The 288358-nt window shown below is 48.9% G+C and overlaps 2 long non-coding RNA genes and 1 pseudogene across 2 annotated transcripts; 2 read left to right on the top strand and 1 right to left on the bottom strand.

Moving 5' to 3' along the window:
* Nucleotides 1-48674: 48674 nt before the first annotated feature.
* Nucleotides 48675-213396, bottom strand: LOC144805749 (uncharacterized). Its single transcript, XR_013605593.1, has 3 exons — nt 213321-213396; nt 210034-210107; nt 48675-48751 (listed from the first exon to the last, which is right to left on the bottom strand). It is a non-coding gene; the product is annotated as an uncharacterized LOC144805749 (long non-coding RNA).
* Nucleotides 213397-230080: 16684 nt separating this feature from the next.
* Nucleotides 230081-254712, top strand: LOC144805748 (uncharacterized). The gene is made up of 3 exons (XR_013605592.1): nt 230081-230227; nt 246789-246853; nt 254648-254712. It is a non-coding gene; the product is annotated as an uncharacterized LOC144805748 (long non-coding RNA).
* Nucleotides 254713-286469: 31757 nt separating this feature from the next.
* The window catches only part of LOC144805747 (uncharacterized), a 3144-nt pseudogene continuing 1255 nt past the window's right edge, over nt 286470-288358 (top strand).

Raw genomic sequence — 288358 nt, 5'->3', positions numbered from 1 at the left:
CCCCCCGTCATACTCCTAAACGAGTTTCCGCCCCCTGGTTTACCGTAGCACTGTCGGCTAAGCGGCAGCAGTGCAAGGTAGCTGAAAGAGCTTGGCGGGTTAAATATGATGCGGAGGCTAAGGTGGCTTTTAAGAGTATGGTTAAGCAGTATCACCGGGACATCCGCCTAGGTAAGAAAGCCTACCTGGCAGGGAGGATAGAAGCTGCCTCCAACTCCTGTAAGGAGATTTTTTCTATAGTCAGGGAATTTACATCTCCACGGATAAACATCGCTGAGGAGAGGCCCTCTGATTCCTGGGCGGCGGATCTTGCCGGTTTTTTCACGAGCAAGATCCAACTTATTCAGGCCTCCTTCCCGTCGGCTACACCTGCGGAGCGGATTGCCACTGAGGTCAACCGATCGCCCCCGGCTTCGCCAGGCCTGACACTGGGCGCTTTTCCACCTATATCGGCGCCCGCCTCTTTAGCACTCATGGGTAACCTGAAATCTGGCTCGCCCCTGGACCCTTGTCCTGCTAAAATCCTGGCGAAACTGGCTGAGGTGATTAATCCATTGGTTAATCCGCTGCTGAATCTTTCACTGAGCCAGGGAGTGGTCCCGCAGGCTTGGAAGCAGGCAATGGTCATCCCGCTGCTTAAGAAGCCTGGTTTGGACCCTAAGGCCCTTGCTAACTATCGGCCTATCTCTCTGCTGCCGGCTCTTACGAAAATTGTTGAAAAGCACGTGCAGACGGTGCTCTCCAATTTTCTAGAGGCGAACGAGATTCTGCATGCCACCCAGTCAGGTTTTCGCCCTAATCTTAGCACCGAGACTGCGCTCCTTGAGGTCTCCGAAACAATCAAGGAGATCCTGGATTCAGGGGGCAAAGCCATGCTGGTGATGTTGGATTTGTCGGCGGCCTTCGACACCGTTCCCCATGATGGTCTTCTCACAAGACTCTACGAGATAGGACTTCGGGGAACGGTGTTCAGCTGGTTTTCCTCCTTTCTAGCTGGCCGCCGGCAAACGGTCTGGGCCTCACCAGATTCCGCCGTGATGCCTCCTCTGGGAGTCGGGGTCCCGCAGGGCTCTATTCTGAGCCCGACCCTCTTTAATATCTTCATGACCCCTTTGGCGGCGTTGGCGGAGTCGTTTGGGGCCCGGATCGCATCCTATGCCGACGATACCCAGCTCCTCTTCTCGTGTAAGAGAGGAGGAGATTTTGAGGGGGAGAGTATCCGGGATTGCCTTGGGGCTGTGTTTCAATGGTTCCAACTGCACAGCCTCAAGTGCAATTCCGACAAGTCCGAGATACTCTTCTTTGGGTGCGACACGGAGCCAGACTGGCAGGCTTGGTGGCCTATCGATATGTTCCCCCCAACGTGTTCATCCCAAATGGCTAAGAACTTGGGTGTTAAGATGGACACGGGGCTGACAATGAAGGCCCAGATTCTGGGGGTGTCGGGCATGTTTTTCGGCCTCCTCAGGATGCTACGGAGGTTTCTTCCCCTGTTATCGGAGGAGCACAGGAAGCTGACTGTACAGGCCCTGATAGGCTCCAGGTTGGATTATTCTAACGTTCTATACCTGGGCCTGCCAGAGTACCTGTTACAGCGGCTTCAAGTTGTGCAGAATGCCGCGGCAAGAGCGATCTACGGAGTGAACAGACGTACCAGTGCTGCGGGCTTGCTCCAGACTTTGCACTGGCTCCCAATCCGTAAGCGGATCGCCTTTAAGGCTCTGACTCTGACATACAAGGTCCTCCATGTGACGGGAGCTAAGTATCTCCAGAGGAGACTTACTTTTTACCAACCAGCTCGCTCTCTGAGGTCAGAATCTTTATTTCTGGCTACTGTTCCACGAGTGAAGAGAGCGCGCTTGGGAGGTCGCTCCTTTGGATTACTGGCGCCCCAATTATGGAATTCTTTGCCCCTTTCCCTCCGGGGAGCCACTGGCCTATTGGATTTTAGAAAGGACCTTAAAACCTGGCTGTTTACCCAGTAGGCCTTTTTTTTGTTTTCTGTTTCTTCCTTTTCTGTGTCTTTTTCTCTTTTAATGTGTTATGTTAGTTTACTGCAGCCTTCTTTAATTAAAAGCGCCGGGACACTCTTTTTGAGTAGCCGCGCGCTCTATAAAAACCATTTTAACATAACATAACATAACATAACAAGTGTGCACTGACAGCTGGTGGTGTTTGTGCCTGGTGAAAGCGTGCACTGATGGCTGGTGGTGTGTGAATGAATGAATAATGAATGAATAAGATATTTATTGAGCGCACTGTGGCCAAGCGGCTTCCTGGCGCTGAGAGCTCTAAACAACAGAGACAGACAGGGCCGAGGGAGTTTAACAGGTGTAGGCCTGGGCAAACAAGAATGTTTTAAGCGCTTTGCGGAAGTGTGAAAAGATGGGAATTGAGCGCATAGATAGAGGGAGGGAGTTCCAGAACCGGGGGGCCATCACAGAAAATCTTGTACCACCAGTGCGGGATTTGCGAAAACGAGGAACAGTGAGGAGGGCGGAGGTAGATGAGCGGAGGGTACAGGCAGGGGTATGAGTGGAGATCAGGGTATTGATGAACGCCGGAGCAGAGCGATCAACAGCCCGGAAACTAGGCACCCTAGTTTGAATAGGGGATCTCTGCAAAACAGGTAACCAATGAAGAGATTTAAGGACAGGAGTGATATGATGGGTTTTGGGAAAAATGAAAAATAAGACGGGCAGCCTGATTCTGGATTGCTTGCAGACGGCGAGTTTCGTAGGCGGGGATGCCCACGAACAAGCTATTTCCATAATCAAGGCGGAAGGTGATGAGGGCCGAAATGATAATTTTAAGGGAATCCAGGGGAAAAAAACGGGAGATTTTTCGGATCAAGCGGAGGGAGAGGAAGCAGGAGGACACTACAGAGCTAACCTGTGCATGCATTGACAGGTCCTGGCTGACCTTGATGTCCACCAGCGTTTTAACAGAGGAAACCGGGGTAGGAGGGGGACCAAGGATGGGGGGCCAGAAAGCAGAAGACCATGGACTGGATGAGCCACCAGTCAAGACAAGCTCAGTCTTATCCGGATTGAGCTTGAGATGATTGGCGCTCATCCAACCGGAAATAAAAACCAGAGTGGAACGAAAAAATGAAAGGGAGTGGGAAGAGGAGGAGAGGTCGAAAACGAGCTGGAGGTCGTCTGCGTAATTATACACAGAGACCCCCAGATCAAGAAGAGAAACAATGAGGGGACGAATATAGAGATTAAAAAGAAAAGGAGAGAGGGAAGAACCTTGAGGAACCCCACAGGACACCGGAAGGGGAGAAGCGGAGAACCCAGAGAGGTGAACGGCTTGTGAGCGTCCTGTTAGAAAGGACGTGATCCAGGAGAGAGCAGAGCCCCGAATGCCCGCTGCGCCGACACGGTCAAGTAAGATGGTATGCTCAACCGTGTCGAACGCAGCGGACAAATTGAGGAGAACCAGAGCTTGAGGGGAGTTAGTATCGGCCTTAGCTTTCTGTGTGGCTGATGAAAGCATGCACTGACGGCTGGTGGTGTGTGTGTGCCTGGTGAAAGCGTGCAGTGATGGCTGGTGGTATGTGTGTGCCTGGTGAAAGCGTGCACTGACGTCTGGTGGTGTGTGTCAGGTGGAAGCATGCACTGACGGCTGGTGGTGTTTGTGCCCAGTGAAAGCGTGCATTGACGGCTGGTGGTGTTTGTGCCCCGTAAAAGCGTGCACTGATGACTGATGGTGTCTGTACCTGTTGAAAGTGTGCACTGACTGTGTGGCTGTGTGTGTGGTTGTGTGTGTGTAGTTGTGTGTGTGTGGTTGTGTGTGTGGTTGTATGTGTGGTTGGGTGTGGTTGTGGTTGTGTGTGTGAGTGTGTGTGTGTGTGGTGTGTGTGGTTGTGTGTGTGGTTGTGTGTGTTGTGTTTGTGGTTGTGTGTTTATGGTTGTGTGTGTGTGGGTGTGTGTGTGGTTGTATGTGTAGTTGTGTGTGTGTATTTGTGTGGTTGTGTGTGGTTGTGTGTGTGCTTGTGGTTGTGTGTTTGTGGTTGTGTGTGTATGGTTGTGTGTGTGGTTGTGTGTGTGGTTGTGTGTGTGGTTGTGTGTGTGTGTGGTTGTGTGTGTGCTTGTTGTTGTGTGTATGATGGTGGTTGTGCGTGTGGTTGTGGTTGTGTGTGTGGTTGTGGTTGTGTGTGTTGTGTTTGTGTGTGTGGTTGTGTGTGGTTGTGTGTGTGATTGTGTGTGTCGTTGTGTGTGGGTGTGGTAGTGTGTGTGGTAGTGTGTGTGTATGGTTGATGAAAGCACCGGATGGCTTAGCGCACTGTGGAATAGGAATCACAATGATTGACAAAATTACAAGGAAAAAAAACAGCGGCGCCCGGTTAAATGTGAGGAATTCAATGACCTTGGCACTGAACTTGACCTGACACACACTCACAACAACACAAGTAATCACATTCAGAAACAAACTGAATCAGAAGTTATATGCCAAGCATGTATGATCACAGAATCAAGTCAAGGACTAATGACTTGTGAAAGAGATCGCAAAAGGATAAACACTGCTCAACAATAAAGGAATGTGACAGCATGAGCCTACAGTCACCGGATGAAGAAAACAAGGAAGCGGAGTCTGAGTACACCGTTGAAATTAGCCAATATGGGAAAAAACTCGCTTTGAAAAGACATCGGCAAGTCAGAGCAAAGGGTAATTATAGTAATTGACAGTTACGTACTGACATCAGCGGCGCGTAGCTCTGAAAGTGAACTATCCTATTTTGGGGCTCACAGTCTAAACTGCCAGTACTTAAAGAGGAAATATAAATAAATAAACTCAACCTGTGCCATGGGAATAGTTCGATTTCCACCTGTTACACGCAAGTATAGATACAAATTAAGATGAACAAATGATCAACTCTGAGCATAATAAATGCTTAGCTCAAAACGTTCGTATTTAGGTTGAAAAAAAAGTAAAACAAATTGTTTGCATAAGTGGTGAAAGTGAATAAAAGTGAATAGACGTGATTAAATAATTTGAGAATGGCATGTAAGCACTATATACACTATTTAAAAAACAGTGAAGAGAAGAAACAGTGTCCGATGGATCCCTAAATTCAATGGGAAAAGGAGTTAACATACAAAGAATACCTGTACATCAGAGGAACATGTTAGAAAGATTTGGAGCGTGAATCTGGGCAAAAACGCACTTTGATTAGGCGTCAGCAAGTCAGAGCAAAGGGTAATTAAAGTAATTGACAGCAACTTACAGACAACAGCGGCGCAGAGCTGTGGAAGTGAACTATTCTATTTCAGGGCAAAAAACGCAAGTGTGTGAGGAGGAAATGTAAACAAATGGAAGTTGTCCACTGCTTTGGAAATAAATTGAATTTCAACTGTTTCAAGCAAGTACAAATTTAAATTGACAGAAACACAAGGTCAATTCTGAGCACAAGAAATGCTTAGCCCAAAACAATCGCACTAGTTTAAGAAAACGGAATAAAGAAATCATTTGCAAAAGTAGGGAGAGTGAACAGAAGTGAATTGGAGTGAGGAAAGCAATTTAAAGAACGGCATGAAAGAATTACAAACACTGTCCGACAAACAATGACAAGCAGGAAGTGGGGTAAGGGAAGGAGTGGCAAATGGTGAGCATTTTGCGGCCGCTTTGATGTTCTCAGTGGCCACGCGGCTAACTGAGAACATCAAAGCGGCTGCGAAAATGCTCCCAAAGGCTGTAGGGGGACAAATGGTGCATGCGCCTGGCGCACATGCACTGTGCCCGATCCGCCTGCAGATTTTGGGAGCATTTTTGAAAGCCCCTTGCTATACTCTCGCAGAAAAACGCATGCGCGTTGGTTCAGCGAGACCTAAAAAGGATCATGTTCTTTATTTTAATTTATTTGTGGATTAAAGGATCCATCTGGAAGATGTCCTGGAGAAGACATATGACTGAAGAACTAACCCAAATTAGTTCTGAGAGTGCAGACAGAAAATCCATATCCCTTGCAAGCGTTAACTGTACAAAAGTATGAGCTGCTGATGCACTTGCTGCTCCATATTCAAATTCTCTATGTCCAAGAAAGTTTAAAAAGAAAATACCTGCTGTTCCAGGTTCAAAAATTCTCTTTGGCCAAGGAAGGTAGGGATCCACAGAGTACTTAAAGGATAGCTGTGCAACCAGCAATGGTGTCTTCCTGACACCAATAGACAGCTCGCAACCCCACATATTTCTCTTCTCCCCTGCATATGTTGATTTTCTCGGACCAGGTGCGGTGACGTTCCTATACGGAATTTGGTGCTCCCTGATGCACCCATCTCTCCTTTAATGAAAATACAGTAGAACATTGTCTCTTGATCACATTGGAATCTTTAAGAACGACAGACACAATAGTTTTACGTTTTAAAGATTTACTTTGAAAATATTCAAAGTTCGTAGGCACAAATTGAAGTTAATCAAATAGAAACTCAGACTGAGTGCTAAGTCAGAAATACAGAGAATTATGAATTTAGGAGGTGGAGACACACATTTATCCGATTTTAAACAAAGATTCATGAATTCACTATATTAGTATAGGATTCTCAGGACCAATAGGACATATAATGTGAGGCGGCTAGGAGATGAATGTTCTCACCACGCATTTCGGCACTGTGAGTGCCTTCATCAGGAGGGCCACAACTCTTTCTATATGTGGTGGTAAGTGAGCTTCAATAGATAGACTGCGGGTGTGCCAACGACACCAAACGCGTATACGGCGCTGCTATTACCGACAAACGGTTAAAATGGGAAAGAATTTCACAGAAATCATGGCTCTGTTCTGAAAATAAAGTTAAAGTTACCTAGTATTGAAAGATGTAACTTTAAGGCGGTATTCCTGCTCTTTGTATAGGTCCGGAAACTCTATGGAACCCGCATAAAACCAAACCAGCTAGGTGGTGGGCTGCGTACTTTTTCCGATGGAGTTACGGAAGGGATAGAATTCGCCATGATCAAAAAAGTAGCACTAGGACACTCCTTGGAGTAATAGCTGCGCTTTATAAATAACACCACATAGACATAGACCGTGGAAGTGTACTGCTGACATTCCTAATGGTGTAGGGACACTGAAATCGAGACAGAGGTGGCAGGGCTTCCTTTAGTGATTCGAAGAGGTCTTTTTGCTGTGAGGGCTGCTGGTTAGTGTTCCTGAGCACCACCATTTTGTAGATGGTGGGGTGAATTGCGGGTCCCAGGTGTGTGAGTAGTCCTAAAGTTTTAGGGTGCTTCATAGGGTTAGCATCAGGGTTGAGATGAGAATGTCCCCTCATGGTGTCTAGTCGTGTTCCCCTGCCCGAGTGTCGAGTATCTAGCATTGTTTTTGATTTTATCCCAGTGCAACGTTATACGAGAGACAGAGAGACAGAGAGAGAGAGAGAGAGAGAGAGAGAGAGAGAGAGAGAGAGAGAGAGAGAGAGAGAGAGAGAGAGAGAGAGAGAGAGATAGAGAGAGACTTTCGTCAAGTAAAACTTTCCCTTTGGGACACCTTACTAGTAGGACAAACAATCTCAGACATACACAGATGAAAACACCCTAATTGTAATACTATACTACCGAGGCACAATGTAAACAAACAAATTATGAGAAAATACAGAACAGTTTATTCATATTACAGTACATCATAAGATAATTAAAACAGGGACAGATAATTTAAAAAAGGAAACAGATATTTTCCTATTGGTAAAAAGGAGGTCACAGACAGTGATTGAATTCCGCAAAACGTCAGAATTATCTTCAATTGGTATAGAACATAATCCTCCATTCTTTTGCATCGACGCGTTTCGGTGGACCTTCTAGTAAAGCCACCTTCATCAGGAAAACATATAATGTCTTCCTATAAATTTCTACAGAACTTTTTCAAAGTCAACTGACAGCATGGGGAAGAAACCTCTGATAAACGTCAAATGCCACGTCTCTTGTTAATATTATATATAATATAATGACTGGAGTGTGCTGACACGCGACACGCGGGATGCCGGTGATTTTATGCACCAAGGTGGTGTTTGCACTTTACTTTTTAAAAAGAGACGAGGCATTTGACGTTGGCGTTTTTGACACGCGGCGATATTGCTACGAATTATTGTGGTCCCCGGTTTGGCGGAATTCGATATAGGAGGAAACTGCCTTTACGCTGCCGTGTGACTTAGCCCGTTAATGTAATTGATTATTTAGAAGCCCATTAGGTGTTTCCCTTTTTTAATCTACCGTGTGTCCAGGAGAGATTTCGTGTCAAACAGATTGAATAATTGAATTCTAATCAGCTACTACCAAGCCAGTGATATTGATCCTGGATTTTATCCTTATTGCAATATCCAGTACTGCATGAGACGGACTAACTGGTTACAGCAGTCAACCCTCGCAAGGACATCGGAGGTTTCTTCCCCATGCTGTCAGTTGACTTTGAAAAAGTTCTGTAGAAATTTATGGGAAGACATTATATGTATTCCTGATGAAGGTGGCTTTACTAGAAGGTCCGCCGAAACGCGTCAATGCAAAAGAAAGGAGGATTATGTTCTATACCAATTGAAGATAATTCTGACGTTTTGCGGAGTTCAATCTCTGGCTGTGACCTCCTTTTTACCAATAGGAAAATATCTGTTTCCTTTTTTAAATTGTCTGTCCCTGTTTTAATTATTTTATGATGTACTGTAATATGAATAAACTGTTCTGTATTTTCTCATAATTTGTTTGTTTACATTGTGCCTCGGTAGTATAGTATCACAATTGGGGTGTTTTCATCTGTGTATGTCTGAGATTGTTTGTCCTACTAGTAAGGTGTCCCAAAGGGAAATTTTTACTTGATGAAAGTCTACTGTGGTACTCCATCCCTTTGGTGTGGGGTCCCTCTCTCTTTATTGGAGAGAGAGATACAGAGAGAGAGATACATAGAGAGAGAGAGAGAGAGAGAGAGAGAGAGAGAGAGAGAGAGAGAGAGAGAGAGAGAAAGAGAGAAAGAAAGAGAGAGGAGAGAGAGCGATAGAGAGAGGGGAAGAGTGAGAGAGCGAAGCAGAGAGAGAGGAGAAAGAGAGGAGGAGAGAGAGGGAGAGAGAGAGAGAGAGAGAGGGAGAGAGAGAGATACAGAGAGATACAGAGAGAGAGATACAGAGAGAGAGAGAGAGATACAGAGAGTGGGAGGAGAGAGAGAAGGGAAAGAGAAGGAGAGAAAGAGAGAGGAGAGAGAGAGGTAGAGAGAGGGGAAGAGTGAGAGAGAGAAGAAGAGAGAGAGGAGAGAGAGAGAGAGAGAAGAGAGAGAGAGGGGGAGAGAGGAGAGAGAGGGAGAGAGAGAGATACAGAGAGATACAGGAAGAGAGAGAGAGATAGAGAGAGGGGAAGAGTGAGAGAGAGAAGAAGAGAGAGAGGAGAGAGAGAGAGAGAGAAGAGAGAGAGAGGGGGAGAGAGGAGAGAGAGAGTTAGAGAGAAAGAGGAGAGGATGAGCGAGGGGGAGAGAGAGAGAAATATTCAGAGAGAGAGAGAGAGATACAGAGAGAGATACAACGAGAGAGGAGAGAAAGAGTGAGAGAGAGAAGAAAAGAGAGAGGAGAGAGAGGGAGAGGTGAGAGAGAGGGAGAGAGAGGAGAGAGAGAGAGAGGAGAGAGAGAACAGTAGAGAGGAGAGAGAGAGGTGGGGGGAGAAAGGTGGTAGGGAGGGAGGGCCCGTGCATGTCCCTTGACATACGTGAGGTCCTGGATCTGAGGTGAGAACTCACGCGTGTCCTCAGTTCTTGGACAGTGGCCTACAATCTCTGTCACGCCTTTAGCATGTAGAGCGGTGATAGCAGCGTACCATGTTTTGTGAATTAATAGTTGTGAACAGACACTTTTTTCTGTGTCACAGGATCGGGGGCCTCCTGACGAGGGCTGGTGTCCACCTGACTGCGGTGTCCAGTCTCCCAGATGTGAGGAGCTGCACAGCTGTCATGAGCTCATAGTAGCCAGTCTGCCTGCTTAGAGATGACATGTCCCTGCAGGAGGAGTGTCTGACCTGAGGAGTGAGTGCAGCTACTGAACGTGCTGAGAGGTGGCCTCAGAGCTATTTACTAAACACGCACTGATAGGAACAACAGGCTGCGTTAATAGTCAATTGACCCATGGGATAGTTATTCACCCATACTCTCAACTCTGAAAATGAAGAGAACCATGGCTCATGCAGAAAACTTTGAGCAAGAAATTGAATTGTTGAAGTAATCGGAACATTTCAACATAGATGATATCCAAAAACATAGCGGAAAAACCATGATAAACTGACAGAAATTCTCACTTTTGCATCACTTTTAATCTTAGTTGAAGATTTGGATCAATGAGGAGGTCCACAAGATAGTTTTAAAATATATTTTAATACTAATTAAAAAACATTTAATATCAAAACTTTTTGACACAACAGTTCATTATCAGGTAAAAATATCAGATTTGGACTACCTTCTGAGATTTATAAAGTGCCAGCACATGTATTAATACCAGTTTTGAATATGCTTTTCACCTCTATATATGAGGAAGGAGGCAAAATCCCTCTTTCTTGGAATGATGCCATAGTGGTCCTTATCTTAAAACCAATGAAGAGACCATCCCAATGTGATTCTTATAGGCCTATCTCCCTCCTTAATACTGATTACAAGCCCATGGCAAAAATATTAGCGGAGAGGTTAAACGGGGCAGCAGGGCAATTATTACACTTAGATCAAAAGGGTTTTGTCAGAGGTCGCTCTATACAAGATCTTACACAAGCCTTGGTGGGTGCAATAGACGTTACTTCTCAATATAAAGTTCCACTAGCGGTTATCACATTAGATGCCGCAAAGGCGTTTGATCGCGTTAACTGGGAATTTTTGGTTAAAGTACTAGAAAAGGTCAATTTAGGCAGAAATTTCTGTAGGACAATAGCAGTATTTTACCAAGCTCCGACAGCCAGAGTATTAATAAACGGGAGTTTATCCCATCCTATAAAAATTCAAAGAGGGACAAGACAAGGATGTCCGCTTTCACCCTTGCTTTTTGATTTATATATGGAATCATTTGCAGAGAAGATTAGACAAGACCAAGACATCCTACCCTTAAACATAACAACTGGGTTAAAAAAGACGCTTTATATGCGGACGATCTGATGCTGTACACTACTGACCCTATCAAATCAATCCCTCTTATATACAAAGCAGCAGAGATGTTTGGTCAAGTTTCTGGATATCTGATTAACCAATCTAAATCAGAATGTATGTGCTGGAATATAACCCACGCAAACTCCATCCCAATTTTGAAACACCAAATCAGATATCTGGGAATTCAAATTACGCAGGACATAAATCAACTTCCTGAAACAAATCTCCAAAAAATAGAGAAAGAAATCGCGGAATCCCTAAAAAGCTGGTCATTTCTTCCTCTGACCTTAATCGGAAGAATCAATATAGTAAAAATGATGCTGCTACCCAAACTAATATATATATTCCAGAATATTCAACTGACTTTCAAAGAAGCCAGACTAACTAAAATCCAAGCTAAATGGAATTCCTTTATTTGGGCTTCAAAAGGCATAAGGATTTCCTGGAAAAAGCTCCGCAGAAAGAAAACCAAGGGTGGTCTATGCGCACCAGATCTGAGAGTATATGCCTGGACCTTATTATTGAAGGCAGGACTAAGATTATTTGATACCCTAGGGGAGACAGAAACAGACTTTATGTTCCAAAATATGTTATCTGAGATTCAGGGAGGATCTAATGCATTTTTGTTCAAGTTTGGAGATATGCGTTACTTTAAAAAAGTGCGTTTAAAGATTCTTAGAGACATGACATATGTGAGGGCTAGAGTCAGGAGAGCGCTGAATAGCCCATATTACTCTGCTATTGCCCAAATTTGGGACTCACCGGTCTCTCCTGAATAGACTAAAGACTTACTATCTATAGCTGTGCAGAGTGCAAACATCAGAACATGGGGTCAGTTATTGCCTGAAGGGAATCTTTTGAGTTGGGAAGACATTTCTGCTCTTACGGATAAAAACGTATCCAAATTTAAGTACTTACAAATCAAAAGCTGGACCCAGGCTGTTACAGGGGATAAAGGTGCTAACACTGGTTTGGATGAGCTTTTAATAAAGACACCTAGATCACTCAAAAGATCAGTCCTCTATTGGACAATACTCGAGGAGGAAGATAGAGATTTCGCCCTTCCAGAACAGCTATGGAGGGATCAAGTACCGGACGTCGACCTGCAGATTTTATGGCAAGTATCCTTTGATTTACTACATCTTACGGTCTCACCTGCCAATTTAAAGCGGAATCACTTGTTTTCTCTCCATAGAGTATATTGGTCTCCAGCCAGGCTTGCTAAATTTTCGAAGGGGCCTAGTCCCTGTTGCCCAAAATGCAATCTGGAAAAAGCAGATGACCTGCACATGTTCTTGACTTGTCCCGCACTTAATGAATTTTGGTTTGAAATACAAGAAGGTATGAAAGCCATCTTTGGCTATGAAATACAGGTTAGTACGCAACAAGTTTTTTTGGGAATTCCTTCCAATTATGAAAATGTACCTCGAGACAGTAACAAGTTATTTTTGTATTTAATTGTCTTGGCTCGTAGGGTAATATGTAAACTCTGGGTGAGCACCACTGTCCCGATATATGCAGATTGGATAAGGGCAATCAGGCATACTCTTAGTCTGGATAGCATAGCATGGAAGAGAAGGAAGCATTTTTGGACCCCCTGTATAATTTGGCTCGATGGATTATAACAACTTTGTCCAATGATTATGCCTTTTTGCGGAAGGATCCACCCTAAGATCAGTCTAAGGGTCTGGTAAAGTGCGAGACTGAGCTGACTCTCTACATGGTGGTACCGTGAGATTTATACTGGGTGTTCGCAGAAAGAGCTTCCATAAAGATTCTCGGTATAATCAATTCTGAAAATATCTTTATCGGCGTATGAGGACAAAAAAATATATATATATCAGATTTGGGGCTTTTTCTACTGTGCTTATATTGTATTTTAAAAACAAAGGTCTCAATAATAAACGACGCTGTTAGTGCGAGGCAGTGGTAACAAAGAGTACATGGTTGCTATCCTGTATACCAGCTTACAGCAGTCACATATTCCATCCATAACTTTCATCCGAGACCAGTTTATAGTAACAGATTTTAAAGGGAGTGATTCATACAGAACAATATCAAAAAGTGTTGAATTCTGTCATCAAGGTTCCAAGAGAGAGCTTTTTGAGGCTTTGTCACAGAAAAGGATGAAATTATTACATCAAATGTTCCCTTATTTGTAGAAAATTAAGAATCCAAATTTAAACTAAGGGCACCCCAGGATGTCTTTAAAAAACATTTTAGCTGATAAACTGAACATGAGATAAGAGTTTCCTGATTTACCTCAAACATATTTATTGCATATTTAAAATTTCTATAGAATGCACACTTTTCTTATTTCATATCAAAACTTTCTGTAAGTGACAGTGAAAGATATCTAATTGTGTTTTCTTTGTTCATCTGCAGCCGGTGCCTCCACCGTACTACCGCTGCCAGGCATTACACAAAACCATTCATTATCCTGAATTCTAGTCTAAGTGCTGGTACTGCCAGAAGTGTATTCAAATTACATATTTTCCTTAAAATTGTTAAAGTAGCATTTTGAAATATCTATGCATTCTATAGCGTCCAGCAGAGTCTAAGAGACTATTGCTTGATATACAGGTGATAAATGTAGAAAGTACCTATGGATATTGTAATAAGCCTCTAACCCACCTACGCAACGAGGAGTTGTTTAATATGTGCTCACTTTCATTCTGGGTATCAGACGATATTTCGTCCAAGTAAGGGTGAAGGCTTCCAGCTACTCTTTACCAGGGTGCCAATCACAGCTGCAATGTTTACGAAACTTATTTCCCTTAAAAATCAAACCTTTACTCTTGGAAATATAAACTTTCAAAAAGTGGGAAACAGCAAACTGACAGAGAGAAAACAGGAGGGTATTGGGACCCTGAGGCGTTAAATCCAAGATAACAATATCATCTACATAAAGTAAACATGACAGATGGTGGACTCCTACAGACATCCCTGTTTCAATCCATTATTAGTATGAATTACGGCTTAGAGGCCACCGTCCTCTCCTAAAAGTTCTTGCTGCCAGGTCGAGGAATGTAAGGCAATAATGCTGTGGAAACTTCTATGAATGCTGCAAAGACCGTTTTTTTCTCTTCTGGACTCTGTGGTGAAGGTGGTGGGCCGCATGATACTTGACACACTTGTATCTTGGGTTGATGAAAAAAACTTTTTATCCACTATCCAATAAGGCTTTCGCCCAGGTCGTTCCACTGTGAAACAGTGTTTTAAACCTGTACATGACTCTGAACAAATACACTGTGGCTCGTTCCAGCCCCATATACCTAGCCTTCATGGACCTGTCCTCAGCATTCCACTGGGTCAATAGGTCCAAGCTGTGGCAGGTGATGTCCTCCATTGGCATTGACAGTAACATCATTTTATTTCTGCGGGATCTTCACCGTTTTTCCGCTATTCAAAGGATCTGAGAGTGTCCAGTCAGCTTGACATCAAGAGAGGGGTGTGTCAGGGGTGCATTTTAGCACCTTTTCTTTTTAACCTATATATTAATTCCTTAAAGAAGACCCTTTTGGCCACAAATGCTAATTATCCCCAGGTAGCCGAGCATAGCCTGCCAGTCCTCCTATACGCTGACGACGCAGTCCTTCGGCGAGGACAGCTAGGCGCCTGCAACTTCTTCTGAATTCTTTTGCCCTTTTTATGAAGGACTTGGACCTTTAGTTTCATCATTCCAAGTCGTGCATTATGCAGGTGGGACCTCGTAAAGCTAAGCAGTTCACTTTTAAATTTGGACTTTCGTCAATACCGAAGACCAATGTTTTCTTTTATTTGGGAGTTGTGTTTGACGATTCCTTGAGTTGGTGCCCTTTGTTTACTTGGAAGACAGGGGATATAGTGAAAGCTTTTGCAGCTGTTTTTAACTTTGCCAGCAGAGTGGGAAGGAAGCCAATAGGGGCTCTTTTGAAGACATATGAAGACAAATATATCTCAAAGGTTAGTAATGGGAGTGAGATATGGGGCCACATTGGGGTAGGGGCAGTGCAAAGTGCTGAAAACTCTTTCCTGCGATGGGCCCTTTCTGTCCCACAAAGCACCCCGTTTTATGTTGTGCACGTAGAGTTGGGGATGCCTTTCTTCTCAGATTTACTGGTTTTCCATCCCCTAGCTTTGTGGCTTAATATTTGGGCTAATTAAGAAAATACACTTAGCAAAGACGCCCTAAGGGAATGCCTTTCACTTGACCATGTCTCACGCATCCGTTGGTTCCAGTATATAAGAGTTGGCCTCTCCAGGGTAGGTAGGAACTATTTGCTAACCCTGAGCGCATATGTAAGAGAGACCTTTCTCTGGTCCAAGAGTGTTTTTTAAAGAATGAGCTGCTGTGATAGAAAGGGAAATGAGCTGTGTAAGCCTAGTGTGCGTAAGTACATTGTGTTAAAAACTGTACCAACCATCGAACCTTATCTTCTAGGGCTTAAAAGCATCCATAATCATTTTCAATGACCCGGTTTTGGCTCAACCTCTTCCATTACCACATGGCACACCCTCGCGTCCTCCACAGAGGCCAGTGCCTCATGTCCTGTAGCTGCAACAGTGAGGCTCGTCAGGACATGATGCACTTTATAATGTTTTGCAGTTTTTATGCTGTCCCTAGAAAGTTATTTATTATTCCCATTCTCAAAAAAGCGGGTTTTAGGTGGGTGAGACCAGCTCTTATCTTTTTACAACTGCTCTCTAATGACACTGTTTTGCATACGCTTTACTTTTTATGGTTCGCTGTTAGACTCAGGTCAAGCAGCGATTAACTTCTGTACTGTACTTCATGAATTTTTATCTTGTGTTTTGATTAACTTGGACATATTATAATTGTCAATCTGGAACTTGGAAAATGTTTTATCATTTTATGTATGACTTTTATGGTTTTCTTTCATAAAACCGAATAAAGTTTGTTGACAATAATCACTAGGGGATTCATTTACAGGGTAGCATGGTATCCCTCACAATTACTGTAGGAGTCACAGCCCACACAATGTACATGCTTTGTTCCCCCTACTCCAACCTTGCATATACCCCCAATCACCTGCCCAAAACTCTGCCTGCTGATGCCAATGTGGTAGTCCGTCAACCCGCAGACAATATTTTTGGCCCCTTTGAAAGTGCCCATACAATAAAAATGCTGCAGTTGTAAACACAAATCAACTACCATTTGTTGTGTTTGAAACATTTTATTGAATAATAAAACCTAATAAACATAAGCTGATTATTAAAGCAAAACAGAAAATCAGTTGCCATACACATAAGAGACGAAAGGTGTACATAAAAATCAACAAACTGTAACTTAGCAAAGTTAGGAACAGCACAATTCTTAATTTCGGGCAGTCTTTAAAGTTCAACAATAGAAACATTCATAAAGAACAGGAAAGGAAAGAAAGAAGGTGGGATACAGTGGTTTCATTAATGTAATGCTTGCTACATATAGAAAAACAAATACTAATTATTTTCCTTAAGCAATAAAGTCCTCACATTAAAATACTAAGAGAGATATATTGAACAATGAACATTTCATGTGTAATTAGAATTCAATTTGAATATTTTAACCTTCTCAGCATTATTTGATTACAACCTGAATGCTTTCTTGAAAGGACCCACCTCATGGGGTTCAAAATTACATCTTTTCTAACAATAGGATTAAAATGATAAACTTGAATTTCAATTCGATTTTTTGATTTAAGCCTTTTTAGAGATCAACAATTTTAAATATATACAAAATCCATACACTTTTGTAAAATTGTCACCTAAACTTGAATTCAATCCACCTTTTGATTAAACACTTCCCATTCCAGCAAGCATCTCAGGACCACTTGTTGTTATCTTCCCAATTAGTGATCATGTTTCAGATGGCAACAACAATAAATATGTTTAGAATTTTACCTCCGAAAGCAAAAACATGCCATTTCTGAATCATGGTGCACAATAAAATGTAGGAACAGAAGGGCATCTTTAGGTATAGCATTCATTAAGGTTTGACCAGGCTTGAAACTAGAATTCCTAAACTTTTGGACATTTAAATGTCATATTTTAAAAGAATTCACACAGACACAGCATGAGCTCCGTGAAAAATTGAAGAGGAGTGAATTGTACTTAGACAACATGTGCTGATTAGTAATCTATTGATGTAAATAAAATACAGTGGTAAGGCAATGCTTGTGGAACTAATCTATTCCGATTTTAACTCCATAGTTTGTTCAATAAATTGACTTTGAAGGTCCATCTCTCAGATCAGTTCTATTTCAGTTTTAGTTGCAATAACACTAAAAGAGATCAATAATAATTAGGTTTTAAAAGCCATGGGTGGAATAGATCCTTGGTCTAAATCTAGATTATTGTCTGCAATAGAAACCTGTACAAACAGATCAAATATAAAAGCATTGAAAATGTTTATTATAGTGGTTTAGAGTAAACACAGATAACACACATTGTTCCTGGAACTCAGAAAATGTATCGAAAGATTATGATTACAACCTATTTTATGTCCAGAGACCGGTTTAGATGCTTTCCTGTTTAAGTGACAACATTTGCAAATATATTTAAGAAAACATTAAAGCTGGATGTCAGAAATTCTGTCTTTAAGCATTGTGTAAGAGTTATGTGTGATTGTTTTTATTTGATCTGAAGCAACACTAACACTAAATAGGTACGTGCACCGGTTATCATTCAACTAACATTATTAGCAAACTTAATTTGGAGGGAATTGAGAACAATTGACTCATGTACCAAGGGTTTTATTGTTAAAAAATCCACTGGTTCGGTAATTCCCAGAGTTTGCAAATGCTAAACCGCTTTTTGAAATGTACTAAGCCCATTTAACAATTAAGAATTTGGAAGGGGAATCTTAATAGTGTCCCTTCTAAATACGTAATACATCCTTAAGGTATGTATTAAGCTTTGAAACCATACGTGGGTTGAAAAACAGTAACAGGAGGTAGTAACCCAAGGGGACATTTGTGAATCTGAAAGTAAAATGGGGTGCATTAAAAATGCCTTTATTTAAAAGCCATCACAGACACAGTAGTGTGCTGACTCCACAAGCACCCAGTTTTACCAAATGGATTATTAATACATGAACCTCAGTATTTCCTATATATTGTTGAAATGTAGTCTCTAATGTTTTTGTCATGTGGTGTAAATATTTGTTTCTATTATTTTATTTTCCATTTCCATATTGTCATGAAATGTACCTATTCTTTTTGTCAAACATACTGAAATATCTTTGTCACAATTTTTGGGGCATTCTAAAAAGTTTTTTCACTCTCTAACTTAAAGCTTCCTAAGAAAAATACTGACGCGCAGTCCTGGTTTCTCCTAGATAATTTAGCTTTCTCACTAAACCAAGCACAATATTGCTTTGAGAGAGGTGGTTATTGTAGTTAAACGCACTGGAGTTAGTTTAGAAAAGACAAATATAGAATTTCCTTTATCTTTAGAAATAATACTTGCAAAAGTATATGTGCACTAATTTCAGATAATTTACTGATAAAGATATCAGATAAAGATCCCCTAATTTCTTATACCTTGTGGTATTAAAAATCTGCATGAATTAACAGACTTCTCTTCTAGATAAATCCAGGTATGAGAAGGTATTAAACGCAATTATCAACTTTCCGTTATTTTAACACATTTTCTCAGTGCACAGAGTATTTTTCCTACATTGATCACAACATTTCAAGCAATGGTCTGTGCTTAAACGTACAATGAAGGGGTAAAAATGTATTTCTACCACAATCAAGAAACCCTTGGGTCTATGAGGATTACTGTAGCAAATGAAAACCTAGCTAAGATGAAATATCCCTTTAAAGGGAAGATTTCCCTCACCCACCATAGTTGGCATGCTTCCTCATTCAGAACCTCCTCCCACCATTATACCTAGTTAAAGTACAGGGTACAGCCCCCTCACTGAGAGGGAGGAGTTCAGGCATGTTTTGTTATAGAGAATGGTATACGAAATACCAACAAGAGGTCAACATGTTTCAGCCTATTAACCCTCCAAAGAGGTGTTTGCGGCTTTCTTCGGGACCTAATCAAAAGTGCTGCTGCTCATTGTACTCAATCAATAACAAGCATTGGCATAGCCAATAGGTCTCGCCTTTGGGACCTTATAAGTGTTTAGCCATGCAGATCCAGTAACAATGTAAAATAATTTCTCTTAAAAAGAAGACTATAAAATAACTAAGCTAGACGTGACTTTATAACTGGTTAATCAAATGTTTCTGGAGGTTTAGTATATATAAAGAACTCCTTTTTTCTATGGCGTGTCATATAAAATTGATACTCTAAATTTTGGTAAGAGTACACAATGTCAAAAAATTCAATACTGCTTTTATATCAATTTACTTTTGAAAGCTTGAAGTGAAAGAGAATTCTAAATGTCATTTGCTTATGAGTAGGCGCTAATGACTATTTCCAGATGACAATGTAGTTAACATTTTTTTGTATAAGATGTATTAAAAGCATGGGTAGGGAAAATGGCTATTTTGGCCAAAGGCTCCCCTTTCTATATGCATGCCAGTTTTAATTTGTAAACAGAATCACAATTTTTTATCTGGTAAACTGTAATGTTAGATGAATCTATTTTACTCTTCTGATAAGCAAGGGATGACGATGAACCGTTTTTTCCTCCCTGGTTTTAAATGGATTCAGGTTGGAACAGACGAGGTGTTGGTTGACTTTGCCTCAGAAAATGGTTGTTTCCCGCATACTGCTTTCATGCAACTTAAATCCCTTCAGAGGAAGAGGCGACTGCATGCCTGCATAAATGGGCAGATCAGTACTTGGCTGTTTCGGATCTACAGTGGGGCTAGAATAGAAGCTGTTAAGGGCTTCCCGTTGGAGCAGCAAGTACAGTGGCACCAGCTCCCAGATGCCTTAAAGACCCACTGAACTCTGATATCTGCTGTTTGTCACAGTTCAAAGAGAGGCCTGAGGGGCCCACAGAACAATGATTATTGCTGTTTTCCACAGTCCAAACAGAGGGCAGGGGTCACATTTCCTTTCTTGCCTTGGGGCCCAAGGCACACTGGCTAGGCCACTGGTTAAGGATGCAGTGGGGAAGAAGTGGCGAGACAGGTGGATTATCTAAACAGCTCGACGATGACTTCATGCCTTTGTATTAAAGTATTCATTACAATTAAAGACTTAAGCAGGAATAAATATCATAATATAGGAAGGCCTATGTACAAATGCAGCTCGATTAGCGGCTGCCTTTAACTTATCACCTCTCCTAATTTACAGTTTTATATTAGATGCAGACTTAAATCGTGACCTATGAATATGTTTATCTATCTTTAGGTTCCAAATGACCCATCTTTTCCTTATGCAAGTATCAGTCAGGTCGGAAAAGCCTAATGGCTTTGAACTTGATAAAGCCACATTAATCACTGGTCTTGAAATACAAATGGCAGCATTAGGCACGCAGAGGTGTATTCTACGTAATCTCATTATGTTCAGGGTACGGGAGAGAATTTAGGGCATAAAGCACTTTGACAAAAACATTTCTGCCACCATAGAAATTCAATCTTCCTTGTCCTACCCTAGTATACAAGTAGTACCACATTCTTTGTATACCTGAATTAAATAGGCACACAAAATAGTACCGTATTTAAAGGCCCAGTTCAGAATTACATGGAAGGTGCACTGTCCCAGACTACACAACGGTGCAGTTTTCAGTGGGTGCTATCATCCCACACAGGGGGGAGCACACCAGATTATGCTGGACAAAACATGTGGTGCCCCAACGTAGGCGCAGTTGTAAACCACCAGTCTGCTTACATAGTAAAGCGTCTGGCAGCTATTAAGTGAGGTGGCACGTTTCCCCTGCAGGTGGTTGGGGTCTGTCACCATCCTGTCAGGTGGGGGTATACAATCAGTGCGCCTCCTGACTGCTTGTTTGCCTTTTTGCCTGTGTCAATAATACAGTGCAGTCCTTGGAGGAGAGGTCAATTTGTATTCCTGAAAGACACTTGTGTTTCTCGGATGTGTAATCCCCAGATGATGCCTGAACTGTTCCCCAATGGGCTATTTGTACATCGTATTGAATTGTATGGTCTTATGAGGACTGTTAATAATAATAAAAAAGATTTAGTGAGCGTTTATTGCCCTCTATGTCACTCTACTTCTAAGCACCTAATACAGCTTGTACAGTGCTTACTGTCATCTGCTCACTTACATTATGCTTATTATGCTTAATATAAATAGTGCACAATTTAGGCGTTTGTGTCTGCCGGCAACGTGGACCTGATACAAATAGCAGTACCTACAAGGTGGATGGTACAATTCAACAAGAGTCTAAGATACTCCAGCACAGATTACTTTGCATCAACATTACGGGGCATCAGTCTTGATGGCAAGCCAACTTAAAACTTATCAGTATTGTATACAATATTATCGGAAACTATACTTGCCTCTTGGATACAACTTTACAACGGAACTTTATTAATTTGTGTACAGTTGTGTGTATACAATAAAACAACCTCCCCACCATAATTGATCTGTCTATTCATCTTGTTGGGATCTGGAGTAGCATGCTACTCGCCGAAAAGCACTTCAACACTTCATCAGGGGTAGCAAGCGCTATATAAATGCAAAACCTTCCCTCTTCTATCCCCCCACAATCTTTTTTAACCCAACTAACAGACCAACATGTCCAGCTCCCATATACATTTTATATTTCCCTATACTAATTCACCACTAATCATTTTTGGATCCTAGAGTAGTGTGCTACTTGCCGAAAAAGCGCTTCAAAGTTCGTATGGGGTAGTAAGTGTTATGTAAATCTAAATACATTACAATTACTGTTTACATCGGGCTGCACTAACACGAGGATAGAAGTAGAGTGGGGATTAGAGTTTATCTACCCAGAACAAAGCATACTACAGAAAGTGTGTGAACAGTCTATATATTGTGCGCCTGGCAGAGAAAAACACAGCAGAGGTGGGAAGAAGGTAGGTAATGTGATGGTCAGACCTATGTGGAAAGAAGCAATCACTTTGGGCAGAAAAGAGGGCCTATACGGAGGACTACTTTGTTCGGATGGACAGCAAGAAAGGGAGGTCTGGAAGATAAGCCTGAAGCTCACTCATCCTGCAAGCAGAGGTGATGGCAAGCAAAAAAGCAGTCTTCTAAGGAGGCGAAGAGGACAATTATGTAGGCGCTCAAAGGGAGCACACATAAGATAAGTGAGGTCAAATCCCACTAGGGCATTAAGAAAGGAGAAGGAGGAAAGAAATGAGTAATGCACTTCAGAAATCTGTTAACAATAGGATCGAAGGCCATGCTCAAGAGCTCGGGGTACTAGACTTGGGACTGATCACGTTTGATCTTCTTCAGCAATCTTGGCAGAAGTGGTACAGGAAGCCGCAACTCTACTCGCAACGAAAAGGGTCGCCGAGCGAAAGCCGCCTTGGAAACTCTAACACGCAGAACTGCTGACATTGAGCGTTCTCTTCGGTGGCGAATAGATCTAACCAAGGCTCTCCCCACTACTGAAAGAGACCTAGCACCACCTTCGAGTGAAGATGCCATTTGTGATCCATCATGCACTGGCGGCTGAGTTTGTCCGTCCTGGCGTTCAGTGAACCTGTTAGGTGTTGAACCACCAGAGATATGCCCTGATGTTCCAGCCATGTCAAAAGGCGAAGGGCCTCTTGACATAGGGTCCACGACCCCACCCTGCCCTGTTTGTTGCAGTACCACATGGCCGTGGTGTTGTCCGTAAACACCTGCGCCACTCTTCCTTTAACAGAAAGAAGGAATGCCTTCAGTGCAAGACGAATCGCCCATAGCTCCAGAGGGTTGATGTGGTGCCTGGACTCCGCCAGAGACCAGAGGTCTTTGATCTTCGCCATTCCCATATGGCTGACCCAACCCAGGAGTGATGCATTCGTCACTACTGTGAACTCAGGTTGGGGAAGTGAGAGGGATCTGCTGTTGACCCAATCCTGGTTCGTGAACCATCATTGCAACTGACTTGCAGTCCCCTCCGAAATCTGAACGTCATCGGAAAGATTCCCCTGGTGCTGCGCCCACTGGAACTTCAGGTCCCACTGCAGAGCACGTATATGCCATCTGGCACGATGCACCAGCAGGATGCAGGAGGCCATGAGGCCCAGCAGCCTCAGGATCATTCTCACCGAACACCGGGATGGAGGCTGAAACATCGGTATCATAGCCCGAATATCCTGGACTTGCTGCAATGGGAGGAAAGACCCAAAACTGTGCTGTGTCCAGAACCGCTCCAATGAAAAGGAGCTTATAGGAGGGAATCAGGTGCAACTTCAGCACATTAACTGTGAACCCCAGCAAATGCAGGAAGTCCGTTGTAGTCTGGAGGTGTGAGACGAAAGCCTGAGGGAGCTCGCCTTCAACAGCCAGTCGTCGAGATAGGGGACGACTGGAACCCCTGATCTGCGCAGATGAGATGCGACACCACCATCACTTTCGTGAACACCTGAGGGGTGGGGGGGCTGGTAAGGCCAAAGGGAAGCGTGGTAAACTGAAAATGCGTGTGGCCTACCGTGAACCGTAGGTAATGCCGGTGGGCAGGCAAGACGGGGATGTGAAAGTACGTTTCCTGCAAGTGAAACACTACCATCTAATCTCCAGGGTCAAAGGCAGACAAGACCTGAGTCAAGGTTAACATCTTGAACTTCTCCTTTTGGAGGAAGCGGTTGATGTCCCTGAGGACTAAGATAGGATGCAGGCCTATGTCCTTTTTGGGTACCAAGAAGTAGTGGGAGTAGCAACCCTGTTGGACTTGGCCTTTCCCCCAAAAATTTTCGCTTTTGCCCCCCTAATTTGGAATGTCTCCCCCATGGGATTAAACCTGTATAGGCCATGAGTGGTGTGAGACACCTTGTCAAAATGTAATGTCATGAAATGGTGTGAGCACTTGTAAATCTCCCCCAATGTAAAATGCACCTGACTAAAATGTACTGTGTTTAAAATGGATGCCATGGCCATGGGTTTTGCCACTGAACTGCCATAGGTCAGCGGTCTAGTTATTATTACCCAGCTACCCCTAGCTTTTGGAGGGAAAGCCTGGCACCCAGGGTGCTCAACCCCTCCCCTTGAGCCAGTTTAGGCCAGCTTTGCCAACATTCTAGAAGGTTCTGGCACTGCCCGGGAGGAGGGTATAAGTAAGGGGGATGTGCCACCAGAGAGTCAGTCAGAGCTGGGAAAAGAAAGAGATGGGACCTGCTGCGAGGTGCTACTGCCACATGGGCCTGTGAGCTGGGCCCTGCACCCCTAACCCCCCCCCTCTGCTGTCCCCTGGGCCCCTGACAAGGGAGGGCCCTTACCCAGGTCACTGACGCTGTTTGGACCTGTAACCACGCCAGCGCTGCGTGGGAGAAGCACCCAGGAGGTGAGGAGCGTGCCCCTGAGGGACTGTTGTAGGACTGTCTGCCCCCCTTGGGAAGCTGTGGCCCCTTTGAAGCACCGCATGGGGAAGATTGTGCCCCCAAAAGAACTGTTGCTAGCTGAGGCGCTGTGAGGCCCTTTGGAAGCGCTGGGCCCTGGGACTGTTGTGGCCCCCTAAGTGCTGTAAGGCCATGCCTGTCAAGCGCTATAATTTGGAAGAAGCGCTATAATTTGGAAGCGCTATATTTGCGAAGCGCTGGAGAAGAGATAATTTCCTGCCCCCGCTGCGTGGCCCGAGGAGAGGAGCTAGGCGCCGTGAATAGCGCTGTGGGTGCCTACCCCACGTGGTCACGCCCTCTATGGCGGGGGAGATAGCGCCGCGCGATGGCGCGCTGAATTGGTGTTCCAAATAATTAAGTGAAAGGGAGCCTACCCCTTATTGTCGCCGATATCACCGCCGCAGCCCGAGGAGTGTTGGCGCTGCCTTGCACCGGTTGGGAATTGGTGAAAATCGCCGCCGCGGCCCGGCGCCGCCTAGGAGGGACCCCCACCGTTGTGGATACTGTTGCGGCGGCCCCCGGTGTCAGGAGAGGGCCGCCGAAGTGAAGAGAGGGCCGCGCTAGGCCCTGAAGCCTTCCTCTCCCCCATCACGTGACGGGGCGCCTGGCCGCGTCATCGGCCCGCCCCCGCCACGGGTCCCCGTGAGGTAGGAGGGGGACCCGGGTGAAGCGCTGGTGCGGGGCCCCCATGGTTCAGGGGGAGCCCCAATTGGGAGCGACCGGAGCGGGAGGCCACCCCGCCGGTCTGTGTCCCGGAGTGAGGGGCCGGTGGAAGAGGCGGGGCCGGGGCACACTGTCGGTGCCAGCCCCGCCGCCACCGCAGAAGAGAAGCCGGCCGGAGGAGTAGAGTGCCAGCGGGGCTCCCGTGAGGAAGAGGGAGCCCCGATTGTGCTGCAGGAGCCCGTGGGAGGTGGGAGGAAAGCCAGGTAGGCTGTCACCGCGTTTGTCCCCGGTGGCCTCTCCGTGGCCGTTTGGAACCCCCGGGCCCCTGTGAAGAATAAGGGCCCGGGTAAAGACCCGCACGGAGCAGCGGGAGGTGGGGCCCTCACGCGCTGAGGAGAGCCCCGCATGTGGAGGGAGACTGGCAGGGACTGCCTAGGCACAGCGTTGGTGCCTTTCCTGCCCGCGACCCACGAGGAGGAGCAGCTGCAGAGGGAGAGGGAGTGTCGAGGCACAGGATCGGAGCCGGTCCCTCCCCCGCATCTAGTGAGAGTCCTAGAAAAGTCAAGAGGCCGGAGTTGAGGGAGCCCCGTGGGGGACAGTGGAGCCCGGGCCAGCCTGGAGAACAAGGAGGGAGGGGCCTCGAGGCACATTGTCGGTGCCTGCCCTTCCTCGGTGAAGCCCCGCGCCTGCTGAGGTCCCCGAGAGAAGAGGTCCCCCGGAGTAGCCCGGTGAGTGGGGCCTTGGTCAGACTGTGAGGAGGGTAGAGGGCAACGGGGTACATTGCCGGTGCCCGCCCCGGGGACTGTGTTACCTTATCAGGTGCCCCGTCTGGCAGAGGGCACCTGCGACTTGGGCTCTAGCAGTATTGAACTGCCCTGACTCTTGTGCACCTAACTGCCCTACCAGACAACTCGGGAGCAAGCCGGTTGCCCTTATTGAATATTTTGGGGTAGAGAGCCTCATTCCCCCTCATTGCGAATATAGGTCCCTGCTGTATGGGTTGCCCTGAGGTCCCCAGTTATTACGGAAACCTGAGGAAGGAAATGTCTAAGGGAGCCTAGAAGTATAAGGGTGCAAATGGTTGCCTACTGAACGTTACCTGCTCATGCCAAGGATTGATACCCCCGGTTAAATGTGGGCCGAGACTATCCTAAGGGTACCCCCTGTTGTGAATGATAATTGATGCCCAGGGAAAGGTTTGATACGCATAGCCAGGTGATATGCCTAATGAAATGCACATTTTTACCTGTTGCCTGATGTTCCCTGAAATGTTTAGGCCTGACATCCAATCTATATGTTTATGCCCAGGTGCTCAGGATTAGGTTATAGACCCCGGGTGGATGGGATTAGAACAGCCCGGACCCTGCTGAATGAAGTGTTTATACACACCGGATGAGATAGTTACCTTCCGGGCTTAATGTGATGTCTAATGATATGTGCATTCTGGATTGATGGGTTTCTGCCCCTTGATTTAGGCCTGCTTCGCCTGATGTTTGATACCCCTAGATTTATGGTAGAGGAAGCCTTGCTGTTTCATTACAGGTGTTCCTGGACCAGGAGTATGGCCCCTACCTGATGTTAATGCCGGGGGATTTATGGTCTGTTGCAGGGGAGACCCCTATGAAGGTGTCCTGCCCCGGTGTTGGCCTGACGTGTCATTCCAGGCCCCTGGTTATATCCCATTGCTGATTTATTACAGGTGTTCCTGTTTGTTGGGATTTGCTGTGATACCATGAAGTTTTCCTTTACAGGGGTCGGGTTGGAGTTATAGTGCACGGAGTGTACTTATGCTGATGTTGTATTTTGCAATTACAGCCTATCACTAAGGATGAGAGCTTGAGTTGGCCCCGCCATATTGGCCCCAGGTTCAATGTCAAGTTAGTCACATTTTTATATTTCAGCTATGGACTTACAGACTCAGCCCTTACTTCCCATGTAAATAATCCCCCCTTGATACACTTGGCTCTGGTGCCAGTTGGCGCCGTGTTATGATACCACTGTTGATGCATTTTTGCCTTGCAGGTTGGAGATACTAAACTTCCTAATTTTCCAACTCAAACTGGTGTCCTGTCTCTTTTGTGGTGTGCCTGGTGTGTCGTCTGTGGGTACTGCGTGAGTGCTTCACATGTCCTCCGAAGTTTGGCCTGCCCGCTTGGTTCCGTGCTACCCCCCTGGAGATTTGGTAACCCCATTTCTTACATCAACCCCGACCTACTTCTGGCACAGGGACGCATTTGATAGTTCCCTTGGCAAAGAGATCCATAACTTCCTGGAAGAGAAGGGCCAAATATTCCTCCGACATGGGATGAAATCACCACAAACGGCATGACCCTTACGCACTCCACTGCTCGCGGAACTCCGTGTAGACCACCAGAGTTTTTTTGTCACTTTGCGGAGTTCCTCACCGAGGAACTCCGCGTAGGCTTAATCTTATCATGAAAAAATAGATATCAGTCATATGTTAAGAAACAAGGGCGAGTAGAAACCTTTTGGGTGGAGTAAAATTTAAGACATTATTATTGTGATTTTTTTGGCAATTAGTTGATTTTTGCAAGCACTAACACTACTCTGTGTAAAGTAAAGACCTTGAGAGTTTTGTAACTTTCAGATACTCAAATTGTGGATTCTGTTGCAATTAAAAATATTTCCAGGCCTGAAATTTCTTTGGAGGTGCATACGGGCAGCCTAAGTTATCCTGCAAGTGTTTCTTGATGAATCCTATTGCAATTACAATATGTGCGCTCTCATGTAAAGTCAGGTTGTTAGAAGATTTTCTGCAATTCAAGATACGCCTTACTTTTCACCTCATGTGGATGCATTTCTCATGTTTAGAGAGATCTCCTTTCTGAGTATAACGTTTCTGGCTTTCCCCACCTGTATATGGCTTTATTCCAGTGTGAATTCTCTCATGTGAAATGACATTGTATTCAAGACTTTGCTTGCATTTCGAGCAATCATAAGGTTTTTCCCCAGAGTGGGATCTCTCATGAAGCATAACTCTTGTCTTTCAGATTCAAGCTTTTATGGCATAAGGATTTTCTCCAGTGTGGAGTTTCTCATGCAGTTTTTCTGGCTTTCAAAGCACTCATAAGGCTTTTCATCAGTATGGAGTCGCTTATGGTTAGTGAGGCTGTAGGAATTTCTGGCATTCACGGTATTGGTAATGTTTTTCCCTGTGTGCATCTGCTCATGTAGAGTGAGATTGCGTTTAAAATTGATGCTTTTCTGGCATTCGGAGCACTGAATTATTTTAATGGTGTGTTTTCTTATGGTGCTTGTAACCATCTCTACCTCTGAATCTTTTCTGACATTTAGAGCACTGATAATTTTATTCACCAGTGTGGATTCTCACATGTTTACTGAGACTAGATTTTTGGCTGAAACATTTTTGGCATTCAGAGCACTGATAAGGCTTTTCCCCAGTGTGGGTTCTTATATGCTGAGTGAGACTGACTTTTTCACTGAAACATCTTTGGCATTCAGAGCACTGATAAGGTTTTTCCCCAGTGTGGGTTCTTATATGCTTAGTGAGATTGCTTTTTAAACTGAAACATTTGTGGCATTCCGAGCACTGGTAAGGTTTTTCCCCAGTGTGGATTCTTGTATGTTGAGTGAGTCTTATTTTGTCACTGAAACATTTCTGGCATTCCGAGCACTGATAAGGTTTTTCCCCAGTGTGGATTCTTGTATGTTGAGTGAGTCTTATTTTGTCACTGAAACATTTCTGGCATTCAGAGCACTGATAAGGTTTTTCCCCAGTGTGGAATCTCACATGTGCAGTTAAAAGTGATTTTAGTTTGAAATCTTTTGGGCATTCAGAGCACTTATAAGGTTTTTCCCCAGTGTGGGTTCTTATATGCTCAGCGAGACTGTCTTTGTAACTGAAACATTTCTGACATTCAGAGCATGGATAAGGTTTTTTCCCTGTGTGGGTTATTGTATGTTGAGAAAGACTTCTTTTGTCTCGGAAATCTTTCTGGCATTCAGAGCACTGAAAAGGTTTTTCCCCAGTGTGGGTTTTTATATGCACTGTGAGAAAGCGTTTTTCACTGAAACATTTCTGGCATTCAGAGCACTGATAAGGTTTTTCCCCAGTGTGGATTCTTGTATGCCGATTGAGACAGTTTTTTTCACTGAAACATTTGTGACATTCAGTGCACTGATAACGTTTTTCCCCAGCGTGGATCTTTCTATGCCGTGTGAGACTACTTTTTATACTGAAACATTTCTGGCATTCAGAGCACTGATAAGGTTGTTGCCCAGAATGGGTTATTGCATGTCGAGAAAGATTTTGTTTGTTACAAAACCTTTCCTGGCATTCAGAACACTGATAAGGTTTTTCCCCAGTGTGGAATCTCAAATGTGCAGTTAGAAGTGATTTAAGTTTGAAATGTTTTGGGCATTCAGAGCACTGATAAGGGTTTTCCCCAGTGTGGATTCTTATATGTTCAGTGAGTCTGATTTTGTAACTGAAACATTTCTGGCATTCAGAGCACTGAAAAGGTTTATACCCAGTGTGGGTTCTTATATGCCGAGATAGACTGCTTTGGTCACTGAAACATTTCTGGCATTCAGAGCACTGAAAAGATTTTTCCCCAGTGTGGGTTCTGATATGCCGAGTGAGACTGCTTTGGTAACTGAAACATTCCTGGCATTCAGAGCACTGAAAAGCTTTTTCCCCAGTGTGGGTTTTGATATGCCGAGTGAGACTGCTTTGGTCACTGAAACATTCCTGGCATTCAGAGCACTGATAAGGTTTTTCCCCAGAATGGATTCTCATATGTTCAGTGAGTTTAGATTTACGGCAGAAACTTTTTTGGCATTCAGAGCACTGGTAAGGTTTTTCCACAGAGTGGGTTAATGCATGTTGATATAGACTCGGTTTGACTCTAAAGCTTTTCTGGCATTCAGAGCACTGATAAGGTTTTTCCCCAGTGTGGATTCTCATATGCTCAGTGAGATAAGATTTACGCCTGAAACTTTTTTGGCATACATTGCACGGAGAGTGGTTTTCCCCAGTGTGGATTCTCATATGCTCAGTGAGATAAGATTTAGGCCTGAAACTTTTTTGGCATACTTTGCACTGAGAGTGGTTTCCCCCAGGGTGCATTCTGTCAAATTCTGTTAGATAAGATTTATGGCTGTATCTTTTTTGGCACATGTAACTTTTTTCCGCAACTTAGGGTATTTTGCCTCGATTGAGGCGGTTTTGAACACTGAATTTGTTCTCACAGTCCGTGTTTTTATAAGGTGTATACCGAGAGTTAATATCTCTACGTTTAGTTTTCTCTTGCTTATATGCCACTGTAAGAGTGAACCCGATTTTAGAGTCAGGCTTGTTTAGATAATGTTCAGCATTTATCTCTAAAAGAAATTGTGTGTAATCTTCTTAACACTTGAATTGAGCAAAATATGTCTGGAAGCAGTCCTGTAACACCTGTCGAAATGTTTCAAGCAGATAATAGTCTTTAGGTTATAGCCTATCCGGCAGCAACTTATTTTGTGACTGAAGATTTTCTCAAATCTATTTGTATAGGTTCTTAACAATGCAGTGATAAGGTGTTAGTCTGATATTTAATCATTAAACTGTTAAGTACCTTTTTGCACTGACGTAATGGCAGTAACTGAGGGCGTTAGAACGGCACAGTACTATTGTGGATCACGAGTCTCAGAACATCAGTTCCTTTTACCCTTTCTTTGTTTGGTGTAAGGTTAAGATTTATAGTTCTGAAGACGAGGATGTATTTACATTACCTATAGCGCAACTGTGCTCATTTAATCCATTTTTACCTTTAACAGTTTTACATATCACTCACGCACAGCAGATAATGTTGAGGCGATTTACATAGAATTACAGAACAGTACACAATAAAGAGGAAACAATCTGAGATGGTTATGAACGCAAGAGTAAGCAGAGTGGGTCGTGGTTTTCTACCCTGAGGCAGATAGTCTCAAACTTGTGTAACTGGTTAAAAACGGTTGTTGAACAAAGGTGACTTTCCAATCTTTCGGTTGTTAACGTGTCAGCTTCGGAGTCTTCTTTCAGCGTCTTTTCTTTTATGGTCTGCAGAAGAAACATTTTGTTATAACTTTCTTTTATGCAGTGTGTGCTTCCTCTCTGGAATTACATGATGTTTTAGATGAACGTTATTCTGTGCACAGATATGGCTTTGCTCTGGGTTAATGAAATACTAAATTAGAGACTTCACTTACAGTATAGTACATTCCTCAGCTCCCACTTCCTCGCCACACCTAGATTTTGGAAATTGTTTAAACGTAGAATGCTGGATGTCCTTCAGTTTTTCAAAATAATCCTTCTTATGGCACTGACTTCAGTTGCCTGGTGCTAAATCTTGCTTTATTCGTTAGTAATTTCAATCACCTATAGTATTAAAATTAAATAGTTAACACATGAACATTTCCAAAAATATAATTTACAAGCTGAATCAATGCAGAGTTGCAGAATTTTGAAAATGTTGAGCTGTTTTTCAGACAGACCAGAGTGTAGAATGGTAGCCTGAGAGTACTTGGATGTAGGAGTGAGGATTTATAGAAATTCCAACATTTTATTAAGCTCACAAAGGATACATGCACCCTATGGACTTGTAACATAGAATCCCAAAGGCAGAAATTAAAGTCATATGCACTGGCACCAAACAGATATTTAAAAAAGGATACTACTAATCGATTTTTATTTTTTTTTATATTTTTATTGCGAAACCATAGAAGACACTGGTTCTCATAGCCTCTCAGGCCAATCAAGGACAAGATTATCAACATGCGATGTTCATAGTAAAACACAGCCATATGGGCCCACATCCCGGAGGCAGGGCGGCGTAAATTCAGAGCATGTCTCAAATAAACATAGCCGTACATTAACAATATGTAGCCATCATTGTATTCCGCTGATTTTTATATACATATCCTCTCTCCCACGTCCTTCATACAATCCCACTCCTATCCCTCTGTATAACAACTTTTTGTTATGTTTCCAATAAAACACTGCTTTAACATAGAACAAGAAACCAACCCCCCGTGCGTGGCATCAGTGATAAAGTACGTGAAGAAGTCAGGTTATCCATGCGAGGATTAATTAATTTTTAATGTAGATTTCTGGGACGGGAATTTCCCCTCCACGGACAACAGGCGTTTCCCCTGCCCTGAGTTACCACCTACTTGTATCTGGTATCCTGAATTTTGAGCTCTGACCTCTGCCGCACGCAAATCTATTGTGTATTGCGAGGACTATGCCTAGACCTATCCCTCAACTATGGTCCAGAGTATGAATCAAGGGCAATGAAATTAAGGAGTACTTTCATGTGCTCATTTTATTCCACCTGATTATCAGTTGTTGGGTTTTTCTGCACCTGGATGTACCGGGTGCAGAAAAACAGGACACCATTTTTGTCGAGACAGGAAAGTTAGACTGAAAAGACGCACAAGACTCTGGGTGCAGCAGAAACAGCCAAGACTTATGCTGTTTTTTTACTAACTGGGGAAAACACACAATTCTTCCCATTGTTAGACATTTCTTTACCCTCCCCTCCCCTGCTTCACCCATCGCCCCCCCCACCCAACCACATGCATATATCTACCACCTGCTTAAATCAAGTGGTAAATAAAAGCCCAAAAACATTATGAAATAATGAATGGCATGCGGTTTAACAGGCAGAAGAATCTGTTCCTTGTGGCAACTCCCCAGTCAATGGCGTCAAACTGGTAATTGCACATTACTGGGATAAATCTACCACAAAAGAATTACATGAGATTTTTCTGCCACCCCAGTTCTGTGCAACTTCTAACAAGGGACTATGAGAGGCCTTGGACCGGTCCTGTGACCTGGAGGGTCACACCAAGTGTGCCCTTATTTAAGGCAGAGGACTGTCATGGGTTTAACAGCTAGAGCGGTGGTGGAAATGCACCCTCTTGTAAGGATCAATAGCCTGATGAGATCTTTGTATCATGGTCAGTGGAGTGGCGTCCTGCTGACACACCCATGTAATGAGCCATTTCTATGCCTGTGCACAGACTTTGCACTAACATCAAGGGCGTGTTTAGGGTGTTGGTGTGCGTAGCATAAAAGCAATTTGAGAGTGCGACAGAGTAAACTGCATCTCCTGCCTGCCAGTTGTGTATACAAGTGGGACCATCTATCCCTCTTTTATACCCTAGTCCAAAGTCCTCTGTTACCAAGGAATAATGTGCTCTACAAAGTACTCAGCTGCCTGCTGTGCCACCAGGGATGGTCTTAGCCTGACAGTCTATCTAAGTTGAAGGGACATCACCTGCATGCTGAATTACTCAATGGAGAAGCTGTGTACCTGTCCTGAAGAGCCTAGAAGTCTGCCTAGAAGCCTGCCTGTCTGGTAAGAAAGGGAAGGGAGGACAAGGCTGTCCTGGAAGAAGCAAAGGTCCGACACATCCTCGTTATCTGTAGGGTGGGCCGGAAAGCCATCCAGCAGGACCAACTAGTCTGAGGGACTTACCCCCCCCCCCGCGCCGCTAAGACTCTCCCAACAGTTCAAGGCAGAAAATAAAACTCTATGACAACGTGATTGTTGACGCCCAGTTGGACGATTGTGTGCTGCCAACGGCCCGTCAAGGTTGCATTTGCCAATTTCCTAACACAACAGAGTCTGAATCTACTGGCTTTCTGGAGAGCCTGTGTTGGGCTTTTAGCTGATAAATTCCAGACTACTCTGTGTCAGAGGTCCATGAGGGACTACAACTACTCCAGTGTCGAACACCCTGTCTGAGCTTACGCCTGCGGTCCAGCCGGCCACAGTGTGGGCTCAATTGCTGACGGTCGGGCCTCCAGAGGGGCTGCACTTACCGACAGGCCAGGTGTGACTGCTACCTTGGGACTGCTGATCTTCAGGCAAAGGCAAAGAATAGACAGAGTGGGTGCCCTACTGTATGCAGCCCTACATCCAGGACAAAAGGGCTCCTCAAAAGCCTGCTGGTGGGTCACTGCTCTCTCGAGTGTTCAGGCGTGCCATTCAAGTACAGGGAAACAGGAAAGAGACCCAGACAAGACTGACTCATCCTGTGAAAGGGTAAGACACTTACGACAGCATACACGCACTGGGGTGACTGGAGTGACAGAACTGACACTATACTATATTCATGATACTCCTATATGCCCCTAATGGGGAAGAGGGGATCAGAACCGGACGCACCTGTCTGCAGCACATGGTAGTCTGGCATGCCTGCACTATCTTTTCACCCAGACTGTCCATAAAGATGATTTTAGAGCCGCTACGCACATAGCAGGGGGAATCTTAGACCATTCGCTGGTTGAGGTGCAACTCGTTGGTCCAGTTGTGGACTTCATGCTACCCCCAAGGGTTGAGCCGTGATATTTAAAAGACAAGATGTTCAAAGCTTGTATGAGAGATGGAGCAGACTTCTATTTTAAGGAGAACGGGCGGCCTGTTGGATCAGCTTGCGTGCTATAGGATGAATTCAAGCCAGTGATCCTTGAGGACACTGACAACAAGGAGGCGGAAATACTGGGAGAGACTTCCTGAAAGACCTGACCCTGCCAATGCTAACGAATGAGGACCGAGACGCACTAGACCAAGACTTGACAGTAGACTAAATAAATAAGACAATAAGAACCTTGCAAACAGGGCAAGCGACGGGGTCCAATGAGCTCCCCTTAGAATTATATAAAAGCATGAAGGATAAAATCAGGGAGTGCCTCCAGAGGAGGTTTCAGACTGCCTGAAAATAAGGGTGTCTCCCAGAGGACCAAAGAATGTCTGAGGTGGTGGTCATCCCAAAAAACAATGAAGCAGCATCTGAGTGTGGGTCTTATAGACCTCTCTACCTGCTTAATTTTGAGACTAAGGTCCTTGCGTAGGCCCTGGCGATCTGCCTGCGGACAGTAATTGCAACAGTGGTTCATTCTGATCAATCGGGATTCATGCCACACCAGGGAACGCGCTTATATCTCCGACACATTAATGGCATACCACATGCGACAGGGGATTCCTTTGCTGAACCAGTGGCGCTGCTGTCAAGCTCTTGTATGTGGCCTCTCTAGCGCGCATGCGCGCCAATAAAACAGTCTTCCGAGTCTTTGCCGTCCGACAGGGATGTTCCTTGTCTCCTATGTTCTTCTCACGCGCGTAGGTTCGCCAGGACCTCTCATATGGGGTATTCCAGTTGTTCAGGAGTGGGATGAGAGAATCTCCCCCTACGCTGGGTGTTTTGCTGTAGGACACGTAGCCAGCCTTCTCAAGTGAATGAATCCTACACATTTTTCACATATATAGAGATTATTCAGGATATAAGATCAACTGGAAGAAGTCCTTAACATTCCTGCTGGTGGCAGGGACCCTGCGGCTGCACTCTAGGTGCACAGTTCGGGAGGCACTACATGGCTTTAAATATTTGGGCGTGTTATTTACAAGAGAGCACAGGCAGGAACATACTTCCGAAATTAGACCAGCTTTGCTGGGATGCCCCACACTTGCGGGTGCTCCCGCTTTCCTTACTGGGCCGGGTGGTCCTATTTAAAGTGATGACCCTCCAAGGTCTCCTGTACATCGTGGAAAAAACGTCCTTTAAGATCCCACCAGACATTTTATTTTTAAAAGGTAGACTGAGAACTTTGGCTCCTGTTGTGGGATGGTGGCGCTTCACGCTGAGTAAGTTGCAGAGGGGAGTTCATTAAGGTGGACTGGCGGTCCGGAGCATTCTCAAGTATTACTGGGACACGCAGCTGGTGGCAGTCAAAAACTGGGTTTTTGCGGACTGTGAGGATCCTGCTTACCGGGTAGATAGATTGGCCATGGGCAAGAGAGGTTACCCCACCCTGGTGCTGTATTGAAGAAAGTATGAGTGCTCTCTACCTACTCATACCCAATCAGTGGTAAGGGTGTGGAGAGAGGCTACCAAGTGTTTAGGCTGAGAAGGTAAGATGACTGGAATTACTCCACTGTATGATGGTGATCTCCTAAGTGCAGTGGGAGGATTGCAGGGCTTCACAAAATGGGGATTGATTAGCTTAAAAGGCCGGGCGATGTGTGGAGGGGACAGGCGCTTGTGTCCTTCACGATCCTACAACAAAAGTATGAATTAGGTGACTAAAAACGGTTCTGACATTTGCATGTGGGTCACGCTCTGCAAGGTCACATCTGGGAAGGGGGGAAGTTGACTGATGCAACCCCACTGGAGGACCAGCTGCTAACTAATCCCCAACCGAAAAAGCAATCTCAACCATCTATAGGAAGTTGATCTACAATTCTCTGGATCCCTTGGGGATGTTTCAGGCGGCCATTCACCAACTTTTGTGTTTTTCAAAAACAAGCTTCCAAAGCAGGAGTTTGTTTTTGAAAACCAATAACTAATCATCCTCACACCCTTGGAACTTTCTCCCTGATTAATTTACTCCCAGGAAGTGGGATTCATTTAAAAACAAATTCTCATCACGACTGCCAGGTATTCCCTGGTGGTCCTGAATAAGAGAAAAATACATCAGACTGCTTGATTCTAAAAGGAATGGTCGTCTGATGTATTTACAGGCAGACCATTCGTTTGTACCTTGCTCACCAAACTCTAAATCAAGACCTTTATCTTGTCTGTGCTATGCATGTATCTCTAGGTCCGCTTCATTATGTCCATCAGTCTTTCTATGATGTACCTGTTATTGCAGCGTGTGTGTTTAGTACAGATTTAATCTTACGGTGTGTGTGTGGGTTTATTTGAACCCTGTGGTTTAATCTGCACTTGTTGCTTATTCGGTGTTATGTGGTGTTGTCACACCCTTGTAATTATAACAAGCATTTGCAATGCAATAGGTCTCGCATTAGGAAAGTTTGAGCTAATGGTACTGTAAATGACACATTTTTTATTTATGTGTTGGTTTTGAAAATAGAGAAATTAATAGCTTTGTCATTTACAATGCCAATAGTTTTAACGTTCGCAAAGGTGACACTTATAGCATTTGTAATGCAATATGTGTTGTATTTACGTGACTTAGATGTATTGATATTACAAATATCAATGGCTTTTTATTTTTTTAAATAATTAATACTTAAGTAAAAGTTATTGTAATTTATAATGGCAATTGCTTACATTTTTGTAAATAACTTTTGTGAAGATTATGTTCAGTGTATTTTATTGTGACGAAAATCGAAGAACAGAAGTGAAATATTAACATCTTTTTGTGACATTTGTATTAAAGCTTGAAACATTGAGAGAACATATTTGAACTAGTTGTTGTTGAATGGTTGCACAGATTGCTGCTGTGGTGGCGCTGAGTGATGTTTTGGTGGCGCTGGGTGATGCTGTGGCTTTCAGTGATGATGTGGTAGCACATAGTGATGTTGTGGTGCCCCTGAGTGATGCTGTGGTGCTGATGAGTGATGCTGTGGTGATGCGACAGATAGAGTGAGTGCGATATATAGATAGAGTGAGTGCGATAGATAGATAGAGTGAGGGCGATAGATAGATAGAGGGAGGGCAATAGATAGAGGGAGGGAGGGCGATAGATAGAGTGAGGGCAATAGATAGATAGATAGATAGATAGATAGATAGATAGATAGATAGATAGATAGATAGATAGATAGATAGATAGATAGATAGATAGATAGATAGACAGATAGAGTGAGGGCGATAGACAGATAGAGTGAGGGCGATCAATAGATAGAGTGATGGCGATAGATAGAGTGAGTGCGATAGATAGATAGATAGATAGATAGAGTGAGGGTGATAGATAGATAGATAGAGAGGGCAATAGATAGAGTGAGGGCGATAGATAGATAGAGTGAGGGCGATAGATAGATAGAGTGAGGGCAATAGATAGATAGAGTGAGGGCAATAGATAGATGGATAGAGTGAGGGAGGGCGATAGCTAGATAGAGTGAGGGCGATAGATAGACTGAGGGCGATAGATAGTATGAGGGCGATAGATAGATAGAGTGATGGCGATAGATAGATAGAGTGATGGCGATAGATAGATAGAGTGAGGGTGAGAGATAGATAGAGTGAGGGCGATAGATAGATAGAGTGAGGGCGATAGATAGATAGAGTGAGGGCGATAGATAGATGGAGGGCGATAGATAGAGTGAGGGCGATAGATAGATAGAGTGAGGGCGATAGATAGATAGATAGATAGATAGATAGATAGATAGATAGATAGATAGATAGATAGATAGATAGATAGATAGATAGAGTGAGGGCGATAGATAAAGTGAGGGCGATAGATAGAGTGAGGGCGATAGATAGAGTGATGACGATAGATAGATAGAGTGAGGGCGATAGATAGAGGGAGGGCGATAGATAGATAGAGTGAGGGCGATAGATAGATAGACAGATAGAGTGAGGGCGATAGATAGATAGCTAGAGTGAGGGCGATAGAGTGAGGGCAATAGATAGATAGAGTGAGGGCGATAGATAGAGTGAGGTCGATAGAGTGAGGGCGAAAGATAGATAGAGTGAGGGCGATAGCTAGATAGAGTGAGGGCGATAGATAGATAGATAGAGTGAGGGTGATAGAGTGAGGGCGATAGAGTGAGGGCGAAAGATAGATAGACGGCAATAGATAGATAGAGTGAGGGCGATAGAGTGCGGGCGATAGATAGATAGCTAGATAGAGTGAGGGCGATAGATAGATAGCTAGATAGAGTAAGGGCGATAGATAGATAGCTAGAGTGAGGGCGATAGATAGAGTGAGGGCGATAGAGTGAGGGCGAAAGATAGATAGACGGAGGGCGATAGATAGAGTGAGGGCGATAGATAGATAGAGTGAGGGCGATAGATAGATAGAGTGAGGGCGATAGATAGATAGAGTGAGGGCGATAGATAGATAGAGTGAGGGCGATAGATAGAGGGAGGGCGATAGAGGGAGGGAGATAGATAGATAGATAGATAGATAGATAGATAGATAGATAGATAGATAGATAGATAGATAGATAGATAGATAGATAGATAGATAGATAGAGTGAGGGAGGGCGATAGCTAGATAGAGTGAGGGCGATAGATAGAGTGAGGGCGATAGATAGATAGATAGATAGATAGATAGATAGATAGATAGATAGATAGATAGATAGATAGATAGATAGAGTGAGGGCGATAGATAAAGTGAGGGCGATAGATAGATAGAGTGAGGGCGATAGATAGAGTGATGACGATAGATAGATAGAGTGAGGGCGATAGATAGATAGAGGGAGGGCGATAGATAGATAGATAGATAGATAGATAGATAGATAGATAGATAGATAGATAGATAGATAGATAGATAGATAGATAGATAGAGTGAGGGCGATAGATAGATAGCTAGAGTGAGGGCGATAGAGTGAGGGCAATAGATAGATAGAGTGAGGGCGATAGATAGAGTGAGGTCGATAGAGTGAGGGCGAAAGATAGATAGAGTGAGGGCGATAGCTAGATAGAGTGAGGGCGATAGATAGATAGATAGATAGATAGAGTGAGGGCGATAGATAGATAGCTAGATAGAGTGAGGGTGATAGAGTGAGGGCGATAGAGTGAGGGCGAAAGATAGATAGACGGCGATAGATAGATAGAGTGAGGGCAATAGAGTGAGGGCGATAGATAGCTAGATAGAGTGAGGGCGATAGATAGATAGCTAGATAGAGTAAGGGCGATAGATAGATAGCTAGAGTGAGGGCGATAGAGTAAGGGCGATAGATAGAGTGAGGGCGATAGAGTGAGGGCGAAAGATAGATAGACGGAGGGCGATAGATAGAGTGAGGGCGATAGATAGATAGAGTGAGGGCGATAGATAGAGTGAGGGCGATAGATAGAGTGAGGGCGATAGATAGATAGAGTGATGGCGATAGATAGATAGAGTGATGGCGATAGATAGAGTGAGGGCGATAGATAGATAGAGTGAGGGCGATAGATAGATAGATAGAGTGAGGGCGATAGATAGATAGATAGAGTGAGGGCGATAGATAAAGTGAGGGCGATAGATAGAGTGAGGGCGATAGATAGATAGAGTGATGGCGATAGATAGATAGAGTGAGGGCGATAGATAGATAGATAGAGTGAGGGCGATAGATAGATAGATAGATAGAGTGAGGGCGATAGATAAAGTGAGGGCGATAGATAGAGTGAGGGCGATAGATAGATAGAGTGATGACGATAGATAGATAGAGTGAGGACGATAGATAGATAGAGGGAGGGCGATAGATAGCTAGAGTGAGGGCGATAGAGTGAGGGCGATAGATAGATAGAGTGAGGGCAATAGATAGATAGAGTGAGGGCGATAGATAGATAGAGGGAGGGCAATAGATAGCTAGAGTGAGGGCGATAGAGTGAGGGCGATAGATAGATAGAGTGAGGGCGATAGATAGATAGAGTGAGGGCGATAGATAGATAGAGTGAGGGCGATAGATAGATAGCTAGAGTGAGGGCGATAGAGTGAGGGCAATAGATAGATAGAGTGAGGGCGATAGATAGAGTGAGGTCGATAGAGTGAGGGTGAAAGATAGATAGAGTGAGGGCGATAGCTAGATAGAGTGAGGGCGATAGATAGATAAATAGAGTGAGGGCGATAGATAGATAGCTAGATAGAGTGAGGGTGATAGAGTGAGGGCGATAGAGTGAGGGCGAAAGATAGATAGACGGCGATAGATAGATAGAGTGAGGGCAATAGAGTGAGGGCGATAGATAGCTAGATAGAGTGAGGGCGATAGATAGATAGCTAGATAGAGTAAGGGCGATAGATAGATAGCTAGAGTGAGGGCGATAGAGTAAGGGCGATAGATAGAGTGAGGGCGATAGAGTGAGGGCGAAAGATAGATAGACGGAGGGCGATAGATAGAGTGAGGGCGGAAGATAGATAGAGTGAGGGCGATAGATAGAGGGAGGGCGATAGATAGATAGATAGATAGATAGATAGATAGATAGATAGATAGATAGATAGATAGATAGATAGATAGATAGATAGAGTGAGGGAGGGCGATAGCTAGATAGAGTGAGGGCGATAGATAGAGTGAGGGCGATAGATAGAGTGAGTGAGGGCGATAGATAGATAGATAGAGTGAGGGCGATAGATAGATAGATAGATAGATAGAGTGAGGGTGATAGATAAAGTGAGGGCGATAGATAGAGTGAGGGCGATAGATAGAGTGATGACGATAGATAGAGTGAGGGCGATAGATAGATAGATAGATAGAGTGAGGGCGATAGATAGATAGATAGATAGATAGATAGAGTGAGGGCGATAGATAAAGTGAGGGCGATAGAGTGAGGGCGATAGATAGAGTGATGACGATAGATAGATAGAGTGAGGGCGATAGATAGATAGAGGGAGGGCGATAGATAGCTAGAGTGAGGGAGATAGAGTGAGGGCGATAGATAGATAGAGTGAGGGCGATAGATAGATAGAGGGAGGGCGATAGATAGCTAGAGTGAGGGCGATAGAGTGAGGGCGATAGATAGATAGAGTGAGGGCGATAGATAGAGTGAGGGCGATAGAGTGAGGGCGATAGATAGAGTGAGGGCGATAGATAGAGTGAGGGCGATAGATAGAGTGAGGGCGATAGATAGATAGAGTGAGGGCGATAGATAGATAGAGTGATGGCGATAGATAGATAGAGTGAGGGCGATAGATAGATAGATAGAGTGAGGGCGATAGATAGATAGATAGATAGAGTGAGGGTGATAGATAAAGTGAGGGCGATAGATAGAGTGAGGGCGATAGATAGAGTGATGACGATAGATAGAGTGAGGGCGATAGATAGATAGATAGATAGAGTGAGGGCGATAGATAGATAGATAGATAGATAGAGTGAGGGCGATAGATAAAGTGAGGGCGATAGAGTGAGGGCGATAGATAGAGTGATGACGATAGATAGATAGAGTGAGGGCGATAGATAGATAGAGGGAGGGCGATAGATAGCTAGAGTGAGGGAGATAGAGTGAGGGCGATAGATAGATAGAGTGAGGGCGATAGATAGATAGAGGGAGGGCGATAGATAGCTAGAGTGAGGGCGATAGAGTGAGGGCGATAGATAGATAGAGTGAGGGCGATAGATAGAGTGAGGGCGATAGAGTGAGGGCGATAGATAGAGTGAGGGCGATAGATAGAGTGAGGGCGATAGATAGAGTGAGGGCGATAGATAGATAGAGGGAGGGCGATAGATAGCTAGAGTGAGGGCGATAGAGTGAGGGCGATAGATAGATAGAGTGAGGGCGATAGATAGATAGAGGGAGGGCGATAGATAGCTAGAGTGAGGGCGATAGAGTGAGGGCGATAGATAGATAGAGTGAGGGCGATAGATAGAGTGAGGGCGATAGAGTGAGGGCGATAGATAGATAGAGTGAGGGCGATAGAGTGAGGGCAAAAGATAGATAGAGTGAGGGCGATAGATAGATAGAGTGAGGGCGAAAGATAGATAGAGTGAGGGCGATAGATAGAGTGAGGGAGATAGAGTGAGGGCGATAGATAGAGTGAGGGCGATAGATAGAGTGAGGGCGATAGATAGAGTGATAGATAGAGTGAGGTCGATAGATAGATAGAGTGAGGGCGACCGTCATGTCTAAGTCATTAGATATGGTCCAAACTCCAGCCAATCAGGTGACAGCACCCTCTGGAACCTTCTCCTCAGAGTCTCAGGCTCTCCAATTTTTTGGCACAAGTGTGGCATAAGAGCCAAGGAGAAGAGGGGAGCCTCTAAGGGGAGGTGGGTGAGTCACATGTAAATCTATGAAAGATATCAATACTGGAGAAGCACAGTTTTCAGATAAGTAACTTATGTTCTCCAGTATCGTGGTATCTTTCATAGATTCACATGCCTCAATCAGGGTAGATAGAAGTAATTCGAAAAATGTGCATAGTAAGCCATAAGTACATTGTAAACAGAGTACGAGAGAATACATATACGTATATTACAGTATAGCAGTAAACATGGGCACATCTGCAAAAGCAGAAATATATACATATATACATTGTGTGCAGGAGGAGGTAAGAAACAGAGGCTCACCTTACTTAAAAAGATTACGTAGCACCGCTTGCCCCACAGCTGTGTCAACATTGTTGGCAGCTTCCAGACAGTAGTGCTTGGTCGCAGCTCTGCAAATCTGATGAAGAGGCACACCAGCAAAGAGAGAAGTAGAAGAGGAGACTGCTCTAGTAGAGAGCACTTTAATCGTTACATGAAGTGTCTTGCCTGCTTGCTGATGGCAAAAGGAAATTGCTCTAGATATCCAACGTGCAATAGTCTGTTTAGCAACTGGAGGTTCTTTACGCATCCTGCCGTAGGCTGTGAAGAGCTGATCAGTTTTACAGATACTGGTTGTTCTTTGCAAATAAAATGTCAAACATCTCTTAACATCTAGAGAATGTAAAGTCTTTTCTGCTGCCGACTATGGATTAGGGAAAAAAGTCTTTCAGATGACCGTCTCATTCAGGTTGAAATCAGATGGAACTTTTGGAATAAAGGCTAGATTAGAGCGTCTTTGGTGAATTGAAGAAAAGGAGGTTTGATAGTAAAAGCTTGTATCTCGCTGACTTGAAGTAAGAGCTAAAAGCAGCAATGTCTTCCAGGAGATGAATTTAAGATCAGCCCTACGAATGGGCTCAAATGGGGACTTCATGAGTTGTGCCAACACAATGTTCAGATGCCAAGGAGGAGGCGGGTGTCGAATTGGAGGGAACATCTGAAATAAGCCTTTGAAAAATTGTTGAATAATTCTTGAAGAATAAAGAGAATTGGAGCCATCCTGCCGGAATCTGGAAATTGCGGCCATAAAAACCTTCAGGGTAGAGTGAGAGAGGCCTGATTTTGCTAATTGTAAGAAAAAAGGCAGAAGCTGCTCTGGCGTAGAGTGAACAGGGTGAACATTTATTTATTTATTTTATCACTATTTGTAAAGCGCAACTGACACCCTACGGGTAACCTGGCGCTGTGATACAGGCGACTAGCTTAGGGCCGAGAGACTGTGTCCCCTGCCAGGATGGAGTTAGCAGGATGCCAAGCAGCCTACTCGAGGGTAGAGCCAGGTTTTTAACCATTTTCTAAACTGCAGGATGTTGTCTATTTGTCTCGTATCAAACGGAAAAGTATTCCAAAGGCGGGACGCTGCCGCAGTGAAGGCCCTACCTTCTGATTTGGCTTTCCTAACTCTAGGCACCCTCACCAGATTAGCCGATGAGGAGCGCAGTGCTCGTGGAGGGACATACCATGTCAGTTTCTCCTACAGAGATTTAGGCCCGTGCCCACGTGGAGCCTTAAATACTATACATAGTGCCTTAAATCGTATCCTCTGCGAGACTGGCAGCCAGTGTAAATCTGAGAGTGCCCGGGAGGCGGAGGAGCGGCGTGGTTGCACTAGTACCAGTTTGGCCACCATGGTTTTTACTCTGCAATCTCTCAATCAGATATTGCGGGGATTCTAGTAACAGGGCATCACAATAGTCCAGCTTACTGAGGATGGTGCTCCGGACTATCATCGCTCTGTTCTGTTAAGAGAACATCAGAAGGATTTTCCGAAATGCTCTGATCAGAGTAAAACAACTTCCAGCTGTTCTGTTGACAGTTTCTAATGTCAATTTGCTATCAACCATGACTCCCAGATTACGTACCACGCATTTGGGAGCCAATGGAGTAGAAGGGGATGTTGGCCAAAACTCAAGCGGAAGTTTAGGAGGCATTCTACCTACTGCACAGTGTAGAATCTCTGTCTTCTCAGAGTTAAACTGAAGAATTTGAATTTGAAGCTTCACACCAAAGATAGAACCGTTTCCACTTGAGTTTGTAGGTTTTGATAGTGGAGGGTGCTTTAGCGTTAGTGAGGACCTCCCTGCAGTCGGAGGAATAATCAAATTGTCAAACTCATAGTGTTCAGGCGCCAGGCTGCCAATCGCAGAGAAGTTGGATCCGGATGGCAGATCAGGCCGTGGTTCATAGTAAGAAGATTCGTAATTGGGCACAGCCAAATTGGATTGCACTCCGACAGGGAGGAGGAGCTCCATAAACCAGAATTGGCGAGGCCATCTGGGGACTATGAGAAGAATGCTGCAGGGTTCTTTCTGCATTTTCCAAAGTACCCTTACTACTAGAGGAATTGGTGGAAAAGCGTAAGCATATATTTTTGACCAGTTCATCAAAAACGCATTCCCGCACGATTCTGAGTGGGGAAGCCAACTTGCATAGAATGGGCATTTGCGGTTCACGTTGGTCGCAAATAAATCCATATTGGGGTGTCTGCAAAGCGGATAAATGCGGTCCAGTGCCGGCTGATGAAGTTCCCACTAGTGGTTTGACAAGACCGACCTGCTCAGGGAGTCCGCTAGTAGGTTGGACACACCCGAAACATGAACTGCTGTTAAAGTGACCTGATGTTGAATCGCCCCAATCCCAAATTTGCTGAGCTTGTAGGGATAGCAAAGTGGATCTCGTGCCCCCTTGTTTGGTTACATAATGCATGCTTTTTGTGTTGTCCATTCGGATCAACACTTGAGCTCCTTGAATGAGGGTGCAAAAGGACTTTAGAGCCGGGAATATCGCCAGTAACTCCAAAAGGTTTAAGTGCCAAGTTCATAGGTGGGTGTCCCATTTCCCCTTGACTGTGAGGGCTTGAAGATGCGCTACCCACCATTCGAAGAAGGCATCTGTCGTGAGGATGAAACTTGGAGTGTCCACTACAAACTAACTGCTGAGATGTTTGGTATGCGAGTCCACCGTAGCAATGCTCTTCGTATCTGAGACGTGATGTTGATGACATTGTTTAAGGACCCTGAGACTTGTTGCAATTGGTTGCCGAGTTTCTCCAGTCGGAGTCCAATTTTGAGGCGACAGTTGGGAATTAGGGGGATACAGGAAGACAGCATCCCCAGAAGCGATTTGAACTGTCGAACAGAAACATACTTTTATGTGCGCAGGAGAGTTGCCAGTTTGGAAATCCGCTGTTGTCTTTCGTTTGAGACAAAAGCCCTTGTTTGCTGTGTGTCTATGATGGCCCCCAAGAAGGCCCACACTTGAGAGGGGGTGAACTGAGACTTCTCCAGAGTGATGGAAAGACACAGAGACAGTCATGATTGAGTGTGTCTGCTTGCGACTGCGAACGACTGTGCCTTTATAAGGCAGTCGTCGAGGTAGCGAAATATTTGGACACCAGCTTGACCAAGATATGCTGCCACCGGTGCCAAGACCGTAGTGAACATTCGGGTGCAGAGCGAAGGCCAGATGGAAGGACTTGGAATTGGAAATCTCTGCCAGCCACTCTGAAGCGCAGGAATTTTCTGTGTCTGGGTAGGATAGGGACATTAAAATAGGCATCTTGAAGGTCCAGTGTTGGCTTGTAATCCCCTTAAGACAGTAATTGAAGCACTTCTTGGAGAGACAACATCCGGAAAGTTTGCTTCTTGAGAATCTTTTTGAGGGAACGAATGTCCAGAATGGGGCTCCACTCCCCCGATTTTTCCTTGATTTGGAAGAATCTGGAATAGAAGCCTGCATCCCTTTGACGATTCGGTACACTTTGATCGCTCCTTTCCTTAACATGAGATTGATTTGGCATTAAAGTTCCTTCAGACGGGCAGGAGGGGGACCTCTTGGGGAGAATTTGGAGGGAATTTCATAAATTCCACTGTAGTCTCTGGACACTATGTCCAGAACCCATCGATCTGTAGTTATTGCGGACCAATTGGAGAAGAAATGGGAGATCCGCCCTCCAACTTTGGTCAGATTGATGGGAAGAGCGGTTGACAGTTGGCAGTTGTCACTGCTTTTTTGAGGAATCTCTACCTCAGCAGTTGGATTTCCCTCTGTACTGCTCGTAAGAGGCAGCCTGCGCCTGTCGAAACGACTGCTGTTGCAGGGAGGAGGAGTAACGCGGTTGGCCCGGATAGGGATGGTACTGCTGGTATTGGTTGTAACATCCCCGAAAGGAAGAGGAGGAGCCACGACCCCTCGCACCCCCAAAGGGCTGCATTTTAAACTGTACAGTAGACACTACACACTACACACGGACCCGAGAGGCCTGGAATTTAGACTTTGACATTCCAATGGAAGATAAAGACTGTCAGTCGGTCCTGTGAACTAGCATGCATGGTTTTTAGTAATGCCCATTTTCGACTGATGCATTATAATTTTCTGCGAATAACCTACTTAACGCCACAAGACCCTTATCGAATGGTCGTGTCTTGCCCAGATATATGCCTGCGCTGCAACACAGTGGCGGCTGATTTCTTACATAAACCATGGCCCTGCGATGCAATACACTCTTTCTGGCAACAAGCTGTCGAAGAAATGGTGCATGCCACACAACTAAGTATTGATCTGACAACCAAATGCTGTTTATTAGGCAGAAGGGCGCAAGATAACCTATAAATTTGGTCAGTCGCCTATGGTACTGGCATGACGTAAAAATGCAATCACATCACTGTACCCGCTAATGACTGAATTGATGTGATTTTCTATAATGTAAGCACTACTGCTCTTTCACTGCTCCATGATGTGTCTTATGATGGAACTGTTTCTTTCAATAAAAAGATGTTTTAAAAAAAAATGCAATCACATGGCTGTCCCAGCATGCCCCAACGATTGCGCTCTGGCATAGAGATGCGCTCGACTGGGCCCTAGCTGAGGAGACACATATGCGCCTTAGCAGAAAGGATGACATATTTGAGGATACACTAAACACTTGCTGTGCTCATACAGATAACTCCAAGCTCCTGCTTCCCGAGTGACAACAGACACAGACTCTGGCTCTGAAACTGACGAGGCAAAAGACTACGACACTGGGGATGAGCAGGGAGGTGTCTCCATATGATAATTATAAGGTACATTCCCAATTAGGGGAATGGGACACTTATTGATCACCTGGAGAATGGGAAGGCAGATTAGTGCATGTGTAATTAGTGACTGCTTCTTGATTAACCTACTTACGTAGAACATATTCGTATGATATGTCTCTGTATACTCTGACTGCCAGGTTGTATGTTGACAAAATTAAAATAAATTTCTAAAAAAACAAAACAAAACAAAGCCATTACATTGTGGGTGGTAGAGGGTAGTGAACCAGTAATTCACGCCACACTCCTTCGACATGTGTTTCAAGTAGCCAGACATGAAGTTGGTACCTCGGTATGACACCACCTCCTTAGGGAAGCCCACCCTGGTAAAGATGCTAATGAGGGCACTAGCCACTGCAGGGGCAGTGGTAGTCCTGAGGCGAATAGCCTCAGAATACCTGGAGGCATGATCTACTACCAGACCTCACTGAAGGACGTGGAGTCACCACGCCACGGCCCCGGAGTGACGTGGCTCTTCCAGGTGCGTGGGGGTCTACGGGGTTTTGGAAAGGGGCTGAGTATAAGAGGGACGGGAGGGGAGGCTGTGGAGTGAAATGGACCCAGGGAAAAGGAAATAAGTGAGACAGAAAAGAAAGACAAGAGCAGAAATCATCGGCTACTCTTTTTCTTTTGGTTGCTCCAACCTCTACTCCCTCCCTTCCCATTTATGCATAGCTATTATTTATCCCTCACATCCTCCCTTGACTAAACCATAAATCAAAAACACTTACCTGAGTCTTTTCCTTCAGTCTGAGGGACGACGGCGGTCGAGGCTCACCTAAGGGACTGAAGTGGAAGACCCTGTGGGAAAGAAGAATATAAAAGAGACAATCAATCATTGTGATTTCCTGTAATACTAATAAAAAGTGCATACCAAGAAATTATTCAATGCAGTGTGCTCCTTCTTGACCGACTCTTCTACAATGGGGAGCTACATACTTTCCCTACAGGGAATGGGAGACAGAAACACAGAGACCAACAGACACACGGGAAAGCACTGTAGGAAAAAGCTACTTACAGTTGTTCTATGCTTGCCATATGTACATTGTTTTAGAAAGATGGTGGAACTGTTTATTTTGTTCAATGTGCTTATACTGCTAATTACTTTTATCTGCTTCTATTATCATTGAAGCACATAAATTCTATACATGAATTACGATGGTTCAATTAATAATGAAAATGCTAATGTTATATTATTTTAATTTGATTTCGCACATGAATTACCCCTAAGCAGAAACTACTTTAAGGAGAAATTTAGGATTGGTACGTAGAACAACTCTATCTTTGTGAAGTTGAAAGAAAGGCTCTTGGATAGTTAATGCCTGAAGTTCATCAACTCTCCTTAGTGAGGGTATCGTTATGGGGAAAGCAACTTTCCATGATAGGAATTGTAACTGACATTTGTGCATTGGTTCAAAAGGCGGGCCCTTTACCCTTGTAAGGACTATGTTTAAGTTCCACTCTGGAGCAGGGCGACTACTTGGTGGTATAACCCTTTTTAATCCTTCCATGAAGGCTTTAATCACTGGTACTCTGAAGAGAGATAGGTGTTGTCTATTTTGCAAGTATGCAGCTACGACTCCCAGGTGTAAACAAATGGATGTGTAAGTTAATCCACATTGCTGTAAATGCAACAGTTAACAAATTATTCCGCACAAACGCATCAAGATAATTGATATTGTTGTTGTTACAATAGGAAACAAAACGTTTCCATTTGCTGCATAACATGCTCTAGTAGTTGGCTTTCTAGCTTCCTTGAGAATATTCATACAGTCTGGTTGTAGTTGTAAATAAGCAAACTCTATGACTTCAGGAGCCAAATCGCTAGGTTGAGTTCTCTGGGAATTGGATGTCCGACTTCCCCATGGATCTGAGTGAGGAGACAAGGTGTGAGATGTAGCTTTTGATGTGGAACCACTGAGAGTTCTAACAGGGTGGTGTACCAAGGTTGCGAGCCCATGTGGGGGCTATTAAGATCAGTGTGAGGGATGTTTGTCTGAGTTTCCGAACAAGTAATGGAATTAGCAGGAGAGGCGGAAAAGCATAAGCAGATATACCTGACCAAATCATCCAAAGGGCATTGCCTTTGGATGCTGGTTGTGGGAACCTGGATGTAAAGTTTGGGTATTTTGCGTTGTGTACTGTTGCAAACAGATCTATATGTGGAAAAGCCCATTTTTGAAAGTAGGGAAGAAGAACTTCTTAGCTTCTCAGACTGTGTCAGCTAAGCAGGGCTGCAATCTGATGGCCTATCCCTGGAAGGTGTTCTGCTAGGAGATAGATTTTTGGGTGAATCGCCCAATTCCAAATGCTTTGTGCACAGCGTGACAGCTGGAGAGAGGGAGTACCTCCCTGTTTCCGTAGGTAGTACATTGCTGTGATGTTCTCTGTGCGTACTCAGACAGTCTTGCCTACAAGTTGGGTGAGAAAAGCTTTGAGTGCTAGGAACACTGCTAGAAGTTTCAGGTAGTTGATGTGAAGACATTTGTATTTGTCCGACCACAGCGCTGTACTGTGTAATATTGAAATGGGCACCCCAACCTGTTAATGATGCATCTGTTGTGAGTATAGTCTGTGGAATCAGGTCTACGGAAGGCCGCCCTTTTGCTAAGTTTTGAGGGTTCAACCACTGCAGAGAGCGATGGGTGCCACTGTCTACCAACACTAGATCGGTTAATAGACCCTGTGATTGATTGCACTTACTCGCTGGACAGTGCTGCAGAGGACACATGTGAAGTCTTGCATGAGGTACGATTGCAACGCAGGATGCCATCATTCCCAGCAGCGCGATACCAAAGGGGATGATGGACGGAGCGATTGAGCAAATCAAACACTCACCCCCAGTCAACTGATCTGGGTTTAATCCACCACCATTCTTTAGCTCACTCCGCCACTCCAGTTCAGACATGGCCATATGCAAATCAGCCTGACCCTGTGCATCATGGGAACAGTCCAGCCCGAACTGCCAAGCCATGTCTTCCCTGGACCGGAAACGAGCATCCTGGGACCGGTTTTGGATTCATAATCCTCTTCAGCCAGGTTATCTTGAATCCAGTGGTAGAGTGAGCAAGGGACCCACGTCTGAGCATACCCTGCCACACTTAGGGCGAACAAAGCGATACCAAACGGGATGATGGACGGAGCGATTGAGCAAATCAAACACTCACCCCCAGTCAACTGATCCGGGTTTAATCCATCACCATTCTTTAGCTCACTCCACCACTCCAGTTCAGACATGGCCATATGCAAATCAGCCTGACCCTGTGCATCATGGGAACAGTCCAGCCCGAACTGCCAAGCCATGTCTTCCCTGGACCGGAAACAAGCATCCTGGGACCGGGTTCGGATTCATAATCCTCTTCAGCCAGGTTGATGAAGGCTGATAGCCAGAAACCAGACTTCCTCCAGCCCGTAGATACCACGATTCCTGTATCAGGCCTACTCCACGCCCCACTCAGACTGAGATCCTGCGCTCCGTGATCCCAGGAGGACCCCACCCGGGCCCCTTGAAGGGCTGCCACTTCCTCTCTGCCCCTTCAAGCATCAGCCCCCCGGACAGCCCACATTTTCTATCACCATCCACTGCAGCCCATCGTTCCAGTTTTGAGCCCGGGACTCCTTATTTGGAGTTCTCCACTCGGTTATCTTTCTACTCCTTTTTGACGCCTCGCTCAGCATTTGGCCAGCGTGTATCCCGACCTTGTTCCACCTTCCCCGGTGCACTGATTTGCTCCCCTGTTACCTGCCGACTTGTGCGCCTTTCAATTTGACCTCCCAGATACCCCCACCAGTGTTCTTTTATTGACTTGTGCCCTGATGAACGTGAGACCTCACTGAGGTCGCACACCGAAACGTACGTCGGCACCGCGAATTTCACCTGGCGATACCTATGTCTACTATTGTATCTCCATATTTTTCCATTGTCATTATTTGTGCAGAAAGGTATTCCTTACTGTTTATACTTTGTTATTTTGTGACAACATTTATTGTATTTACAAATTCTGATTTGGTTGGACTTTGATCCACTAACGATTTGATACTACACCTTATTCAGTAGGAGTATCTCCATTTATAATCTTTCTTCATTGTACCCTAACTCATAGGTTTTCGCCCCTGTTTGATTAGTTTGAGAATTTTAGTTTCCCTAAATGAATGGATCTTTGTGAGTCTCTGGACGTCTGTGAATGAATGAGTGAGAATGTTTTATTCTTGTGTGGGGGATCATTAACCGTTTTTGTGTTTTGTTATCAAATGTCTTGCAAATTTATAAATTATCTCTTTATGAATTTTGAATTTTGATTAAAACATACCTATGTACTCATAACTTTTTTGTTGCTTTGCTGATCTTCTTTCTCCTGGGAGGGAGACCTTCTATATCAAGTGACTTTATAAGCACTTAATGATTTAATACAGGTGGAGCTTTCTTGTTTTATTGTGATGAAGGCTGATAGCCAGAAACCGGTCCTAGGATGCTTGATTCCGGTCCAGGGTAGACATGGCTTGGCAGTTCGGTCTGGACTGTTCCCATGAGGCACAGGGTCAAGACTGATTTGCATAAGGCCATGTCTGAACTGGGGTGGCTTGGTCAGCAAAATAACAATGGATTAAACCCAGATCTGTGACTGGGGGTGAATGTTTTGCCATTGTGCAACATTTTGTCCATCATCTTGTGTGTTTTTCTGTTCCCTCTATGTGGGTAGGGTATGCCCAGACGAGGGTCCCTTGCTCACAACGCCACTGGAGTCAAGCTATCCTGGCTGATGAAGGCTGATAGCCAGAAACCAGTCCTAGGATGCTTGATTCCGGTCCAGGGAAGACATGGCTTAGCAGTTCGGTCTGGACTGTTCCCATGAGGCACAGGGTCTAGACTGATTTGCATATGGCCATTTCTGAACTGGGGTGGCTTGGTGAGCAAAGTAACGATGGCTTAAACCCAGATCTGTGACTGGGGGTGAATGTTTTGCCATTGTGCAACATTCCGTCCATCATCTTGTGTGTTTTGCTGTTCCCCCTATGTGGGAAGGGTATGACCAGACGTGGGTCCCTTGCTCACTACGCCACTGGAGTCAAGCTATCCTGGCTGATGAAGTCTGATAGCCAGAAACCGGTCCTAGGATGCTTGATTCCGGTCCAGGGAAGACATGGCTTGGAAGTTCGGTCTGGACTGTTCCCATGAGGCACAGGGTCAAGACTGATTTGCATATGGCCATTTCTGAAGTGGGTTGGCTTGGTGAGCAAAATAACGATGGATTAAACCCAGATCTGTGACTGGGGGTGAATGTTTTGCCATTGTGCAACATTCCGTCCATCATCTTGTGTGTTTTGCTGTTCCCCCTATGTGGGAAGGGTATGCCCAGACGTGGGTCCCTTGCTCACTACGCCACTGGAGTCAGCCTATCCTGGCTGATGAAGGCTGATAGCTAGAAAACGGTCCTAGGATGCTTGATTCCGGTCCAGGAAAGACATGGCATGGCAATTCGGTCTTGACTGTTCCCATGAGGCACAGGGTCAAGACTGGTTTGCATAGAGCCATTTCTGAACTGGGGTGGCTTGGTGAGCAAACTAACGATGGATTAAACCCAGATCTGTGACTGGGGGTGAATGTTTTGCCAATGTGCAACATTCCGTCCATCACCTTGTGTGTTTCATCATTCCCAGCAGCAGCCTGAAGACTCTGGCTGGTAATGATTGGTTGGGTTGAAATTGTAATAGTGTGACCTGGATATTGTGAATCCTGGCTATATTTGGAGTGGCTAGAGCTTTGAGAGTGTTGCTGGAAGCTCCCAGATAAGATTGCACTTGTGCCGGATACAGGTGAGATTTGTGTGCATTTATTGTAAAACCCAACTGGTGAAGTAGGTGTACTGTTGTCTGAGTGTGTAGTATACAGTTTTGGTAAGTGCTCGCTTCGATAAGCCAACCGTCCAGGTAAGGGAAGACATGTAAACATTGTTTTCTGAGATGAGCAGCTACTACTGCAAGACATTTGGTGAACACTCTGGAGGCCGTGATGACGCCAAATGAAAGTACCTTGTAATGGTAATGTTCGCCTGCTATCATAAACCTGAGATATTTGAGATGAGCGGGATGAATTGGAATATGAAAGTAGGCGTCTTTTAGATCTAATCAATCAATTAGGGGACTTGGAAGCGTGCTACTCTCCCATGAGGGTCTCAAGGCGCTGGGGGGAAGAGGGGGGGGAGAAGCAGCTCTTTTCAGTAGAAGAGCCAGGTCTTGAGTGTCTTCCTGAAGATGTTCACAGAGGGGGAACGTCTGATGTCGGTTGCAAGCTTGTTCCAGGTCTTGGCCGCGATGAGAAGGCTCTTCCACCTGTTTTGGCTTTTCTGCTGCGTGGGGTTTCGTCGAGGTCGGCGAATCAGAGGTTTCTCTTGGGTACGTAGAAGGAGATCCTTTCGTTGAGGTATTGGGGGCCGGTGTTGTGGAGGCATTTGTAGGCATGGGTGAGTTTCTTGAAAGTAACGCTCTTCTCCATGGGGAGCCAGTGGCGGTTACACAGGTGTTGGGTGATGTGTTCATGTCGAGGGATGCAGAGGACGCGTCTGGCTGCGGTGTTCTGTATGGTCAGGAGTTTGTGGAGCAGAGACCTGTTGATCCCGGCGGACAGGGTGTTTCCATTGTCCAGTCTGCTGGTTATGAGTGTGTGGGCGACCGTCTTCTTTTTTTCGGTGGGGATCAGTTTGAAGGTCTTTCGGAGGATGCAGGGGGTGTTGAAGCAGCTAGAGGTGACGGCGTAGACCTGTCGGGTCATGGAGAGGGAGGAGTCGAGGACGATGCCAAGGTTTCGGGCGTGGTCCATGGGGGTTGGAGGGCTGCCGAGGGCGGTGAGCCACCAGGTACTGTCCCATGCAGAGGGGGAGGGTCCAAGGACGAGGACCTCTGTCTTCTCCGAGTTGAGCTTCAGCCAGCTGCTGCTCATTGAGGATGCAACGTCCATCATTCCTTCCTGGAAATGGAGTCTGGTGGTGAGTCCATGCTGTTTGACGATGGCGGCGAGGGGGGCCATGAAGATGTTGAAGAGCATGGGGCTAAGCAACAATCCTTGGGGTATTCAGCAGTTGATTTCCGTAGGTTTGGAGAGGAAGGGTGTCAGTCTGATTCTTTGGGTTCTGCAGAGAGGAAGGGGCGGATCCAGTCGAGGGCGGTTCCGTGTATGCCGGTGTTGTGGAGCTTGGTGGTTAGTGTGCGGTGGGAGACGGTGTCAAATGGAGCAGAGAGATCAAGTAGGATCAGAGCCGCGGTGTGCCCTTGGTCGAGGAGGATGCGGATGTCGTCTGTGACGGCGAGTAGAGCTGTCTCAGTGCTGTGGTTGCTGCAGAATACGGATTGGGAGGGGGCAAGGATGGAGTTTTCTTCAATGAATTTTGTTAGCTGGGCATTGACGATCTTCTAAGTGACTTTGGCCGCAAAGGGGAGGAGGAAGATGGGTCGGTAGTTCTTGAGGTCAGTGGGGTCCGCAGAGGGCTTCTTGAGCAGGGGTCTGACTTCTGCACGTTTCCAGTTGTTGGGGAAGGTGCTGGTCTTAAAGGCGGTGTTGATGGTGCGTCGTAGTTCTGGGGCGATGGCGGCACTGTGGTAGATGTGTGGCAGGCAGGGGTTTGTGGGGGCTCCTGAGTGGATGCCTTTCATGGTCGAAGTGGTGACTTCGGTGGTCACTGGGGTCCATGAGGAGACGGTAGGCTGTCTGGCATTGTTGGGGAGGGGGTGGTTCCGGCGTCAGGTGTCTGGTCATTGAAGTGGTCGTAGAGGCCCATGATTTTCAGATGGAAGTAGGATTCAAGCTTGTCGCAGAGGTCGTGGGAGGAGGTGATGCCCGTGGTTTTGCTGGGTGTTTAGTGAATTCCTATATAGACTACTATTGGGGGCATTGATTGGTGGTTGCATCTGGTGTTTCTATTGGTTTATGGTTAGTGTTCTCATTGGTTGGTTATTTGAGGGTTCTGATTGGGTCCTGGATCAGTGATTCTATTGGTGTAGGGCTTAGGGTTAGTGATCTGATTGGTGGATAGGTTTAGGGTTTTGGATTGGTTCCTGGGGCTAGGCTTTTTATTGGACGTAGGGCTTAGAGTTTTTTGTGTGATTGTTGTGTAGTCTAGGGTTAGGACTAGGGCTAATGTTAGGCTTTCTATTGGAAATAGGGCTCAGGGTTTTCTGTGTGATTGGTTACTTAATATAGGGTAGGGACTAGGCCTAGGGTTAGGTTTTCTATTGGAGATAGGGTTTAGGGTTTCCTGTATGATTGACAGGGAACTGGGTTGGGACTGGGTTTGGGTTAGGCTTTCTATTGGACGTAGTCAAGTCAAGTCAAAAAATTTGTATAGCGCGCTACATACCCAGAGGGTTTCAAGGCGCTAAGGAAAGGGGAGGAGGATTATTTGTCAAATATCCACGTTTTAAGCTGCTTTCTGAACGCTAGGTGATTCTGGGTGAGGCGAAGGTAAGCGGGGAGTGAGTTCCATGTTTTGGCAGCCAGGTATGAAAAGGATCTGCCTCCCATGGTGGTCTTGTTGATGCGAGGTACAGTGGCGAAGGCTTGGCTGGAAGAGCGAAGTTGGCGGGAGGGGGTGTAGAAGGATAGTCGAGAGTTGAGGCAATCTGGTCCGATGTCGTAGAGTGATTTGTGTGCGTGGGTAAGCAGTCGGAAAGTGATCCTCTTATTGACGGGTAGCCAGTGGAGGTCTCTAAGGTGACCAGAGATGTGTTCGTTGCGTGGGATGTCTAATATGAGCCTGGCTGAGGCGTTTTGGATTCGTTGGAGTTTCTTCTGGAGTTTAGCGGTGGTGCCTGCGTAGAGGGTGTTTCCATAGTCCAGTCGGCTCGTGACCAGAGCATGGGTGACTGTTTTCCTTGTTTCGGAGGGGATCCAGTGGAATGTTTTTCTGAGCATGCGAAGGATGTTAAAGCAGGAAGAGGATACGGCGTTGACTTGTCTGTTCATTGAGAGTGAAGAGTCCAGGATGACGCCTAGGTTCCGTGCGTGGTCTGTCGGGATGGGTGCTTTTCCGAGGGCTTCCGGCCACCAGGAGTCGTCCCAAGCAGAGGGGGATGTACCTAAGATGAGGACTTCTGTTTTGTCTGAGTTCAGTTTCAGACGGCTTTGTTTCATCCATTCTGCGACTTCTTTCATTCCTTCGTGTAGGTTAGTTTTGGCGGTGCTGGGATCCCTGGTGAGAGAAAGGATCAGTTGAGTGTCATCCGCGTAGGAGATGATGTTGAGATTGTGTTGGCGAGCGATGGCCGCAAGGGGGCTCATGTATACGTTGAAGAGGGTGGGGCTGAGTGAGGATCCTTGTGGTACGCCGCAGATGATTTCAGAGGCCTCGGACTTGAATGGTGGGAGGCGGACTCTCTGGGTTCTTCCGGTGAGGAACGAGGTGATCCATTCTAGTGCTTTTCCTTGGATTCCGATGTTTCTGAGGCGTTGTAAAAGGGTGCTGTGGCAGACTGTGTCGAAGGCTGCAGAGAGGTCGAGGAGGATGAGGGCGACTGTGTCTCCGTTGTCCAGTAGAGTTCGAATGTCGTCTGTTGCTGCGATGAGGGCGGTCTCTGTGCTGTGTTTGGCTCGGAAGCCAGATTGTGAGGGGTCGAGTGATTTGTTGGCTTCGAGGAAGGCGGCGAGCTGGTTGTTGACAGCTTTCTCGATGACTTTGGCCGGGAATGGAAGAAGCGAGATGGGGCGGTAGTTTTTGAGTTCGGTGGGGTCTGCTGTTGGTTTTTTCAGAAGGGCGGTGAGTTCAGCGTGTTTCCAGTCTTCCGGGAAGGTGGCAGAGTTGAAGGAGCAGTTGATGACGTCTCGGAGGTGCGGAGCTATGACTGAGTCTGCTTTGTTGAAGATGTGGTGAGGGCATGGGTCTGTGGGGGATCCAGAGTGGATGGAGTTCATCAGGCGGATGGTGTCCTCAGTGGAGATTGGGTTCCAGGCGTTAAGGGTGTTAACGGGGGGAAGATGGTCAGCAGATGGTAGGGTGGGTTGGCTTCCGGGTTGGTTGTCGAAGCTGTTGTGGATGTCAGCAATCTTGTTGTGGAAGAAAGAGGCTAGGGAGTCGCAGAGGGTTTGAGAGGGGGTGATGTCGTTGGAGTTGGCCGAGGGGTTGGAAAATTCCTTGACGATGTTGAAAAGTTCCTTGCTGTTGTGGGCGTTGTTGTCAAGTCGGTCCTTGAATGCTGTTTTCTTGGCTTTTCGGATCAGTTGGTGGTGAGTACGAATGGCGCTTTTGAAGGCATCCTTGTTGTTGGTGGATGGGTCTTTTTTCCAGGCCTTTTCAAGGGAGCGGCACAGTTTCTTGGATTTCTTGAGGTCATCGTTGAACCATGAGGCCTTCTTGTTGCCAAGTTTGTGATGACGTTTTTTCAGTGGTGCTAAGGTGTCGGCGGTGTTGGATAACCAAAGGGTGAGGTTGGAGGCGGCTTCGTTGGCGTTAGAAGAGAGGGCTGGAGGGTTTAGAAGAAGCGATGAGGAGATCTGGTCGAAGGTGATTTTGTTCCAGTTTCTTTGCAGAGTTGGTTGGGGGTGGTTGATGGGTTTCGGCTTATTGTAGGTGAAGTGAACGCAGCTGTGGTCAGTCCAGAGGAGATCCGTAGTGTGGCTGAAGGAGACATGGTTGCTGGAGGTGAAGATAGGGTCGAGTGTGTGACCTGCGATGTGGGTGGGGGAGGTGACCAGTTGTTTAAGTCCGAGGTTGGTGAGGTTGTCTAAGAGGGTGGCGGTGTTGCGGTCGTTGATCTTTTCGAGGTGGAAGTTGAGGTCTCCCAGGAGGATGTAGTCTTTGGAGGGGAGCGCGTGTGGGGTGATGAAGTCCGTGATGTCTTCACTGAATTTTGCGCGGGGTCCTGGTGGTCTGTAGAGGAGGGTGCCTCTAAGAGTTGTCTTGGGGTCGATGTGGATCTGGAAGTGGAGGTGTTCGGAGTTAGCGAGGTTGGCGTCAGAGCTGGTTGAGATGCGGATTGATTTCTTATGGACGATAGCTATTCCGCCTCCTGTATGGTCGGTGCGGTCCTTGCGTGTGATCTTATAGTCATCAGGGATAGCGATGGCGATGTCAGGGGCGGAGGAAGCGTTCATCCATGTTTCCGTTAGGAAGGCGACGTCAGGAGAGATGGTGTCTAGTAGGTTCCAAAGGTCAATGGCGTGCCTGTGGACCGAGCGGGTGTTGAGAAAGATGCATTCTAGGTGGTTGGGGTCGGGAATCTGTGGTGTGGTCGTAGCAGAGATGTTGTCTGTGCCGCGGAATTTACAGGAGAAGCAGGAGAACGGTCCATGGGTGCGTCCGGGAGCGGCTTGGACGCAGTTGGGGGCGCGACCAGGGTTGAGGGCTAGGAGGGTGGCGGCATCGTAGGAAATGCGGGGGGGCTGGGAGGGACGAGGGACAGGGGGTCTGGCGCTGGGCGCGGTCCAGGCGCGGACGGGCGTAGACGGGCTTACCTTTGGCGCACCTTCGGCGAGGCCGAAGCGCGTGGACGCTGCGCGTTGGGACATCTGACATTAATGGACAGTGGAGGGGGCGGAGCGTGGGAGGGTCAGCAGGGAGGCGGGATCAGAGAGGCGGGTCAGGGGAGAGCCAAACACAAAATGGAGGAATGAAAGTAAACACAAACACCGAAGGCACAGTGCAATGTTCTCCAGCAATCTATCTAAGGCACCTAAAAGCTGCACGCAGTGTTACACAAACACAGAAGTCTAGGCGATGAATGAATACACAGCGCTAATAAATAAGCACAATTGGATTTCCTAGGTGCTACACGATAAAGATCTTCAAAGCGCAACAGTATCCAAGGCGCTGCAATGTAAATGTAAATGAGCGAGAGCTTCAAAGCGCGACTATGCACAGAGCGCGAGGCAGATAATGCTTAAGTTTTTATAGCGCTTCAAGAGTGAGGGCTTCCCAGCGCGATTATGCAGAGAGCGCGAGGCAGATGATACTTAAGTTATTAGAGCGCTTCAAGAGTGAGGGCTTCACAGCGCGATTGTGTTGCCTGAGGCTGCGATATCAGGTGCAGTCGGGAGGTCGATGATTAAAGAGGTTTCAGCTGCGGGCAGTTTGGGCTGCAGAATGATCGAGCAGGGAGCGTGGTGGAGCAACCGTTCCGGACGGAATCCAGGCGGTCACAGCTGGGCTGGGACTGAGGAGGGTCAGCTATTCGTGTGTGGGAGGGTCAGCAGGGAGGCGGGATCAGAGAGGCGGGTCAGGGGAGAGCCAAACACAAAATGGAGGAATGAAAGTAAACACAAACACCGAAGGCACAGTGCAATGTTCTCCAGCAATCTATCTAAGGCACCTAAAAGCTGCACGCAGTGTTACACAAACACAGAAGTCTAGGCGATGAATGAATACACAGCGCTAATAAATAAGCACAATTGGATTTCCTAGGTGCTACACGATAAAGATCTTCAAAGCGCAACAGTATCCAAGGCGCTGCAATGTAAATGTAAATGAGCGAGAGCTTCAAAGCGCGACTATGCACAGAGCGCGAGGCAGATAATGCTTAAGTTTTTATAGCGCTTCAAGAGTGAGGGCTTCCCAGCGCGATTATGCAGAGAGCGCGAGGCAGATGATACTTAAGTTATTAGAGCGCTTCAAGAGTGAGGGCTTCACAGCGCGATTGTGTTGCCTGAGGCTGCGATATCAGGTGCAGTCGGGAGGTCGATGATTAAAGAGGTTTCAGCTGCGGGCAGTTTGGGCTGCAGAATGATCGAGCAGGGAGCGTGGTGGAGCAACCGTTCCGGACGGAATCCAGGCGGTCACGTAGGGTAGACGTAGGGTTTAGAGTTTTGTACCTGATTGAGTCCTTGGCCTCCTATTGGCCCTAAGGTTCAGGGTTAGTGTTGCGATTGGATAGGGCTAGGGTTCCCATTGGCTGAAGGGGTCACCTGACTACTAGGGATATAAAAGACCAAGGCCAAGGGTACGGGAGGGGATGTAACCTTACGGCCAGAGCGGTTGACCTCGAAGCTGGAGAACCAGGTTTGAGTCTCGACAACAACGCACAAAATCCTGTGATTCTGGGCAAATCACTTAATCTCCCCTTGCCTAACAAAATGAATGTGTCCTTTTGTAACGAAACTGGTGCTCATGTAAAGCACTCTGATACCTGATATCTTCGGGTCTAGTTCGGGCTACATAAAAAAAAAAAGCTTAGGGTGTCTCACCTGTGCATCGAGGCTGAGGGTGGAGAGGACAAGGGTGAGTGTCTGTTTGAAGCTGGTCGGGACAGGGTCAGAAATGCTGCCCATTTCCTCATTCATCAGCACACACCCAACCCCATCCACGACCAGAGTAACACACACACACCCAATGTACTCCACTCATGGACTACAAACTAACCCTATGCACAATCCAATTTCTCAGCACACACTACTAAAGCACACCTTTATACCCTTCTATCCCAGCTACCACACATTTCTACCATCACCTGCGAACAGTACATAACTCTATCCTACACAACTAACCAATCCACTCATCACTAACTGTAGGAAAGTAGGAACTGCTTCTTATGGTTACCCCCCACTTTTTGCTGATTGCACCCACTGTTTTTGACTAGTCTTGCTGGGATCCTGCTAATCAGGACCCCACCCTACTGCTTTTTCCTCCTAAACTGTAAAACACGTACTAGGTACACTCCAGATTGGACACTGGGGTACCCTTATCAGTCCCTAGTATATGGTACACATGTACCCAGTGCATTGCATAGGTACCCCAGAGGCCTCCCACGGGCTGCAGCATGTATTATGACACCCATGAGAGTCCATGCAAAATGCAACTACAGGTCTGACATTGCAGCCTATGTAAGCTGGTGCTTCACCACTTATGAAAGATATAGGTTTACTATATCTATAAGTTACTACACTTAAAAGAAAAGGTCATCGCCAAACTCCAGATGATACAAAATGCCTCAGCTAGAGTTTTACTGGGCATCTCAAAATTCAGTCCAATCTCTAAACACATTAAACATCTGCATTGGCTTCCCATCAGAAGCCGCACAAAATTCAAATCCCTCTGTATTGTCTATAAGGCAATTAACAACCTTGGACCTAAATTCCTTAAGAAATCATTTAAACCTCATATTGCCCCCAGAATGCTCCACTCCAATACTGCCCATTTGCTCAACATATCCAGAACAAGAAGTGTTAACTGGGGAGACAGATGCTTCACGAACGCCGCTGCAAGACTGTGGAACTCCCTCCCCCTAAAAATAAAGATCAGTCCCACCCTCATCATTTTCAGGAAGCAATTAAAAACATGGTTATTTTCTCAGTAATCTTATCATCCTCAGTAACCCTTTCACTCTTAGGAAGCAACTAAAGAAAGGGTTGCTGTGTCAGTATTCTCTTACCAGTTGTCTTAATTACAGCATCAGCGCCGAGACACCCCTGGGTAATTGCAGCGCTTTAAAAATCGCGTAAATAAATAAATAAATAAATAAATAAATCAATCAATAAAACCTATTTCAGGCCTTATCAATCCTGAAGGCAGGGTGCTGGGTTTTATGTTAGAGGGCGCCCCTGCATGAGCAGGGTCCCTTCAAATAATAAATGGGTGGCGATACTAGGAACTTCATTCTTACCTGATATGTGGAGGTTCTGCTGTGCCCTGACAGGCCGCTTAACTGCAAATTGCAACCTCCGCATCATCCATTTTAAATACTTGCACCAGTTATACTATACACCGCTGCAATTGAAGCGCTTTGGTCTGCGGGAGAATGCCTGCTTTGTTCGGTGTGGGCAGGGGGATGCAGAGTTTCTGCATCTTGCATGGCATTGTACAGGAATCTATCAATTCTGGACCAAGGTCACAACTCTGCTTACTAATGTGGTCTCTGAATCCGTGATGTGTACTCCTGATGTCTGCCTGCTGGGCTGGGTAAAGAACCTCAAACCCTGCAACCATATTTTAGTCGCTGTCTCGACCTTGTTTGCTAAACGGGCGGTGGCACAATGCTGGGGGTCTAAAACTACTGCTACTCTGAAAAAGTGGATCCGGGACTTACTCTACTGTAAAATACAACTTGAAATATATGCAGAGGAACTGCCCGAGTCTTCACGCCCTAAAGATTTCTGGGCAACCCTGATTTGCAATAGATATTGTAATGGGGCTGGGTGGGTGCACTGCCTCAGTGCCAGAAAGTCTGCACGAGAAGCACATTTAGTGTCCCTGTGCCTAGTCCAGTTCAAACCGTTCTGAGAGTCGTTGGCTCAGGCTCTGGCACGAAACTGGACAAGGACATTGGAGTATCCTCCCCACTGTCTAGACCCTCTCCTGGGAGGGTCCTCTTATTCTGTCCAACCCTCTCACGTGGGTAACAAAGGGCTTACCTGGCTGTAGGACCCTAGATTCGACGTGGACAAGATTCTGAACCAGAAACCACTGAACTTCGACCGTCTGGACACTCTGGACTTTGCTGGACTTCACTGACCCTGACTTTGTCTTCCTCTCCGTCCAAAGCATCGTCTGTGCCCATGCACCATACAGGTTCCGTGTAGGACCCTGTGGAGCATCAAAGACTACGGAAGTATCTCCCTTGGAGTGTAGGAGTCACTCCCATGCACCATACAGGTTCCGTGTAGGACCCTGTGGAGCATCAAAGACTACGGAAGTATCTCCCTTGGAGTGAAGGAGTCACTCCCATGCACCATACAGGTTCCGTGTAGGACCCTGTGGAGCATCAAAGACTACAGAAGTATCTCCCTTGGAGTGAAGAAGTCACTCCCCGGCACCATACAGGTTCAGTGTAGGACCCTGTGGAGCATCAAAGACTACAGAAGTATCTCCCTTGGAGTGAAGGAGTCACTCCCATGCACCATACAGGATCAGTGTAGGACCCTGTGGAGCATCAAAGACTACAGAAGTATCTCCCTTGGAGTGAAGGAGTCACACCCCTGCACCATACAGGTTCAGTGTAGGACCCTGTGGAGCATCAAAGACTACGGAAGTATCTCCCTTGGAGTGAAGGAGTCACTCCCATGCACCATACAGGTTCCGTGTAGGACCCTGTGGAGCATCAAAGACTACGGAAGCATCTCCCTTGGAGTGAAGGAGTCACTCCCCTGCACCATACAGGTTCCGTGTAGGACCCTGTGGAGCATCAAAGACTACGGAAGTATCTCCCTTGGAGTGAAGGAGTCACTCCCATGCACCATACAGGATCAGTGTAGGACGCTGTGGAGCATCAAAGACTACAGAAGTATCTCCCTTGGAGTGAAGGAGTCACTCCCATGCACCATACAGGATAAGTGTAGGACCCTGTGGAGCATCAAAGACTACGGAAGTATCTCCCTTGGAGTGAAGGAGTCACTCCCATGCACCATACAGGTTCCGCGTAGGACCCTGTGGAGCATCAAAGACTACAGAAGTATCTCCCTTGGAGTGTAGGATTCACTCCCATGCACCATACAGGTTCCGTGTAGGACCCTGTGGAGCATCAAAGACTACGGAAGTATCTCCGTTGGAGTGAAGGAGTCACACCCATGCACCATACAGGTTCAGTGTAGGACCCTGTGGAGCATCAAAGACTACGGAAGTATCTCCCTTGGAGTGAAGGAGTCACTCCCATGCACCATACAGGATCAGTGTAGGACCCTGTGGAGCATCAAAGACTACGGAAGTATCTCCCTTGGAGTGAAGGAGTCACTCCCCGGCACCATACAGGTTCCGTGTAGGACACTGTGGAGCATCAAAGACTACAGAAGTATCTCCCTTGGAGTGAAGGAGTCACTCCCATGCACCATACAGGTTCAGTGTAGGACCCTGTGGAGCATCAAAGACTACGGAAGTATGTCCCTTGGAGTGAAGGAGTCACTCCCATGCACCATACAGGTTCAGTGTAGGACCCTGTGGAGCATCAAAGACTACGGAAGTATCTCCCTTGGAGTGAAGGAGTCACTCCCATGCACCATACAGGTTCCGTGTAGGACCCTGTGGAGCATCAAAGACTACGGAAGTATCTCCCTTGGAGTGTAGGAGTCACTCCCATGCACCATACAGGTTCCGTGTAGGACCCTGTGGAGCATCAAAGACTTCGGAAGTATCTCCCTTGGAGTGAAGGAGTCACTCCCATGCACCATACAGGTTCAGTGTAGGACCCTGTGGAGCATCAAAGACTACGGAAGTATCTCCCTTGGAGTGAAGGAGTCACTCCCATGCACCATACAGGATCAGTGTAGGACGCTGTGGAGCATCAAAGACTACGGAAGTATGTCCCTTGGAGTGAAGGAGTCACTCCCATGCACCATACAGGTTCCGTGTAGGACCCTGTGGAGCATCAAAGACTACGGAAGTATCTCCCTTGGCGTGTAGGAGTCACTCCCCGGCACCATACAGGTTCCGTGTAGGACCCTGTGGAGCATCAAAGACTACGGAAGTATCTCCCTTGGAGTGAAGGAGTCACTCCCCGGCACCATACAGATTCAGTGTAGGACCCTGTGGAGCATCAAAGACTACGGAAGTATCTCCCTTGGAGTGAAGGAGTCACTCCCCGGCACCATACAGGTTCAGTGTAGGACCCTGTGGAGCATCAAAGAGTCACTCCCATGCACCATACAGGTTCCGCGTAGGACCCTGTGGAGCATCAAAGAGTCACTCCCATGCACCATACAGGTTCAATGTAGGACTCTGTGGAGCATCAAAGACTACGGAAGTATCTCCCTTGGAGTGAAGGAGTCACTCCCATGCACCATACAGGTTCAGTGTAGGACCCTGTGGAGCATCAAAGACTACGGAAGTATCTCCCTTGGAGTGAAGGAGTCACTCCCATGCACCATACAGGTTCCGTGTAGGACCCTGTGGAGCATCAAAGACTACGGGAGTATCTCCCTTGGAGTGAAGGAGTCACTCCCCTGCACCATACAGGATCAGTGTAGGACCCTGTGGAGCATCAACGACTACGGAAGTATCTCCCTTGGAGTGAAGGAGTCACTACCATGCACCATACAGGTTCAGTGTAGGACCCTGTGGAGCATCAAAGACTACGGAAGTATCTCCCTTGGAGTGAAGGAGTCACTCCCATGCACCATACAGGTTCCGTGTAGGACCCTGTGGAGCATCAAAGACTACAGAAGTATCTCCCTTGGAGTGAAGGAGTCACACCCCTGCACCATACAGGTTCAGTGTAGGACCCTGTGGAGCATCAAACACTATGGAAGTATCTCCCTTGGAGTGAAGGAGTCACTCCCATGCACCATACAGGTTCCGTGTAGGACCCTGTGGAGCATCAAAGACTACAGAAGTATCTCCCTTGGAGTGAAGGAGTCACTCCCATGCACCGTACAGGTTCCGTGTAGGACCCTGTGGAGCGTCAAAGACTACGGAAGTATCTCCCTTGGAGTGAAGGAGTCACTCCCATGCACCATACAGGTTCCGTGTAGGACCCTGTGGAGCATCAAAGACTACGGAAGTATCTCCCTTGGAGTGAAGGAGTCACTCCCATGCACCATACAGGTTCAGTGTAGGACCCTGTGGAGCATCAAAGACTACAGAAGTATCTCCCTTGGAGTGAAGGAGTCACTCCCATGCACCATACAGGTTCCGTGTAGGACGCTGTGGAGCATCAAAGACTACAGAAGTATCTCCCTTGGAGTGTAGGAGTCACTCCCATGCACCATACAGGATCAGTGTAGGACCCTGTGGAGCATCAAAGACTATGGAAGTATCTCCCTTGGAGTGAAGGAGTCACTCCCCTGCACCATACAGGTTCAGTGTAGGACCCTGTGGAGCATCAAAGACTACGGAAGTATCTCCCTTGGAGTGAAGGAGTCACTCCCATGCACCATACAGGTTCAGTGTAGGACCCTGTGGAGCATCAAAGACTACGGAAGTATCTCCCTTGGAGTGAAGGAGTCACTCCCTTGCACCATACAGGTTCAGTGTAGGACCCTGTGGAGCATCAAAGACTACAGAAGTATCTCCCTTGGAGTGTAGGAGTCACTCCCATGCACCATACAGGTTCCGTGTAGGACCCTGTGGAGCATCAAAGACTACGGAAGTATCTCCCTTGGAGTGAAGGAGTCACTCCCCGGCACCATACAGGTTCAGTGTAGGACCCTGTGGAGCATCAAAGACTACGGAAGTATCTCCCTTGGAGTGAAGGAGTCACTCCCCGGCACCATACAGGTTCAGTGTAGGACCCTGTGGAGCATCAAAGACTACGGAAGTATCTCCCTTGGAGTGGAGGAGTCACTCCCATGCACCATACAGGTTCAGTGTAGGACCCTGTGGAGCATCAAAGACTACAGAAGTATCTCCCTTGGAGTGAAGGAGTCACTCCCATGCACCATACAGGTTCAGTGTAGGACCCTGTGGAGCATCAAAGACTACGGAAGTATCTCCCTTGGAGTGAAGGAGTCACTCCCATGCACCATACAGGTTCCGTGTAGGACCCTGTGGAGCATCAAAGACTACGGAAGTATCTCCCTTGGAGTGAAGGAGTCACTCCCATGCACCATACAGGTTCAGTGTAGGACCCTGTGGAGCATCAAAGACTACAGAAGTATCTCCCTTGGAGTGAAGGAGTCACTCCCATGCACCATACAGGTTCAGTGTAGGACCCTGTGGAGCATCAAAGACTACGGAAGTATCTCCCTTGGAGTGAAGGAGTCACTCCCATGCACCATACAGGATCAGTGTAGGACCCTGTGGAGCATCAAAGACTACAGAAGTATCTCCCTTGGAGTGAAGGAGTCACTTCCCTGCACCATACAGGTTCAGTGTAGGACCCTGTGGAGCATCAAAGACTACGGAAGTATCTCCCTTGGAGTGTAGGAGTCACTCCCATGCACCATACAGGTACCGTGTAGGACCCTGTGGAGCATCAAAGACTACGGAAGTATCTCCCTTGGAGTGAAGGAGTCACTCCCATGCACCATACAGGTTCCGTGTAGGACCCTGTGGAGCATCAAAGACTACGGAAGTATCTCCCTTGGAGTGAAGGAGTCACTCCCATGCACCATACAGGTTCCGTGTAGGACCATGTGGAGCATCAAAGTCTACGGAAGTATCTCCCTTGGAGTGAAGGAGTCACTCCCATGCACCATACAGGTTCCGTGTAGGACCCTGTGGAGCATCAAAGACTACGGAAGTATCTCCCTTGGAGTGAAGGAGTCACTCCCTTGCACCATACAGGTTCAGTGTAGGACCCTGTGGAGCATCAAAGACTACAGAAGTATCTCCCTTGGAGTGTAGGAGTCACTCCCATGCACCATACAGGTTCCGTGTAGGACCCTGTGGAGCATCAAAGACTACGGAAGTATCTCCCTTGGAGTGAAGGAGTCACTCCCCGGCACCATACAGGTTCCGCGTAGGACCCTGTGGAGCATCAAAGACTACGGAAGTATCTCCCTTGGAGTGTAGGAGTCACTCCCATGCACCATACAGGATCAGTGTAGGACCCTGTGGAGCATCAAAGACTACAGAAGTATCTCCCTTGGAGTGAAGGAGTCACTCCCATGCACCATACAGGTTCCGTGTAGGACCCTGTGGAGCATCAAAGACTACGGAAGTATCTCCCTTGGAGTGAAGGAGTCACTCCCATGCACCATACAGGTTCAGTGTAGGACCCTGTGGAGCATCAAAGACTACGGAAGTATCTCCAATGGAGTGAAGGAGTCACTCCCATGCACCATACAGGATCCGTGTAGGACCCTGTGGAGCATCAAAGACTACAGAAGTATCTCCCTTGGAGTGAATGAGTCACTCCCATGCACCATACAGGATCCGTGTAGGACCCTGTGGAGCATCAAAGACTACAGAAGTATCTCCCTTGGAGTGAAGGAGTCACTCCCATGCACCATACAGGTTCAGTGTAGGACCCTGTGGAGCATCAAAGACTACGGCAGTATCTCCCTTGGAGTGAAGGAGTCACTCCCACTGAGGTGCCGGGTTTTTAGGAACCCGGTGGTGCCAGGGGGTAGCACCCGAAGACCTCTGAGTTCTCCCTTGTTCCGGACCACAGAAACACTGAGTCTTCTAGTTACCGTCAAAGATCAAGTTTTATTGGTAGCTACCAAGTAACACGTGTCCCAGAAGTACACCACACGGAGAGTAGGTTCTCGGGAGACTGTTCGTTTTTACAGAACCAGCCGTCTCCTTATATACAAAAATAATAGCTGCAAGCAAGAATTCCTGAGTTTATGATATGGCTATACACATATTTCTACAATAATACAAAGAGCGGAGTCATGTAAGCAAGCCCATATTTTAGATGTCCAGTTTGTTGATAGATTACCCAGTTAGGCCTGGAACTCCCATCAGATATCGATGAAACCTTAAATAATGAAAGGTACAACCCAGTCATAAAACTGGCCATAAACAAGGAATGTGGACAGGTGCATGTTTGCAGAAAGCATGGTCTGTATGTAGTGAATGGTTTGTGGAATGTTATGTATTGATGCTATCGTATTCGGCCACTGGGCGAGGAGCTGCCCAAACAGGTTTGGCCTAAGGCAATGGAGTCAGTTGGGACAGGTCAGGGGGAAGTCACGAAAGGTGGACGTGTCCCTTTGATCAAGCTCAACCTTTAATTGACTTAACATGAGGGCAAGATGCAAGATGGATGCCGTTCACAAAATGGAGTTTAAGGGATGGGGACGGAAACTACGATTTTGGGGTGTTGGCAACCCTCGATCGTGACGCAAATACATAGGAATGACGTCCTAATTATTATCGGTTCATAGATACCAAAATCGTCTTGGTACGTTGAGGTTTTGTGACACGGGTATTGGACCTCGATATCGGGAAAACACCAGGGTCCGGATTTTTAGAACCACACCATGCACCATACAGGATCAGTGTAGGACCCTGTGGAGCATCAAAGACTACGGAAGTATCTCCCTTGGAGTGAAGGAGTCACTCCCGGGCACCATACAGGTTCCGTGTAGGACCCTGTGGAGCATCAAAGACTACAGAAGTATCTCCCTTGGAGTGAAGGAGTCACTCCCATGCACCATACAGGTTCCGTGTAGGACCCTGTGGAGCATCAAAGACTACAGAAGTATCTCCCTTGGAGTGAAGGAGTCACTCCCATGCACCATACAGGTTCCGTGTAGGACCCTGTGGAGCATCAAAGACTACGGAAGTATCTCCCTTGGAGTGAAGGAGTCACTCCCGGGCACCATACAGGTTCCGTGTGGGACCCTGTGGAGCATCAAAGACTACAGAAGTATCTCCCTTGGAGTGAAGGAGTCACTCCCATGCACCATACAGGTTCCGTGTAGGACCCTGTGGAGCATCAAAGACTATAGAAGTATCTCCCTTGGAGTGAAGGAGTCACTCCCATGCACCATACAGGTTCCGTGTAGGACCCTGTGGAGCATCAAAGACTACAGAAGTATCTCCCTTGGAGTGAAGGAGTCACTCCCATGCACCATACAGGTTCCGTGTAGGACCCTGTGGAGCATCAAAGACTACGGAAGTATCTCCCTTGGAGTGAAGGAGTCACTCCCATGCACCATACAGGTTCCGTGTAGGACCCTGTGGAGCATCAAAGACTACGGAAGTATCTCCCTTGGAGTGAAGGAGTCACTCCCATGCACCATACAGGTTCCGCGTAGGACCCTGTGGAGCATCAAAGACTACGGAAGTATCTCCCTTGGAGTGAAGGAGTCACTCCCATGCACCATACAGGTTCCGCGTAGGACCCTGTGGAGCATCAAAGACTACAGAAGTATCTCCCTTGGAGTGAAGGAGTCACTCCCATGCACCATACAGGTTCCGCGTAGGACCCTGTGGAGCATCAAAGACTACAAAAGTATCTCCCTTGGTGTGAAGGAGTCCCTCCCATGCACCATACAGGTTCCGCGTAGGACCCTGTGGAGCATCAAAGACTACAGAAGTATCTCCCTTGGAGTGAAGGAGTCACTCCCCTGCACCATACAGGTTCAGCGTAGGACCCTGTGGAGCATCAAAGACTACAGAAGTATCTCCCTTGGAGTGAAGGAGTCACTCCCATGCACCATACAGGTTCCGCGTAGGACCCTGTGGAGCATCAAAGACTACAGAAGTATCTCCCTTGGTGTGAAGGAGTCCCTCCCATGCACCATACAGGTTCCGCGTAGGACCCTGTGGAGCATCAAAGACTACAGAAGTATCTCCCTTGGAGTGAAGGAGTCACTCCCCTGCACCATACAGGTTCAGCGTAGGACCCTGTGGAGCATCAAAGACTACGGAAGTATCTCCCTTGGAGTGAAGGAGTCACTCCCATGCACCATACAGGTTCCGCGTAGGACCCTGTGGAGCATCAAAGACTACAGAAGTATCTCCCTTGGAGTGAAGGAGTCACTCCCATGCAACATACAGGTTCCGCGTAGGACCCTGTGGAGCATCAAAGACTACGGAAGTATCTCCCTTGGAGTGAAGGAGTCACTCCCATGCACCATACAGGTTCCGTGTAGGACCCTGTGGAGCATCAAAGACTACGGAAGTATCTCCCTTGGAGTGAAGGAGTCACTCCCATGCACCATACAGGTTCCGTGTAGGACCCTGTGGAGCATCAAAGACTACAGAAGTATCTCCCTTGGAGTGAAGGAGTCACTCCCATGCACCATACAGGTTCCGTGTAGGACCCTGTGGAGCATCAAAGACTACAGAAGTATCTCCCTTGGAGTGAAGGAGTCACTCCCATGCACCATACAGGTTCCGTGTAGGACCCTGTGGAGCATCAAAGACTATAGAAGTATCTCCCTTGGAGTGAAGGAGTCACTCCCATGCACCATACAGGTTCCGTGTAGGACCCTGTGGAGCATCAAAGACTACAGAAGTATCTCCCTTGGAGTGAAGGAGTCACTCCCATGCACCATACAGGTTCCGTGTAGGACCCTGTGGAGCATCAAAGACTACGGAAGTATCTCCCTTGGAGTGAAGGAGTCACTCCCATGCACCATACAGGTTCCGTGTAGGACCCTGTGGAGCATCAAAGACTACGGAAGTATCTCCCTTGGAGTGAAGGAGTCATTCCCGGGCACCATACAGGTTCCGTGTAGGACCCTGTGGAGCATCAAAGACTACAGAAGTATCTCCCTTGGAGTGAAGGAGTCACTCCCATGCACCATACAGGTTCCGTGTAGGACCCTGTGGAGCATCAAAGACTACAGAAGTATCTCCCTTGGAGTGAAGGAGTCACTCCCATGCACCATACAGGTTCCGTGTAGGACCCTGTGGAGCATCAAAGACTACGGAAGTATCTCCCTTGGAGTGAAGGAGTCACTCCCATGCACCATACAGGTTCCGTGTAGGACCCTGTGGAGCATCAAAGACTACGGAAGTATCTCCCTTGGAGTGAAGGAGTCACTCCCATGCACCATACAGGTTCCGCGTAGGACCCTGTGGAGCATCAAAGACTACGGAAGTATCTCCCTTGGAGTGAAGGAGTCACTCCCATGCACCATACAGGTTCCGCGTAGGACCCTGTGGAGCATCAAAGACTACAGAAGTATCTCCCTTGGAGTGAAGGAGTCACTCCCCTGCACCATACAGGTTCCGTGTAGGACCCTGTGGAGCATTAAAGACTACGGAAGTATCTCCCTTGGAGTGAAGGAGTCACTCCCATGCACCATACAGGATCAGTGTAGGACGCTGTGGAGCATCAAAGACTACGGAAGTATGTCCCTTGGAGTGAAGGAGTCACTCCCATGCACCATACAGGTTCAGTGTAGGACCCTGTGGAGCATCAAAGACTACGGAAGTATCTCCCTTGGAGTGAAGGAGTCACTCCCATGCACCATACAGGTTCCGTGTAGGACCCTGTGGAGCATCAAAGACTACGGAAGTATCTCCCTTGGAGTGAAGGAGTCACTCCCATGCACCATACAGGTTCCGTGTAGGACCCTGTGGAGCATCAAAGACTACAGAAGTATCTCCCTTGGCGTGTAGGAGTCACTCCCATGCACCATACAGGATCAGTGTAGGACCCTGTGGAGCATCAAAGACTACGGAAGTATCTCCCTTGGAGTGAAGTAGTCACTCCCATGCACCATACAGGTTCCGTGTAGGACCCTGTGGAGCATCAAAGACTACAGAAGTATCTCCCTTGGAGTGTAGGAGTCACTCCCATGCACCATACAGGATCAGTGTAGGACCCTGTGGAGCATCAAAGACTACGGAAGTATCTCCCATGGAGTGAAGGAGTCACTCCCATGCACCATACAGGATCCGTGTAGGACCCTGTGGAGCATCAAAGACTACAGAATTATCTCCCTTGGAGTGTAGGAGTCACTCCCATGCACCATACAGGTTCCGTGTAGGACCCTGTGGAGCATCAAAGACTACGGAAGTATCTCCCTTGGAGTGAAGGAGTCACTCCCACGCACCATACAGGATCAGTGTAGGACCCTGTGGAGCATCAAAGACTACGGAAGTATCTCCCTTGGAGTGAAGGAGTCACTCCCATGCACCATACAGGTTCCGTGTAGGACCCTGTGGAGCATCAAAGACTACGGAAGTATCTCCCTTGGAGTGAAGGAGTCACTCCCATGCACCATACAGGTTCCGTGTAGGACCCTGTGGAGCATCAAAGACTACGGAAGTATCTCCCTTGGAGTGAAGGAGTCACTCCCATGCACCATACAGGTTCCGTGTAGGACCCTGTGGAGCATCAAAGACTACGGAAGTATCTCCCTTGGAGTGAAGGAGTCACTCCCCGGCACCATACAGGTTCAGTGTAGGACCCTGTGGAGCATCAAAGACTACGGAAGTATCTCCCTTGGAGTGAAGGAGTCACTCCCATGCACCATACAGGTTCCGTGTAGGACCCTGTGGAGCATGAAAGACTACGGAAGTATCTCCCTTGGAGTGAAGGAGTCACTCCCATGCACCATACAGGTTCCGTGTAGGACCCTGTGGAGCATCAAAGACTACAGAAGTATCTCCCTTGGAGTGAAGGAGTCACTCCCCTGCACCATACAGGTTCCGTGTAGGACCCTCTGGAGCATCAAAGACTACAGAAGTATCTCCCTTGGAGTGAATGAGTCACTCCCATGCACCATACAGGTTCCGTGTAGGACCCTGTGGAGCATCAAAGACTACGGAAGTATCTCCCTTGGAGTGAAGGAGTCACTCCCCGGCACCATACAGGTTCCGTGTAGGACCCTGTGGAACATCAAAGACTACAGAAGTATCTCCCTTGGAGTGAAGGAGTCACTCCCATGCACCATACAAGTTCCGTGTAGGACCCTGTGGAGCATCAAAGACTACAGAAGTATCTCCCTTGGAGTGAATGAGTCACTCCCATGCACCATACAGGATCCGTGTAGGACCCTGTGGAGCATCAAAGACTACAGAAGTATCTCCCTTGGAGTGAAGGAGTCACTCCCATGCACCATACAGGTTCAGTGTAGGACCCTGTGGAGCATCAAAGACTACGGCAGTATCTCCCTTGGAGTGAAGGAGTCACTCCCACTGAGGTGCCGGGTTTTTAGGAACCCGGTGGTGCCAGGAGGTAGCACCCGAAGACCTCTGAGTTCTCCCTTGTTCCGGACCACAGAAACACTGAGTCTTCTAGTTACCGTCAAAGATCAAGTTTTATTGGTAGCTACCAAGTAACACGTGTCCCAGAAGTACACCACACGGAGAGTAGGTTCTCGGGAGACTGTTCGTTTTTACAGAACCAGCCGTCTCCTTATATACAAAAATAATAGCTGCAAGCAAGAATTCCTGAGTTTATGATATGGCTATACACATATTTCTACAATAATACAAAGAGCGGAGTCATGTAAGCAAGCCCATATTTTAGATGTCCAGTTTGTTGATAGATTACCCAGTTAGGCCTGGAACTCCCATCAGATATCGATTAAACCTTAAATAATGAAAGGTACAACCCAGTCATAAAACTGGCCATAAACAAGGAATGTGGACAGGTGCATGTTTGCAGAAAGCATGGTCTGTATGTAGTGAATGGTTTGTGGAATGTTATGTATTGATGCTATCGTATTCGGCCACTGGGCGAGGAGCTGCCCAAACAGGTTTGGCCTAAGGCAATGGAGTCAGTTGGGACAGGTCAGGGGGAAGTCACGAAAGGTGGACGTGTCCCTTTTGATCAAGCTCAACCTTTAATTGACTTAACATGAGGGCAAGATGCAAGATGGATGCCGTTCACAAAATGGAGTTTAAGGGATGGGGACGGAAACTACGATTTTGGGGTGTTGGCAACCCTCGATCGTGACGCAAATACATAGGAATGACGTCCTAATTATTATCGGTTCATAGATACCAAAATCGTCTTGGTACGTTGAGGTTTTGTGACACGGGTATTGGACCTCGATATCGGGAAAACACCAGGGTCCGGATTTTTAGAACCACACCATGCACCATACAGGATCAGTGTAGGACCCTGTGGAGCATCAAAGACTACGGAAGTATCTCCCTTGGAGTGAAGGAGTCACTCCCGGGCACCATACAGGTTCCGTGTAGGACCCTGTGGAGCATCAAAGACTACAGAAGTATCTCCCTTGGAGTGAAGGAGTCACTCCCATGCACCATACAGGTTCCGTGTAGGACCCTGTGGAGCATCAAAGACTACAGAAGTATCTCCCTTGGAGTGAAGGAGTCACTCCCATGCACCATACAGGTTCCGTGTAGGACCCTGTGGAGCATCAAAGACTACGGAAGTATCTCCCTTGGAGTGAAGGAGTCACTCCCGGGCACCATACAGGTTCCGTGTGGGACCCTGTGGAGCATCAAAGACTACAGAAGTATCTCCCTTGGAGTGAAGGAGTCACTCCCATGCACCATACAGGTTCCGTGTAGGACCCTGTGGAGCATCAAAGACTATAGAAGTATCTCCCTTGGAGTGAAGGAGTCACTCCCATGCACCATACAGGTTCCGTGTAGGACCCTGTGGAGCATCAAAGACTACAGAAGTATCTCCCTTGGAGTGAAGGAGTCACTCCCATGCACCATACAGGTTCCGTGTAGGACCCTGTGGAGCATCAAAGACTACGGAAGTATCTCCCTTGGAGTGAAGGAGTCACTCCCATGCACCATACAGGTTCCGTGTAGGACCCTGTGGAGCATCAAAGACTACGGAAGTATCTCCCTTGGAGTGAAGGAGTCACTCCCATGCACCATACAGGTTCCGCGTAGGACCCTGTGGAGCATCAAAGACTACGGAAGTATCTCCCTTGGAGTGAAGGAGTCACTCCCATGCACCATACAGGTTCCGCGTAGGACCCTGTGGAGCATCAAAGACTACAGAAGTATCTCCCTTGGAGTGAAGGAGTCACTCCCATGCACCATACAGGTTCCGCGTAGGACCCTGTGGAGCATCAAAGACTACAGAAGTATCTCCCTTGGTGTGAAGGAGTCCCTCCCATGCACCATACAGGTTCCGCGTAGGACCCTGTGGAGCATCAAAGACTACAGAAGTATCTCCCTTGGAGTGAAGGAGTCACTCCCCTGCACCATACAGGTTCAGCGTAGGACCCTGTGGAGCATCAAAGACTACAGAAGTATCTCCCTTGGAGTGAAGGAGTCACTCCCATGCACCATACAGGTTCCGCGTAGGACCCTGTGGAGCATCAAAGACTACAGAAGTATCTCCCTTGGTGTGAAGGAGTCCCTCCCATGCACCATACAGGTTCCGCGTAGGACCCTGTGGAGCATCAAAGACTACAGAAGTATCTCCCTTGGAGTGAAGGAGTCACTCCCCTGCACCATACAGGTTCAGCGTAGGACCCTGTGGAGCATCAAAGACTACGGAAGTATCTCCCTTGGAGTGAAGGAGTCACTCCCATGCAACATACAGGTTCCGCGTAGGACCCTGTGGAGCATCAAAGACTACAGAAGTATCTCCCTTGGAGTGAAGGAGTCACTCCCATGCACCATACAGGTTCCGCGTAGGACCCTGTGGAGCATCAAAGACTACGGAAGTATCTCCCTTGGAGTGAAGGAGTCACTCCCGGGCACCATACAGGTTCCGTGTAGGACCCTGTGGAGCATCAAAGACTACAGAAGTATCTCCCTTGGAGTGAAGGAGTCACTCCCATGCACCATACAGGTTCCGTGTAGGACCCTGTGGAGCATCAAAGACTACAGAAGTATCTCCCTTGGAGTGAAGGAGTCACTCCCATGCACCATACAGGTTCCGTGTAGGACCCTGTGGAGCATCAAAGACTACAGAAGTATCTCCCTTGGAGTGAAGGAGTCACTCCCATGCACCATACAGGTTCCGTGTAGGACCCTGTGGAGCATCAAAGACTATAGAAGTATCTCCCTTGGAGTGAAGGAGTCACTCCCATGCACCATACAGGTTCCGTGTAGGACCCTGTGGAGCATCAAAGACTACAGAAGTATCTCCCTTGGAGTGAAGGAGTCACTCCCATGCACCATACAGGTTCCGTGTAGGACCCTGTGGAGCATCAAAGACTACGGAAGTATCTCCCTTGGAGTGAAGGAGTCACTCCCATGCACCATACAGGTTCCGTGTAGGACCCTGTGGAGCATCAAAGACTACGGAAGTATCTCCCTTGGAGTGAAGGAGTCATTCCCGGGCACCATACAGGTTCCGTGTAGGACCCTGTGGAGCATCAAAGACTACAGAAGTATCTCCCTTGGAGTGAAGGAGTCACTCCCATGCACCATACAGGTTCCGTGTAGGACCCTGTGGAGCATCAAAGACTACAGAAGTATCTCCCTTGGAGTGAAGGAGTCACTCCCATGCACCATACAGGCTCCGTGTAGGACCCTGTGGAGCATCAAAGACTACGGAAGTATCTCCCTTGGAGTGAAGGAGTCACTCCCGGGCACCATACAGGTTCCGTGTAGGACCCTGTGGAGCATCAAAGACTACAGAAGTATCTCCCTTGGAGTGAAGGAGTCACTCCCATGCACCATACAGGTTCCGTGTAGGACCCTGTGGAGCATCAAAGACTATAGAAGTATCTCCCTTGGAGTGAAGGAGTCACTCCCATGCACCATACAGGTTCCGTGTAGGACCCTGTGGAGCATCAAAGACTACAGAAGTATCTCCATTGGAGTGAAGGAGTCACTCCCATGCACCATACAGGTTCCGTGTAGGACCCTGTGGAGCATCAAAGACTACGGAAGTATCTCCCTTGGAGTGAAGGAGTCACTCCCATGCACCATACAGGTTCCGTGTAGGACCCTGTGGAGCATCAAAGACTACGGAAGTATCTCCCTTGGAGTGAAGGAGTCACTCCCATGCACCATACAGGTTCCGCGTAGGACCCTGTGGAGCATCAAAGACTACGGAAGTATCTCCCTTGGAGTGAAGGAGTCACTCCCATGCACCATACAGGTTCCGCGTAGGACCCTGTGGAGCATCAAAGACTACAGAAGTATCTCCCTTGGAGTGAAGGAGTCACTCCCCTGCACCATACAGGTTCCGCGTAGGACCCTGTGGAGCATCAAAGACTACGGAAGTATCTCCCTTGGAGTGAAGGAGTCACTCCCATGCACCATACAGGATCAGTGTAGGACGCTGTGGAGCATCAAAGACTACGGAAGTATGTCCCTTGGAGTGAAGGAGTCACTCCCATGCACCATACAGGTTCAGTGTAGGACCCTGTGGAGCATCAAAGACTACGGAAGTATCTCCCTTGGAGTGAAGGAGTCACTCCCATGCACCATACAGGTTCCGTGTAGGACCCTGTGGAGCATCAAAGACTACGGAAGTATCTCCCTTGGAGTGTAGGAGTCACTCCCATGCACCATACAGGTTCCGTGTAGGACCCTGTGGAGCATCAAAGACTTCGGAAGTATCTCCCTTGGAGTGAAGGAGTCACTCCCATGCACCATACAGGTTCAGTGTAGGACCCTGTGGAGCATCAAAGACTACGGAAGTATCTCCCTTGGAGTGAAGGAGTCACTCCCCGGCACCATACAGGTTCAGTGTAGGACCCTGTGGAGCATCAAAGACTACAGAAGTATCTCCCTTGGAGTGAAGGAGTCACTCCCATGCACCATACAGGTTCAGTGTAGGACCCTGTGGAGCATCAAAGACTACGGAAGTATCTCCCTTGGAGTGAAGGAGTCACTCCCATGCACCATACAGGATCAGTGTAGGACGCTGTGGAGCATCAAAGACTACGGAAGTATGTCCCTTGGAGTGAAGGAGTCACTCCCATGCACCATACAGGTTCCGTGTAGGACCCTGTGGAGCATCAAAGACTACGGAAGTATCTCCCTTGGCGTGTAGGAGTCACTCCCCGGCACCATACAGGTTCCGTGTAGGACCCTGTGGAGCATCAAAGACTACGGAAGTATCTCCCTTGGAGTGAAGGAGTCACTCCCCGGCACCATACAGGTTCAGTGTAGGACCCTGTGGAGCATCAAAGAGTCACTCCCATGCACCATACAGGTTCCGCGTAGGACCCTGTGGAGCATCAAAGAGTCACTCCCATGCACCATACAGGTTCAATGTAGGACCCTGTGGAGCATCAAAGACTACGGAAGTATCTCCCTTGGAGTGAAGGAGTCACTCCCATGCACCATACAGGTTCAGTGTAGGACCGTGTGGAGCATCAAAGACTACGGAAGTATCTCCCTTGGAGTGAAGGAGTCACTCCCATGCACCATACAGGTTCAGTGTAGGACCCTGTGGAGCATCAAAGACTACGGGAGTATCTCCCTTGGAGTGAAGGAGTCACTCCCCTGCACCATACAGGATCAGTGTAGGACCCTGTGGAGCATCAACGACTACGGAAGTATCTCCCTTGGAGTGAAGGAGTCACTACCATGAAATGAAATGAAATGATTACGCTCTTGTATAGCGCACGACTACCCGTAGGCATCTCGGCGCTTGCTTAGGGAACCCGTCCTGGTATTCCCCTGTGAGATACCCCAGCAGGGTGTCCACAAGGTGAAAGCCAGGCATCCCGCCGCGAGGGGCCGTAGTGGAGATTAAGCAAGCTATTGCCCAGAGTCGCAGAGTGTGACCCCGTGAGTTGAGTAGGCACCGGAACGAGAATTATCGAGTCCGTGGAATTTTGAGCCCGAGACCCGCCGAGGCGGGGAATCGAACCCTGGTCCACGGCTGATCTCAGCTTCCGGGTCTGCCGCCTCTAACCACTGAGCCACGCTTCTCCACTGCACCATACAGGTTCAGTGTAGGACCCTGTGGAGCATCAAAGACTACGGAAGTATCTCCCTTGGAGTGAAGGAGTCACTCCCATGCACCATACAGGTTCCGTGTAGGACCCTGTGGAGCATCAAAGACTACAGAAGTATCTCCCTTGGAGTGAAGGAGTCACACCCCTGCACCATACAGGTTCAGTGTAGGACCCTGTGGAGCATCAAACACTATGGAAGTATCTCCCTTGGAGTGAAGGAGTCACTCCCATGCACCATACAGGTTCCGTGTAGGACCCTGTGGAGCATCAAAGACTACGGAAGTATCTCCCTTGGAGTGAAGGAGTCACTCCCTTGCACCATACAGGTTCAGTGTAGGACCCTGTGGAGCATCAAAGACTACAGAAGTATCTCCCTTGGAGTGTAGGAGTCACTCCCATGCACCATACAGGTTCCGTGTAGGACCCTGTGGAGCATCAAAGACTACGGAAGTATCTCCCTTGGAGTGAAGGAGTCACTCCCCGGCACCATACAGGTTCAGTGTAGGACCCTGTGGAGCATCAAAGACTACGGAAGTATCTCCCTTGGAGTGAAGGAGTCACTCCCCGGCACCATACAGGTTCAGTGTAGGACCCTGTGGAGCATCAAACACTACGGAAGTATCTCCCTTGGAGTGAAGGAGTCACTCCCATGCACCATACAGGTTCCGTGTAGGACCCTGTGGAGCATCAAAGACTACGGAAGTATCTCCCTTGGCGTGTAGGAGTCACTCCCCGGCACCATACAGGTTCCGTGTAGGACCCTGTGGAGCATCAAAGACTACGGAAGTATCTGCCTTGGAGTGAAGGAGTCGCTCCCCGGCACCATACAGATTCAGTGTAGGACCCTGTGGAGCATCAAAGACTACGGAAGTATCTCCCTTGGAGTGGAGGAGTCACTCCCATGCACCATACAGGTTCAGTGTAGGACCCTGTGGAGCATCAAAGACTACAGAAGTATCTCCCTTGGAGTGAAGGAGTCACTCCCATGCACCATACAGGTTCAGTGTAGGACCCTGTGGAGCATCAAAGACTACGGAAGTATCTCCCTTGGAGTGAAGGAGTCACTCCCATGCACCATACAGGTTCCGTGTAGGACCCTGTGGAGCATCAAAGACTACGGAAGTATCTCCCTTGGAGTGAAGGAGTCACTCCCATGCACCATACAGGTTCAGTGTAGGACCCTGTGGAGCATCAAAGACTACAGAAGTATCTCCCTTGGAGTGAAGGAGTCACTCCCATGCACCATACAGGTTCAGTGTAGGACCCTGTGGAGCATCAAAGACTACGGAAGTATCTCCCTTGGAGTGAAGGAGTCACTCCCATGCACCATACAGGATCAGTGTAGGACCCTGTGGAGCATCAAAGACTACAGAAGTATCTCCCTTGGAGTGAAGGAGTCACTTCCCTGCACCATACAGGTTCAGTGTAGGACCCTGTGGAGCATCAAAGACTACGGAAGTATCTCCCTTGGAGTGTAGGAGTCACTCCCATGCACCATACAGGTACCGTGTAGGACCCTGTGGAGCATCAAAGACTACGGAAGTATCTCCCTTGGAGTGAAGGAGTCACTCCCATGCACCATACAGGTTCCGTGTAGGACCCTGTGGAGCATCAAAGACTACGGAAGTATCTCCCTTGGAGTGAAGGAGTCACTCCCATGCACCATACAGGTTCCGTGTAGGACCATGTGGAGCATCAAAGACTACGGAAGTATCTCCCTTGGAGTGAAGGAGTCACTCCCATGCACCATACAGGTTCCGTGTAGGACCCTGTGGAGCATCAAAGACTACGGAAGTATCTCCCTTGGAGTGAAGGAGTCACTCCCTTGCACCATACAGGTTCAGTGTAGGACCCTGTGGAGCATCAAAGACTACAGAAGTATCTCCCTTGGAGTGTAGGAGTCACTCCCATGCACCATACAGGTTCCGTGTAGGACCCTGTGGAGCATCAAAGACTACGGAAGTATCTCCCTTGGAGTGAAGGAGTCACTCCCCGGCACCATACAGGTTCCGCGTAGGACCCTGTGGAGCATCAAAGACTACAGAAGTATCTCCCTTGGAGTGAAGGAGTCACTCCCATGCACCATACAGGTTCCGTGTAGGACCCTGTGGAGCATCAAAGACTACGGAAGTATCTCCCTTGGAGTGTAGGAGTCACTCCCATGCACCATACAGGATCAGTGTAGGACCCTGTGGAGCATCAAAGACTACAGAAGTATCTCCCTTGGAGTGAAGGAGTCACTCCCATGCACCATACAGGTTCCGTGTAGGACCCTGTGGAGCATCAAAGACTACGGAAGTATCTCCCTTGGAGTGAAGGAGTCACTCCCATGCACCATACAGGATCAGTGTAGGACCCTGTGGAGCATCAAAGACTACAGAAGTATCTCCCTTGGAGTGAAGGAGTCACTCCCATGCACCATACAGGTTCCGTGTAGGACCCTGTGGAGCATCAAAGACTACGGAAGTATCTCCCTTGGAGTGAAGGAGTCACTCCCATGCACCATACAGGATCCGTGTAGGACCCTGTGGAGCATCCAAGACTACAGAAGTATCTCCCTTGGAGTGAAGGAGTCACTCCCCTGCACCATACAGGGTCCGTGTAGGACCCTGTGGAGCATCAAAGACTACGGAAGTATCTCCCTTGGAGTGTAGGAGTCACTCCCATGCACCATACAGGTTCCGTGTAGGACCCTGTGGAGCATCAAAGACTACGGAAGTATCTCCCTTGGAGTGAAGGAGTCACTCCCATGCACCATACAGGTTCCGTGTAGGACCCTGTGGAGCATCAAAGACTACAGAAGTATCTCCCTTGGCGTGTAGGAGTCACTCCCATGCACCATACAGGATCAGTGTAGGACCCTGTGGAGCATCAAAGACTACGGAAGTATCTCCCTTGGAGTGAAGTAGTCACTCCCATGCACCATACAGGTTCCGTGTAGGACCCTGTGGAGCATCAAAGACTACAGAAGTATCTCCCTTGGAGTGTAGGAGTCACTCCCATGCACCATACAGGATCAGTGTAGGACCCTGTGGAGCATCAAAGACTACGGAAGTATCTCCCATGGAGTGAAGGAGTCACTCCCATGCACCATACAGGATCTGTGTAGGACCCTGTGGAGCATCAAAGACTACAGAATTATCTCCCTTGGAGTGTAGGAGTCACTCCCATGCACCATACAGGTTCTGTGTAGGACCCTGTGGAGCATCAAAGACTACGGAAGTATCTCCCTTGGAGTGAAGGAGTCACTCCCACGCACCATACAGGATCAGTGTAGGACCCTGTGGAGCATCAAAGACTACGGAAGTATCTCCCTTGGAGTGAAGGAGTCACTCCCATGCACCATACAGGTTCCGTGTAGGACCCTGTGGAGCATCAAAGACTACGGAAGTATCTCCCTTGGAGTGAAGGAGTCACTCCCATGCACCATACGGGATCAGTGTGAGACCCTGTGGAGCATCAAAGACTACGGAAGTATCTCCCTTGGAGTGAAGGAGTCACTCCCACGCACCATACAGGTTCAGTGTAGGACCCTGTGGAGCATCAAAGACTACGGAAGTATCTCCCTTGGAGTGAAGGAGTCACTCCCATGCACCATACAGGTTCCGTGTAGGACCCTGTGGAGCATGAAAGACTACGGAAGTATCTCCCTTGGAGTGAAGGAGTCACTCCCATGCACCATACAGGTTCCGTGTAGGACCCTGTGGAGCATCAAAGACTACAGAAGTATCTCCCTTGGAGTGAAGGAGTCACTCCCCTGCACCATACAGGTTCCGTGTAGGACCCTCTGGAGCATCAAAGACTACAGAAGTATCTCCCTTGGAGTGAATGAGTCACTCCCATGCACCATACAAGTTCCGTGTAGGACCCTGTGGAGCATCAAAGACTACGGAAGTATCTCCCTTGGAGTGAAGGAGTCACTCCCCGGCACCATACAGGTTCCGTGTAGGACCCTGTGGAGCATCAAAGACTACAGAAGTATCTCCCTTGGAGTGAAGGAGTCACTCCCATGCACCATACAAGTTCCGTGTAGGACCCTGTGGAGCATCAAAGACTACAGAAGTATCTCCCTTGGAGTGAATGAGTCACTCCCATGCACCATACAGGATCCGTGTAGGACCCTGTGGAGCATCAAAGACTACAGAAGTATCTCCCTTGGAGTGAAGGAGTCACTCCCATGCACCATACAGGTTCAGTGTAGGACCCTGTGGAGCATCAAAGACTACGGCAGTATCTCCCTTGGAGTGAAGGAGTCACTCCCACTGAGGTGCCGGGTTTTTAGGAACCCGGTGGTGCCAGGGGGTAGCACCCGAAGACCTCTGAGTTCTCCCTTGTTCCGGACCACAGAAACACTGAGTCTTCTAGTTACCGTCAAAGATCAAGTTTTATTGGTAGCTACCAAGTAACACGTGTCCCAGAAGTACACCACACGGAGAGTAGGTTCTCGGGAGACTGTTTGTTTTTACAGAACCAGCCGTCTCCTTATATACAAAAATAATAGCTGCAAGCAAGAATTCCTGAGTTTATGATATGGCTATACACATATTTCTACAATAATACAAAGAGCGGAGTCATGTAAGCAAGCCCATATTTTAGATGTCCAGTTTGTTGATAGATTACCCAGTTAGGCCTGGAACTCCCATCAGATATCGATGAAACCTTAAATAATGAAAGGTACAACCCAGTCATAAAACTGGCCATAAACAAGGAATGTGGACAGGTGCATGTTTGCAGAAAGCATGGTCTGTATGTAGTGAATGGTTTGTGGAATGTTATGTATTGATGCTATCGTATTCGGCCACTGGGCGAGGAGCTGCCCAAACAGGTTTGGCCTAAGGCAATGGAGTCAGTTGGGACAGGTCAGGGGGAAGTCACGAAAGGTGGACGTGTCCCTTTTGATCAAGCTCAACCTTTAATTGACTTAACATGAGGGCAAGATGCAAGATGGATGCCGTTCACAAAATGGAGTTTAAGGGATGGGGACGGAAACTACGATTTTGGGGTGTTGGCAACCCTCGATCGTGACGCAAATACATAGGAATGACGTCCTAATTATTATCGGTTCATAGATACCAAAATCGTCTTGGTACGTTGAGGTTTTGTGACACGGGTATTGGACCTCGATATCGGGAAAACACCAGGGTCCGGATTTTTAGAACCACACCATGCACCATACAGGATCAGTGTAGGACCCTGTGGAGCATCAAAGACTACGGAATATCTCCCTTGGAGTGAAGGAGTCACTCCCGGGCACCATACAGGTTCCGTGTAGGACCCTGTGGAGCATCAAAGACTACAGAAGTATCTCCCTTGGAGTGAAGGAGTCACTCCCATGCACCATACAGGTTCCGTGTAGGACCCTGTGGAGCATCAAAGACTACAGAAGTATCTCCCTTGGAGTGAAGGAGTCACTCCCATGCACCATACAGGTTCCGTGTAGGACCCTGTGGAGCATCAAAGACTACGGAAGTATCTCCCTTGGAGTGAAGGAGTCACTCCCGGGCACCATACAGGTTCCGTGTAGGACCCTGTGGAGCATCAAAGACTACAGAAGTATCTCCCTTGGAGTGAAGGAGTCACTCCCATGCACCATACAGGTTCCGTGTAGGACCCTGTGGAGCATCAAAGACTATAGAAGTATCTCCCTTGGAGTGAAGGAGTCACTCCCATGCACCATACAGGTTCCGTGTAGGACCCTGTGGAGCATCAAAGACTACAGAAGTATCTCCCTTGGAGTGAAGGAGTCACTCCCATGCACCATACAGGTTCCGTGTAGGACCCTGTGGAGCATCAAAGACTACGGAAGTATCTCCCTTGGAGTGAAGGAGTCACTCCCATGCACCATACAGGTTCCGTGTAGGACCCTGTGGAGCATCAAAGACTACGGAAGTATCTCCCTTGGAGTGAAGGAGTCACTCCCATGCACCATACAGGTTCCGCGTAGGACCCTGTGGAGCATCAAAGACTACGGAAGTATCTCCCTTGGAGTGAAGGAGTCACTCCCATGCACCATACAGGTTCCGCGTAGGACCCTGTGGAGCATCAAAGACTACAGAAGTATCTCCCTTGGAGTGAAGGAGTCACTCCCATGCACCATACAGGTTCCGCGTAGGACCCTGTGGAGCATCAAAGACTACAGAAGTATCTCCCTTGGTGTGAAGGAGTCCCTCCCATGCACCATACAGGTTCCGCGTAGGACCCTGTGGAGCATCAAAGACTACAGAAGTATCTCCCTTGGAGTGAAGGAGTCACTCCCCTGCACCATACAGGTTCAGCGTAGGACCCTGTGGAGCATCAAAGACTACAGAAGTATCTCCCTTGGAGTGAAGGAGTCACTCCCATGCACCATACAGGTTCAGCGTAGGACCCTGTGGAGCATCAAAGACTACAGAAGTATCTCCCTTGGTGTGAAGGAGTCCCTCCCATGCACCATACAGGTTCCGCGTAGGACCCTGTGGAGCATCAAAGACTACAGAAGTATCTCCCTTGGAGTGAAGGAGTCACTCCCCTGCACCATACAGGTTCAGCGTAGGACCCTGTGGAGCATCAAAGACTACGGAAGTATCTCCCTTGGAGTGAAGGAGTCACTCCCATGCACCATACAGGTTCCGCGTAGGACCCTGTGGAGCATCAAAGACTACAGAAGTATCTCCCTTGGAGTGACGGAGTCACTCCCATGCAACATACAGGTTCCGCGTAGGACCCTGTGGAGCATCAAAGACTACAGAAGTATCTCCCTTGGAGTGAAGGAGTCACTCCCATGCACCATACAGGTTCCGTGTAGGACCCTGTGGAGCATCAAAGACTACGGAAGTATCTCCCTTGGAGTGAAGGAGTCACTCCCGGGCACCATACAGGTTCCGTGTAGGACCCTGTGGAGCATCAAAGACTACAGAAGTATCTCCCTTGGAGTGAAGGAGTCACTCCCATGCACCATACAGGTTCCGTGTAGGACCCTGTGGAGCATCAAAGACTACAGAAGTATCTCCCTTGGAGTGAAGGAGTCACTCCCATGCACCATACAGGTTCCGTGTAGGACCCTGTGGAGCATCAAAGACTACAGAAGTATCTCCCTTGGAGTGAAGGAGTCACTCCCATGCACCATACAGGTTCCGTGTAGGACCCTGTGGAGCATCAAAGACTATAGAAGTATCTCCCTTGGAGTGAAGGAGTCACTCCCATGCACCATACAGGTTCCGTGTAGGACCCTGTGGAGCATCAAAGACTACAGAAGTATCTCCCTTGGAGTGAAGGAGTCACTCCCATGCACCATACAGGTTCCGTGTAGGACCCTGTGGAGCATCAAAGACTACGGAAGTATCTCCCTTGGAGTGAAGGAGTCACTCCCATGCACCATACAGGTTCCGTGTAGGACCCTGTGGAGCATCAAAGACTACGGAAGTATCTCCCTTGGAGTGAAGGAGTCATTCCCGGGCACCATACAGGTTCCGTGTAGGACCCTGTGGAGCATCAAAGACTACAGAAGTATCTCCCTTGGAGTGAAGGAGTCACTCCCATGCACCATACAGGTTTCGTGTAGGACCCTGTGGAGCATCAAAGACTACAGAAGTATCTCCCTTGGAGTGAAGGAGTCACTCCCATGCACCATACAGGTTCCGTGTAGGACCCTGTGGAGCATCAAAGACTACGGAAGTATCTCCCTTGGAGTGAAGGAGTCACTCCCGGGCACCATACAGGTTCCGTGTAGGACCCTGTGGAGCATCAAAGACTACAGAAGTATCTCCCTTGGAGTGAAGGAGTCACTCCCATGCACCATACAGGTTCCGTGTAGGACCCTGTGGAGCATCAAAGACTATAGAAGTATCTCCCTTGGAGTGAAGGAGTCACTCCCATGCACCATACAGGTTCCGTGTAGGACCCTGTGGAGCATCAAAGACTACAGAAGTATCTCCCTTGGAGTGAAGGAGTCACTCCCATGCACCATACAGGTTCCGTTTAGGACCCTGTGGAGCATCAAAGACTACGGAAGTATCTCCCTTGGAGTGAAGGAGTCACTCCCATGCACCATACAGGTTCCGTGTAGGACCCTGTGGAGCATCAAAGACTACGGAAGTATCTCCCTTGGAGTGAAGGAGTCACTCCCATGCACCATACAGGTTCCGCGTAGGACCCTGTGGAGCATCAAAGACTACGGAAGTATCTCCCTTGGAGTGAAGGAGTCACTCCCATGCACCATACAGGTTCCGCGTAGGACCCTGTGGAGCATCAAAGACTACAGAAGTATCTCCCTTGGAGTGAAGGAGTCACTCCCATGCACCATACAGGTTCCGCGTAGGACCCTGTGGAGCATCAAAGACTACAGAAGTATCTCCCTTGGTGTGAAGGAGTCCCTCCCATGCACCATACAGGTTCCGCGTAGGACCCTGTGGAGCATCAAAGACTACAGAAGTATCTCCCTTGGAGTGAAGGAGTCACTCCCCTGCACCATACAGGTTCAGCGTAGGACCCTGTGGAGCATCAAAGACTACAGAAGTATCTCCCTTGGAGTGTAGGAGTCACTCCCATGCACCATACAGGTTCCGCGTAGGACCCTGTGGAGCATCAAAGACTACAGAAGTATCTCCCTTGGTGTGAATGAGTCCCTCCCATGCACCATACAGGTTCCGCGTAGGACCCTGTGGAGCATCAAAGACTACAGAAGTATCTCCCTTGGAGTGAAGGAGTCACTCCCCTGCACCATACAGGTTCAGCGTAGGACCCTGTGGAGCATCAAAGACTACGGAAGTATCTCCCTTGGAGTGAAGGAGTCACTCCGATGCACCATACAGGTTCCGCGTAGGACCCTGTGGAGCATCAAAGACTACAGAAGTATCTCCCTTGGAGTGAAGGAGTCACTCCCATGCAACATACAGGTTCCGCGTAGGACCCTGTGGAGCATCAAAGACTACAGAAGTATCTCCCTTGGAGTGAAGGAGTCACTCCCATGCACCATAAAGGTTCCGTGTAGGACCCTGTGGAGCATCAAAGACTACGGAAGTATCTCCCTTGGAGTGAAGGAGTCACTCCCATGCACCATACAGGATCAGTGTAGGACCCTGTGGAGCATCAAAGACTACAGAAGTATCTCCCTTGGAGTGAAGGACTCACTCCCATGCACCATACAGGTTCCGTGTAGGACCCTGTGGAGCATCAAAGACTACGGAAGTATCTCCCTTGGAGAGAAGGAGTCACTCCCATGCACCATACAGGTTCCGTGTAGGACCCTGTGGAGCATCAAAGACTACGGAAGTATCTCCCTTGGAGTGAAGGAGTCACTCCCATGCACCATACAGGTTCCGTGTAGGACCATGTGGAGCATCAAAGACTACAGAAGTATCTCCCTTGGAGTGTAGGAGTCACTCCCATGCACCATACAGGTTCCGTGTAGGACCCTCTGGAGCATCAAAGACTACGGGAGTATCTCCCTTGGAGTGAATGAGTCACTCCCATGCACCATACAGGATCCGTGTAGGACCCTGTGGAGCATCAAAGACTACGGAAGTATCTCCCTTGGAGTGAAGGAGTCACTCCCATGCACCATACAGGTTCCGTGTAGGACCCTGTGGAGCATCAAAGACTACGGAAGTATCTCCCTTGGAGTGAAGGAGTCACTCCCATGCACCATACAGGTTCCGTGTAGGACCCTGTGGAGCATCAAAGACTACGGAAGTATCTCCCTTGGAGTGAAGGAGTCACTCCCATGCACCATACAGGTTCCGTGTAGGACCCTCTGGAGCATCAAAGACTACGGAAGTATCTCCCTTGGAGTGAAGGAGTCACTCCCCTGCACCATACAGGATCAGTGTAGGACCCTGTGGAGCATCAAAGACTACAGAAGTATCTCCCTTGGAGTGAAGGACTCACTCCCATGCACCATACAGGTTCCGTGTAGGACCCTGTGGAGCATCAAAGACTACGGAAGTATCTCCCTTGGAGAGAAGGAGTCACTCCCATGCACCATACAGGTTCCGTGTAGGACCCTGTGGAGCATCAAAGACTACGGAAGTATCTCCCTTGGAGTGAAGGAGTCACTCCCATGCACCATACAGATTCAGTGTAGGACCCTGTGGAGCATCAAAGACTACGGAAGCATCTCCATTGGAGTGTAGGAGTCACTCCCATGCACCATACAGGATCAGTGTAGGACCCTGTGGAGCATCAAAGACTACATAAGTATCTCCCTTGGAGTGTAGGAGTCACTCCCATGCACCATACAGGTTCCGTGTAGGACCCTGTGGAGCATCAAAGACTACGGAAGTATCTCCCTTGGAGTGAAGGAGTCACTCCCCGGCACCATACAGGTTCCGCGTAGGACCCTGTGGAGCATCAAAGACTACAGAAGTATCTCCCTTGGAGTGAAGGAGTCACTCCCATGCACCATACAGGTTCCGTGTAGGACCCTGTGGAGCATCAAAGACTACAGAAGTATCTCCCTTGGAGTGTAGGAGTCACTCCCATACACCATACAGGATCAGTGTAGGACCCTGTGGAGCATCAAAGACTACAGAAGTATCTCCCTTGGAGTGAAGGAGTCACTCCCATGCACCATACAGGTTCAGTGTAGGACCCTGTGGAGCATCAAAGACTACAAAAGTATCTCCCTTGGAGTGAAGGAGTCACACCCATGCACCATACAGGTTCCGTGTAGGACCCTATGGAGCATCAAAGACTACATAAGTATCTCCCTTGGAGTGAAGGAGTCACTCCCATGCACCATACAGGTTCCATGTAGGACCCTGTGGAGCATCAAAGACTACGGGAGTATCTCCCTTAGAGTGTAGGAGTCACTCCCATGCACCATACAGGTTCCATGTAGGACCCTGTGGAGGATCAAAGACTACGGAAGTATCTCCCTTGGAGTGAAGGAGTCACTCCCATGCACCATACAGGTTCCGTGTAGGACCCTGTGGAGCATCAAAGACTACGGAAGTATCTCCCTTGGAGTGAAGGAATCACTCCCATGCACCATACAGGTTCCGTGTAGGACCCTGTGGAGCATCAAAGACTACAGAAGTATCTCCCTTGGAGTGAAGGAGTCACTCCCATGCACCATAAAGGTTCCGTGTAGGACCTTGTGGAGCATCAAAGACTACGGAAGTATCTCCCTTGGAGTGAAGGAGTCACTCCCATGCACCATACAGGATCAGTGTAGGACCCTGTGGAGCATCAAAGACTACAGAAGTATCTCCCTTGGAGTGAAGGACTCACTCCCATGCACCATACAGGTTCCGTGTAGGACCCTGTGGAGCATCAAAGACTACGGAAGTATCTCCCTTGGAGAGAAGGAGTCACTCCCATGCACCATACAGGTTCCGTGTAGGACCCTGTGGAGCATCAAAGACTACGGAAGTATCTCCCTTGGAGTGAAGGAGTCACTCCCATGCACCATACAGGTTCCGTGTAGGACCATGTGGAGCATCAAAGACTACAGAAGTATCTCCCTTGGAGTGTAGGAGTCACTCCCATGCACCATACAGGTTCCGTGTAGGACCCTCTGGAGCATCAAAGACTACGGGAGTATCTCCCTTGGAGTGAATGAGTCACTCCCATGCACCATACAGGATCCGTGTAGGACCCTGTGGAGCATCAAAGACTACGGAAGTATCTCCCTTGGAGTGAAGGAGTCACTCCCATGCACCATACAGGTTCCGTGTAGGACCCTGTGGAGCATCAAAGACTACGGAAGTATCTCCCTTGGAGTGAAGGAGTCACTCCCATGCACCATACAGGTTCCGTGTAGGACCCTGTGGAGCATCAAAGACTACGGAAGTATCTCCATTGGAGTGAAGGAGTCACTCCCATGCACCATACAGGTTCCGTGTAGGACCCTCTGGAGCATCAAAGACTACGGAAGTATCTCCCTTGGAGTGAAGGAGTCACTCCCCGGCACCATACAGGTTCCGCGTAGGACCCTCTGGAGCATCAAAGACTACGGAATTATCTCCCTTGGAGTGAAGGAGTCACTCCCCGGCACCATACAGGTTCCGCGTAGGACCCTGTGGAGCATCAAAGACTACAGAAGTATCTCCCTTGGAGTGAAGGAGTCACTCCCCTGCACCATACAGGATCAGTGTAGGACCCTGTGGAGCATCAAAGACTACAGAAGTATCTCCCTTGGAATGAAGGACTCACTCCCATGCACCATACAGGTTCCGTGTAGGACCCTGTGGAGCATCAAAGACTACGGAAGTATCTCCCTTGGAGAGAAGGAGTCACTCCCATGCACCATACAGGTTCCGTGTAGGACCCTGTGGAGCATCAAAGACTACGGAAGTATCTCCCTTGGAGTGAAGGAGTCACTCCCATGCACCATACAGATTCAGTGTAGGACCCTGTGGAGCATCAAAGACTACGGAAGCATCTCCATTGGAGTGAAGGAGTCACTCCCATGCACCATACAGGTTCAGTGTAGGACCCTGTGGAGCATCAAAGACTACAGAAGTATCTCCCTTGGAGTGAAGGAGTCACTCCCATGCACCATACAGGTTCCGTGTAGGACGCTGTGGAGCATCAAAGACTACGGAAGTATCTCCCTTGGAGTGAAGGAGTCACTCCCATGCACCATACAGGATCAGTGTAGGACCCTGTGGAGCATCAAAGACTACATAAGTATCTCCCTTGGAGTGTAGGAGTCACTCCCATGCACCATACAGGTTCCGTGTAGGACCCTGTGGAGCATCAAAGACTACGGAAGTATCTCCCTTGGAGTGAAGGAGTCACTCCCCGGCACCATACAGGTTCCGCGTAGGACCCTGTGGAGCATCAAAGACTACAGAAGTATCTCCCTTGGAGTGAAGGAGTCACTCCCATGCACCATACAGGTTCCGTGTAGGACCCTGTGGAGCATCAAAGACTACAGAAGTATCTCCCTTGGAGTGTAGGAGTCACTCCCATGCACCATACAGGATCAGTGTAGGACCCTGTGGAGCATCAAAGACTACAGAAGTATCTCCCTTGGAGTGAAGGAGTCACTCCCATGCACCATACAGGTTCAGTGTAGGACCCTGTGGAGCATCAAAGACTACAAAAGTATCTCCCTTGGAGTGAAGGAGTCACACCCATGCACCATACAGGTTCCGTGTAGGACCCTGTGGAGCATCAAAGACTACAGAAGTATCTCCCTTGGAGTGAAGGAGTCACTCCCATGCACCATACAGGTTCCATGTAGGACCCTGTGGAGCATCAAAGACTACGGGAGTATCTCCCTTAGAGTGTAGGAGTCACTCCCATGCACCATACAGGTTCCATGTAGGACCCTGTGGAGGATCAAAGACTACGGAAGTATCTCCCTTGGAGTGAAGGAGTCACTCCCATGCACCATACAGGTTCCGTGTAGGACCCTGTGGAGCATCAAAGACTACGGAAGTATCTCCCTTGGAGTGAAGGAGTCACTCCCATGCACCATACAGGTTCCGTGTAGGACCCTGTGGAGCATCAAAGACTACGGAAGTATCTCCCTTGGAGTGAAGGAGTCACTCCCATGCACCATACAGGTTCCATGTAGGACCCTGTGGAGCATCAAAGACTACGGAAGTATCTCCCTTGGAGTGTAGGAGTCACTCACCGGCACCATACAGGTTCAGTGTAGGACCCTGTGGAGCATCAAAGACTACGGAAGTATCTCCGTTGGAGTGAAGGAGTCACTCCCCGGCACCATACAGGTTCCGCGTAGGACCCTGTGGAGCATCAAAGACTACAGAAGTATCTCCCTTGGAGTGAAGGAGTCACTCCCATGCACCATACAGGTTCCGTGTAGGACCCTGTGGAGCATCAAAGACTACAGAAGTATCTCCCTTGGAGTGTAGGAGTCACTCCCATGCACCATACAGGATCAGTGTAGGACCCTGTGGAGCATCAAAGACTACAGAAGTATCTCCCTTGGAGTGAAGGACTCACTCCCATGCACCATACAGGTTCCGTGTACGACCCTGTGGAGCATCAAAGACTACGGAAGTATCTCCCTTGGAGAGAAGGAGTCACTCCCATGCACCATACAGGTTCCGTGTAGGACCCTGTGGAGCATCAAAGACTACGGAAGTATCTCCCTTGGAGTGAAGGAGTCACTCCCATGCACCATACAGGTTCCGTGTAGGACCATGTGGAGCATCAAAGACTACAGAAGTATCTCCCTTGGAGTGTAGGAGTCACTCCCATGCACCATACAGGTTCCGTGTAGGACCCTCTGGAGCATCAAAGACTACGGGAGTATCTCCCTTGGAGTGAATGAGTCACTCCCATGCACCATACAGGATCCGTGTAGGACCCTGTGGAGCATCAAAGACTACGGAAGTATCTCCCTTGGAGTGAAGGAGTCACTCCCATGCACCATACAGGTTCCGTGTAGGACCCTGTGGAGCATCAAAGACTACGGAAGTATCTCCCTTGGAGTGAAGGAGTCACTCCCATGCACCATACAGGTTCCGTGTAGGACCCTGTGGAGCATCAAAGACTACGGAAGTATCTCCATTGGAGTGAAGGAGTCACTCCCATGCACCATACAGGTTCCGTGTAGGACCCTCTGGAGCATCAAAGACTACGGAAGTATCTCCCTTGGAGTGAAGGAGTCACTCCCCGGCACCATACAGGTTCCGCGTAGGACCCTCTGGAGCATCAAAGACTACGGAAGTATCTCCCTTGGAGTGAAGGAGTCACTCCCCGGCACCATACAGGTTCCGCGTAGGACCCTGTGGAGCATCAAAGACTACAGAAGTATCTCCCTTGGAGTGAAGGAGTCACTCCCCTGCACCATACAGGATCAGTGTAGGACCCTGTGGAGCATCAAAGACTACAGAAGTATCTCCCTTGGAATGAAGGACTCACTCCCATGCACCATACAGGTTCCGTGTAGGACCCTGTGGAGCATCAAAGACTACGGAAGTATCTCCCTTGGAGAGAAGGAGTCACTCCCATGCACCATACAGGTTCCGTGTAGGACCCTGTGGAGCATCAAAGACTACGGAAGTATCTCCCTTGGAGTGAAGGAGTCACTCCCATGCACCATACAGATTCAGTGTAGGACCCTGTGGAGCATCAAAGACTACGGAAGCATCTCCATTGGAGTGAAGGAGTCACTCCCATGCACCATACAGGTTCAGTGTAGGACCCTGTGGAGCATCAAAGACTACAGAAGTATCTCCCTTGGAGTGAAGGAGTCACTCCCATGCACCATACAGGTTCCGTGTAGGACGCTGTGGAGCATCAAAGACTACGGAAGTATCTCCCTTGGAGTGAAGGAGTCACTCCCATGCACCATACAGGATCAGTGTAGGACCCTGTGGAGCATCAAAGACTACATAAGTATCTCCCTTGGAGTGTAGGAGTCACTCCCATGCACCATACAGGTTCCGTGTAGGACCCTGTGGAGCATCAAAGACTACGGAAGTATCTCCCTTGGAGTGAAGGAGTCACTCCCCGGCACCATACAGGTTCCGCGTAGGACCCTGTGGAGCATCAAAGACTACAGAAGTATCTCCCTTGGAGTGAAGGAGTCACTCCCATGCACCATACAGGTTCCGTGTAGGACCCTGTGGAGCATCAAAGACTACAGAAGTATCTCCCTTGGAGTGTAGGAGTCACTCCCATGCACCATACAGGATCAGTGTAGGACCCTGTGGAGCATCAAAGACTACAGAAGTATCTCCCTTGGAGTGAAGGAGTCACTCCCATGCACCATACAGGTTCAGTGTAGGACCCTGTGGAGCATCAAAGACTACAAAAGTATCTCCCTTGGAGTGAAGGAGTCACACCCATGCACCATACAGGTTCCGTGTAGGACCCTGTGGAGCATCAAAGACTACAGAAGTATCTCCCTTGGAGTGAAGGAGTCACTCCCATGCACCATACAGGTTCCATGTAGGACCCTGTGGAGCATCAAAGACTACGGGAGTATCTCCCTTAGAGTGTAGGAGTCACTCCCATGCACCATACAGGTTCCATGTAGGACCCTGTGGAGGATCAAAGACTACGGAAGTATCTCCCTTGGAGTGAAGGAGTCACTCCCATGCACCATACAGGTTCCGTGTAGGACCCTGTGGAGCATCAAAGACTACGGAAGTATCTCCCTTGGAGTGAAGGAGTCACTCCCATGCACCATACAGGTTCCGTGTAGGACCCTGTGGAGCATCAAAGACTACGGAAGTATCTCCCTTGGAGTGAAGGAGTCACTCCCATGCACCATACAGGTTCCATGTAGGACCCTGTGGAGCATCAAAGACTACGGAAGTATCTCCCTTGGAGTGTAGGAGTCACTCACCGGCACCATACAGGTTCAGTGTAGGACCCTGTGGAGCATCAAAGACTACGGAAGTATCTCCGTTGGAGTGAAGGAGTCACACCCATGCACCATACAGGTTCAGTGTAGGACCCTGTGGAGCATCAAAGACTACGGAAGTATCTCCCTTGGAGTGAAGGAGTCACTCCCATGCACCATACAGGTTCCGTGTAGGAACCTGTGGAGCATCAAAGACTACGGAAGTATCTCCCTTGGAGTGAAGGAGTCACTCCCCTGCACCATACAGGTTCCGTGTAGGACCCTGTGGAGCATCAAAGACTACAGAAGTATCTCCCTTGGAGTGAAGGAGTCACTCCCATGCACCATACAGGTTCAGTGTAGGACCCTGTGGAGCATCAAAGACTACAAAAGTATCTCCCTTGGAGTGAAGGAGTCACACCCATGCACCATACAGGTTCCGTGTAGGACCCTATGGAGCATCAAAGACTACAGAAGTATCTCCCTTGGAGTGAAGGAGTCACTCCCATGCACCATACAGGTTCCATGTAGGACCCTGTGGAGCATCAAAGACTACGGGAGTATCTCCCTTAGAGTGTAGGAGTCACTCCCATGCACCATACAGGTTCCATGTAGGACCCTGTGGAGGATCAAAGACTACGGAAGTATCTCCCTTGGAGTGAAGGAGTCACTCCCATGCACCATACAGGTTCCGTGTAGGACCCTGTGGAGCATCAAAGACTACGGAAGTATCTCCCTTGGAGTGAAGGAGTCACTCCCATGCACCATACAGGTTCCGTGTAGGACCCTGTGGAGCATCAAAGACTACAGAAGTATCTCCCTTGGAGTGAAGGAGTCACTCCCATGCACCATAAAGGTTCCGTGTAGGACCCTGTGGAGCATCAAAGACTACGGAAGTATCTCCCTTGGAGTGAAGGAGTCACTCCCATGCACCATACAGGATCAGTGTAGGACCCTGTGGAGCATCAAAGACTACAGAAGTATCTCCCTTGGAGTGAAGGACTCACTCCCATGCACCATACAGGTTCCGTGTAGGACCCTGTGGAGCATCAAAGACTACGGAAGTATCTCCCTTGGAGAGAAGGAGTCACTCCCATGCACCATACAGGTTCCGTGTAGGACCCTGTGGAGCATCAAAGACTACGGAAGTATCTCCCTTGGAGTGAAGGAGTCACTCCCATGCACCATACAGGTTCCGTGTAGGACCATGTGGAGCATCAAAAACTACAGAAGTATCTCCCTTGGAGTGTAGGAGTCACTCCCATGCACCATACAGGTTCCGTGTAGGACCCTCTGGAGCATCAAAGACTACGGGAGTATCTCCCTTGGAGTGAATGAGTCACTCCCATGCACCATACAGGATCCGTGTAGGACCCTGTGGAGCATCAAAGACTACGGAAGTATCTCCCTTGGAGTGAAGGAGTCACTCCCATGCACCATACAGGTTCCGTGTAGGACCCTGTGGAGCATCAAAGACTACGGAAGTATCTCCCTTGGAGTGAAGGAGTCACTCCCATGCACCATACAGGTTCCGTGTAGGACCCTGTGGAGCATCAAAGACTACGTAAGTATCTCCATTGGAGTGAAGGAGTCACTCCCATGCACCATACAGCTTCCGTGTAGGACCCTCTGGAGCATCAAAGACTACGGAAGTATCTCCCTTGGAGTGAAGGAGTCACTCCCCGGCACCATACAGGTTCCGCGTAGGACCCTCTGGAGCATCAAAGACTACGGAAGTATCTCCCTTGGAGTGAAGGAGTCACTCCCCGGCACCATACAGGTTCCGCGTAGGACCCTGTGGAGCATCAAAGACTACAGAAGTATCTCCCTTGGAGTGAAGGAGTCACTCCCCTGCACCATACAGGATCAGTGTAGGACCCTGTGGAGCATCAAAGACTACAGAAGTATCTCCCTTGGAATGAAGGACTCACTCCCATGCACCATACAGGTTCAGTGTAGGACCCTGTGGAGCATCAAAGACTACAGAAGTATCTCCCTTGGAGTGAAGGAGTCACTCCCATGCACCATACAGGTTCCGTGTAGGACGCTGTGGAGCATCAAAGACTACGGAAGTATCTCCCTTGGAGTGAAGGAGTCACTCCCATGCACCATACAGGATCAGTGTAGGACCCTGTGGAGCATCAAAGACTACATAAGTATCTCCCTTGGAGTGTAGGAGTCACTCCCATGCACCATACAGGTTCCGTGTAGGACCCTGTGGAGCATCAAAGACTACGGAAGTATCTCCCTTGGAGTGAAGGAGTCACTCCCCGGCACCATACAGGTTCCGCGTAGGACCCTGTGGAGCATCAAAGACTACAGAAGTATCTCCCTTGGAGTGAAGGAGTCACTCCCATGCACCATACAGGTTCCGTGTAGGACCCTGTGGAGCATCAAAGACTACAGAAGTATCTCCCTTGGAGTGTAGGAGTCACTCCCATGCACCATACAGGATCAGTGTAGGACCCTGTGGAGCATCAAAGACTACAGAAGTATCTCCCTTGGAGTGAAGGAGTCACTCCCATGCACCATACAGGTTCAGTGTAGGACCCTGTGGAGCATCAAAGACTACAAAAGTATCTCCCTTGGAGTGAAGGAGTCACACCCATGCACCATACAGGTTCCGTGTAGGACCCTGTGGAGCATCAAAGACTACAGAAGTATCTCCCTTGGAGTGAAGGAGTCACTCCCATGCACCATACAGGTTCCATGTAGGACCCTGTGGAGCATCAAAGACTACGGGAGTATCTCCCTTAGAGTGTAGGAGTCACTCCCATGCACCATACAGGTTCCATGTAGGACCCTGTGGAGGATCAAAGACTACGGAAGTATCTCCCTTGGAGTGAAGGAGTCACTCCCATGCACCATACAGGTTCCGTGTAGGACCCTGTGGAGCATCAAAGACTACGGAAGTATCTCCCTTGGAGTGAAGGAGTCACTCCCATGCACCATACAGGTTCCGTGTAGGACCCTGTGGAGCATCAAAGACTACGGAAGTATCTCCCTTGGAGTGAAGGAGTCACTCCCATGCACCATACAGGTTCCATGTAGGACCCTGTGGAGCATCAAAGACTACGGAAGTATCTCCCTTGGAGTGTAGGAGTCACTCACCGGCACCATACAGGTTCAGTGTAGGACCCTGTGGAGCATCAAAGACTACGGAAGTATCTCCGTTGGAGTGAAGGAGTCACACCCATGCACCATACAGGTTCAGTGTAGGACCCTGTGGAGCATCAAAGACTACGGAAGTATCTCCCTTGGAGTGAAGGAGTCACTCCCATGCACCATACAGGTTCCGTGTAGGAACCTGTGGAGCATCAAAGACTACGGAAGTATCTCCCTTGGAGTGAAGGAGTCACTCCCCTGCACCATACAGGTTCCGTGTAGGACCCTGTGGAGCATCAAAGACTACGGAGGTATCTCCCTTGGAGTGAAGGAGTCACTCCCCTGCACCATACAGGTTCCGTGTAGGACCCTGTGGAGCATCAAAGACTACGGAAGTATCTCCCTTGGAGTGTAGGAGTCACTCCCATGCACCATACAGGTTCCGTGTAGGACCCTGTGGAGCATCAAAGACTACGGGAGTATCTCCCTTGGAGTGAAGGAGTCACTCCCATGCACCATACAGGTTCTGTGTAGGACCCTGTGGAGCATCAAAGACTACAGAAGTATCTCCCTTGGAGTGAAGGAGTCACTCCCATGCACCATACAGGTTCCGTGTAGGACCCTGTGGAGCATCAAATACTACGGAAATATCTCCCTTGGAGTGAAGGAGTCACTCCCATGCACCATACAGGTTCCGTGTAGGACCCTGTGGAGCATCAAATACTACGGAAGTATTTCCCTTGGAGTGTAGGAGTCACTCCCATGCACCATACAGGTTCAGTGTAGGACCCTGTGGAGCATCAAAGACTACGGAAGTATCTCCCTTGGAGTGAAGGAGTCACTCCCCGGCACCATACAGGATCAGTGTAGGACCCTGTGGAGCATCAAAGACTACGGAAGTATCTCCCTTGGAGTGAAGGAGTCACTCCCATGCACCATACAGGATAAGTGTAGGACCCTGTGGAGCATCAAAGACTACGGAAGTATCTCCCTTGGAGTGAAGGAGTCACTCCCATGCACCATACAGGATCAGTGTAGGACCCTGTGGAGCATCAACGACTACAGAAGTATCTCCCTTGGAGTGAAGGAGTCACTCCCATGCACCATACAGGTTCAGTGTAGGACCCTGTGGAGCATCAAAGACTACGGAAGTATCTCCCTCGGAGTGTAGGAGTCACTCCCATGCACCATACAGGTTCAGTGTAGGACCCTGTGGAGCATCAAAGACTACGGAAGTATCTCCCTTGGAGTGAAGGACTCACTCCCTTGCACCATACAGGTTCAGTGTAGGACCCTGTGGAGCATCAAAGACTACAGAAGTATCTCCCTTGGAGTGTAGGAGTCACTCCCATGCACCATACAGGTTCCGTGTAGGACCCTGTGGAGCATCAAAGACTACGGAAGTATCTCCCTTGGAGTGAAGGAGTCACTCCCATGCACCATACAGGTTCCGTGTAGGACCCTGTGGAGCATCAAAGACTACAGAAGTATCTCCCTTGGAGTGAAGGAGTCACTCCCATGCACCATACAGGTTCCGTGTAGGACCCTGTGGAGCATCAAAGACTACGGAAGTATCTCCCTTGGAGTGTAGGAGTCACTCCCATGCACCATACAGGATCAGTGTAGGACCCTGTGGAGCATCAAAGACTACGGAAGTATCTCCCTTGGAGTGAAGGAGTCACTCCCATGCACCATACAGGTTCCGTGTAGGACCCTGTGGAGCATCAAAGACTACGAAATTATCTCCCTTGGAGTGAAGGAGTCACTCCGATGCACCATACAGGTTCCGTGTAGGACCCTGTGGAGCATCAAAGAGTCACTCCCATGCACCATAAAGGTTCCGTGTAGGACCCTGTGGAGCATCAAAGACTACGGAAGTATCTCCCTTGGAGTGAAGGAGTCACTCCCATGCACCATACAGGTTCCGTGTAGGACCCTGTGGAGCATCAAAGACTTCGGAAGTATCTCCCTTGGAGTGAAGGAGTCACTCCCATGCACCATACAGGTTCAGTGTAGGACCCTGTGGAGCATCAAAGAATACGGAAGTATCTCCCTTGGAGTGAAGGAGTCACTCCCATGCACCATACAGGTTCCGTGTAGGAACCTGTGGAGCATCAAAGACTACGGAAGTATCTCCCTTGGAGTGAAGGAGTCACTCCCCTGCACCATACAGGTTCCGTGTAGGACCCTGTGGAGCATCAAAGACTACGGAGGTATCTCCCTTGGAGTGAAGGAGTCACTCCCATGCACCATACAGGTTCCGTGTAGGACCCTGTGGAGCATCAAAGACTACAGAAGTATCTCCCTTGGAGTGAAGGAGTCACTCCCATGCACCATACAGGTTCAGTGTAGGACCCTGTGGAGCATCAAAGACTACGGAAGTATCTCCCTTGGAGTGAAGGAGTCACTCCCATGCACCATACAGGTTCCGTGAAGGAACCTGTGGAGCATCAAAGACTACGGAAGTATCTCCCTTGGAGTGAAGGAGTCACTCCCCTGCACCATACAGGTTCCGTGTAGGACCCTGTGGAGCATCAAAGACTACGGAGGTATCTCCCTTGGAGTGAAGGAGTCACTCCCATGCACCATACAGGTTCCGTGTAGGACCCTGTGGAGCATCAAAGACTACAGAAGTATCTCCCTTGGAGTGAAGGAGTCACTCCCATGCACCATACAGGTTCCGTGTAGGACCCTGTGGAGCATCAAATACTACGGAAATATCTCCCTTGGAGTGAAGGAGTCACTCCCATGCACCATACAGGTTCCGTGTAGGACCCTGTGGAGCATCAAATACTACGGAAGTATTTCCCTTGGAGTGTAGGAGTCACTCCCATGCACCATACAGGTTCAGTGTAGGACCCTGTGGAGCATCAAAGACTACGGAAGTATCTCCCTTGGAGTGAAGGAGTCACTCCCCGGCACCATACAGGATCAGTGTAGGACCCTGTGGAGCATCAAAGACTACAGAAGTATCTCCCTTGGAGTGAAGGAGTCACTCCCATGCACCATACAGGATAAGTGTAGGACCCTGTGGAGCATCAAAGACTACGGAAGTATCTCCCTTGGAGTGAAGGAGTCACTCCCATGCACCATACAGGATCAGTGTAGGACCCTGTGGAGCATCAACGACTACAGAAGTATCTCCCTTGGAGTGAAGGAGTCACTCCCATGCACCATACAGGTTCAGTGTAGGACCCTGTGGAGCATCAAAGACTACGGAAGTATCTCCCTCGGAGTGTAGGAGTCACTCCCATGCACCATACAGGTTCCGTGTAGGACCCTGTGGAGCATCAAAGACTACGGAAGTATCTCCCTTGGCGTGAAGGACTCACTCCCTTGCACCATACAGGTTCAGTGTAGGACCCTGTGGAGCATCAAAGACTACAGAAGTATCTCCCTTGGAGTGTAGGAGTCACTCCCATGCACCATACAGGTTCTGTGTAGGACCCTGTGGAGCATCAAAGACTACGGTAGTATCTCCCTTGGAGTGAAGGAGTCACTCCCATGCACCATACAGGTTCCGTGTAGGACCCTGTGGAGCATCAAAGACTACAGAAGTATCTCCCTTGGAGTGAAGGAGTCACTCCCATGCACCATACAGGTTCCGTGTAGGACCCTGTGGAGCATCAAAGACTACGGAAGTATCTCCCTTGGAGTGTAGGAGTCACTCCCATGCACCATACAGGATCAGTGTAGGACCCTGTGGAGCATCAAAGACTACGGAAGTATCTCCCTTGGAGTGAAGGAGTCACTCCCATGCACCATACAGGTTCCGTGTAGGACCCTGTGGAGCATCAAAGACTACGGAAGTATCTCCCTTGGAGTGAAGGAGTCACTCCGATGCACCATACAGGTTCCGTGTAGGACCCTGTGGAGCATCAAAGAGTCACTCCCATGCACCATACAGGTTCCGTGTAGGACCCTAGGGACCATCAAAGACTACGGAAGAATCTCCCTTGGAGTGAAGGAGTCACTCCCATGCACCATACAGGTTCCGTGTAGGACCCTGTGGAGCATCAAAGTCTACGGAAGTATCTCCCTTGGAGTGAAGGAGTCACTCCCATGCACCATACAGGTTCCGTGTAGGACCCTGTGGAGCATCAAAGACTACGGAAGTATCTCCCTTGGAGTGAAGGAGTCACTCCCATGCACCATACAGGTTCCGTGTAGGACCCTGTGGAGCATCAAAGACTACGGAAGTATCTCCCTTGGAGTGAAGGAGTCACTCCCCGGCACCATACAGGTTCCGTGTAGGACCCTGTGGAGCATCAAATACTACGGAAATATCTCCCTTGGAGTGAAGGAGTCACTCCCATGCACCATACAGGTTCCGTGTAGGACCCTGTGGAGCATCAAATACTACGGAAGTATTTCCCTTGGAGTGTAGGAGTCACTCCCATGCACCATACAGGTTCAGTGTAGGACCCTGTGGAGCATCAAAGACTACGGAAGTATCTCCCTTGGAGTGAAGGAGTCACTCCCCGGCACCATACAGGATCAGTGTAGGACCCTGTGGAGCATCAAAGACTACAGAAGTATCTCCCTTGGAGTGAAGGAGTCACTCCCATGCACCATACAGGATAAGTGTAGGACCCTGTGGAGCATCAAAGACTACGGAAGTATCTCCCTTGGAGTGAAGGAGTCACTCCCATGCACCATACAGGATCAGTGTAGGACCCTGTGGAGCATCAACGACTACAGAAGTATCTCCCTTGGAGTGAAGGAGTCACTCCCATGCACCATACAGGTTCAGTGTAGGACCCTGTGGAGCATCAAAGACTACGGAAGTATCTCCCTCGGAGTGTAGGAGTCACTCCCATGCACCATACAGGTTCCGTGTAGGACCCTGTGGAGCATCAAAGACTACGGAAGTATCTCCCTTGGCGTGAAGGACTCACTCCCTTGCACCATACAGGTTCAGTGTAGGACCCTGTGGAGCATCAAAGACTACAGAAGTATCTCCCTTGGAGTGTAGGAGTCACTCCCATGCACCATACAGGTTCTGTGTAGGACCCTGTGGAGCATCAAAGACTACGGTAGTATCTCCCTTGGAGTGAAGGAGTCACTCCCATGCACCATACAGGTTCCGTGTAGGACCCTGTGGAGCATCAAAGACTACAGAAGTATCTCCCTTGGAGTGAAGGAGTCACTCCCATGCACCATACAGGTTCCGTGTAGGACCCTGTGGAGCATCAAAGACTACGGAAGTATCTCCCTTGGAGTGTAGGAGTCACTCCCATGCACCATACAGGATCAGTGTAGGACCCTGTGGAGCATCAAAGACTACGGAAGTATCTCCCTTGGAGTGAAGGAGTCACTCCCATGCACCATACAGGTTCCGTGTAGGACCCTGTGGAGCATCAAAGACTACGGAAGTATCTCCCTTGGAGTGAAGGAGTCACTCCGATGCACCATACAGGTTCCGTGTAGGACCCTGTGGAGCATCAAAGAGTCACTCCCATGCACCATACAGGTTCCGTGTAGGACCCTAGGGACCATCAAAGACTACGGAAGAATCTCCCTTGGAGTGAAGGAGTCACTCCCATGCACCATACAGGTTCCGTGTAGGACCCTGTGGAGCATCAAAGTCTACGGAAGTATCTCCCTTGGAGTGAAGGAGTCACTCCCATGCACCATACAGGTTCCGTGTAGGACCCTGTGGAGCATCAAAGACTACGGAAGTATCTCCCTTGGAGTGAAGGAGTCACTCCCATGCACCATACAGGTTCCGTGTAGGACCCTGTGGAGCATCAAAGACTACGGAAGTATCTCCCTTGGAGTGAAGGAGTCACTCCCATGCACCATACAGGTTCCGTGTAGGACCCTGTGGAGAATCAAAGACTACAGAAGTATCTCCCTTGGAGTGAAGGAGTCACTCCCATGCACCATACAGGTTCCGTGTAGGACCCTGTGGAGCATCAAAGACTACGGAAGTATCTCCCTTGGAGTGTAGGAGTCACACCAATGCACCATACAGGATCAGTGTAGGACCCTGTGGAGCATCAACGACTACAGAAGTATCTCCCTTGGAGTGAAGGAGTCACTCCCCGGCACCATACAGGTTCCGTGTAGGACCCTGTGGAGCATCAAAGACTACAGAAGTATCTCCCTTGGAGTGAAGGAGTCACTCCCTTGCACCATACAGGTTCAGTGTAGGACCCTGTGGAGCATCAAAGACTACAGAAGTATCTCCCTTGGAGTGTAGGAGTCACTCCCATGCACCATACAGGTTCCGTGTAGGACCCTGTGGAGCATCAAAGACTACGGAAGTATCTCCCTTGGAGTGAAGGAGTCACTCCCATGCACCATACAGGTTCCGTGTAGGACCCTGTGGAGCATCAAAGACTACAGAAGTATCTCCCTTGGAGTGAAGGAGTCACTCCCATGCACCATACAGGTTCCGTGTAGGACCCTGTGGAGCATCAAAGACTACGGAAGTATCTCCCTTGGAGTGTAGGAGTCACTCCCATGCACCATACAGGATCAGTGTAGGACCCTGTGGAGCATCAAAGACTACGGAAGTATCTCCCTTGGAGTGAAGGAGTCACTCCCATGCACTATACAGGTTCCGTGTAGGACCCTGTGGAGCATCAAAGACTACGGAAGTATCTCCCTTGGAGTGAAGGAGTCACTCCGATGCACCATACAGGTTCCGTGTAGGACCCTGTGGAGCATCAAAGAGTCACTCCCATGCACCATACAGGTTCCGTGTAGGACCCTGTGGAGCATCAAAGACTACGGAAGTATCTCCCTTGGAGTGAAGGAGTCACTCCCATGCACCATACAGGTTCCGTGTAGGACCCTGTGGAGCATCAAAGACTTCGGAAGTATCTCCCTTGGAGTGAAGGAGTCACTCCCATGCACCATACAGGTTCAGTGTAGGACCCTGTGGAGCATCAAAGACTACGGAAGTATCTCCCTTGGAGTGAAGGAGTCACTCCCATGCACCATACAGGTTCCGTGTAGGACCCTGTGGAGCATCAAAGACTACGGAAGTATCTCCCTTGGAGTGTAGGAGTCACTCCCATGCACCATACAGGATCAGTGTAGGACCCTGTGGAGCATCAAAGACTACAGAAGTATCTCCCTTGGAGTGAAGGAGTCACTCCCATGCACCATACAGATTCAGTGTAGGACCCTGTGGAGCATCAAAGACTACAGAAGTATCTCCTTTGGAGTGAAGGAGTCACTCCCATGCACCATACAGGTTCCGTGTAGGACCCTGTGGAGCATCAAAGACTACGGAAGTATGTCCCTTGGAGTGAAGGAGTCACTCCCATGCACCATACAGGATCAGTGTAGGACCCTGTGGAGCATCAACGACTACGGAAGTATCTCCCTTGGAGTGAAGGAGTCACTCCCCGGCACCATACAGGTTCAGTGTAGGACCCTGTGGAGCATCAAAGACTACGGAAGTATCTCCCTCGGAGTGAAGGATTCACTCCCCGGCACCATACAGGTTCTGTGTAGGACCCTGTGGAGCATCAAAGACTACGGAAGTATCTCCCTTGGAGTGAAGGAGTCACTCCCGTGCACCATACAGGTTCAGTGTAGGACCCTGTGGAGCATCAAAGACTACGGAAGTATCTCCCTTGGAGTGAAGGAGTCACTCCCCGGCACCATACAGGTTCCGTGTAGTACCCTGTGGAGCATCAAAGTCTACGGAAGTATCTCCCTTGGAGTGAAGGAGTCACTCCCATGCACCATACAGGTTCCGTGTAGGACCCTGTGGAGCATCAAAGACTACGGAAGTATCTCCCTTGGAGTGAAGGAGTCACTCCCATGCACCATACAGGTTCCGTGTAGGACCCTGTGGAGCATCAAAGACTACGGAAGTATCTCCCTTGGAGTGAAGGAGTCACTCCCATGCACCATACAGGTTCCGTGTAGGACCCTGTGGAGCATCAAAGACTACAGAAGTATCTCCCTTGGAGTGAAGGAGTCACTCCCATGCACCATACAGGTTCCGTGTAGGACCCTGTGGAGCATCAAAGACTACGGAAGTATCTCCCTTGGAGTGTAGGAGTCACTCCAATGCACCATACATGATCAGTGTAGGACCCTGTGGAGCATCAACGACTACAGAAGTATCTCCCTTGGAGTGAAGGAGTCACTCCCCAGCACCATACAGGTTCCGTGTAGGACCCTGTGGAGCATCAAAGACTACAGAAGTATCTCCCTTGGAGTGAAGGAGTCACTCCCATGCACCATACAGGTTCCGTGTAGGACCCTGTGGAGCATCAAAGACTACGGAAGTATCTCCCTTGGAGTGAAGGAGTCACTCCCATGCACCATACAGGATCAGTGTAGGACCCTGTGGAGCATCAAAGACTACAGAAGTATCTCCCTTGGAGTGAAGGAGTCACTCCCATGCACCATACAGGTTCCGTGTAGGACCCTGTGGAGCATCAAAGACTACAGAAGTATCTCCCTTGGAGTGAAGGAGTCACACCCCTGCACCATACAGGTTCAGTGTAGGACCCTGTGGAGCATCAAACACTATGGAAGTATCTCCCTTGGAGTGAAGGAGTCACTCCCATGCACCATACAGGTTCCGTGTAGGACCCTGTGGAGCATCAAAGACTACGGAAGTATCTCCCTTGGAGTGAAGGAGTCACTCCCATGCACCATACAGGTTCCGTGTAGGACCCTGTGGAGCATCAAAGACTACAGAAGTATCTCCCTTGGAGTGAAGGAGTCACTCCCATGCACCATACAGGTTCCGTGTAGGACCCTGTGGAGCATCAAAGACTACAGAAGTATCTCCCTTGGAGTGAAGGAGTCACTCCCATGCACCATACAGGTTCCGTGTAGGACCCTGTGGAGCATCAAAGACTACAGAAGTATCTCCCTTGGAGTGTAGGAGTCACTCCCATGCACCATACAGGTTCCGTGTAGGACCCTGTGGAGCATCAAAGACTACAGAAGTATCTCCCTTGGAGTGAAGGAGTCACTCCCATGCACCATACAGGTTCCGTGTAGGACCCTGTGGAGCATCAAAGACTACAGAAGTATCTCCCTTGGAGTGAAGGAGTCACTCCCATGCACCATACAGGTTCCGTGTAGGACCCTGTGGAGCATCAAAGACTACAGAAGTATCTCCCTTGGAGTGAAGGAGTCACTCCCATGCACCATACAGGTTCCGTGTAGGACCCTGTGGAGCATCAAAGACTACAGAAGTATCTCCCTTGGAGTGTAGGAGTCACTCCCATGCACCATACAGGATCAGTGTAGGACCCTGTGGAGCATCAAAGACTATGGAAGTATCTCCCTTGGAGTGAAGGAGTCACTCCCCTGCACCATACAGGTTCAGTGTAGGACCCTGTGGAGCATCAAAGACTATGGAAGTATCTCCCTTGGAGTGAAGGAGTCACTCCCATGCACCATACAGGTTCAGTGTAGGACCCTGTGGAGCATCAAAGACTACGGAAGTATCTCCCTTGGAGTGAAGGAGTCACTCCCATGCACCATACAGTTTCCGTGTAGGACCCTGTGGAGCATCAAAGACTACGGAAGTATCTCCCTTGGAGTGAAGGAGTCACTCCCATGCACCATACAGGTTCCGTGTAGGACCCTGTGGAGCATCAAAGACTACGGAAGTATCTCCCTTGGAGTGAAGGAGTCACTCCCCGGCACCATACAGGTTCCGTGTAGGACCCTGTGGAGCATCAAAGACTACGGAAGTATCTCCCTTGGAGTGAAGGAGTCACTCCCATGCACCATACAGGTTCCGTGTAGGACCCTGTGGAGCATCAAAGACTACGGAAGTATCTCCCTTGGAGTGAAGGAGTCACTCCCCGGCACCATACAGGTTCAGTGTAGGACCCTGTGGAGCATCAAAGACTACGGAAGTATCTCCCTTGGAGTGAAGGAGTCACTCCCCGGCACCATACAGGTTCAGTGTAGGACCCTGTGGAGCATCAAAGACTACGGAAGTATCTCCCTTGGAGTGAAGGAGTCACTCCCATGCACCATACAGGTTCCGTGTAGGACCCTGTGGAGCATCAAAGACTACGGAAGTATCTCCCTTGACGTGTAGGAGTCACTCCCCGGCACCATACAGGTTCCGTGTAGGACCCTGTGGAGCATCAAAGACTACAGAAGTATCTCCCTTGGAGTGAAGGAGTCACTCCCATGCACCATACAGGTTCCGTGTAGGACCCTGTGGAGCATCAAAGACTACGGAAGTATCTCCCTTGGAGTGAAGGAGTCACTCCCATGCACCATACAGGTTCCGCGTAGGACCCTGTGGAGCATCAAAGACTACGGAAGTATCTCCCTTGGAGTGAAGGAGTCACTCCCATGCACCATACAGGTTCCGCGTAGGACCCTGTGGAGCATCAAAGACTACAGAAGTATCTCCCTTGGAGTGAAGGAGTCACTCCCCTGCACCATACAGGTTCCGTGTAGGACCCTGTGGAGCATCAAAGACTACAGAAGTATCTCCCTTGGAGTGAAGGAGTCACTCCCATGCACCATACAGGTTCAGTGTAGGACCCTGTGGAGCATCAAAGACTACAAAAGTATCTCCCTTGGAGTGAAGGAGTCACACCCATGCACCATACAGGTTCCGTGTAGGACCCTATGGAGCATCAAAGACTACAGAAGTATCTCCCTTGGAGTGAAGGAGTCACTCCCATGCACCATACAGGTTCCATGTAGGACCCTGTGGAGCATCAAAGACTACGGGAGTATCTCCCTTAGAGTGTAGGAGTCACTCCCATGCACCATACAGGTTCCATGTAGGACCCTGTGGAGCATCAAAGACTACGGAAGTATCTCCCTTGGAGTGAAGGAGTCACTCCCATGCACCATACAGGTTCCGTGTAGGACCCTGTGGAGCATCAAAGACTACGGAAGTATCTCCCTTGGAGTGAAGGAGTCACTCCCATGCACCATACAGGTTCCGTGTAGGACCCTGTGGAGCATCAAAGACTACAGAAGTATCTCCCTTGGAGTGAAGGAGTCACTCCCATGCACCATAAAGGTTCCGTGTAGGACCCTGTGGAGCATCAAAGACTACGGAAGTATCTCCCTTGGAGTGAAGGAGTCACTCCCATGCACCATACAGGATCAGTGTAGGACCCTGTGGAGCATCAAAGACTACAGAAGTATCTCCCTTGGAGTGAAGGACTCACTCCCATGCACCATACAGGTTCCGTGTAGGACCCTGTGGAGCATCAAAGACTACGGAAGTATCTCCCTTGGAGAGAAGGAGTCACTCCCATGCACCATACAGGTTCCGTGTAGGACCCTGTGGAGCATCAAAGACTACGGAAGTATCTCCCTTGGAGTGAAGGAGTCACTCCCATGCACCATACAGGTTCCGTGTAGGACCATGTGGAGCATCAAAAACTACAGAAGTATCTCCCTTGGAGTGTAGGAGTCACTCCCATGCACCATACAGGTTCCGTGTAGGACCCTCTGGAGCATCAAAGACTACGGGAGTATCTCCCTTGGAGTGAATGAGTCACTCCCATGCACCATACAGGATCCGTGTAGGACCCTGTGGAGCATCAAAGACTACGGAAGTATCTCCCTTGGAGTGAAGGAGTCACTTCCATGCACCATACAGGTTCCGTGTAGGACCCTGTGGAGCATCAAAGACTACGGAAGTATCTCCCTTGGAGTGAAGGAGTCACTCCCATGCACCATACAGGTTCCGTGTAGGACCCTGTGGAGCATCAAAGACTACGGAAGTATCTCCATTGGAGTGAAGGAGTCACTCCCATGCACCATACAGGTTCCGTGTAGGACCCTCTGGAGCATCAAAGACTACGGAAGTATCTCCCTTGGAGTGAAGGAGTCACTCCCCGGCACCATACAGGTTCCGCGTAGGACCCTCTGGAGCATCAAAGACTACGGAAGTATCTCCCTTGGAGTGAAGGAGTCACTCCCCGGCACCATACAGGTTCCGCGTAGGACCCTGTGGAGCATCAAAGACTACAGAAGTATCTCCCTTGGAGTGAAGGAGTCACTCCCCTGCACCATACAGGATCAGTGTAGGACCCTGTGGAGCATCAAAGACTACAGAAGTATCTCCCTTGGAATGAAGGACTCACTCCCATGCACCATACAGGTTCAGTGTAGGACCCTGTGGAGCATCAAAGACTACAGAAGTATCTCCCTTGGAGTGAAGGAGTCACTCCCATGCACCATACAGGTTCCGTGTAGGACGCTGTGGAGCATCAAAGACTACGGAAGTATCTCCCTTGGAGTGAAGGAGTCACTCCCATGCACCATACAGGATCAGTGTAGGACCCTGTGGAGCATCAAAGACTACATAAGTATCTCCCTTGGAGTGTAGGAGTCACTCCCATGCACCATACAGGTTCCGTGTAGGACCCTGTGGAGCATCAAAGACTACGGAAGTATCTCCCTTGGAGTGAAGGAGTCACTCCCCGGCACCATACAGGTTCCGCGTAGGACCCTGTGGAGCATCAAAGACTACAGAAGTATCTCCCTTGGAGTGAAGGAGTCACTCCCATGCACCATACAGGTTCCGTGTAGGACCCTGTGGAGCATCAAAGACTACAGAAGTATCTCCCTTGGAGTGTAGGAGTCACTCCATGCACCATACAGGATCTGTGTAGGACCCTGTGGAGCATCAAAGACTACGGAAGTATCTCCCTTGGAGTGAAGGAGTCACTCCCATGCACCATACAGGTTCAGTGTAGGACCCTGTGGAGCATCAAAGACTACAGAAGTATCTCCCTTGGAGTGAAGGAGTCACACCCATGCACCATACAGGTTCCGTGTAGGACCCTGTGGAGCATCAAAGACTACGGAAGTATCTCCCTATGAGTGAAGGAGTCACTCCCATGCACCATACAGGTTCCGTGTAGGACCCTGTGGAGCATCAAAGACTACAGAAGTATCTCCCTTGGAGTGAAGGAGTCACTCCCCTGCACCATACAGGTTCAGTGTAGGACCCTGTGGAGCATCAAAGACTACAGAAGTATCTCCTTTGGAGTGAAGGAGTCACACCCATGCACCATACAGGTTCCGTGTAGGACCCTGTGGAGCATCAAAGACTACAGAAGTATCTCCCTTGGAGTGTAGGAGTCACTCCCATGCACCATACAGGATCAGTGTAGGACCCTGTGGAGCATCAAAGACTACAGAAGTATCTCCCTTGGAGTGAAGGAGTCACTCCCATGCACCATACAGGTTCTGTGTAGGACCCTGTGGAGCATCAAAGACTACGGAAGTATCTCCCTTGGAGTGAAGGAGTCACTCCCATGCACCATACAGATTCAGTGTAGGACCCTGTGGAGCATCAAAGACTACGGAACTATCTCCCTTGGAGTGAAGGAGTCACTTCCATGCACCATACAGGTTCCGTGTAGGACCCTGTGGAGCATCAAAGACTACGGAAGTATCTCCATTGGAGTGAAGGAGTCACTCCCATGCACCATACAGGATTAGTGTAGGACCCTGTGGAGCATCAAAGACTACAAAAGTATCTCCCTTGGAGTGAAGGACTCACTCCCATGCACCATACAGGATTAGTGTAGGACCCTGTGGAGCATCAAAGACTACAGAAGTATCTCCCTATGAGTGAAGGAGTCACTCCCATGCACCATACAGGTTCAGTGTAGGACCCTGTGGAGCATCAAAGACTACAGAAGTATCTCCCTTGGAGTGAAGGAGTCACTCCCATGCACCATACAGGTTCAGTGTAGGACCCTGTGGAGCATCAAAGACTACGGAAGTATCTCCCTCGGAGTGTAGGAGTCACTCCCATGCACCATACAGGTTCCGTGTAGGACCCTGTGGAGCATCAAAGACTACGGAAGTATCTCCCTTTGAGTGAAGGACTCACTCCCTTGCACCATACAGGTTCAGTGTAGGACCCTGTGGAGCATCAAAGACTACAGAAGTATCTCCCTTGGAGTGAAGGAGTCACTCCCATGCACCATACAGGTTCCGTGTAGGACCCTGTGGAGCATCAAAGACTACGGAAGTATCTCCCTTGGAGTGAAGGAGTCACTCCCATGCACCATACAGGTTCAGTGTAGGACCCTGTGGAGCATCAAAGACTACAGAAGTATCTCCCTTGGAGTGTAGGAGTCACTCCCATGCACCATACAGATTCAGTGTAGGACCCTGTGGAGCATCAAAGACTACAGAAGTATCTCCCTTGGAGTGAAGGAGTCACTCCCATGCACCATACAGATTCAGTGTAGGACCCTGTGGAGCATCAAAGACTACGGAAGTATCTCCCTTGGAGTGAAGGAGTCACTCCCATGCACCATACAGGTTCCGTGTAGGACCCTGTGGAGCATCAAAGACTACGGAAGTATCTCCATTGGAGTGAAGGAGTCACTCCCATGCACCATACAGGATCAGTGTAGGACCCTGTGGAGCATCAAAGACTACAAAAGTATCTCCCTTGGAGTGAAGGAGTCACTCCCATGCACCATAAAGGATCAGTGTAGGACCCTGTGGAGCATCAAAGACTACGGAAGTATCTCCCTTGGAGTGTAGGAGTCACTCCCATGCACCATACAGGTTCCGTGTAGGACCCTGTGGAGCATCAAAGACTACGGAAGTATCTCCCTTGGAGTGAAGGAGTCACTCCCATGCACCATACAGGTTCCGTGTAGGACCCTGTGGAGCATCAAAGACTACGGAAGTATCTCCCTTGGAGTGAAGGAGTCACTCCCATGCACCATACAGGTTCAGTGTAGGACCTTGTGGAGCATCAAAGACTACGGAAGTATCTCCCTTGGAGTGAAGGAGTCACTCCCATGCACCATACAGGTTCCGTGTAGGACCCTGTGGAGCGTCAAAGACTACGGAAGTATCTCCCTTGGAGTGTAGGAGTCACTCCCATGCACCATACAGGTTCCGTGTAGGACCCTGTGGAGCATCAAAGACTACGGAAGTATCTCCCTTGGAGTGAAGGAGTCACTCCCATGCACCATACAGGTTCAGTGTAGGACCCTGTGGAGCATCAAAGACTACAGAAGTATCTCCCTTGGAGTGAAGGAGTCACTCCCATGCACCATACAGGTTCAGTGTAGGACCCTGTGGAGCATCAAAGACTACGGAAGTATCTCCCTCGGAGTGTAGGAGTCACTCCCATGCACCATACAGGTTCCGTGTAGGACCCTGTGGAGCATCAAAGACTACGGAAGTATCTCCCTTTGAGTGAAGGACTCACTCCCTTGCACCATACAGGTTCAGTGTAGGACCCTGTGGAGCATCAAAGACTACAGAAGTATCTCCCTTGGAGTGTAGGAGTCACTCCCATGCACCATACAGGTTCCGTGTAGGACCCTGTGGAGCATCAAAGACTACGGAAGTATCTCCCTTGGAGTGAAGGAGTCACTCCCATGCACCATACAGGTTCCGTGTAGGACCCTGTGGAGCATCAAAGACTACAGAAGTATCTCCCTTGGAGTGAAGGAGTCACTCCCATGCACCATACAGGTTCCGTGTAGGACCCTGTGGAGCATCAAAGACTACGGAAGTATCTCCCTTGGAGTGTAGGAGTCACTCCCATGCACCATACAGGATCAGTGTAGGACCCTGTGGAGCATCAAAGACTACGGAAGTATCTCCCTTGGAGTGAAGGAGTCACTCCCATGCACCATACAGGTTCCGTGTAGGACCCTGTGGAGCATCAAAGACTACGGAAGTATCTCCCTTGGAGTGAAGGAGTCACTCCGATGCACCATACAGGTTCCGTGTAGGACCCTGTGGAGCATCAAAGAGTCACTCCCATGCACCATACAGGTTCCGTGTAGGACCCTAGGGACCATCAAAGACTACGGAAGTATCTCCCTTGGAGTGAAGGAGTCACTCCCATGCACCATACAGGTTCCGTGTAGGACCCTGTGGAGCATCAAAGACTTCGGAAGTATCTCCCTTGGAGTGAAGGAGTCACTCCCATGCACCATACAGGTTCAGTGTAGGACCCTGTGGAGCATCAAAGACTACGGAAGTATCTCCCTTGGAGTGAAGGAGTCACTCCCATGCACCATACAGGTTCCGTGTAGGACCCTGTGGAGCATCAAAGACTACGGAAGTATCTCCCTTGGAGTGTAGGAGTCACTCCCATGCACCATACAGGATCAGTGTAGGACCCTGTGGAGCATCAAAGACTACGGAAGTATCTCCCTTGGAGTGAAGGAGTCACTCCCATGCACCATGCAGTTTCCGTGTAGGACCCTGTGGAGCATCAAAGACTACGGAAGTATCTCCCTTGGAGTGAAGGAGTCACTCCCATGCACCATACAGTTTCCGTGTAGGACCCTGTGGAGCATCAAAGACTACGGAAGTATCTCCCTTGGAGTGAAGGAGTCACTCCCATGCACCATACAGGTTCAGTGTAGGACCCTGTGGAGCATCAAAGACTACAGAAGTATCTCCCTTGGAGTGAAGGAGTCACGCCCCGGCACCATACAGGTTCAGTGTAGGACCCTGTGGAGCATCAAAGACTACGGAAGTATCTCCCTTGGAGTGAAGGAGTCACTCCCCTGCACCATACAGGTTCAGTGTAGGACCCTGTGGAGCATCAAAGACTACGGAAGTATCTCCCTATGAGTGAAGGAGTCACTTCCCTGCACCATACAGGATCAGTGTAGGACCCTGTGGAGCATCAAAGACTACGGAAGTATCTCCCTTGGAGTGAAGGAGTCACTTCCCTGCACCATACAGGTTCAGTGTAGGACCCTGTGGAGCATCAAAGACTACGGAAGTATCTCCCTTGGAGTGAAGGAGTCACTCCCATGCACCATACAGGTTCCGTGTAGGACCCTGTGGAGCATCAAAGACTACAGAAGTATCTCCCTTGGAGTGAAGGAGTCACTCCCATGCACCATACAGGATCAGTGTAGGACCCTGTGGAGCATCAAAGACTACGGAAGTATCTCCCTTGGAGTGAAGGAGTCACTCCCCGGCACCATACAGGTTCCGTGTAGGACCCTGTGGAGCATCAAAGACTACGGAAGTATCTCCCTTGGAGTGAATGAGTCACTCCCATGCACCATACAGGTTCCGTGTAGGACCCTGTGGAGCATCAAAGACTACGGAAGTATCTCCCTTGGAGTGAAGGAGTCACTCCCCTGCACCATACAGGTTCAGTGTAGGACCCTGTGGAGCATCAAAGACTACGGAAGTATCTCCCTTGGAGTGAAGGAGTCACTCCCATGCACCATACAGGATCAGTGTAGGACCCTGTGGAGCATCAAAGACTACAGAAGTATCTCCCTTGGAGTGAAGGAGTCACTCCCATGCACCATACAGGTTCCGTGTAGGACCCTGTGGAGCATCAAAGACTACGGAAGTATCTCCCTTGGCGTGTAGGAGTCACTCCCCGGCACCATACAGGTTCCATGTAGGACCCTGTGGAGCATCAAAGACTACGGAAGTATCTCCATTGGAGTGAAGGAGTCACTCCCATGCACCATACAGGATCAGTGTAGGACCCTGTGGAGCATCAAAGACTACAAAAGTATCTCCCTTGGAGTGAAGGAGTCACTCCCATGCACCATACAGGATCAGTGTAGGACCTTGTGGAGCATCAAAGACTACGGAAGTATCTCCCTTGGAGTGTAGGAGTCACTCCCATGCACCATACAGGTTCCGTGTAGGACCCTGTGGAGCATCAAAGACTACAGAAGTATCTCCCTTGGATTGAAGGAGTCACTCCCGTGCACCATACAGGTTCCGTGTAGGACCCTGTGGAGCATCAAAGACTACGGAAGTATCTCCCTTGGAGTGAAGGAGTCACTCCCATGCACCATAAGGTTCCGTGTAGGGCCCTGTGGAGCATCAAAGACTACGGAAGTATCTCCCTTGGAGTGAAGGAGTCACACCCATGCACCATACAGGTTCCGTGTAGGACCCTGTGGAGCATCAAAGACTACAGAAGTATCTCCCTTGGAGTGAAGGAGTCACTCCCATGCACCATACAGGTTCCGTGTAGGACCCTGTGGAGCATCAAAGACTACGGAAGTATCTCCCTTGGAGTGAAGGAGTCACTCCCATGCACCATACAGGTTCCATGTAGGACCCTGTGGAGCATCAAAGACTACGGAAGTATCTCCCTTGGAGTGTAGGAGTCACTCCCCGGCACCATACAGGTTCAGTGTAGGACCCTGTGGAGCATCAAAGACTACGGAAGTATCTCCGTTGGAGTGAAGGAGTCACACCCATGCACCATACAGGTTCAGTGTAGGACCCTGTGGAGCATCAAAGACTACGGAAGTATCTCCCTTGGAGTGAAGGAGTCACTGCCATGCACCATACAGGTTCCGTGTAGGAACCTGTGGAGCATCAAAGACTACGGAAGTATCTCCCTTGGAGTGAAGGAGTCACTCCCCTGCACCATACAGGTTCCGTGTAGGACCCTGTGGAGCATCAAAGACTACAGAGGTATCTCCCTTGGAGTGAAGGAGTCACTCCCATGCACCATACAGGTTCCGTGTAGGACCCTGTGGAGCATCAAATACTACGGAAGTATCTCCCTTGGAGTGTAGGAGTCACTCCCATGCACCATACAGGTTCCGTGTAGGACCCTGTGGAGCATCAAATACTACGGAAATATCTCCCTTGGAGTGAAGGAGTCACTCCCATGCACCATACAGGTTCTGTGTAGGACCCTGTGGAGCATCAAATACTACGGAAGTATCTCCCTTGGAGTGTAGGAGTCACTCCCATGCACCATACAGGTTCCGCGTAGGACCCTGTGGAGCATCAAAGACTACAGAAGTATCTCCCTTGGAGTGAAGGAGTCACTCCCATGCACCATACAGGTTCCGTGTAGGACCCTGTGGAGCATGAAAGACTACGGAAGTATCTCCCTTGGAGTGAAGGAGTCCCTCCCATGCACCATACAGGTTCCGTGTAGGACCCTGTGGAGCATCAAAGACTACAGAAGTATCTCCCTTGGAGTGAAGGAGTCACTCCCCTGCACCATACAGGTTCCGTGTAGGACCCTCTGGAGCATCAAAGACTACAGAAGTATCTCCCTTGGAGTGAATGAGTCACTCCCATGCACCATACAGGTTCCGTGTAGGACCCTGTGGAGCATCAAAGACTACGGAAGTATCTCCCTTGGAGTGAAGGAGTCACTCCCATGCACCATACGGGATCCGTGTAGGACCCTGTGGAGCATCAAAGACTACGGAAGTATCTCCCTTGGAGTGAAGGAGACACTCCCATGCACCATACAGGTTCCGTGTAGGACCCTGTGGAGCATCAAAGACTACGGAAGTATCTCCCTTGGAGTGAAGGAGACACTCCCATGCACCATACAGGATCAGTGTAGGACCCTGTGGAGCATCAAAGACTACGGAACTATCTCCCTTGGAGTGAAGGAGTCACTTCCCTGCACCATACAGGTTCAGTGTAGGACCCTGTGGAGCATCAAAGACTACGGAAGTATCTTCCTTGGAGTGTAGGAGTCCCTCCCATGCACCATACAGGTTCCGTGTAGGACACTGTGGAGCATCAAAGACTACGGAAGTATCTCCCTTGGAGTGAAGGAGTCACTCCCATGCACCATACAGGTTCCGTGTAGGACCCTGTGGAGCATCAAAGACTACGGAAGTATCTCCCTTGGAGTGAAGGAGTCACTCCCATGCACCATACAGGTTCCGCGTAGGACCCTGTGGAGCATCAAAGACTACGGAAGTATCTCCCTTGGAGTGAAGGAGTCACTCCCATGCACCATACAGGTTCAGTGTAGGACCCTGTGGAGCATCAAAGACTACGGAAGTATCTCCCTTGGGGTGAAGGAGTCACTCCCATGCACCATACAGGTTCCGTGTAGGACCCTGTGGAGCATCAAAGTCTACGGAAGTATCTCCCTTGGAGTGAAAGAGTCACTCCCCTGCACCATACAGGTTCCGTGTAGGACCCTGTGGAGCATCAAAGACTACGGAAGTATCTCCCTTGGAGTGAAGGAGTCACTCCCATGCACCATACAGGTTCAGTGTAGGACCTTGTGGAGCATCAAAGACTACGGAAGTATCTCCCTTGGAGTGAAGGAGTCACTCCCATGCACCATACAGGTTCCGTGTAGGACCCTGTGGAGCGTCAAAGACTACGGAAGTATCTCCCTTGGAGTGTAGGAGTCACTCCCATGCACCATACAGGTTCCGTGTAGGACCCTGTGGAGCATCAAAGACTACGGAAGTATCTCCCTTGGAGTGAAGGAGTCACTCCCATGCACCATACAGGTTCAGTGTAGGACCCTGTGGAGCATCAAAGACTACAGAAGTATCTCCCTTGGAGTGAAGGAGTCACTCCCATGCACCATACAGGTTCAGTGTAGGACCCTGTGGAGCATCAAAGACTACGGAAGTATCTCCCTCGGAGTGTAGGAGTCACTCCCATGCACCATACAGGTTCCGTGTAGGACCCTGTGGAGCATCAAAGACTACGGAAGTATCTCCCTTTGAGTGAAGGACTCACTCCCTTGCACCATACAGGTTCAGTGTAGGACCCTGTGGAGCATCAAAGACTACAGAAGTATCTCCCTTGGAGTGTAGGAGTCACTCCCATGCACCATACAGGTTCCGTGTAGGACCCTGTGGAGCATCAAAGAGTCACTCCCATGCACCATACAGGTTCCGTGTAGGACCCTGTGGAGCATCAAAGACTACGGAAGTATCTCCCTTGGAGTGAAGGAGTCACTCCCATGCACCATACAGGTTCCGTGTAGGACCCTGTGGAGCATCAAAGACTTCGGAAGTATCTCCCTTGGAGTGAAGGAGTCACTCCCATGCACCATACAGGTTCAGTGTAGGACCCTGTGGAGCATCAAAGACTACGGAAGTATCTCCCTTGGAGTGAAGGAGTCACTCCCATGCACCATACAGGTTCCGTGTAGGACCCTGTGGAGCATCAAAGACTACGGAAGTATCTCCCTTGGAGTGTAGGAGTCACTCCCATGCACCATACAGGATCAGTGTAGGACCCTGTGGAGCATCAAAGACTACAGAAGTATCTCCCTTGGAGTGAAGGAGTCACTCCCATGCACCATACAGATTCAGTGTAGGACCCTGTGGAGCATCAAAGACTACAGAAGTATCTCCTTTGGAGTGAAGGAGTCACTCCCATGCACCATACAGGTTCCGTGTAGGACCCTGTGGAGCATCAAAGACTACGGAAGTATGTCCCTTGGAGTGAAGGAGTCACTCCCATGCACCATACAGGATCAGTGTAGGACCCTGTGGAGCATCAACGACTACGGAAGTATCTCCCTTGGAGTGAAGGAGTCACTCCCCGGCACCATACAGGTTCAGTGTAGGACCCTGTGGAGCATCAAAGACTACGGAAGTATCTCCCTCGGAGTGAAGGATTCACTCCCCGGCACCATACAGGTTCTGTGTAGGACCCTGTGGAGCATCAAAGACTACGGAAGTATCTCCCTTGGAGTGAAGGAGTCACTCCCGTGCACCATACAGGTTCAGTGTAGGACCCTGTGGAGCATCAAAGACTACGGAAGTATCTCCCTTGGAGTGAAGGAGTCACTCCCCGGCACCATACAGGTTCCGTGTAGTACCCTGTGGAGCATCAAAGTCTACGGAAGTATCTCCCTTGGAGTGAAGGAGTCACTCCCATGCACCATACAGGTTCCGTGTAGGACCCTGTGGAGCATCAAAGACTACGGAAGTATCTCCCTTGGAGTGAAGGAGTCACTCCCATGCACCATACAGGTTCCGTGTAGGACCCTGTGGAGCATCAAAGACTACGGAAGTATCTCCCTTGGAGTGAAGGAGTCACTCCCATGCACCATACAGGTTCCGTGTAGGACCCTGTGGAGCATCAAAGACTACAGAAGTATCTCCCTTGGAGTGAAGGAGTCACTCCCATGCACCATACAGGTTCCGTGTAGGACCCTGTGGAGCATCAAAGACTACGGAAGTATCTCCCTTGGAGTGTAGGAGTCACTCCAATGCACCATACATGATCAGTGTAGGACCCTGTGGAGCATCAACGACTACAGAAGTATCTCCCTTGGAGTGAAGGAGTCACTCCCCAGCACCATACAGGTTCCGTGTAGGACCCTGTGGAGCATCAAAGACTACAGAAGTATCTCCCTTGGAGTGAAGGAGTCACTCCCATGCACCATACAGGTTCCGTGTAGGACCCTGTGGAGCATGAAAGACTACGGAAGTATCTCCCTTGGAGTGAAGGAGTCACTCCCATGCACCATACAGGATCAGTGTAGGACCCTGTGGAGCATCAAAGACTACAGAAGTATCTCCCTTGGAGTGAAGGAGTCACTCCCATGCACCATACAGGTTCCGTGTAGGACCCTGTGGAGCATCAAAGACTACAGAAGTATCTCCCTTGGAGTGAAGGAGTCACACCCCTGCACCATACAGGTTCAGTGTAGGACCCTGTGGAGCACCAAACACTATGGAAGTATCTCCCTTGGAGTGAAGGAGTCACTCCCATGCACCATACAGGTTCCGTGTAGGACCCTGTGGAGCATCAAAGACTACGGAAGTATCTCCCTTGGAGTGAAGGAGTCACTCCCATGCACCATACAGGTTCCGTGTAGGACCCTGTGGAGCATCAAAGACTACAGAAGTATCTCCCTTGGAGTGAAGGAGTCACTCCCATGCACCATACAGGTTCCGTGTAGGACCCTGTGGAGCATCAAAGACTACAGAAGTATCTCCCTTGGAGTGAAGGAGTCACTCCCATGCACCATACAGGTTCCGTGTAGGACCCTGTGGAGCATCAAAGACTACAGAAGTATCTCCCTTGGAGTGTAGGAGTCACTCCCATGCACCATACAGGTTCCGTGTAGGACCCTGTGGAGCATCAAAGACTACAGAAGTATCTCCCTTGGAGTGAAGGAGTCACTCCCATGCACCATACAGGTTCCGTGTAGGACCCTGTGGAGCATCAAAGACTACAGAAGTATCTCCCTTGGAGTGAAGGAGTCACTCCCATGCACCATACAGGTTCCGTGTAGGACCCTGTGGAGCATCAAAGACTACAGAAGTATCTCCCTTGGAGTGAAGGAGTCACTCCCATGCACCATACAGGTTCCGTGTAGGACCCTGTGGAGCATCAAAGACTACAGAAGTATCTCCCTTGGAGTGTAGGAGTCACTCCCATGCACCATACAGGATCAGTGTAGGACCCTGTGGAGCATCAAAGACTATGGAAGTATCTCCCTTGGAGTGAAGGAGTCACTCCCCTGCACCATACAGGTTCAGTGTAGGACCCTGTGGAGCATCAAAGACTATGGAAGTATCTCCCTTGGAGTGAAGGAGTCACTCCCATGCACCATACAGGTTCAGTGTAGGACCCTGTGGAGCATCAAAGACTACGGAAGTATCTCCCTTGGAGTGAAGGAGTCACTCCCATGCACCATACAGTTTCCGTGTAGGACCCTGTGGAGCATCAAAGACTACGGAAGTATCTCCCTTGGAGTGAAGGAGTCACTCCCATGCACCATACAGGTTCCGTGTAGGACCCTGTGGAGCATCAAAGACTACGGAAGTATCTCCCTTGGAGTGAAGGAGTCACTCCCCGGCACCATACAGGTTCCGTGTAGGACCCTGTGGAGCATCAAAGACTACGGAAGTATCTCCCTTGGAGTGAAGGAGTCACTCCCATGCACCATACAGGTTCCGTGTAGGACCCTGTGGAGCATCAAAGACTACGGAAGTATCTCCCTTGGAGTGAAGGAGTCACTCCCCGGCACCATACAGGTTCAGTGTAGGACCCTGTGGAGCATCAAAGACTACGGAAGTATCTCCCTTGGAGTGAAGGAGTCACTCCCCGGCACCATACAGGTTCAGTGTAGGACCCTGTGGAGCATCAAAGACTACGGAAGTATCTCCCTTGGAGTGAAGGAGTCACTCCCATGCACCATACAGGTTCCGTGTAGGACCCTGTGGAGCATCAAAGACTACGGAAGTATCTCCCTTGACGTGTAGGAGTCACTCCCCGGCACCATACAGGTTCCGTGTAGGACCCTGTGGAGCATCAAAGACTACAGAAGTATCTCCCTTGGAGTGAAGGAGTCACTCCCATGCACCATACAGGTTCCGTGTAGGACCCTGTGGAGCATCAAAGACTACGGAAGTATCTCCCTTGGAGTGAAGGAGTCACTCCCATGCACCATACAGGTTCCGCGTAGGACCCTGTGGAGCATCAAAGACTACGGAAGTATCTCCCTTGGAGTGAAGGAGTCACTCCCATGCACCATACAGGTTCCGCGTAGGACCCTGTGGAGCATCAAAGACTACAGAAGTATCTCCCTTGGAGTGAAGGAGTCACTCCCCTGCACCATACAGGTTCCGTGTAGGACCCTGTGGAGCATCAAAGACTACAGAAGTATCTCCCTTGGAGTGAAGGAGTCACTCCCATGCACCATACAGGTTCAGTGTAGGACCCTGTGGAGCATCAAAGACTACAAAAGTATCTCCCTTGGAGTGAAGGAGTCACACCCATGCACCATACAGGTTCCGTGTAGGACCCTATGGAGCATCAAAGACTACAGAAGTATCTCCCTTGGAGTGAAGGAGTCACTCCCATGCACCATACAGGTTCCATGTAGGACCCTGTGGAGCATCAAAGACTACGGGAGTATCTCCCTTAGAGTGTAGGAGTCACTCCCATGCACCATACAGGTTCCATGTAGGACCCTGTGGAGGATCAAAGACTACGGAAGTATCTCCCTTGGAGTGAAGGAGTCACTCCCATGCACCATACAGGTTCCGTGTAGGACCCTGTGGAGCATCAAAGACTACGGAAGTATCTCCCTTGGAGTGAAGGAGTCACTCCCATGCACCATACAGGTTCCGTGTAGGACCCTGTGGAGCATCAAAGACTACAGAAGTATCTCCCTTGGAGTGAAGGAGTCACTCCCATGCACCATAAAGGTTCCGTGTAGGACCCTGTGGAGCATCAAAGACTACGGAAGTATCTCCCTTGGAGTGAAGGAGTCACTCCCATGCACCATACAGGATCAGTGTAGGACCCTGTGGAGCATCAAAGACTACAGAAGTATCTCCCTTGGAGTGAAGGACTCACTCCCATGCACCATACAGGTTCCGTGTAGGACCCTGTGGAGCATCAAAGACTACGGAAGTATCTCCCTTGGAGAGAAGGAGTCACTCCCATGCACCATACAGGTTCCGTGTAGGACCCTGTGGAGCATCAAAGACTACGGAAGTATCTCCCTTGGAGTGAAGGAGTCACTCCCATGCACCATACAGGTTCCGTGTAGGACCATGTGGAGCATCAAAAACTACAGAAGTATCTCCCTTGGAGTGTAGGAGTCACTCCCATGCACCATACAGGTTCCGTGTAGGACCCTCTGGAGCATCAAAGACTACGGGAGTATCTCCCTTGGAGTGAATGAGTCACTCCCATGCACCATACAGGATCCGTGTAGGACCCTGTGGAGCATCAAAGACTACGGAAGTATCTCCCTTGGAGTGAAGGAGTCACTTCCATGCACCATACAGGTTCCGTGTAGGACCCTGTGGAGCATCAAAGACTACGGAAGTATCTCCCTTGGAGTGAAGGAGTCACTCCCATGCACCATACAGGTTCCGTGTAGGACCCTGTGGAGCATCAAAGACTACGGAAGTATCTCCATTGGAGTGAAGGAGTCACTCCCATGCACCATACAGGTTCCGTGTAGGACCCTCTGGAGCATCAAAGACTACGGAAGTATCTCCCTTGGAGTGAAGGAGTCACTCCCCGGCACCATACAGGTTCCGCGTAGGACCCTCTGGAGCATCAAAGACTACGGAAGTATCTCCCTTGGAGTGAAGGAGTCACTCCCCGGCACCATACAGGTTCCGCGTAGGACCCTGTGGAGCATCAAAGACTACAGAAGTATCTCCCTTGGAGTGAAGGAGTCACTCCCCTGCACCATACAGGATCAGTGTAGGACCCTGTGGAGCATCAAAGACTACAGAAGTATCTCCCTTGGAATGAAGGACTCACTCCCATGCACCATACAGGTTCAGTGTAGGACCCTGTGGAGCATCAAAGACTACAGAAGTATCTCCCTTGGAGTGAAGGAGTCACTCCCATGCACCATACAGGTTCCGTGTAGGACGCTGTGGAGCATCAAAGACTACGGAAGTATCTCCCTTGGAGTGAAGGAGTCACTCCCATGCACCATACAGGATCAGTGTAGGACCCTGTGGAGCATCAAAGACTACATAAGTATCTCCCTTGGAGTGTAGGAGTCACTCCCATGCACCATACAGGTTCCGTGTAGGACCCTGTGGAGCATCAAAGACTACGGAAGTATCTCCCTTGGAGTGAAGGAGTCACTCCCCGGCACCATACAGGTTCCGCGTAGGACCCTGTGGAGCATCAAAGACTACAGAAGTATCTCCCTTGGAGTGAAGGAGTCACTCCCATGCACCATACAGGTTCCGTGTAGGACCCTGTGGAGCATCAAAGACTACAGAAGTATCTCCCTTGGAGTGTAGGAGTCACTCCATGCACCATACAGGATCTGTGTAGGACCCTGTGGAGCATCAAAGACTACGGAAGTATCTCCCTTGGAGTGAAGGAGTCACTCCCATGCACCATACAGGTTCAGTGTAGGACCCTGTGGAGCATCAAAGACTACAGAAGTATCTCCCTTGGAGTGAAGGAGTCACACCCATGCACCATACAGGTTCCGTGTAGGACCCTGTGGAGCATCAAAGACTACGGAAGTATCTCCCTATGAGTGAAGGAGTCACTCCCATGCACCATACAGGTTCCGTGTAGGACCCTGTGGAGCATCAAAGACTACAGAAGTATCTCCCTTGGAGTGAAGGAGTCACTCCCCTGCACCATACAGGTTCAGTGTAGGACCCTGTGGAGCATCAAAGACTACAGAAGTATCTCCTTTGGAGTGAAGGAGTCACACCCATGCACCATACAGGTTCCGTGTAGGACCCTGTGGAGCATCAAAGACTACAGAAGTATCTCCCTTGGAGTGTAGGAGTCACTCCCATGCACCATACAGGATCAGTGTAGGACCCTGTGGAGCATCAAAGACTACAGAAGTATCTCCCTTGGAGTGAAGGAGTCACTCCCATGCACCATACAGGTTCTGTGTAGGACCCTGTGGAGCATCAAAGACTACGGAAGTATCTCCCTTGGAGTGAAGGAGTCACTCCCATGCACCATACAGATTCAGTGTAGGACCCTGTGGAGCATCAAAGACTACGGAACTATCTCCCTTGGAGTGAAGGAGTCACTTCCATGCACCATACAGGTTCCGTGTAGGACCCTGTGGAGCATCAAAGACTACAGAAGTATCTCCCTTGGAGTGTAGGAGTCACTCCATGCACCATACAGGATCTGTGTAGGACCCTGTGGAGCATCAAAGACTACGGAAGTATCTCCCTTGGAGTGAAGGACTCACTCCCATGCACCATACAGGATTAGTGTAGGACCCTGTGGAGCATCAAAGACTACAGAAGTATCTCCCTATGAGTGAAGGAGTCACTCCCATGCACCATACAGGTTCAGTGTAGGACCCTGTGGAGCATCAAAGACTACAGAAGTATCTCCCTTGGAGTGAAGGAGTCACTCCCATGCACCATACAGGTTCCGTGTAGGACCCTGTGGAGCATCAAAGACTACGGAAGTATCTCCCTCGGAGTGTAGGAGTCACTCCCATGCACCATACAGGTTCCGTGTAGGACCCTGTGGAGCATCAAAGACTACAGAAGTATCTCCTTTGGAGTGAAGGAGTCACACCCATGCACCATACAGGTTCCGTGTAGGACCCTGTGGAGCATCAAAGACTACAGAAGTATCTCCCTTGGAGTGTAGGAGTCACTCCCATGCACCATACAGGATCAGTGTAGGACCCTGTGGAGCATCAAAGACTACAGAAGTATCTCCCTTGGAGTGAAGGAGTCACTCCCATGCACCATACAGGTTCTGTGTAGGACCCTGTGGAGCATCAAAGACTACGGAAGTATCTCCCTTGGAGTGAAGGAGTCACTCCCATGCACCATACAGATTCAGTGTAGGACCCTGTGGAGCATCAAAGACTACGGAACTATCTCCCTTGGAGTGAAGGAGTCACTTCCATGCACCATACAGGTTCCGTGTAGGACCCTGTGGAGCATCAAAGACTACGGAAGTATCTCCATTGGAGTGAAGGAGTCACTCCCATGCACCATACAGGATTAGTGTAGGACCCTGTGGAGCATCAAAGACTACAAAAGTATCTCCCTTGGAGTGAAGGACTCACTCCCATGCACCATACAGGATTAGTGTAGGACCCTGTGGAGCATCAAAGACTACAGAAGTATCTCCCTATGAGTGAAGGAGTCACTCCCATGCACCATACAGGTTCAGTGTAGGACCCTGTGGAGCATCAAAGACTACAGAAGTATCTCCCTTGGAGTGAAGGAGTCACTCCCATGCACCATACAGGTTCAGTGTAGGACCCTGTGGAGCATCAAAGACTACGGAAGTATCTCCCTCGGAGTGTAGGAGTCACTCCCATGCACCATACAGGTTCCGTGTAGGACCCTGTGGAGCATCAAAGACTACGGAAGTATCTCCCTTTGAGTGAAGGACTCACTCCCTTGCACCATACAGGTTCAGTGTAGGACCCTGTGGAGCATCAAAGACTACAGAAGTATCTCCCTTGGAGTGAAGGAGTCACTCCCATGCACCATACAGGTTCCGTGTAGGACCCTGTGGAGCATCAAAGACTACGGAAGTATCTCCCTTGGAGTGAAGGAGTCACTCCCATGCACCATACAGGTTCAGTGTAGGACCCTGTGGAGCATCAAAGACTACAGAAGTATCTCCCTTGGAGTGTAGGAGTCACTCCCATGCACCATACAGATTCAGTGTAGGACCCTGTGGAGCATCAAAGACTACAGAAGTATCTCCCTTGGAGTGAAGGAGTCACTCCCATGCACCATACAGATTCAGTGTAGGACCCTGTGGAGCATCAAAGACTACGGAAGTATCTCCCTTGGAGTGAAGGAGTCACTCCCATGCACCATACAGGTTCCGTGTAGGACCCTGTGGAGCATCAAAGACTACGGAAGTATCTCCATTGGAGTGAAGGAGTCACTCCCATGCACCATACAGGATCAGTGTAGGACCCTGTGGAGCATCAAAGACTACAAAAGTATCTCCCTTGGAGTGAAGGAGTCACTCCCATGCACCATAAAGGATCAGTGTAGGACCCTGTGGAGCATCAAAGACTACGGAAGTATCTCCCTTGGAGTGTAGGAGTCACTCCCATGCACCATACAGGTTCCGTGTAGGACCCTGTGGAGCATCAAAGACTACGGAAGTATCTCCCTTGGAGTGAAGGAGTCACTCCCATGCACCATACAGGTTCCGTGTAGGACCCTGTGGAGCATCAAAGACTACGGAAGTATCTCCCTTGGAGTGAAGGAGTCACTCCCATGCACCATACAGGTTCAGTGTAGGACCTTGTGGAGCATCAAAGACTACGGAAGTATCTCCCTTGGAGTGAAGGAGTCACTCCCATGCACCATACAGGTTCCGTGTAGGACCCTGTGGAGCGTCAAAGACTACGGAAGTATCTCCCTTGGAGTGTAGGAGTCACTCCCATGCACCATACAGGTTCCGTGTAGGACCCTGTGGAGCATCAAAGACTACGGAAGTATCTCCCTTGGAGTGAAGGAGTCACTCCCATGCACCATACAGGTTCAGTGTAGGACCCTGTGGAGCATCAAAGACTACAGAAGTATCTCCCTTGGAGTGAAGGAGTCACTCCCATGCACCATACAGGTTCAGTGTAGGACCCTGTGGAGCATCAAAGACTACGGAAGTATCTCCCTCGGAGTGTAGGAGTCACTCCCATGCACCATACAGGTTCCGTGTAGGACCCTGTGGAGCATCAAAGACTACGGAAGTATCTCCCTTTGAGTGAAGGACTCACTCCCTTGCACCATACAGGTTCAGTGTAGGACCCTGTGGAGCATCAAAGACTACAGAAGTATCTCCCTTGGAGTGTAGGAGTCACTCCCATGCACCATACAGGTTCCGTGTAGGACCCTGTGGAGCATCAAAGACTACGGAAGTATCTCCCTTGGAGTGAAGGAGTCACTCCCATGCACCATACAGGTTCCGTGTAGGACCCTGTGGAGCATCAAAGACTACAGAAGTATCTCCCTTGGAGTGAAGGAGTCACTCCCATGCACCATACAGGTTCCGTGTAGGACCCTGTGGAGCATCAAAGACTACGGAAGTATCTCCCTTGGAGTGTAGGAGTCACTCCCATGCACCATACAGGATCAGTGTAGGACCCTGTGGAGCATCAAAGACTACGGAAGTATCTCCCTTGGAGTGAAGGAGTCACTCCCATGCACCATACAGGTTCCGTGTAGGACCCTGTGGAGCATCAAAGACTACGGAAGTATCTCCCTTGGAGTGAAGGAGTCACTCCGATGCACCATACAGGTTCCGTGTAGGACCCTGTGGAGCATCAAAGAGTCACTCCCATGCACCATACAGGTTCCGTGTAGGACCCTAGGGACCATCAAAGACTACGGAAGTATCTCCCTTGGAGTGAAGGAGTCACTCCCATGCACCATACAGGTTCCGTGTAGGACCCTGTGGAGCATCAAAGACTTCGGAAGTATCTCCCTTGGAGTGAAGGAGTCACTCCCATGCACCATACAGGTTCAGTGTAGGACCCTGTGGAGCATCAAAGACTACAGAAGTATCTCCCTTGGAGTGAAGGAGTCACGCCCCGGCACCATACAGGTTCAGTGTAGGACCCTGTGGAGCATCAAAGACTACGGAAGTATCTCCCTTGGAGTGAAGGAGTCACTCCCCTGCACCATACAGGTTCAGTGTAGGACCCTGTGGAGCATCAAAGACTACGGAAGTATCTCCCTATGAGTGAAGGAGTCACTTCCCTGCACCATACAGGATCAGTGTAGGACCCTGTGGAGCATCAAAGACTACGGAAGTATCTCCCTTGGAGTGAAGGAGTCACTTCCCTGCACCATACAGGTTCAGTGTAGGACCCTGTGGAGCATCAAAGACTACGGAAGTATCTCCCTTGGAGTGAAGGAGTCACTCCCATGCACCATACAGGTTCCGTGTAGGACCCTGTGGAGCATCAAAGACTACAGAAGTATCTCCCTTGGAGTGAAGGAGTCACTCCCATGCACCATACAGGATCAGTGTAGGACCCTGTGGAGCATCAAAGACTACGGAAGTATCTCCCTTGGAGTGAAGGAGTCACTCCCCGGCACCATACAGGTTCCGTGTAGGACCCTGTGGAGCATCAAAGACTACGGAAGTATCTCCCTTGGAGTGAATGAGTCACTCCCATGCACCATACAGGTTCCGTGTAGGACCCTGTGGAGCATCAAAGACTACGGAAGTATCTCCCTTGGAGTGAAGGAGTCACTCCCCTGCACCATACAGGTTCAGTGTAGGACCCTGTGGAGCATCAAAGACTACGGAAGTATCTCCCTTGGAGTGAAGGAGTCACTCCCATGCACCATACAGGATCAGTGTAGGACCCTGTGGAGCATCAAAGACTACAGAAGTATCTCCCTTGGAGTGAAGGAGTCACTCCCATGCACCATACAGGTTCCGTGTAGGACCCTGTGGAGCATCAAAGACTACGGAAGTATCTCCCTTGGCGTGTAGGAGTCACTCCCCGGCACCATACAGGTTCCATGTAGGACCCTGTGGAGCATCAAAGACTACGGAAGTATCTCCATTGGAGTGAAGGAGTCACTCCCATGCACCATACAGGATCAGTGTAGGACCCTGTGGAGCATCAAAGACTACAAAAGTATCTCCCTTGGAGTGAAGGAGTCACTCCCATGCACCATACAGGATCAGTGTAGGACCTTGTGGAGCATCAAAGACTACGGAAGTATCTCCCTTGGAGTGTAGGAGTCACTCCCATGCACCATACAGGTTCCGTGTAGGACCCTGTGGAGCATCAAAGACTACAGAAGTATCTCCCTTGGATTGAAGGAGTCACTCCCGTGCACCATACAGGTTCCGTGTAGGACCCTGTGGAGCATCAAAGACTACGGAAGTATCTCCCTTGGAGTGAAGGAGTCACTCCCATGCACCATAAGGTTCCGTGTAGGGCCCTGTGGAGCATCAAAGACTACGGAAGTATCTCCCTTGGAGTGAAGGAGTCACACCCATGCACCATACAGGTTCCGTGTAGGACCCTGTGGAGCATCAAAGACTACAGAAGTATCTCCCTTGGAGTGAAGGAGTCACTCCCATGCACCATACAGGTTCCGTGTAGGACCCTGTGGAGCATCAAAGACTACGGAAGTATCTCCCTTGGAGTGAAGGAGTCACTCCCATGCACCATACAGGTTCCATGTAGGACCCTGTGGAGCATCAAAGACTACGGAAGTATCTCCCTTGGAGTGTAGGAGTCACTCCCCGGCACCATACAGGTTCAGTGTAGGACCCTGTGGAGCATCAAAGACTACGGAAGTATCTCCGTTGGAGTGAAGGAGTCACACCCATGCACCATACAGGTTCAGTGTAGGACCCTGTGGAGCATCAAAGACTACGGAAGTATCTCCCTTGGAGTGAAGGAGTCACTGCCATGCACCATACAGGTTCCGTGTAGGAACCTGTGGAGCATCAAAGACTACGGAAGTATCTCCCTTGGAGTGAAGGAGTCACTCCCCTGCACCATACAGGTTCCGTGTAGGACCCTGTGGAGCATCAAAGACTACAGAGGTATCTCCCTTGGAGTGAAGGAGTCACTCCCATGCACCATACAGGTTCCGTGTAGGACCCTGTGGAGCATCAAATACTACGGAAGTATCTCCCTTGGAGTGTAGGAGTCACTCCCATGCACCATACAGGTTCCGTGTAGGACCCTGTGGAGCATCAAATACTACGGAAATATCTCCCTTGGAGTGAAGGAGTCACTCCCATGCACCATACAGGTTCTGTGTAGGACCCTGTGGAGCATCAAATACTACGGAAGTATCTCCCTTGGAGTGTAGGAGTCACTCCCATGCACCATACAGGTTCCGCGTAGGACCCTGTGGAGCATCAAAGACTACAGAAGTATCTCCCTTGGAGTGAAGGAGTCACTCCCATGCACCATACAGGTTCCGTGTAGGACCCTGTGGAGCATGAAAGACTACGGAAGTATCTCCCTTGGAGTGAAGGAGTCCCTCCCATGCACCATACAGGTTCCGTGTAGGACCCTGTGGAGCATCAAAGACTACAGAAGTATCTCCCTTGGAGTGAAGGAGTCACTCCCCTGCACCATACAGGTTCCGTGTAGGACCCTCTGGAGCATCAAAGACTACAGAAGTATCTCCCTTGGAGTGAATGAGTCACTCCCATGCACCATACAGGTTCCGTGTAGGACCCTGTGGAGCATCAAAGACTACGGAAGTATCTCCCTTGGAGTGAAGGAGTCACTCCCATGCACCATACGGGATCCGTGTAGGACCCTGTGGAGCATCAAAGACTACGGAAGTATCTCCCTTGGAGTGAAGGAGACACTCCCATGCACCATACAGGTTCCGTGTAGGACCCTGTGGAGCATCAAAGACTACGGAAGTATCTCCCTTGGAGTGAAGGAGACACTCCCATGCACCATACAGGATCAGTGTAGGACCCTGTGGAGCATCAAAGACTACGGAACTATCTCCCTTGGAGTGAAGGAGTCACTTCCCTGCACCATACAGGTTCAGTGTAGGACCCTGTGGAGCATCAAAGACTACGGAAGTATCTTCCTTGGAGTGTAGGAGTCCCTCCCATGCACCATACAGGTTCCGTGTAGGACACTGTGGAGCATCAAAGACTACGGAAGTATCTCCCTTGGAGTGAAGGAGTCACTCCCATGCACCATACAGGTTCCGTGTAGGACCCTGTGGAGCATCAAAGACTACGGAAGTATCTCCCTTGGAGTGAAGGAGTCACTCCCATGCACCATACAGGTTCCGCGTAGGACCCTGTGGAGCATCAAAGACTACGGAAGTATCTCCCTTGGAGTGAAGGAGTCACTCCCATGCACCATACAGGTTCAGTGTAGGACCCTGTGGAGCATCAAAGACTACGGAAGTATCTCCCTTGGGGTGAAGGAGTCACTCCCATGCACCATACAGGTTCCGTGTAGGACCCTGTGGAGCATCAAAGTCTACGGAAGTATCTCCCTTGGAGTGAAAGAGTCACTCCCCTGCACCATACAGGTTCCGTGTAGGACCCTGTGGAGCATCAAAGACTACGGAAGTATCTCCCTTGGAGTGAAGGAGTCACTCCCATGCACCATACAGGTTCAGTGTAGGACCTTGTGGAGCATCAAAGACTACGGAAGTATCTCCCTTGGAGTGAAGGAGTCACTCCCATGCACCATACAGGTTCCGTGTAGGACCCTGTGGAGCGTCAAAGACTACGGAAGTATCTCCCTTGGAGTGTAGGAGTCACTCCCATGCACCATACAGGTTCCGTGTAGGACCCTGTGGAGCATCAAAGACTACGGAAGTATCTCCCTTGGAGTGAAGGAGTCACTCCCATGCACCATACAGGTTCAGTGTAGGACCCTGTGGAGCATCAAAGACTACAGAAGTATCTCCCTTGGAGTGAAGGAGTCACTCCCATGCACCATACAGGTTCAGTGTAGGACCCTGTGGAGCATCAAAGACTACGGAAGTATCTCCCTCGGAGTGTAGGAGTCACTCCCATGCACCATACAGGTTCCGTGTAGGACCCTGTGGAGCATCAAAGACTACGGAAGTATCTCCCTTTGAGTGAAGGACTCACTCCCTTGCACCATACAGGTTCAGTGTAGGACCCTGTGGAGCATCAAAGACTACAGAAGTATCTCCCTTGGAGTGTAGGAGTCACTCCCATGCACCATACAGGTTCCGTGTAGGACCCTGTGGAGCATCAAAGACTACGGAAGTATCTCCCTTGGAGTGAAGGAGTCACTCCCATGCACCATACAGGTTCCGTGTAGGACCCTGTGGAGCATCAAAGACTACAGAAGTATCTCCCTTGGAGTGAAGGAGTCACTCCCATGCACCATACAGGTTCCGTGTAGGACCCTGTGGAGCATCAAAGACTACGGAAGTATCTCCCTTGGAGTGTAGGAGTCACTCCCATGCACCATACAGGATCAGTGTAGGACCCTGTGGAGCATCAAAGACTACGGAAGTATCTCCCTTGGAGTGAAGGAGTCACTCCCATGCACCATACAGGTTCCGTGTAGGACCCTGTGGAGCATCAAAGACTACGGAAGTATCTCCCTTGGAGTGAAGGAGTCACTCCGATGCACCATACAGGTTCCGTGTAGGACCCTGTGGAGCATCAAAGAGTCACTCCCATGCACCATACAGGTTCCGTGTAGGACCCTAGGGACCATCAAAGACTACGGAAGTATCTCCCTTGGAGTGAAGGAGTCACTCCCATGCACCATACAGGTTCCGTGTAGGACCCTGTGGAGCATCAAAGACTTCGGAAGTATCTCCCTTGGAGTGAAGGAGTCACTCCCATGCACCATACAGGTTCAGTGTAGGACCCTGTGGAGCATCAAAGACTACGGAAGTATCTCCCTTGGAGTGAAGGAGTCACTCCCATGCACCATACAGGTTCCGTGTAGGACCCTGTGGAGCATCAAAGACTACGGAAGTATCTCCCTTGGAGTGTAGGAGTCACTCCCATGCACCATACAGGATCAGTGTAGGACCCTGTGGAGCATCAAAGACTACGGAAGTATCTCCCTTGGAGTGAAGGAGTCACTCCCATGCACCATACAGTTTCCGTGTAGGACCCTGTGGAGCATCAAAGACTACGGAAGTATCTCCCTTGGAGTGAAGGAGTCACTCCCATGCACCATACAGGTTCAGTGTAGGACCCTGTGGAGCATCAAAGACTACAGAAGTATCTCCCTTGGAGTGAAGGAGTCACGCCCCGGCACCATACAGGTTCAGTGTAGGACCCTGTGGAGCATCAAAGACTACGGACGTATCTCCCTTGGAGTGAAGGAGTCACTCCCCTGCACCATACAGGTTCAGTGTAGGACCCTGTGGAGCATCAAAGACTACGGAAGTATCTCCCTATGAGTGAAGGAGTCACTTCCCTGCACCATACAGGATCAGTGTAGGACCCTGTGGAGCATCAAAGACTACGGAAGTATCTCCCTTGGAGTGAAGGAGTCACTTCCCTGCACCATACAGGTTCAGTGTAGGACCCTGTGGAGCATCAAAGACTACGGAAGTATCTCCCTTGGAGTGAAGGAGTCACTCCCATGCACCATACAGGTTCCGTGTAGGACCCTGTGGAGCATCAAAGACTACAGAAGTATCTCCCTTGGAGTGAAGGAGTCACTCCCATGCACCATACAGGATCAGTGTAGGACCCTGTGGAGCATCAAAGACTACGGAAGTATCTCCCTTGGAGTGAAGGAGTCACTCCCCGGCACCATACAGGTTCCGTGTAGGACCCTGTGGAGCATCAAAGACTACGGAAGTATCTCCCTTGGAGTGAATGAGTCACTCCCATGCACCATACAGGTTCCGTGTAGGACCCTGTGGAGCATCAAAGACTACGGAAGTATCTCCCTTGGAGTGAAGGAGTCACTCCCCTGCACCATACAGGTTCAGTGTAGGACCCTGTGGAGCATCAAAGACTACGGAAGTATCTCCCTTGGAGTGAAGGAGTCACTCCCATGCACCATACAGGATCAGTGTAGGACCCTGTGGAGCATCAAAGACTACAGAAGTATCTCCCTTGGAGTGAAGGAGTCACTCCCATGCACCATACAGGTTCCGTGTAGGACCCTGTGGAGCATCAAAGACTACGGAAGTATTTCCCTTGGCGTGTAGGAGTCACTCCCCGGCACCATACAGGTTCCATGTAGGACCCTGTGGAGCATCAAAGACTACGGAAGTATCTCCATTGGAGTGAAGGAGTCACTCCCATGCACCATACAGGATCAGTGTAGGACCCTGTGGAGCATCAAAGACTACAAAAGTATCTCCCTTGGAGTGAAGGAGTCACTCCCATGCACCATACAGGATCAGTGTAGGACCTTGTGGAGCATCAAAGACTACGGAAGTATCTCCCTTGGAGTGTAGGAGTCACTCCCATGCACCATACAGGTTCCGTGTAGGACCCTGTGGAGCATCAAAGACTACAGAAGTATCTCCCTTGGATTGAAGGAGTCACTCCCGTGCACCATACAGGTTCCGTGTAGGACCCTGTGGAGCATCAAAGACTACGGAAGTATCTCCCTTGGAGTGAAGGAGTCACTCCCATGCACCATAAGGTTCCGTGTAGGGCCCTGTGGAGCATCAAAGACTACGGAAGTATCTCCCTTGGAGTGAAGGAGTCACACCCATGCACCATACAGGTTCCGTGTAGGACCCTGTGGAGCATCAAAGACTACAGAAGTATCTCCCTTGGAGTGAAGGAGTCACTCCCATGCACCATACAGGTTCCGTGTAGGACCCTGTGGAGCATCAAAGACTACGGAAGTATCTCCCTTGGAGTGAAGGAGTCACTCCCATGCACCATACAGGTTCCATGTAGGACCCTGTGGAGCATCAAAGACTACGGAAGTATCTCCCTTGGAGTGTAGGAGTCACTCCCCGGCACCATACAGGTTCAGTGTAGGACCCTGTGGAGCATCAAAGACTACGGAAGTATCTCCGTTGGAGTGAAGGAGTCACACCCATGCACCATACAGGTTCAGTGTAGGACCCTGTGGAGCATCAAAGACTACGGAAGTATCTCCCTTGGAGTGAAGGAGTCACTCCCATGCACCATACAGGTTCCGTGTAGGAACCTGTGGAGCATCAAAGACTACGGAAGTATCTCCCTTGGAGTGAAGGAGTCACTCCCCTGCACCATACAGGTTCCGTGTAGGACCCTGTGGAGCATCAAAGACTACAGAGGTATCTCCCTTGGAGTGAAGGAGTCACTCCCATGCACCATACAGGTTCCGTGTAGGACCCTGTGGAGCATCAAATACTACGGAAGTATCTCCCTTGGAGTGTAGGAGTCACTCCCATGCACCATACAGGTTCCGTGTAGGACCCTGTGGAGCATCAAATACTACGGAAATATCTCCCTTGGAGTGAAGGAGTCACTCCCATGCACCATACAGGTTCTGTGTAGGACCCTGTGGAGCATCAAATACTACGGAAGTATCTCCCTTGGAGTGTAGGAGTCACTCCCATGCACCATACAGGTTCCGTGTAGGACCCTGTGGAGCATCAAAGACTACGGAAGTATCTCCCTTGGAGTGTAGGAGTCACTCCCATGCACCATACAGGATCAGTGTAGGACCCTGTGGAGCATCAAAGACTACGGAAGTATCTCCCTTGGAGTGAAGGAGTCACTCCCATGCACCATACAGGTTCCGTGTAGGACCCTGTGGAGCATCAAAGACTACGGAAGTATCTCCCTTGGAGTGAAGGAGTCACTCCGATGCACCATACAGGTTCCGTGTAGGACCCTGTGGAGCATCAAAGAGTCACTCCCATGCACCATACAGGTTCCGTGTAGGACCCTAGGGACCATCAAAGACTACGGAAGTATCTCCCTTGGAGTGAAGGAGTCACTCCCATGCACCATACAGGTTCCGTGTAGGACCCTGTGGAGCATCAAAGACTTCGGAAGTATCTCCCTTGGAGTGAAGGAGTCACTCCCATGCACCATACAGGTTCAGTGTAGGACCCTGTGGAGCATCAAAGACTACGGAAGTATCTCCCTTGGAGTGTAGGAGTCACTCCCATGCACCATACAGGTTCCGTGTAGGACCCTGTGGAGCATCAAAGACTACAGAGGTATCTCCCTTGGAGTGAAGGAGTCACTCCCATGCACCATACAGGTTCCGTGTAGGACCCTGTGGAGCATCAAATACTACGGAAGTATCTCCCTTGGAGTGTAGGAGTCACTCCCATGCACCATACAGGTTCCGTGTAGGACCCTGTGGAGCATCAAATACTACGGAAATATCTCCCTTGGAGTGAAGGAGTCACTCCCATGCACCATACAGGTTCTGTGTAGGACCCTGTGGAGCATCAAATACTACGGAAGTATCTCCCTTGGAGTGTAGGAGTCACTCCCATGCACCATACAGGTTCCGTGTAGGACCCTGTGGAGCATCAAAGACTACGGAAGTATCTCCCTTGGAGTGTAGGAGTCACTCCCATGCACCATACAGGATCAGTGTAGGACCCTGTGGAGCATCAAAGACTACGGAAGTATCTCCCTTGGAGTGAAGGAGTCACTCCCATGCACCATACAGGTTCCGTGTAGGACCCTGTGGAGCATCAAAGACTACGGAAGTATCTCCCTTGGAGTGAAGGAGTCACTCCGATGCACCATACAGGTTCCGTGTAGGACCCTGTGGAGCATCAAAGAGTCACTCCCATGCACCATACAGGTTCCGTGTAGGACCCTAGGGACCATCAAAGACTACGGAAGTATCTCCCTTGGAGTGAAGGAGTCACTCCCATGCACCATACAGGTTCCGTGTAGGACCCTGTGGAGCATCAAAGACTTCGGAAGTATCTCCCTTGGAGTGAAGGAGTCACTCCCATGCACCATACAGGTTCAGTGTAGGACCCTGTGGAGCATCAAAGACTACGGAAGTATCTCCCTTGGAGTGAAGGAGTCACTCCCATGCACCATACAGGTTCCGTGTAGGACCCTGTGGAGCATCAAAGACTACGGAAGTATCTCCCTTGGAGTGTAGGAGTCACTCCCATGCACCATACAGGATCAGTGTAGGACCCTGTGGAGCATCAAAGACTACGGAAGTATCTCCCTTGGAGTGAAGGAGTCACTCCCATGCACCATACAGTTTCCGTGTAGGACCCTGTGGAGCATCAAAGACTACGGAAGTATCTCCCTTGGAGTGAAGGAGTCACTCCCATGCACCATACAGTTTCCGTGTAGGACCCTGTGGAGCATCAAAGACTACGGAAGTATCTCCCTTGGAGTGAAGGAGTCACTCCCATGCACCATACAGGTTCAGTGTAGGACCCTGTGGAGCATCAAAGACTACAGAAGTATCTCCCTTGGAGTGAAGGAGTCACGCCCCGGCACCATACAGGTTCAGTGTAGGACCCTGTGGAGCATCAAAGACTACGGAAGTATCTCCCTTGGAGTGAAGGAGTCACTCCCCTGCACCATACAGGTTCAGTGTAGGACCCTGTGGAGCATCAAAGACTACGGAAGTATCTCCCTATGAGTGAAGGAGTCACTTCCCTGCACCATACAGGATCAGTGTAGGACCCTGTGGAGCATCAAAGACTACGGAAGTATCTCCCTTGGAGTGAAGGAGTCACTTCCCTGCACCATACAGGTTCAGTGTAGGACCCTGTGGAGCATCAAAGACTACGGAAGTATCTCCCTTGGAGTGAAGGAGTCACTCCCATGCACCATACAGGTTCCGTGTAGGACCCTGTGGAGCATCAAAGACTACAGAAGTATCTCCCTTGGAGTGAAGGAGTCACTCCCATGCACCATACAGGATCAGTGTAGGACCCTGTGGAGCATCAAAGACTACGGAAGTATCTCCCTTGGAGTGAAGGAGTCACTCCCCGGCACCATACAGGTTCCGTGTAGGACCCTGTGGAGCATCAAAGACTACGGAAGTATCTCCCTTGGAGTGAATGAGTCACTCCCATGCACCATACAGGTTCCGTGTAGGACCCTGTGGAGCATCAAAGACTACGGAAGTATCTCCCTTGGAGTGAAGGAGTCACTCCCCTGCACCATACAGGTTCAGTGTAGGACCCTGTGGAGCATCAAAGACTACGGAAGTATCTCCCTTGGAGTGAAGGAGTCACTCCCATGCACCATACAGGATCAGTGTAGGACCCTGTGGAGCATCAAAGACTACAGAAGTATCTCCCTTGGAGTGAAGGAGTCACTCCCATGCACCATACAGGTTCCGTGTAGGACCCTGTGGAGCATCAAAGATTACGGAAGTATCTCCCTTGGCGTGTAGGAGTCACTCCCCGGCACCATACAGGTTCCATGTAGGACCCTGTGGAGCATCAAAGACTACGGAAGTATCTCCATTGGAGTGAAGGAGTCACTCCCATGCACCATACAGGATCAGTGTAGGACCCTGTGGAGCATCAAAGACTACAAAAGTATCTCCCTTGGAGTGAAGGAGTCACTCCCATGCACCATACAGGATCAGTGTAGGACCTTGTGGAGCATCAAAGACTACGGAAGTATCTCCCTTGGAGTGTAGGAGTCACTCCCATGCACCATACAGGTTCCGTGTAGGACCCTGTGGAGCATCAAAGACTACAGAAGTATCTCCCTTGGATTGAAGGAGTCACTCCCGTGCACCATACAGGTTCCGTGTAGGACCCTGTGGAGCATCAAAGACTACGGAAGTATCTCCCTTGGAGTGAAGGAGTCACTCCCATGCACCATAAGGTTCCGTGTAGGGCCCTGTGGAGCATCAAAGACTACGGAAGTATCTCCCTTGGAGTGAAGGAGTCACACCCATGCACCATACAGGTTCCGTGTAGGACCCTGTGGAGCATCAAAGACTACAGAAGTATCTCCCTTGGAGTGAAGGAGTCACTCCCATGCACCATACAGGTTCCGTGTAGGACCCTGTGGAGCATCAAAGACTACGGAAGTATCTCCCTTGGAGTGAAGGAGTCACTCCCATGCACCATACAGGTTCCATGTAGGACCCTGTGGAGCATCAAAGACTACGGAAGTATCTCCCTTGGAGTGTAGGAGTCACTCCCCGGCACCATACAGGTTCAGTGTAGGACCCTGTGGAGCATCAAAGACTACGGAAGTATCTCCGTTGGAGTGAAGGAGTCACACCCATGCACCATACAGGTTCAGTGTAGGACCCTGTGGAGCATCAAAGACTACGGAAGTATCTCCCTTGGAGTGAAGGAGTCACTCCCATGCACCATACAGGTTCCGTGTAGGAACCTGTGGAGCATCAAAGACTACGGAAGTATCTCCCTTGGAGTGAAGGAGTCACTCCCCTGCACCATACAGGTTCCGTGTAGGACCCTGTGGAGCATCAAAGACTACAGAGGTATCTCCCTTGGAGTGAAGGAGTCACTCCCATGCACCATACAGGTTCTGTGTAGGACCCTGTGGAGCATCAAATACTACGGAAGTATCTCCCTTGGAGTGTAGGAGTCACTCCCATGCACCATACAGGTTCCGCGTAGGACCCTGTGGAGCATCAAAGACTACAGAAGTATCTCCCTTGGAGTGAAGGAGTCACTCCCATGCACCATACAGGTTCCGTGTAGGACCCTGTGGAGCATGAAAGACTACGGAAGTATCTCCCTTGGAGTGAAGGAGTCACTCCGATGCACCATACAGGTTCCGTGTAGGACCCTGTGGAGCATCAAAGACTACAGAAGTATCTCCCTTGGAGTGAAGGAGTCACTCCCCTGCACCATACAGGTTCCGTGTAGGACCCTCTGGAGCATCAAAGACTACAGAAGTATCTCCCTTGGAGTGAATGAGTCACTCCCATGCACCATACAGGTTCCGTGTAGGACCCTGTGGAGCATCAAAGACTACGGAAGTATCTCCCTTGGAGTGAAGGAGTCACTCCCATGCACCATACGGGATCCGTGTAGGACCCTGTGGAGCATCAAAGACTACGGAAGTATCTCCCTTGGAGTGAAGGAGACACTCCCATGCACCATACAGGTTCCGTGTAGGACCCTGTGGAGCATCAAAGACTACGGAAGTATCTCCCTTGGAGTGAAGGAGACACTCCCATGCACCATACAGGATCAGTGTAGGACCCTGTGGAGCATCAAAGACTACGGAACTATCTCCCTTGGAGTGAAGGAGTCACTTCCCTGCACCATACAGGTTCAGTGTAGGACCCTCTGGAGCATCAAAGACTACGGAAGTATCTTCCTTGGAGTGTAGGAGTCCCTCCCATGCACCATACAGGTTCCGTGTAGGACACTGTGGAGCATCAAAGACTACGGAAGTATCTCCCCTGGAGTGAAGGAGTCACTCCCATGCACCATACAGGTTCCGTGTAGGACCCTGTGGAGCATCAAAGACTACGGAAGTATCTCCCTTGGAGTGAAGGAGTCACTCCCATGCACCATACAGGTTCCGCGTAGGACCCTGTGGAGCATCAAAGACTACGGAAGTATCTCCCTTGGAGTGAAGGAGTCACTCCCATGCACCATACAGGTTCAGTGTAGGACCCTGTGGAGCATCAAAGACTACGGAAGTATCTCCCTTGGGGTGAAGGAATCACTCCCATGCACCATACAGGTTCCGTGTAGGACCCTGTGGAGCATCAAAGTCTACGGAAGTATCTCCCTTGGAGTGAAAGAGTCACTCCCCTGCACCATACAGGTTCAGTGTAGGACCCTGTGGAGCATCGAAGACTACGGAAGTATCTCCCTTGGAGTGCAGGAGTCACTCCCATGCACCATACAGGATCAGTGTAGGACCCTGTGGAGCATCAAAGACTACGGAAGTATCTCCCTTGGAGTGAAGGAGTCACTCCCTTGCACCATACAGGTTCAGTGTAGGACCCTGTGGAGCATCAAAGACTACAGAAGTATCTCCCTTGGAGTGAAGGACTCACTCCCCGGCACCATACAGGTTCAGTGTAGGACCCTGTGGAGCATCAAAGACTACGGAAGTATCTCCCTTGGAGTTAAGGAGTCACTCCCATGCACCATACAGGTTCAGTGTAGGACCCTGTGGAGCGTCAAAGACTACGGAAGTATCTCCCTTGGAGTGAAGGAGTCACTCCCATGCACCATACAGGTTCCGTGTAGGACCCTCTGGAGCATCAAAGACTACAGAAGTATCTCCCTTGGAGTGAATGAGTCACTCGCATGCACCATACAGGTTCCGTGTAGGACCCTGTGGAGCATCAAAGACTACGGAAGTATCTCCCTTGGAGTGAAGGAGTCACTCCCCGGCACCATACAGGTTCCGTGTAGGACCCTGTGGAGCATCAAAGACTACAGAAGTATCTCCCTTGGAGTGAAGGAGTCACTCCCATGCACCATACAAGTTCCGTGTAGGACCCTGTGGAGCATCAAAGACTACAGAAGTATCTCCCTTGGAGTGAATGAGTCACTCCCATGCACCATACAGGATCCGTGTAGGACCCTGTGGAGCATCAAAGACTACGGAAGTATCTCCCTTGGAGTGAAGGAGTCACTCCCATGCACCATACAGGTTCAGTGTAGGACCCTGTGGAGCATCAAAGACTACAGAAGTATCTCCCTTGGATTGAAGGAGTCACTCCCATGCACCATACAGGTTCAGTGTAGGACCCTGTGGAGCATCAAAGACTACGGCAGTATCTCCCTTGGAGTGAAGGAGTCACTCCCACTGAGGTGCCGGGTTTTTAGGAACCCGGTGGTGCCAGGGGGTAGCACCCGAAGACCTCTGAGTTCTCCCTTGTTCCGGACCACAGAAACACTGAGTCTTCTAGTTACCGTCAAAGATCAAGTTTTATTGGTAGCTACCAAGTAACACGTGTCCCAGAAGTACACCACACGGAGAGTAGGTTCTCGGGAGACTGTTCGTTTTTACAGAACCAGCCGTCTCCTTATATACAAAAATAATAGCTGCAAGCAAGAATTCCTGAGTTTATGATATGGCTATACACATATTTCTACAATAATACAAAGAGCGGAGTCATGTAAGCAAGCCCATATTTTAGATGTCCAGTTTGTTGATAGATTACCCAGTTAGGCCTGGAACTCCCATCAGATATCGATGAAACCTTAAATAAAGAAAGGTACAACCCAGTCATAAAACTGGCCATAAACAAGGAATGTGGACAGGTGCATGTTTGCAGAAAGCATGGTCTGTATGAAGTGAATGGTTTGTGGAATGTTATGTATTGATGCTATCGTATTCGGCCACTGGGCGAGGAGCTGCCCAAATAGGTTTGGCCTAAGGCAATGGAGTCAGTTGGGACAGGTCAGGGGGAAGTCACGAAAGGTGGACGTGTCCCTTTTGATCAAGCTCAACCTTTAATGGACTTAACATGAGGGCAAGATGCAAGATGGATGCCGTTCACAAAATGGAGTTTAAGGGATGGGGACGGAAACTACGAATTTGGGGTGTTGGCAACCCTCGATCGTGACGCAAATACATAGGAATGACGTCCTAATTATTATCGGTTCATAGATACCAAAATCGTCTTGGTACGTTGAGGTTTTGTGACACGGGTATTGGACCTCGATATCGGGAAAACACCAGGGTCCGGATTTTTAGAACCACACCATGCACCATACAGGATCAGTGTAGGACCCTGTGGAGCATCAAAGACTACGGAAGTATCTCCCTTGGAGTGAAGGAGTCACTCCCGGGCACCATACAGGTTCCGTGTAGGACCCTGTGGAGCATCAAAGACTACAGAAGTATCTCCCTTGGAGTGAAGGAGTCACTCCCATGCACCATACAGGTTCCGCGTAGGACCCTGTGGAGCATCAAAGACTACAGAAGTATCTCCCTTGGTGTGAAGGAGTCACTCCCATGCACCATACAGGTTCCGCGTAGGACCCTGTGGAGCATCAAAGACTACAGAAGTATCTCCCTTGGAGTGAAGGAGTCACTCCCCTGCACCATACAGGTTCAGCGTAGGACCCTGTGGAGCATCAAAGACTACGGAAGTATCTCCCTTGGAGTGAAGGAGTCACTCCCATGCACCATACAGGTTCCGCGTAGGACCCTGTGGAGCATCAAAGACTACAGAAGTATCTCCCTTGGAGTGAAGGAGTCACTCCCATGCAACATACAGGTTCCGTGTAGGACCCTGTGGAGCATCAAAGACTACGGGAGTATCTCCCTTGGAGTGAAGGAGTCACTCCCATGCACCATAAAGGTTCCGTGTAGGACCCTGTGGAGCATCAAAGACTACGGAAGTATCTCCCTTGGAGTGAAGGAGTCACTCCCCGGCACCATACAGGTTCCGTGTAGGACCCTGTGGAGCATCAACGACTACAGAAGTATCTCCCTTGGAGTGAAGGAGTCACTCCCATGCACCATACAGGTTCCGTGTAGGACCCTGTGGAGCATCAAAGACTACGGAAGTATCTCCCTTGGAGTGAAGGAGTCACTCCCCTGCACCATACAGGATCAGTGTAGGACCCTGTGGAGCATCAAAGACTACAGAAGTATCTCCCTTGGAGTGAAGGACTCACTCCCATGCACCATACAGGTTCCGTGTAGGACCCTGTGGAGCATCAAAGACTACGGAAGTATCTCCCTTGGAGAGAAGGAGTCACTCCCATGCACCATACAGGTTCCGTGTAGGACCCTGTGGAGCATCAAAGACTACGGAAGTATCTCCCTTGGAGTGAAGGAGTCACTCCCATGCACCATACAGGTTTCGTGTAGGACCCTGTGGAGCATCAAAGACTACAGAAGTATCTCCCTTGGAGTGTAGGAGTCACTCCCATGCACCATACAGGTTCCGTGTAGGACCCTCTGGAGCATCAAAGACTACGGGAGTATCTCCCTTGGAGTGAAGGGGTCACTCCCATGCACCATACAGGTTCCGTGTAGGACCCGGTGGAGCATCAAAGACTACGGAAGTATCTCCCTTGGAGTGAAGTCACTCCCATGCACCATACAGGTTACGTGTAGGACCCTGTGGAGCATCAAAGACTACGGAAGTATCTCCCTTGGAGTGAAGGAGTCACTCCCATGCACCATACAGGTTCCGTGTAGGACCCTGTGGAGCATCAAAGACTACGGAAGTATCTCCATTGGAGTGAAGGAGTCACTCCCATGCACCATACAGGTTCCGTGTAGGACCCTGTGGAGCATCAAAGACTACGGAAGTATCTCCCTTGGAGTGAAGGAGTCACTACCCTGCACCATACAGGATCAGTGTAGGACCCTGTGGAGCATCAAAGACTACAGAAGTATCTCCCTTGGAGTGAAGGACTCACTCCCATGCACCATACAGGTTCCGTGTAGGACCCTGTGGAGCATCAAAGACTACGGAAGTATCTCCCTTGGAGTGAAGGAGTCACTCCCCTGCACCATACAGGATCAGTGTAGGACCCTGTGGAGCATCAAAGACTACAGAAGTATCTCCCTTGGAGTGAAGGACTCACTCCCATGCACCATACAGGTTCCGTGTAGGACCCTGTGGAGCATCAAAGACTACGGAAGTATCTCCCTTGGAGTGAAGGAGTCACTCCCCGGCACCATACAGGTTCCGTGTAGGACCCTGTGGAGCATCAAAGTCTACGGAAGTATCTCCCTTGGAGTGAAGGAGTCACTCCCCTGCACCATACAGGTTCCGTGTAGGACCCTGTGGAGCATCAAAGACTACAGAAGTATCTCCCTTGGAGTGAAGGAGTCACTCCCATGCACCATACAGGTTCCGTGTAGGACCCTGTGGAGCATCAAAGACTACAGAAGTATCTCCCTTGGAGTGTAGGAGTCACTCCCATGCACCATACAGGTTCCGTATAGGACCCTCTGGAGCATCAAAGACTACGGGAGTATCTCCCTTGGAGTGAATGAGTCACTCCCATGCACCATACAGGATCCGTGTAGGACCCTGTGGAGCATCAAAGACTACGGCAGTATCTCCCTTGGAGTGAAGGAGTCACTCCCATGCACCATACAGGTTCAGTGTAGGACCCTGTGGAGCATCAAAGACTACAGAAGTATCTCCCTTGGAGTGAAGGAGTCACGCCCCGGCACCATACAGGTTCAGTGTAGGACCCTGTGGAGCATCAAAGACTACGGAAGTATCTCCCTTGGAGTGAAGGAGTCACTCCCCTGCACCATACAGGTTCAGTGTAGGACCCTGTGGAGCATCAAAGACTACGGAAGTATCTCCCTATAAGTGAAGGAGTCACTCCCATGCACCATACAGGTTCCGTGTAGGACCCTGTGGAGCATCAAAGACTACAGAAGTATCTCCCTTGGAGTGTAGGAGTCACTCCCATGCACCATACAGGATCCGTGTAGGACCCTGTGGAGCATCAAAGACTACGGAAGTATCTCCCTTGGAGTGAAGGAGTCACTCCCATGCACCATACAGGTTCAGTGTAGGACCCTGTGGAGCATCAAAGACTACAGACGTATCTCCCTTGGAGTGAACGACTCACTCCCATGCACCATACAGGTTCCGTGTAGGACCCTGTGGAGCATCAAAGACTACAGAAGTATCTCCCTTGGAGTGAAGGAGTCACTCCCCTGCACCATACAGGTTCAGTGTAGGACCCTGTGGAGCATCAAAGACTACAGAAGTATCTCCCTTGGAGTGAAGGAGTCACTCCCATGCACCATACAGGTTCCGTGTAGGACCCTGTGGAGCATCAAAGACTACAGAAGTATCTCCCTTGGAGTGTAGGAGTCACTCCCATGCACCATACAGGATCAGTGTAGGACCCTGTGGAGCATCAAAGACTACAGAAGTATCTCCCTTGGAGTGAAGGAGTCACTCCCATGCACCATACAGGTTCTGTGTAGGACCCTGTGGAGCATCAAAGACTACGGAAGTATCTCCCTTGGAGTGAAGGAGTCACTCCCCTGCACCATACAGGTTCAGCGTAGGACCCTGTGGAGCATCAAAGACTACGGAAGTATCTCCCTTGGCGTGTAGGAGTCACTCCCCGGCACCATACAGGTTCCATGTAGGACCCTGTGGAGCATCAAAGACTACGGAAGTATCTCCCTTGGAGTGAAGGAGTCACTCCCCTGCACCATACAGGTTCCGTGTAGGACCCTCTGGAGCATCAAAGACTACAGAAGTATCTCCCTTGGAGTGAATGAGTCACTCCCATGCACCATACAGGTTCCATGTAGGACCCTGTGGAGCATCAAAGACTACGGAAGTATCTCCCTTGGAGTGAAGGAGTCACTCCCATGCACCATACAGGATCAGTGTAGGACCCTGTGGAGCATCAAAGACTACGGAAGTATCTCCCTTGGAGTGAAGGAGTCACTCCCATGCACCATACAGGTTCCGTGTAGGACCCTGTGGAGCATCAAAGACTACAGAAGTATCTCCCATGGATTGAAGGAGTCACTCCCATGCACCATACAGGTTCCGTGTAGGACCCTGTGGAGCATCAAAGACTACGGAAGTATCTCCCTTAGAGTGAAGGAGTCACTCCCATGCACCATACAGGTTCCGTGTAGGACCCTGTGGAGCATCAAAGACTACGGAAGTATCTCCCTTGGAGTGAAGGAGTCACTCCCATGCACCATACAGGTTCAGTGTAGGACCCTGTGGAGCATCAAAGACTACGGAAGTATCTCCCTTGGAGTGAAGGAGTCACTTTACTGCACCATACAGGTTCAGTGTAGGACCCTGTGGAGCATCAAAGACTACGGAAGTATCTTCCTTGGAGTGTAGGAGTCACTCCCATGCACCATACAGGTTCCGTGTAGGACACTGTGGAGCATCAAAGACTACGGAAGTATCTCCCTTGGAGTGAAGGAGTCACTCCCATGCACCATACAGGTTCCGTGTAGGACCCTGTGGAGCATCAAAGACTACGGAAGTATCTCCCTTGGAGTGAAGGAGTCACTCCCATGCACCATACAGGTTCAGTGTAGGACCCTGTGGAGCATCAAAGACTACGGAAGTATCTCCCTTGGAGTGAAGGAGTCCCTCCCATGCACCATACAGGTTCCGTGTAGGACCCTGTGGAGCATCAAAGTCTACGGAAGTATCTCCCTTGGAGTGAAGGAGTCACTCCCCTGCACCATACAGGTTCAGTGTAGGACCCTTTGGAGCATCGAAGACTACGGAAGTATCTTGCTTGGAGTGCAGGAGTCACTCCCATGCACCATACAGGATCAGTGTAGGACCCTGTGGAGCATCAAAGACTACGGAAGTATCTCCCTTGGAGTGAAGGAGTCACTCCCTTGCACCATACAGGTTCAGTGTAGGACCCTGTGGAGCATCAAAGACTACAGAAGTATCTCCCTTGGAGTGAAGGACTCACTCCCATGCACCATACAGGTTCCGTGTAGGACCCTGTGGAGCATCAAAGACTACGGAAGTATCTCCCTTGGAGTGAAGGAGTCACTCCCCGGCACCATACAGGTTCCGTGTAGGACCCTGTGGAGCATCAAAGACTACAGAAGTATCTGCCTTGGAGTGAAGGAGTCACTACCATGCACCATACAGGTTCCGTGTAGGACCCTGTGGAGCATCAAAGACTACGGAAGTATCTCCCTAGGAGTGAAGGAGTCACTCCCCTGCACCATACAGGTTCCGCGTAGGACCCTGTGGAGCATCAAAGACTACGGAAGTATCTCCCTTGGAGTGAAGGACTCACTCCCATGCACCATACAGGATCAGTGTAGGACCCTGTGGAGCATCAAAGACTACGGAAGTATCTCCCTTGGAGTGAAGGAGTCACTCCCATGCACCATACAGGTTCCGTGTAGGACCCTGTGGAGCATCAACGACTACAGAAGTATCTCCCTTGGAGTGAAGGAGTCACTCCCCGGCACCATACAGGTTCAGTGTAGGACCCTGTGGAGCATCAAAGACTAGGGAAGTATCTCCCTTGGAGTGAAGGTGTCACTCCCCGGCACCATACAGGTTCAGTGTAGGACCCTGTGGAGCGTCAAAGACTACGGAAGTATCTCCCTTGGAGTGAAGGAGTCACTCCCATGCACCATACAGGTTCCGTGTAGGACCCTGTGGAGCATCAAAGACTACGGAAGTATTTCTCTTGGAGTGAAGGAGTCACTCCCATGCACCATACAGGTTCCATGTAGGACCCTGTGGAGCATCAAAGACTACGGAAGTATCTCCCTTGGAGTGTAGGAGTCACTCCCCGGCACCATACAGGTTCAGTGTAGGACCCTGTGGAGCATCAAAGACTACGGAAGTATCTCCGTTGGAGTGAAGGAGTCACACCCATGCACCATACAGGTTCAGTGTAGGACCCTGTGGAGCATCAAAGACTACGGAAGTATCTCCCTTGGAGTGAAGGAGTCACTCCCATGCACCATACAGGTTCCGTGTAGGAACCTGTGGAGCATCAAAGACTACGGAAGTATCTCCCTTGGAGTGAAGGAGTCACTCCCCTGCACCATACAGTTTCCGTGTAGGACCCTGTGGAGCATCAAAGACTACGGAGGTATCTCCCTTGGAGTGAAGGAGTCACTCCCATGCACCATACAGGTTCCGTGTAGGACCCTGTGGAGCATCAAATACTACGGAAGTATCTCCCTTGGAGTGTAGGAGTCACTCCCATGCACCATACAGGTTCCGTGTAGGACCCTGTGGAGCATCAAATACTACGGAAATATCTCCCTTGGAGTGAAGGAGTCACTCCCATGCACCATACAGGTTCCGTGTAGGACCCTGTGGAGCATCAAATACTACGGAAGTATCTCCCTTGGAGTGTAGGAGTCACTCCCATGCACCATACAGGTTCAGTGTAGGACCCTGTGAAACATCAAAGACTACAGAAGTATCTCCCTTGGAGTGAAGGAGTCACTCCCCGGCACCATACAGGATCAGTGTAGGACCCTGTGGAGCATCAAAGACTACGGAAGTATCTGCCTTGGAGTGAAGGAGTCACTCCCATGCACCATACAGGATAAGTGTAGGACCCTGTGGAGCATCAAAGACTACAGAAGTATCTCCCTTGGAGTGAAGGAGTCACTCCCATGCACCATACAGGATCAGTGTAGGACCCTGTGGAGCATCAACGACTACAGAAGTATCTCCCTTGGAGTGAAGGAGTCACTCCCATGCACCATACAGGTTCAGTGTAGGACCCTGTGGAGCATCAAAGACTACGGAAGTATCTCCCTCGGAGTGTAGGAGTCACTCCCATGCACCATACAGGTTCCGTGTAGGACCCTGTGGAGCATCAAAGACTACGGAAGTATCTCCCTTGGAGTGAAGGACTCACTCCCTTGCACCATACAGGTTCAGTGTAGGACCCTGTGGAGCATCAAAGACTACAGAAGTATCTCCCTTGGAGTGTAGGAGTCACTCCCATGCACCATACAGGATCAGTGTAGGACCCTGTGGAGCATCAAAGACTACGGAAGTATCTCCCTTGGAGTGAAGGAGTCACTCCCATGCACCATACAGGTTCCGTGTAGGACCCTGTGGAGCATCAAAGACTACGGAAGTATCTCCCTTGGAGTGTAGGAGTCACTCCCATGCACCATACAGGATCAGTGTAGGACCCTGTGGAGCATCAAAGACTACAGAAGTATCTCCCTTGGAGTGAAGGAGTCACTCCCCGGCACCATACAGGTTCAGTGTAGGACCCTGTGGAGCATCAAAGACTACGGAAGTATCTCCCTTGGAGTGAAGCAGTCACTCCCGTGCACCATACAGGTTCAGTGTAGGACCCTGTGGAGCATCAAAGACTACGGAAGTATCTCCCTTGGAGTGAAGGAGTCACTCCCATGCACCATACAGGTTCCGTGTAGGACCCTGTGGAGCATCAAAGACTTCGGAAGTATCTCCCTTGGAGTGAAGGAGTCACTCCTATGCACCATACAGGTTCAGTGTAGGACCCTGTGGAGCATCAAAGACTACGGAAGTATCTCCCTTGGAGTGAAGGAGTCACTCCCATGCACCATACAGGTTCCGTGTAGGACCCTGTGGAGCATCAAAGACTACGGAAGTATCTCCCTTGGAGTGTAGGAGTCACTCCCATGCACCATACAGGATCAGTGTAGGACCCTGTGGAGCATCAACGACTACGGAAGTATCTCCCTTGGAGTGAAGGAGTCACTCCCCGGCACCATACAGGTTCAGTGTAGGACCCTGTGGAGCATCAAAGACTACGGAAGTATCTCCCTTGGAGTGAAGGAGTCACTCCCCGGCACCATACAGGTTCCGTGTAGGACCCTGTGGAGCATCAAAGACTACGGAAGTATCTCCCTTGGAGTGAAGGAGTCACTCCCGTGCACCATACAGGTTCAGTGTAGGACCCTGTGGAGCATCAAAGACTACGGAAGTATCTCCCTTGGAGTGAAGGAGTCACTCCCCGGCACCATACAGGTTCCGTGTAGTACCCTGTGGAGCATCAAAGTCTACGGAAGTATCTCCCTTGGAGTGAAGGAGTCACTCCCATGCACCATACAGGTTCCGTGTAGGACCCTGTGGAGCATCAAAGACTACGGAAGTATCTCCCTTGGAGTGAAGGAGTCACTCCCATGCACCATACAGGTTCCGTGTAGGACCCTGTGGAGCATCAAAGACTACGGAAGTATCTCCCTTGGAGTGAAGGAGTCACTCCCATGCACCATACAGGTTCCGTGTAGGACCCTGTGGAGCATCAAAGACTACAGAAGTATCTCCCTTGGAGTGAAGGAGTCACTCCCATGCACCATACAGGTTCCGTGTAGGACCCTGTGGAGCATCAAAGACTACGGAAGTATCTCCCTTGGAGTGTAGGAGTCACTCCCATGCACCATACAGGATCAGTGTAGGACCCTGTGGAGCATCAACGACTACAGAAGTATCTCCCTTGGAGTGAAGGAGTCACTCCCCGGCACCATACAGGTTCCGTGTAGGACACTGTGGAGCATCAAAGACTACAGAAGTATCTCCCTTGGAGTGAAGGAGTCACTCCCATGCACCATACAGGTTCTGTGTAGGACCCTGTGGAGCATGAAAGACTACGGAAGTATCTCCCTTGGAGTGAAGGAGTCACACCCATGCACCATACAGGTTCCGTGTAGGACCCTGTGGAGCATCAAAGACTACGGAAGTATCTCCCTTGGAGTGAAGGAGTCACTCCCATGCACCATACAGGTTCCGTGTAGGACCCTGTGGAGCATCAAAGACTACGGAAGTATCTCCCTTGGAGTGAAGGAGTCACTTCCCTGCACCATACAGGATCAGTGTAGGACCCTGTGGAGCATCAAAGACTACGGAAGTATCTCCCTTGGAGTGAAGGAGTCACTCCTATGCACCATACAGGTTCAGTGTAGGACCCTGTGGAGCATCAAAGACTACGGAAGTATCTCCCTTGGAGTGAAGGAGTCACTCCCATGCACCATACAGGTTCCGTGTAGGACCCTGTGGAGCATCAAAGACTACGGAAGTATCTCCCTTGGAGTGAAGGAGTCACTTCCCTGCACCATACAGGTTCCGTGTAGGACCCTGTGGAGCATCAAAGTCTACGGAAGTATCTCCCTTGGAGTGAAGGAGTCACTCCCATGCACCATACAGGTTCTGTGTAGGACCCTGTGGAGTATCAAAGACTACGGAAGTATCTCCCTTGGAGTGAAGGAGTCACTCCCATGCACCATACAGGTTCCGTGTAGGACCCTGTGGAGCATCAAAGACTACGGAAGTATCTCCCTTGGAGTGAAGGAGTCACTCCCATTGTTAAAACCTGAGTCGGGTCGGGGACAATCGATATTTGCCCGGCGGTATTGCCTCTGTGACCCTCTAGTTATTTAATCAATGAAGAGGCAGGTGCTGGAGACTGGAAAGCAGGAAACAAGGTTTTTATTCTCTCCGGAGGAGAACACAACGAAACGGACAGAAGGTATCGTTCTGAGGTGCTCTAGATACATTTCTGAGGCCTGGCCTCTTATACACTGGTTTATGACTTTATTGTAGATTACACATTCATGTTAAAGCTTTGATGCATGGAAAAGACATTCCCGGAACTCCCCTTTGGGCCCGTTCCCACACACATTTACAGTTGAAGCCCCCACCCTAGTCACAACAGGTGATGAGTATCACGCAGCTGGATATTCCGCCGATTCACGGAATGTGGGGGGTTTGATCGGGTCTCATGGAGTGGGGGCTTTGATCAACCCGGGGATCCTTTGATGGGGGAAGCTTTCTATTGTACGGGGAGGGGCAAGGAATGGTATCGGCAGAGCTGGGTGTCGGCCTGGGAACGGGGAAGACAAAACGGGCACACGGGGAAAAAGGGGGTTTGCATCTAAGGGCCGGAGATCATGAAAGGGAAGCAGGGAGGTGTCGCGCTGGGAACAGGATGAGGGCCTGGGGCAGAGCAGCGCCGAAGAGGGGTTTATGACTCAAGGCAGGTGCAAGCAGGGGGGGTGGTCAGCGTGCAGGCTTAGTGAAGGCGAAGGGCTATGTCAGGGGCCAGCGGCATGCAAAAGGGTTCGTTCTGATCGGGGCAAAAAAATGGCGGGCGCGCACGACAAAAGTGTGGCATCGGGGGAAGAGGCAAGATGGCGCAGATAATGTTCACCAAAACGTACTAATTTTCAACAGTCCTCCCTTTAACATATTCAAGACATCTTGCTGGTTCATTTTCTACTCGGTTCTATTGTGGTGGGCATGAGAAAGAAAATGGTAGGAACCCTAGATGAAAAGAGTTGTAAACAATACATTTTAACATTTCTAGTTTTTTTTTAGGAGGTGGGCCTATTTGATAAACTTTGATCAATTTGTTTAGCAGGAAAGTCATAGGAATGCAATACAAAAACGATTCTGTAGCGAGAGCAGCAAGTATAGTTCATACTGGCAGGTTATTACATATATATCAGGTTCCGATTGGAGCATGATCAATACAATGGCGGCTGGGAGAGAAATGAGGTCTAGCAGAAACGGCGATTGGGGATGTCAAATGTTCGAAGTTTAACGAGTTCTCATCATTCTTTGTTGCCTTTCGTTGGCGCTGTTGAGCACCGGCGGTGGAGCTACAAGTCCAGCTCTGTTCTAAGTTCTGCGTTGCAGGGCACGACCCTTTCCTCGCGTTTCTGGTCGGAAAGGTCCTTTTCGCCCTGTGTCCTTTGAGGTGATTGTTAGAAAGTTCAGATGGAAGAAGAGCGTACAAAACAGTCCATAGGGTAGGTCAGAGGAAAAGGGGGATGGAGCAAGGCCAAATTAGGAACAAACTAGGGGAACGAGAGACTTCAAATAGGCGAGAGTGTGACCGAATTCAGAGAGCGGGGACTTGTCGACAGACACTGGACATCGAGCAGGGGCATCAGGTCGACCCTTTCTTCTCATGGTGTCGAAACAGTGCCTCGTCCTGCAGCTCTTTTCTGTCGTGGTCTCGCCTTGGCTAATGTCGCAGGTGTTCCTTAGTCTGTAGTCAGGCCTCGTGCTCCCACATCCGGTCCTTCTCTCCTCCAACAGCAGTACCCTTAAACAAGTTTGAAAAGACAGTCTTTAGAGAATTTGCAGATGAAGATAATCAAAAAGTCTATTTCTCTCCCAGCTCCAGGCAAAGAATGAAAATGCCCGTTATATTAGTGTTCACAACTGGCATATGAATGACCGGTGACGGGTTTGTTGGATTTACTATGACTCTCCTTTACAATTAGTTACTACACAGGTATTTTGCTGAGAGACGAACATGGCTAAACATTTCCTTTCTATTGATGCATCCTGCTTTTCAACTACTACGGGGTTCATTTTGATGATTTCTTTACCTTGGACTAGTCTGTTAACCTTGTAAAACATCATTCTGGGTCCTACGTAACCTTTTACAGCCCGATTACTTAATTAGGAAGGACAGGGGTTTTATGGGAAACAACCAGGGACATAGGAAACTTGTGGTAAGGGCATAAATCGACCCATCTCTCACAACCGGAAATGGGGGGGTAGTTTCATAATTCCAGTTTTTGGGCGGCTGAGACAGGGGAGGTAACAGGGGTGATCATTTTTCCGGTTTGGGTATTGCGACAATTCGGGGAGGGGAGGGTCGCGTATTCTGAGGTCCTTGTTTTATACCATAGGAGCCGTTGACATGTAGTTCCCTTATTTCGGGTCAGATTAGGGAACCTCTGTCGTCTTACCTGTCCTTTCCCTTACGGCCCAACCTCGGTTCATTGACTTCTAGCGGAAAAGGAGAGGTAATGACGCGGCCTCAGGGTGATTGTATTAAAGACAAGTTTTTGTGCAAATACTGGCGGTATTTGAAGCCAATTAGGTGGTGTGCTAGGGGTGGCAGTCTGCCAATTTCGGGGTGCAAAAATAGAGGGAGAGAGAGAGAGAGAGAGAGAGAGAGAGGGAGAGAGAGAGAGAGAGCGCAACGGCAGGCTAAATAGTACACGTGCAACAGAGAGGGTGGCAGTGTATTCAAGAAAGGCTATTTAGTGCATTACACAGTAAAGGGCATTCACGGGTCTGCGTTAGAATCTTGTAATCATGCAGTTTGAGCATTAGACAGGGTAGAGGGGACGCGCCTTGAGAAAAAAGGAAAGAAGAAAGGAGGTACCATTTTGTCGCACTTTCTCGCATTCTCGGTCCTTCGACCAGTTGGGTCAACGCCTCAGTCACACACACACATTCCCTCATAGTTTCGCATCAAACGTGACATGGGTTCATTCGTCCGGTCTGGTTTAAGGGTGATCACTTTTTATCAGGTTGTGCTAATTTTTCGGGTTTGTTCGGTACGTGAGTAGTTTGCAGGCGTGCTTAGACACCACCTTGCGGCGCTAGTCCGTTTCGTGTATTAGACATGGCAAGGCTTCAGATCTTCGCCACACCTCGGCTGTAATCTCTGATGTAACCTGCAGAGGGAGGAAAAAAGGGGGGGTGGGGGAGACAGCATTCGCGCATATTCAAATACATGGATTCATAAGACCTTTACTTACCTCTTACCCGTCTTTCCTCCTCGGGGCAGGGTCCCCGGGGATATGGTTTCTGGGGTCGAGGGGGGTAGTGTGTCCATATAGGTCGTGTGCGGGGAAACGTAAAAAGGAAACCAGAGGTGCTTAGTGCGAGGTATCTAGTCAAAGGATGTATCTCACTATCGGGATCCTTAAACCTCTTTCAACGCTGTGGCGTTCTGAGGTTCTTCGGTTCTTGGGTCAGCTCCGTTCCCTGATACTTTGGAACGTTGTACTTTATCACATTTACATTATTTCATTTCACCCTCCTTTTACATTCCCTCATTTACACCGTTCGTTTTACCCATCCTTGGAAGTCAAGGTCTTCCTCTACGCGAGAGTTCATGAGTCAGTCGCGTACTTTGAAGGCGGAGTGTCGTGTTGTCGATCCGATCCGCCCTCCAGGGCTGGGCAACCATCTTCTTTTAACCTTAAAGAGAGAGCAGAGTAGGGTGCACAGAAAAGAACTTTCCCACCGATCCCACATTTTTAAAATAAAGCATGCAATACCCGTCCATAGTTTCAGAAAACTTTATTTTGCAAAATCATTTCAGCATGTGGATTATGAGGGTGCGGTCGTATTTGGCCGGTCGTGGCAATGGCTAAAGTGCGTACAGTGGGGGCGTCGTTTGCAGCAATAAAAACATCGGAAAGTTTTACTCATTCATTTGTAAGAAACTAAAACGTCTATTAATTGGCTGGGGGTTCGGGGGCATTTATTTTCATAATTTAGAAGCATAATCATAATAGTTGTAATCAGATTTCCTATTTGCATACCGTACGTGTGCGCCGCAAATGAGGTTTACATCAGTTATAAAAATATAATACATTGTACATTTGTAATCAACATTTGTAACGGGGATCCTTTCATACTGTTCGTCGAGTGAGTTCTCCTTGTCTTTTCTAGCCAAGTGTACAAAGGATCATATAAAATCTCAGAACATCAAGTTTATATTAGTGCGAAGGAACACCACGAGGTGTTCGTAAGTTCCGATTGATACCAGCGCCATTTTGGGCGGGGCCGGTTCAGTCCGGAAGCAGCATCAGGGGGAAATGTTTCCCATTACTGGCAGTTTGGACCAGAGTCCTTTTCGGCAGTTCTAGAATTCATGCTAACAGAAGGAGTGGCAATGTCATGTTTGTTTCGTTGGCGATCAAGGCAGCCGTCCCTTACCGGAAGCCTGCAAAGGCCGAAGGTTCCGCCGGGGACCTTTGTAGGATCTTCGAGGCTGCGGAGATGCTGTCGGAGATGGGGGCTCGTGCTCCATGGGGCAAATGTTCGAGTTATATTGCTGGTCAAAGTTACTCTAGTGGCCGGGGCCCGCCTTCCAGCGGACCCAGACGCCATTTTGAGGCCCTACAGGGGCCACTCTCGTCGAGTTTGCAAGAGTGGGAGAGATCCTTCGGAGTGAAAGGAAGAGGTCCCTGTTGTGTGAAAGCGGGACGTTCAGCTGGGGTGCAGCTGTGATGCCCCCACCTGGGGGGCGAGGGAGACTCGTCCGCATCGTCTCCTTCTCCCGGTGCACTCCATGCCGCTCCTTTCCATCGCCCCGCATGAAGGTCTCTCCACATCCGGTGTTCCCCAAGTCCTGTGCTCGGTGCTGTGGGAGTATGGCCACCTGTGGTGCGCATTCGGCGCGGCACGAGTATCAGTGCAGTCATTGCAGGTTCGGTGTTCCGAAACTATGGCCACCATTGCATGTTCGGTGCTGCGCAAGTACTGGGGAGCCACCATGGTGTGTTCGGTGCTGTGGAAGTATTGGCACCATCGCCTGACTGGGGGTGTTCGGCGTCGGGCCGGGGGCTGGGAAACCTCCTATCGGTGGAGGTGGGAGAGGCTCGTCCGCGTCGCCTCTCCCTCCCAGCCCAACTTGGACAAATTGTTGTGGAGGTACGTGCAGGACATCCCGCCGTCCAGAGCTGCTGCGGCTGTCACGGAAGAGAAACGGAAGAGGTGCCTCGTTCTTCTCCGGACATATGGCGGGACTACTTAAGTCTATCCAGGCCCGTTGCGGCTGGCTGAGGAGACATGTAGCGGGACTACCTACAACTGCCCGGGCTGCTGGCTCCTGCCTCTCCTCCGGCTCCCCCATACGTTAAGATTTCCTGACCAAGAGTTGGCGGCCGGGCCCGCCTTATATGGGTTGCCGTTGGTTGGGCGTAGCCGTAACCCTGCCCTACTTTGGAAGGTTCCAGAATGGGGGGGGGGCGAATGTTCTGTTTGACTTTCATTTTCTACAGTTTACCGTTATTATTCCTTGTTTGTTGTGTTAAATTAAAAGTTCAAGTTCATTAATGGTCTACGGATTTTGTTTTACCATTTCTTTCTTTTCAGGTTGCTTTTATGCTAAGTTTCTGCTAACAGAGGTTGAGTAACACGGAAACACGTGTAGAGGGATGACGCAGATTTGTACATTACATACACACAAACTCAGACGGGGGACAGTACAAGTACGACATACAAAGACCCAAGACGAATATAAAACAGTTACTGGTCATAATTATCTCTTTCCGTCTGTGAATTTGAAACGAGGCTGGGTTCCCGTCTTGACGTTGCCCGACCTAGGAGAACTTGAGCATGCCGCTGAAATTGTCCTGGCGAAATCTGTGCCATCGGGCATAATCAAACGTGGTGGTTCTGTCTGGTCTGTCTATGTAAGTCGGGTTCTTCTTTGTCTCGCGCTTTTTCTCGTACTGCCGGTCTGTCGTTCTTGTCGGCCCTTTGCCTTTACTCACGCTCAGTAGAGTCGGGCATTGGGCTTTCCAGTGTTCGACATACCTACAAAAAGCGCATTGGTCTGGCCCTAAGTCTGGTCGTCTTTTGCATAGTGTCGGGGGATAAGTTGTGGGTAGCGGTGTCCTGGGGTTGTCCTGTCGGTATATTTCTCTACTTGGTTTGTCCTCGTCTTTTCTCTGTCGTTGCATAGCCTCTCTGCGCCACATACCGAGACTGTCGAGCATAATTGGCGTTGTCTTATTATTTCGAAGGGCTATTTCTAACGTTTCTATTTTATCAAGGTCAAAGGATCCTGCCAGTGGCCACTGTTTGTCTTGACTATCTTCGGTATACCTGTGCCACAATTTATTATAGGCTATGGTGACTAATCCATAGTTTATGAACATGTCCTTATTAGGGGTGCCTTCTAGTGGAGCTATATGGTCCACCTCTAATACACGGTCCGGGCTAAACAGGCTATTAATCAGTGGGGAGAAGACAGACATGACGGCTCGTAACGAGGGACTAAAAAGTCAGCACTGCCTATCTTATCACTAGGTGCAAAGACTGGACAGAATATTTCTATTCAACGTTGTTTGCAGGCAGTGAATACCTCATGGATCAAAAATAACAAAAAGACCAATAAATAACAATGGGGAGAATGAGTAGGTCCGCAAAGATCTGCGTTACCTACCCTTTTCACTATCTGCAAAAAGGGTGGTCTCTTCCCTGTTTGCAGACAGGGAATCTCCAGGAAACAATAGTTTTGCGAACAACAGTTCAGTTTCAAGTAATTATTGAGTGGGGGAGAAAAAATAAGCACGGCTGCTGCCCTACCTATCCTCCACTGCTTGCAAAGAGAGAGCCCGTTGTTTCTCCGTTTGCAGACAGTGAATCTCCAAACAAATAAAAAGAGCAATACTAGTATTTTTAAACAAACAAGCAATCAAGCAATTTTTCGCAATTTGTCGTGGTAACACGATCTTACCCGGACCGCATGGACAGTTTCCTGTCTTCCGAATCCAGCGCCCGATCGTCCTCTTTTTTCTCGTATTTCTCACGGCACTCCTAATGGTCCCCAGTCAGGACCGTAGATCACTCGAGAGAGGTCTGTTCGGAACTAGTGAAGTTCGGATGATCGGCTGCCAGACGAGGGTCTATTGGGCAAGAGCTCTCCCGATCGTTGCAGTCGTTCACTCTGTCGTCGGGACCTCTCCCACTGGATCCACGAGTCGCTGATGGGCCCCACGCTTGGGACGCCAATTGTTAAAACCTGAGTCGGGTCGGGGACAATCGATATTTGCCCGGCGGTATTGCCTCTGTGACCCTCTAGTTATTTAATCAATGAAGAGGCAGGCGCTGGAGACTGGAAAGCAGGAAACAAGGTTTTTATTCTCTCCGGAGGAGAACACAACGAAACGGACAGAAGGTATCGTTCTGAGGTGCTCTAGATACATTTCTGAGGCCTGGCCTCTTATACACTGGTTTATGACTTTATTGTAGATTACACATTCATGTTAAAGCTTTGATGCATGGAAAAGACATTCCCGGAACTCCCCTTTGGGCCCGTTCCCACACACATTTACAGTTGAAGCCCCCACCCTAGTCACAACAGGTGATGAGTATCACGCAGCTGGATATTCCGCCGATTCACGGAATGTGGGGGGTTTGATCGGGTCTCATGGAGTGGGGGCTTTGATCAACCCGGGGATCCTTTGATGGGGGAAGCTTTCTATTGTACGGGGAGGGGCAAGGAATGGTATCGGCAGAGCTGGGTGTCGGCCTGGGAACGGGGAAGACAAAACGGGCACACGGGGAAAAAGGGGGTTTGCATCTAAGGGCCGGAGATCATGAAAGGGAAGCAGGGAGGTGTCGCGCTGGGAACAGGATGAGGGCCTGGGGCAGAGCAGCGCCGAAGAGGGGTTTATGACTCAAGGCAGGTGCAAGCAGGGGGGGTGGTCAGCGTGCAGGCTTAGTGAAGGCGAAGGGCTATGTCAGGGGCCAGCGGCATGCAAAAGGGTTCGTTCTGATCGGGGCAAAAAAATGGCGGGCGCGCACGACAAAAGTGTGGCATCGGGGGAAGAGGCAAGATGGCGCAGATAATGTTCACCAAAACGTACTAATTTTCAACACCATGCACCATACAGGTTCCGTGTAGGACCCTGTGGAGCATCAAAGACTACAGAAGTATCTCCCTTGGAGTGAAGGAGTCACTCCCATGCACCATACAGGTTCCGTGTAGGACCCTGTGGAGCATCAAAGACTACGGAAGTATCTCCCTTGGAGTGTAGGAGTCACTCCCATGCACCATACAGGATCAGTGTAGGACCCTGTGGAGCATCAACGACTACAGAAGTATCTCCCTTGGAGTGAAGGAGTCACTCCCCGGCACCATACAGGTTCCGTGTAGGACACTGTGGAGCATCAAAGACTACAGAAGTATCTCCCTTGGAGTGAAGGAGTCACTCCCATGCACCATACAGGTTCCGTGTAGGACCCTGTGGAGCATGAAAGACTACGGAAGTATCTCCCTTGGAGTGAAGGAGTCACACCCATGCACCATACAGGTTCCGTGTAGGACCCTGTGGAGCATCAAAGACTACGGAAGTATCTCCCTTGGAGTGAAGGAGTCACTCCCATGCACCATACAGGTTCCGTGTAGGACCCTGTGGAGCATCAAAGACTACGGAAGTATCTCCCTTGGAGTGAAGGAGTCACTTCCCTGCACCATACAGGATCAGTGTAGGACCCTGTGGAGCATCAAAGACTACGGAAGTATCTCCCTTGGAGTGAAGGACTCACTCCCATGCACCATACAGGTTCCGTGTAGGACCCTGTGGAGCATCAAAGACTACGGAAGTATCTCCCTTGGAGTGAAGGAGTCACTCCCCGGCACCATACAGGTTCCGTGTAGGACCCTGTGGAGCATCAAAGTCTACGGAAGTATCTCCCTTGGAGTGAAGGAGTCACTCCCCTGCACCATACAGGTTCCGTGTAGGACCCTGTGGAGCATCAAAGACTACAGAAGTATCTCCCTTGGAGTGAAGGAGTCACTCCCATGCACCATACAGGTTCCGTGTAGGACCCTGTAGAGCATCAAAGACTACAGAAGTATCTCCCTTGGAGTGTAGGAGTCACTCCCATGCACCATACAGGTTCCGTATAGGACCCTCTGGAGCATCAAAGACTACGGGAGTATCTCCCTTGGAGTGAATGAGTCACTCCCATGCACCATACAGGATCCGTGTAGGACCCTGTGGAGCATCAAAGACTACGGCAGTATCTCCCTTGGAGTGAAGGAGTCACTCCCATGCACCATACAGGTTCAGTGTAGGACCCTGTGGAGCATCAAAGACTACAGAAGTATCTCCCTTGGAGTGAAGGAGTCACGCCCCGGCACCATACAGGTTCAGTGTAGGACCCTGTGGAGCATCAAAGACTACGGAAGTATCTCCCTTGGAGTGAAGGAGTCACTCCCCTGCACCATACAGGTTCAGTGTAGGACCCTGTGGAGCATCAAAGACTACGGAAGTATCTCCCTATAAGTGAAGGAGTCACTCCCATGCACCATACAGGTTCCGTGTAGGACCCTGTGGAGCATCAAAGACTACAGAAGTATCTCCCTTGGAGTGTAGGAGTCACTCCCATGCACCATACAGGATCCGTGTAGGACCCTGTGGAGCATCAAAGACTACGGAAGTATCTCCCTTGGAGTGAAGGAGTCACTCCCATGCACCATACAGGTTCAGTGTAGGACCCTGTGGAGCATCAAAGACTACAGACGTATCTCCCTTGGAGTGAACGACTCACTCCCATGCACCATACAGGTTCCGTGTAGGACCCTGTGGAGCATCAAAGACTACAGAAGTATCTCCCTTGGAGTGAAGGAGTCACTCCCCTGCAACATACAGGTTCAGTGTAGGACCCTGTGGAGCATCAAAGACTACAGAAGTATCTCCCTTGGAGTGAAGGAGTCACTCCCATACACCATACAGGTTCCATGTAGGACCCTGTGGAGCATCAAAGACTACGGAAGTATCTCCCTTGGAGTGAAGGAGTCACTCCCATGCACCATACAGGATCAGTGTAGGACCCTGTGGAGCATCAAAGACTACGGAAGTATCTCCCTTGGAGTGAAGGAGTCACTCCCATGCACCATACAGGTTCCGTGTAGGACCCTGTGGAGCATCAAAGACTACAGAAGTATCTCCCTTGGATTGAAGGAGTCACTCCCATGCACCATACAGGTTCCGTGTAGGACCCTGTGGAGCATCAAAGACTACGGAAGTATCTCCCTTAGAGTGAAGGAGTCACTCCCATGCACCATACAGGTTCCGTGTAGGACCCTGTGGAGCATCAAAGACTACGGAAGTATCTCCCTTGGAGTGAAGGAGTCACTCCCATGCACCATACAGGTTCAGTGTAGGACCCTGTGGAGCATCAAAGACTACGGAAGTATCTCCCTTGGAGTGAAGGAGTCACTTCCCTGCACCATACAGGTTCAGTGTAGGACCCTGTGGAGCATCAAAGACTACGGAAGTATCTTCCTTGGAGTGTAGGAGTCACTCCCATGCACCATACAGGTTCCGTGTAGGACACTGTGGAGCATCAAAGACTACGGAAGTATCTCCCTTGGAGTGAAGGAGTCACTCCCATGCACCATACAGGTTCAGTGTAGGACCCTGTGGAGCATCAAAGACTACGGAAGTATCTCCCTTGGAGTGAAGGAGTCCCTCCCATGCACCATACAGGTTCCGTGTAGGACCCTGTGGAGCATCAAAGTCTACGGAAGTATCTCCCTTGGAGTGAAGGAGTCACTCCCCTGCACCATACAGGTTCAGTGTAGGACCCTGTGGAGCATCGAAGACTACGGAAGTATCTTGCTTGGAGTGCAGGAGTCACTCCCATGCACCATACAGGATCAGTGTAGGACCCTGTGGAGCATCAAAGACTACGGAAGTATCTCCCTTGGAGTGAAGGAGTCACTCCCTTGCACCATACAGGTTCAGTGTAGGACCCTGTGGAGCATCAAAGACTACAGAAGTATCTCCCTTGGAGTGAAGGACTCACTCCCATGCACCATACAGGTTCCGTGTAGGACCCTGTGGAGCATCAAAGACTACGGAAGTATCTCCCTTGGAGTGAAGGAGTCACTCCCCGGCACCATACAGGTTCCGTGTAGGACCCTGTGGAGCATCAAAGACTACAGAAGTATCTGCCTTGGAGTGAAGGAGTCACTACCATGCACCATACAGGTTCCGTGTAGGACCCTGTGGAGCATCAAAGACTACGGAAGTATCTCCCTAGGAGTGAAGGAGTCACTCCCCTGCACCATACAGGTTCCGCGTAGGACCCTGTGGAGCATCAAAGACTACGGAAGTATCTCCCTTGGAGTGAAGGACTCACTCCCATGCACCATACAGGATCAGTGTAGGACCCTGTGGAGCATCAAAGACTACGGAAGTATCTCCCTTGGAGTGAAGGAGTCACTCCCATGCACCATACAGGTTCCGTGTAGGACCCTGTGGAGCATCAACGACTACAGAAGTATCTCCCTTGGAGTGAAGGAGTCACTCCCCTGCACCATACAGGTTCAGTGTAGGACCCTGTGGAGCATCAAAGACTAGGGAAGTATCTCCCTTGGAGTGAAGGTGTCACTCCCCGGCACCATACAGGTTCAGTGTAGGACCCTGTGGAGCATCAAAGACTACGGAAGTATCTCCCTTGGAGTGAAGGAGTCACTACCATGCACCATACAGGTTCCGTGTAGGACCCTGTGGAGCATCAAAGACTACAGAAGTATCTCCCTTGGAGTGTAGGAGTCACTCCCCGGCACCATACAGGTTCAGTGTAGGACCCTGTGGAGCATCAAAGACTACGGAAGTATCTCCCTTGGAGTTAAGGAGTCACTCCCATGCACCATACAGGTTCAGTGTAGGACCCTGTGGAGCGTCAAAGACTACGGAAGTATCTCCCTTGGAGTGAAGGAGTCACTCCCATGCACCATACAGGTTCCGTGTAGGACCCTGTGGAGCATCAAAGACTACGGAAGTATTTCTCTTGGAGTGAAGGAGTCACTCCCATGCACCATACAGGTTCCATGTAGGACCCTGTGGAGCATCAAAGACTACGGAAGTATCTCCCTTGGAGTGTAGGAGTCACTCCCCGGCACCATACAGGTTCAGTGTAGGACCCTGTGGAGCATCAAAGACTACGGAAGTATCTCCGTTGGAGTGAAGGAGTCACACCCATGCACCATACAGGTTCAGTGTAGGACCCTGTGGAGCATCAAAGACTACGGAAGTATCTGCCTTGGAGTGAAGGAGTCACTCCCATGCACCATACAGGATAAGTGTAGGACCCTGTGGAGCATCAAAGACTACAGAAGTATCTCCCTTGGAGTGAAGGAGTCACTCCCATGCACCATACAGGATCAGTGTAGGACCCTGTGGAGCATCAACGACTACAGAAGTATCTCCCTTGGAGTGAAGGAGTCACTCCCATGCACCATACAGGTTCAGTGTAGGACCCTGTGGAGCATCAAAGACTACGGAAGTATCTCCCTCGGAGTGTAGGAGTCACTCCCATGCACCATACAGGTTCCGTGTAGGACCCTGTGGAGCATCAAAGACTACGGAAGTATCTCCCTTGGAGTGAAGGACTCACTCCCTTGCACCATACAGGTTCAGTGTAGGACCCTGTGGAGCATCAAAGACTACAGAAGTATCTCCCTTGGAGTGTAGGAGTCACTCCCATGCACCATACAGGTTCCGTGTAGGACCCTGTGGAGCATCAAAGACTATGGAAGTATCTCCCTTGGAGTGAAGGAGTCACTCCCATGCACCATACAGGTTCCGTGTAGGACCCTGTGGAGCATCAAAGACTACAGAAGTATCTCCCTTGGAGTGAAGGAGTCACTCCCCGGCACCATACAGGTTCCGTGTAGGACCCTGTGGAGCATCAAAGACTACAGAAGTATCTGCCTTGGAGTGAAGGAGTCACTACCATGCACCATACAGGTTCCGTGTAGGACCCTGTGGAGCATCAAAGACTACGGAAGTATCTCCCTAGGAGTGAAGGAGTCACTCCCCTGCACCATACAGGTTCCGCGTAGGACCCTGTGGAGCATCAAAGACTACGGAAGTATCTCCCTTGGAGTGAAGGACTCACTCCCATGCACCATACAGGATCAGTGTAGGACCCTGTGGAGCATCAAAGACTACGGAAGTATCTCCCTTGGAGTGAAGGAGTCACTCCCATGCACCATACAGGTTCCGTGTAGGACCCTGTGGAGCATCAACGACTACAGAAGTATCTCCCTTGGAGTGAAGGAGTCACTCCCCGGCACCATACAGGTTCAGTGTAGGACCCTGTGGAGCATCAAAGACTAGGGAAGTATCTCCCTTGGAGTGAAGGTGTCACTCCCCGGCACCATACAGGTTCAGTGTAGGACCCTGTGGAGCATCAAAGACTACGGAAGTATCTCCCTTGGAGTGAAGGAGTCACTACCATGCACCATACAGGTTCCGTGTAGGACCCTGTGGAGCATCAAAGACTACAGAAGTATCTCCCTTGGAGTGTAGGAGTCACTCCCCGGCACCATACAGGTTCAGTGTAGGACCCTGTGGAGCATCAAAGACTACGGAAGTATCTCCCTTGGAGTTAAGGAGTCACTCCCATGCACCATACAGGTTCAGTGTAGGACCCTGTGGAGCGTCAAAGACTACGGAAGTATCTCCCTTGGAGTGAAGGAGTCACTCCCATGCACCATACAGGTTCCGTGTAGGACCCTGTGGAGCATCAAAGACTACGGAAGTATTTCTCTTGGAGTGAAGGAGTCACTCCCATGCACCATACAGGTTCCATGTAGGACCCTGTGGAGCATCAAAGACTACGGAAGTATCTCCCTTGGAGTGTAGGAGTCACTCCCCGGCACCATACAGGTTCAGTGTAGGACCCTGTGGAGCATCAAAGACTACGGAAGTATCTCCGTTGGAGTGAAGGAGTCACACCCATGCACCATACAGGTTCAGTGTAGGACCCTGTGGAGCATCAAAGACTACGGAAGTATCTCCCTTGGAGTGAAGGAGTCACTCCCATGCACCATACAGGTTCCGTGTAGGAACCTGTGGAGCATCAAAGACTACGGAAGTATCTCCCTTGGAGTGAAGGAGTCACTCCCCTGCACCATACAGGTTCCGTGTAGGACCCTGTTGAGCATCAAAGACTACGGAGGTATCTCCCTTGGAGTGAAGGAGTCACTCCCATGCACCATACAGGTTCCGTGTAGGACCCTGTGGAGCATCAAATACTACGGAAGTATCTCCCTTGGAGTGTAGGAGTCACTCCCATGCACCATACAGGTTCCGTGTAGGACCCTGTGGAGCATCAAATACTACGGAAATATCTCCCTTGGAGTGAAGGAGTCACTCCCATGCACCATACAGGTTCCGTGTAGGACCCTGTGGAGCATCAAATACTACGGAAGTATCTCCCTTGGAGTGTAGGAGTCACTCCCATGCACCATACAGGTTCAGTGTAGGACCCTGTGGAGCATCAAAGACTACGGAAGTATCTCCCTTGGAGTGAAGGAGTCACTCCCCAGCACCATACAGGATCAGTGTAGGACCCTGTGGAGCATCAAAGACTACGGAAGTATCTGCCTTGGAGTGAAGGAGTCACTCCCATGCACCATACAGGATAAGTGTAGGACCCTGTGGAGCATCAAAGACTACAGAAGTATCTCCCTTGGAGTGAAGGAGTCACTCCCATGCACCATACAGGATCAGTGTAGGACCCTGTGGAGCATCAACGACTACAGAAGTATCTCCCTTGGAGTGAAGGAGTCACTCCCATGCACCATACAGGTTCAGTGTAGGACCCTGTGGAGCATCAAAGACTACGGAAGTATCTCCCTCGGAGTGTAGGAGTCACTCCCATGCACCATACAGGTTCCGTGTAGGACCCTGTGGAGCATCAAAGACTACGGAAGTATCTCCCTTGGAGTGAAGGACTCACTCCCTTGCACCATACAGGTTCAGTGTAGGACCCTGTGGAGCATCAAAGACTACAGAAGTATCTCCCTTGGAGTGTAGGAGTCACTCCCATGCACCATACAGGTTCCGTGTAGGACCCTGTGGAGCATCAAAGACTATGGAAGTATCTCCCTTGGAGTGAAGGAGTCACTCCCATGCACCATACAGGTTCCGTGTAGGACCCTGTGGAGCATCAAAGACTACAGAAGTATCTCCCTTGGAGTGAAGGAGTCACTCCCATGCACCATACAGGTTCCGTGTAGGACCCTGTGGAGCATCAAAGACTACGGAAGTATCTCCCTTGGAGTGTAGGAGTCACTCCCATGCACCATACAGGATCAGTGTAGGACCCTGTGGAGCATCAAAGACTACGGAAGTATCTCCCTTGGAGTGAAGGAGTCACTCCCATGCACCATACAGGTTCCGTGTAGGACCCTGTGGAGCATCAAAGACTACGGAAGTATCTCCCTTGGAGTGAAGGAGTCACTCCGATGCACCATACAGGTTCCGTGTAGGACCCTGTGGAGCATCAAAGAGTCACTCCCATGCACCATACAGGGTCCGTGTAGGACCCTGTGGAGCATCAAAGACTACGGAAGTATCTCCCTTGGAGTGAAGGAGTCACTCCCATGCACCATACAGGTTCCGTGTAGGACCCTGTGGAGCATCAAAGACTTCGGAAGTATCTCCCTTGGAGTGAAGGAGTCACTCCCATGCACCATACAGGTTCCGTGTAGGACCCTGTGGAGCATCAAAGACTACGGAAGTATCTCCCTTGGAGTGTAGGAGTCACTCCCATGCACCATACAGGATCAGTGTAGGACCCTGTGGAGCATCAAAGACTACAGAAGTATCTCCCTTGGAGTGAAGGAGTCACTCCCCGGCACCATACAGGTTCAGTGTAGGACCCTGTGGAGCATCAAAGACTACGGAAGTATCTCCCTTGGAGTGAAGCAGTCACTCCCGTGCACCATACAGGTTCAGTGTAGGACCCTGTGGAGCATCAAAGACTACGGAAGTATCTCCCTTGGAGTGAAGGAGTCACTCCCATGCACCATACAGGTTCCGTGTAGGACCCTGTGGAGCATCAAAGACTTCGGAAGTATCTCCCTTGGAGTGAAGGAGTCACTCCTATGCACCATACAGGTTCAGTGTAGGACCCTGTGGAGCATCAAAGACTACGGAAGTATCTCCCTTGGAGTGAAGGAGTCACTCCCATGCACCATACAGGTTCCGTGTAGGACCCTGTGGAGCATCAAAGACTACGGAAGTATCTCCCTTGGAGTGTAGGAGTCACTCCCATGCACCATACAGGATCAGTGTAGGACCCTGTGGAGCATCAACGACTACGGAAGTATCTCCCTTGGAGTGAAGGAGTCACTCCCCGGCACCATACAGGTTCAGTGTAGGACCCTGTGGAGCATCAAAGACTACGGAAGTATCTCCCTTGGAGTGAAGGAGTCACTCCCCGGCACCATACAGGTTCCGTGTAGGACCCTGTGGAGCATCAAAGACTACGGAAGTATCTCCCTTGGAGTGAAGGAGTCACTCCCGTGCACCATACAGGTTCAGTGTAGGACCCTGTGGAGCATCAAAGACTACGGAAGTATCTCCCTTGGAGTGAAGGAGTCACTCCCCGGCACCATACAGGTTCCGTGTAGTACCCTGTGGAGCATCAAAGTCTACGGAAGTATCTCCCTTGGAGTGAAGGAGTCACTCCCATGCACCATACAGGTTCCGTGTAGGACCCTGTGGAGCATCAAAGACAACGGAAGTATCTCCCTTGGAGTGAAGGAGTCACTCCCATGCACCATACAGGTTCCGTGTAGGACCCTGTGGAGCATCAAAGACTACGGAAGTATCTCCCTTGGAGTGAAGGAGTCACTCCCATGCACCATACAGGTTCCGTGTAGGACCCTGTGGAGCATCAAAGACTACAGAAGTATCTCCCTTGGAGTGAAGGAGTCACTCCCATGCACCATACAGGTTCCGTGTAGGACCCTGTGGAGCATCAAAGACTACGGAAGTATCTCCCTTGGAGTGTAGGAGTCACTCCCATGCACCATACAGGATCAGTGTAGGACCCTGTGGAGCATCAACGACTACAGAAGTATCTCCCTTGGAGTGAAGGAGTCACTCCCCGGCACCATACAGGTTCCGTGTAGGACACTGTGGAGCATCAAAGACTACAGAAGTATCTCCCTTGGAGTGAAGGAGTCACTCCCATGCACCATACAGGTTCTGTGTAGGACCCTGTGGAGCATGAAAGACTACGGAAGTATCTCCCTTGGAGTGAAGGAGTCACACCCATGCACCATACAGGTTCCGTGTAGGACCCTGTGGAGCATCAAAGACTACGGAAGTATCTCCCTTGGAGTGAAGGAGTCACTCCCATGCACCATACAGGTTCCGTGTAGGACCCTGTGGAGCATCAAAGACTACGGAAGTATCTCCCTTGGAGTGAAGGAGTCACTTCCCTGCACCATACAGGATCAGTGTAGGACCCTGTGGAGCATCAAAGACTACGGAAGTATCTCCCTTGGAGTGAAGGAGTCACTCCCATGCACCATACAGGTTCCGTGTAGGACCCTGTGGAGCATCAAAGACTACGGAAGTATCTCCCTTGGAGTGAAGGAGTCACTTCCCTGCACCATACAGGTTCCGTGTAGGACCCTGTGGAGCATCAAAGTCTACGGAAGTATCTCCCTTGGAGTGAAGGAGTCACTCCCATGCACCATACAGGTTCCGTGTAGGACCCTGTGGAGCATCAAAGACTACGGAAGTATCTCCCTTGGAGTGAAGGAGTCACTCCCATGCACCATACAGGTTCCGTGTAGGACCCTGTGGAGCATCAAAGACTACGGAAGTATCTCCCTTGGAGTGAAGGAGTCACTCCCATGCACCATACAGGTTCCGTGTAGGACCCTGTGGAGCATCAAAGACTACAGAAGTATCTCCCTTGGAGTGAAGGAGTCACTCCCATGCACCATACAGGTTCCGTGTAGGACCCTGTGGAGCATCAAAGACTACGGAAGTATCTCCCTTGGAGTGTAGGAGTCACTCCCATGCACCATACAGGATCAGTGTAGGACCCTGTGGAGCATCAACGACTACAGAAGTATCTCCCTTGGAGTGAAGGAGTCACTCCCCGGCACCATACAGGTTCCGTGTAGGACACTGTGGAGCATCAAAGACTACAGAAGTATCTCCCTTGGAGTGAAGGAGTCACTCCCATGCACCATACAGGTTCCGTGTAGGACCCTGTGGAGCATGAAAGACTACGGAAGTATCTCCCTTGGAGTGAAGGAGTCACACCCATGCACCATACAGGTTCCGTGTAGGACCCTGTGGAGCATCAAAGACTACGGAAGTATCTCCCTTGGAGTGAAGGAGTCACTCCCATGCACCATACAGGTTCCGTGTAGGACCCTGTGGAGCATCAAAGACTACGGAAGTATCTCCCTTGGAGTGAAGGAGTCACTTCCCTGCACCATACAGGATCAGTGTAGGACCCTGTGGAGCATCAAAGACTACGGAAGTATCTCCCTTGGGGTGAAGGAGTCACTCCCATGCACCATACAGGTTCCGTGTAGGACCCTGTGGAGCATCAAAGACTACGGAAGTATCTCCCTTGGAGTGAAGGAGTCACACCCATGCACCATACAGGTTCCGTGTAGGACCCTGTGGAGCATCAAAGACTACGGAAGTATCTCCCTTGGAGTGAAGGAGTCACTCCCATGCACCATAGAGGTTCCGTGTAGGACCCTGTGGAGCATCAAAGACTACGGAAGTATCTCCCTTGGAGTGAAGGAGTCACTTCCCTGCACCATACAGGATCAGTGTAGGACCCTGTGGAGCATCAAAGACTACGGAAGTATCTCCCTTGGAGTGAAGGAGTCACTCCCCGGCACCATACAGGTTCCGTGTAGGACCCTGTGGAGCATCAAAGACTACAGAAGTATCTCCCTTGGAGTGAAGGAGTCACTCCCATGCACCATACAGGTTCTGTGTAGGACCCTGTGGAGCATCAAAGACTACAGAAGTATCTCCCTTGGAGTGTAGGAGTCACTCCCATGCACCATACAGGTTCCGTATAGGACCCTCTGGAGCATCAAAGACTACGGGAGTATCTCCCTTGGAGTGAATGAGTCACTCCCATGCACCATACAGGATCCGTGTAGGACCCTGTGGAGCATCAAAGACTACGGCAGTATCTCCCTTGGAGTGAAGGAGTCACTCCCATGCACCATACAGGTTCAGTGTAGGACCCTGTGGAGCATCAAAGACTACAGAAGTATCTCCCTTGGAGTGAAGGAGTCACGCCCCGGCACCATACAGGTTCAGTGTAGGACCCTGTGGAGCATCAAAGACTACGGAAGTATCTCCCTTGGAGTGAAGGAGTCACTCCCCTGCACCATACAGGTTCAGTGTAGGACCCTGTGGAGCATCAAAGACTACGGAAGTATCTCCCTATAAGTGAAGGAGTCACTCCCATGCACCATACAGGTTCCGTGTAGGACCCTGTGGAGCATCAAAGACTACAGAAGTATCTCCCTTGGAGTGTAGGAGTCACTCCCATGCACCATACAGGATCCGTGTAGGACCCTGTGGAGCATCAAAGACTACGGAAGTATCTCCCTTGGAGTGAAGGAGTCACTCCCATGCACCATACAGGTTCAGTGTAGGACCCTGTGGAGCATCAAAGACTACAGACGTATCTCCCTTGGAGTGAACGACTCACTCCCATGCACCATACAGGTTCCGTGTAGGACCCTGTGGAGCATCAAAGACTACAGAAGTATCTCCCTTGGAGTGAAGGAGTCACTCCCCTGCACCATACAGGTTCAGTGTAGGACTCTGTGGAGCATCAAAGACTACAGAAGTATCTCCCTTGGAGTGAAGGAGTCACTCCCATGCACCATACAGGTTCCGTGTAGGACCCTGTGGAGCATCAAAGACTACAGAAGTATCTCCCTTGGAGTGTAGGAGTCACTCCCATGCACCATACAGGATCAGTGTAGGACCCTGTGGAGCATCAAAGACTACAGAAGTATCTCCCTTGGAGTGAAGGAGTCACTCCCATGCACCATACAGGTTCTGTGTAGGACCCTGTGGAGCATCAAAGACTACGGAAGTATCTCCCTTGGAGTGAAGGAGTCACTCCCCTGCACCATACAGGTTCAGCGTAGGACCCTGTGGAGCATCAAAGACTACGGAAGTATCTCCCTTGGCGTGTAGGAGTCACTCCCCGGCACCATACAGGTTCCATGTAGGACCCTGTGGAGCATCAAAGACTACGGAAGTATCTCCCTTGGAGTGAAGGAGTCACTCCCCTGCACCATACAGGTTCCGTGTAGGACCCTCTGGAGCATCAAAGACTACAGAAGTATCTCCCTTGCAGTGAATGAGTCACTCCCATGCACCATACAGGTTCCATGTAGGACCCTGTGGAGCATCAAAGACTACGGAAGTATCTCCCTTGGAGTGAAGGAGTCACTCCCATGCACCATACAGGATCAGTGTAGGACCCTGTGGAGCATCAAAGACTACGGAAGTATCTCCCTTGGAGTGAAGGAGTCACTCCCATGCACCATACAGGTTCCATGTAGGACCCTGTGGAGCATCAAAGACTACAGAAGTATCTCCCTTGGATTGAAGGAGTCACTCCCATGCACCATACAGGTTCCGTGTAGGACCCTGTGGAGCATCAAAGACTACGGAAGTATCTCCCTTAGAGTGAAGGAGTCACTCCCATGCACCATACAGGTTCCGTGTAGGACCCTGTGGAGCATCAAAGACTACGGAAGTATCTCCCTTGGAGTGAAGGAGTCACTCCCATGCACCATACAGGTTCAGTGTAGGACCCTGTGGAGCATCAAAGACTACGGAAGTATCTCCCTTGGAGTGAAGGAGTCACTTCCCTGCACCATACAGGTTCAGTGTAGGACCCTGTGGAGCATCAAAGACTACGGAAGTATCTTCCTTTGAGTGTAGGAGTCACTCCCATGCACCATACAGGTTCCGTGTAGGACACTGTGGAGCATCAAAGACTACGGAAGTATCTCCCTTGGAGTGAAGGAGTCACTCCCATGCACCATACAGGTTCCGTGTAGGACCCTGTGGAGCATCAAAGACTACGGAAGTATCTCCCTTGGAGTGAAGGAGTCACTCCCATGCACCATACAGGTTCAGTGTAGGACCCTGTGGAGCATCAAAGACTACGGAAGTATCTCCCTTGGAGTGAAGGAGTCACTCCCATGCACCATACAGGTTCCGTGTAGGACCCTGTGGAGCATCAAAGTCTACGGAAGTATCTCCCTTGGAGTGAAGGAGTCACTCCCCTGCACCATACAGGTTCAGTGTAGGACCCTGTGGAGCATCGAAGACTACGGAAGTATCTTGCTTGGAGTGCAGGAGTCACTCCCATGCACCATACAGGATCAGTGTAGGACCCTGTGGAGCATCAAAGACTACGGAAGTATCTCCCTTGGAGTGAAGGAGTCACTCCCTTGCACCATACAGGTTCAGTGTAGGACCCTGTGGAGCATCAAAGACTACAGAAGTATCTCCCTTGGAGTGAAGGACTCACTCCCATGCACCATACAGGTTCCGTGTAGGACCCTGTGGAGCATCAAAGACTACGGAAGTATCTCCCTTGGAGTGAAGGAGTCACTCCCCGGCACCATACAGGTTCCGTGTAGGACCCTGTGGAGCATCAAAGACTACAGAAGTATCTGCCTTGGAGTGAAGGAGTCACTCCCATGCACCATACAGGTTCCGTGTAGGACCCTGTGGAGCATCAAAGACTACGGAAGTATCTCCCTAGGAGTGAAGGAGTCACTCCCCTGCACCATACAGGTTCCGCGTAGGACCCTGTGGAGCATCAAAGACTACGGAAGTATCTCCCTTGGAGTGAAGGACTCACTCCCATGCACCATACAGGATCAGTGTAGGACCCTGTGGAGCATCAAAGACTACGGAAGTATCTCCCTTGGAGTGAAGGAGTCACTCCCATGCACCATACAGGTTCCGTGTAGGACCCTGTGGAGCATCAACGACTACAGAAGTATCTCCCTTGGAGTGAAGGAGTCACTCCCCGGCACCATACAGGTTCAGTGTAGGACCCTGTGGAGCATCAAAGACTAGGGAAGTATCTCCCTTGGAGTGAAGGTGTCACTCCCCGGCACCATACAGGTTCAGTGTAGGACCCTGTGGAGCATCAAAGACTACGGAAGTATCTCCCTTGGAGTGAAGGAGTCACTACCATGCACCATACAGGTTCCGTGTAGGACCCTGTGGAGCATCAAAGACTACAGAAGTATCTCCCTTGGAGTGTAGGAGTCACTCCCCGGCACCATACAGGTTCAGTGTAGGACCCTGTGGAGCATCAAAGACTACGGAAGTATCTCCCTTGGAGTTAAGGAGTCACTCCCATGCACCATACAGGTTCAGTGTAGGACCCTGTGGAGCGTCAAAGACTACGGAAGTATCTCCCTTGGAGTGAAGGAGTCACTCCCATGCACCATACAGGTTCCGTGTAGGACCCTGTGGAGCATCAAAGACTACGGAAGTATCTCTCTTGGAGTGAAGGAGTCACTCCCATGCACCATACAGGTTCCATGTAGGACCCTGTGGAGCATCAAAGACTACGGAAGTATCTCCCTTGGAGTGTAGGATTCACTCCCCGGCACCATACAGGTTCAGTGTAGGACCCTGTGGAGCATCAAAGACTACGGAAGTATCTCCGTTGGAGTGAAGGAGTCACACCCATGCACCATACAGGTTCAGTGTAGGACCCTGTGGAGCATCAAAGACTACGGAAGTATCTCCCTTGGAGTGAAGGAGTCACTCCCATGCACCATACAGGTTCCGTGTAGGAACCTGTGGAGCATCAAAGACTACGGAAGTATCTCCCTTGGAGTGAAGGAGTCACTCCCCTGCACCATACAGGTTCCGTGTAGGACCCTGTGGAGCATCAAAGACTACGGAGGTATCTCCCTTGGAGTGAAGGAGTCACTCCCATGCACCATACAGGTTCCGTGTAGGACCCTGTGGAGCATCAAATACTACGGAAGTATCTCCCTTGGAGTGTAGGAGTCACTCCCATGCACCATACAGGTTCCGTGTAGGACCCTGTGGAGCATCAAATACTACGGAAATATCTCCCTTGGAGTGAAGGAGTCACTCCCATGCACCATACAGGTTCCGTGTAGGACCCTGTGGAGCATCAAATACTACGGAAGTATCTCCCTTGGAGTGTAGGAGTCACTCCCATGCACCATACAGGTTCAGTGTAGGACCCTGTGGAGCATCAAAGACTACGGAAGTATCTCCCTTGGAGTGAAGGAGTCACTCCCCGGCACCATACAGGATCAGTGTAGGACCCTGTGGAGCATCAAAGACTACGGAAGTATCTGCCTTGGAGTGAAGGAGTCACTCCCATGCACCATACAGGATAAGTGTAGGACCCTGTGGAGCATCAAAGACTACAGAAGTATCTCCCTTGGAGTGAAGGAGTCACTCCCATGCACCATACAGGATCAGTGTAGGACCCTGTGGAGCATCAACGACTACAGAAGTATCTCCCTTGGAGTGAAGGAGTCACTCCCATGCACCATACAGGTTCAGTGTAGGACCCTGTGGAGCATCAAAGACTACGGAGGTATCTCCCTCGGAGTGTAGGAGTCACTCCCATGCACCATACAGGTTCCGTGTAGGACCCTGTGGAGCATCAAAGACTACGGAAGTATCTCCCTTGGAGTGAAGGACTCACTCCCTTGCACCATACAGGTTCAGTGTAGGACCCTGTGGAGCATCAAAGACTACAGAAGTATCTCCCTTGGAGTGTAGGAGTCACTCCCATGCACCATACAGGTTCCGTGTAGGACCCTGTGGAGCATCAAAGACTATGGAAGTATCTCCCTTGGAGTGAAGGAGTCACTCCCATGCACCATACAGGTTCCGTGTAGGACCCTGTGGAGCATCAAAGACTACAGAAGTATCTCCCTTGGAGTGAAGGAGTCACTCCCATGCACCATACAGGTTCCGTGTAGGACCCTGTGGAGCATCAAAGACTACGGAAGTATCTCCCTTGGAGTGTAGGAGTCACTCCCATGCACCATACAGGATCAGTGTAGGACCCTGTGGAGCATCAAAGACTACGGAAGTATCTCCCTTGGAGTGAAGGAGTCACTCCCATGCACCATACAGGTTCCGTGTAGGACCCTGTGGAGCATCAAAGACTACGGAAGTATCTCCCTTGGAGTGAAGGAGTCACTCCGATGCACCATACAGGTTCCGTGTAGGACCCTGTGGAGCATCAAAGAGTCACTCCCATGCACCATACAGGGTCCGTGTAGGACCCTGTGGAGCATCAAAGACTACGGAAGTATCTCCCTTGGAGTGAAGGAGTCACTCCCATGCACCATACAGGTTCCGTGTAGGACCCTGTGGAGCATCAAAGACTTCGGAAGTATCTCCCTTGGAGTGAAGGAGTCACTCCCATGCACCATACAGGTTCAGTGTAGGACCCTGTGGAGCATCAAAGACTACGGAAGTATCTCCCTTGGAGTGAAGGAGTCACTCCCATGCACCATACAGGTTCCGTGTAGGACCCTGTGGAGCATCAAAGACTACGGAAGTATCTCCCTTGGAGTGTAGGAGTCACTCCCATGCACCATACAGGTTCCGTGTAGGACCCTGTGGAGCATCAAAGACTACGGAAGTATCTCCCTTGGAGTGTAGGAGTCACTCCCATGCACCATACAGGATCAGTGTAGGACCCTGTGGAGCATCAAAGACTACAGAAGTATCTCCCTTGGAGTGAAGGAGTCACTCCCCGGCACCATACAGGTTCAGTGTAGGACCCTGTGGAGCATCAAAGACTACGGAAGTATCTCCCTTGGAGTGAAGCAGTCACTCCCGTGCACCATACAGGTTCAGTGTAGGACCCTGTGGAGCATCAAAGACTACAGAAGTATCTCCCTTGGAGTGAAGGAGTCACTCCCATGCACCATACAGGTTCCGTGTAGGACCCTGTGGAGCATCAAAGACTTCGGAAGTATCTCCCTTGGAGTGAAGGAGTCACTCCTATGCACCATACAGGTTCAGTGTAGGACCCTGTGGAGCATCAAAGACTACGGAAGTATCTCCCTTGGAGTGAAGGAGTCACTCCCATGCACCATACAGGTTCTGTGTAGGACCCTGTGGAGCATCAAAGACTACGGAAGTATCTCCCTTGGAGTGTAGGAGTCACTCCCATGCACCATACAGGATCAGTGTAGGACCCTGTGGAGCATCAACGACTACGGAAGTATCTCCCTTGGAGTGAAGGAGTCACTCCCCGGCACCATACAGGTTCAGTGTAGGACCCTGTGGAGCATCAAAGACTACGGAAGTATCTCCCTTGGAGTGAAGGAGTCACTCCCCGGCACCATACAGGTTCCGTGTAGGACCCTGTGGAGCATCAAAGACTACGGAAGTATCTCCCTTGGAGTGAAGGAGTCACTCCCGTGCACCATACAGGTTCAGTGTAGGACCCTGTGGAGCATCAAAGACTACGGAAGTATCTCCCTTGGAGTGAAGGAGTCACTCCCCGGCACCATACAGGTTCCGTGTAGTACCCTGTGGAGCATCAAAGTCTACGGAAGTATCTCCCTTGGAGTGAAGGAGTCACTCCCATGCACCATACAGGTTCCGTGTAGGACCCTGTGGAGCATCAAAGACTACGGAAGTATCTCCCTTGGAGTGAAGGAGTCACTCCCATGCACCATACAGGTTCCGTGTAGGACCCTGTGGAGCATCAAAGACTACGGAAGTATCTCCCTTGGAGTGAAGGAGTCACTCCCATGCACCATACAGGTTCCGTGTAGGACCCTGTGGAGCATCAAAGACTACAGAAGTATCTCCCTTGGAGTGAAGGAGTCACTCCCATGCACCATACAGGTTCCGTGTAGGACCCTGTGGAGCATCAAAGACTACGGAAGTATCTCCCTTGGAGTGTAGGAGTCACTCCCATGCACCATACAGGATCAGTGTAGGACCCTGTGGAGCATCAACGACTACAGAAGTATCTCCCTTGGAGTGAAGGAGTCACTCCCCGGCACCATACAGGTTCCGTGTAGGACACTGTGGAGCATCAAAGACTACAGAAGTATCTCCCTTGGAGTGAAGGAGTCACTCCCATGCACCATACAGGTTCTGTGTAGGACCCTGTGGAGCATGAAAGACTACGGAAGTATCTCCCTTGGAGTGAAGGAGTCACACCCATGCACCATACAGGTTCCGTGTAGGACCCTGTGGAGCATCAAAGACTACGGAAGTATCTCCCTTGGAGTGAAGGAGTCACTCCCATGCACCATACAGGTTCCGTGTAGGACCCTGTGGAGCATCAAAGACTACGGAAGTATCTCCCTTGGAGTGAAGGAGTCACTTCCCTGCACCATACAGGATCAGTGTAGGACCCTGTGGAGCATCAAAGACTACGGAAGTATCTCCCTTGGAGTGAAGGAGTCACTCCCATGCACCATACAGGTTCCGTGTAGGACCCTGTGGAGCATCAAAGACTACGGAAGTATCTCCCTTGGAGTGAAGGAGTCACTTCCCTGCACCATACAGGTTCCGTGTAGGACCCTGTGGAGCATCAAAGTCTACGGAAGTATCTCCCTTGGAGTGAAGGAGTCACTCCCATGCACCATACAGGTTCCGTGTAGGACCCTGTGGAGCATCAAAGACTACGGAAGTATCTCCCTTGGAGTGAAGGAGTCACTCCAATGCACCATACAGGTTCCGTGTAGGACCCTGTGGAGCATCAAAGACTACGGAAGTATCTCCCTTGGAGTGAAGGAGTCACTCCCATGCACCATACAGGTTCCGTGTAGGACCCTGTGGAGCATCAAAGACTACAGAAGTATCTCCCTTGGAGTGAAGGAGTCACTCCCATGCACCATACAGGTTCCGTGTAGGACCCTGTGGAGCATCAAAGACTACGGAAGTATCTCCCTTGGAGTGTAGGAGTCACTCCCATGCACCATACAGGATCAGTGTAGGACCCTGTGGAGCATCAACGACTACAGAAGTATCTCCCTTGGAGTGAAGGAGTCACTCCCCGGCACCATACAGGTTCCGTGTAGGACACTGTGGAGCATCAAAGACTACAGAAGTATCTCCCTTGGAGTGAAGGAGTCACTCCCATGCACCATACAGGTTCCGTGTAGGACCCTGTGGAGCATGAAAGACTACGGAAGTATCTCCCTTGGAGTGAAGGAGTCACACCCATGCACCATACAGGTTCCGTGTAGGACCCTGTGGAGCATCAAAGACTACGGAAGTATCTCCCTTGGAGTGAAGGAGTCACTCCCATGCACCATACAGGTTCCGTGTAGGACCCTGTGGAGCATCAAAGACTACGGAAGTATCTCCCTTGGAGTGAAGGAGTCACTTCCCTGCACCATACAGGATCAGTGTAGGACCCTGTGGAGCATCAAAGACTACGGAAGTATCTCCCTTGGGGTGAAGGAGTCACTCCCATGCACCATACAGGTTCCGTGTAGGACCCTGTGGAGCATCAAAGACTACGGAAGTATCTCCCTTGGAGTGAAGGAGTCACACCCATGCACCATACAGGTTCCGTGTAGGACCCTGTGGAGCATCAAAGACTACGGAAGTATCTCCCTTGGAGTGAAGGAGTCACTCCCATGCACCATACAGGTTCCGTGTAGGACCCTGTGGAGCATCAAAGACTACGGAAGTATCTCCCTTGGAGTGAAGGAGTCACTTCCCTGCACCATACAGGATCAGTGTAGGACCCTGTGGAGCATCAAAGACTACGGAAGTATCTCCCTTGGAGTGAAGGAGTCACTCCCCGGCACCATACAGGTTCCGTGTAGGACCCTGTGGAGCATCAAAGACTTCGGAAGTATCTCCCTTGGAGTGAAGGAGTCACTCCCCGGCACCATACAGGTTCCGCGTAGGACCCTGTGGAGCATCAAAGAGTCACTCCCATGCACCATACAGGTTCAGTGTAGGACCCTGTGGAGCGTCAAAGACTACGGAAGTATCTCCCTTGGAGTGAAGGAGTCACTCCCATGCACCATACAGGTTCAGTGTAGGACCCTGTGGAGCATCAAAGACTACAGAAGTATCTCCCTTGGAGTGAAGGAGTCACTCCCATGCACCATACAGGTTCCGTGTAGGACCCTGTGGAGCATCAAAGACTACAGAAGTATCTCCCTTGGAGTGAAGGAGTCACTCCCATGCACCATACAGGTTCCGTGTAGGACCCTGTGGAGCATCAAAGACTACAGAAGTATCTCCCTTGGAGTGAAGGAGTCACTCCCATGCACCATACAGGTTCTGTGTAGGACCCTGTGGAGCATCAAAGACTACGGAAGTATCTCCCTTGGAGTGTAGGAGTCACTCCCATGCACCATACAGGTTCCGTGTAGGACCCTGTGGAGCATCAAAGACTACGGAAGTATCTCCCTTGGAGTGAAGGAGTCACTCCCATGCACCATACAGGATCAGTGTAGGACCCTGTGGAGCATCAACGACTACAGAAGTATCTCCCTTGGAGTGAAGGAGTCACTCCCCGGCACCATACAGGTTCCGTGTAGGACACTGTGGAGCATCAAAGACTACAGAAGTATCTCCCTTGGAGTGAAGGAGTCACTCCCCGGCACCATACAGGTTCAGTGTAGGACCCTGTGGAGCATCAAAGACTACGGAAGTATCTCCCTTGGAGTGAAGCAGTCACTCCCGTGCACCATACAGGTTCAGTGTAGGACCCTGTGGAGCATCAAAGACTACGGAAGTATCTCCCTTGGAGTGAAGGAGTCACTCCCATGCACCATACAGGTTCCGTGTAGGACCCTGTGGAGCATCAAAGACTTCGGAAGTATCTCCCTTGGAGTGAAGGAGTCACTCCTATGCACCATACAGGTTCAGTGTAGGACCCTGTGGAGCATCAAAGACTACGGAAGTATCTCCCTTGGAGTGAAGGAGTCACTCCCATGCACCATACAGGTTCCGTGTAGGACCCTGTGGAGCATCAAAGACTACGGAAGTATCTCCCTTGGAGTGTAGGAGTCACTCCCATGCACCATACAGGATCAGTGTAGGACCCTGTGGAGCATCAACGACTACGGAAGTATCTCCCTTGGAGTGAAGGAGTCACTCCCCGGCACCATACAGGTTCAGTGTAGGACCCTGTGGAGCATCAAAGACTACGGAAGTATCTCCCTTGGAGTGAAGGAGTCACTCCCCGGCACCATACAGGTTCCGTGTAGGACCCTGTGGAGCATCAAAGACTACGGAAGTATCTCCCTTGGAGTGAAGGAGTCACTCCCGTGCACCATACAGGTTCAGTGTAGGACCCTGTGGAGCATCAAAGACTACGGAAGTATCTCCCTTGGAGTGAAGGAGTCACTCCCCGGCACCATACAGGTTCCGTGTAGTACCCTGTGGAGCATCAAAGTCTACGGAAGTATCTCCCTTGGAGTGAAGGAGTCACTCCCATGCACCATACAAGTTCCGTGTAGGACCCTGTGGAGCATCAAAGACTACGGAAGTATCTCCCTTGGAGTGAAGGAGTCACTCCCATGCACCATACAGGTTCCGTGTAGGACCCTGTGGAGCATCAAAGACTACGGAAGTATCTCCCTTGGAGTGAAGGAGTCACTCCCATGCACCATACAGGTTCCGTGTAGGACCCTGTGGAGCATCAAAGACTACAGAAGTATCTCCCTTGGAGTGAAGGAGTCACTCCCATGCACCATACAGGTTCCGTGTAGGACCCTGTGGAGCATCAAAGACTACGGAAGTATCTCCCTTGGAGTGTAGGAGTCACTCCCATGCACCATACAGGATCAGTGTAGGACCCTGTGGAGCATCAACGACTACAGAAGTATCTCCCTTGGAGTGAAGGAGTCACTCCCCGGCACCATACAGGTTCCGTGTAGGACACTGTGGAGCATCAAAGACTACAGAAGTATCTCCCTTGGAGTGAAGGAGTCACTCCCATGCACCATACAGGTTCTGTGTAGGACCCTGTGGAGCATGAAAGACTACGGAAGTATCTCCCTTGGAGTGAAGGAGTCACACCCATGCACCATACAGGTTCCGTGTAGGACCCTGTGGAGCATCAAAGACTACGGAAGTATCTCCCTTGGAGTGAAGGAGTCACTCCCATGCACCATACAGGTTCCGTGTAGGACCCTGTGGAGCATCAAAGACTACGGAAGTATCTCCCTTGGAGTGAAGGAGTCACTTCCCTGCACCATACAGGATCAGTGTAGGACCCTGTGGAGCATCAAAGACTACGGAAGTATCTCCCTTGGAGTGAAGGAGTCACTTCCCTGCACCATACAGGTTCCGTGTAGGACCCTGTGGAGCATCAAAGTCTACGGAAGTATCTCCCTTGGAGTGAAGGAGTCACTCCCATGCACCATACAGGTTCCGTGTAGGACCCTGTGGAGCATCAAAGACTACGGAAGTATCTCCCTTGGAGTGAAGGAGTCACTCCTATGCACCATACAGGTTCCGTGTAGGACCCTGTGGAGCATCAAAGACTACGGAAGTATCTCCCTTGGAGTGAAGGAGTCACTCCCATGCACCATACAGGTTCCGTGTAGGACCCTGTGGAGCATCAAAGACTACAGAAGTATCTCCCTTGGAGTGAAGGAGTCACTCCCATGCACCATACAGGTTCCGTGTAGGACCCTGTGGAGCATCAAAGACTACGGAAGTATCTCCCTTGGAGTGAAGGAGTCACTCCCCGGCACCATACAGGTTCCGTGTAGGACCCTGTGGAGCATCAAAGACTACGGAAGTATCTCCCTTGGAGTGAAGGAGTCACTCCCGTGCACCATACAGGTTCAGTGTAGGACCCTGTGGAGCATCAAAGTCTACGGAAGTATCTCCCTTGGAGTGAAGGAGTCACTCCCATGCACCATACAGGTTCCGTGTAGGACCCTGTGGAGCATCAAAGACTACGGAAGTATCTCCCTTGGAGTGAAGGAGTCACTCCCATGCACCATACAGGTTCCGTGTAGGACCCTGTGGAGCATCAAAGACTACGGAAGTATCTCCCTTGGAGTGAAGGAGTCACTCCCATGCACCATACAGGTTCCGTGTAGGACCCTGTGGAGCATCAAAGACTACAGAAGTATCTCCCTTGGAGTGAAGGAGTCACTCCCATGCACCATACAGGTTCCGTGTAGGACCCTGTGGAGCATCAAAGACTACGGAAGTATCTCCCTTGGAGTGTAGGAGTCACTCCCATGCACCATACAGGATCAGTGTAGGACCCTGTGGAGCATCAACGACTACAGAAGTATCTCCCTTGGAGTGAAGGAGTCACTCCCCGGCACCATACAGGTTCCGTGTAGGACACTGTGGAGCATCAAAGACTACAGAAGTATCTCCCTTGGAGTGAAGGAGTCACTCCCATGCACCATACAGGTTCTGTGTAGGACCCTGTGGAGCATGAAAGACTACGGAAGTATCTCCCTTGGAGTGAAGGAGTCACACCCATGCACCATACAGGTTCCGTGTAGGACCCTGTGGAGCATCAAAGACTACGGAAGTATCTCCCTTGGAGTGAAGGAGTCACTCCCATGCACCATACAGGTTCCGTGTAGGACCCTGTGGAGCATCAAAGACTACGGAAGTATCTCCCTTGGAGTGAAGGAGTCACTTCCCTGCACCATACAGGATCAGTGTAGGACCCTGTGGAGCATCAAAGACTACGGAAGTATCTCCCTTGGAGTGAAGGAGTCACTTCCCTGCACCATACAGGTTCCGTGTAGGACCCTGTGGAGCATCAAAGTCTACGGAAGTATCTCCCTTGGAGTGAAGGAGTCACTCCCATGCACCATACAGGTTCCGTGTAGGACCCTGTGGAGCATCAAAGACTACGGAAGTATCTCCCTTGGAGTGAAGGAGTCACTCCCATGCACCATACAGGTTCCGTGTAGGACCCTGTGGAGCATCAAAGACTACGGAAGTATCTCCCTTGGAGTGAAGGAGTCACTCCCATGCACCATACAGGTTCCGTGTAGGACCCTGTGGAGCATCAAAGACTACAGAAGTATCTCCCTTGGAGTGAAGGAGTCACACCCATGCACCATACAGGTTCCGTGTAGGACCCTGTGGAGCATCAAAGACTACGGAAGTATCTCCCTTGGAGTGAAGGAGTCACTCCCATGCACCATACAGGTTCCGTGTAGGACCCTGTGGAGCATCAAAGACTACGGAAGTATCTCCCTTGGAGTGAAGGAGTCACTTCCCTGCACCATACAGGATCAGTGTAGGACCCTGTGGAGCATCAAAGACTACGGAAGTATCTCCCTTGGAGTGAAGGAGTCACTTCCCTGCACCATACAGGTTCCGTGTAGGACCCTGTGGAGCATCAAAGTCTACGGAAGTATCTCCCTTGGAGTGAAGGAGTCACTCCCATGCACCATACAGGTTCCGTGTAGGACCCTGTGGAGCATCAAAGACTACGGAAGTATCTCCCTTGGAGTGAAGGAGTCACTCCTATGCACCATACAGGTTCCGTGTAGGACCCTGTGGAGCATCAAAGACTACGGAAGTATCTCCCTTGGAGTGAAGGAGTCACTCCCATGCACCATACAGGTTCCGTGTAGGACCCTGTGGAGCATCAAAGACTACAGAAGTATCTCCCTTGGAGTGAAGGAGTCACTCCCATGCACCATACAGGTTCCGTGTAGGACCCTGTGGAGCATCAAAGACTACGGAAGTATCTCCCTTGGAGTGAAGGAGTCACTCCCCGGCACCATACAGGTTCCGTGTAGGACCCTGTGGAGCATCAAAGACTACGGAAGTATCTCCCTTGGAGTGAAGGAGTCACTCCCGTGCACCATACAGGTTCTGTGTAGGACCCTGTGGAGCATCAAAGACTACGGAAGTATCTCCCTTGGAGTGAAGGAGTCACTCCCATGCACCATAAGGTTCTGTGTAGGGCCCTGTGGAGCATCAAAGACTACGGAAGTATCTCCCTTGGAGTGAAGGAGTCACTCCCATGCACCATACAGGTTCCGTGTAGGACCCTGTGGAGCATCAAAGACTACGGAAGTATCTCCATTGGAGTGAAGGAGTCACTCCCCTGCACCATACAGGTTCAGTGTAGGACCCTGTGGAGCATCAAAGACTACAGAAGTATCTCCCTTGGAGTGAAGGAGTCACTCCCCTGCACCATACAGGATCAGTGTAGGACCCTGTGGAGCATCAAAGACTACGGAAGTATCTCCCTTGGAGTGAAGGAGTCACTCCCCGGCACCATACAGGTTCCGTGTAGGACCCTGTGGAGCATCAAAGACTACGGAAGTATCTCCCTTGGAGTGAAGGAGTCACTCCCATGCACCATACAGGTTCCGTGTAGGACCCTGTGGAGCATCAAAGACTACGGAAGTATCTCCCTTGGAGTGAAGGAGTCACTCCCATGCACCATACAGGTTCCGTGTAGGACCCTGTGGAGCATCAAAGACTACGGAAGTATCTCCCTTGGAGTGAAGGAGTCACTCCCATGCACCATACAGGTTCCGTGTAGGACCCTGTGGAGCATCAAAGACTACAGAAGTATCTCCCTTGGAGTGAAGGAGTCACTCCCATGCACCATACAGGTTCCGTGTAGGACCCTGTGGAGCATCAAAGACTACGGAAGTATCTCCCTTGGAGTGTAGGAGTCACTCCCATGCACCATACAGGATCAGTGTAGGACCCTGTGGAGCATCAACGACTACAGAAGTATCTCCCTTGGAGTGAAGGAGTCACTCCCCGGCACCATACAGGTTCCGTGTAGGACACTGTGGAGCATCAAAGACTACAGAAGTATCTCCCTTGGAGTGAAGGAGTCACTCCCATGCACCATACAGGTTCTGTGTAGGACCCTGTGGAGCATGAAAGACTACGGAAGTATCTCCCTTGGAGTGAAGGAGTCACACCCATGCACCATACAGGTTCCGTGTAGGACCCTGTGGAGCATCAAAGACTACGGAAGTATCTCCCTTGGAGTGAAGGAGTCACTCCCATGCACCATACAGGTTCCGTGTAGGACCCTGTGGAGCATCAAAGACTACGGAAGTATCTCCCTTGGAGTGAAGGAGTCACTTCCCTGCACCATACAGGATCAGTGTAGGACCCTGTGGAGCATCAAAGACTACGGAAGTATCTCCCTTGGAGTGAAGGAGTCACTTCCCTGCACCATACAGGTTCCGTGTAGGACCCTGTGGAGCATCAAAGTCTACGGAAGTATCTCCCTTGGAGTGAAGGAGTCACTCCCATGCACCATACAGGTTCCGTGTAGGACCCTGTGGAGCATCAAAGACTACGGAAGTATCTCCCTTGGAGTGAAGGAGTCACTCCCATGCACCATACAGGTTCCGTGTAGGACCCTGTGGAGCATCAAAGACTACGGAAGTATCTCCCTTGGAGTGAAGGAGTCACTCCCATGCACCATACAGGTTCCGTGTAGGACCCTGTGGAGCATCAAAGACTACAGAAGTATCTCCCTTGGAGTGAAGGAGTCACTCCCATGCACCATACAGGTTCCGTGTAGGACCCTGTGGAGCATCAAAGACTACGGAAGTATCTCCCTTGGAGTGTAGGAGTCACTCCCATGCACCATACAGGATCAGTGTAGGACCCTGTGGAGCATCAACGACTACAGAAGTATCTCCCTTGGAGTGAAGGAGTCACTCCCCGGCACCATACAGGTTCCGTGTAGGACACTGTGGAGCATCAAAGACTACAGAAGTATCTCCCTTGGAGTGAAGGAGTCACTCCCATGCACCATACAGGTTCCGTGTAGGACCCTGTGGAGCATGAAAGACTACGGAAGTATCTCCCTTGGAGTGAAGGAGTCACACCCATGCACCATACAGGTTCCGTGTAGGACCCTGTGGAGCATCAAAGACTACGGAAGTATCTCCCTTGGAGTGAAGGAGTCACTCCCATGCACCATACAGGTTCCGTGTAGGACCCTGTGGAGCATCAAAGACTACGGAAGTATCTCCCTTGGAGTGAAGGAGTCACTTCCCTGCACCATACAGGATCAGTGTAGGACCCTGTGGAGCATCAAAGACTACGGAAGTATCTCCCTTGGGGTGAAGGAGTCACTCCCATGCACCATACAGGTTCCGTGTAGGACCCTGTGGAGCATCAAAGACTACGGAAGTATCTCCCTTGGAGTGAAGGAGTCACACCCATGCACCATACAGGTTCCATGTAGGACCCTGTGGAGCATCAAAGACTACAGAAGTATCTCCCTTGGAGTGAAGGAGTCACTCCCATGCACCATACAGGTTCCGTGTAGGACCCTGTGGAGCATCAAAGACTACAGAAGTATCTCCCTTGGAGTGAAGGAGTCACTCCCATGCACCATACAGGTTCTGTGTAGGACCCTGTGGAGCATCAAAGACTACGGAAGTATCTCCCTTGGAGTGTAGGAGTCACTCCCATGCACCATACAGGATCAGTGTAGGACCCTGTGGAGCATCAACGACTACAGAAGTATCTCCCTTGGAGTGAAGGAGTCACTCCCCGGCACCATACAGGTTCCGTGTAGGACACTGTGGAGCATCAAAGACTACAGAAGTATCTCCCTTGGAGTGAAGGAGTCACTCCCATGCACCATACAGGTTCCGTGTAGGACCCTGTGGAGCATGAAAGACTACGGAAGTATCTCCCTTGGAGTGAAGGAGTCACACCCATGCACCATACAGGTTCCGTGTAGGACCCTGTGGAGCATCAAAGACTACGGAAGTATCTCCCTTGGAGTGAAGGAGTCACTCCCATGCACCATACAGGTTCCGTGTAGGACCCTGTGGAGCATCAAAGACTACGGAAGTATCTCCCTTGGAGTGAAGGAGTCACTTCCCTGCACCATACAGGATCAGTGTAGGACCCTGTGGAGCATCAAAGACTACGGAAGTATCTCCCTTGGAGTGAAGGAGTCACTCCCATGCACCATACAGGATCCGTGTAGGACCCTGTGGAGCATCAAAGACTACGGAAGTATCTCCCTTGGAGTGAAGGAGTCACTCCCATGCACCATACAGGTTCCGTGTAGGACCCTGTGGAGCATCAAAGTCTACGGAAGTATCTCCCTTGGAGTGAAGGAGTCACTCCCATGCACCATACAGGTTCCGTGTAGGACCCTGTGGAGCATCAAAGACTACGGAAGTATCTCCCTTGGAGTGAAGGAGTCACTCCCATGCACCATACAGGTTCCGTGTAGGACCCTGTGGAGCATCAAAGACTACGGAAGTATCTCCCTTGGAGTGAAGGAGTCACTCCCATGCACCATACAGGTTCCGTGTAGGACCCTGTGGAGCATCAAAGACTACAGAAGTATCTCCCTTGGAGTGAAGGAGTCACTCCCATGCACCATACAGGTTCCGTGTAGGACCCTGTGGAGCATCAAAGACTACGGAAGTATCTCCCTTGGAGTGTAGGAGTCACTCCCATGCACCATACAGGTTCCGTGTAGGACCCTGTGGAGCATCAAAGTCTACGGAAGTATCTCCCTTGGAGTGAAGGAGTCACTCCCATGCACCATACAGGTTCCGTGTAGGACCCTGTGGAGCATCAAAGACTACGGAAGTATCTCCCTTGGAGTGAAGGAGTCACTCCCATGCACCATACAGGTTCCGTGTAGGACCCTGTGGAGCATCAAAGACTACGGAAGTATCTCCCTTGGAGTGAAGGAGTCACTCCCATGCACCATACAGGTTCCGTGTAGGACCCTGTGGAGCATCAAAGACTACAGAAGTATCTCCCTTGGAGTGAAGGAGTCACTCCCATGCACCATACAGGTTCCGTGTAGGACCCTGTGGAGCATCAAAGACTACGGAAGTATCTCCCTTGGAGTGTAGGAGTCACTCCCATGCACCATACAGGATCAGTGTAGGACCCTGTGGAGCATCAACGACTACAGAAGTATCTCCCTTAGAGTGAAGGAGTCACTCCCCGGCACCATACAGGTTCCGTGTAGGACACTGTGGAGCATCAAAGACTACAGAAGTATCTCCCTTGGAGTGAAGGAGTCACTCCCATGCACCATACAGGTTCCGTGTAGGACCCTGTGGAGCATGAAAGACTACGGAAGTATCTCCCTTGGAGTGAAGGAGTCACACCCATGCACCATACAGGTTCCGTGTAGGACCCTGTGGAGCATGAAAGACTACGGAAGTATCTCCCTTGGAGTGAAGGAGTCACTCCCATGCACCATACAGGTTCCATGTAGGACCCTGTGGAGCATCAAAGACTACGGAAGTATCTCCCTTGGAGTGAAGGAGTCACTTCCCTGCACCATACAGGATCAGTGTAGGACCCTGTGGAGCATCAAAGACTACGGAAGTATCTCCCTTGGAGTGAAGGAGTCACTCCCATGCACCATACAGGTTCCGTGTAGGACCCTGTGGAGCATCAAAGACTACGGAAGTATCTCCCTTGGAGTGAAGGAGTCACACCCATGCACCATACAGGTTCCGTGTAGGACCCTGTGGAGCATCAAAGACTACGGAAGTATCTCCCTTGGAGTGAAGGAGTCACTCCCATGCACCATACAGGTTCCGTGTAGGACCCTGTGGAGCATCAAAGACTACGGAAGTATCTCCCTTGGAGTGAAAGAGTCACTTCCCTGCACCATACAGGATCAGTGTAGGACCCTGTGGAGCATCAAAGACTACGGAAGTATCTCCCTTGGAGTGAAGGAGTCACTCCCATGCACCATACAGGTTCCGTGTAGGACCCTGTGGAGCATCAAAGACTACAGAAGTATCTCCCTTGGAGTGAAGGAGTCACTCCCATGCACCATACAGGTTCCGTGTAGGACCCTGTGGAGCATCAAAGACTACGGAAGTATCTCCCTTGGAGTGAAGGAGTCACTCCCATGCACCATACAGGATCCGTGTAGGACCCTGTGGAGCATCAAAGACTACGGAAGTATCTCCCTTGGAGTGAAGGAGTCACTCCCATGCACCATACAGTTTCAGTGTAGGACCCTGTGGAGCATCAAAGACTACAGAAGTTTCTCCCTTGGAGTGAAGGACTCACTCCCATGCACCATACAGGTTCCGTGTAGGACCCTGTGGAGCATCAAAGACTACAGAAGTATCTCCCTTGGAGTGAAGGAGTCACTCCCATGCACCATACAGGTTCCGTGTATGACCCTGTGGAGCATCAAAGACTACAGAAGTATCTCCCTTGGAGTGAAGGAGTCACTCCCATGCACCATACAGGTTCTGTGTAGGACCCTGTGGAGCATCAAAGACTACGGAAGTATCTCCCTTGGAGTGAAGGAGTCACTCCCATGCACCATACAGGATCAGTGTAGGACCCTGTGGAGCATCAAAGACTACAAAAGTATCTCCCTTGGAGTGAAGGAGTCACTCCCATGCACCATACAGGATCAGTGTAGGACCCTGTGGAGCATAAAAGACTACAGAAGTATCTCCCTTGGAGTGAAGGAGTCACTCCCCTGCACCATACAGGTTCCGTGTAGGACCCTGTGGAGCATCAAAGACTACGGAAGTATCTCCCTTGGAGTGAAGGAGTCACTCCCATGCACCAAACAGGTTCCGTGTAGGACCCTGTGGAGCATCAAAGACTACGGAAGTATCTCCCTTGGAGTGAAGGAGTCACTCCCATGCACCATACAGGTTCCGTGTAGGACCCTGTGGAGCATCAAAGACTACGGAAGTATCTCCATTGGAGTGAAGGAGTCACTCCCCTGCACCATACAGGTTCCGTGTAGGACCCTGTGGAGCATCAAAGACTACGGAAGTATCTCCCTTGGAGTGAAGGAGTCACTCCCATGCACCATACAGGTTCTGTGTAGGACCCTGTGGAGCATCAAAGACTACGGAAGTATCTCCCTTGGAGTGAAGGAGTCACTCCCATGCACCATAAGGTTCTGTGTAGGGCCCTGTGGAGCATCAAAGACTACGGAAGTATCTCCCTTGGAGTGAAGGAGTCACTCCCATGCACCATACAGGTTCCGTGTAGGACCCTGTGGAGCATCAAAGACTACGGAAGTATCTCCATTGGAGTGAAGGAGTCACTCCCCTGCACCATACAGGTTCAGTGTAGGACCCTGTGGAGCATCAAAGACTACAGAAGTATCTCCCTTGGAGTGAAGGAGTCACTCCCCTGCACCATACAGGATCAGTGTAGGACCCTGTGGAGCATCAAAGACTACGGAAGTATCTCCCTTGGAGTGAAGGAGTCACTCCTCTGCATTCACAGGCATGTAACACAATTAACCATTCTGCTGATCCTGAGCTCCTGCGGATTCCGAAGGCTCCAACAACACAGGAGGCGGGTTGCCAAGTTCCCTGAGGTCGAGCTGCCCTCTCACCGAGTTTGAGGCCAGTATCCCTCGTGGGGACCGCATAACCCATACCCCTGTTCACCGCGTTCATTTGCAAGTGCATATGCTTGTTGGCATTCCCCAAATTTGTGCATTGGGGTGTCAGCCCCAACCTGTGCGCACATTTCCTACCAAGGACTTCGGCCTCCTCACACTCTTGTGCCCTAGGAACTGAGATTTTGTGAAATTGCCCGAGGTCCCCTCGCGACTCCTGTGCCTCCAGCATGTGGGTCCTCTTGAGGGTCAACACTGCTTTATTTGGGCTCCCCTGGTTGCTCCAGGCTTGCCCGGACTTCCTTTGCTGTGGTGAGTCTCCTGGTCCTTGTTGGGCCAGACCCTAACCAATCTTGACCATCTTCGTGGGTTGCCATTGCCAAGGCTTGTTGGTGTTCCCGCCGGACACTGACCCCTCAGCACTCGACATCCGGGTCAGCTCACATCTGGCTCCTGGTCGTCCTCGATGTCTCCTTGTCCCTGCAGCTGAAGAATCAAGTACCCCCTCATCTCACCAGAAGCACCCGATGTTGGACTTGGTCCGCAGGGCAGGTTCGCCCCTAAACTTTTTGCCTTATGTGTGACCCTGTGTCAGTGATTTTTGGGTCTCTGCGCACTTTCCCCTGGGTCCCAGAGTGAAAGTGCGTGCGTGTAGTATGGCTGGCCTGCCCTCCCATAGGAATGCATGGGGAATGTGTGTGTCCATGGTAGTTCCTGATGCGTGGGGAGTGCAGGCTCGAGTTTAGTATGTGTAAACTCGTGAGAGTGAATGCTGCGAGATGGTGTCTGCGGCATGTATGTGTCTAGAAGGGAAGTGCTACTTCTGGACATTGAGATATGTGTGCATGTGCTGTGAGGGTGCTGGAGCGTGATTGGCTGGAGCTGGCTGGCATGCCAGGCTCCAGGAAGTCTAGATGGGTTTGCCCGGTGGTGAGTGGGAGATTAGCATGAGTGATGTGTGGGAGGAGTGTACCTGTGTCCTGGATGGGCTGGGTTTTCCCCACACAATGCTGGCTCCGCCCCCCTGTGGTGTGTCTAACGACCCTAGCCTCCCCAGTGAAAGAAATGGGTGGTTGGTCCATCAAGAGTGCTCCAAAGCCAGCTGAAACTGGTTTTCCCCCCACCCTGCATCTCAAACAAAGGGAAATACTGTATAAAAATGGGGCTGTGTCCCCACTGAAGTTGTTCTCTTCCAGGATCCTGAGGGGGCTGTTGCTGCTGCTGGGCCAGAGGACCGCCACTTGGGGTGTCTCCCTGCCTGGAGACCCAGTGTGCTGGCTCTGGGCCCAGCCTTGCCCCCTGCCTTGCTGAAGGACTCTGCTGGACCTTTATTTTACTTGTAGCGCCTGGGAGCGCTCTATTTTGGTCCTCTAGCGCTTGGGAGCGCTTGATTTTGTCCCAGCGCTGGGAGCGCTGTATTTTGCCCCCGCAAGCGCCTGTGAGCGCTTTAATGGTGTCCTAGCGAGGGAGCGCTTTATTTTCCACATATAGCGCTTGGAGCGCTTTAGGTTTGCCTGGCGCCGCCTTGATTGCTTCGGCCGGTGCCCACCCGGCATTGATCGCCCCGTTGTGGATCAACTCGAGGGAGCCAACCCCTCGGTTGAGTCATCGTCTGCTTACATCCCACCGCTGCCACCAATGTTGGAAATGGGATCCCTGGCTGGCCAGGGCTTTCGCCAAAGTCAGTCAGAGACCACCACACCCAAGTCAGGGCAAGGGAGTTACACGCCAAGATAACCCCTACTCGCCCTCTAGGTAACGTGGCGCGAGCAGCAAGGCTAAACTTGGAGGCGATGTAAGTTAAGTATTTGCGCACGCACCCCAGCAACAACAACCAAAGGCCCACCACAAAGGAAAACTCCACACAAGGTTATATAAAAATAGCCTTTGTATTATAATAAATATACATCAGATAAAACACACATCTTGTTACACTGTGCCAACAGGCACGGGTAGAATTTACAAGGGATATTGTACAGGACAGGGCCACTTGGACCACTGTCAGGGGTATCAGCACTTTTAGAACTTTGTAGAAATAAAAATCAGTGTAGCACACAAGATAAAAATAGAGCACACCACCAGCAATCACTGGTAACAGGACCTCACTAGCACCACCTGTACTAGGGAGAAAACAACCACCTACACATCACAGTACCTGTAGGGGTGTAAAAACAAAACACATGATGCATTAACATTCAGAGGTGTAGCAATAACATTGCGCAAAACTCAGATCAGTCACCACCTGTGACAGTCCCTGTGTCCCAATGTCAGAGGCCTAAACGTAGCAGTTGCCCACAAAGTGCTGGGCAACTGGTTCAGGGAAAGTTAGGGCAACGTTGGAGCCTCTCTGGGCTCAAGAACCGCTGCTGTGGCACTCTGGGGCAGTGGTTCTGGAAAGAAGTGCCTGAGCGAGGCTCAGGGCGCCATTTCTTGTCCAGAAGCCCAGTGAGGCCCGGGCCTGCGTCCGTGTTCTATCGCCCCAAGCAGGGAAGTCCATCACGGTGGTGATTGTTCTCCCCTGCGTTTTGGCTGGAAGGGGGTTGTGTTGGACTTGGCCCGCAGGGCAGGTTCGCCCCTAAACTTTTTGCCTTATGTGTGACCCTGTGTCAGTGATTTTTGGGTCTCTGCGCACTTTCCCCTGGGTCCCAGAGTGAAAGTGCGTGCGTGTAGTATGGCTGGCCTGCCCTCCCATAGGAATGCATGGGGAATGTGTGTGTCCATGGTAGTTCCTGATGCGTGGGGAGTGCAGGCTCGAGTTTAGTATGTGTAAACTCGTGAGAGTGAATGCTGCGAGATGGTGTCTGCGGCATGTATGTGTCTAGAAGGGAAGTGCTACTTCTGGACATTGAGATATGTGTGCATGTGCTGTGAGGGTGCTGGAGCGTGATTGGCTGGAGCTGGCTGGCATGCCAGGCTCCAGGAAGTCTAGATGGGTTTGCCCGGTGGTGAGTGGGAGATTAGCATGAGTGATGTGTGGGAGGAGTGTACCTGTGTCCTGGATGGGCTGGGTTTTCCCCACACAATGCTGGCTCCGCCCCCCTGTGGTGTGTCTAACGACCCTAGCCTCCCCAGTGAAAGAAATGGGTGGTTGGGCCATCAAGAGTGCTCCAAAGCCAGCTGAAACTGGTTTTCCCCCCACCCTGCATCTCAAACAAAGGGAAATACTGTATAAAAATGGGGCTGTGTCCCCACTGAAGTTGTTCTCTTCCAGGATCCTGAGGGGGCTGTTGCTGCTGCTGGGCCAGAGGACCGCCACTTGGGGTGTCTCCCTGCCTGGAGACCCAGTGTGCTGGCTCTGGGCCCAGCCTTGCCCCCTGCCTTGCTGAAGGACTCTGCTGGACCTTTATTTTACTTATAGCGCCTGGGAGCGCTCTATTTTGGTCCTCTAGCGCTTGGGAGCGCTTGATTTTGTCCCAGCGCTGGGAGCGCTGTATTTTGCCCCCGCAAGCGCCTGTGAGCGCTTTAATGGTGTCCTAGCGAGGGAGCGCTTTATTTTCCACATATAGCGCTTGGAGCGCTTTAGGTTTGCCTGGCGCCGCCTTGATTGCTTCGGCCGGTGCCCACCCGGCATTGATCGCCCCGTTGTGGATCAACTCGAGGGAGCCAACCCCTCGGTTGAGTCATCGTCTGCTTACATCCCACCGCTGCCACCAATGTTGGAAATGGGATCCCTGGCTGGCCAGGGCTTTCGCCAAAGTCAGTCAGAGACCACCACACCCAAGTCAGGGCAAGGGAGTTACACGCCAAGATAACCCCTACTCGCCCTCTAGGTAACGTGGCGCGAGCAGCAAGGCTAAACTTGGAGGCGATGTAAGTTAAGTATTTGCGCACGCACCCCAGCAACAACAACCAAAGGCCCACCACAAAGGAAAACTCCACACAAGGTTATATAAAAATAGCCTTTGTATTATAATAAATATACATCAGATAAAACACACATCTTGTTACACTGTGCCAACAGGCACGGGTAGAATTTACAAGGGATATTGTACAGGACAGGGCCACTTGGACCACTGTCAGGGGTATCAGCACTTTTAGAACTTTGTAGAAATAAAAATCAGTGTAGCACACAAGATAAAAATAGAGCACACCACCAGCAATCACTGGTAACAGGACCTCACTAGCACCACCTGTACTAGGGAGAAAACAACCACCTACACATCACAGTACCTGTAGGGGTGTAAAAACAAAACACATGATGCATTAACATTCAGAGGTGTAGCAATAACATTGCGCAAAACTCAGATCAGTCACCACCTGTGACAGTCCCTGTGTCCCAATGTCAGGGGCCTAAACGTAGCAGTTGCCCACAAAGTGCTGGGCAACTGGTTCAGGGAAAGTTAGGGCAACGTTGGAGCCTCTCTGGGCTCAAGAACCGCTGCTGTGGCACTCTGGGGCAGTGGTTCTGGAAAGAAGTGCCTGAGCGAGGCTCAGGGCGCCATTTCTTGTCCAGAAGCCCAGTGAGGCCCCACAGTGCCACAGCAGCGGTTCTTGAGCCCAGAGAGGCTCCAACGTTGCCCTAACTTTCCCTGAACCAGTTGCCCAGCACTTTGTGGGCAACTGCTACGTTTAGGCCCCTGACATTGGGACACAGGGACTGTCACAGGTGGTGACTGATCTGAGTTTTGCGCAATGTTATTGCTACACCTCTGAATGTTAATGCATCATGTGTTTTGTTTTTACACCCCTACAGGTACTGTGATGTGTAGGTGGTTGTTTTCTCCCTAGTACAGGTGGTGCTAGTGAGGTCCTGTTACCAGTGATTGCTGGTGGTGTGCTCTATTTTTATCTTGTGTGCTACACTGATTTTTATTTCTACAAAGTTCTAAAAGTGCTGATACCCCTGACAGTGGTCCAAGTGGCCCTGTCCTGTACAATATCCCTTGTAAATTCTACCCGTGCCTGTTGGCACAGTGTAACAAGATGTGTGTTTTATCTGATGTATATTTATTATAATACAAAGGCTATTTTTATATAACCTTGTGTGGAGTTTTCCTTTGTGGTGGGCCTTTGGTTGTTGTTGCTGGGGTGCGTGCGCAAATACTTAACTTACATTGCCTCCAAGTTTAGCCTTGCTGCTCGCGCCACGTTACCTAGAGGGCGAGTAGGGGTTATCTTGGCGTGTAACTCCCTTGCCCTGACTTGGGTGTGGTGGTCTCTGACTGACTTTGGCGAAAGCCCTGGCCAGCCAGGGATCCCATTTCCAACACCCGACATCGGTGGGCATTCGTCTCCAGAGCCCCTGGTCACTCCTGAATGACCCAAACTCTGTCCCCTTTGCTTTCAGGTTCCTTCCATCAAGAATCCACTTGTGGATTCCACTGGACATTCTTCTTCCTTCCAGCAGAGGCATTTCCTTGAAGTCTCCCATTGAGAACGACATTGTTTTCTGACACCACTTCAGCCCTATGCACCCAGCTTCCCTGGGATAGGTAACACTGGTACTACGGTATCCACGTCTCTCCAACATTCTAAGTTCCAAAGGGCTTCTTCGTAATCCACTGGGAAGGGTCCTTAATCTTTAAAAATTCAACCGCAACTCTCCCATAGAGTTGTACGGAGCACGCGTCCTCCGTGGGGTTACTATGTACTCACCTTGGGTCGTTCCTTGGGGTTGTGCGATTCTACACCCCCTAGACATTGTCTTGACTCAAGTCGTGGTTCTTATTCCACTATTTTAGTATATGGTTTGGTCTTCCCCTGGAGCCCACTGTGTATTGTGCTACTTATGATTGTTTAATTGCTAAAGTATTGCGTGCTGTGTGTTGTATCCTCAAATAGAGGATACTAGAGAGTGTTATATTAATAAATACATATTTTTATAACTACTGTGTGGTTTACCTTTCATTCAACCAATACTATAAGGTTGCATTCTGGTAAAACAAGCTGCTTAACATTCCTTCAAGACTAATCCTAACAGGTGCTCTCCACAGATACCACTTGGATAGCTTTCTAAGGTTATCATTAACCTAATTATCATAAGGGATGTTTGGACTGGAGCAAGGTGCCCACTTTAACTAGTGGACAGCATATACCAGACCAACTTCTCACATTGGTGTGCAGCCGTTGGGATTCACCCCTGCATTATTTTACCACATACATCTTTGTATTGATTAACTGGAAAACCACAAGTACTCGGTACCTATAATGCTAGCTTGGATAAGTAAGTTCTACTGAACTTGGGGTTGAGAAGTCAAGGGTTTAGCACACCTTTCCCCAACCTAAGAGAGTTTAGTTTCCCATTAGGTTAGGTAGGTGCACACACCACACCACACTTAGTATGTTTACTAAAGGAGAAACCAGTGGCTCTCTGCCCTCTAGATACCGTGAGCTTTCATTCCAGGAATTGAAAGCCCTGTGTGCCTCTAGAAAGCTGAAGACAGGGCGAGCAGCCAACACTCAACGCCTGACTGAGGTGTTACTCATAAATGACCTTAGGAAGACCCCTGGGTCAGATGAGCTGGAGAGAGTGGGTGGGTCAAGGAATGAGGACATGTCAGGAGGTGACACCTTTTATGACTTAGACTCAAACCCTGGCAGGAGGAACCTGAAGGTTCCCACCTGGACTGTTCAGATATTCCAGAGGATCAGGGAGATGGCTCAGGGGAGCCAATCTTCACCCCTCCCGGAAGAGAGCAGAGTTTACCAAGGAGATCTAGATCCCCATTTGCAGAATGAGATCGCTCATGGCACTCAGTAGGGACCTCTGTATCCAGCTAAAGGGATCACTCTTTAGATAGAGAATAACAGTTACTTGAGCTTGAGAAAGCTAGGTTTAGAGTCAGGCAAGAGCAACTGCACTTGACAAAAAGTCCCTGGAAGTCTAGAGAGCTAGAAAAAAAGTTGGGACTAGAGTCCCATGGTGTCAGCAACAGTATCCCTAGAGTTAAGAAACATTAATTTGACAACAGGAACCTGAGCAAGATTGTCCCTCTCTACCATGTTGGGGATGACATCCACAAATGGAGACCTGCTTTAGAGAGGGCATGTAAAGTACAGAGGGTCCCTCAAGAGCAGTGGGCAGCTATCTCGCGGCTCTCCTTTGCTGACAATAGAGATAAGCCCCTCACTGTTAGACAAGAAGATGCTGACAATTATTCAGTTCTGAAGAGTGCTCTCATTGATGGGTTTGGCTTAACCACTGAGCAATACAAGATTAAGTTCAGAGACACCCAGAAGGCACAGACTCAGGCCTGGGTGGACTTTGTGAACAGTGCTATTAAGGCTCTGTAAGGCTGGTTGCTTGGCAGCATGATTTTGTAGGATTGTATAATAAATTATGAGGGAGAAGATACTTAATAATTGCCAAAGTTCGTTATTGCATCAGTACCTGGTTGACTCAGATTTGACTTCTCCCCAAGAATTGGGAAAGAAGGCATATAAGTGGGTCAGAACCAGGGTGAAGCAGAAAACCCAGAACACTGGTGGTGACCAAAAGAAGCAAGATTCCAAGACTCCGGATGGGGGTTTGGAGAAAGGTAAAGATCTGAAGTCTTCATTGGGGCCCCATAAACCTAAATCTAGGGGGGAGAGGTATCACAGTCTAACAAAGGTAAAGGCAAAAATAAACCTTGGTGCTATTTATGTAAAGAAAAGACCCATTGGACAAAAGATGTCAATTGTCCAAAAGCCAAGGATTCAACTCCACCTATTACCACTGCCCCTAAGGTAACTTCACCACCTAGCACAGGTACAAGTGGTGGTACAGGGAACAAGGCAATAGTAGGGTTAACCTTGGGCTCCGAGGTGGGTTCTGTCTTAGCCAGAACTCCAGCACGGGCTGTACTTGTCTGTGATGGTGGCAAGCCCGTCTGCGCCCATCCGCTCCTGACCGGGGCCAGGGGCCAGGACCCCTGCTACTCGCAGCACGGACCTGCGATACTCGCAAACCTATTCCACAGATGTTCCTCACTGACCTCAACAGGCATGCCCCAAGCAACCACGAAGAATGCTTTAGAGCTTCTCCTGAAAACATCAAAGGACCATTCACATGCTTAAAATGCAAATGGTGCAGCCTAGCACACATAGAATCCACACCCAAAACGGTGAATAGCGGCCTAAGAACCAAATGCCTATAGTTCAGATCCCTCCACAAAAACTCCGAGGAGATCTGGAACATTATTAACGAAATGAACCCCAACTTAGTGTTTATAACTGAAACCTGGCTAGATGAGAACAACTGCCCTGATATAGCCAACGCATTCCCCCCTCCGAAATATAAAATCATATGTCAAGATAGGCAAGGGAAAAGAGGAGGGGGACTTGCAATAATATTTAGGAACAACATCAACTGCCTCCCACTCACAGTAGCCCAGCTTGATGAGCACGAATTACTAGCATTCCAAGTAGCTAAGGGTAATCACACCCTATTAGGAGGAGCAGTGATATATAATCCCCCCGGATATCATGCAGACTTCAGCGCGAAGCTGCTCACACAACTATTCCCTGTCTGTCTCAAATACAAAAACTTTCTGGGGATCGGAGATTTTAACATTCACTTCGACAAACCAGACAGCTTAGCTGCCACACATCTAAACAATGACATGCAAATTCTCCAATTTAAACAATGGATCCAAGGTCCCACTCATAATGCAGGCCACACATTGGACCTACTGTTCTCCAACATTGAAACTACCTCGATTGAGGAGTTTCAACCCGTGACATGGACGGACCACTCCCTTGTCTCCTTTTCATTTGCTCTGCCTGCGTTATCCGCTAGACCTTCTCTACCTGCACCCGACTTTTACAGACCTTGGAAACTGGTAACTCCAGAATCATTTAAACTCCACTGGCCAACAAACACCAACCTAGAACACCTAGGTACTCCCCTCACCAACAAAGGTGCTCTGAATCTAGACACGGAGATCACCCACACTTTGAACTTATGTGCCCCCTTAATCAAATCTAAATCCATAAAAAGAACCACCTCTGAAAAATGGTATACCTCAGAAATCAAAACACGTACAAAGAAATGCAAAATCAAGGCGGAGTAAGCAGAGCGGCTAGCGCCTTTCTAAACACTGCGAATATTTTAATTGTAAAATCGTGACTACAACGTTTTACATTGTTTTAAAATTTAACTCGCACATGTTGTCACTATTTTGATTGTAACCCGAACGCGCACAATTGATTGCAGAATTGTACGTTTGTCTTACCTGACACCCTAATCCCTGGTCCGCCGCGGGAAGTCCCGTTTGAAGCGGAGGGATAATAGGGTTGCTCAAGAATCCATCTGTCACTTAGCCGCCATCTTAGGTGTGGCGTGACTAGTAGGACGCGATCTAGCTGTCGCGACTTCCGCCCCACGAGCCCTACGAGCCTATTTAGCCCTATGCTCTTCCGGAAGTGCAGCGGGCGCGCCGGCAGCGCGCCAAAGGCGCGCAGTAGGCAAGCCCGTCTGCGCCCGTCCGCGCCGGGCCAGCGCCCAGGGCCCTAGCCCCTGCCCAAAACCCACTAGCTCATATGAAACATGTCTACTCCAAAGAAACGCTTATTAACCTAAGACGCAACGATTTTGAACATCTGGCTAAACCCTCTGACAGAGGCATGCCGTACACTCGCAAATGCGGACTGTGCGGCTACACAATACCTTATCTCGCATCCAGCGAACCCAATACTATACCCAGGGCAACTTCTCTCTACCCCCTGCTCCACCCCCGCACTGGTGTTTTAAACCGAATATCAAATCCTTAAAAAACATACTTCTAAATGTCAGGTCAATGCCAAAACACAAATATGAAATTGAATCCCTCATCTCAAACAACGAGATCGATCTGGCCTTCCTGACTGAAACGTGGGCCACAGATTCATCTGGGCCAGACTGGAACATCGCAGTACCCACAGATTACTCTGTGGCACATGTGGACAGACAGGGAACCACTGGTAGAGGGGTAGCCATCATTCACCGGTCTATCTTTAAACTACACATTCTCCATCAGCCGGGACTAGAAGCAGAGGCTATATCTTTTTCGGTCAAATATAACAACCAACTTATATTTACCGGACTTCTGATATACCGACCCCCAGGACCCAGAGGTCCATTTACCAATGCCCTTCTAACCTTCCTGGAGTCCACATCAGACCATCCCACCTTTACTGTTCTGGGAGATTTTAATTTTCACCTCGAAGACAATAACTCCAATGAAACCACCACCCTTATAGATAACTTCCATAGCTACGGACTAACCCAACTAAGGGCTGGACCAACCCACACAGCTGGTCATACGCTAGATTCAATTTTTACCAATAACCACCACATCCAGATCACCTCCACTACGCCTCTCCCCTGGTCCGATCACGCTGTAATAAACTTCAACCTTGCATTTACGTTGACAAATGCAAGGAGAAAGGACCTTGTACTTCCGACTAAATCCCGTCCATGGAAAAAATTAGAAGCTACATCCCTAGCAAATACACTCAGCAGGGATCTATCCACTTTAGCTAGCACGGACAGTAACGATGGAGCCCGCAAATTTAACACCTGGCTCACACAGGCAATGGACAAGCTAGCCCCGGAAGAATCCAAAAAACCTAAGATTCGTTCAGCAACCTCACAATGGTACACCCCTGAGGTTAAATTGATAAAACTGAAATGCAGGAGGGCCGAGAGGCTGTGGCGAAATGACTACAGTTCCCAGTCTAGAAAGGAGTATACGGCCACTCTACATGATTATAAGCTCGCTATAGAGCAAGCTAAGGCTGCTTTCTATACAAAGAAAATCCAAGAGTCCGCAAACTCCTCAAAGGAATTATTTAAAACCATCACACACCTAGCTAAAAGCCGCAGAGAAACCATTTTTAAGCCTCACCGAGATTTTGTGGAAACTATAGCAAAATTCTTTCAGCAGAAAGTCCAGACAGTCTATGATGACCTTCGCTTGCTTCCCACGTGTGAAGAGGTCCCCCATGAAATAGACCAACAGCTATCAGTTCCAGAATTCCCCAAATTCTCCCAGCTTAGCTACGATCAGGTTGCCACCTTGCTCCTGCAGACTAAATCTGAGTCACCGCTAGACCCATGTCCCCCTCACATCCTACATTTGGTCCCTGAAACTATCAGCTTAGCCTTAACTCCCCTCCTTAACACTGCAATTAACTCCGGCCAATTTCCCAGCAGTTGGAGGAAGGCGTGTATCAGGCCCATCCTTAAAAAGGATTCCCTGGATCTTAAGGAAGCTAAACATTACCGTCCTATATCGTGTTTGCCCCTTCCTGCTAAAATTCTTGAAACTGCAATGAATCAAGAACTTACCAAACACCTTGAAGACAGCCACCTATTAGACCTCACACAACATGGTTTCAGGGCCTGTCACTCAACGGAAACTGCTCTGATTATAGCATCTGATGACATTCGTCAAACCATGGACAAGGGAGGCAGAGCCGCTCTGATCTTATTGGATCTGACAGCGGCGTTTGACACCGTTAATCATGACGTCCTTGTAAATAGACTAACAATGATGGGCATTACACATACCGCCCTAAAATTGCTTCATTCCTTTTTAGAGGCACGCATTCATCAAATTCACTGGGACGGTCTCCTTTCTAAGGAGTTCCTTCTACCATGTGGAGTCCCTCAGGGTTCGGCTTTGTCACCAACCCTTTTTAATCTCTATGTCAATCCCCTAGCTGCACTGATAAAAACCCATGGCCTGCATTTAGTCTCTTATGCCGACGACACCCAACTGGTGGTCTCACTGGCGCAGACAGTAGAAGCCACAGCCACCAGTTTCAGGAACTGTATATCGGATGTTAAGTTATGGATGAACGCTCACTTCCTCAAACTTAACACTGGAAAAACGGAGGTCATCGATTTTGGCCAAAAACCCTCCATTTGGAACGATCTATGGTGGCCCTCTGAAGCTGGCACCTGCCCGACTCCGGCCGACAAGGTCAGAAACCTCGGTTTCATAATGGATAAGGACCTTTCCTGCACAGCCCAAATAAACCAGGTCACATCGGCCTGTTTCTTTACACTTAAGGTCCTTCGAAAAATCCTGCCCAACATCCCTTTCCCCCTGAGGAAGACAGTGGTGGCAGCTCTGATCATGTCCAGGGTAGATTACTGTAACGCCCTGTACATAGGGGCCGGAGAAAAACAACTTAACCGCCTCCAGTCAATTCAAAATGCTGCGGCCAGAGTACTGCTTAACCTCCCTAAACGACATCCCACTTCTAAAGCAATTAGTGAACTACATTGGCTTCCGGTCAGGAGAAGAATTCAATTCAAGGTCATGTGCCTGGCCCACAAATCCCTTTATGGGCAGACCTCCAAACAGCTCTCTAATCTCCTTTCCCCGTACATACCTGAGCGTTCACTCAGATCCAGTTCCCAAAATCTACTGTGCATTCCTAGGACTAGGAGAGTCCGTTGGGGCGGCAGATCTTTCTCCCATCAAGTCCCAAAGCTCTGGAACAGTTTACCATACTTGCTTCGTTCCGAAAAGAGCATAGCTAAGTTTAGAAAGGCACTGAAGACCTGGCTTTTTGTGCTGCCCTAATTCCAACTTCTCTCTCTCCGTCCCACAGCGCCAAGACGCCTCGGCATAAGAGCGCTCTAAAAATAATTCAGTCTGTCAGTCAGTCAGTCAGTCAAGGAACACACCTGGAGAATGTCCCGACTAGATGCTGAAAAGTTAATCTACAAAACTGTTCTCAAAACTTACAATCATGCCATACAAAAAAGGCAAAAAGGACACACTATGCACAAAGAATCAACGAAAATAGCAACTCAACCAAAGAGCTATATAAAACCGTAAAAGAACTGTGTAAACCCGCCTGCATGTCCCAAACATTGCACCGTTCAACAGAAAACTGTGAAATTGATGAGTAATTTTTTCACAGATAAAGTAGAGAAAATCTACTCAACATTGGACCTAAACACCCCAGTGGCCCCCACTAGCAGGGGAAAATCAGACCCCCCCCTTGAATAATCACACCCAACTAAATAGCTTCACCCCAATTTCAGAAGCAGAAGTTGCCAGAACCATGAACGATATCAAATCTGGATCCCCCCTTGAATCCTGCCCACATTTTATTTTAACCGCATCGCTGCGGCGGCTATTCCGCCACAGCGCTAAGGGGGCGGGGCGGCCGCGCGGAGACCGCATGCTGGTGACGGAACCAATCCGTCACCAGCCGCGGTTGCGCTGTGCTCATGACGGAGCGGATCTGTCATGGCCCCGCCTGCTCAATAGAACGCCCTGCGCAGGCGCGGAATTCGCACCGCGCAGGCGCGGCGGCCGGGCCATGACGGAACCGCTCCGTCATCAGCACAGCGCCACCGCAGCTGATGACGGAGCGGTTCCGTCATCAGCATAGAAAGGGTTAAGACAGATCATACCCTCCCTCGCCCCAGCTATCAAGCAGCTTTTCAACAACTCCCTAGAAGCAGCAACTCTCCCGGAAACAAGCGATTGTGACCCCGCTGCTAAAAAAAGCAGGTACAGATGTGACAAACCCGGTCAACTACAGACCCATATCTCAACTCCTGTATCTCTCCAAAGTGTTGGTGGAGCTGATTAATAGACAGCTATCCAAATACCTAGAATACAACAACCTACTGGACCCCTACTGGAAAAAGGGATAAATGGAAAAGCCCTTGAATGGCTCAGTTCTTTTCTGTGCAACAGAACCCAAACGGTCCAGCTAGGAGCCTTCTCATCTAAACAGAAACAACTGAAATGTGGTCTCCCGCAGGGAGCATCCCTCAGCCCCACGCTGTTCAACGCCTATGTCTCACCTCTGGCACAAATTGGGACAAAATTGGGCTTTGGGGTTTGCTCCTATGCGGATGATACACAACTTACAATCACCATAGGGAAGGGGCATGAAGACACCAAAACTAAACTTACTAGCTGCCTTACCGAAATGGCTGACTGGATGGTAGACCACTGCCTAAAGCTAAATGCAGACAAAACCGAAATCCTGCTTCTCGGAGAAGCCAAACACATCTGGGACTCTTCCTGATGGCCCTCCTCTTTAGGAGACGCCCCCACACCCAAGCACTGTGCCAAAAACCCATGTGTAACTATTGACGACACACTATCTATGCAGGCCCACGTACGAACTCTATTTGGGAAAAGCTTCACCACCCTGAAACTCCTAAAACGGTTATTCCTGTGGATCCCCCTGGAAAGCAGGAAAACAGTCACACAGGCCCTGCTAGTCAGCAGGTTCGACTATGGCAATGTCCTTTTCGTGGGCATGCCAGACTACCTATTTAAACGTTTACAGGTGTTGCAGAATGCTGTAGAAAAACTAGTGTGCAACAAAGGCAAACACAGTTAAGCAAAGGACTGCCTAAAGCAACTCCACTGGCTGCCCATGCGTCAAAGAGCCTGCTTCAAGCTCCTTGGTCATGCTCACAGGACACTCCATGACACAGGCCCCATGATCCTTCCGAACAAAATACACTTTTATATTCCCACTAGACCACTAAGATCGCAACAACTTGCTCTGGCCGAAACAAAAAAGATAAATAAGTCTAGAACAGGAGGCCGTACCTTTTCACATCTGGCAGCACGGCCTTGGAACGAGCTCCCAGTCGAACTTAAGTTGACTAAACAGTACAACGCCTTCAGGAGAAAACTCAAAACACACGTATTCCCTAAAGACTGATATCTGGCCCTCACCCACCTACTCACTACCGTAACCCTTAGCGCCGTGACATACCCTGGGATAAATGTTGATCTTTATAAATATATGAATAAATAAATAAATAAAATAAATAAATATAAATAAATATGGTCACCTTATTTGTCAGTCCAAGTAACTTCGGAAAATGCAGGCAGCAGCCTTTGATTAATGGTAAGGAGGCCATAGCATACAGGGACACAGGTGCCAGTGTCACTATGGTGGACCTTAATCAAATCAAACTTGGTGAGATTTAGGAAGTGATCAAAGTTAACAATGTCAGGGCTGATCATTACTTGCCAGTTGTTAATTTCAGCTGGGAAGGGTTCACAGGCGCTAAAAAAATTGTGGTTAGTTCAGACCTTCCTTTTGAATGCCTATTGGGCAATGATTTAGAATCTTCAGCATGGGCTGAAGTAGACCTAAGGACTCATGCAGCAATGCTGGGCATCTCTGCAGATGTGTTTGCTGCGACTAGGTCACAGGCCAAACAGACATCCACTGAACAGGCCTTGGATCCTGGAAGAATGGACCAGGAGGGGTAAGGCTGTGTCTTCCCCCCAGGCTCAGAAGGAGGACCAGTGTCTACTGAGGGAGATGATCACGGTCCCTGTGAAGGTACTGTCTCAGAGGAACTTATATCTGATCAGGTTGAGTTCTTGGGGACAGGGGGCCCTTCAGGTCAGATCTGAGCCAGGAGCAGCAAACCTGCCCCTCTCTTGAACCCCTCAGCCAGCAAGTTGCTGCTGAGGCTGATGAGAGTGCCAGTGGGTCCCACAGGATCTACTGGGATGAAGGACTCCTTTACTCAGAGGATAGAGACCCCAAGCCTGGTGTCACCAGGAGGTTGGCCATTTCTACCTCTGAAGTTTAAGGGCTTCCTACTGACACTGGCACATGACATCCCTTTAGCAGGACACATAGGCCAAAGTAAGACTTGGGACAGGCTTGTCCCTCACTTTCATTGGCCTCACAAGTCAGAGGACACAAAAGAGTTTTGTCACTCCTGACCCACCTGCCACAGATGGCTCTTCCTGACCAGGGGGAGGTGTGAACACCTCCAACCAACAAAGGCAGTATCGACCTCAAAGTGCGCAGGCACTCTCCCTATGAGGACAGAACACTGTCCGGTGGTAGCAGGCTGGCTCAGGCCAGTTGGTGACCACACTAAGGATTGGTAGATTTTAGGGGACCCCTCTAAGGTGCACTCTGTGTGCAATTTTTAATAAATCGGACACTGCATCAGTGCAGGTTTATTATGCTGAGATGTTTGGTACCAAATATCCCATATTTCAGTGCTTCCTTCATGGAGCTGTGGCACTTGTAATGACGAGTGTCCAGCCAATGTACTTACTATAGAGCTTCAATGGTCACTTACAATATCCAGGAATCGACAAGGATATTGTAGGGGCATATCCAGGAATCGACAAGGATATTGTAGGGGCATATCTGCTCATGTAGATATGCCCTCTCAGGAGATATCCATAAAACATCATGCACTATAAGGCCTGCTAGAGCGGTGTCTTACCTACATCTCAGTAGAAAAAGGAAAATCCCTTGGTGGACAAAAACTTTCTTAAACTAATCTGTGTGCTCTTCACACAGATTGCAGCCCATGTATTAGAATGTACACCTAATACCAACACCATTGATTATAAGGTAAGTAAATACTATAATTTCTTTATTTTTTGTTAAAGTCAACATCCTAAACATTATAACAGTCAGTACTAAAAATTCATTGCCATTAAAAACATATGCAGTAATATTACATATACATCCAACAGTATCTCATCAATCAAGCAAAAAATATTATTCCATTAAAAAAAGTTTGAACCTAAACAATACTACACCTAAATTGCCCAAGCTAAATACTAATAGGCACTAGACCACAGGGAGAGACAAAAGACAGACACTATTTTTTGTCATGAAATCACACATCAGGGTTAACAATACTTCTTAGCTTTTCCTAAATATGCTCAATATTTCATATCTACAGGTTAGGCTATTTCCATTGATTGTGTACAATGAGGCGTCGATGGTTTATATACGATAGTTCATCTTTATCAAGACAGTTATATATGTCTCTCTTTTTATAGGCAGGGCTCGAAAAATCTGAACAATGGTACTAGTCCTGCAGGTCTAGTACCTTTAAAAGTCCCCTTGACCTAACAGTAACCTACTTCACCTAAGTCCCTGAAAGCAGAGCAAAAGTGACAAGATAAAAAGATTTAAAGGCATCTTTATTGCTCATTTGGTTTGTGAGCAATAAAAAGGCCTTTAAATCTTGTTATCTTGTCACATTTGCTCCATTTTAAAAGAGGGAGAACAAGAGCTAGTATGTTTTCCTACTCGCCAGAAAAGGCGAGTAGGACCTAAAAAAAGCTCGACCTCATAAAATTTACCTCGAAATGCCAGCGGTCGTGTGGATTTGTCGAGCCCTGATAGGCACTGGTAGGTTGCCACTTTAGTTTGATTCCTGTAGAAAAACACAATTAAATAGTTGTTTTAGAAAACAAGGCAATCCCACATTGTCCCATTCTATACATTTCCTATTCAATATAGTTGTATGGACATATTCCAACTGCACATTATCTTGGGTGCACATTCCTCCTATACATTTCCTTTTTAGGTCTCGCCTGTCAATGCGCATGCGCATTGAGCAGAGCGAGACTATAGGGGCTTAAACAGAGCTTACCTACACTGGCGATTTGATGCAGTGCATGTGTAATTTTAACTCAATGCGCAAGCGCAATTAGTTAAAATGCGCGTGCACAGCATCAAATCGTCAGCTTGGTGCCGCCAGCAGCTCTTCCCGCCCCGCCCCCTGCTGCATCAAAGGCTTTGCGCTCTGCCTCAGCCCAGCCATTCTCCTCCCCTAATTACCCCCTGCTGCATCAATGGCTTTTTCACGGCCGGCCGGCCGTGCTTTCAGTTTCACGGCCGGCCGGCCGTGTCTTCTTTTCTTTTTTTCTATATATTTTCCCTTCTCTCCCATTCACTCATTACCTCTCTCGCCCTTTCACTCGTACTCTCGTTTTCCGTCTATATCTGTCTGTCAGCCCTCTTTCTTTCTATAGTTCACCCTCGTTCTTTCTCGCTCTCATATTTATACAACTTGCTCGCTCCTCTGATTCGTCCCCCACTCTGTCCCTTCTTTTTTCTCTCTCTCAAGATACCCCCTTCTCTCCTCGTATGTCGGTCTCTCTTCTTCTGTCCGTCTCTCCCCCCACCACCGCCTCTCTTGTCCTGCCCTCGGTTATGTAAGAAGCTCTCCTTCTGATACTTTTACTTGGACAGTACCGGCACTTCTTAGAAACAATCGGGTATTTATTTATTTATTTCATGCAATTGTATATTGTTCTATTTCAGAGGGGTGGGGTTTCTTATTTCCTCTCCCTCGCTCTTGACTTTGTTTGCCCCCTCGTCCTCCCTTTCTTGACCTCCGTCTTCAAGTGTATTGGTTGTAATTTATTCACGTTAATTAATGTTATTGTGGCTGCTATTTTCCACCTAACACTCCATCTAGGGAACAGCAGTAGTATTGCAGGCGTTACAGCAGCTTTCAAAAGGGGCATCTATCTTCGTACACTGAGCACACTTCGTCAGCTCCAGTATTTAAGGAATACTCCACTACAGTGCACCTCCCAATCGTCGCGACTCCAACTCTATTTCTACCCCTTTACATACAGTTTATGGTCCGATGGAGAAATTAATAAAGAACATTGCGGCTGCTATCAGAGAGTGGCAGCAGCAACTGGCAGCAAACCGCCTCACCACACTCCATCTAGGGACCAGCAGTAGTATTGCAGGCGTTACAGCAGCTTTCAAAAGGGGCATCTATCTTCGTACACTGAGCACACTTCGTCAGCTCCAGTATTTAAGGAATACTCCACTACAGTGCACCTCCCAATCGTCGAGACTCCAACTCTATTTCTACCCCTTTACATACAGTTTATGGTCCGATGGAAAAATTAATAAAGAACATTGCGGCTGCTATCAGAGAGTGGCAGCAGCAACTCGCAGAAAACCGCCTCACCCATAACTTGTTTTTTTGGATTTACTTTAAGCTAGTGCCTTTATAAATTACAATTACTTTCATTTAAGTATTAATTATTAGAAAAAAATTTAAAAGCCATTGTTATTTGTAAAATCAATTAATATTTCACCTCTGTTCTTGCATTTTCGTCATAATAAAATACACTGAACATATTCTTCACAAAAGTTATTTACAATAGTTTAAGCTATTGCTATTATAAATTACAAGAACTTTTATTTAAGTATTAATTATTTAAAAAAAATTAAAAGCCATTTGTATTTGTTATATGAATACATGTAAGTCACGTACATACAAAACATGTTGCATTACAAATGCTATAGGTGGCGCATTTGAAAAAGTTAAAAGTATTGGCATTGTAAATGACAAAGATATTAATTTTGCTATTTTCAAGACCAACCCCAAAAAAAAATTGTCATTTACAAAACCAATAGCTCCAACTTTTCTAATGCGAGACCTATTGCATTTCCAATGCTTGTTAAACATAGTTGTATGAACATATTCCAACTACGCATTTCTTGGGTACACATTCCTCACTAGCTAGAAAACCATTCTTAAGGGATCTTGTCTCCTATCTTTATTTATACAATATTGTCACAACCATATTTGATTCGATCGTTTTGATAAATGGGCTGTATCCCTTTTATCTATTGGTCACCCGCTGTTCCATCCCAAAGGTCCCCTCTACGTATATCTGCTCTTTCACTAGATCCAGGGTAGCAGGAAAATGGGTTTGGTAATGGGGGCGAAAAGACCTGCCTGTACCATTGGATACAATCTTGCAACTTATACTGGAAACATGCTTTGGAGGCACTACAGTAAAACAAATGTGGGTGACCTTATCTCATGTTAGTCATTCCTCTCATCAATATCCACAATGTCTTGGATTTTGGGACCATGACCTACGGGTTTCCGAAGGGTAAGTTATACTTCATTATTATTCTTTCCTTCCTTTTTAAAGTGGGCTAAACGCTGTTCTTTAAACAGACAGAAAATCATTACCTTAGCTTTCACGACACCTTGTGTATGTGTTTCTGATGTATTCGCTTCTTTAAGTACAGTACTATTAATATGTTCGATCCATTAAAAATCATTTAAAATCCGGCTCTCATCTAAAGAGAAATATATGTTTTAGTGCTAATTCTTAATAAACTACCAGATAGACCGAGTGTCTTTTGTCTATTGTTATCAACTCTATACCTACTTTAACCCCTTCGGCGCTCATGACGGAACGGTTCCGTCATGAGCGTCGGTTGAGCTGTGCTCATGACGGAACCGTTCCGTCATGAGCCCATAGGCTCAATGGAACGCTCAGCACAGCGCAAAAATTCACGCCGCGCTGAAGCGGTTAACCCCTTCAGTGCTGCCGTCGGCCATTGGGAGCTCTACCTCCGTAGTGCTGCGCGCGTCCAACGGCACTGGCGCTGAACGTTCGAAGCAAGAAACGGGTTAAAGCCACATTTGCGTGATGTCTTCTCAGTCTTTTAAATTTGCACCGCGGGGATAATCCTTTATCAGACAGATTCACTGCCACCTCGAGGCTATTTCTGTTAAAAAGGGGGCTCATTTCAGTTTGCCGTTTTGTTTGCACATCTCCACACTTGTTGGTAATCCCTAGGGGGAGCCATGCCTCACCTGTACACAAAGCCTGGGCCGGCCGTGGAGTCACTGCCTTTTTGAGTGATATTTATCTCTCTTGCCCTCCGGGTGCTGTTGCTCTAAGGAGAACGAAGACAAGAGGAAATACTGGTGTTAGGGCGTTTAATTCCACTTGGCATTATCTGACTAATATTGCTCTCCTTCCACAACGCTTCCCCTCCTCACTGGGAGTGCTGTCCTTTTCCAAAACCGCCACAATGCTGGAGCCTGACCCTCTGTATTTACATCTATTCTTCTATCCCCTCAGTGGCCCTGCGTTGAATAACTTCCGGGGTACCTCCTCTCTTCCCCTTAGTTCTGCCTATCGCGGCATTTCGCATTCATTTAGCAGCTTCCTAGGTTTACCCGGAAGTGTTTCGCACTGCGAGCGAGTTCCAAGCCTCGCTTTCGCGCTAGTGTAGCGAATCCCAAGACTCGCTTTCATGTCAGTGTGGCGCGTTCCAAACCTCGTTTTCACGCCTCTATGCCTCCTCCCGAATCTTCGGACAAAAATCATGTTGTTTATTTATTCTGGGAATGCTTCTGAGCTTTATCTAGTTAAAGTGAAACGAAGTGGCTATACTACATTTTGTGCAGCCTAAATACAGTTTTGAAAATGATTATTTTTCTAGGAACAGCATTCGGTGTTACATTTACTTACCACCACTGTCTCGGGTGATTGCAAAAAGAACAAAATGAAACAAAATATGCTTATGAGGGAAAGGGCCAGGGATCAGCATAGGCGGCTACACCCCCTCCTCATGAAGCTATGGCTCTGTGAAATAGGTCGCAGCTGAAGAGAGTTATGCAGAGCTGGGACAGCGCCCACTCACACCTGCTCTTCAGCCACAGGCGCTACAATAGAAACTCCCACCTCACCATTGCAAGGGGTGGGGGCTGCTACAGAAGATGGGGCACTAAAAGGGGCCTTCCCTTTTTAAGAAGGAAAAGCTTTTGCAAAGGTACATGTACTAAATAGTGTTCTCTGCTAAGCAAAAGACAGGAGAAGGGAATGCTTGTAAATGGGCATTTGGACACCTTTATGCGTCGGGTTGGAAACGTAGGGGCATTTACAATGCGGCGCACCATGGGGCAAAAACGGCACAGATGCGTGACCCATCTGTGCCGTAAAGGTGGCGCATTGCTGGAGCTGCGTCGCAAGCGCAACGCAGCTCCAGCAAGGCTCGGGGGTGCCCCATCTCCACAATGCTGCGTCAAGACCTACGCCTGCTTCAAGCAGGCGCAGGGTTTTGACGCAGCATTGTCCTGAAAGTGACTGAGTGAAATCTCATAGATTTCACTCAGCCACTTTTAGGAGGCGTTCCTGCGCCGGAACGCCCCCCCTGCGCAGGAACGCCTCCTTATGGCGCAGGGCTTTACAACGTGACGCATCTCACGTTGTAAATAGGGCGCATTGTTTGCGCCGCCGTAGCGTCAAATAAAGTGACGCACCGGCTCCGCAAGGCCATCATAAATCTGCCCCGTAGTGTACAAATCAACTAGCAATTGTAATCCGCTTTTAGGAAAATTATTAAGTGCACATGAAAGGTAAAATGTTTTTATTCTCTGTAAATGTTTTCTTTGAATAATATCTTCTTTAAATCATGTAGTAGCAAAAGCGTTTTTCTTTGAATTCTGCCAATTACAGATTTCTTTTGCTATTACAAATACAGGATTGCAAGCCGTAAAATGCAAAGAAAAAAACCGGAAGGGATGAGAGGCTAATATTGTTAACTTGATCTATGAAAATGAAAGTGCTTGATGGGTTAATTAAGTGATTCTCAATCTAGTATTCCAAAAAAACACATAGAAAATGTGCTCCTGTATTTGCTCAAATCAACCGCAGATACCTGGGATTAAGCCAGTTTTCACATATCACGTTGTATGCTCCTGTGTTATCCTGGATCAGATGTTGAAGGTGCCGCCGAGCTCTTTGCCAGGGCTGGTTTTTGGCCGATTTTGTTACTGGGCCGATCTTGCAGCTATGCTGCAAAAACGGCCCCCAGGGCCCCCAAACTGGCCCCCCACACGTGTGGCGCACTGGGGGATTGCCCAGTGCCCGCTACGGCCAGTTCGGCCCTGAGTTTGGATGCTGACATCATACAAGTGTCTACTGTGCAAGTAGTGGGAAGCATATGGTTTTGGCCCTCACATGTATCAGGGATTTGGAAAAACTAATGAAAAACAGTCAAATTTAGGGAAGAATATCACAATTTCTTGTGCTATTTAATACTTTTACCACTACTTAGTGACTAAGAAAGTGAAGACCGAAAGCACTAGACTTTTACAGGCCATTTTTCAGAATGCGTTTTACTACTACCTTCTACTACTGAATTTATGATGGAACAATGTATTCCGTTGCAACGTATGCCTTTACCGTGCATGTGTTACAACGCAAATGCCTTTATCACACATAACCATTACCACACATTTTTTTATAATGATTATGCCTTTACCACACGTGCCTTTACAACAAATTTCGTTATAAAGGCATGCATGTTAAAGGCCTATGCATGGTACAGGTTATTCCTGACCCCTGCCCTCAAACCGGCCCTAGCACAAACCCCCCACCCCTAGCCCTTGTTAAAATCTCCAATCCCCAGGCCCAGGGCCCCAAAAGTATACCCCAAACACACCCCCAGACTCTTTTAGATATACCTGACCACTGCCCTGAGAACTAAAACTTGACCCCAACGCGACCCCTATGGCCCCCATCCATTTTTTAAAATTTCAAGACTCCGGCCCTAAGCCCTAAAACTGGACCCCAGCATGACCCCTCCCAGGTCCTAAGCCTTTTTTTTAAATTACTCGAACCCTGCCCTGAGCCATAAAACCAGACTCCACACCCTCCAGGATAAAAAAAAAATCAGCACCAGTCTAAATCCCTAATCCGTACCCCCCTGCCCCAGGCCCACTCCCCTTTACCTCCACAGGATGACAAGGCAGTTCTTCTGAGGCGAGGTGCAGCAGAGGTTGTCAAGAGGAAGCAGAAGTGGCTCTCCATTTCCTCTAATGAAGCCTATAGCCTTGACCACGCAGGTGCCTTTACCACCATTACCAACATATGCCCTTACCACCAGTGCAAAATACATGCCATTACCATTCATACCTTTACAACGTTAATTTGTTTGTAAGGGCATGTGTGGTAAAGGCATATGCGCTGTAAAAAACGTGTGGTATTGGCTATGTGTGGTAACAGTGCATGACCTGTAATGCATGTTTGGTAAAGGTACTGCGTGGTTACAGCCACGTTGTAATGGCTGATTCCCACTACTACCGCCCAACCGCCATTAGTCTATTATCATGATGCATTGAGGTCTTACAAATTGGATGCCATTTCCACCGCAGCCACCTCACTTTGGCATGGCACATGGATTCCCCAGGTAATGCAGCATAATTGCGATTATCAAGAAGAACCTCACTAGAATGTCTACCATCATAGATATATAGTATACCAATCACATTAAATCTTATGAAAAGGTCACTAAACACTTTTCTATGCCATTCTTTACTATCTTCAGGTAAGACCTGCATTAACTCATCAGGCGTCGCAACCCGGGAGAGTTTCATTTCATCAAGGCTAAAGTGACCTAAGGTGTACTAGAGCAGAAAGCTAATTCTAATCAGCATCGAGTGTTAGTGAATAATGCCCCAGACCCATTGATGACATAAGGAGGATATGGGAAGCCGACCTGGGTGAGATGGATGACTTCCCAGACTGCCATGTCCTCGTGCCTGCATTTAATCCAGTTCAAATATCTCCATTGTTTTTATTACACACCTGCTAGACTGTGGCACATGGGGAAATCAGATATTACCAAGCAGGGGCTGGCTTCATATGTTTTGGTTGAGCCCTTTTGAGGCCAGCTACTGGAACACTGTATGCTTTATCTTTGTGTCCACCATTGGGCGAGAAATATAACTCGCCTAAAAATGATCCTATTGGGGCCGATAGACACCTGGTTTCAAATTTACTAAGCCCTTGCATTGCCACTGCATCACACAAGGTGATGCCAAGCAACGCAAGGGTTGAAGTGATATTTACTAAGCCACTCAAAACCATCTTGCGTGGCTTAGTAAATGCGGAGTAACTCAAGGCAGCACAAATCGACCCCTTCAGTACGCTGTGTTGGGAAGGCATTCAATGGGTGGAGTGTGGGCGTTCCCAAGCATCCACCCATGGATTTTAGTGTATTCCCAGATTTACTAAGGGTAGTAAACCTGGCAATGCGTCAAAATGCTGTCATCTGAACAGAGATGTACCAAGGAGAAATATGTTTATTTATCCTCGTTATTTCTTCTATCTATGTATGCTTTATTTTGCAGCACACATAGAAAGAAGAAAATGCCTCTGCAGATTTTTTTTTGCAGGAAGATGTCACTTCTTGCACAAAAACAATGTTGCCTGTAAGGCAGGCACCCTTGCAACATGGCACAAGAGTGCCTGAGTTGGAGCTAGGCAGCACTCAGTGCGCAAGCGCAGAAAGAGTGCAGGAAAGCGCCATGTCTTTGTAAATATGGTGCATTCCTGCTCTCTCCATTTGACGCAGCACAGCAAGTTGTCTTTCTGAATTGCATTAAATGTTAGGAAATCTGGGCCCAGGTGGGTCCTCACCATATCCATGCCTTCGTTGCAATTGACCTGCAGGTCACCAAGAGAGATGTGGCCCATCACTGATGATGTGTAGAGGCCTCTGAACTGTGTAAATGGACCAGAGACATGGATTTTTGTGCAAAATCATAGGAACTGCTTTACAAACCCCAAAGCGCAGCACAGAAACGTGGGGCCGATGGTGGAGCCACCCTGATGATGTAATGTCTGTGTAAACTCTTACTTGCCATCATTTTGTCTTGTGTCCCCCAACCCTGTAGTCCTTAGATCTGATTACTTTTATATTATTTTACATTGCATCTGTCACAAATAATTCATGATTGAAATACTGAGAGTACTTAGTGCTGCCTGGTTGTTTAAGTTGTTAATGTATTAAAATCTTAATGAAAAACATTCAAACATCTGTTGCCGTAGAAGAGTTCACTAACAGTGCTCTTTGAGTAATGTTTCTGTAGTCTAAGCCAGTGATACTCCTCACCATTCAACTTTATTTCGCACTTCATTAAATGCATGAAAGTTCACATATAAAAAGACATCATAGAATACATTAAAATTAGATATGCAATATATTCGAAATTTAAAAACAATACTGAGCCCACAATAATATCCTTCACTTAAAATAGGTTAGATCTAAAAGTACATTCTGAAGATTTAAAAAGGCCGAATATGATGGTAAGAGAATTAATTTGATGGTGCTACAAGAGAAGTGCTAAAGGCCTTGTGAGTTCTTAAGCAGCCAGTAAAAAGGAGGCTAGTGCAAAACAGAGCAATGGGGTATCTAATGAGTAAAATAAAAAGAGAGCTGAGGCTACAGTTCACGTTGATAGTTTTCTTAAAAGCGGGACAATAAAAACCTTCCTCTCTTTTAGATATAATGGGCAGGCAAGGAGGAGGTGTAAAGTCGATTGGGCTGTCTTTTTGTCATAAGGACAAGGCAGTAAGTTCTTAAGAACAAATTGATTATTTGGATAACCAAGCATTAATGGAATAAGGTTCAGTCTGAATCTAGTCAGAATGAATCGATGCTAGTTATTCTGAACTATCCGTAGATATGAGTGCGAATGATTTAATATCTGCGGTATAGATGCATACAACTTTACGGTTTGTTTCCCTTTGTGGGTATTCCACCTATCCTGTGTGACTTGATTTGGAAAGATCACCTTTAGTATTGATTTGGGGAAATGTTTGCAAAGATGTGGGGTATCATACAAAAACCCAAGACCCAAAGAAATAAGGGTTTTTCTGACATATGATATCCAGGGGATTCTGTGGGCATAGTCCAAATTCAGGACATCTTTGAAGAATTTTTGGTTAAAACCCACCGATTCCCTTTTCCAAACTGATAGCCAGAGAAAAAGTGGTGCTAATATTATGGCATCTGTCATAAAAGGCATACCAGCTTCTTTATGGGTTATAACATTATTGCTTGATTGTGAAATTGACAACAATCTTTTTATGAATTTATCTTCTTGTACTTGGGGTGGTATTACATCAGTGATACCCCATATTGCTGCTCTGAACATGGCCATTGGGAGTGTTTTTGCCATACAGATAGTAGACATTTCAAGTATCAACTTATGGCCTTGTTTTTTGGAAAATCAAATAAGGCTTCGATACTTTGAATCATTAAATTAACTTGATTTTGCATCATCTCCTTCCAAAGGTTTTTTTGCTATCAAAAACAACCCCTAAATAATTAAAACAATGTTCCTGCTTCATTATTTCCCCATCTAATTTATATCTCATTTTCTTCTTTTTGTCACTGTCTATTGCCATGAGGTAGGATTTAGTTTTATTAACGTGCAGATCTAGGTTATGCATAAAATCTGTTTAGTGTGTGATTAGTTTCTGTAATGCCATGCGTGTCCTTGCCAGCAGGACAGCATCGTCTGCGTAGAGGATAGGAAGAGCAGAAGATGGAACTAGCGGGGTATCTTTCGCACTCTTGATCAGGACGTCATTTTGTTTATTTTTATAGAGAGCAAACAGAAAGGGGGCCAGGATACAGCCTTGCCTGACACCCCTTTCAATTTTAAACGGTTTGGTGCATTCACCGTTTTCCTGTATCGTACCACAGTGGTAGCATCCAGATATAGCCCCCTAATGAAGTTAATATTAGCTTCCTCCACACCCATCTCCTTTAACATTTCCCATAGCTTGCTGTGAACCACACAGTCGAAGGCCTTACATAAATCCATGAATGCCAGATAAATTTGTGCATTTTTTGCTCTCGTGTATTTACCAATTGTGAGTCAAGTTGAGATTTTGGAGAGGTGTTCCCCTACCCTGCCTAAACCCATACTGAACGTCTGTGAGGATGTCCCTTGCCTCTGCCCATATTTCTAGTTTATTTAAAAATAACTGACCCATTAGTTTGGCTGAGCTTTTGAGCAAATAAATGTGACAATAATTGCAGTGACCGAAGCATTCCTTTTTTTGTGTATCAGGATGATTACTGATTTTTTTCAGGAGAGGGGGAGGACCACTCTCAGCTATGGTGTTAAAAGCCACAGTTAATAGAGGATACCAAAAAGGGATATTAGCTGGAAAAACATGTATAGGTACCCCACCGGGCCCCTGCGTTTTGCCAGAAGGAGATTGGGTCAGGGCAAGTTTGATTTCATCAAAGTCAAATAAGAGGCGCATAGGGGAATCAATAGTAAGGCTAACATTTGCGCCTGTAGATTCCTCTATCCCATGAAAAATACCCTGAAAGCGTTTTGCCCAAGAATCTTCTTCAATATTGGTATCTAAGGATGGACCATTATTGTCATTCAGGAAGGGAGTATTGAGAACTTATCAGAAGGCCGTGCTAACTCGAAGGGAAGAAGATTTCTTTAGATTGTCCCATTGCTCTAGTTTCAGCTGACTCAGCCTGTTTGTCCTAGATAGCTTATAGGTTTTCCTCAGCACGTGAATCTGATCTGCATTCCTAGGTGATGACTTGAGTGCCTAGTGCAGATTTGAGGAAGCAATCGTGCAATTCTTAACAAATTATCGATGAGATATGGAATCTCTAGTAGAGGGCGGGCGTATCAATTATTATTTTAGATACATTAGTAACTTGTTAAACGCCTCAGCTATACAGATCTGGTCTAGTGATGGATCCTGACAGGTTTTTATGCCCTCCGGGTTAGCCAAAACAAAAGTAATGAAAAGAGTGACCACATCGACCTTCTCCCATTTCAAAGTGATGCCATTGGATCTACTTATAATTGGTTTGGAAAATTTGGGGCCGTTTTGGGAGTAAGGCACCAGCCATAACAGACCACTGGACAGTGTGGCAGGATCACTAAATTCAGTGAAGTTAGTTTTTGGTTTTGAAAGCCTTGAATTTAGGATCTCAGATTAGATGATATAATCTAGAGTAGATATATATTCCCTCTATGAAAAGTTGGAAAGAAAGTCCCCGTGTGTGTATCTATAGTGTTATGGATCAAAGGTTACCATTTCACTAGTATGGTATTGAGGCCGTTCCCCTGAGTGTCGTGATGAAAATAGGGGATACAGACATTTTTGTGATCCAAAATTCCGCATAGCTCTGCAGAATTTCGAGAGCAAGGTTTCAAATTAAAATCTCTCAACCAAATTACATATAGGGGTTTCAGATGAGACTCCACTAAATCCTCTAACAAATTATCCAGAGATTGGGGTACCACTACTGGGTCCAAAAAGTTGTTATTATAATAGTTTACCAATAATAGATCCCAGGTGTCAGCGCCTTTAATAACCAGAAAATGAAAATTTGGAGAATTATTTATATATGTCCAGACTTTAAAGTCAAAGTCAAAGTCAAAAAGTTTATTTGTACTGGTACTCAACAGAGGACCACAAAATATGCAAATTACATATAGATTAAAATTCAACATTATCAATACAAAGATAAGAACGATTTTAAGAATTTATACAAATTAAAACAAACAAATTCATTCGGAGGTTGTTTGCAAAGAGCAATAAGTTCACTTACTGTCGTGATTCTACATGAACAATATATTGGAGCTAAAAATCTAGTACGCGCAGAAATTACAATTTGGCTCGGGCATATAAAAAGAACATGTTCCAGAGTCTGATTACCCCCCGCGCACAATGTACATAAAGCAGATCCCCCCGGGGACCATCTAGAAATAAATGCAAGTAGGGGAAGAATGCCTAGTCGAAGCATAGTAATTGTTCTCCTAGCTCCATGTGTTAGAGTTAGCCCAATATAAGGCCGACTTTGCTTGAATTCTAAGGAATCAGCGAATAGTTTATAAGTGGTTAATTTGGTGCAGTGGCGGGAATCCATTTCGTAACTGAGCTTTGGGGTGAAGCATTTTAAAAACAGTTTTAGTTGTGCTGGTGACCAGTTTTGCAACATATCGACTGTAATATTTGCTACGCGAAATGCTTCTGCCATGTTCCCTCTAAAAACCTGCTTTTTAGCATCGGACTCAAAGGTTTCTTTTTTCAACAGTGACCTTAATGTGTTCTCTTTTGCATGCAATAAGTTGTAGGCCCACCTTATTACACTTGCAATAGCTACTGCATAAGAACTGGTCACTGATAGTTCTAGTCTCAGTGCTTGAACAGGAACTGCATCAGACAGTTTCATAATTTTCCTTAAAATCTTCCCCTCTTTCCGATCCATAAAAGCCCATTGTTTTATGGGAATGTACTCCGTCGCGTAAGAAAGTACAGGAGGTATTTTTACTTTATAAATGTTTATCAGAGAAGAAAAATGTCTATCCCCTGTTGCGCTATATAGTCTCAGGAGGGCCGCTACATGTATATCTGATTTTCTTGACAGATTATTCAATTGCGTGATGTTAGATAAATTTTTTGAGAGGATCCTGCCAAGGTAGGGATAGTTCTTAACTTCTTCTATCTTTTCCCCCCCCAGTTTCCAGGTATATTTCGCACTTTGTTTCTTCCCTGAAAAGGCCAATACTTTTGTTTTTTGTATATTTGGGACTAGATAGTTATCTTTGGAGTATTTGTATAAAATATCTAGTGACTTTTGCAATCCGAAGGGGGTAAGATCCAACAGCACTATGTCGTCAGCGTATAGTAAAGCAATTATTTTTTGATCAGCAATTTTTGGAGGTAGGTTAGAACCCAGTTGCAGGTAATGGCACAAGTCGCTTAGGTAGAGGGAGAATAGTATTGGGGCTAAGAGGCACCCTTGCTTTAGTCCATTTTCCGTTTTAATTCTTTCCGTGTAACCTCTTTCTCCCCCCATTTGAACTTGACACCAAGTGTTGGTGTGTAAGCTGATTATAGACTGTAGTAGTTGTTCATTAATGCCGAGTTTCCTCAATTTTTCCCACAGGGTTGGTCGGTCCACCCGGTCAAACGCTGTAGTATAATCTATAAAGGCAGCATATACAACCTGATTTTTCTGTGTTATATATTTGTCGATGATGGTTTGAATAACTGCGATGTTGTCAGTTACCGAATGTTTGGGCCTGAAGCCTGCCTGATACATTGGTATCCGGCCAGTCGAAAAGGCCCAATCTTTAAGACGATGTAAAATTTCTGCTGCAAATACCTTGCCCACGGAGTCCATAAGGGCGATTTGACGAAAATTGCTTGCCAGGGTTTTACTTCCCTTTTTGTGAATCGGGATGATTATACTTCCCTGCCATGATTTTGGGATATGGCCAGTATCTAAGATGTAATTAAAAAGGGGATATAACAGCTGACTCCATTCCTTTGGGGCAATTTTTAGTGCTTTGATCGGGATCTGATCTGGGCCGGACGCTCCTGTTGATCTTGCTTTACGTATGTTTAATTCCACCGATGTTGCGGTAATTTTATTTAATGGGAGTTCAACTTTTTCTTTGTTATAGACCCCGCTGCTTTCTGATGAAGCTATAGAGTTTGATCTATAAAGGTCTGTTAGAAAATTTTCCCAGGCACCCGGAGGAACCGGTATTGGTTGTAGTTTCTTTTTGGATCCGGTGAGTTTTCCTATTAGGTACCAATAATTGCGCTGGTCGTTCTTATTCGCCGCTATCTGTATATCTACCCAATTGCGATCTTGTACAGTTTTTTTATGTCTCAGATTCTCACGTCTTAGTTGATTTTTGATTTTATTTATTTCCTTTTTTATTTCTGGAGTAGGATTTATATATTGGGCGCGTATATATTTGTTTAGTTTTTTCTTTACCTCGGAGTTCTTAAGGGTACGATTATTTTTATCTTTTTTCTTGCTGTTACCAGCTGAATCATTTACTATCATCTGAAGGATAAGAGATCTGTACTCTATTATAATGGATTCAAAATTTTTGATGGGATTTTCTGAGAACGTTCTCGTTAAAAATTTTGAATGATCAATCAGACACATAATTTTGTCGATGGTATAAGAGTTCCAGAAAATGCGTCTCTTATCTTCATTTACAACTACATTACTTTTTAAATATGTTATATGACAAGGTGCTGATGATTTAGGTAACCAGTCTGTTGTCAAGTGCATTTGGGAATGATCGCTCTCTTGGCAAAACTGGTTAAGCAAATATGAAACTGTTTCTAGCAGGTCATAACTTGTGATTACATAGTCGATTATAGATGAGGTCCCATTTCCCCGTCTGGTATAGTGCGCAGGAATATCCCCTTCCATGCTTCCATTCAATATTACTCCATTGATATTTGTAAGAGTTGATAACAACAGTTTTCCTCTTTTATCAGACTGTATGCCATCCGGGAATTGTGGAGGTATTATGTCCAGACCTTCTTCTATATGTAGTTTTGCCCATTTATTAATTTCGAAATTGGAAATTTTACTGTTGAAGTCGCCAACAATTAAAAAGGATGAGTGAAGATGGTTTTCTATTATACTCTCAATCCTTTCCATGATATTTAAGAATGTTATGTCCTGCTTTTTTCCTGGAGGAGCGTATACATTAAAGATGAGAATTGTTTTAGAGTGAACTGTGCTGTGTGTTTTAACAGAGATTTTGATGCATTGGAGGTTATCCGAGTTGGTATCTAATATTTCCTGGGCCCACAGATATTCTTCCCTTAACAAAATAGCTAAACCGCCTTTAGCATGGCCTCGATGTGTGTTAATTGCCGGAATTTCGTAAACATAGTAATTATGAACAGTTGTAGGTTCGATTGCCCATGTTTCTTGTAAAATCAAGATATCCGGCAAATTCCTAGTGGCCATGGGCAATTTGTTCTTTATTCCACCTGCGATGTTCCAGGAAGATATTTTTATGCCAGCGCTAAACAGATTGTTGTTGAAATCTCCTGGGTTTGCTGCAATTTAGAGTCTCTGAAACCCAAGCCCAAGACTTTATGCTATTACTGTTCTCTGGTATTTTGGGAGCTTGATACCAGACGGCCCGTTGTCCATTGTTCACCAGGATTTTTAGTTTCTCTTGCCCTGTAGAGTAAGTGTCAGAGTGCTTGATGGAATCTTCCAGCACTCCATTGACTCTTGAAAATTGTTTCCTGTATGAATTGGAAAGTGCGCTAATTTGGGCATCATACCCAATTAAATCTGCTCTGTCCAATGATTCTTTTTTTTCCACCACATCATATCCTTGTTTGTATAGTAACTCCTTATCATTCAAAATGATTTCTGGGATAACAGACGACCAAAATGTTACCCTTGCTAATTTATTATTGTCTTTCATAGGAAAAGTTACTAAATCAAGTTCATGGCTACTCAGTGATTGCAAAGACTTAATATGACGCAGTAAATGTAATATCCTACTTCTGTTGAGTGGGAATGAATCACTAGGGAAAAGTTCTTCGAATTGTATAGTTTTGGGGGGAGACTCTTGCTCTCTTTGTTTGTTCATATCCAGATGTTCTATAGTTTTATTGTTGTTATGTTTTTGCATTGGATCCTCAAGGGATCTAGAAGAGACGAATTCTTGAGCTCTTGGATCTAGTTGTAACGTCTTCTCTACGAAGTTTTTCCTAGTTACCGATGTTGGCAAACTTTCAGATGCTATTATTTTTCCAAATTCTTCCTCTTCCTGGTTTTGTTTTCCAGCCAACTGTCGAAATTTTAGTTTGTGAGCTTTCTTTTTTTGAATCCTCCTTATAGGTTTTTTTCTCCTTCGTTGCCTTCCTTCTGTGTTACACTCCAGATTCTTTTTTTCTGTAGGTATTCCATTATCTTGTGCTGCTGAATTAGACATAGATATTTCCTTATTATCAGATATGGAATTGTTTACTGGTGTAGTTGTTTCACTCCTTTTATTGAATATTGGGAAATTGTTAGCTTTATGTTGATGTTTTTCTTTGAAGAGCTTTTTTAAGGAGTATATTGTTGAATCATTTGGCTGCTTCATCTTTTGTTTTTGTTGTGTTTGGGTCTTAGAGGTTTGAGTGCCGAAATCACGTGTACTTTTCTTCTGTTCATTATTATGTTCTTTCAATATAACACTTTCCTCAGATCTTGTTATCGTTGGTAAATTCTTTGCCTCTGCTAAGCGGAGGTCTTTATTCTTTTTTTTATTTACTAGATGTTTTAGTATCCCTATCTGAACGTCCAGGGTTTGATCAGAATTATCAAGGATATTTCCCAGAAAGGAAAGAATAGATTCTAGGATCTCTTGCAATGAAAACAGGGCTTTTGATATAGGTGGTGTTGAATCAATAATGTTATTATTTGTTTTAGAGTCGATATTGAAGGGATCAAATGAACGATCAGTTAAGGTGATTGGTCGAGATGTTTCCTCTTTATTATTCTGACTTATTGTATGGTCCAAGTTTTGCTGGCCTAAGACAGATTTGTTGACATTTAAATCAACCGATAGCGCTAAACTCCCTTCAGTTTTAATAGGAGTAGAAGTTTTTAGAGTGGTCTGGTCATGTTGAGGGTTAAGTACATCAACTGAAACACAGAGTGATTTACTACTTAAATCAAGAACTGGAAGACACCGTTGTAATTGATGGTTAGGAATCGTAGGAGTGCGTTCCAATTCCCTCAAAATTACGGAAGCGTTGGAGGAAGTTTCTCTGGCAGATGTATTCAGTTCTTGAGTGTCTTTCATTTTAAGTGTGGTAAAGTATGTACTTATTGCCGGTGTAACCGTTATCCGACCAGGTTTAATTGCCTTGTCGGTTGATTTCCGAACAGCATTTTCAGTCCCCATTCTTTTCATAAATATCGTCCGGGAACGTAATTTTTTAAAACCCATATATTTGCCTCTGTACTTTAGGTTGTTACGGTTATGGGTTCACAGGCGATAATACCGATGTAGGTTCTAATGTGAAGTATGGGTTCTGAGTTGACTTACCGAATGCTGTTTTCTCTGTATTAATAATCCAGACTTTAAGTGCCACCACGTTGGAAATCAGTGTTAATAAGACACCCCTGGGCCTAATCCCTGTAGATGGTAAGACCAAAGTTTGAAAAGACCTATATCCATCGATGTATATTGGGTCTGTCTCCCAGGTTTCTTGGATAAGGATAATCTGGTAATTGGACAGAACAGAAAGCCATTCCTCATTGTTACGCTTGCTGCTGTATCCAGCTATGTTCCAGGATGCAAAAGAGTATGTTAGGTCTGTGTGTCCCTAATAAGAGATAAATTAGTGCATTGGTCGGGAGCTGATATGTGTGAGACAGCACAACTCTGATGTTCCTTTCCCCGGGGTAAGAGCTGACAAACATCCATTTGCTTCTCCCCTTCAAGCTGTATTCTGTTAGACAACTGGTTTTCACCCGTATGTCAATCAGAAGAATCTAGACCTGATAAAGGGGCAAATCTATTGGAGGTGGAATAATGTACAGGATTAATCATTGGAATCCTGTTCACATGTGGATGGCGATCTGAAACTGTATGCTGGACCCCTCCCAGAATGGCAACGTGCTTATGTTTATTTACACTATATATGTAAATAACGAATGTGAACACTTAATACTTACAAAATGTGCTGTATTACTCTGCTATAATAAATTGTGTCTAAACTGAACAATGGGCCATTGTATGCCGTTTTTCGTCGACATCAGCAGTTCCTCAAGTGTGTTCAAGATAGTTTAAACAGGATGTAGTTATCATCAAATTAAGTATTTGTGAAGTCTTTACATTTCATATTTATTAATCACTTACTGTTGTAAAAAGGCTTTTCACCAAAATAGGTAATCAATATTACTAAACTAACAAAAGTGGCTTGTATTATATATTTTGGTTGTGTACAATCAAAGAAAGTTCAGACAGGATAAAAGTAGTTATTCTGCAACGTCAGCTGTCCAAATTATTACATTCATGTGCTACCCTGAATTCATAACGTATTTATCTATTTAACAAGATTAATTACAACTGCGTAATTTGTAATTTTCAGCTCTGTGTTGATCGTATTATATTGTTAGTCGATCTATATAGCACTGACTATCCTGAAGCGGTATCAAGGCACTTTCACAGGTTCTTAACTCGAAATTGACCCAAATTGCTTTTAGAAATGTTTATAAAACAACTAACAATTTTAGACACAAATGGTCTGAATTCAAAAGCTTCATGTAAATAAAGGTTTACTTTAATAAAGAGGGAAAATGTTACTTTGCAGGAAAAATATTTTTAACACTGTGCTATGCAGCTTTTCCCTTCAAATGTCTGTGCTTTCTGCTGCTAGCATGTGTTCCTGGTGAAGAAAGTGTGTTTAAATGCAAAGTGTGTTTAAGCCTGCAGTACCTTCTCCTTTCTACAGGGGCAGAGCGAGCAAAAAAATAAACACACTTCATGAAACACAGGTCCCCACAAGGCAATTGCTTTTAAAGTTGTAAAAATTGACACAAATGTTCCTGAAGTCATTTTTTGTTATTTAAAGGGCATTGCCTTGTGGGGACCTGCGTTCAGGTCCCCACAGTGCAATCAAGTCCCCACAGCATGAGTGTGTTATCACACCCAAGTCCCCACAAGTATAGTAACACAAACCCACGCAGACACGCACACACAGATAGACACACACACACACGCACACAGACAGACACACACACACAGACAGACACACACACACACACGCACACAGACAGACAGACACACACATACACAGACAGATACACACACAAAGACACCCACGCACACACAGACACACACACAGACACACACAGACACACACACAGACAACCAGACACACACACAAACAGACACGCACACACACAGACACACACACAGACACGCACAAAGACACGCACACACACATACACACACACGCACACACAGACACACACACAGACACGCACACTCAGACACACACAGACACACACACACACAGAGACATGCACACACAGACACACACAGACAGACAGACACACACACACACACGCACACACAGACACACACACACAGATACACGCACACACACACACAGGTGTGCAGCTCTGGTCCCTGCTCTGGCTCAGAGAAGCCAGTCTCATGCACAGACCTCAATGCACAAGAAACAAAACAGAAACAAAAACTAAAATTTTAAAGAGCTAAGGATGCGTGAGATTACACTGAATTAAATCCCCTCGAGTGACATTTCTCAAAAGTAGTCGAAGATGGACCCTGCTTGGTGTTTGCTTAAGAAACCAGGAAGTAGAAGTGTCCCGACTGTGAGTGTCTTAGCACCCACGTCTGTGTCTTTGCCAGCGCCAATGCTTGTTTCTCATACGAGACCCTGTCATGGACTCAAACACCCATGTCTGTGTCTTTGCAGGCGCCAATGCTTGTTTCCTATAGTACCCATGTCTGTGTGGTTATAGGAGCCAATGCTTGTTTCCCATAACACCCATGTTTGTGTGTTTGCAGGCGGCAATGCTTGTTTCCCATAACACCCATGTCTGTGTATTTACAGGTGCCAATGCTTGCTTCCCATAACACCCATGTTTGTGTGTTTACAGGCGGCAATGCTTGTTTCCCATAACATCCATGTCTGTGTGTTTACAGGAGCCAATGCTTGTTTCCCATAACACCCATGTCTGTGTCTTTACAGGAGCCAATGCTTCTTTCCCATAACACCCATGTCTGTGTGTTTACAGGCGCCAATGCTTGTTTCCCTGCTGGAGGCGGCGGTTCCGTCAGCGGCCACCAGAGGGCCTGCTGATGAATCCGCTGAGCTGCACATTGGATGAAAGGAGAAGGGTTTCCTCTTCCGGGTCAGCGGCGGCAGAGACAGCACCAGCAGCAAATGCTCACATCACTTCTTACCTCTCTCTCAGGAGGAAGGAGCCCTGTCTGGTGAGCAGCTACCTTCATCTGCAGATCCCCCCTCAGACCCCTGATCTGCCCTCCTCAGACCCCAGATCTGCCCCTCCCCCCGGCCCCCAGGAGGAGGAGAGAGCCTGGACACGTCTGCACAGGTCTCTGCTCAGGTAGGAGATTGTCAGCACCTTCTGCTGTGTTTGTAGAAATAGACTGAATAATCCTGGAGGGAATCTCTGCAGGAGCCGGGCTGAGTTGGACTCTTCTATCCGGGGGTCCTGGGCTGAGCTGGGCTCTTCTATCCGGGGCCCCTGGGGCTGAGCTGGGCTCTTCTATCTGGGGCCCCAGGGGCTGAGCTGGGCTCTTCTATCCGGAGGGCCCTGGGGCTGAGCTGGGCTCTTCTATCCGGGGGCCCCTGGAGCTGAGCTAGGCTCTTATATCTGGGGACCCCGGGGCTGAGGTGGGCTCTTCTATCCAGGGGCCCCTGGGGCTGACCTGGGCTCTTCTATCCGGGGGCCTGGGGCTGAGCTGGGCTCTTCTATCCGGGGGGCCCCTGGGGCTGAGCTAGGCTCTTTTATCCGGGGGCCCCTGGGGCTGAGCTGGGCTCTTCTATCCGGGGGCCCCTGGGGCTGAGCTGGGCTCTTCTATCTGGGGGCCCTGGGGCTGAGCTCGGCTCTTATATCTGGGGACCCCGGGGCTGAGGTGGGCTCTTCTATCCGGGGCCCCTGGGGTTGAGCTGGGCTTATCTATCTGGGGGCCTCTGGGGCTGTGCTAGGCTCCTCTATCCAGGGGCCCTGGTGGGCTGAGCTGGGCTCTTCTATCCGGGGGCCCTGGGGCTGAGCTGGGCTCTTCTATTCGGGGGTCCTGGGGCTGAGCTGGGCTCTTCTATCCGGGGGCCCCTGGGGCTGAGATGGGCTCGTCTATCCGGACGCCTCCGGGGCTGAGCTAGGCTCTTCTATCCGGGGCCCTGGGGATGAGATGGGCTCTTCTATCCGGAGCCCCTGGGGCTGAGCTGGGCTCTTCTATCCAGGTCCCTGAGGTGGAGCTGGGCTCTTCTATCCGGGGCCCCTGGGGTTGAGCTGGGCTCTTGTATCCAGGGGCCCCTGGGGCTGAGCTTGGCTCTTCTATCCCGAGGCCCCTGGGGCTGAGCTGGGCTCTTCTATCTGGGGGCCCCTGGGGCTGAGCTGGGTTCTTCTATCCGGGGGCCTTGGGGCTGAGCTGCGCTCTTTTATCCGGGGCCCCTGGGGCGGAGGTGAGCTCTTCTATCTCGGGCCCCTGGGGCTGAGTTGGACTCTTCTATCCGGGGGCCCCTGGGGCTGAGCTCGGTTCTTCTATCTGGGGGCCCTGGGGCTGAGCTGGGCTCTTCTATCTGGGGGGCCCCTGGGGATGAGCTGGGCTCTTCTATCCGGGGCCCCTGGGGCTGAGCAGGGCCCTTCTATCCGGGGGCCCCTGGGGCTGAGCTGGGCTCTTTTATCTGGGGGCTGAGCTGGGCACTTCTATCAGGGGGGGGCCCTGGGGCTGAGCTGAGCTGGGCTCTTCTATCCGGGGGCCCCTCGGGCTGATCTGGGCCCTTCTATCCGGAGGCCCCTGGGGCTGAGCTGGACTCTTCTATCTGGGGGCCCTGGGGCTGAGCTGAGCTGGGCTTTTCTATCCGGGGGCCACTGGGGCTGATCTGGGCCCTTCTATTCAGAGGCCCCTGGGGCTGAGCTGGACTCTTCTATCTGGGGGCCCTGGGGCTGAGCTGGGCTCTTCTATCCGGGGGGCCCCTGGGGCTGAGCTAGGCTTTTCTATCCCGGGGCCCCTGGGGCTGAGCTGGGCTCTTCTATCCGAGGGTCCTGGGGCTGAGCTGGGCTCTTCTATCCGGGGGGCAACTGGGGCTGAGCTGGGCTCTTCTATCCGGGGGGGCCCTGGGGCTGAGCTAGGCTTTTCTATCCCGGGGCCCCTGGGGCTGAGCTGGGCTCTTCTATCCGGGGCCCCTGGGGCTGAGCTCGGCTCTTATATCTGGGGGCCCTGGGGCTGAGCTTGGCTCTTCTATCCGGGGACCTCGGGTCTGAGATGTGGTCTTTTTTTCCGGGCTGTTCTTGCCTTAGTACAGAGGTCTTCAAACTTTGCTGCGCTGAGCCCCCTAAGCAAACTATTTTGAACTTGGGCCCCCCCTTTCAAAAATGTATGAAAAGAACTGCAGGAGCTGGAACCACAGGGAGAAGCACAGAGGTTTGAGACAGTTTATGGGGTACTTTTTCTGTAGCTCCTAATGTACAGTAATATGAGACTTATAAGAGAGTAAATGCTTGAACCAAAAACAGAATATGATCAACAAACACTGCTCCCCAAAATTGGGAGAGTTGTGAGCTTCACACACTCATCAGCCCCAATGCAACACCACTTGCTTCACTAATGATAGCTTCTTTCCTGTAGTAGTAGTCTGTCTTGTGTGCCTCTTTCACCCCTTCCCCACCATGCCTGGCCATCACTCCAATCTTAACATAGGCCCTCTATCCCTTTCACACAAAAAATTGTTCCCTCACATTGTCCCCTCTGCAGCAATGGTTCCATTTGCTATCAAGGAATATGAGCCCAAGTGTCTTTTTTGTAAAGACACCCATGCGCTAACAATGGAACACCCCTTTGATGCAAACTATCCAATGTCATTCCTGACTTGCTTTGGATAGTAAATCCCAGTGTAACACTCTGCATCAGGTTTACATTACAAAAGTAAAGCAAACCTGTTGCAAAGCATGAGTAAATCTGGGTCCAAGAGCGTTGCTGCACAGACCTGCATAATGTTTAGGTACAATCCAAGCCAAATCGGGATTAACGCTGGATTGTAAATACCAACACACTTTGCGTCAAGTTTCTGTTAAAAAAAGTAACACAAACCTGATACAAAGTCTTTGTAAATCTGGGCCTAAATCTTTTGCTGCAGCCTGTCTCATGCTGTGTGTAATTAAATTATACAACATTGACACATTCACAGTACTTTCTGGCAAAGACAGGTAGCTTGTAGCACTATAAAAACAAAAGTCACTATTCCCCACTGCACCAAGCTGAAGTGATTGCACTAACCAGCTTAGATTTCATCCTTTCCCACAGAATAATTAGCATTTGTTTTTCATCCAAAGTGTGTGCATTATTTTATACGCAGTTAACATGGTTACACCACATCAAACGAGGTACTGAAAAATGTTGTTCCTGGCATGCTAGTAACGGACCTCTTCGCCATTACACTTGTAATCACAGTCCTCATGCTTTTGAATGGCCTTTGGCTGCATGCAAATGATAGCGTAGAAACAGGACAAATAAACAAGTTCGCGCTTCCAGGCCATCTCTATTTACAAGATTTACAAGTCTTTACGGAGACATTGGCGCCCCCCTGGGAATGCATCCACGGACCCCCAGGGGGGCGAGCCCCCCAGTTTGAAGACCTCTGCCTTAGTACATCAGGTAGAACCGCCCATGACGGTGTGCCATGGGTAGTACGATTGATACTTCATCTCATTCATAGATCTAGGGCCGGTGCAACCTTGTACTCATTTGTTCTTGCCTTAGTACATCGGGTAGAACCGCCCATGACGGCGTGCCATGGGTAGTACGGTTGATACTTCATCTCATTCCTAGATCTCGGGAGGGTGCAGCCTTGTACTCATTTGTTCTTGCCTTAGTACATCAGGTTCTAACGCCCATGACGGCGTGCCATGGGTAGTACGATTGATACTTCATTTCATTCCTAGTTCTAGGGCTGGTGCAGCCTTGTACTCATTTGTTCTTGCCTTAGTACATCGGGTAGTACCGTCCATGACGGCGTGCCATGGGTAGTACAATTGATACTTCATCTCATTCCTAGATCTAGGGGGGGTGCAGCCTTGTACTCATTTGTTCTTGCCTTAGTACATCGGGTGTACCACCAATGACGGCGTGCCATGGGTAGTACGGTTGATACCTCATCTCATTCCTAGATCTACGGAGGGTGCAGCCTTGTGCTCATTTATACTTTCCTTAGTACATCAGATAGTACCACCAATGACGGCGTGCCATGGGTAGTACGGTTGATACTTCATCTCATTCCTAGATCTAGGGAGGGTGCAGCCTTGTGCTCATTTATACTTTCCTTAGTACATCAGATAGTACCACCAATGACGGCGTGCCATGGGTAGTACGGTTGATACTTCATCTCATTCCTAGATCTAGGGCCGGTGCAACCTTGTACTCATTTGTTCTTGCCTTAGTACATCGGGTAGAACCGCCCATGACGGCGTGCCATGGGTAGTACGGTTGATACTTCATCTCATTCCTAGATCTAGGGAGGGTGCAGCCTTGTACTCATTTGTTCTTGCCTTAGTACATCAGATAGTACCACCAATGACGGCGTGCCATGGGTAGTACGATTGATACTTCATCTCATTCCTAGTTCTAGGGCTGGTGCAGCCTTGTACTCATTTGTTCTTGCCTTAGTACATCAGGTGTACCACCAATGACGGCGTGCCATGGGTAGTACGGTTGATACCTCATCTCATTCCTAGATCTACGGAGGGTGCAGCCTTGTGCTCATTTATACTTTCCTTAGTACATCAGATAGTACCACCAATGACGGCGTGCCATGGGTAGTACGGTTGATACTTCATCTCATTCCTAGATCTAGGGAGGGTGCAGCCTTGTACTCAATTGTTCTTGCCTTAGTACATCGGGTGTACCACCAATGACGGCGTGCCATGGGTAGTACGGTTGATACCTCATCTCATTCCTAGATCTAGGGAGGGTGCAGCCTTGTGCTCATTTATACTTTCCTTAGTACATCAGGTAGTACCACCAATGACGTCGTGCCATGGGTAGTACGGTTGATACTTCATCTCATTCCTAGATCTAGGGAGGGTGCAGCCTTGTACTCATTTGTACTTTCCTTAGTACATCAGGTAGTATCACCAATGAGGGTGTGCCTTGCATAGCAGTGTAGATACTTTCCCAGGTGTTGTACGCCTCTGAAGATGGCACCATTCCAAGGGGACGTCTCATCGCCACAATGCTGCTCCTCTGGTTGGTGTTGCAAGCGATCCAGAAGGCAGTTTTGTTGCTTTTTACGGGCACTTTGCCCGTAGTGGCGCTTATAGTCCGTGGACAGATTGCTTGTATGGAACCCTGTGTCTGTGGTACAGGTCCCACTCGACCCGCTCTGCATGCTTTATTCTGCAATACATACTGTCTGAGCCACCTATACAGGATACTGTGTGTACAGAGCCAGTACGGTATCAGGTGACCCCACTTTAGGGAACCCTGTCTGACATTCTGAGGTATGTGGGGGCTAAGTGACCAACAAACCAATCTTTTGAACTGGAAGGGTGAAAGGGTCCTCCGGGCCATCATATCCTTGGGGCTGAGTAGGAACGGCTGCATCTCTGTAGGAGTGGAAAGCGTAGTACCGGCATCTATAGGACCAAAGTTCACCCATGAATAAAACATTTCAAAGGCATACACTGCATGTGCATGTACAACACATGTTACTGCCCCCCTGTGCTCAGGGTTGCCTCTGTCTTCACAATGTTGTGTAACTTCTGCCCTGTAATTGACTCCGATCAAACCAGGAGCTTCATGTTTAAAGAACCATTTCAACTAACGAAAGATCCAATGTGCAAATACCAAAGATTTGTTTGGATTAGTAGTTTTGTGCTGAAAAATTCCCCTAATTGTTCGCTCTGGAAAAAAAATCTACCTGAAATGTTTGTTAACTGCTCACATTGACCCCTTAAATGCTGGCCCTTCTCTCTCCCCTCCCCCACGTGCTGAGCACTTTCTTTTAACGTATTTTGGGTAGTTTGTGCTTAGGGTACATAACTTTTTTTCACAAAAGGTACCCATGGCAAATTTGGCACCCTCTTATGTCTAACATCCAGGGGATTGTAAAGGTACCCAGGGTTTTTGGATTCCCCTGGAGGGGACCCAGAAAATAGGCAAAATAGGGAAAAAGTGCTCCAGAGAAAGTTTTTTTCCTATAAATGTCATCATCGAACATTTTCTGTGCTAAGGTCACCATCTTCCCAGCTTGTAGGGACAAAAACAATTTTTTTTACAACAGTTGTAGCCCATTTTGCCTATTTTTTGTGCTCTCAACTTTCTTCCAGTTTTTGGTGGAATCCACTATGAAACCCAGGGGGGATCCAGGAAAGCTGCAGATTTATGAAAGTAGACAAAATCCAGAATTCAGAAAGGGGTTATATGTGTACATCCCTCAAGATTTTCCCAAAGATGTTGAGTGTTGAAATAACAAAATATTGAAAATGAGTAGGACAAAAATGCTGTTTGTTACAACATTTTCATCTGTGAATTTCTGTCACACTGGCCAATTTACAAAACTGTTATTTGTACATCTCTAAATTTGAGGGTGCCCATACTAGAATATGATTCAGAGGACGAGTCTGGCTGAGGTGTTCTGGTTGGTCTGGAGTTTGTGTAGCAGGGTTTTGTTGATTCCGGCATCGAGGGCGTTGCCGTATGCCGGTCTGCGCGTTATGAGTGCATGGGTGACGGTCTTTTTGCATTCTGTGAGGATCCACGTTAAGGTCTTGCAGAGGATGTGGAGGGAGTTGAAGCATGTTGAGGTGATTGCGTTGATCTGGCGGGTCAAGGTTTGCTGTCTAATACGATCCTGACATTCTTGGCATGGGTGGTGAGGGTAGATGTTCGTCCTATCTTTAGTAGCCACCAGGTGGAGTCCCACGCTGATGTGCTTTTCCCGAAGATCACGGTTTAAGTCTGTCAGTGTTTTAGACAGTTGATCTTCATCCAGTGGGCAATTCCAGTCACACAGGAATAAAACTTCATCCGGGTACTGGGCGTATTGGCCATGAGAGACAGTTGTGTGTCAGGATAGGAGAGGGCGTTGATGTTATGAGAGTGGATGATTCTAGCTAAAGGGATCATGAATGCATTGAAGAGGGTCGGGCTCCAGGAAGATCTGCGTGGAACTCAGCAGACAAGGCCACCGGCATGCAACGTGTACGGTGACAAGATGACTGACTTGGTTCTTCCAGTCAGGAAGAAGCAGATCCATTGGAGTGCGTCTCGTTGGATTCTGATCTGGAGGCGTTGGATAAGGATGCTCGACAAGGGGGAAACAGTGGCCCTCATCCTCCTGGACCTCTCCGCTGCGTTCGACACGGTCTGCCACCGCACCCTAGTCCAGCGCCTCAGCAACATCGGTATCCAAGAGAAGGCACTGGAGTGGATCATCTCGTTCCTCGCCGAAAGAACACAAAGAGTCCGCCTCCCCCCGTTTCGCTCCGAGGCCACCAAATTCATCTGCGGCGTCCCGCAAGGATCTTCACTCAGCCCCACCCTCTTCAACATCTACATGAAACCTCTCGCAGCCATCGACCGCCAGCACAACCTCAACATCATCTCTTACGCCGACGACACCCAGCTGATCCTCTCCCTCACCAGAGACCCCGACACCGCCAGAACCTGCCTACACGAAGGGATGAAAGACGTCGCCGAGTGGATGAAGGACAGCCGCCTGAAACTGAACTCGGACAAGACGGAAGTCCTCATCCTGGGATCTTCGCCCTCCGCCTGGGACGACTCCTGGTGGCCCCCAGCCCTGGGCACCGCACCCAAGCCAACCGACCACGCACGCAACCTGGGCTTCATCCTGGACTCCTCCCTCTCGATGACCAGACAAGTCAACGCCGTCTCCTCATCGTGCTTCAACACCCTGCGTATGCTTCGCAAGATCTTCCGCTGGATCCCGACCGAGACCAGGAAGACTGTCACCCAGGCACTCGTCACCAGCCGACTGGACTACGGAAACGCCCTCTACGCCGGAACCACAGCCAAGCTACAGAAAAGACTCCAGCGCATCCAGAGCGCCTCCGCCCGACTCATCCTGGATGTCCCCCGACGCAGCCACATCTCCAGCCACCTGAGGAACCTGCACTGGCTCCCCGTCGACAAGAGGATCACGTTCCGGCTCCTCACCCACGCACACAAGTCTCTCCACGACCTGGGCCCCAAGTACCTCAACGACCGCCTGACCTTCTACACGCCCACCCGCCAGCTACGGTCCACCAGCCTCGCCCTCGCAGCCGTACCACGCATCCGAAGAGCCACCGCCGGAGGAAGATCCTTCTCTTACCTGGCTGCCAAGACTTGGAACTCCCTCCCCATCCACCTTCGGCTGACCCAGGACCATCTCGCCTTCAGGAAACAACTCAAGACCTGGCTGTTCGAGCAGTAGCATACCCCTCGCCCAAGCGCCTTGAGACCCTCCCGGGTGAGTAGTGCGCTATACAAATGGCATGATTGATTGATTGATTGATTGATGGGGTGGGAGACTGTCTCAAACTCTACAGAGAGGACCAGGAGAATGAGATCACCATGTCTCTTGTGTCCAGAGTCATGCGGATGTCATCCATGGCGGGGATGTGGACAGTTTCCCAGCTGTGGTTGGGGCTCAAACCAGACTGAGTAGTTTTGAGGAGCTCGTGGTCCTTGAGGTATTCTACAAAGTGTCTGTTGACCATTTTCTCCAGGACGTAAACCGAGAATGGTAGCAGGGGGATCGGCCTGTGGTTGGTGAGCGTTTACGGGTTTGAGGGGGTTTCTTCAGCAGTGGGAGGACAGTGGTGTCTTTCTCTCAATCAGTTCTTCCTCGGGGTCTGTAGTAAGATCGAGAGATCCACCCCTAGGCACCACCAACTCTGAATGCTGTATTAGCGCAGAGTATTGGAGTGGCCAGGCAAGGGAAAGGGGTTTAGGAGATAGGAACTGCGAGGAGCGAGATTTCAAAAAGAGAACACACATAATATTCAGATGGAACTTGAGTTTTGAGTTCCCCATAAAACTTCCCCCGCTTTTGAAGGATTAGGTTTTTTACCCTGTTTGGTGAACTTAGAACAACTCTCTCTCTCTCTCTATTCTGCTTTTTCAAGGGTTTCTGCTCTATACTGGCTCTCTTAAACTTAGGCTGTAAGATAAAGGTGATAAGGTGAAGTCACTTGTTCAACGCTAACCTTTTAACACCTTAGCTGCACCCGATTCTAGACACTGCTACAAGGATACATTCCGCAAAGAGTTTCATTAAACATTTCTCTCCCTCTTCTTCAATATTTCAATGCCCCAGGTTAAGTCATCTGGCTGCGAAAGATAGTTATATGAACTGAACAATAATATTCATGAATCATGTTCTTTACTCCTCAGTCAAACGGATTTGTCTCTATGGAGCTGCCTTCCCTGGAATTGTTTCGACTAATAATGATCTTTAGTGGTAGCACAAGAAATTAGGTTACATTTAGTCTCTTACTTCGAGTAAGAACCAAAACTATGATGAGGCTTGAAACGCCAAGGAATCAGCTCTCTCTGACTCTCTCAGCCCTCACTAGGGGGGCATCCTCTCTGTCCCAAGTGAAGGCTGGATCACTCACAGTGTGAGCGTACTCACCACCAAAGAGCTCAGCTGAAGAAACGTTGGCCAACAAACTCCGTCAACAAAACTGAGTAATCCTGTTTATCGCGGGAGCTCAGGAAAGAAGGGGTTACTCCGATCATTTCCTGGAGTAGTAATTGTAAGTGGGAGCACTGTTCCAATCCTTGTCAGTGAGGCTGTTCTTGTTTTTGCGGGCTGGTCCGGTGGGGTTGTGTGTGTTGGACCAGGATGCTGAACTTGATGAGGGCTTGGTCTGTCCGTTATGGAACCAGTGAAGTTTGTGTGCGGTCCTGGTGGTCTGCAGATGAAAATGCCGCTTAGGGTGAAGTTGGCTGTGATGTTGTGTCTGGAATGGAGTTCTTGTGGATGATGGTGATTCCGCCTCTGAGCTTGTGAAGTCTGTCTTGCCTGGTGATCTTACACCTGGGGGGGTGTGGCTGTGGAGATGCCAGGTGCTGATGCAGGGTTAGCCAGGGTTCTGTGAGGAAAAGTAGGTCAGTGTTTTGTTGTGCAGTAGGTCCCAGATCTTTGTGGCTTGGTTGGTGAGTGAGCGGATGTTGATTAACTTGCATTCGAGTGCGGAGTGTTGTGTGACTAGTTGCGAGACTGTGTGTGTGAGAGAGTGGGGTGTTGGTTGCTGCTGGTGCGGAGGCGGTGAATGTTGGGTGTGGGTGAAAACTTGCAGGAAGTGCAAAAGAAGGCTCCCTCGATGTTATGTGGGGAGGTGAGGCACCAGCATGTGGAAGGGTGGCGGAGGGTCGCAGTAGGTAGTAGTGGGAATGGACAAGACCAGGGTTCCTGTCACTGGGCATCGTCCATGCAGACTGACTTGCCTTTGGCATGCCTTCAGGGCATATGGCCATGTCTGAACTGGGGTGGCGGAGTGAGCTAAAGAATGATGTTGGATTAAACCCAGATCAGTTGACTGGGGGTGAGTGCTTGCAATGTTCAACACTCCGTCCATCTTCCCCTTTAGTATCGTTTTGTTGGCCCTAAGTTGGCAGAGTATGTCCAGACGTGGGTCCCGTGCTCACTTTGCCACTGAATTCAAGCTAGCCTGGCTGATGACGGATCATTAACCAGAAACTGGTCCTAGGATGCTTGCTTCCGGTCCAGGGAACACATGGCTTGGCAGTTCGGGCTGGACTGTTCCCATGAGGCACAAGGTCAGACTGATTTGCATATGGCCATGTCTGCACTGGGGTGATGGAGTGAGCTAAAGAATGATGATGGACAATGGGCAGATGGATAAGATCCCCTCCCCCTTTAAACTTATATTAAGGAAAGAAACCAGTGGCTGTCTGTGGCATCAGTTGCATGACAGCTACTGCAAGACAGTCCGGCTCAAAACCATCTTTAGTGTTTTTAAAGCATGGAGTGCTTCACGGAGAGCATGTGGCATTGGTAGATTATCATTCCACACAGCCTTAAATAATAATTTTACACTCCAAGAAGTATTGTATGGGAAAATGGAAGAGAGCAGGAGTAAAAAGAATTGGCTGTTTCTTTTCCCAAACTGGTCTTCGATCCTTCGAAGAACTGAAAGAAGATTTTACTTTGAATTGGTGGGAATTTTAAAAATTTCTTCAAATTAGAGATCTTCTTGAACAGAAAGCAGGGGGACAGGTTACATTTGGGAAAGTTTAAATTATTGAAAGGATAATCCAAAATAAAGTAAGCAGCCCTCCCAGATGATATGGAAAAACCTCCAAAAAATGAAAGGTGAAGGTAGGAGTGTCCGACGAGACATTTTTTATGCTCATGAGTTATTGCATACGGTTTTGATATCAGCTAGGTCACAGGCACAGTTTTATAGAAAGTGTTTCTTTTTGTATGATACACCTGACAAAATCTCGAAATGGGGTTGAGGGAAGGGAACATGTTGTCCTCGCTGTGCAGTCTGTAATGCAGAGAGTGTTCATATTTTTGCATCATGTCAGGTTTTGCAGAAATGTTATAAAGATATCACAAAGTTTTTATCAGAGGTGTTAAAAACTGAAATAACACATAGGGGCTGATTCTGATGCGGGTTGGAAAGCATTCCCACCCAGGGCCTGATTCTGATGCGGTTAGGAAGGCCTCCTAATGACATTTGCTCCTTCCAAAAAGTATCGGGAGTGACCCAGTGCCCAATTATAATGCGGTTAGGAACATGTGCTCCCAGTCCAACCAAATCGTATCTGGAGGCATCCGGATGCATCGTACTTGGTCGGTCGGACTCTCCCGATCCGAGTGGGTCAGAAACCATTTCCAACCCTATTCGGTCGGGAAGCATTTCCAACCCGCATCAGAATCAGACCCTGAGTGTGTAATCCTGCTCGGGACTTTTGAGACTAATCGGCGTAGGGCAAGGCATGAACTGATTTTTATTTCTATGGCGGTTTTACGAATGTGTATTGCGGCTGCCTGGGTGGATGCTAATGCACCGACTTTTCAACAATGACTTGGTAGGTAGTTAGCAATGTCTAGAAACAGCCATATATAGGCGAAAAGGGAGGATTCAGTGTAATAAAGGTATGAAAATCTGGGACCCTCTACGTGTCTGGATTCAAACTCAAAGTGGAGATTGAAGATGAGTAAGAATTTGCACTTTATTGAATCTGCACAAATCACATTAGGATAAATCTTCTTTTCCGGGATTATTTTAGTCTTTTGTAGTAAATTCTATTGTCATTCGAAATTTGAGATGGAAGCAGTTTATTGCCTTACATGAAATAATGTAAAGAACTTTGGGAAGTAGGTGATGTATTAACTCTTACTCCTGTCTGCGTGGGCGAAGGGTGGGGTGAAAAATGCAAAATGATTATAGGTTCACCTTGTCAAGTGACGCTATTCGATACATTAAAGGGGCTGAAAGATGCGAAATGGATCAGGACATTTCCCTCATTTCTCTCATTCTGAGGTCGGAAAAAACACATGCCTCGTGTGTAGCGCCTCGATTCTGGGGAGTGGGATTAAAGCGCCTCGGTCCAAGCCACAGTCCTGCCCCCAGAGGGCGCCTCTGGGCAGGTCCAGGGGAGCAGTGTCTCTCTTCGGGGCCTGTGCATAGTGCCCTGAGGCTCAGGGCTGAGTCAGAGGCTCTGTCCTTAATGAGAATCCTTCACCGAGAGGCCTGTCCAGAGGAGGGGCAGAGGAGGAGAGGCCTGTCCAGGGGAGCAGTGTCTCTCTTCAGGGCCTGTGCATAGCGCACCGAGGCTCAGGGCGGAGTCAGAGGCGCTGGATGGGGTGGAATGAACTCTGGGCTCCTCTGTCCTGAATGAGAATCCTTCACCGAGAGGCCTGTCCAGAGGAGGGGCAGAGGAGGAGAGGCCAGTCCAGAGGAGGGGCAGAGGAGGAGAGGCCTGTCCAGAGGAGGGGCAGAGGAGGAGAGGCCTGTCCAGTGGTACAGAGGAGGTGAGGCCTGTCCAGTGGTGCAGAGGAGGTGAGGCCTGTCCAGGGTGCAGAGGAGGTGAGGCCTGTCCAGGGGTGAAGAGGAGGAGAGGCCTGTCCAGGGGTGCGGAGGAGGAGAGGCCTGTCCAGGGGGTGCAGAGGAGGAGAGGCCGGTCCACAGGGGGCAGAGGGGGTGAGGCCTGTCCAGAGGAGCAGAGGAGGTGAGGCCTGTCCAGAGGAGGGGCAGAGGGGGAGAGGCCTGTCCAGGGGAGCAGTGTCTCTCTTCGGGGCCTGTGCATAGCGCACCAAGGCTCAGGGCGGAGTCAGAGGCGCTGGATGGGGTGGAATGAACTCTGGGCTCCTCTGTCATTACTGAGAATCCTTCACCAAGAGGCCTGTCCAGAGGAGGGGCAGAGGGGGAGATGCCTGTCCAGAGGAGGAGAGGAGGTGAGGCCTGTCCAGAGGAGGAGCAGAGGAATTGAGGCATGTCCAGAGGAGGGGTGCAGAGGAGGAGAGGCCTGTCCAGAGGTACAGAGGAGGTGAGGCCTGTCCAGAGGAGCGGCAGAGGAGGAGAGACCTGTCCAGGGGTGCAGAGGAGGTGAGGCCTGTTCAGGGGTGCAGAGGAGTAGAGGCCTGTCCAGGGGTGCAGAGGAGGTGATGCCTGTCCAGGGGTGCAGAGGAGGAGAGGCCTGTCCAGGAGTGCAGAGGAGGCGAGGCCTATCCAGGGGGTCAGAGGAGGTGAGGCCTGTCCAGGGGAGCAGTGTCTCTCTTCGGGCCATGTGCAGGTGTGCACAGGAGGTGAGGCCTGTCGAGGGGGCAGAGGAGGTGAGGCATGTCCAGGAGTGCAGAGGAGGAGAGGCCTGTCCAGAGGAGGAGAGGAGGAGAGGCCTGTCCAGGGGGCAGAGGAGGAGAGGCCTGTCCAGGGGGCAGAGGAGGAGAGGCCTGTCCAGGGGGGCAGAGGAGGAGAGGCCTGTCCAGGGGGCAGAGAAGGAGAGGCCTGTCCAGGGGTGCAGTGGAGGTGAGGCCTGTCCAGAGGTGCAGAGGAGGAAATGCCTGTCCAGGGATAAGAGGAGGTGAGGACTGTCCAGGGGTCAGAGGAGGCGAGGCCTGTCCAGGGGGGCAGAGGAGGAGAGGCCTGTCCAGGGGGCAGAGGAGGTGAGGCCTGTCCAGGGGTGCAGAGGAGGGGAGGCCTGTCCAGGGGTGCAGAGGAGGAGAGGCCTGTCCAGAGGAGGAGAGGAGTAGAGGCCTGTCCATGGGGCAGAGGATGAATTCCAGTCCAGGAGTGCAGAGGAGGTGAGGCCTGTCCAGGGGGCAGAGGAGGTGAGGCCTGTCCAGGGGTGCAGAGGAGGAGATGCCTGTCCAGAGGGCAGAGGAGGGGATGCCTGTCCAGGGGGGCAGAGGAGGAGAGACCTGTCCAGCGGTGCAGATGAGGTGAGACCTGTCCTTGGGTACAGAGCAGCTGAGGCCTGCCCAGGGTAGCAGAGGAGGAGAGGCCTGTCCAGGGTGCAGAGGAGGAGAGGCCGGTCCAGGGGGTCAGACGAGGAGAGGCCCGTCTAAGGGTGCAGAAGAGGAGAGGCCTGTCCAGTGGGTCAGACGAGGAGAGGTTTGTCCAGAGGAGCAGAGGCCTGTCCAGGGGTGCTGAGGAGGAGGGGCCTGCCCAGGGCTGCATGAGAGGTTAGGCCTGTCCAGGGGTGCAGAGGAGGCGAGATCTGTCTAGGGGGTCAGGCAAGGAAAGACCTGTCTAGCGGAGCTGAGGCCTGTCCAGGGGTGCATAAGAGGTGAGGCCTGTCCAGGGGTGCAGCAGAGGAGGAGAGGCCTGTCCAGGGGAGCAGTGTCTTTCTTCGGGGCCTGTGCATAGCGCGCCGAGACTCAGGGCGGAGTCAGAGGCGCTGGATGGGGTGGATTGAACTCTGGGCTCCTCTGTCCTTAATGGGAATCCTTCACCAAGAAGCCTGTCCAGGGGTGCAGTGGAGGTGAGACCTGTCCATGGGGCAGAGGAGGCGAGGCCTGTCCAAGCATGCAGAAGAGGTGAGGCCTGTCCAGGGGGCATAGGATGCGAGGCCTGTCCATGGGTGCAGAGGAGGAGAGGCCTGTCCAGGGGTGCAGAGGAGATGAGGCCTGTCTAGGGGTGCAGAGGAGGAGAGGCCTGTCCAGGGGTGCAGAGGAGATGAGGCCTGTCCAGGGGTGCAGAGGAGATGAGGCCTCTCTAGGGGTGCAGAGGAGATGAGGCCTGTCAAGGGGTACAGAGGAGGTGAGCCTGTCCAAGGTGTTGCAGAGGAGGTGAGTCCTGTCCAAAGGGGTGCAGAGGAGATGAGGCCTGTCTAGGGGTGCAGAGGAGGAGAGGCCTGTCTAGGGGTGCAGAGGAGGTGAGTCCTGTCCAGGGGTGCAGAGGAGGTGAAGCCAGTCCAGGGGTTGCAAAGGAGGTGAGGCCTGTCCAGGGGGTACAGAGGAGTTGAGGCCTGTTGTCAAGGGTTGTGTTTGCTGACAGTGTAGACACTCCTAGGAGCAGAACGATGAGATTTTTCAAATTCCACCCCTGGTTTTCCCACAGCCACCAACTGAAGAGTTAACTAGTGGCCATGCGAACCCAGCCGGGGGAAAGGGTAATGAGACAGAGAAGAGACTGCCTGACCTTCTATGCTAACGACACGCAGCTGGTGGTCTCACTGGCGCAGGAGGCAAACCGACCTCCGCCAGGAGGGCTTAGAGAATGCCTGGAGGAAGTGAAGACCTGGATGTCTTCATCATCCCTTAAGTTGAATGGGGACAAAACAGAGCTGATGCTCCTTGGCCTTTTTTTGATTGTGGCCTTCCTCCCACCCTGTGCCCCCCCCTGTCTAGGCCCCCCACCACCCCCCAAAAATAACATTAAGAGCCTCGGAGTGTGGCTGGACAGATCTCTGTCCTTCAATGTTCAAGCCACAAAACTTTCAGCTACCTGTTTCGGCATCATGAGGATGCTAAATAAAATATCCCCCCTCCTTCCTATGGAAGCAAAACAGGTGGCTATACAAGGTCTCATACACTCACGCCTTGATTTCAATAATGTACTCTACCTCGGCGCCCCAGAGTACACCCTTCGTAGGCTGCAGATTGTGCAGAATTGCGCAGCGCGCCTACTGCTCAAAATCCCCCGTAGACACTCAGTGAGGGCTGGACTGGCTAGCCTTCATTGGCTACCGGTTCGGCAGAGAGTTCTGTTTAAAGCACTATGCATAGCCCGTCAAGCCTTCTGGGACACAGGCCCCAGCATCACCCGAGATCTGGTCACTCATTACACCCCTAACCGCAGTCTCCGTTCCGGTCAGACCTTCTTGGCAGTGGTACCAAGAATAAAAAGATCCAGATCTGGCGGAAGGACGTTTGCATACAATGCCTCCAAGATCTGGAATACTCTGCCACTCCATCTCAGAGCCAACCCGAACCTCAACGTGTTTCGTAAACAACTAAAGACCTTTTTGTTTACAGCCCCCCACTAACTGCCGCTCTTCCTCCCTCTGCTCAACAGTAGGTCCTGGTTATCGTAGCGCTTGGACGCCTCCGTGCAGCAATTGCGCTATATAAATCTGCAAGTTTACAAGTTTACCTTCTGGCTCTTCCACTCTACTTCTTCTTTTCTGCCTTACTCCGTTTTATTCCTTTCTTACTCCCTCTCCATCTTTAAGCATGAGTGGAAATTGCTGTGAAAGAAAAGCACACCATTACTAATTTCCTTCAATTCCTTCTCCACTGTCTTTCTCTCTCTTTTTATTTCCTTACCCGGAGTGCCTATGGCTTTTGCTCCTCTTCTATTCTACAATATAAGTATTTTATTCTTTGGTAACCTGCATTATAAACAACATTTTAGCATCCTTTCACCCTGTGAGTTAATTTATTGTTTTTCACTCCTTCATTCTTTCCCTCTTTGACTTACTTTCTTATCTTCTGAATTCTTCTTACTTCTCTCTTAGAAACCTTCTGGAGCTTCCGCAGTCAACCAAGCTACGAAGAAATCAGGAACTGAAGTATTCAATGGGTAAGTATTAATTCTTCTCCTTATATATTTTTTTCTATTTACTTTAAATTGGTATTTCTCTCTAGTTCTAAATTACCTAACTAACCGACACACCGAAGCGCTCTAACCTGCACCTAAGCCTGGCACAAAACTGCACTTTTTCTATCTAACTAGGCTACAGAAAATCCGTTGATGAGTGTATGGTTCTAAAATCAACCGGCGCACTTCACAGCTTGTCTAGAACTCGTGCCTGTGTCCAGTACAACAGGACTAAATCGGCAACTTCCACCTCGGTCCTCCCTGTTGGTAGTACAGGGGAGAATGCCCGGTTCCGCAGTATAATCACCCGCGACCTTTTGCGAGCGGGTGATCTTTGCAAAGCCGGTTCAATTGCAGATACTACGGGACAAAGAAGAGCTTTGATTCCTTTTTCCTGAACCCTGACTGTACCCCCTCGCATGGTTAAGCCTCCGGGCTGAGGTTTGTGAGGAGTTTACGAGTGAAAAATCTTAGTTAATCAGGGAGCATGAACATATGATTGTTCCACCCACAACCTATCCTCTGGGCCAAAACCCTTCGAGTCTACAAGATAGAACATTTTCCCTCTAATGGGCTTTGAAACTAGGATTCTTTTAACTTCAAATTCTTCTCGTCTTTCCACTAAAATAGGTTCTCAGTTTCTCAATTCTTTCAGATGAGGTGAAACCTTTTTAAGGTGAGAAACATGAAACACTGGGTGTATTTTTAGATGTGGTGGTAGTTTTAGTCTGAAAGTCATTGGATTCACTACTTGCTCCACAAGAAATGGACCTATAAATCGGGTTTGAAACTTTCTATTTCCTTTAAGCTTTAGGTTCTTGTGCTTAACCAAACCCTGTCCCCTGTACTCAAATCTAGTTCAGGTCTTCTTTTTTTATCTGCACTTTGCTTGTAGCGTTCCTTAGCTTTCATTAAGTTCTTGGTGGCAGACTTGTGTACCTTGATAAGATGTTGTACAAAGTTTTGTGCTGCAGGCACCGACACTTCTTTAGAGGAAACCACAGAATTTGGATGCCTTCCATAATTCAAGTAGAAAGGGGAAAAAACAGTAGAGGCATTCTTAGCATTATTATGTGCAAACTCTGCGGTCCAAAGGAGATCAAGCCACTCTCCCTCTTGATCCAAGAGAAACAGTATGAGATACTTTTCTAACTCTTGATTGGCCCTTTCAGTTTGACCATCTGTTTGTGGATGAAAACTCATTGAATAACGTGTCTCAATTCCCAAACCCCTTGTGTAAGCCTTCCAAAAATAGGATAGAAATTGAGATCCAGATCTGTGATCAATACCTTTGGAATGCCATGTATCTTAATAACACTTTGATTGAATTGTGTGGCTATTTGTTTTGCAGTTGACTTCCCTTTCTGGGCAACACAATGCTCCATTTTTTAGAAGGCTTCTTCTATGACTAATACTGAACTGAATCCCTGACTAGAAGGCAATTCAACAATCAAATCCATAGTCACAGTGTGCCAGGAAAATGGAGGGGTAGGCAAAGGTCTCAATAAACCCCGAGGAGCCAACTTATCTGTCTTCCCCATTGCACAAATCTCACAGACTTCCACATAAACTCAAACATCTTTGGACAACCCTGGCCACCAAAACTGTCTCCTTAACAACTCCTCTGTGTGATGGATTCCAGGGTGACAAGCCAATGGACTGTCATGACAGTCGATCAATGCTTGTTGTTGAAGTTCTTTGATTGGTAAGTACAAGGCCTTGGAATGAAACGGTAATCCATCGACAATTTCTTGAGTTGACTCCTTCTCTGCCCAGGTCCGCATTTCTTCAGAAGTTAAGGCTTCATTGACCCTGTCTACGACAGTTTTCTCACTAGTGGCTCCAACGATCTAAGTTTCAAGAATTATCTTTTGATCTTTGTTAGATCTGGAGGTCTCTGGTTGGCACAGGTAGGTACTTGTGAGGGACCCTCTCCTCTAGTCAGTACAAGGGGATTACACTCCTAAAATAACCCCTGATCACCCTCTAGGTAGCTTGGCACAAGCAGTAAAGGCTTATTTCTGAGGCATTGGAAGTTAAGCAGTTGTGACCACATACAGTAACCCAGTGACAACACTACAAATGGACACCACACATGGTTTATATAAAAAAAGTAGACTTTATATAGTGTTACCACAAGAACATAAACAAAAAAATACACACTATGATTACTTTAAGATGGTAGATTTAAGCTTAGTTCAGTTCAGTTCTTAGATGAGAAACTCTGCGTCAATGTACCTTAGGTTGCGTTGCGCTTCCACGACAAGCAATGTCGCAGCGATGGGAAATGCGGCAAAGTTCAGGTGCAAAGAAATAAAGACATGAAGATCTTCCAGATGCGGCATGCTTCTTGGGGATGCGAGAAGATCTCGGTTCGATGCGTGGACTACAGCGGCAACATCCAAGAAGCGACGGCAGCAGCTCCAGCGGTGACGCTCTTCACCCACGATGCGTGGAGCTTCCAGACGATGCGACAAGTACAGCGGCAACATCCAAGATGCGCAGGCAGCAGCTCCAACCGTGGCACGCTTCTCGGGGGATGCGAGGTGCTCTTGGTCGATGCGGTGCAATATGACAGTTCCAGCGGCGACACCCTCTTTCGGAGTTGCGACGGCAGGCACAGCGACGGCGACATGCTCCGACCTTGTTGCGAGATTCTTCTCCTGATGCGGTTCAAAGCGACATCTACAGTGGTGACACCCTCCTTCGGAGTTGAGACGGTAGCAGCAGCGACGGCGACACGCTTCCTCTTTGTTGCCACACGCTTCTCTCCGATGCGGTGCAGTGCGACAGTTCCAGCGCTGACACCCTCCTTCGGAGTTGCGACGGCAGGCACAGCGACTGCGACACGCCTCTTCTCATTGAGAGTTGCTTCCAGCTCCTTGCGACACGCAGTTCCTCAGAAGGCCCAAAACAGCAGCAGGTACTTCCACAAGAACTCTGGGGAGCTGGGGGTGAAGTCTGTTGTCCCTGAGACTTCAGCAGGAGGCAAGCTCTTTTCCAAGCCCTTGGAGATCCTTCACAAGTTGAAAGCAAAGTACACAGAGTTTATTTCTCCTTCCTCTGGCAGTAAGGCCACCACTGCAGGCCAATCCCCCAAGCAGCACTTCAGCTTGGGAATAGTCTCTTGTCAGTTTCTTCAGGTTCCTCTCCTCAGTAAAAGTTTTTTTTGTAGTCCAAAGTGATCTAATTTCATGGGATCAGGGTCTCAATATTTATACCCCAAAATCCTTTGTTCTCTGAGGGGAGAGAGGTCTCTGCCCAGTCCAAACCAGTTCTGAAGCACTCTGTTTACCAGACTTCTCCTTTCCTTTCACAGTACAGGGCATGCACATCAGACGCCCCACAGGAAGGGGAGCCAGCATTGTGGAAGGCAAGTACAGTCCTGGAGCACTTTGTTTACAGGACTCCTACTCTTCTTTCAGTGTGCAGGGCAGGGACATCAGCCGCTTCCCAGGAGGTGGAGTCAGCATTGTGGAAGGCAGGCACCGCCCTATTCAGAGTTGAGGTGCAATTCCTCCCTCCCATCTAGATGCAGATCTCTCTATTCACCACTCGGTTACTCATCCTGTCTCTCAGAATCCCCCAGCACTGTCACTCACAAAATCAGACAAAGGAATACACAACCTAGGAGAGGCAGGCTTGAAACGTTAGGCAAGCAAATACCTACTTTCTAAAAGTGGTATTTGCAAGCACAGAAGATTAAAACCAACTTCACAAAAGATGTATTTTTATTATTCTGAGTTCAGGCATACTAAACTCGAATTTCTACCATGTTCTCTGAGTCAGTTAGGATTATAAAATGTAACAATTCTAACAGCCCATTCTGGCCTATGGAAAACAGGTAGCCTTGCAATAGTGATAAAACGAAAATGGCTGTAATTCACTATTAGGACATGCCACACACATCAGGGCTTGTCCTACCTTATACTGACAATGCACCCTGCCTACCCTAGGGCTGTCTGATATGAAGAAAGGGGAAGGTTTAGGGACTGGCAAGTGGGTGCACTTTCCCAGTCAACATGAGAGTACCACACTGCACACAGGCTCTGCAATGGCAGACCTTATACACATTTTACAAGGCCGCTTCTGTGGGTGGCACAACCAGTGCTGCAAGCCCAATAGCAGGATTTGGAATTACACGCCCTGGGCACACTTAGTACACTAGACTAGGGTCTGATAAATACACCAAATAGCCAAACATGGAACCACTGATTAATACATTAATTTATAATAGGGAGAGCATATGCACTTTAGCACTAATCAGCAGTGGTAAAGTGCCCAGAGTCATTAAACCAATAAAAACAGGTCAGACAAAATACAGGAGGAAGGCAAAAAGTTCATGGATGACCCTGCATAAAGGGCTAAGTCCAACAATCTCTAATGGGACTCTTTCTTCCATCTGTGTCAATGCGAGACAAGGCATCTACCTTCCCATTATTTCTTCCCAGCCGATAATTATTACAAAGTCATAATTGGCCAAACTCAGGGACCCCCTAAGTTGGCATGGTGTGAGCATTCTGGTACACTTCAGAAACTGAAGATTCCAGTGATTGGTGAATACCGTCACCACGTTTTGCTCTGAGAAGGTAATGTCGCCATTCTTGGAAGGCATCTTTGAAAGTGAGGAGTTCTTTATCCGAAATAGTATCAGTTATTTCCGCTGGTTGCAATTCTCTAGAGTAATATGCCACCGGATGCAACTGTTCGGTCTCATAATGTCTCTGTGAAAGTACCTCTCCGATGGCCTGTTTAGAAGGATCAGTCTCCAGGTAAAACGGTTGCGTAGGATCCGCATGCAGCAGAATTGGCGCAGTGGACAAAACTCTTCTTCAGGAACTGGAAAGCATCTTCTGCCTCGGCAGACCATTAAAAAGGTACTCCTTTCTGTAGCAATTTAGTAATTGGAGGTACCGTCAGGGAAAATTCTTGAATGAATCTGCGATAGAAATTTCCAAACCCGATTAACCTCTGAATTTCATTCACAGAGGTTGGAGGAGGCCGATTTAAGGATGCCTTATTCATTTTAGCATCCATGGTAAGACCTTCTGGAGCAATTACAAATCCCAAGAAATCCACAGGTTTCACTCCAAAAGCGCACTTTTTAAGTTTTACGTAAAGCTCGCTTTCCTTCAGGCAATGCAATACTCTTTTGACCTGTTGCTGATCTTCTTCTGATGAGAAATAAATGAAAATGTTTTCGATGTAAACAATCGTGCATTGATCAATGAACTCCTTCAGGACATAATTAATTAAGTACTGGAACGCTGCAGGAGCGTTGCTCAAACTGTAGGGCATCACTTGGTACTCATATAAACCATACTTTTTTATGAATGCTGTTTTCCATTCGTCTCCACTTCTCATTCAAATTAAATGGCACACCCCCTGTAAATCTAACTTCATGAAGATTTTGGCATCTTTTAGTTGATCTAGAAGGACTGAAATCAGGGGAAGAGCATAACGATTCTTTATTGTAATCTTGTTCAAGGCACAATAATCCATACACGTTTTCAGATCTCCATCACGTTTCGGAACGAAAAATAATAGTGAAGAAACGGGGGACTGTGATTGTCGTATGAACCCGTTTTCTAAGTATTTCTGAATGCAATCTTTAAGATGCTGGTTTTCAGCTTCAGTAAGCGCATACATTTGGCTGCAAGGAAGGTTAGATCAAGGTTCCAAATCGAATTTTGCAGTCATACGACCGATGTGAGGGCAACTTCTTTGATTCCAATTCACTGAAAACTTCAGCAAACTCTTGATATTCTACCGGAAGACTCACAGTTTGCACCTCACACACCATCATCTTTTGCTCGCATAATAAAGCTGCTGGATTTCCATCTTACTCTTTCTGCTTTTCTCCGAAGCAATTCTTCTAACAATAACTTGAGTTAAACTTCACGGTTTGTTCACTCCAGTTAATTGTTGGGTTGTGTTCAGTTAACCAAGGCAAATCCAGGATGATTCCAAACTGCGGAGCATAGATCAAGGTAAATTGAATCTATTCCTTTTTACCTTCGACAGAGACAAGTTCCACAACTTGTGCGTGACTGGTTATTGGGCCAGAAGATGCATTTGTACCCTCATACCCTCAACAGCACTAACTGCCTTACTTCTATTTTTAGGTAATGCCTCAGACCAATTTTCGAGGCATATTTGAGGTGACAAAAGTTCCCTGTAGCACCGGAGTCCAGCATCACGGCCACTCCTGAAAGAACTCTGTCTCAAGATCTTAGGGTCATCGTCAGAATGAGGTGCGGATCGGAAGATTGTAGAGTATTGGCCACTTGATGAGAAATTGGAGTTGTATCCTTGTTAGCAACCACCAGCCCAACTCCTTCTACTGGTGGTGCAGAGAGTTTTCCTTCTTGAAGGTTTTTGGCTTCTTGGGACATTCCTTTTTTACAAAATGTCCACTGATACCACAATAAAGCCATAGATTATTCTGTCAATGCTTTTCTTTCTCTTCTTTGGAAAGGGGGCCTCTAATAGTTCCAATTTGCATAGGTTCGACTCCATGTTAATTATCACCAGATTTTACAACCTCTGCTCTGACCCGGTCTAAGTGTGGTACACTGGGCCAAAATTCACGTAATCTTTCACCCCCTCTTTCCGTTTGTCGATAGTCTATCTCTAAAACGAGATCAATCAAAGCTGAAACTTCTGTAGGGCAATTTGGGATCTGTGACAAAGCATCCTTTAAGTCATCTTTCAAACACCGATAGAACAAGGTTGCCCTTTTGGCCTCCAGCCATTCAGTTTCGACAACAAGTTTGTTAAATTGGGCCAGGTAAGTGACAAGCTCTCGATTCCCTTGCCTCAACTCCAGTAATTCATTATCCGTAGCCTGTGCCTCCTTCCGACGATGAAAAATTGGCAAAAACTCTTTCTTGAATTCCTCAAAGTTATATAAAATTGGTGAGTCTTGGGTGACCAGGGGCATTGACCACGAAGCTGCGTCTCCATTGAGCTACAACAAGATGAAAGCTATACAAGATTGTGCATCTGGGAACACAGTGGGCCGCCACAAGAAGTACAACGAGCACTGAGTTAAGAAAATTTGGGCCTTCATTTCAAATTTGATTACCTAATTTTTCTCCCTGACTCCTATGAACTCTTGTTGAATCTCCTTAAGAATATTTCCTACATTATTTTAATTGAACCCTTTAGCCATTCTGCTCGGGTGAGTATTGACGTGGGCACTTCACTCTGTCAAGGGTCGTGGTTACTCACAGTGCCAACAGTCCCAGGAGCAGAATGATGAGAGTTTCCAAATTCCACCATTGGTTTTCCCACAGCCCAGCCACCAACTGAACAGTTAATTAGTTGTCGTGCGAACCCAGCCGGAGGAAAGGGGAATAGGACAGAGAAGAGACTGCCTGACCTTCTGGCTCTTCCACTCTGTTTCTTCCTTTCTTCCGTACTCCATTTTATGCCTTTCTTATTCCCTCTCTCTCTTCAAACATGAGTGGAAATCGCAGTAACATAAAAGCACACCATTACTAATTTCCTTCAATTCCTTCTCCACTTTCTAACCCTCTCTCTCTCTCTCTCTCTCTCTCTCTCTCTCTCTCTCTTTCCTTACCCAGAGTTCCTATGGGTTTTGCTCCTCATCTATTCTCCGATATAACTATTTTTTTCTTTGGTAACCTGCATTATAAACAACATTTTAGCACTCTTTAACTCTGTGGCTTCATTTATCCTTTTTCACTCATTTGTTCGTTCACTCTCTGCCTTACTTTCTTATCTTCTGAATTCTTCTTACTTCTCCCTTAGAAACTTTCTGGAGCCTCCGCTGTCAACCAAGCAACGAAGAAATCAGGAACTGAAGTATTCAATGGGTAAGTATTAATTCTTCTCTTTATATTTCTTTTTTCCTATTTACTTTAAATTAATTGACGCACCGAAGTGCTCTAACCTGCGCCTAAGCCTGGCAGAAAATTGCACTATTTCTATCTAGCTAGACTACAGAAAGAACGTGACTAATCTCTGAAAATCCGTTGGTGAAGTGCCTCGGTTCTAAAATCAACCGGCGCACTTCACAGCTGGTCTATACCTCACGCCTGTGTCCAGGAGCTCAGGACTAGACCAGCAACTTGCACCACGGCCCTCTGTCACTGCACAACAATGATAATAAATTCCTGCCTGAGGTGATGCGACTCGGCTATCCCTCCTACTAGAGAAAATAGTCTCCCCTGTAGAGCTGCGATTTATCCCACATAAATCCACAGCGGTTCATCTACGGACGGTATTCGCAGTATTCGCAGTGCTGCATTACGTAAACCCAAACATGAAGTCAGCTGATGCCGATAAGGCGTTTGACTCCCTGGAGTAGCCTTTTATGATCGAGATGTTTAGGCGGCTTTAGGCTGCTTGGTATGTCAGGGAGTTTGAGATCACGTATGAAGCTGCTGAGCACCCAGCCTATGGCCTGCGTTTACGTAAATGGGCTCAACTCAGACGCCATTCAGATCGCCTGGGGCACTGGGCTTAGTGGTATAATTTCTGATGTCTTCATCTCAAACTGGAGGGTTGCTAATTTGAATCCTGGTTGGTGCACTAGGGAATAGTGACTTATATATTTTTACAGTGCTAGGACGTCTCTGCCTGTGAGAGACAGCAAATTTGAATAGGAAAGCCAATAGTTTAAAGAAAGAATTAAACAAAATATAAAATAGGCTACACAAATTATAGGATGTGCTGTACAGAGTATAAGATCAGTCGAGCATAATTTGCAAAAAGAGAGAACGTGATATTTCTTACTGTGCTATCAGATGTTACTTTTTTAGTACCCGCAATCATACTGTAGCAAGTGTTAACCTTTTTTTAAGGTTTCCATGAAAATACTGCATTAAAGAAGTACTGGTAACACCCTCACAGTAATCTTAAAAAGAATTACTCTTTGTCACCATGAACCTCCAGGTTTGTTGCTCCCTCGGGTGGTCTGCTCCATTGTCTGCACTCATCTAGTGCAGCTCGGTGATGCCAGCACAACTGGAACAGCCTGGCAGGGCGCACACATCTCAGCTATAAAAGACCTGCTCGTTGGGTGGCAGGAGCTGCCAGGCAGCAAGGATCCCGAAGTGAGTGTCCACATGCCAGTTTGTGGATCGTGTTCGCAACCCAACCCAACCATATCAGCATACTACAATTCTTTGCCGCAACCACACAAGCAAACTGACCCAGGAGTTACAAGTTAGCCATGGCGGCTCCGGGCCATTGCTTACATTTGTGGTCCCACCCAGATCTCTGGCCCTCTGGACAGCTATCGAAACAGAGGACATGCCCTTTTGGGAAGCTGGTAACCCCAGTGCTTCTTCAAACAGTTCTTTTATCATGGCGCTCCATTTTACGCGGCCAACTCTCACCCCAATGGCCTCCTCAAATGGTGCGATGTTTGGGTGACATTCGTTCCGCGAAGTCCTGAAGCGTGTATAAAGCACAAGCCCGAAACCCATCAGCCTATATCTTTCAGGATCAAGACCTAACGAGAAGAGCAAATGCAGAATTCAAATGTTTCGATAGCTTAATGTCACAGTCAAAGTTTGATGCGCTGTAGTCGTTCACCGTATTTGCAGGTCTTTTGTAATTAGGCACTCCTACCTGGAGACTGTTGTTATGTGGTCACTATTAATAAGGGGTTATTGTCCGCCTTTGCGGATACACTGTCTACCTTTATACTTCTGCTTCTCCTTAACCTTTGTGTTGTTCTAAAAATACCAGTAACCTTTATAAGGCAAGTTGGTAAGCTTTATAATGTTGTCTATCAGTTGTCGCTTTATACCTTTGTTGTAAAATATGCAAACCAAACTTGAAATAAGTACACTTTGTTGTGAGAATAGCTATTGTTGCTGCTGATTTCTTTTATTGCAGCACAGCAATGCCTCTATTATAAATCAAACATTGATTATTCGAATAGTATTGATTCCATTCCAGAGTGACTTTTGCACCATTAAGGCGATAAATAATACGTTGACCTCATATTTGAGTTGGATCGGTTTATTCTGTTAGAGTCCTGTACTTCGTCGTTGTTTTCTAGTGAGCGGCCTAGGCTCTAGAGGATCATAGGGCTCTCCCCCTCCCTTTGCTTCAACAGTGTTTGCCTTTAGAGATGCTGATATGCAGTGCGGAGACCTGCAGTTAAGCAGCTCTGAACGAGTGATTGAAATCCATGCTGGTGGTTTGTGCTGGGAACGTTCCTTTGCTGTTTATTTCTTCCATCCAGGCTCCTTTGAGGTGCACACAATGTCAGATCAGGGGACAGAGGCACAGACAGAGTAGGATTTGTCTACTACTAAACAGTTTAAGTCTGATGAACGCAGAACTACTTTTTCCAAAGGTTATTATTTGGCCACATTACATTCTGGTGAATAGTCCATGAGAGTGGGTGTTGTGTAACCCCACCCCCCAAAGGGCAATGTCTATGTGGTATTCAAACTTTCGTGTCATCGGTGGTCTAAGGGTAAGATTTATTCACTACTCACCCAACTGCACCAGGAATGTACCTGCCGGGAACACTCCTGGCAACGCATCAACAACACTCCTGGGAAAGTTCTTTTCTTCCACTCTCATGAGATGGTTTTGAAAGGCAACTCTGAGCTCACTGAGGGTGGCGCTTCCATGAATCTCAGAGATGGGCCGTTCCAAGGACAGTAACAGAGAAGGTTGAAAGATCTGAGTCTTGATCCTGGCAGATGGACGGGTGATCGCTGAGGGGGTGTAGTTGGTCTGTGTGTTGCCACGGCTGTCCAGGGGGTGTAAGAAAATGTCAGCAATTTGTGAAGGGCCCTCTTTTGGGTGAGAATCACCGAGCTTCATGCAATACGGACTAAGGGGTTTGTGTCTGCGCAGGATGAGTTACATTCAGATAGCAAAATGGAGGACCTTGTCCAAAGGGGATTGATGTTGCCAAGGATTAACATCTTCATTTATGACAGATAGAGAAAGTCCATGTACCTTGAGGTTTTGAAAATCTGTCTGCGCTCTGCTGGTGCAGGCAGGATGTTTATTCTCTAGTTAGCATTTGTCAGGGGATGTTCAGATACAGTGGTTGAATTAAACCTTGGAGCAGCACTTGTAGCGATGACTCTTGGAGTCTTGTAGTGTGTGGTGGATGCGGTAGAACTGTCTTAATGTTCTACGGAGCTTGGAATATCCAGACTCTCCTTCATCTCAGAGCTCCAGCTCTGTGGCTTGACCAGTTTAACTGCAATAAAGAAGATGCTCTAGACCAGTTCTACCTCTCCTGACCTTTGAACTGATCATTGAGGAAAGAAGCCCTTGTCTGGAAGAAAGATCCGCACAAGGCACAGCTGACAGAAGTCCAGCCTGGAAGGAAGATCTGCTCAAGGCACAGCTGACAGAAGTCCTGCCTGGAAGGAAGATCCGCACAAGGCGCAGCTGACAGAAGTCCAGCCTGGAAGGAAGATACGCACAAGGCGCAGCTGACAGAAGTCCAGCCTGGAAGGAAGATCCGCACAAGGCGCAGCTGACAGAAGTCCAGCCTGGAAGGAAGATCTGCACAAGGCACTGCTGACAGAAGTCCAGCCTGGAAGGAAGATCCGCACAAGGCGCAGCTGACAGAAGTCCAGCCTGGAAGGAAGATCCGCACAAGGCACAGCTGACAGAAGTCCAGCCTGGAAGGAAGATCCGCACAAGGCGCAGCTGACAGAAGTCCTGCCTGGAAGGAAGATCTGCACAAGGCACAGCTGACAGAAGTCCTGCCTGGAAGGAAGATCTGTACAAGGCACTGCTGACAGAAGTCCAGCCTGGAAGGAAGATCTGCACAAGGCACAGCTGACAGAAGTCCTGCCTGGTCTGCCCGAATGGCCTGCTTGTAGGGATCTCATCACAGGGATCATAGTGGATGCGCCGTTTCCTTTCTAGCCTTCTGCAGCTTGTTTGTGAGCTCTAAGGTTCTCGTCAAACCAAGGTTCGGAGAGAAAAAGTCTTTTATTTTTCTGATTTTTAAATGGAGCAAACGAATGGAGACTGGAATCAATCCACTGATGATATACATCCGTGGCTGCATCTAAATCTGCAGTAATCTCAGGCAAAGATTGAGTGAGCTGTGCCATCAATAGTTCAGGGGTCAATTTATCCCAGGAGCGGCATCAGGACCTCAGCAGCTGCGGATGAACACTGAGAACATCCGCTTCCAAATTCGGTTGAAGCATAACTGCACGATGGTCTGACCAGAGAAGTGGACGAGCAGTAGTGACTTGAAGAGAGGGATTGTCTGAGAAAATACCATCTACTAAGTGGCCGGCTGAGTGTGTCGGAGCCGTCACTAACGGGGTGAGACCGAGACTTGCCCCAGGGTCTGAGAGATAAATCCTATCTTTATCCCCAGAATTTTCAAGATGGAAATTGAAGTCACCGAGTAGAGTGAAATCGAGGGAATTTGATTTAATGTCCTAGAGCTGATTGTTACTATTTAAGAAGGCTGTCCTAGCTTTTGGGGGGCAGTAAATAAGTACACCATTTAAGGAGTAACGATTAGAAAGAGGAATTTTATATGCACGTGCTTCATAATCAGAGGCGGCCGGTAATGTCTCAAAGGAGGCATTGAGGTTGTCCCTGTAAATGATTGTTAACCCACTGCCCCTTTCCCCAAATGATCAAGCCTGAAATTGGAAAAACCGGGGGTGTTGCAACAATTAGATCTGGGTCGGATGAAGCATCTGCTCAGGTCTCAGTGATGAAAGCAAAATCCAGTGCACAAGATTCTAGAAAGTCCGCAAAATAGGATGCACTCTCTGTTAGAGACCATGCATTAATAAACATGCCTCTGATTTCCATCTGAGGAGTGGGCAACCTAAAGACATGCGGTGTAGGAGAGCTAAGTTTGACAATTCTGTAGGTTCTCAGAGTGAGCTTACAATCTAGGCAACTATTCTTGCTGATAGTATTAGACGGAATCAAAGTAGGGTCTAAACAAGTCTTACCTAAAGGTTTAAAAGCGAGCAGCTCATCCCATGAGTAGCGGATATGAACAGCCGGATGGGGGGTGAAACCAACAGAAGCTTGCCTTAGGCACAACTTCGGTGCACCCTAGATCTGTCTTTGTAGCACAACCTCCGGGGGGTGCCGGAGAGGCATGTACGAAACTAAAGTACTACTCAGCACAATATTAGCAAATTTAAAAGATAATGTAAAGGCAAAATATAAACCTAATTAGGGTCCAGCAACCCATGCGACCTTCACACGCTCCCTGGTGAAGTATCAGCTACTAGTAACAGAGACAAAGAAAAGAAATGGTGTCAAACGCTAACAACACATAAAACAAAAGTCATAACAATCCACCATTTCCGTGTCGCGGCAGGGGAGCCAGATACATCCCAAAACTACATGCTTGTGTAATACAGGGAAATCAAACAATTGCACAAGGTGCTGCTGACAGAAGTCCTGCCTGGAAGGAAGATCTGTACAAGGCACGACTGACAGAAGGCCTGCCTGGAATGAAGATCTGCACAAGACGCAGCTGACAGAAGCCTCTGCCTGGAAGGAAGATCTGCACGAGGCACCACTGACAGAAGCCTCTGTCTGGAAGGAAGATCTGCACAGAGCACAGTTGACAGAAGCCCCTGCATCAAAGGAAGATCTGCACAAGGCACAGCTGACAGAAGTCCTGCCTGGAAGGAAGATCTGCACAAGGCGCAGCTGACAGAAGCCCCTGCCTGGAAGGAAGATCTACACAACGCGCAGCTGACGGAAGTCCTGCCTGGAAGGAAGATCTGCACAACGCGCAGCTGACGGAAGTCCTGCCTGAAAGAAAGATCGATACAGAAAAGGGGGTGGTGATGAACAGAGTGTCTGAATTAAGCAGACCACTCTTACCCAGTCCAAAGATCAGGGCTTGATCCATCACCGTTATTTAGCTCACTGCCCCATCCCAGCTCAGAACCTGGCTATATGCAAATTAGTCTGTCCCTGGCCCAGTGCATCATGGGAACAGGGCAGACCAAACTACCAAGCCAATTCTTCACCAGAAAGGAGACAAGCTACCGGGGACCGGTTTCTGGCATTTCAGCCTCTTCGGCCCGGCTTGCTTGAATCCTGATGGAGCAGTGAGAAAGGGACTCATGTCTGAGTATACCCTGCCACACCTATAGTGGCCAAAAACGATACAGAAAAGGGGGTGGTGATGAACAGAGTGTCTGAATTAAGCAGACCACTCTTACCCAGTCCAAAGATCAGGGCTTGATCCATCACCGTTATTTATCTCACTGCCCCATCCCAGCTCAGAACCTGGCTATATGCAAATTAGTCTGTCCCTGGCCCAGTGCATCATGGGAACAGGGCAGACCAAACTACCAAGCCAATTCTTCACCAGAAAGGAGACAAGCTACCGGGGACCGGTTTCTGGCATTTCAGCCTCTTCGGCCCGGCTTGCTTGAATCCTGATGGAGCAGTGAGAAAGGGACTCATGTCTGAGTATACCCTGCCACACCTATAGTGGCCAAAAACGATACAGAAAAGGGGGTGGTGATGAACAGAGTGTCTGAATTAAGCAGACCACTCTTACCCAGTCCAAAGATCAGGGCTTGATCCATCACCGTTATTTATCTCACTACCCCATCCCAGCTCAGAACCTGGCTATATGCAAATTAGTCTGTCCCTGGCCCAGTGCATCATGGGAACAGGGCAGACCAAACTACCAAGCCAATTCTTCACCAGAAAGGAGACAAGCTACCGGGGACCGGTTTCTGGCATTTCAGCCTCTTCGGCCCGGCTTGCTTCAATCCTGATGGAGCAGTGAGAAAGGGACTCATGTCTGAGTATACCCTGCCACACCTATAGTGGCCAAAAACGATACAGAAAAGGGGGTGGTGATGAACAGAGTGTCTGAATTAAGCAGACCACTCTTACCCAGTCCAAAGATCAGGGCTTGATCCATCACCGTTATTTATCTCACTGCCCCATCCCAGCTCAGAACCTGGCTATATGCAAATTAGTCTGTCCCTGGCCCAGTGCATCATGGGAACAGGGCAGACCAAACTACCAAGCCAATTCTTCACCAGAAAGGAGACAAGCTACCGGGGACCGGTTTCTGGCATTTCAGCCTCTTCGGCCCGGCTTGCTTGAATCCTGATGGAGCAGTGAGAAAGGGACTCATGTCTGAGTATACCCTGCCACACCTATAGTGGCCAAAAACGATACAGAAAAGGGGGTGGTGATGAACAGAGTGTCTGAATTAAGCAGACCACTCTTACCCAGTCCAAAGATCAGGGCTAGATCCATCACCGTTATTTATCTCACTGCCCCATCCCAGCTCAGAACCTGGCTATATGCAAATTAGTCTGTCCCTGGCCCAGTGCATCATGGGAACAGGGCAGACAAAACTACCAAGCCAATTCTTCACCAGAAAGGAGACAAGCTACCGGGGACCGTTTTCCGGCATTTCAGCCTCTTCGGCCCGGCTTGCTTGAATCCTGATGGAGCAGTGAGAAAGGGACTCATGTCTGAGTATACCCTGCCACACCTATAGTGGCCAAAAACGATACAGAAAAGGGGGTGGTGATGAACAGAGTGTCTGAATTAAGCAGACCACTCTTACCCAGTCCAAAGATCAGGGCTTGATCCATCACCGTTGTGAGAAGTTGGCCTGATAGGTGATGTTTCCAATTCTGGAACCACCTGATATCAGACCCAACAATCCCTTATGGTGTCTGGTTGTAAGTCAACCTTATTAGACAAGCTATCCTAGGGGTAGCATGGACTAAGCAGCCTAAAGGCTTAACTTAAGAGGTCGTGTTAAGCGAGCTGTTTTACCACATACAATCCTGTAATATCAAATGAAAGGACACCACACAAGTATATATTATAAAAATATATGTATTTATTACTAAAAACAATCCCCAGTATTCTTTATGAATAAAGGGGCACAAGCGTTAAATCAAAAGCACTGTTTAAACATACAAGTTGCACAATTATGGATGAGGGCAGGGGGCCACTCAAACCATATACTAAACAAGTGGTATAAGAGATGCCACTCGAGCAGTGGTTAGGCCTAGGGCCTAGGGAATCGCTGGGAGCAGTCAGGACAAGCAATGCTGAAGTCGGGAATGGCCCTCGGGATTCGGGAGCTGTGCGGAAAGCGCACGCATGCACCAATGTTAACCAATGGTGCGTAAAAAGTGTAAAGTTAGAGTTTAAGGACACTTCCGCTGAACCTAAATGAACAAAACTTAAGACACAGACCCTAGAGATGTGCACCAGTGTGGGAACACCGGCGGAGCAAAGTTACCTCACCCACAGGAAGTGGGTGCACAGGGTCGAAGTGGCGTCGGGTTTTGACACGCAGGCTCTTGGTGCTTGAAGCTGAAAGGGCTGCAGGCGGGTTGAAGATCAAGTGTCCGGTGGAGTCCAAGGGTGGACTCAAGTCGAAGGGTACCTGAAAGCAGAGGGGACAGAGTCTGGGTCACTCAGAAGTGACCAGGGTGGAACCAGGACGGAACCAGGCAATGTCGGGCGCAATCAGGTGGTCGTCGAGGAGCTTCTCTCTGCTGTCACGTGGGCTCTGGGGCATCTGCGACGTCCAGGAGCAGGTCACGATCTGTCCCACGCAGGTTCTCACCGTCGGCGCTGTCGGCTTCAAGTTTGGAGCAAACAACACTTGGCAAGAGCAATCCACGCGGAACCGGGAGATTGCTTCTCACTCGAACCAGGAAGGTCAGAGTGGGGGCTCCTTTTCAGGGGAGCTGGTGTGGATCTGGAGCAACCAGATTCATGAGTCTTCTTTGTAGTTTCGTCGGCACAGGGACCACTAGCCGGCTGGCAAGTGACCGGGCCAACGCATTGAGCCAAATGGAGCAGAAGGGCCCCACGCAGCACTCGTCGAGTGTGGAGGGCTGAACTTCGGCTCAAGAGTAGCTCAGGGTGGGGGCTTCTCAAACCCCGGTGCACAGCTTCGAGGGTCACTCGTGGGCTGCACGGTCAGCGTCTCGTGGTCAATTCAAGATGGCGTGCCCCACGCTTCCGGTCGCCTCCACGGGTCTCAGCTCTGCAGGGACTGTGGATCGGGCTGTTGGAAGGCAGGCAAGCTTGATCTCGTCGATCTCAGTCGCTCGAGTTCCGGCAGGAACTGCAACCAAGTAGACGTCGAGGGCTGGATGGTGCCTGCTGCTGCAGGGTGGTCACTCCTTGACCACAAGGGAGATTCTTCGGGCTTCCACGTTGAGATGGAGGTCCAAGGGTCCAGAGTTTAGTTTCTAATGTATCTTCCAGGAAATCTGATGTGCATTGGCACTGCTCCCACTCTTATTCGAATCTGGGGGGCGTGATTACCTGCTAGGTCCCCCCCTATGGGTGGGACCCAGGAAGTGGGTGGATACACCCCCTTCCTTTGATCCAGGCCGCCCTGGCACGAGGGCTGGAGTGCCCCAGAACCGGTTTGGCCGGATTATGCAAGGGGCAGCCTTGTGCGCCCCAAGCAGTGTCTGGTTTCTTTCAAACCTCCCTGCTACAATCCACTATCTCCTGTCTGGAGGGCGGTGACACCCTCCTGTGACAGGAAACCCTTTGTCCAGGCCCCATTTGGCTGAGTTTCGGTCAGCTGCAGGGGTCCAGACATTTGTCTGTGGCAGAGGCATCCATTTTGTGGATCTAAGGTCTTTGGAGAAATTAACCGCATTTAAGTAAAGCAACATGTCCTACCCCTCTAGAGGGGTGGAATGCTATCCCCGTCGCCAGAACTGGCGAGGGGATAGTATTCCAAATCGTATGACACCTTACACGACATGTTTTGATAAAGCCAAACCAAAGTTGCTATTTAACCGCGAGGATTATAAGGCACTTAAGAGTATATGGTATGGCATTATCCTGAAACAGCTTAGGGAGTTGTTCCCGACAGCTGCAGACAGGCTCAGCTCATGCTAGAGCTCCATCTCACATAAAACCACGCACTCTGCCTCCAGGATTGATGAGGCCTTCCATAGGAGTGGCTCACAGGTTTACATGTGTCCAGATATAGGTTTAGATATAGGTATACTATATCTAAGCAAGGGGTGATTACACCACCTTACCCCAGCTGAGTGATCAGCCAGTTGTGTCAATTTAAGAACCAGCCAGGGGTGGCAAAAGATATGCTGCAGCCCCTGGTAGGCCTTGGTGGCCCCTATGCCCTGGGCACCTATAGTGCATTATACAGGGGCTGACAAGGAGTCCATTTCCAATTGTGGTATGTGGCTATAGCACATGTGTCAGTAATTTAGTGAGAGAACAGCAGGCTGGGGGTCTGATCAGCAGGCCCAGAGCCTCAGTAGTCGAAAACCAGTGAAGCAAAAAGCAAAAATTTGGGGTGACCATAGGATAGCAGACCCTACTCTCCTACACAACCCCCCCCCCAAACGCAGGGACATTAAACTAACCTTGACCAGATAAGTCTTCATGTTCTAAGTGGAAGTACCGGGAGAGACCATCTGCATTACCATGGTCAGTCCCTGGGCGGTGCTCCACTGTAAAGTCCATCCCCTGTGGGGAAATGGACCACCTGAGCAGTTTGGGATTTTCACCCTTCATCTGATTAAGCCATAAGAGGGGCTTATGGTCTGTCTGAACTAGGAAGTGAGTTCCAAACAAGTAGGACCTCAACTTCTTCAGGGCCCAAACCACAGCAAAGGCCTCCCTCTCAATGGCTGACCAACGTTTCTTTCTAGGGGTCAGCCTTCTGCTAATGAAAGCAATGGGCTGGTCTTGACCATCTTTATTAAGTTGTGAGAGCACAGCTCCCACCCCCAACTCAGAAGCATCTGTCTGTACAATGAACTGTTTGGAGTAGTCAGGACTCTTCAGGATAGGTGCAGAGCACATGGCCTTCTTCAGGTCATCAAATGCCTTCTGACAGCTAACTGTCCACTGAACCTTTTTTGGCATCTTCTTGGATGTCAAGTCATTTAATGGTGTCACTATAGACCCATAGTTCTTCACAAACTTCCTGTAATACCCAGTCAGGCCCAAGAAGGCTCTGACTTGTGTCTGGGTAACTGGAGGAGCCCAGTCCTGTATGGCCTGGATTTTGCTCTCCAGTGGCTGAACCTGGCCTCCACCTACTAGGTGGCCCAGGTATACAACCTTACTCTGCCCTATCTGGCACTTAGTGGCCTTGATAGTTAGGCCTGCCTTTTGCAGGGCCTCCAAAACTCTCTTCAGGTGGATCAGGTGATCCTCCCAGGTGGAGCTAAAGACAGCAATATCATCTAGATATGCTGCGCAAAAGTCATCCAACCCAGTAAGGACTTGGTTCACCAACCTTTGGAAAGTGGCAGGTGCATTCTTCAAACCAAAGGGCATTACCACAAACTGATAATGTCCACTAGGGGTAGAGAATGCTGTTTTGGCTTTTGACTCTTCAGCTAGTCTGATTTGCCAGTAGCCAGCTGTCAAATCAAATGTGCTCAGAAACTTGGCAGAAGCCAATCTGTCAATGAGCTCATCTGCTCTTGGAATGGGGTGAGCATCTGTCCTAGTGACAGCATTGAGACCCCTGTAGTCCACGCAAAACCTCATTTCTCTCTTTCCATCTTGGGTATGAGGTTTTGGCACCAGGACTACTGGGCTGGCCCATGGGCTCTCTGATGGCTCAATCACTCCAAGCTCCAACATCTTTTGCACCTCAGCCTTGATGCAATCCCTGACATGGTCAGGTTGCCTGTAGATCTTATTCTTCACAGGCAGACTGTCACCAGTGTCCACTACATGGGTACACCAGTCAGTCTGGCTGGGTGTGAGTGAAAACAAATGCCTGTGGGCCTGCAAAACTTGTCTGCAGTCCATCTGTTGCTGGTCAGTGAGGCTGCCCGCCAAGGCTACTCCATCAACTGAACCATCATCAGGGTTCTGAGAAAGCAGGTCTGGGAGAGGGTCACTCTCTTCCTCCTGATCCCCATCTGTGGCCATGAGCAAGCTCATGTCCTCCCTGTCCACAAATGCTTTCAAGCGATTCACATGGATTACCCTGTGAGGGCTCCTGGGTGTTCCAAAGTCTACCAAGTAGGTGACTTCTCCCTTCTTTTCAATGATAGGATAAGGTCCACTCCATTTGTCCTGGAGTGCTGCTGGGGCCACTGGCTCCAGTACCCACACCTTCTGTCCTGGTTGGAACTCTACCAGTACAGCCTTTTGGTCATGCCAAGCTTTCTGTAATTCTTGGCTGGCCTCCAGGTTTTTGGATGCTCTTTCCATGTATTCAGCCATCCTGGAGCGGAGACCAAGTACATAGTCCACTATGTCTAGTTTGGGCTTTTTGAGAGGTAACTCCCATCCTTCCTTCACCAAACACAATGGACCCCTCACAGGGTGGCCAAACAAAAGTTCAAAAGGGCTGTAGCCAACCCCCTTCTGTGGGACCTCTCTGTAAGCAAAGAGCAGGCAAGGTAAAAGAATGTCCCATTTCCGCCTGAGCTTCTCTGGTAATCCTTTTATCATGCCTTTAAGGGTCTTGTTAAATCTCTCCACAAGCCCATTGCACTGTGGATGATAGGGGGTGGTAAACTTATAGTTTACTCCACACTCCTTCCACATTGCTTTCAGATAGCTAGACATAAAATTCGTGCCTCTATCTGATAGTACCTCCTTTGGAAAGCCCACTCTTGAGAAAACTGCAATGAGGGCTTTGGCCACCACAGGTGCTGTGGTGGTCCTTAGGGGAATAGCCTCTGGATACCTGGTAGCATGATCCACTACCACCAGTATAAATCTGTTCCCAGATGCTGTTTGGGGGTCCATTGGACCCACAATATCAATTCCAACTCTTTCAAAGGGAACCCCCACCACAGGTAGTGGTATTAGGGTGGCCTTTGTTGTGCCACCTGACTTACCACTGGCTTGGCAAGTGACACAGGAGCGACAAAACTCCTTGACATTTTCTGACATGTGAGGCCAGTGAAAGTGTGAAACAAGCCTGTCCCACGTCTTGTTCTGGCCTAAGTGTCCTGCAAGGGGAATATCATGGGCCAAGGTAAGAAGGAACCCCCTAAACTGCAGAGGTATGACCAACCTCCTGGTCATGCCAGGCTTGGGGTCTCTAGCCTCTGAGTAAAGGAGTCCATCATCCCAATGCACAGTATGGGTACCTTGGGCATCCCCAGCAGCCTCAGCAGCAGCCTGCTGTCTGAGGGGTTCAAGGGAAGGGCAATCTAATTGAGCCTGCCTCAGGTCTGCCCTTGAGGGTCCCCCTGTCCCCAGAAACTCAACCTGGTCAGGTTCAAGTTCCTCAGAGACAGTCTCCTCTTGGACTGCAGAATCAGTTTCCTCTGAAACTTGATCCTCAACCTGGGGCAAGGTGGAAGGCTCAGCCTTTCCTCTCTTGCTCCTTCTCTTGGGTTGTGGTTGGTCTATTGTTCCAAGATCCACCACTGGTTCAGGAAGGCACTTCTTAGCCTGAGCCCTTGTCATGGCAAGGACATGCTCTGAAATCCCTAGCATTTCTGCATGAGTCCTGTACTCCACTTCTGACCACGCTGAGCTTTCAAGATCATTGCCTAACAGACAGTCTACTGGAAGGTCTGCACTCACAACAACTTTCTTTAGGCCATTTACCCCTCCCCAGGAGAAGTTCACAACTGCTACACTATGGGAAGTAGTGCAGTTGCTTGCATTGGTCACTAGGTAACTCTCACCTAGTACAATCTGTCCAGGGTCCACAAAGTCAGGTGTCACCATTGTGACACTGGCACATGTGTCCCTGTAGGCCTGAGCCAGTTTCTCATTAATTAAGGGAGTCTGCCTGTATTTGCCCAGGTTACTGGGGCTTACTGCAGTGGGCAACTCTATGTCCACATCATACAGGAGAACTGCCTGTGTAGGGATTCTGACTAGGCCAGATCCTACTTCAATACCCAGGGTCAACCCAGCTACACCCTTGGACTGTGTTCCACCACTGCTTACTGTACTTGGGGTTGCAGTTGCTTTAGGAGCTGGAGTGGTGGAGACTGGATTTGCCTTGGTGCACTCACTGCCCCAGTGTGAAACTGATTTGCAGGTATTACACCAAGGTGTCTTTGGACCTTTGTTCTTCTTCTTCTTGTTTCCATTTTGGGAACCACCCTCCTTACTATTAGTTTGGGGGCCTGAAGACTTCTGGTCTTTTTCTTTATCTTTCTGATTACCACCCTTCTGGTCTGTTTTCTTCTGGTCACCACCTTGGTTCTGGGGTTTCTGCTTAATCCTTGTTCTGACCCATTTGTCCGCCTTCTTTCCCAATTCTTGGGGAGAGGTCAGATCAGAGTCAATAAGGTATTGATGCAACAGCTGGTTTGTACAGTTATTAAGGATCTGTTCTCTCATCATAAGATTGTACAATCCTGTATAGTCTGAAACTTTACTTCCCTGCAACCAACCCTCCAAAGCCTTAGTGGCACACTCAACGAAATCAGTCCAGTCTTGAGTCTGTGCTCTTTGGGTGTCTCTGAACAACAACCTGTATTGCTCAGTGGTTAGGCCAAACCCTTCAATAAGAGCACTCTTCAAAACAGAGTAGTTTTTGGCATCCTCAGGTCTAACTGTGAGGAGCCTGTCCCTCCCTTTCTCAGAAAAGGAGTACCATAAAATTGCAGCCCACTGATCCTCAGGAACCTGCTGTACCATGCAGGCTCTCTCAAGAGCAGTCATCCATTTGTGGATGTCATCCCCTTCTTTGAAGGGGGCCACAATTTTTGTCAGGTTTCTATTGTCATAGCCCCTGTCTTTTTCTCTTGGAAAATTGCTGCCACCAGTGGCATCTAAGCCACATAATTTCTGCTCTCTTGCCAAGGCAAGTCTAGCTTGAGCTAAGGTAAGTTTAGCTTGAGTCAGGGCTACCTCCTCCCTCTCTATTTGGAGTTTGACAGCCCTCATTCTAGCCCTATGCTCAGTTTTCTGAGAAGCAGTCATGCCTCTCTGTGATTCTCTGGAGGCACTAGAAATATGAGAGTCCCCTGAGGGAGATCTCACTCTTCTGTTGCCTGGGAGAATAACATGATGGGATCTGGGGAGGTGCTGGCCCTCTCCATTCCCCAGTAGGTCTAAGTTGGCCTGGTTAAGCCTGGCAACTTGGACCTGGCTACCCCTCTGATCCTGATCTTCTGGGTCCTCAACTTCTGAGTCCTCCTCCTCATCTTCTTCTTCCTCGTCTTCCTCCTGAGGGGGATCAGTTACAGGGGGGTTCCCTCCATTTCCTGTCTCTAGGGAAGCTTCCTTCGCCCTTTCTAAGTCATCCTGCTCTAGGATGTCTATCAGGATTTGGCAGGTGGGACTTCTGCCCCTTTTTAACCCTCTTGAGATGCACAAGACAACCAAGTCCTTTCGGGTTAACTTGTCATAGCTGGAAGTTGCCTTGGTAAGGTCAACTGTCGCAGGATCAGACTCTGAGGCCCTACCTGTGTCAGACATGACTACTAGTGAGGTGTAAGTGGTGCACTTACCTACACTAAGTGTTTTCCTACTGTACCTTGCTAGTGAGTTGTAGTCAGGGTGTGCTAATCCCTTTAATCTACAACTACTAAATTCAGTAGAACTTAATATGCTAAGCTTTTGATTTATATGTACCTAGAGGTACTTGATGTGATCTTTCAATTTGATACAAGGATTGCAATGGTAAAACAACAGCAAGCTCAAATCCGCACCGCTGCTCACCAATGTGAGAAGTTGGCCTGATAGGTGATGTTTCCAATTCTGGAACCACCTGATATCAGACCCAACAATCCCTTATGGTGTCTGGTTGTAAGTCAACCTTATTAGACAAGCTATCCTAGGGGTAGCATGGACTAAGCAGCCTAAAGGCTTAACTTAAGAGGTCGTGTTAAGCGAGCTGTTTTACCACATACAATCCTGTAATATCAAATGAAAGGACACCACACAAGTATATATTATAAAAATATATGTATTTATTACTAAAAACAATCCCCAGTATTCTTTATGAATAAAGGGGCACAAGCGTTAAATCAAAAGCACTGTTTAAACATACAAGTTGCACAATTATGGATGAGGGCAGGGGGCCACTCAAACCATATACTAAACAAGTGGTATAAGAGATGCCACTCGAGCAGTGGTTAGGCCTAGGGCCTAGGGAATCGCTGGGAGCAGTCAGGACAAGCAATGCTGAAGTCGGGAATGGCCCTCGGCATTCGGGAGCTGTGCGGAAAGCGCACGCATGCACCAATGTTAACCAATGGTGCGTAAAAAGTGTAAAGTTAGAGTTTAAGGACACTTCCGCTGAACCTAAATGAACAAAACTTAAGACACAGACCCTAGAGATGTGCACCACTGTGGGAACACCGGCGGAGCAAAGTTACCTCACCCACAGGAAGTGGGTGCACAGGGTCGAAGTGGCGTCGGGTTTTGACACGCAGGCTCTTGGTGCTTGAAGCTGAAAGGGCTGCAGGCGGGTTGAAGATGAAGTGTCCGGTGGAGTCCAAGGGTGGACTCAAGTCGAAGGGTACCTGAAAGCAGAGGGGACAGAGTCTGGGTCACTCAGCAGTGACCAGGGTGGAACCAGGACGGAACCAGGCAATGTCGGGCGCAATCAGGTGGTCGTCGAGGAGCTTCTCTCCGCTGTCACGTGGGCTCTGGGGCATCTGCGACGTCCAGGAGCAGGTCACGATCTGTCCCACGCAGGCTCTCACCGTCGGCGCTGTCGGCTTCAAGTTTGGAGCAAACAACACTTGGCAAGAGCAATCCACGCGGAACCGGGAGATTGCTTCTCACTCGAACCAGGAAGGTCAGAGTGGGGGCTCCTTTTCAGGGGAGCTGGTGTGGATCTGGAGCAACCAGATTCACGAGTCTTCTTTGTAGTTTCGTCGGCACAGGGACCACTAGCCGGCTGGCAAGTGACCGGGCCAACGCGTTGAGCCAAATGGAGCAGAAGGGCCCCACGCAGCACTCGTCGGGTGTGGAGGGCTGAACTTTGGCTCAAGAGTAGCTCAGGGTGGGGGCTTCTCAAACCCCGGTGCACAGCTTCGAGGGTCACTCGTGGGCTGCACGGTCAGCGTCTCGTGGTCAATTCAAGATGGCGTGCCCCACGCTTCCGGTCGCCTCCACGGGTCTCAGCTCTGCAGGGACTGTGGATCGGGCTGTTGGAAGGCAGGCAAGCTTGATCTCGTCGATCTCAGTCGCTCGAGTTCCGGCGGGAACTGCAACCAAGTAGACGTCGAGGGCTGGATGGTGCCTGCTGCTGCAGGGTGGTCACTCCTTGACCACAAGGGAGATTCTTTTGGCTTCCACGTTGAGATGGAGGTCCAAGGGTCCAGAGTTTCGTTTCTAATGTTTCTTCCAGGAAATCTGATGTGCATTGGCACTGCTCCCACTCTTATTCGAATCTGGGGGGCGTGATTACCTGCTAGGTCCCCCCCTATGGGTGGGACCCAGGAAGTGGGTGGATACACCCCCTTCCTTTGATCCAGGCCACCCTGGCACGAGGGCTGGAGTGCCCCAGAACCGGTTTGGCCGGATTATGCAAGGGGCAGCCTTGTGCGCCCCAAGCAGTGTCTGGTTTCTTTCAAACCTCCCTGCTACAATCCACTATCTCCTGTCTGGAGGGCGGTGACACCCTCCTGTGACAGGAAACCCTTTGTCCAGGCCCCATTTGGCTGAGTTTCGGTCAGCTGCAGGGGTCCAGACATTTGTCTGTGGCAGAGGCATCCATTTTGTGGATCTAAGGTCTTTGGAGAAATTAACCGCATTTAAGTAAAGCAACATGTCCTACCCCTCTAGAGGGGTGGAATGCTATCCCCGTCGCCAGAACTGGCGAGGGGATAGTATTCCAATTCGTATGACACCTTACACGACATGTTTTGATAAAGCCAAACCAAAGTTGCTATTTAACCGCGAGGATTATAAGGCACTTAAGAGTATATGGTATGGCATTATCCTGAAACAGCTTAGGGAGTTGTTCCCGACAGCTGCAGACAGGCTCAGCTCATGCTAGAGCTCCATCTCACATAAAACCACGCACTCTGCCTCCAGGATTGATGAGGCCTTCCATAGGAGTGGCTCACAGGTTTACATGTGTCCAGATATAGGTTTAGATATAGGTATACTATATCTAAGCAAGGGGTGATTACACCACCCTACCCCAGCTGAGTGATCAGCCAGTTGTGTCAATTTAAGAACCAGCCAGGGGTGGCAAAAGATATGCTGCAGCCCCTGGTAGGCCTTGGTGGCCCCTATGCCCTGGGCACCTATAGTGCATTATACAGGGGCTGACAAGGAGTCCATTTCCAATTGTGGTATGTGCCTATAGCACATGTGTCAGTAATTTAGTGAGAGAACAGCAGGCTGGGGGTCTGATCAGCAGGCCCACAGCCTCAGTAGTCGAAAACCAGTGAAGCAAAAAGCAAAAATTTGGGGTGACCATAGGATAGCAGACCCTACTCTCCTACAACCGTTATTTATCTCACTGCCCCATCCCAGCTCAGAACCTGGCTATATGCAAATTAGTCTGTCCCTGGCCCAGTGCATCATGGGAACAGGGCAGACCAAACTACCAAGCCAATTCTTCACCAGAAAGGAGACAAGCTACCGGGGACCGGTTTCTGGCATTTCAGCCTCTTCGGCCCGGCTTGCTTGAATCCTGATGGAGCAGTGAGAAAGGGACTCATGTCTGAGTATACCCTGCCACACCTATAGTGGCCAAAAACGATACAGAAAAGGGGGTGGTGATGAACAGAGTGTCTGAATTAAGCAGACCACTCTTACCCAGTCCAAAGATCAGGGCTTGATCCATCACCGTTATTTATGTCACTGCCCCATCCCAGCTCAGAACCTGGCTATATGCAAATTAGTCTGTCCCTGGCCCAGTGCATCATGGGAACAGGGCAGACCAAACTACCAAGCCAATTCTTCACCAGAAAGGAGACAAGCTACCGGGGACCGGTTTCTGGCATTTCAGCCTCTTCGGCCCGGCTTGCTTGAATCCTGATGGAGCAGTGAGAAAGGGACTCATGTCTGAGTATACTCTGCCACACCTATAGTGGCCAAAAACGATACAGAAAAGGGGGTGGTGATGAACAGAGTGTCTGAATTAAGCAGACCATTCTTACCCAGTCCAAAGATCAGGGCTTGATCCATCACCGTTATTTATCTCACTGCCCCATCCCAGCTCAGAACCTGGCTATATGCAAATTAGTCTGTCCCTGGCCCAGTGCATCATGGGAACAGGGCAGACCAAACTACCAAGCCAATTCTTCACCAGAAAGGAGACAAGCTACCGGGGACCGGTTTCTGGCATTTCAGCCTCTTCGGCCCGGCTTGCTTGAATCCTGATGGAGCAGTGAGAAAGGGACTCATGTCTGAGTATACCCTGCCACACCTATAGTGGCCAAAAACAATACAGAAAAGGGGGTGGTGATGAACAGAGTGTCTGAATTAAGCAGACCACTCTTACCCAGTCCAAAGATCAGGGCTTGATCCATCACCGTTATTTATCTCACTGCCCCATCCCAGCTCAGAACCTGGCTATATGCAAATTAGTCTGTCCCTGGCCCAGTGCATCATGGGAACAGGGCAGACCAAACTACCAAGCCAATTCTTCACCAGAAAGGAGACAAGCTACCTGGGACCGGTTTCTGGCATTTCAGCCTCTTCGGCCCGGCTTGCTTGAATCCTGATGGAGCAGTGAGAAAGGGACTCATGTCTGAGTATACCCTGCCACACCTATAGTGGCCAAAAACGATACAGAAAAGGGGGTGGCTGAATTGCCAGAAACCGGTCCCCGGAAGCTTGTTTCCTTCCCAGTGTAAGAATTGGCTTTTGTAGTCTGGTCTGCCCTGTTCCCATGATGCACTGGGCCAGGGACAGACTAATTTGCATACAGCCAGGTTCTGAAACTGGGATGGTGCAATGAGCTAAAAAACGGTGTTGGATCTAGCCCTGATCTCTTGACTGGGTGAGAGTACTCTGCTTAATTCAGAGACTCTGTCCATCACCACCCCTTGTTGTAAATAATTTTGTCCACCCTAAGCGTGGAAGGGTATACTCAGATGTGAGTCCCTTGCTCATTGCACCATCAGGATTCAAGCAAGCCGGGCCGAAGACGGCTGTAATGCCAGAAACCGGTCCCCGGAAGCTTGTTTCCTTCCCAGTGTAAGAATTGGCTTTTGTAGTCTGGTCTGCCCTGTTCCCATGATGCACTGGGCCAGGGACAGACTAATTTGCATACAGCCAGGTTCTGAAACTGGGATGGTGCAATGAGCTAAAAAACGGTGTTGGATCTAGCCCTGATCTCTTGACTGGGTGAGAGTACTCTGCTTAATTCAGAGACTCTGTCCATCACCACCCCTTGTTGTAAATAATTTTGTCCACCCTAAGCGTGGAAGGGTATACTCAGATGTGAGTCCCTTGCTCATTGCACCATCAGGATTCAAGCAAGCTGGGCCGAAGACGGCTGTAATGCCAGAAACCGGTCCCCGGAAGCTTGTTTCCTTCCCAGTGTAAGAATTGGCTTTTGTAGTCTGGTCTGCCCTGTTCCCATGATGCACTGGGCCAGGGACAGACTAATTTGCATACAGCCAGGTTCTGAAACTGGGATGGTGCAATGAGCTAAAAAACGGTGTTGGATCTAGCCCTGATCTCTTGACTGGGTGAGAGTACTCTGCTTAATTCAGAGACTCTGTCCATCACCACCCCTTGTTGTAAATAATTTTGTCCACCCTAAGCGTGGAAGGGTATACTCAGATGTGAGTCCCTTGCTCATTGCACCTTCAGGATTCAAGCAAGCCGGGCCGAAGACGGCTGTAATGACAGAAACCGGTCCCCGGAAGCTTGTTTCCTTCCCAGTGTAAGAATTGGCTTTTGTAGTCTGGTCTGCCCTGTTCCCATGATGCACTGGGCCAGGGACAGACTAATTTGCATACAGCCAGGTTCTGAAACTGGGATGGTGCAATGAGCTAAAAAACGGTGTTGGATCTAGCCCTGATCTCTTGACTGGGTGAGAGTACTCTGCTTAATTCAGAGACTCTGTCCATCACCAGCCCTTGTTGTAAATAATTTTGTCCACCCTAAGCGTGGAAGGGTATACTCAGATGTGAGTCCCTTGCTCATTGCACCATCAGGATTCAAGCAAGCCGGGCCGAAGACGGCTGTAATGCCAGAAACCGGTCCCCGGAAGCTTGTTTCCTTCCCAGTGTAAGAATTGGCTTTTGTAGTCTGGTCTGCCCTGTTCCCATGATGCACTGGGCCAGGGACAGACTAATTTGCATACAGCCAGGTTCTGAAACTGGGATGGTGCAATGAGCTAAAAAACGGTGTTGGATCTAGCCCTGATCTCTTGACTGGGTGAGAGTACTCTGCTTAATTCAGAGACTCTGTCCATCACCACCCCTTGTTGTAAATAATTTTGTCCACCCTAAGCGTGGAAGGGTATACTCAGATATGAGTCCCTTGCTCATTGCACCATCAGGATTCAAGCAAGCCGGGCCGAAGACGGCTGTAATGCCAGAAACCGGTCCCCGGAAGCTTGTTTCCTTCCCAGTGTAAGAATTGGCTTTTGTAGTCTGGTCTGCCCTGTTCCCATGATGCACTGGGCCAGGGACAGACTAATTTGCATACAGCCAGGTTCTGAAACTGGGATGGTGCAATGAGCTAAAAAACGGTGTTGGATCTAGCCCTGATCTCTTGACTAAGTGAGAGTACTCTGCTTAATTCAGAGACTCTGTCCATCACCACCCCTTGTTGTAAATAATTTTGTCCACCCTAAGCGTGGAAGGGTATACTCAGATGTGAGTCCCTTGCTCATTGCACCATCAGGATTCAAGCAAGCCGGGCCGAAGACGGCTGTAATGCCAGAAACCGGTCCCCGGAAGCTTGTTTCCTTCCCAGTGTAAGAATTGGCTTTTGTAGTCTGGTCTGCCCTGTTCCCATGATGCACTGGGCCAGGGACAGACTAATTTGCATACAGCCAGGTTCTGAAACTGGGATGGTGCAATGAGCTAAAAAACGGTGTTGGATCTAGCCCTGATCTCTTGACTGGGTGAGAGTACTCTGCTTAATTCAGAGACTCTGTCCATCACCACCCCTTGTTGTAAATAATTTTGTCCACCCTAAGCGTGGAAGGGTATACTCAGATGTGAGTCCCTTGCTCATTGCACCATCAGGATTCAAGCAAGCCGGGCCGAAGACGGCTGTAATGCCAGAAACCGGTCCCCGGAAGCTTGTTTCCTTCCTAGTGTAAGAATTGGCTTTTGTAGTCTGGTCTGCCCTGTTCCCATGATGCACTGGGCCATGGACAGACTAATTTGCATACAGCCAGGTTCTGAAACTGGGATGGTGCAATGAGCTAAAAAACGGTGTTGGATCTAGCCCTGATTTCTTGACTGGGTGAGAGTACTCTGCTTAATTCAGAGACTCTGTCCATCACCACCCCTTGTTGTAAATAATTTTGTCCACCCTAAGCGTGGAAGGGTATACTCAGATGTGAGTCCCTTGCTCATTGCACCATCAGGATTCAAGCAAGCCGGGCCAAAGACGGCTGTAATGCCAGAAACCGGTCCCCGGAAGCTTGTTTCCTTCCTAGTGTAAGAATTGGCTTTTGTAGTCTGGTCTGCCCTGTTCCCATGATGCACTGGGCCATGGACAGACTAATTTGCATACAGCCAGGTTCTGAAACTGGGATGGTGCAATGAGCTAAAAAACGGTGTTGGATCTAGCCCTGATTTCTTGACTGGGTGAGAGTACTCTGCTTAATTCAGAGACTCTGTCCATCACCACCCCTTGTTGTAAATAATTTTGTCCACCCTAAGCGTGGAAGGGTATACTCAGATGTGAGTCCCTTGCTCATTGCACCATCAGGATTCAAGCAAGCCGGGCCGAAGACGGCTGTAATGCCAGAAACCGGTCCCCGGAAGCTTGTTTCCTTCCCAGTGTAAGAATTGGCTTTTGTAGTCTGGTCTGCCCTGTTCCCATGATGCACTGGGCCAGGGACAGACTAATTTGCATACAGCCAGGTTCTGAAACTGGGATGGTGCAATGAGCTAAAAAACGGTGTTGGATCTAGCCCTGATCTCTTGACTGGGTGAGAGTACTCTGCTGAATTCAGAGACTCTGTCCATCACCACCCCTTGTTGTAAATGAAAGAAAGATCTGCACAAGGCGCAGCTGACAGAAGCCCCTGCCTGAAAGAAAGATCTGCACAAGGTGCAGCTGACAGAAGCCCTGCCTGGAAGGAAGATCTGCACAAGGCACAGCTGACAGAAGCCCCTGCCTGGAAGGAAGATCTGCACAACGCGCAGATGATGGAAGTCCTGCCTGAAAGAAAGATCTGCACAACGCGCAGCTGACAGAAGTCCTGCCTGGAAGGAAGATCTGCACAAGGCAAAGCTGAGAAAAGTCCTGCCTGAAAGAAAGATCTGCACAAGGTGCAGCTGACAGAAGCCCTGCCTGGAAGGAAGATCTGCACAAGGCACAGCTGACAGAAGCCCCTGCCTGGAAGGAAGATCTGCACAACGCGCAGATGATGGAAGTCCTGCCTGAAAGAAAGATCTGCACAACGCGCAGCTGACAGAAGTCCTGCCTGGAAGGAAGATCTGCACAAGGCAAAGCTGAGAAAAGTCCTGCCTGGAAGGAAGATCTGCACAACGCGCAGATGATGGAAGTCCTGCCTGGAAGGAAGATCTGCACAACGCGCAGCTGACAGAAGTCCTGCCTGGAAGGAAGATCTGCACAAGGCAAAGCTGAGAAAAGTCCTGCCTGGAAGGAAGATCTGCACAAGGCACAACTGAAATAAGCCCCCCTCCCCCCGGAAGGAATATCTGCACGAGGCACGACTGACAGAATTCAGAATTCCTGCCTGGAATGAAGATCTGCACAAGATGCAGCTGAAAGAAGTACAGCCTGGGAGTAAGATCTGCACAATGCACAGCTGACAGAAGCCCTGCCTGGAAGGAAGATCTGCACAAGGCACAGCTGACAGAAGTCCTGCCCGGAAGGAAGATCTGCACAAGGCGCAGCTGACAGAAGTCCTGCCTGAAAGAAAGATCTGCACAAGGCACAGCTGACAGAAGCCCCTGCCTGGAAGGAAGATCTGCACAACACGCAGCTGATGGAAGTCCTGCCTGAAAGAAAGATCTGCACAAGGCGCAGCTGACAGAAGCCCATGCCTGGAAGGAAGATCTACACAACGCGCAGCTGATGGAAGTCCTGCCTGGAAGGAAGATCTGCACAAGGCAAAGCTGAGAAAAGTCCTGCCTGGAAGGAAGATCTGCACAAGGCACAACTGAAATAAGCCCCCCTCCCCCCGGAAGGAATATCTGCACGAGGCACGACTGACAGAATTCAGAATTCCTGCCTGGAATGAAGATCTGCACAAGATGCAGCTGAAAGAAGTACAGCCTGGGAGTAAGATCTGCACAATGCACAGCTGACAGAAGTCCTGCCTGGAAGAAAGATCTGCACAGGGCACAGCTGACAGAAGTCCTGCCTGGAAGGAAGCTATGCACAAGGAGCAGCTGACAGAAGTCCTGCCTGGAAGGAAGATCTGCACAATGCACAGCTGACAGAGTCCTGCCTGGAAGGAAGATATGCACAAGGCGCAGCTGATAGAAGCTGCAGCCTGAAAAGAAGATCTGCACAAGGCGCAGCTGACATAGGTCCTGGCTGGAAGGAAGATCCGCACAAGGCGCAGCTGGAAGAAGTCATTGCCTGGAATGAAGATCCGCACAAGGCACAGCTGACAGAAGTCCTGCCTAGAAAGGAAGACCTGCAAAAGGCGCGGCTGACTGAAGTTCTGCCTGGCGGTGACCTCACAGCAGTGAGAGACCGACAAACAACAAGATCCTTCTAGCCCAGCTAGCCACACTGGACATAATGTACACCAAAGGCCTGATTTAGATTTCAGCGGATGGTTTACTCCATCACAAATGTGACAGGTATCCTGCCCGCCCAATAAAAATTTATTACATCTTATGGCACTTATAATAAGGCAGACAGGATATCTATCACATTTTGATTAGGCCTTGGTGTAGTTCGCAGAGTTTTAGTCCGCTGAACTCCACGAAGTGCCAGGGAAACCCCGCCGCACTCTGCGGACTTACGCTAGTGGCAGAGTTTCTAAGTTGCACTACTCTCGCTGATTTTTTGTGCCAGGAGTTTTTCCCGCACTGTAAAATCAGCGCGAACAGCACTATGGGTCACACAAGAGGGCGCTGCTGCTTTCTGCTGCTCTAATTGACATTCTAATCAAGTGGCAGCTTTATCAACAAAAATTAGAGATTTCTACACTCGAGTGGTCGCGACCTGCCGCGACTTTCCGCAGTGAGAAATCTCACCAGGAGGAGGTCTAGCGCGTTATATTTTCTCACAAGCACTCGTCACCTTACCATTGGCGAGCCGCTTGAGAAGAAAAACTCCGTTCTGCATCACTTTGAGGAGTTTTTGGGGAACTGTGTGGGCAAATCTTTGCGAGGTCTGCCGGCAGAGCAGAATTCTTCAGCCACCTCTAGTTTTGAGGCAATACTCTGTTGGACAAATTCTTAACTAGGCCCTATGTCTGCAATAATTGTTGTACAAGAAGTGAGATCCATGGCCTTCAATCAATCAATCAGTCAATCAATCAGTCATTTGTAAAGCGCACTGCATACCTGCGAGGGTCTCAAGGCGCTGGGTTGGCTGCTACTGATCGAACATCCAGGTCTTGTTTATCCTCCTGAAGGTGAGCAGGTCTTGAGTCTGTTGTAGGCTCAGTGGGAGGGTGTTCCATGTCTTGACGGTGAGGGGGGAGAAGGATCTCCCGCCGGTGGTTGTTCTTCGGATGCGCGGGACAGTGGCGAGTGAGAGGTCGGCGGAGCATAGCTGGCGGTTGGGGATGTAGAAGGAAAGTCGTCTGTTGAGGTAGGCTGGGCCGGTCTTGTGGAGTGCCTTGTGTGCGTGGATGAGGAGCTTGAAGGATATCCTCCTTTTGACGGGGAGCCAGTGCAGGTCTCTCAGGTGGGGGGTGATGTGGTCATGGCGTCGAGGATCAGTCGTGCTGAGACATTTTGGATGCGTTGTAGTCGTTTGATGAGCTTGGTTGGGGCTCCCGCGTAGAGGGCGTTTCCGTAGTCGAGTCTGCTGCTGACAAGGGCCTGGGTGACTGTCTTTCTTGTATCTGTCGGGATCCATCTGTAGATCTTGCGGAGCATGCGGAGGGTGTTAAAGCAAGAGGAGGAGATGGAGTTGAATTGCTTGGTCATTGAGAGCGTTGAGTCGAGAATGATTCCCAGGTTGGATTTGTGGTCGGTGATTGTCAGGACTGCCCCCAGTGCCGTCGGCCACCAAGAGTCGTCCCAGGCTGAAGGGTTGGCGCCGAGGATGAGGACCTCCGTCTTTTCTGAGTTCAGCTTCAGACAGCTGATCTTAATCCAGTCGGCGACGGCCTTCATTCCTTCGTGGAGGTTTGCTATGGCGAGATGGGGTCCTTGGTGAGGGAGTGGATCAGTTGAGTGTTGTCGGTGTAGGAGAATATGTTGAGGTCATGCTGTCGGGCTACGTGTGCGAGCGGGGCCATGTAAATGTTGAACAGTGTCGGGCTGAGGGAGGATCCCTGTGGTACGCCGCAGAGGATCTCGGAGGCTACAGATCAGAATGGGGGGAGGCGGACGCTCAGGGTTCTGCCTGAGAGGAAGGAGGTGGTCTATTCCAGAGCCTTGTCTCGAACCCCTGCAGCGTGGAGGCATGTGCGTAGTGTGCGGTGGCAGACGGTGTCGATGGCGGCGGAGAGATCTAGGAGGATGAGTGCTGCGGTCTCACCGTTGTCCAGCAGGGTCCTGATGTCGTCGGTGGCGGCGATGAGGGCGGTCTCAGTGCTGTGGTTGCTGTGTAACCCTGACTGGGAAGGGTCCAGGATTCTGTTTTCTTCCAAGGTATCGGGTTAGCTGTCTGTTTATGATCTTCTCGATGACCTTGGGAACGGGAGCAGAGAGATGGGCCGGAAGATCTTGTGGTCTCTTGGGTCTGCCTTAGGTTTTTTGAGTAGGGCATTGATCTAAGCATGTTTCCAGCTCTCTGTGAAGGTCGCGGTCTTGAGGGAGAAATTGATGACGTTGTGCAGGTGGTGTGCGATGGAGCTGCTTGCTTTGTTGAAGACGTGGTGCGGGAATGGGTCTGACGGAGAGCCGGAGTGGATTGTGCTCATTGTCTTGATGTCATCGATGCTCATGCTGGCCCAGGCTAGCAGGGGATCGTGGTTGATTGTGTGCAGAGAGTCTTTTGTGTTGCTGTTTGTTTGGGGCTGTATGGGTGTTGAAGCTGTAGTGGATATGTGCTATCTTGCGGTGGAAGAAAGTGGCGAGGGAGTCGCACAGGGCTTGCGAAGGCGGGATGTCCTTGGTGTTGGAGTTGGGGTTCTTAGAGTTCCTTCACTATGTTGAAAAACCTCCTTGCTGTTGTGTGCGTTGTAGTTGAAGCGGTCTTTGAAGGAGGTCCTCTTGGCAGCCCTGATGAGGTGGTGATGGTTGCGGATGGTGTCCTTTTGTGCTGCGTGGCAGTCCGGAGTCTGTTCACTGTTCCATTTCTTCTCTAGTTTCCGGCAAGCTTGCTTGGAGGCTAGGAGTTCTGGGGGGAACCAGCTGGCCCTCTTGCTGGTGTCTCAGTGGGGGGGTTTATTCGGCAGGCCGAGGGTGTTGGCGCAGTCGTCGATCCAGAATCTGAGGCTGTGGGCAGCGTTGTCGGTGTTGGAGGGTTCGGTGGGTAGGCTGAGAGCGAAGTTTGCACGTAGTTGGTCTTTGGTGATTTTGCTCCAGCAGCAGCGGGGGATCTGTTGGGTGCGGTGGTGTGGTATGGGTTTCTGGAAGGTGAAGTGGATGCAGCGGTGGTCGGTCCAGAGGAGTTCGGTGGTGTGGTTGAAGGAGACGTGCGGGCTTGAGGAGAAGAAAGGGTCGAGCGTGTGGCCGGCGGAGTGGGTGGGCGTTGTGACGAGGTTGTCGATCAGGGTTGTGGAGTTTCTGTAGTTGTTGTTCTCAAGGTGAAAGTTCAGGTCTACGAGGAGGATGTAGTCTTTGGAGGTCAGGGTGTGCGTGCTGATGAAGTCGGCGATGGAGTCGCTAAACTAGGGGTGGGTTCCGGGGGGTCGGTAGATGAGGTTGCCTCTGAGGGTGGAGTTGGGGTCTGTGTGGATCTGGAAATGCATTGGTTCGGTGGTGCTGAGAGTATTGTCGGTGCTAGTCGAGACCCTGATGCTGTTCTTGTGGACGATGGCGATTCCTCCTCCGACTCCATTGGTGCGGTCTCTGCGGGTGATCTTGTGGCCGTCTGGGATGGCTATGGCGATGTCGGGTGCGGAGGAGTCGTTCATCCAAGTCTCTGTCAGGAAGGCGACGTCCGGGGATGTTATGTCGAGCAGGCCCCAGAGCTCGACGGCGTGTTTGCGGGTGTTCAGCAGTATGCATCGGAGGTGGTTGAGGTCTTTCTTGGCGGGTGGTTCGTCGGCTCTGAGACTGGTGTTGCTGCAGTTCCGGCAGGTGAAGGGACCGTGTGTGCATTTTGGGGCAGCCTTGAAGCAGGTGTGAGTCTGTCCAGAGTTGAGAGTGTGCAGAATGCTGGCATCATAGTGGTGGCGTTCCTCGTGGCGGGTGCGGGGACCAGGGGTTCTGGTGCTGGGTGCGGTCCAGGGACGGACCGGCGCAGATGGGCTTGCCTTAGGCGCGCCATTGGCGCGCAATTGTCATATATGGGGAGGTGGGAGGTAGGAGCAGCAGGGAGGTGGGAGGCGGGGGCACCGAATGGAAAGTAAGGGGCCACAGGGGACACAGCGGTGGGAACGGTGCGGGATGACAAGGGAACAGAAGGCAAAAGGGCACAAAAATAGAGGGGCAATGAATGGAACAGAAGGCAAAAATGGGCACAGTGTTACAGGGACAACGAGGGAACAGAAAGCAAAAACGGGCACAGGGTTACAGGGGCAGCTAAGGAACAAAAGGCAAAAACGGGCAGAGAGACACAGGAGCAGCGAGGGGGACAGAAGGAAAACCGGGCAGAGAGACGCAGGGACAGCGAGGGGAACAGAGGGAAGAAACAAGTACAGAAGAAGTACAGGCAGCCAGGACGGACAGAGAGCAGCACAGAGAACAGCAGTCAGCGGCACAACAATGACAATAAGGCAATACAGGCAATTCAGAAAATACAACATATAGCGGAAGAGGAACGAACCTACGGCCTACCACTGGCCACCAGGGATGAGGCGCAGATGGTAGCCTGTGGGTGGAGGAGGGCCTTGAACTTCCTCAGCAGCGGCAGCTGGGGCAGGGACACACAGGCGGTGCCTTGCAGAGGGGGGGGAACCTACCTGGTAGGGTCAAGGGTCGCTCTCCTCGCCGCACTGCAGCTGGCATATGTGGGGAGGTGGGAGGGAGGAGCAGCTGGGAGGCAGGGGCAGCGAATGGGCAGTCAAGGGGCGGGGCCGCAGGTGACGCAGCGGCAGGAGCGGTGCGGGACAACAAAGGCAACAGGATGCAAAAGGGCACAAAAATAGAGGGGCAACGAGTGGAACAGAAGGCAAAAGGGAACAGGAATACAGGGGCAACGATGAAACAGAAGGCAAAAACGGGTAGAGTGTTACAGGGGCAACAAGGGAACAGAAAGCAAAAACGGGCACAGGTTTACAGGGGCAGCTAAGGAACAAAAGGCAAAAACGGGCAGAGAGACACGGGACAGCAAGGGGGACAGAAGGAAACCCGGGCAGAGAGACACAGGGACAGCGAGGGGAACAGAGGGAAGAAACGGGCACAGAACAAGTACAGACAGCGGGAGAGCAGCACAGAGAACAGCACAGAGAACAGCAGTCACAGGCCTTGTGACTATCAGGCCGTTATCTGACTTCTGATGAACCCCACAGAGTGAGTGTGCAGCCAGAGGGCAACAGAGTGGTCGAAGGACAGGAAATTAGGTAAACTTGAATATGAGAAATATGGAAAGGTAGAAATGCGCATCACCTGTGGATAAATGACACCTCCTCCCGCTCTGCCAAATACCCATTCAGTCACAAAGTGGCATCCTGGGCTCCAAACGGACAACGGCATGCCATATGCCATGTAATGGTGGAAAAGGGGGGAAAAAGAGTAATATGCACACATCTGCTGTGGGGATATGTCAGGTAAATTATTGGTTGTGATGGATTCTCTATAAGTACTAAATGACTGATTTCGCTGAATATTATATTATATGAATCAACATTTGTTTGCCTTATCTGCGTGCATAATCTAAAGGACGGGCCTTACAGTTAACCCCTCATTCTGCTTTACACAAAAGCTCCGAAAAGAGCTGCATCTTACAGAACATTTACATTTACATTACTCTAGGAAGAACTAAAGACTTACTTATTAAAGTTATCTTTTAGGTCCAGAACCAGGTGCTGTAAGCTTCACCAGTTTCAGGGAAATGGACAGATGTTATGTCGATAGGAAACCCCCCTCAACTCACAATAATGTTCCAATCTTCCAGGTTAGAAGAAACCAGAAATGCTTGAACCAAGGGAGCTGTTGAAAGTGTCAAAGGTGACTTATGAACAGCGAGTAAAGACAGGAGTTGGTATTTGAGATGATCTTAAGTGAATAGGAAAGGAATGAGAAGAAGTGTGTGAAAGGAGTTACTTTTGTTGTATACTTCGTAAAGAGTTACTGGAAATTTTGCAGCCCAGCCTGATCTATCTCTTGTTCTAAAATCTATTGTTGTTTAAATTAAATCTTGACCATGTGCTTCTATCTTCAGCTTTACCACTAAGTACTTGGGAGCTCCGAGAGCACCCTTACTTTGCTCAGTTACTCTGTGAACACTGATAAATCACCTCCTTTTCAGACATTAATAAGATGTCACCTGATCAACAGAACTTTTAGTTAAATATCTTTGTATGCCGAAATATTCCTTGCTAAGTTTCAAAGGCAGTAAAGAAGAAGGGGGAGATTTACTAACATTTTGTGCTGTGTTTTCGTCACAAAAGTGGCACAAGACAGTGCAAAATCCTTTTTTCCTAATTTACTTTCAGACAAATAACGTAAAATTAATGTTAAGCAGCGCATAGCACTGCGTTGCATTACTTTGCGCCGGAGGGCATTGCAAGGGGGGTGCATGGGCGTTCCCATGCAACCACCCAAGGTTTCTCACGCTAAACCCAATTTACCAAATACAGTAGATTGGGTTTAGCGTGAGAAAACTGCACCCTTTTAACCTAGGCGCAAGGAAGGAGAAATACTTTAATTTGTCCTTCCTTTTCTAACTTAGCATGCATGCTGCACTGTGCAACACGTATACAAAATGGGAAAAGCTTTCCCTCGTGTCTGGCATAGTATTTTGTACAGGAAGGGTGCCCTTCCTGTACAAAACCTATGCTAGACTCTGACACACACACACCCTAGCGTTCTGGTGCTAAGGTGTATGCATGGCGCAGGGCCGCTGTAATCAGGGCCAGCGCAAGGGAAAGGGAAGGTGAGAGCCATATCTTTGAAAATATGGTGCTCTCCTGCTCCCGCCCTGTCACGCAGCGCAGCCTCGCAGGGGGAGGACTGCGCTGCATTGCGTGGAGATTTGGTAAATCTCCCCCGAAATGTCTTTTACAACCAGTTAAATATTGTGAATTCTCATTCCATTATGTTTCAATTTAGTAATGTTAAATATCTTTACATCCAGCAGAAAACAAGCTTCGACTGTATGAAATGACCATCAATGATGAAGAGAATGCTGTAAATCTTCAATAATAGCAGAAATAATGAGCTACAGTATTCAGCACAGTGGGCGACATAGGAACCTGCACACAAACTGACATATCCTGGATGAAGCATCAAGGGCAGTTCAGGGATTATAAGAGGCCGAACTGTGCACCTCCATGCCACAAGATAAAGAAATGACCTTAGGAAAATTAAGGCAACAACAATAACAAACCACCTCCTGTTTAAACAAGTGTCCAATACCAACTTTGATCATGGGATCGGTATGATGTGATTACTGCAGTGCTCTGTTTTGTAAAATGAAGACAAGCCATCATTCCGTGCTCTAGGAGAATTGTAAACTCTTTCTGGACAAACAGCAGTAACCAGAGAAGAGCACAACAGATCAGAGCCGGACAACTGACGGGTAAAGGAAAGAGGAGTTCTATCTACAATACAACAGACTGTCCCAATTTGCACCGGCCAGAAGGAAGATACATTTTTACCCGCAAGCGTGCATAGCCATAATCCAATCTAAAGGCACAATCACATACAAAGACACCTTCTACATATTAGGAGTGTGGCAAATATTTGGTGGATATTGCATTTTATTATTAAAACAGAAATCAAACGTGTAAAATACCGCACACATTTAAAGTGTGTGACAAAACCCCAAGTGCTTTATCAGCCATGTTAGCCCATCAGGAAATACAGTCATGTAATATAGACAAATATATACCCGACCCAAAGACACTAACCAAGAAAGAAGAATCATACACATGCAGCAAGAGCTTTAGTTTGTCATCACTACTCAAGCTTCATCAGCACACGTACACAGGACAAAAACCATTCAAGTGCAGTGAATGTGTCAAGAGCTTTAGTAGGTTATCAGAACTACAAAGACACCAGCGAACACACACAGGGGAAAAGCCATTCAAGTGCAGTGAATGTGTCAAGAGCTTTAGTCACTTATCAAACCTCCAAATTCATCAGCGAACACACACAGGGGAAAAACCATTCAAGTGCAATGAATGCGCAAAGTACTTTAGTGAGTTATCAAGTCTTCGAAGACATCAGCGAACACACACAGGGGAAAAACCATTCAAGTGCACTGAATGTGCAAAGTGCTTTAGGCACTCATCAAGCCTTCAACGTCATCAGCAAACTCACACAGGAGAAAAGCGATTCAAGTGCAGTGAATGTGTAAAGAGCTTTAGTCGCTTATCAAATCTCCAAATTCATCAGCGAACACACACAGGGGAAAAACCATTCAAGTGCAATGAATGTGCAAAGTACTTTAGTGAGTTATGGAGCCTTCAAAGACATCAACGAACACACACAGGGGAAAAACCCTTCAAGTGCAGTGAATGTGTAAAGAGCTTTAGTCAGTTATCAAACCTCCAAAATCATCAGCGAACACACACAGGGGAAAAACCATTCAAGTGCAGTGAATGCGTAAAGAGCTTTAGTCACTTATCAAACCTCCAAAATCATCAGCGAACACACACAGGGGAAAAACCATTCAAGTGCAATGAATGTGCAAAGTACTTTAGTGAGTTATCAAGTCTTCGAAGACATCAGCGAACACACACAGGGGAAAAACTATTCAAGTGCACTGAATGTGCAAAGTGCTTTAGGCACTCATCAAGCCTTCAAAGTCATCAGCAAACTCACACAGGAGAAAAGCGATTCAAGTGCAGTGAATGTGTAAAGAGCTTTAGTCGCTTATCAAATCTCCAAATTCATCAGCGAACACACACAGGGGAAAAACCATTCAAGTGCAATGAATGTGCAAAGTACTTTAGTGAGTTATCGAGCCTTCAAAGACATCAACAATCACACACAGGGGAAAAACCCTTCAAGTGCAGTGAATGTGTAAAGAGCTTTAGTCACTTATCAAACCTTC

The sequence above is a fragment of the Lissotriton helveticus genome, assembly GCF_964261635.1.
Source record: "Lissotriton helveticus chromosome 1_1 unlocalized genomic scaffold, aLisHel1.1 SUPER_1_unloc_21, whole genome shotgun sequence".
Lineage (NCBI taxonomy): Eukaryota > Metazoa > Chordata > Amphibia > Caudata > Salamandridae > Lissotriton > Lissotriton helveticus.
This window is presented reverse-complemented; position numbering and strand designations above follow the sequence as displayed.